Source organism: Chelonia mydas, chromosome 15 (genome assembly GCF_015237465.2).
Source record: "Chelonia mydas isolate rCheMyd1 chromosome 15, rCheMyd1.pri.v2, whole genome shotgun sequence".
Classification (NCBI taxonomy): domain Eukaryota; kingdom Metazoa; phylum Chordata; order Testudines; family Cheloniidae; genus Chelonia; species Chelonia mydas.
In genome coordinates, this window is record NC_057856.1 from 6,480,913 (window position 1) to 6,730,433 (window position 249,521).

Genomic DNA, 249,521 nt, shown 5'->3' on the forward strand with positions numbered 1-249,521 from the left:
GTGAAGTTCTTCCTTGTGTTAGTTTTAAATCTACTGCCTATTAATTTCATTGGGTGACTCCAGGTTCCTGTGTTATGTGAAAGGGTAAATAACACTGCCCTATTCATTTTCTCCACGCCAGTCATGATTTTATAGACTTCTACCATATCCCCCTCTTAGTCGTCTCTTTTCTATGTTGAACACTCCCAGTCTTTGTAATCTCGCCTCATATGACCCCAAATCAAAAAATTGCTTGTGATGGAGAATCCCCAACCCATGGTAAGTTTCAGAGTAACAGCCGTGTTAGTCTGTATTCGCAAAAAGAAAAGGAGTACTTGTGGCACCTTAGAGACTAACCAATTTATTTGAGCATGAGCTTTCGTGAGCTACAGCTCACAATGGTTAATGCCGCTCACTGTTAAAAATGTACACCTTATTTCCAGTCTGAATTTGTCCAGTTTCAGCTTCCAGCCACTGGATCATGTTACACCTTTGTCTGCTAGCTGGAAGAGCCCATTATCAAATCTTTGTTCCACATGCAGACATTTATAGACTGGGATCAAGTCAGACCTTAACCTTGCTGCTGGGCTGCTTGTGACTACAAACACTGCCTTGCAGCAAAGAGTACGAGGCCTAGTTAATCATAATCCACTGGGCATTTACATTTGGGGCCAAGGAACCATTGGAGTTAGCCAATAAGGAGCACGGGAAAAGCAGAACACTTATGACGATTGCTTCCCTCTCACTAGAAAAGCTGAAACCTGTTGGTATGAACTAGGCAAAAGGCATTTACTAGCTTTGCCAGAATCAAGGCATTTTCCACAAAGGTCCTGTCTACACTGACCTTTGAACCACGTTTGAAAAATGACTTGGGATTTGGGTTTAAAGTACTTCCAGCTAACTCTGTTTCAGAATTTGTCTGGCTCTCAGTGCTGACTGGATCAAACACTATTCACCATGCAGGATCCTAAGTCCCTGCCTCTGTCAGAATATAAGACATGGACCCTGCAGCGTAGTCAGCAGCCAATCACACAACTGTTTACACTTGGCCTGTAAGCTCTTGACAGCAAGGACCATCTTTTCATTATGTATGTGCAGCACCTTGCACAACAGAGCCCTGATGAGACAGAGCTCCTAGATGCTACTGCAATACCAATACAGTATGATAGTATTTAGTCCAAGCCAGGACTCGGGGAAACCCTGTGTGGGTGAAATGAGACAGCACAGACCACATTAGTCTTTCAAGGACAACCACAGGCTCTGATAAAGAACCCCCTTTATTCTCATGACAGTTGAGTCCTGTCTCTTCTCAACTAGGAGAAAGGTTACAGGCTAGAACCAAATATCCAGCCCAGAACACCCCCGCACTTGGATCCAGGTGTTGGGCTTTCTCCACTGAATTCAAAATCGGTTTAACTGGAATTGTGCTTAAATTGAATTCAAACTTATTGTTAATTACAATGTGCAGTGTGCTAGCACCTAGAGGCCCCAACCAAACACAAGCCCCCCCCATGCTAGACGCTGTACAAACACACCGAAAGAGACAGTCGTGGTCCTGAAGAGCTCAGGATCAAATAGCTAAGACAGACAAATGGTGTGAGAGAGAACAGAGAAGTGACTCACGCAAGAACTCACAGCAGATTAGTAGCAGAGACAGTGCTAGAACAAAGGTCTCCTGAGCAGAGCTGGACAGGAAATGGGAAAAACTTGGAGATTAAAAAAAAAAAAAAAAAAAAATCCCATCATGAATCAGGATGAAAAGTCAAAATCTCAAAAATTTCCACAAACTGATAATCCAAAAAACACCCCCCCCACCCCCCCAAAAACAGTTTGGGTCCATCTAAATGGTTTGATAATTTTGAAACATTTCATTTCAATTTTGACTTTTATTACTATTATTATTTTTAACGATACATTAAATTTTGAAACAAAAAGTCATTTCAAATCGAAACGCTGCAGTTTTCATTTTGACACAGGCAAACCGGGCTATTTTGACAATTTTGGTTCCCGCCCCCCCCCCCCCCCCCACACACACTTTTTTTTTTTTTTTTTTTTGAAATGGGAAAGAACTGATGCTTTCCTGCCAAAAAAAAAAAAAAAAAGTTTTTCATTTTTTATGAATTGGCATTTTTTGATGGAGAAGTGTTTTGTTAAAAAAAATTCCAACCTGCTCTACGCCTGCGTTTTAGTTGAGTGCCCAACACACAAGACCGCTCTGTCTCTGGTTGTTTTTCAAACATGGTTCAACAGTATAGACAGGGGCCTGTTGCTTACCTTCATCTCACAGGTATGGAACGTGGCATGAGCCCACTGCTGATCACCTTTGTACAGATCTGGGCCTTCTTCCATGGAGTTTTAGAAACTCAGACATGGCCAGTTTTTCACATGCAAGGAACACTGGGGTGGGCATCTGAATTTGATCCTGGGCATGTACTCTTTTTGCCAACAAATGCAAGGTGTAGGGGTTGGCAAAAACAATGATTAAGTTTCAAAACCATCTGTGGCAATGCTGAGACATTCATGAATTTCCGTCTCCCGGGTGAAAGTTCTTTCTTTGTTTAGTGAAAAAGTCAGTATCCTTGTTGCTGAAGCTGCAGAAAAAGGTGGTAGGGTAAAAAGAAAAAAAAGGGGGGGTTTCCTCCCATCGCCCCAGACTTTGGAGCAGTGGCTTAAGAAAAATGACTATGGCCTAGAGCTTCTAACTAGACTAAAATTCCCCTAGTTCTAATCCCACCTTTACCACAGATTTGGTGTATGACCTTCAGCACATGGCTGAGAGGAATTGGTTTGGATTCAGGCCTTGTCTACACTAGAAAGGCTTTTCTGACGTAGTTCTATGGGGAAATCCTCCTAGCAGTGATGCAGCTTGTCCATTGGAAGAGTCCTTTTGCCAGTGCAGTTCATACCAGTTCCCCAAATGAAATAAACCATTCTGGCAAAAGGACTGTTTTGCCGATATAGCTGCAGCTACACTAGGGCTTTTGCCAGCACCACTATGCCAGTCAGGGGATGATTTTTTCACTCCTAACTAACAAAACATTTAAGTGGGCCAGGCCTCAGCTTGGGATGTTGCTCCTGGTTCCATAGACCTCTTCCCTTCAAGCTTTGTTTGTCTCAGCCCTAGGTGGCCTGACCTGATGAAGCTGTGGGGACTAAACCCATAGCTTGGAGAGAAGGTTATTACAGTGACCCACCAGAGCACTGGTGGAGCAGCCTGTTAGCTAAGCAGTGTCCTTCCTCAGCGCCATCCGGCACCGACTCAGTCCCATCACCCTCTCGTGAAATAGGCCCTTCACCCCAATGAGAGAGAAGCGCCCTGACGCCAAATGCAGGAGGCGGCACTGTCAAGCCACGGTGACAGGTTTAACCTCGCACCCATGGCTGAGGCCTGGGAAGCAGCCAGAGCATGGTCAGCTCTGTGCTTTGAGCCAGTAGCCAGCTGGGATGGGTGTAGGCTGGTCACAATGGCCATGAGAGCCTGCGACATCATCCCTGGGGGCAATGTGTCACCCAGAACAAACGAATGGCTGAGGGAGACAGCTGAGCCGCCGGTTCTGGCCTCCAGCACAGAGACCTGGACGCCAGCTCTAACCCCATCCTGGGACTCTCACGTTAGGTGCTCAGGCCTCGGCCTGGGAGGCTTCCTGAATTTGAGGTCACAGGGAACCAGCTCAGCTGCCCCGACTGGAGACGTCTAGGCAAATAGCCGTTTGCTGACGAGGTCTCGAAGGGGTGCAGCTTCCGCAGGTAGGTATGGGACCGAAGCTCCCTCCAGGGCAGGGGGTCTGTGCTGTCTGTGTTGGGCTATCCACAGCCCAGTACGAAAACTCCCTTCCCAATACAATCCCCTGGGCCACCCCAAAGCATCGCGTTTCCACCCTCCTTCATCATGACATGAAGTGAGACTGCGCATCTCCTCCTCCCCCAGGGTGACAAGCCGGGGTCTAGGGTCCCTCACCTCCCCTGCACATGGGATTGGGCAAACACCGGCTTTCCCCTTCCTCCTGCCCCTGTCTTCTCACCACACCCCAGGGTCTGCGACCAACCCTCCCATGCCCCCCTGAAGCCCACCCAGCCCTTAAGAGCCAAGCTCTCTGCCCACGCCCTCCCCTCCTGCCTCGGCCTGCCCAGCAGTGTCGGCGTGTTTGTGGCGAGCACGGTTCCTCATTGATCCAGCTGTCTGGCAGCGAGGCTATCTGATAAATCCAGGCAGCAGTAATGAACCTCCCAACACGTCTCTTCCCAGAGAATAAACCAGCCCTGGCCCAGGCGGTTAATATTTAACTGAATAAGGGCCATAAATATGGAAAATGGGACTTTTAATTAAATAAGCAGCTTTTAAAAGGCCCCTTGGGCTAGAGAGGCTTTTGTTTAAATATGATTGATTTGACACGTCCTTTTCCTCACGCTATCTCGCTCTCGCCCACTCCTCGGAGTCGAACAAGCAGGGACACTCGGTCCCTGGCCTTGTTCCCAGGGGCTAGAGCCAGCCCCGGGAGGGGAGGAAGGGGAGCAGCCCCACGACCGGCTGGCTGCCTCAGGGCTTTCCCATTGGGGTTATCGCCTTTTCACAGCACCCTGACGGGCACGATGGGGAACTGAGTGTAAAAGACGCAAGAAACCAGCTGAGGAAATCTTTGGGTTTGGGACAGTGGGGAGGGTGATAGGGAATGGGCGGCAGGGCTGTGCACACTGCCCTCATGCCCCTGGCCTCAGTCTCGATCCTGCCACATCCCCTGCTATTTCAGTGCTGATATTTCTGCTGATGCACCCCAGTGCCACTCCACAGCCCCCTGCTACTCCTGTTCTGGCCTCCCACACACAACTCTGCCAGCGGACCTCAGGCCGGACCTCGCAGCACCGCTCTGACTCCAGGCCAGGGAGCTTTACCAATGCCCTGCCGCTCCCCATGCCATTCCAGCCCCGGTTTCCTGCTCTGCACTTCCCACATACTTGACTCCTGGCCCGAGACACTCTTGCAGTCCTGCTTTCCTTAGCAAGCTCTGCCAATGTACATTTGGCCTGCAGCCCGTCTTCCTGCTCCAGGACTGTTCCCATGCACTGTGCTGCGAGCACTGGAGGAGAACACTTGCTTTTCCCATTTGCACTCCTCCAGGAGAAGGGAGTTTTGCAGTAAAGACAGAGGCTCCAGTTAGATTCACTTACTGCTCAGGCATGCACCGTGTGGCAAAGCTTGGTTGCCCCAACCCTGCAGCGTGCAGCCCTGGGTGGCACAAGTGGGCAACCATTTGCAGAAGTTCACAGGGAAAGGCCAGATACAGAGCCCATCAGTTCCCTGGTGGAAGGGGCTAACATTCAGTGGTTTGACTGGGGAATCTTCCCTTTATTATCCATCAGCTCCACACCCTTCAGTCTGGATTTCCCCACCCTCCTGCCCTCTCCTCCCTGGGTTGCCCAGCTACTGCAGGGACTTGGGTGTGCTAGGAATTGGACAGAAAGATACTTCCATCCCCTTTGCCTAATTGCTCTGAACTTTCCCATACTTCACAACAGCATCTTGCTTCAGCCGCAAACGTGGAGGGGGCAAAAGGCTAAGGCTTAGTTCCGCTGAGATATTTAGGAACCTAACTCCCATGGATCACAGTGGGAATCAGGCTCCTAAATACTTTGGGGGATCTGGATCCAAGTGTCTAGGAAGGTCTTTGCCATTAGGTCATCCCCATTGTCCATCAGGGCCCAGAGGTGCAATGTCAGCGATGACAGTTGCTTCTTCACCCTTTCCCCAGGAGGGAGGATTGAGCTGGTGAATTCGCTACAGACCACCAAGGCCTAGCACATGCTTCATCCACCGATCCACTCCTATGGGCTGCTGTATCAGTGTTATATTGCAGTAGAGTCCAGAGGCCCAGCTGAGATTGGGGTCCCACTGTGCTAGGTGCTAGAGACAGGCCGTGCTCTAATCAGCTCACAGTATAAATGGACAGGACACCGGGTGCATGAGCAAACTGAGGCATAGAGGGGAAATGACTTGCCCAAGGTCATTTCCTGACCCCCAGGCGAGTGCTCTAGCCACTAGACTACACTGCCAGATACAAAATTGCCCTGGGAAGGGATATTGGAATGAAACCATGGATTCCCTGCATTGCAGCAGCTCTCAGATCATTGCATCAAAGAAAGGAGGGAGGGCAGCCTTTCCCCTTCCCTGCATCCTCCCCAGAGCCCTTGTGTTGTGGCGACACCCCAGCAAACCTGGAGACAACTTCATATCCCAGACTATTCTGCAGCAATGGGCTAAACCATTCAAGACAACCATGACCACAAGACAGCAGCCAGGATGCCTCAGAGCCTTGCTCAAGTCATCAAAGAAGCAATAGGAACAGCGTACGCAAGCCAAGCTGAAACTGCACCTATCCTGGCTCCTTGGGGAGTGAGAGACAAGGTCAAGACTTGAGCACTGCTCCCCCTAGTGATAGGACATTTCCCACAGCGCCGTGGTTATGTTAAAATACATTAAACCACAGTTTCTTTAAAGTTGTTTAACATGGAGGCTCATTTAGGCTTCAGGGTGTTTTTATTTTAAAACTATTTTGTAGATTCCAGGTTATTTCCTATTCTCCCAGTGCAATTGGATCAAATTTTGTGTATGAAACTTTTTTCGTTGAAAAATGCAGATGTGGCAGCACGGAAACGTTTCGCAAGGTCAAGTCTGGTTCCCAGACCTGTGTCAGCTGGAAACCCTAAAAGTAGTTCTAAAAAAAATCAAAGTGTTTCATTTGGATGTTTTCAAAACAAAATGTTTGATTTCTTAGAATAAAACAGTTTCATTTTAAAACTCTGTTAAATTTTTTTAATAAAAACCATCAAACCTGGTTACAAATGCTCAACACCGAACTCACACGTTTTGTTTGACTTCAAGCAATTTTTCTTCCAGACTGTTTGATTCTCCAAAACTTTTGAAAAAAATAGTTTTTGGTTTAACCACAAATGATTTTTCTCTTCTGATTTTTCGGAATTGCCAGTGAATTGAGAATCTGTTATATGCATCTTGTTCTACGTCACAGATACTGGGCTAGCTGCCCCTTGGACCCCTGCTTCCAATCTCACTGAACACACCCCACTCAGCTGTTAGGCCCTTTGCTTGTAACTATACAAGGGGCAAAACTATGATTACCCCATTCTCAGACCAGTCTCTGCTATAATTCCCTGGGCATCAGCTGTGATTGCTCAGCAGGATCAACTGGGTCTAGTGACCTGCAGGCTTTCCCTTCAGGAGCTGGAGTGAGCACGGGGACCTCAAAGCAAACTTTTCAGAATAAAGTATTTTTAATTTCAAAAGTAGGAACAAAGCATCAACAGAGCACAGGGTTCTGAACACAATGGAAGGTCTAAGCACATCTCTATCTTACCGAGATGCTTAGGGAGGCCTAGCTTATCCCAGACACCCCCACCTCCAGGGACTGGGGCTCAGACTGCTTCCCTGCAAGTATGTCTGCACTGCAAAACAAGGTGTGTTCCTAATTTGGGTTAAAACAGCAATGAAGACACAGCAACTTGGCTTGTAAATACATTAGGGGAGCTCAACTCAACTCCTCCCATCCCCATTTTTCACTCTTCCTATCTGGTCACCCTAGTTTAAACCCAAATTGCTGTGTCTTGACTGCTATTTTAACCCGAACCAAGAACACACCTTCGGTTTTTTTGCAGTGAAGACAGAACTTCAGTTGTTACCAACTCTCATGACCCTGTCATGGGTCTCAGGATAATCATTGTTTTCCTTAAAGCCCCAGCTCCTGGAGTCACGTGGAGATGTGATGATTTCAGCCTTGATTCTTAGAGAAACAGTAAGCTTCTGGCCCTCGGAGCTGTGGAGAAAGCATCAAAATGTGACCTCAGTGCACCCTAGAGGCTCAAAAAGCAGAAGGCAAATTAAAAAAAAAACAACAAATCTAGTATTTTTACATAATCTCACAATTTTAAAGGCAATCTCGTGACTGGTGGTGAGCCTGACTCATGATTTTGGAACATTTGGGGTTGGCAGTCCTGTAACTTGCCTGTCTCCCCCTGTGCTTCTCTTCCGTTCCAAAGTTCTGCAGTTGCCTGCCTGGAGGCCCCCCGAGATTATACCCCTGCTTGCCCGCCAGGTGGCCTCAGCATGGACCAAGGTAAACTCTAAGGGGAAAGACTCTTGCACTGTCCTTTAAATATTGGTAAGCAGGGCACCGTGAAGCTAACTGTCTCCTGGACAGGAGGGCATTAACCCTTCGTAACCCTACGGCAAGTACTACCATAACAGTCAATCAGACAGATGGAACATATAAAATTCATGAAATATTACAGGCATCTCCCATGTCCATAGGTGCCAAGTCTGTGGGTGCTGCAGGGCTGGAGCAGCCGTGGGGGAAAAAAGGTGGGTGCTCAACACCCACCAGCCACAACTGTTTGGCAGCACCCCCAATCAGCTGTTTGGCGGGGCCCCTGATTAGCTGATGGGAGATGCCACCAAACAGCTGTTTGGTGGCTGGCAGAGGGGCTTGGGGGAGGGCAGAGAGCAGTGAGTGGGCAGGGGCCTCAGGGAGGGTGCGGAGCAGGAGTGGGAAGAGGTGGAGCGCGGGCAGGGCCTTGACGGAGGGGGAGGAATGAGGGGGAATCTTGGGGAACAGGGTGAAGTGGGGACGGGGCCTAGGGGCATTTCTGCCTATAAGGTGCTCCCCCTATGCCCAGGCACGGGGGTGGGGGGTGTGCAGCAGAATGACAGCACAGATTTGGCAGATGATCACGTTTTTATATGCCGTCCTACTGTACTCCAACAGGGCTGAGGGAAGGCAATGCCCCCGTTAGGCCCTGATTCAGCAAAGCTCTTAAGTGCCTGCTTAACTGGACACATGTATTTAAGGCCCACTGAAATCAACAGGATTTAGGCACACAGGCCAGAGATTTTCCAAGGGCCCGGAGGGAGTTTAGCTGCCCAAATCCCATTCAAAGCCAGTCAGAGTTGGGCCCCGAATGTGCACAGGCACCTTTGAAAATGCCATCCCCCTTAAAGATAAGCACATTTTCAAACGCTGTGCTGCACTGGGGCACGGTGGAGTGGGGCAAAGAACTGAAGCTGCAGGACTGTTACTGAGCTGGCAAGTGCAGCAAGAGTTAGGCAAGTGGGGACAAAACCTCTAGGGGTGTTTGTGCTCTCCCCCCCCCATGAACGCCCTTTGTTTTAGGGGTTTGGATCTGCTAGAAGCCCTTAGGATGCCTCCCCCTCTTTTTAAAGTTTTTAAAATGTGTGGAGTGGGGGAAGAAGAAAAATGATTTAAAAATATAATGGCTGCTACGCAGAAAGCCTCACTGAAGTGCCCGAGTGCCGCCCAACTGCACCAGCCAGAACACACCTGCTGTGTAGCAGGACAGCCCAGGCAGGAACTGGCATTGCAGGAACTTGGATTTATCGAGGGCCTTTCAGCCCCTGGAGCTCAGCAGATGGTTCCTGGAGAGGGAGCGGAAGAACAGGAATTAGGGCGCACTAAAGCTCATACAAGGAAGGAGTGGAGCCAACGTGGCATGCCCACGCCCCTGTCAGTTTTCTGGGCTGGGGGCCATGGCTGCTTTGGTCATTTGGGGCAATGCTTGGGGCACAGTAGACTGGAATGATGGGCCTAGTGATTCTACCCCAGGCCTTCTGGGTGACCGGAGGCAAGTCACTTACATTCTTTGGGCCTCCACTCTGAACCTGTGAAATAGGGAGAATGATTCTTTCCTTTCTGCCCCTCTTTGGCTTGTCTCTTTAAACTGTCAGTTCTTTGGGGCAGGGCTGTAGTCTGGATGTTGCTGGGCTGACCACCGTGAAACTCTGAAGAATCTAGCCTGTGCCTTTGAAGTCAATGGAAGTCCCACTCCCTGACCCCAGTGAAGCCACACTCCATCTTGCCAGTAACACTGCCTGGGTTCTATCAACCCTTCTCCCGCCCGTCACTCAGCTCCGGAGATCTTCCAGCACAATACCACTGCTGGTGACCCACTTGATTCTACTCCTGCCGCTTTGTGCTCACTTGGAGACCTGGGAGGGAGGGAGGGAGACATCTCCCTTGAGTCTGGGGACCAGTACGAGGGTGAGGCAAGAAATCAGGACTGAGAATGAAGCGTTGACTCAAAGAGCCTATGCATCAGGGAACTAACTGCCTTTTATGGCTACAGTCTGTTTCCAGCGTGCACTGAACAAAGGCCCTTTTCTGAATCATAAAGCATCTGACAGTAGTTCCACTTTGTTTAAACCTAGATGCATTCAGAAGGGTCCCTCTCAAGATCAAAATCCTTGATTTTGAGAAGTAATGTCCCTAGCTGAGGCCCTGACAACACTTGCCATTACTACAGTCCATATAATTTTTTAAATCTAAATTAGTGTGAAACTCTTCCATCAGCTGCACACCAGTGTAGTTCAGAGTAACCCTGCTGCCTTCAATGGAGTTACACCAGCTTTCCACCAACATCCCCAAGGACAGAATTTGGTTGTTCACTTAACACATACATTTACTTTGTGCACTGAACTCAGCTTGGGCACTTAAACTGGCTGGTTTGGGTGCTGCTCATAAGGCACAGCACTCGATTCCTTCTCCTGTGTGCACTGATGTGAATCAGGAGCGGCGTCACTGAAATCAGGGGAGAAGTGCAGGCCTGAGAGGGGTGTAAGGGAGAAAAGAATCAGGCTCAGTGTCTAATCCAGCTTCTGACATGCAATCCGCACACCACAGGCTTTGGAGGGATGGAGGTGTGTGGTTCACTACCTTGTATCAGCCCACATCCTCCTCCCCTTTCAAAGACGTTAAAAATCCTGAAGGCACATTTTCATAACAGAGACTAGCATGGTTTATTTTATATCCTTACAATAAAGCCTATTATTTGTATGTATTTATATTACAGTAGCATCTAGAAGCCTTATCTGAAATAGGGGCCCCATTGAAATAGGTGCTGTACAGACACAGAGTGCTATGAAATGCACACAATCTAAGCAGACAAGACAAAGGGTGGTTGGGGAAACTGAGGAACAGAGAGGGGAAATGACTTGCCCAAGATCACCCAGAAAATCTGTGGCAGGGCCGGGCATAGAACCCAGTTCTCCTCCAACCCAGCCTAGCTGCTAGATGAAACTGCCTCTAAAAAACAACCTTCAAGCTGAAACTCCAGTCAACGAGCAGTGTCCCTTTGAGAGACAAAGCGTTTGTGGTTTATAGTCTGGAGACATTAAAAAACAAACAAAAGAGCCCAACAGAAGTGCATAAAATCCCCCCGAACAAAGAGACCAGATTTTGGCTTTGGAGAAGAGAAGGTTCCTAGAGCAACGCTCCAGGCAGATAAATGACTTTCTGTTACTCCTACAAGTTCGGGGGGAAGGGAGGGAGCCGAAGAAAAGCAGCGCGAGGGAAGGAGGGGAAACCGGAGAGCGGGTAAGGGTGGATAAAGGAGAGCAGTAGGGAATGCTGTGCAGCAGGCAGGCGCAGGTCCAAGGTCGGCGCTCCCGCTCTGCTCAGTATGCCGCGCTACCTGCCGACTCCACATGAGCACACCCAGGCAGCCTGAAGCTATGCAGAGCCGTGGCCTCTGTCAAGCACACGCCACTGGCAACACAGCCCCCCTCCTCCCCCAGCCGAGAGGCCAGAGCTGTGCTTCATCTCCGTGTGCCAGCTCCAAGGGCGATTTACGGCTGCCCTCGCTGCCCCGCTCCCGGATCCCATTTCACTGCAGGCCGGGCTTTACGCAGAAAGCCTTGGGGCATATGCTGCCGCAGTAATTCATGCCGCCTGTGACACGCCACAGCCGCTGCCTTGGCAACGGACGAGGGTGTTACAAGGCACCGTCGCCTCCCTTCTGTGTACAGATGGGGGCGGGTTTGTCTCTGGAACGGGGGAACCGTGGCTCAGCTGCCCACTTAGATGGACCAGCCCGAGATGTGCTAGGCAGGGCCGCATTTGGCGCTTGCCCGGCTACGGTCATGTCAACAAAACAGAACATGACCAAGCCAGCCTATTCAAGCAGAGAGCTGCAATGTCTGAGCTGGATCCCAAGGATCTAGAAGATCCCTGTCAGGATCCAGGAGGTCAGGGCACTCACTGGCCTTTTAGCCAAAGTGAAAACATTTTGGCTGCAGGTCCCAGTGAAATTACCTGAGCTGAAATTTCATCCCTGTCACACGTTTGTCCGTTTCACGAAAGCATGGAGTGATGGGACAGTTTGGCATCGCTGGGACTGCAGGCCCAAGGAGAACACTAGCTCAGGACTGGAAAAGCAAGGGGGGTATTGTAGGCCAGGACTGAGCGACGTTGGCAAACCTGGGCTAAGGGGGCAGGACTGGAATAGCAGGGGTACTACGGGTCAGGATTGAGGGACAGCTGCAGAGCTGATGTGAGAGAGCAGGGCTGGGGGTACTCTATGCTGCTCAGGACCAGGCTCCTCCCTTGCTCCAACCAGAGATCACAGCCCCTGCGTTATACAATGTCTGGCTCTAGCCAGCATTATCAGCCACTTCCCTGAGTACTTACATTCACGTACACCCCCAAATAACTCAAAACTAGAGTCCGAATTAGAGGATAAGGTGCAGAGCTACAGTAATAGCTTGATAGGTGTCGCTTAAAGACTTGAGAGGTGCTGTGTCCTAATGATCAGTACCTGTGCCTGGGAGTCTGGACTCCCACGTCTGAACTTGGTAACTTTCACCCAGCATCATCAGGAGAGGGAAAGTGTCTTGGAGGATATGGTCACAATTCCCATGTGGAAAGAACTGTTTCATGGCAGCCCCCTAACCCCAATAACCCATCCACTGCACTGCCAGGGCCCGGACTGCACGATCTGGGCATCACAGCATGGGGAGTAGATGGCCAGCCCTCAGTGGAGAAAGAGGTGGTTAGGGACTATTTAGAAAAGCTGGACGTGCACAAGTCCATGGGGCCGGACGAGTTGCATCCGAGAGTTCTAAAGGAATTGGCGGCTGTGATTGCAGAGCCATTGGCCATTATCTTTGAAAACTCGTGGCGAACGGGGGAAGTCCCGGATAACTGGAAAAAGGCTAATGTAGTGCCAGTCTTTAAAAAAGGGAAGAAGGAGGATCCTGGGAACTACAGGCCAGTCAGCCTCACCTCAGTCCCTGGAAAAATCATGGAGCAGGTCCTCAAGGAATCAATCCTGAAGCACTTACATGAGAGGAAAGTGATCAGGAACAGTCAGCATGGATTCACCAAGGGAAGGTCATGCCTGACTAATCTAATCGCCTTCTATGATGACATAACTGGTTCTGTGGATGAAGGGAAAGCAGTGGATGTATTGTTTCTTGACTTTAGCAAAGCTTTTGACACGGTCTCCCACAGTATTCTTGTCAGCAAGTTAAAGAAGTATGGGCTGGATGAATGCACTATAAGGTGGGTAGAAAGTTGGCTAGATTGTCGGGCTCAACGGATAGTGATCAATGGCTCCATGTCTAGTTGGCAGCCGGTGTCAAGTGGAGTGCCCCAGGGGTCGGTCCTGGGGCCGGTTTTGTTCAATATCTTCATAAATGATCTGGAGGATGGTGTGGATTGCACCCTCAGCAAATTTGCGGATGATACTAAACTAGGAGGAGTGGTAGATACGCTGGAGGGCAGGGATAGGATACAGAGGGACCTAGACAAATTGGAGGATTGGGCCAAAAGAAATCTGATGAGGTTCAATAAGGATAAGTGCAGGGTCCTGCACTTAGGATGGAAGAACCCAATGCACCGCTACAGACTAGGGACCGAATGGCTAGGCAGCAGTTCTGCGGAAAAGGACCTAGGGGTGACAGTGGACGAGAAGCTGGATATGAGTCAACAGTGTGCCCTTGTTGCCAAGAAGGCCAATGGCATTTTGGGATGTAGAAGTAGGGGCATAGCGAGCAGATCGAGGGACGTGATCGTTCCCCTCTATTCGACATTGGTGAGGCCTCATCTGAAGTACTGTGTCCAGTTTTGGGCCCCACACTACAAGAAGGATGTGGATAAATTGGAGAGAGTCCAGCGAAGGGCAACAAAAATGATTAGGGGTCTGGAACACATGACTTATGAGGCGAGGCTGAGGGAACTGGGATTGTTTAGTCTGCAGAAGAGAAGAATGAGGGGGGATTTGATAGCTGCTCTCAACTACCTGAGAGGTGGTTCCAGAGAGGATGGTTCTAGACTATTCTCAGTGGTAGAAGAGGACAGGACAAGGAGTAATGGTCTCAAGTTGCAGTGGGGGAGGTTTAGGTTTGATATTAGGAAAAACTTTTTCACCAAGAGGGTGGTGAAACACTGGAATGTGTTACCTAGGGAGGTGGTAGAATCTCCTTCCTTAGAAGTTTTTAAGGTCAGGCTTGACAAAGCCCTGGCTGGGATGATTTAATTGGGGATTGGTCCTGCTTTGAGCAGGGGGTTGGACTAGATGACCTCCTGAGGTCCCTTCCAACCCTGATATTCTATGATTCTATGATCTCAGATGTTTTCCGTCTCTAACTTCTATGATTCTCTGAGGTGTCAAGTTCAAGGTCTCAGTCCTTAGTTTCAAGGCGCTCAGTGGCCTGGGCCCCGGACACCTCAAAACTAATCTAAAGCTCCGGGATGAAGATGGTGATCAGCAACTCCACTCCTCAGACACAATAGAACCTTCTACCACCAGGGTAGAGCTCGTTTTTAGACTGTTCAATGAACACAAGCACTGAGGACCATCTCAAACCTCCCCACCTTCTGATTCATGGTGGACTTCTCTGACCTGCCTTCTCCACATGCGGAGCAATGCGTCCATTTAAAAAATCAAAACCAAATGCTCCACTGCACATCCGATTCTCCCCTCAGAAAAGGGCAAGAGAATAAATGCACCACAGGAAGTACTCAGAGACTGCCGTGATGGGGGTGTGTGATGGGGCGTTTGTCCCACACTAGCCCATAAAGGGTTAATAGGACCCTAGGGAGGCTGTGCAGGAGACAGCCAATTAGAGAGGAGCTGCGAGGAGCAGCCAATTATGTCTGGACAGGCCCATATAAGAAGAGCTGCAGGGCAGAGCAGGTCAGTCACTCCCTGGAGCTCAGGGAGGGAGGAGGAGGACTGGCTGCCTTGCAGGCAGAGGTCAGCTAGCACCTTGGACAGAGCAGTGCTGGGCAGGATCAGGGGAGCAAGAGTGAGCTCCTAGCAGACTGCTGACAAGCTGGGGCCCTGAGACACGAGCGGAGAAGGTGCTGGGGCTGCGGGGAAGTGGCCCAGGGAAGTAGGCTAAGGGGTTGGTGGGGACATCGCATGTGGCTGCCATCTACAGGGTCCCTGGGATGGGACCTGGAGTAGTGGGTGGGCCTGAGTCCCCACCTTTCCCCTAACTGTTACCAAGGAAGTGGCTGGACAGTGGACAGCCATTCCCCTGGAAGGGGGAAGAACTGAATGTGACACAGCTGGAGGGCTATGTCTTGAAGAGGATGCCGCAGTCCTTGGGGTGACATGGGTCCAGGAGTGGAGGTGATGGCAGGCGAGACACCGGCAAAGAGGGTGCACCGACTAGCAGAGCTGATCCCTGGGACATCCAGCAGGAGGTGCTGCAGTGGTGAGCCACGCCCCATCACAGGGTGGATAAGAACCTACGCAGAAGAACACAATAGAAGGGTGACCCTTTGCTGAGTAGGCCGATATAAGAAAGGACAGGGACGTTTCTGGTGAGCTGGGTGAAGTTACAATCCCAAAGCCATGGAGCAGCCGCTGCCTGGCCTCTGGGTGTTGGCAGAGCCCCACCAAAGAGTGTAAGCCACAGGATGATGCAAGTGCCAGTTGACTGGGGTTTGCTGAAGAAGCCATGGGGAAAAAAGCACCTCCTTAAGAATCCGCATTGGAATCTAGGCTGGGCCGAAGCACAAACCCAGCCAGCAGCTCCTGTGCTTTGGGGGTGCATAGAGCTATGTCCTATGAAAGATCTGCGGCTCACAGGATGGCCCTGTCTCTGATGCCAGCAGAGTGAATAGAGGGGGAGGAAACACGACTGCCAGACCTTCATGTGCCCCCATCCAGCTATGGGATAGGGGGGCAAACTCATCTGATTTCCCCTTCACAATAACTTGAGATTCCACAGACCCTGGGGCGGGGTCAAGTCAGAATCCAAGAGAGGGTTTTACCAAGGCAAGTGGCACACAGACACTGATGCACACATGGGACACACGCAGATGGAGATGAACCATTGTATGGTGACTAGGGCTGGTTGACAATTTTCCAGAAAAATGGTTTTCCATCAGAAAACGAAGAGGCATCCAAACTGGAACCGTTCGTGGAAAAGGGCTGGTTCTGACAATCTGTTCGACTCCAGATATTTTTGACACCAGTTTCTAAGTCGTCAGAATGTTTCATGTAGACATTTTCTCAACAAAAAATGCCCGTTCTCTGGTTCCAACAGACTTCGCACTTAGAAATTTAAGTGAAGAATTGTTACAAAAATTAAAAGTCCACGTGGAAACAAAAGGTTCTGATTGACCTGAACCAAAATTCTTCATGACTTTCAGTTTGCAAAACTTTTCAAGATTTTGACTTTTCAGCTGGGAAAATTTTTAGATCCCAAATTTTCGAGGGACAGGAAAACCAACCTCAAATAGAGAGGGACCAACAGGAGCTGTGTTCTGCCAAGAGAGAGACAAAGTGCCATGTGGCGAGAGGACAGATGCCCCCTCCCAAGGAGGGTGAACTTTGTGTGTGATTAACATGGGTCTGTACTGCTCAGTCACTTTAAAATCATGGACTCTTCCTGCAAATGAATCTAGCCAAAGGGAACGCCATTGCTCTGGCAGAAAGGAGACACACACACAGAGCCCGGCTTCAAATATGCAGTAAAAACATGACTTAATAGCTTTGTTATTGTTTGACATTTGGGTTTTACTCGCTATAGAAAGTGGCACTAATTACTTCTTAGTTACACAGGAGCTGCAGTGTAACTGGAGCGCAGGGTTTTATGGAGTGCTGCCAACTGTAATTGCAAAGCCGTTTTGTGGGTGAGCCGCGCAGTTCCCAGTTCTGCAATGCACTGCCCACCCCCAAAGTCAATGCAGTCCTAAGGGTAGCAGAGGCCTCACGGGGGCTGCATGTCTGGCATTCGCAGTGACCAGTGGACACAGGCGACCACACTCCATACAAAGTGCAATACTCTCTCCGGGCTATAGCTGCCTCTGACAAATATGAAAGTACTAAGGTGAACAGAGGAGGGAGACGGCTCACACCATCCCTCAAGCTCTCTCTGCATGGCAGGCTGTTAGCTCATGTCCATGGCTGGCTTTGGCATTTCGCTGGGAAGCCATGGGAGTGAAATACAGGTGCGAGCCTGAACTGCTGAGCAAATCTGCCCAGCTCTTGAGATGTACCAATGCAGTGATGTCTGCTGTCTGGCCTGACCAGAGCTCTTCACTGTTTGTTAGGCTGGAGGTCTAGGTTGGATATGAGGAAACACTATTTCACTAGGAGGGTGGTGAAGCACTGGAATGGGTTACCTAGGGAGGTGGTGGAATCTCCATCCTTAGAAGTTTTTAAGGCCCGGCTTGACAAAGCCTTAGCTGGGATGATTTAGTTGGGGTTGGTCCTGCTTTGAGCAGGGGGTTGGACTAGATGACCTCCCGAGGTCTCTTCCAACCCTATGATTCTAAGATTCCATGAATTCTCCCATCGTCTTTTTATGACACCATTTACTTCCTGGGTACCCTGGTGATGGGGCATTAGAAATCTGTAGATAGCGCACAGGCAATTCACCTGAGCCTGTCAAACAATCATCCAACACCTTCCCAAGCACATGATCCTCCAGAAGGTCCCTCACCCACGAAGGAGCGAGGTGGCTCTTGACTTTTGTTCTTATTGTTACATTTCACACTAGATTGCTCCACCTCTCTCTCTCGCCGCTACTCCCACCTCCTCCAGCAGACAGATGACAAGTGAGAATGTATTGTCCCATAGAAATGATCTTCCCAGCATAACTCCCTGCCCTTGCATTGTCTGGACAAGCCTGGGTGATTCCTAGTGGCAAAAAAATTGGGGGGGGGGGGAGGAGGAGGGGGGGTATGGTCATTCAGAAAAGCAGAAAGGAGGGGGAAAAACCCATCTCCCCATACACTCCCCCTTCGACAGCCTGTTTGCAGGGTGAGAATGAGACACGCCTACCTTGTGAGATCCAGGGGGATTTTGAAAATTTCACACTCACTCCCAGTCTAATTCCACACACTCAGAAACTCTGCACAAAGGTCTCTCGACACTCCCAGCAGCACAATCTGAATTTTTCCCTATGAAAAGCCACCTTCTTGCTCACCCACCCCGCTTTGCATTTGCTGCCCAGCCACTAGCACGCAGAGCAGGGCACGTTCATTCCGGGTCTGTTTGCCTTTTTGTTTTGCTTGGCTCTGCTCCTGCTTCTGGATGTAATAAACTCTGCTCCAGCTCTGCCTGCATGAGGGAGGTGCAATGGGCTGGCCAGAGGGCGCTTGGCAATGCCACATTCCCAAGGGAGTTGGAACCTCTTGCTCAATGGTTGGGCAGAAGATGGGAGCATCAGGGAGGACAACACACAAGGAGGGTGGCTGAGGTACCCACTTTGTGCTGGGCCAAGCAGACTCCACAAGCTAAGTGGGATCAGGTCTGCTCAGTGCAGTGCTGGGAGACCTCTAAAGAACACAAAGGAGCTCAGGACGTGGAGCTGGTGGTTTTGTAGACAGCACTATTTTCTTAGGTGATTTAAATACGATGGGACCCGCTTAATCCAGTCCGTGGTTGCAGAAGTACTTTATCCTGCTGTTGGCCATGTAGTAAGAAAGATGGCCTAGTAAAGACAGCCCGCGGCTGGGACTCAAGAAACACAGGTTCAGTTCCCAGCTAGGCCACAGGTTTCCTGTGTGTGACCTTGGGCAAATCACTTAATCTACGTTGTGCATCCCGGGGAACAATACTGATGTACCTCACAGTAGGGGGATAAATCTGCTCAGATACTATGGTAACAAGGGCTGTAAAAGTACCTAGGATAGACCACAGCTGAAGGGGAGGTGGCCTTGTAGACTCCGCCAGTCACGATGGCACAGGCTCCTCTGCTCTATACGTCATGGTTACCTCCTGTCCCGCTCTCTGTGGCAGCCCGTGTCAGCAGGTGGCAGGTCTCGGTAAACAAAGTAGGTCCAGCTGCTCCCATTTTGCCGATTCTGAGGGAGGGGCAACACCTGTCGCTAAAAAGGGCTAGGCCTTCCCAATGGCAAAGTTGTCAGTAACATTCACCATATTAATGGTGATTCCGTTTAATTTCCACCTTTTTGCTACGTTTCCTCCACCTATTTACATTTAAGGAGTCCTCGTAGAGGGAGTGTGCACGTAACTATCTGCATGAACAAAGCGACGCTAACTATGCCCCGGACCGTGACCTGTTCCCGAATGGAATTGTGTGTGTAAAGTTCCGAAGAAATGAGCGAGCACTAGCTTGTTAACAGAGCAGGTTAGACTTAACCTCCAAGCATTCTGTAGGTCTAAAGCCTGGAATGGCGATCCTCTAACTACGCTTCCCACAATGCCCCAGGAAGCTTGAGCACACCCTTAAAACCATTTATGAGCTTTTCATTGTGATGGCAGATTGTTACATTAATTTTTCTTTTTTTACTGTAAAAGTGAGGCCATGTGCTATTTTTATTAAATAAGGTGAGACGCATTAAAAAATCAACGTTTAAAAGTTAGCCTTACCATTTACTGTTCCAGTAACTCCATACACACATAGTATCGGCTCCACTTCCCGGAAGTCCAGTCAGATGATGCCGCTGACACACAGCAAACACAGCCCAGCATGAGGAAAAAGCCGGATATTATAAGAGCTTTACTTTTTTTTGACAAATATCTGGTTAAATTAAACTGCTATAAAAGCATCAGGAGGCCTTACCTTACAATTTTTAATGTCACCCACCTCTCATTAATTCAAATGCTGTCTCAAATGACATCATCAGATAGCAGTTCCTGCAGGGAGGATGGCTTCCTCTTGACTGTTTTTTTTTTGTTTTGGGGTCTCTGAATCTGTTTTTAGTGACATACTCTTTAAAATTCCTAAAATATATTGATAAAATGTATATTTCATACCACATTGGAGTTTTCCTTTAAATAGGGGTTGAAACCACTTATGCACATGTACATGCAATGACCAATGCTTATATGCCATATACTCTCTACTGAATATAGAGTGGCCTAAATTTTCCAAACGGACTTTGGCTGCCTCAATATTGGGGGGTGCAGATTGAGATCTGAACACCCGCACTCCGAAAACTAGGCCTCTTTAACACATCTCAAGTTGGGCACTTAATAGTGGAGAAAACCCAAGTCTCCAGTCGCTTTTGAAAGTTGCAACCAATGTACGCCGTTGTAATTCCCAACGATTTCAACAAGCTACTCAGACCAGTTGAAAAGCTCCGCTCCAGGATAGGATTATGAAGAGGTCACTGAAGAATCAAGTTCTTACCTGATTATGTAGACGTTAGTAAGGACAGGCTGTGAAATGGGTATAATCTTTATGTACAACTGTCCATGACCCAAGGACCGCTTTCACTGACATGCTAGTTCACCGAAGTGTGTCATGGAAGGTCTGTACTGAAAGCCTGTTTCACTCTGATCAGCATAATCATTGCAAAATATAAGTACAGAGAATATGTAAAGAGCTTTGTTTCTATACACACACTGAAAACTGTTCTTAAGGTACGTAAAACAGCAGAAGAAGGCAGTAAACAGGTTCCATTCACAATTGGACAGGAGACACTTCTCTTCCTGGCTGACCATTGTGTAACGGGTAACAGGTGTAACGGGTAAGCTGGGGTGTACCATTCCTTTGGGAACAGCAGGTCTGGTAATTCTGAGAATGTCCAGTGGAACAGGGGCTGAACATTGTGGAAGGACGCTTGGAGGGTTCGGGGGCCGTCGGGCGTCTGTCACTAACCTGCAGAGGGACAGCAGAGGCTGTGTAGGCTGGTGGGGGAGTGCTTGTGAAGTCTGTGGCTAGGGGTGTCGTAGAGCTAACAGGCACAGACAAGGCTTCTTCACGCTAAGTGCAGGTGGTAGCGAGGTGCCTCACAAGAGTGGGTATCCCTAGGAACCATGACACTGCCCCTCACTGGGCTCCACAGAGGGTTCATTAATGCTTTGAGATCACAGAACAGAGAGTAACAAGAAGGGTTTCTTCAGGTATGTTAGCAACAAGAAGAAAGTCAAGGAAAGTGTGGGCCCCTTACTGAATGAGGGAAGCAACCTAGTGACAGAGGATGTGGAAAAAGCTAATGTACTCAATGCTTTTTTTGCCTCTGTCTTCACGAACAAGGTCAGCTCCCAGACTGCTGCACTGGGCAGCACAGCATAGGGAGGAGGTGACCAGCCCTCTGTGGAGAAAGAAGTGGTTCGGGACTATTTAGAAAAGCTGGACGAGCACAAGTCCATGGGGCCGGATGCGCTGCATCCGAGAGTGCTAAAGGAGTTGGCGGATGTGATTGCAGAGCCACTGGCCATTATCTTTGAAAACTCATGGCGATCGGGGGAGGTCCCGGACGACTGGAAAAAGGCTAATGTAGTGCCCATCTTTAAAAAAGGGAAGGAGGAGGATCCTGGGAACTACAGGCCAGTCAGCCTCACCTCAGTCCCTGGAAAAATCATGGAGCAGGTCCTCAAGGAATCAATTCTGAAGCACTTAGAGGAGAGGAAAGTGATGAGGAACAGTCAGCATGGATTCACCAACGGCAAGTCATGCCTGACTAATCTAATTGCCTTCTATGATGCGATAACTGGCTCTGTGGATGAGGTGAAAGCAGTGGACATGTTGTTCCTTGACTTTAGCAAAGCTTTTGACACGGTTTCCCACAGTATTCTTGCCAGCAAGTTAAAGAAGTATGGGATGGATGAATGCACTGTAAGGTGAATAGAAAGTTGGCTAGATTGTCGGGCTCAACGGGTAGTGATCAATGGCTCCATGTCTAGTTGGCAGCCGGTATCAAGTGGAGTGCCCCAAGGGTCGGTCCTCGGGCCGGTTTTGTTCAATATCTTCATAAATGATCTGGAGGATGGTGTGGATTGCACCCTCAGCAAGTTTGCAGATGACACTAAACTGGGAGGAGAGGTAGATACGCTGGAGGGTAGGGATAGGATACAGAGGGCCCTAGACAAATGAGAGGATTGGGCCAAAAGAAATCTGATGAGGTTCAACAAGGATAAGTGCAGAGTCCTGCACTTAGGACGGAAGAATCCCATGCATTGCTACAGACTAGGGACCGAATGGCTCGGCAGCAGTTCTGCAGAAAAGGACCTAGGGGTTACAGTGGACGAGAAGCTGGATGTGAGTCAACAGTGTGCCCTTGTTGCCAAGAAGGCCAATGGCATTTTGGGATGTAGAAGTAGGGGCATTGCCAGCAGATCGAGGGACATGATCGTTCCCCTCTATTCGACATTGGTGAGGCCTCATCTGGAGTACTGTGTCCAGTTTTGTGCCTCACACTACAAGAAGGATGTGGAAAAATTGGAAAACATCCAGTGGAGGGCAACAAAAATGATTAGGGGACAGGAACACATGACTTATGAGGAGAGGCTGAGGGAAGTGGGATTGTTTAGTCTGCGGAAGAGAAGAATGAGGGGGGATTTGATAGCTGCTTTCAACTACCTGAAAGGGGGTTACAAAGAGGATGGATCTAGACTGTTCTCAGTGGTAGCAGATGACAGAACGAGGAGTAATGGTCTCAAGTTGCAGTGGGGGAGCTTTAGGTTGGATATTAGGAAAAACTTTTTCACTAAGAGGGTGGTGAAGCACTGGAATGCGTTACCTAGGGAGGTGGCGGACTCTCCTTCCTTAGAGGTTTTTAAGGTCAGGCTTGACAAAGCCCTGGCTGGGATGATTTAATTGGGGATCGGTCCTGCTTTGAGCAGGGGGTTGGACTAGATGACCTCCTGAGGTCCCTTCCAACCCTGATATTCTATGATTCTATGACGCTGGCAAAAAGCAAAGTAATTACCGGTACTATGGGAGAGATTATTACCCACGAGGCTTCAGAATTTGAGTGCTTTTGGTGCCTCTTTCTCTTGGACTCTATTGAAAAATCTCTGCCTACATTAATATCCGCCAAGTCTTCACCATCTCTAGATTTCCTGGGTGTGCATCTTTTAGACCGTCAGCTCTTTGGGGCTGGCACTGGGACTAGTTTTGTGCACTGGGCAGTGCCACACGCATTGCCAATGCTAACCACACCACTATGCCCATCTCTAGTTTAACCATTTCATGCCAAGAGTAAATAACCTCTACAAAACGACGACTGATCCGCCAAGCCCAAGGAGTTACCTCTGAGATGACATGGTTCTTTCCCAGATGCCCAGTACCTCTGAGTAGAGACTTGGGGTAGGATTTTCAAAAAGCACTTGCTCAGCATTGGCCCAACTCATACCATTGATTTCAAAGTGAGCAAACCACCATTTAAAATTCTCCTTTTAAAACCTGAGCCACCAGCTGTGAGAGTCACTGACACCTCCCCAGTGCATCCCCATCTAAGAGGGCAGAAAACCAGGCGTCCTGCATTTGAGAAAGGGGCAGTGGTGGGACTCCCATCTCCTGAACTAGAGTCTGCCCCACTTGGCCCAGGTTTGCCCCTGTTCAAGGCTGGGCCATGCCTGGCATCCTGCAACCACTTCCCACTTGATGCTCAGAGCGGGATTTTCAAAAGCACCATGCATCCGCCTAATGCTGCTTCCCAGTGATCTCAATGACAAAACGCCCATAGCCTTCAATGGAAGCAGAGTTAGGTCAACGCTGAGTGCATCTGAAACCCCTTCTTTACAGGTGGGAACGAATAGAGACCGCATCCCAAACTCCGGAATCATTTTAGGCAGCCACAAGATGTAACCTTCCAGGGAAGCCCTAAGACACCTTCCCAGGGAGCAAGCTGACACTGTGACTGAAGGCAGTACTGGGCTCACGTCCACTCCCTTGGGAAACCAGGCAAATCAGGCCAATAGCAGAAAGAAGGGTTTTTTAAAGCTATGCAGTGATAAAACATATATATAAATAAATAGAAAATTTGCAGCAAACATGTGTGATCTGTTGCATCCTCTATTAGCCAGAGCAGTTTTGATGTAAGACAGCAATTTCCAGAGGGAAGGGGGTGAAGTGAAATACTTTATCAGCTGGGTACATATGTAAACCAGTACCCCCGGCTGAAAAGCAAAAGCTTCTTTTCCTTTGAAACCGGGGAAGTGAAGGGCCACTGCTGGCTGCGAGCGTGGACAGAAATGACATGCACAGAGATGAACACTAACATTTTCACCTTCCTCATGGGCTCGGATAAACAACCAGTTGTGGTTAATAGAAATAAAAAGGGATTCACCTATTTTTAGTAACAGTTTTGAATTTTATTTTTTTTAACGTACACGGATGTTTTTTAAATTATTCAAGCAGTAGGAACAATCGGTTACAAAAGCAAACGACTGATGTTCCCTTGGGGAGTAGCTTTCTCAGTCTGAAGGGCCAGCTCCCCAGATTGCAATGCTGGTGGGTGTGCACCTCGCTGAGGTGAAGGAGTTAACGTTCTAGCCTGAAATCCTTCTCTGGTTTAACAGGGCCTTCCCCAGGCGCACGCTGACGGGCATGTGTTGCTTGCAGATGGAAAAGGCTCGTCTTCCACCTGTGGATTCAAGGGGCATTTCCCTTTTGGCTTTAAAGGGCCTGGCTACCAGATCTGTGTCTGAAGCAAGAATTGGTCCTCTGGTTTAAAGGCGTGGCATAGCAGGTTCAGATGGCAACAAATGTGCTTCATCTTCTTGGTTGCAGAATACAGAGGTGGATGGATGCCACTTACTCTCTCTGTGTCCATCAGAGGATGACCTGAAGGAACAGAAAAAACAAAAACAAAACACCATGTGGCATTGTTACCTTTCATCACTGTTTAGAAAGCAGGACAGAATCTTCTGCTACCAAATGTACACAGCAGAGGCCAATGTACCAATAGCATGCAGCAGTGTGGAGGTGGGGGGAGGCTGAAAGTGACCAGACCAACGCACCTGAAAGCAGCCAGCCCTTGTGGTGGGGGCAAAGAAACACAGACCCCTAAGTGAAGTCCCCTAAGCCACAGCCCAAGTGAAATGCCCATTAAAAATGAACAGTGCTGCTCCCCAATTCCAGGGAAAAGTTTTAATACACACAAAATAAAGGTAAGCAAAATGGATGGAGATGAAGGAGGAGGAGAAGAGAGAGAGAGAAAAAAGGACAGAATGAGTAGAGGGACAGGGAGAGAGGGAGAATGAGAAAGAAGGGGGAGGGAGTGAAAGAGCACACACGCGCGTACCCATCTGGGCAATGCATCACATTGAAATTGCCCCGCATTAAAAATTCACCAGCCAGTGAATTTTCAAGGGATTTGTAGTAATTAGATGACAAAATGCTGGCAAATCTCAGGCTTGCCGAAGATGTTACTCAGGGGTCAAAGACTCGACACTTTTGGCTGGGTAATTTGTAAGTGTCAATCACACTCAGCCATCAGAGAGAAAGGAAAGATCTAACGGCTGAATTCTAACTAAGTCCACTGTTCTTGCCTTCAGCCACCCTGTCTGCTATCATCCCCCCTCGCTCCCGCCTTTATCTAATGCAAACGCAGCCACTGCCTCTCGCGAGGGACTCAAGACTCGGCAGTTTAAACACAGATTTCTTTTTTTAAACTTCCCGTTTTTTATTTTTAAAACCCGGATGCATGGAGTGAGTGAAACCTGAGTGGTTATTTTCACGTGGCTAGAAAGACGACTGCATGGCAGTATAACGACAGTCCCTGTCACTACAGGTCTTTCCCTGGTCTCCCCAAATCCCAGTGCCATTTCACCTACTGGTGGAAGAATGCATCGCTCCACATCAAGGCTTCCTCTAGCTAACCCTCAATGTGCCCTAGGCCCCGTCTCAGTGGCTGGCAAATCAGGATTTTCTCATTTAGTCCCTTGCTACGTTCTTAGAATCACTTTTAGACAATGGCCTCTTATCCCATCCCTTGTCATCCCCCTGGCTCCCGGGAGAAAAGAACAAACCAAAATAAAGCATTTGCAGTTTCATTTGCCTCACATGATACAAAACCAAGATCTACTCAGGCTGTCACAGAAGACCCAGGCCCTGATCCTGCGATGCACTCCACATCGGAGTCCCTTATGCTTATATGCAGCCCCACTGCATCTGAAGGGGATGAGCATGGGTGCCGGGGTTTAGCTGCATAGAGCCCAAGGGGTCTCAGTGAGCAAACCCAGTAATAAATCCCGAGTGCGGTAATCCAGGGAAAACTGCTGCATAAATGACACTGACCTAACCGAGCGAGTAGGAAAGAGAGGAGAGGATTTACTCCTTTTCTTTACTCATGAACCAGGATGCCCTCCACTGACACACTCCCTTACAGGAGGCTTAGACAGAAGTCAGAAGTTTGGGAGTGCAACAGACATGGCAGTTCAGTGGCGAGCAAGATGAGACTTGTAATGCAGTCTTAATAAAGGGTCACCAGCTTTCAGTCACCGAGTAGTTACAGACTGGCAGCCAAAGGAAGGGTAAAGCACAGAACTGGGAACGAGGTTTACTGGGCTCAGTTCTTGGCTCTGTTATGACTTCCTGAGCCAAACTCTGCTCTCACTCACACCTGGCTCAATCCAAAGTAACTCCACTTCGTAGTGGCTTCCACTTTAGGGTCTTGACTCAAACTTTGACTAACTGGTGCTCTCTCCTGCAAGATGCAGCGCAGCACTTAAGCACGTGCTTATCCCCTTTGAAGTCAGTGGGATTCCTCATGTGCTTACATTTAAGCACATGCTTTGGAGCTTGGCTGGATCTGGGCCAGACCTCAGCACCTTGCAGCCTTTGAGCCACAGAACATTCCTGAGAGGAGTAAGTTCCATTTTACGGATGGGGAAATGGAGACACAGAAAGGTTTGAACATTTGGCTTTAATGTGGATGCCTGAAGTTAAGCACCTAAATCCTTATTTTGGTGCCAAAATTAAGTGTCTTGATTGTCCACAGCACCCAGCGGCTTTGATGGGACCTGTGGAAGCTCACCAGGCTCAACAATCAAGCTAAACTTATTCAGGTGCCTATCGTCAGGCATTCAGTTTTGAAAGTGTTGATTTAAGCGGCTTGGTCAAGGTCCCATCATCATCATCACCATGGCAAAGCCCTAAGGGGCATAGCTCCTTGCAGACTGAACACCACCTGGATCGATCTCTAGCTAGGTCCTTAAAGTGGTCTGGCTGCATATTCAACTTATGTCCATCACTGGCGATCTTAGTGCATCACTGAAGCTTTCAGCCAAGGTCCCCCATGGAGTCACATTCTATCCTCATCTACTACTAGTATAACCCCAGAAGCTGCCACTCTCGCCTTGTGAATCACTCCAGGCTCACACACGTTTAAGAGCAAAATTTGACCCAAGAAACCTGTAGCACAGCTGGGCATAGGACCCAGGACTCCTAACTGAAACATCATCCTCTCTCTAGGGCTACCCTGGGATCAATGCGTTTCAGATCAGGGCTCTGCTGAACCAAACTTCACTCAAGTTTATGGCAATCACCCAACTCCCTTTGATGGAATAACAACCCTATAATTCATAGCTGCTTATTCAGGCCACGTTCGAGATACAGCAAAAAACTAATTGATTCACAAGCGTGTGTGCAAGTTATTTTAGGTCACCAAAAATCACAGGGGCGTGTGTCTAGCTGCATTCACTTTACCCATGTTTTATGTGTTTAAACAATGTCATTGCCCACTCTCTAAACCCTGTGGCTCACATCTGTTTCTGGACTGCCAGCAAGGAAGAAGGAAAAGTGGGAGGAGAGGTAACGACTGAGGTAGTGAAGGTGTAGGACTGTCATGAAAACCCAATGGCAAGTGGCTAAATCTATCCTTTTCATACAGCAGAGATTGGGCACTGCGGCAATGACAACACAATCTAGGGCAACTGGGATTATACAGAGGGGACAATTTGGGCATCAAAACACCAAGAATTTTAGTGTGGGTGCGGCTGACCCATCAGACAGATCCCAGGGCAAAGCAGTCCTACCATATGTGACAAAGAATTCCCAAAATACTAAAAAATCTAAGTCTCAGAAAAACAGCCCTCTTCCTCAATCCCTCCTGTGGGCTAAATTTTGTAAGATTCTGCATGTTATAGAAACACAGGAACAGAAGAAAATTACATTTGAAAAGAAGAGATACACTTTTGTGTAGCAATCTTGTCAAATCTCGCCGTAGGGTGGTGTGACCATTATATCAGTGGTAACTCAGCCAAACAGCATTCTCTTGATCTTGGCCCATAGAAATGCCCTATGTAAATGAGCTAAGGGGACTGTTAATGTTGCTGTAGGTTTCGCCTTAATTTAAAAAGTAATTTAACAGCTGTGAAATGCTGCCCAACAACAGAGCAGATTTGAGTTGGGGCTATTTTTGCTAGCCAACAGCAGGATTTTAGTTCTATTATAAACATTTAAATAGCATTAATTTTGTGTTAGGGCACCTAGAACTTTACAAAGGTGTCTTTTTTATTGTTATTTACATTGAATGACATACAACCAAACATGCAAAGTACACATGCTGGCAGGTAGATGAGGGCAGAGCTAAGGTTGTGTGGGGTATTTTATCTCTTCATTTTCCACAGTTCCCTCCTTTTTTTTAGTGGAACTTTAACTTTGAATTTCTTGGCTTTCATCCATTTGTGTTTTTAAACTACAACATTCCACTAAAGTTTTTTTTTCCTCCCTGTAAGTTATTGATACATATTTACAACTTAAACTCAATGAATTTCTCCCTTGGGAATAGATAAACTATGGATCTGACCACATATACACACCCACATGTGCACAGCGAGTGAAAGAACCAAGCCACTGCTGTGATATCCCATTGATGATCTATTAGGTCAGACCCTGGTCCCAGGGAGATGCTCTCCAGAATTGCAAAGGAGCCAGCCAATGGAATATACTCTGCATTTAAAGTCTTTTAGGCTTCAGTTGAGCAAAACACTCAGGATAAAGTTTTCAAAAGGATGTAGGTGATTTAGCAGCTTAAGCTCTACTGAAAGATTCTTGGAATCTGAATAAGACTCAGGTCTGGTCTACACTACAGTGTTGCTCCCACCAATGTAAGCCCCTCACTAAACTGACTTAATTGCCTGAGAGGCGTAACACTTAGGTCACTTGCAGCCAACAGAAGGAGCTAGTATGGCCGTGCAAACAATTTTGTAGTGTAGACTTGCCCATAGGCTCGTAAGTACCTGCGTCACTTTTAAAAATAGGTCTTAAGCTCCTAAGTCACTTAGGTAGTGGCAGTGTGACTTGCAGCCACGGAATACGGGCTCAGGATATGTGTTTAGGTGTGACTAAGCAGGAGTGATCCTCCAGCCTCTTCCTGCAGTTCCAGGAACATACCGATTGCCACATGGGATCAGCCCAGTGCAGTCTCCTGCCTGACAGTGGCCAGGACCAGCTCCTTCAGAGCACAGTCCCAGAAACCTTGCAGTAGACAACTGCAGAATATCCTGCCTATGGAGGAAGTTCTGCCCTAGTCCCTGCCAGTCAGAGGTCGTTGTATGTCCTGGAACAGGCTAATATCATAAAACCCATTGTTTTTTCAAGGACTCATGTACATCATCCACTCCCCCCATCTTACAACCCTCCTCAAACGCTTCACTGCCTGCACCCTTTGGTTCTTGCCATCATGGCTTGACAAAAGATAATGCATCAGAGCGTCAATCTAACATTGTGGTCCATCTAATCCAGGAGCCTGTCTCCAACAGCAGCCAATGCAAAATGCATCAGAGAAATTCCCCAACACCTCCTATAAATACACTCCTATGTGCCACAATGTACCAAGGGAGGAAGTTTCTTCCTAAGCTCAATCCGTTGATGGTTTTACAGTCTGGGATGAGGATGAAAGCTCATCTAATTGCTTTCCCCGGGGAAAGCCATATGCTAGTCTTAGTGACAGGTCTAACCGTTTATTAAAAATGTCACCAAGATGTTTGACTCAGCCATATCCTGCCTCAGTGAGTTCCACAAGTTAAAAAGGGAAATAGTTTGATATGCAATTATTAGTGTTATATTTATTGCCATTAAGTTCCCTCCTTTATTATAACAGAGTACACAGGCAATAAACAAGCCTTTCTGGGCACAATTCCCTACTATATATATAACTCAGCTCCTCTTGCTCATCTTTCCAATGACACATTTATGTTTATAAGCAGTGCTGTGTGCAATCATTGACACAGTACCTTTGTTCAACCTTGTGCCCTGGCCTTAGAGCATTAAAATGATCCGATGGGGACCTCTCCATCACTTGCAACACATGCAGTATACCTGCAGAACAAGAGGAGGGTACTGAGGGGCAGCCATACGTGCTCTCATTCTGCTGCTGGCGCGCACCATCGGCTTAAGCTGCACGGCCAGGGTTTGACGTGCTCAAAGCCTCTCGTGTGAATTATAGCCTTGTGCTCCCAACTCCTTTATTCTCTCTCTGGCTGGTGAAGGTAATGGCAAGAAGAAAGGAGAATTCACAGCTTAGGGGAAAGTGGAGGTCAAAGGTTCTGGAGTTCCAATATTTCTTTATCTTCTCGAGTGATATGGGAAGATGCTCAATCCCACAGACAGTCAAAGAATTACAGCTCTGTATGTCTCTCTTCAGTTTAAACACACAAGGAAACCAGTGTGGAGGAGTTTAACCAATTAGTTTGGGGGCCTTTCCAACCTTTTACTCCACAGTTCATAGTTCAGATCATTCTGGCCTAGCCTAGAAGGACTATAAAGTGGTTTGAAGCGAGACGGAGGTTCCTAGATTACTGGACATCTTCTGTACCTACTCGGAGGTCCGCAGGCCCAACAGATCAGTGTTTCTCTGGGCGCTAGACAACTCAAGGCGAATTGTAACAACTGTACCACACAGGGATAAGAGTCTGGTCGCCATTCCTTCCCTCTGGATCAACTGGGTGTGTACAGGGCCTCAACTCTAGCTGGAGAGTGAGCATCACTACCAAGGGCAACCCAGCCCAGAGTACAGGATGTGTACGCTACTCCCTGAACAGATTGCTGAGACACTCACCCCGAAGTTGGGCTTTTTAAAGTGCCTGGCAGATTCTACTGGTCAGGCTAGAACACCTTCCTCCCTTCCCCAAAAAAACATGCTCACTGAAGTCAGCAAAAACATCACTTCATAGATGTTAAGGCCAGAAGGGACCATTCTGATCTTTTAGCCTGACCTCCCAGATAATGCCGGATCATTTAAAGACCTAGAGAACTCTTGCTCCATTTGGTTTGGGGTATTCATTAGAATCATAGAATATCAGGGTTGGAAGGGACCTCAGGAGGTCATCTAGTCCAACCTCCTGCTCAAAGCAGGACCAATCCCCAATTTTTGCCCCAGATCCCTAAATGGCCCCCTCAGGGATTGAACTCACAACCCTGGGTTTAGCAGGCCAATGCTCAATGACCACTGAGCTATCCCTCCCCCCATTCATCCCTGATGAACAACATTGGCTGGCTCAAATACACTGAGAGAGCCACAGGTCCATTTCCTACTTCTCCTGCCCCTCCACCGAGGCTCCTAACCTCACCACAGAGAACGGCAACCCAAGTCTAGCACGCAAAGGGCCATTACATGGAGCTACTGCACCAGCTCCAGTGCCGATGCTGAAGTCAAATATGGAAGGCCCTTGTTGCTAATGCCCTCACAAGGGATGTCAAGATGTCTGCCTTCCAAACTCGCCCCTTCCGTTGCCATGCCTTGCGGACAGATTTTTATGCTATTTCGTCCGCGTACGGCACTGGTTTGCATATTTCACCGATTCCGGTCACATCGTGTACGCATATGCCTCAGCCAACGTTTGTTGATATTCTCTCTCCCTCTCTCCTAGTTCCAGTTTGGGGTGAAAGCCTTCCTTATTAGCCAATTTGGATACCCATTTACTGTGAATTACTGAGCCTGATTATTATTCATGAATGGATAAATCTGAAATCTCAGTCTCTGCCATGCGATTTTTCTCCCTCTTGAATGCATATATTTAGGGAAAATAGGAGGCAGTGTGTATCACACAGTCTCTCTCTCTCTCACACACACACACCATAGAAGGAAAATCTGGACAGTGGCTTTTCGCAGCCCTAGTTTACTTTTTAACCAGTGTACATGGATCTGCCACAATCAGCACTGATGTTCAATGAGATGGGACACAGTAATGCAGGTGGATGCTAGCACTGTGTTACCTGAGGTGAGGGACGCTTTAAACTGGAGCAGGAATGGAAACTGGAAGTTACGGGACAGAGAGCCAACACCAGCCAGGAGCTCAGAAAATTGGACTGCTGGGTGCAGGAGGCTTAAGAACACATTCCAGCCCAATGCACACAACACTGGCTTACGACGCTGAGAGTTAAAGTCTAACGAGGCAGGAGTAGTTTCGGGCTGCCATGCAATCTTCTATAATTGATTCCAGGTTCTCCAGCAGGGTAGGCAGAGGGTTTTTAAAATTTAAAGGGCATAAATAATGATGAAAGAACGTAATTACTAGCTAAGGAAAGAGTCCAAAGGCTACATTAAAAAAACAAAAATAAAAAACCCCCAAAGAAATCACAGCGCACCTGCACAAACAGCGGGGACTTGTACTGTGGACTCCACAATAATAATCACTGGCACTTATTGCATGCAGCCGTTTCCAGCCGGAGAGATACAAGGTATTTTACAGATGGGTAAACTGAGACAACGAGGTTAAGCAACGTGACTACCACATTTCCTAGCTGCCCTTGCAGTCAAAGGGAATGAGGGAGGCAGTGTGGCCTAATGGAGAGAGCACTGGACTAGACTTAGGAGACCTGCGCTCTATTCCTAGCTCTTCCACCAGCCTGCTGAGTGACCCTGGGCAAGTCACTTCACTTCCCCGTGCCTCAGTTTCCTCAACTGTAAAAATGGGGATGACAATCCAGACCTCGTCTGTAAAGTGCTTTGAGATCTACTGGTGAAGACAGGCATTATTAGTATTATTCTAAACTAGAGCTTGCTCATGGGTGGGGAATACTGCAGGCTCTTCCATAGCTGACCTTTGAGAGACTTTGGTAACTTCAGCCGAAACCCCAAGTTGCCTGCTTCAACCTGCAATTATTGTGCAGCTACAGGGAACCTGACAGGCTGGGGACCTGGGCTGAACCCCTACATCTTCACACACAGATTGGAGTATTCGCACACACTCCAACTGGAGGCATCCTCTTCGGAAAATCTGGAGCATGGTTTGTAATTGCTTTGATAATCCAGTGATACCCAAAACGGAAGAGAGAGTGCATTTGATGTGCATGCCGCTCAGAGAAGTGCAAAAGGGGCTAAGCCACAGGGAGTGATGCGACCACCTTTTCCTTTGTTGGTCGAGGAGAGCAGGCAAGGTTACAGAGGAGAATGACCATCGGCACAAAACCACAGGAATACAGAGTTTACACACACCCTTGCAAGGATCCAGCAGCTGGCTGCAGCTCGGATGTGGAAAGGATTGAGTATGCCGCAACAACCTGGCAAGATGTGAGTTCTTTCTTCATCTCCACCAAAGGGCTGGGAAACAACGTTCACCATGCTGGTTTCTTCTTTGAATTCAGCCTCGAGATGTAGGTAGGGTCTTGTGACAGAATACACCCCTGCATTCACTGCCTACACAATACTGTAATAATCTTTGTACAAGGTATGTCTTGTAAGGTTTCATTTGAAAACTCATAATTTGCTGCTCAGTATTGTCCTGATTAAATGTGTGTGGCAACACTACGTGAAGTTATGAGATTCCCCAGCATGATGCTAAGAGTGCATGTTCAAGCTCCACATAGCACCAAACTGGTCCAAAAGGCCGGTCTTGAACAAAAGAGTGCATGTTTGCCTTAATTTGCATTTAAGCAGTAAACAGAGTCATCAAGCAGGAAGGCAAAACAAAGGAAGCTCAGACAGAGGGAAAAAAAACCCAGCAGGGAACATCCTTCCACACAGACTCTGGCTCCTAGTACCCAGATGGAAATGTTTTTCAAAAGGGGGATGGAAACTAAAAAGAAGAGGCAAACACACCAAGCCACCCCTCTTTCTCTCCCTGCCCACCTCATTCTCTGAATCTAAGACGACAAAAGGAAATGGCCCCGGGACTCTGGGAGAGGAGTCCTGACCTGTAAATTTGGTCAGTAATCTGCTGGAGCCTGCAGTGAGACAGTTTGCTTTGGAAATGAGATAGTTTTTTAAGTAGATACTAAAAAGCCTTTTATCTTTATTTTTCTTGTAACCATTTCTGACTTTTATGCCTCATGACTTGTACTCACTTAAAATCTTTGTGTGTAGTTAATAAACTTCTTTTGCTGTTTTACCTAATCCCGTGGTTTTAAGTTGAACTGTCTGGGTAACTCTCTTTAAGATAATAAGCTGGTATATGATTGTCTTAAAGGAAAAACAGACTTAAAATATTTGCACTGTCCAGGAGAGGACTGGGTAGTCCAGGGCATACATTTCTGGGAGAAGATCCGGGACTAGCGGTGTGCTGGTATAACCAAGGCTGGTAAGAGGCAGGGTATAACTGGCAAGCTGCAGTTACACATAGACACTCAGGGGGTGGCTTGCATGCTGGAAGGCTGTTTGTAAGCGGCCCAGGTGGGAGCTACTACAGCAAGGCAGGGTAAGGCACCCAAGGTTTCAGGGCAGGGATGACACAGCCCTCCACTGGTGTGGATTGTGCCCCGGTAGGTCAAAGGCCTTTATTCAATTAGCCAAACAGATGCTGGGTTATCAGGTTCTCCCTTCTGTAAAGGTACAGCTGGAATAGAGCCCAGAGCAGCCAAAACCCACAACGTATGCTCCAGCCAGGGCAAATCCAGTAGAGACAGGAAGAAATCACCTGGACCTAGTTACCAGAGTGATGCAAGGGGACACAAACACACACAGAGATCATCAAGCTTTCCTGAGTAGGCAGCAATACAAGGTGTCACAGAGTCACCGGGTGATGCTCTGAAACTACTCCATATGAAGCCAGTCAGGACTCTGGGGAAGCCTCCTCTCTCTGAGCAGACTGTCGCCAGGGCAAGAAGCTTACACAGCTTTGACCCTTCCTGGGTCTGACCTCGGAGCATTCAGCATCCCCTTCCTCACTGTGTGTTTCCCGCAGCGAGTCCGCCTGGGCAGGGCTTCTGGGGAAGCCAAAGGGCCCTGCACCCCAACTCTGCAGTGACTCTCAGCCAGCCAGTAAAACAGGTTTATTAGCTGACAGGAACAGAGCGTAGAACAGAACTTGTTAGCACAGAAATCAATGACTTTCAGCCAAGTCCAACTTGGGGAGTCCTGTGCCCTGGACTCCCCCTCTTCCAGTCCCCCCCAAGCAGACTGCTCCGTTTCCAGCCACCCGACCTCTGACATGCCCATTGCTCCCCCTCCTTGTCTTTGTCCTGCTTCCCGGGCAAAAGGTGTCACCTGGTCACATCCCCCTCCCTGGTCTCAGGTTATGAAGGGCACTGGCATAGCCTATGTGCAGACGGCTGGACAGCCTCACCTGCCCCGAGGGCCTCAGCAAAAATCACACACCCAATTCCCACCACCAAAATATTGGTGCAATACATAGGGAAATTGAGGTACCCACAGGATTAGTATAGGACAGTAAGACTCGCTTGCAACATAACAAGATGAATAAAACCTCACTTCGTCACACAAGGGTGCAATGTGTGAAACAACAACACAGCAGGCCTGGATGCTGGTTTAACATCTACAAGCAGATTGCAGGCTATACCCTGCGGTTTCATTTCTGTCTGGGGTATGGGATGGATCAGAGAAACCCCACAGACCCTGGCCAAGATTTTCCAAAAGTGGCTAGTGATTTTGGATGCCCAATGTATGTTGATTTTCAGGAAGTGCTGAGAACCTGCCCTCTAAAATTCCTAATCCTGTAAGATGTCCCAAAAATAGGGGCACTCAAAATCACCGTTGAACATTTCACCTGATATGTTTATTACTGTCTGTATTACACTGGTATTGTTGTTGTCCCTTAGTAGGTACTGCTGCCACCGAGGCCTTTGGCAATGGACAGCTATGCGTTAAAGCTACGCTAAACCATATTACTTTATCTAACCCAGTAAAAAAGCTACATTCTAATACAGCCCTGTCCCTGTTCTCTCCGCCCTCCCTGTGGTCTTTGGTCTATGGTTCTCTTCTTCCCAACACACAACTGAGCTGGATTCTTAGCTGGTGTAAATCAGCAGAATTCAATGGATCTATGGCAATTGACACCAATGGAGCATCTCATTGACAACGCTTCATTTAAATATATATTTATTTGTTTTGTGATCCATGACAGGGGCTACTAGGTACTACCATAAACAAAGAATAAATAATACTAATAATTCCCAGCCAAAATAAACACATTAAGATGGAGGTCATGTTGAGAATGCATGTAAAGCTAAAAATCAATATAGGGATATTTGGTGAATTAACGATAAGGAAAGTGAAGAGTTTGTATTATTCCATCATTAGGTTCATCTGAGACCAAAAGAGGTCTTACGATGGGTGCTACATTTCTTAAAAGACCCATTTACAATTTCATTTCAATTCAAACTAATTAATGGATATTCTTGTATGTTGTCAGAAAATCCCTTTTGAGTAAGTGCTGTAATTTCAGGGGCAGGCTTCATGGTGTTCTTTGTACATAACAAAGAAGTTGAATCCTTGCTCGAAGAGTAAAAATCAACTCAAATTGTACCATGGAGCTGTGATCAGCACCTCCATAATATTCTCTCTCTCTCTCTCACACACACACACAAAAAACTGTGTAGCTGTGATCAGCACCTCCATAACAATGCACACATACATATATTATATATGTACATACATGTAAAAGCTTCCCCCACCAACATTAAAGAGATTTATTTGAAACTAAATTGTCTGAAAAATTGGCCAATGCCAACTGCTGAATGAGATAAGTATCATTAAGGGAAAAGAAAGTCTTCATTACTTTCAAAGAGGAAAAGCCTGTACACCAATGGGGAATAACATGTTTTAAAACATATCAAAGGGTTAAATTAATTTTCATTAAAATTTAAATGCGGGAAGGCTCCCTTCCCCCCCTCCCCTGCGCCTTTGAATGTTTGACTGGCAACCATTTCATATTTCAATCTCGGCAGAACAAATTGAATTAGATGTTGAAACCAAACTCTGCTCTGTTCTCTAAAGCCTACATGCTCTGCTTGCGCTAATCCTTTTCGTTGCTGCTACAGAGCACAGAGACGCTCAGCAAGAAATCTGCCCTGCCATAAAAGACAATAAGAAAAGAAGGGGGGAGGGAAACCCAACAAACCCACAACCCCATCAAGCCTTGCTTAAGTTGTCTTCCACGTGTGCTTTAAAAAGACTGGAGTCAGAACCCCCATTCTGACCCCTCACCAGTTGTCATCAGGGTAGAATGGATATCAAGTATTTGTCGTCTTTCCACTCCTCTACTCGCTCCCTCATCATTTTACACATACCTTTTAAAAAGAGTTTAAAATGAACCAGAATCTCGACTTATCTTTTACATGATTTCCACCCACCCACACCCAGACTTCTGGTTCTCAATTCCAAATATGCAAATTCCATCCACACAAGCCAACTGGAAACTTCCCCATCAAAAGATGCATCTCTACCCAGCCTGTCCTCTCAATTTCATGCCGTGAAATCATCATAATCTCAATGACCTCACAGCTACTGGAGATCAATAATAGGCCTTTCTGTTTGTTTTTCCCTCCCCAAAGCATAGTTGATAAAGGTACCACAGACTGAGCAGAAGACAGGAGTGCCACAATGATTATTAATCACTGATATCTTTGTAGCTCTTAGGAGTCCTGTCATGGTCCAGATCCCATTGTGCCAGGAGCTGTACAAACCCAGAGCAAGAAAACGGTGCCCCTGCCTCAAAGAGCTTCCAATCAGTCTAACCCCATCCCTTTTACTGACAAGCTGACACACCACTTTAACCTTTCTGTGCCTCAGTTTACCAACCTGCAACATGAGGACAATGTCCATCCTGCCTCTTAAGAGGGTTGGGAGAATCCATGTTTGCACAGTGCAAAGCACCGTAAGGGCTAAAGTGCCATTTAGTGGACTAGTCTTTCTCCACTGCAGAGATGAACCTAAATCTTGGGCTTGGGTGTCAAGCAAAAGTGAGTTTGCCTGTTACCAAATGGTGAAGTAACAAAACTACCAATGAAGTTAAGAGATTCATAGATTCCAAGGCCAGAAGGGTCCACTGTGATCATCTAGTCTGACTTCCTTTGTAACACCGGCCAGAGAACGGCCCCACGATAATTCCTAGAGCAGAGCTTTTAGAAAAACATCCCATCTTGACTGTAAAAATGGCCAGTGATGGAGAATCCACCACGACCCTTGGTAAAATTACTCCAGTGGTTAATTAACCTCATCATTAAAAGTTGACCCCTTATTTCCAGTCTGAATTTGTCAAGCTTCCATTTCCAACCCCTGGATCATATTTGACCTTTCGCTGCTATTTGAAGAGCCCATTATTAAATTCTTGTTCCCCATGTAGGTACTTCAAGGTCCAGTTCAGCATGACTGGAACAGCAGGGAGCTGCAGACAACATTAAAGGGATGATGGTAGAACCTTTGTTCCCTGTGCCCACAAAGGACTGGAACGGCAGAATGCTATGGATCAGGCCAGAGGTACATGGGGAGAGCTCTGTGTCTATTGTTGCCAGGCTCTACCCTGCCTGTGCTATTCCCAGCTCTAACCAATGCTCACCGTCCTTTCCCCTCACGCTGCTCCCTCCCCACCCCCACGTCTCTCCTCTTGCTCCCTTCTCAAGAGGGAGGTGTTAACAGCAGATGCATCTGGAGGCATCCTTATATTAGAGCCATTCCAAAAGGACAAATGGTATCTCAAGGCCCTGTACTTATTCCAGACGCACGGCATGGAGCAGACAGTTATTTAACCCAGCTTGGATTATTCCTGTGGTCATGTAGCCACCTTTCCTTTCATCAGCAGAGCCCTGATGCTGTGTGCGCTTCCGTCACAAACGGGAGCCTGGGAAGGCAGACATATTAGAAAGGTTATTGGTCAGCTGTAGGCCCAGATGTGTTTTGAGTCACTATTCAGGAGGCCACCAGTGTTGTGGGTTTAACAAAAGTCCAATAATAAGTAAGGTTATGAGCATCCCACTGCTAGGCGTATTGGTAAACGTCTCGCAACAATAGACAGCTATCACAGAAAAAAACAGCCTCTCGCACACTAATACACATCGCACACAAAACACATGCCACTGAGAGCTGGCTGACTATCTGCGCACACAAGGGCCTAGTTCTGAGGACACAGCTAAGACTGAAAAAGGGTATGTGTGTGGGGGGGGGGGGGAGGGGAGACCCTTTCCTTAGACATATTAAAACTAGACAGGGAAAAGCAACTGAAAACTAGGGAGCATCCCAGGATGGCAGGGAGAGTAGATGCCCTAATTGGCCTTCGTCATCCCGTGACCCCTGGGTAACCTCAAGAAGTTTATGAGCAGATGCCTTTCCTGACCTGTTCTACACACACAGTAAACAGGGCAGGTAACATTTTCAAAAGCACACAGATGACTTAGGAGCCTAATTTTCGACTTAAGTTAATGGAACTTCAGCCATTTTGAAAATTGTACCCAGTCCGAGCTCACTTCTTTGTTGGGTTTTGCTTTACCATCAGAGAAAACAACTCAGGGTCATGGCTTTGCCTCTTTTGATTCTGGAAGTCGCTCTGGGAATCAGGGGAATTGGAAGACAGACACTCTTGGTTCCACTGCAGGAGGAAGAAATTCGGAATAACTCAGGCCTTTTTCGGAGCCAAAGTTCAGACAATGTGTGTTGCTCTTGGTGGTGAACAAGTCTGTCTCAGGGGGTCTCCACTGTTGGAAGTCAATTTGTGATGGATCTGTGCAATGACAATATGTGTTGGTCACTAACTGCCTGCTTACAAGTCTGATTCCTGGGAGGTGATGGGCACTCCCTTAATTACTGGTGTTCTGATGGCACCTGTTCCAGAAATAGATGGCTTTGAGGCAGAGGGGTGAGGAGTGGGCACTCCCTTGCTTATCTAGCACATGGTCATCATGCTGTCTGAGAAGATCACCATGACTGAGTTTTGGAGAAGAGGCAGGAACGCCACACGGGCCATTCTGATGGCTGGGTTCTGGGACATACACATGCAGCCCCCTGTTGCTTGGGAACCAGGTGACTCAGAGCTACAGGTGGTGCAAGGGAGCTCTCCATCCTGTCCCTGACACATCTGTGATCAAGATCCTTGCTGGGGAGAGGACTGAGAAGGGGAACCCTTTCCAAGTGTTTGAGGGTGTCAGGCAGCTCCAAGTGACATGATACACTACTATCGCCTTCTCGTCTATCAGGTGTTTCACCGGAGAATAGACTGCCCTGAACCAGAGCTGGAGGGCATGTAGGTAAAACCTGGCAAGTAGCATCATGTACTTGCTGAGGTGGCTGCCGGACTCAGCTGCATCGATGGCCCCAGTGTCGGGTGATCAGCGTCGATGTCATCAGCGCTGATTTTGATGGGGTTTTCTTCCTGCCCTTCTCACTGCTAGACCCCAGGATGCAGTGTCTGCTCAGAGAAGAACTTGCTGAGCGCCACCCCATGGGTTCCTCGGAGGCGGATGTCTCCTCCGGGCTGAGGTGACATGCATCAACTGCTTGAGCAGGTGAAGTCTGAGCCACGTGTCCCTGGGCACACGAATCCTTGACAAGAATGATTTGCACACCAAGTACCTATCAAGGATGCGACCCTCCCCCAGACAGACAGGGGCATCAGCTGGGCCCATCGACGAGAGGGATGAGTCCGTTGTAGGTCGGGTAGGGCCCAAAACCTGAAGGTTTGGAGTCCACCATGGCAGTTAGCATGAAGCACCCTGCCCTGCTGTGCATGAGTGGGTGTCTCCTGATCTTTTTCTCTTAGTTTTGGAACGTCCCGTTTCAAAGAATTAACAACGGAGGAAAGTGATGAAAGACTCTTCTCAAAACTAATGAGTTTGAAGCTCACGAAAGAGCAGTGGGTCGGACAGTCGCCAGGATCCACGTTGCTGTCGAGGGCAGTCAGAGAACAGAGGGACCATGAGCTCTCAGCTCTTCATGCCCTCACATGGGAGCATGAGGTGGCATAGGGCACGTGTGCAGCCCTGACGGACGTTGCTCCTCCACAACATCCGATCAAGTGCCTGAGGGGCCAGTGCACCTACAGTGGGAGCCATGCTGGCACATCATTAAGGAAGAAATGAAAGTTATTGCATTAAATACACACACAAATTTCTGATTGGTGCAACAATTCAAAACGCTGCCTCGCTCATGTCTGCACACGTAGATGGTGAAAATGCAGCCACGTCTAGCCACCTGTACTGAAGAGGAGTTTACGATAAATCCACCTAATTAAAAAAATATCCAAAAATACATTTATCCCTGGAAACTCAGCAACCAAAAAACCAACTCTATGCATAGAATATTAAGTTAAACCTGAAGATGTGCAGCGGAAGGCTGGAATTCACACTCAGGGTGGAATGTGCCAGCTGTAGCTGTCTCCCCACCATAAGCAAATGCACTAAAAAATCTGTATCAGCCACAATCCTGCAGCCACTGTCCTTGCACGAGCACCACTGGTTGCGGGCACTAGCGCTGGGGGAAGCAGGATTTGCTGCGGGGGCTCAGGAATGAGGTGGAAAGGGAGCTATAACCTGCAATCACAGGCACAGAAGGGTGCAGCAGGCCTGGCTTCTTATTTATTCGCCTGCAAGAGTTTCCACAGAAGCTGTTCTATCCTCCCTCGAGCCTTCGAGACTGTGTCCCCTCCCGGCGCCCCACGCCATGGAACTGTAAGGAGAAGACATGAGCTGCACAGCACAAGAGGGAGCAATGCCAATTACCACTCAAGGCAGCATGAACAAGACACTCTAAGTAGCTTACCAGTCAAAGGAAGAAGGCAGTGCAAAATCTTGAATCCTATTACATGCCACTTTGGGGCTAGGTGGCTTTTGTTTTGTGTCACAGCATTTCACTTCCATCATATTTTGCCAGCAAATTTAGCCCTGTTGAGAAGCATCAGACTGACAAGACCACAGAGCAGGCCTATCTGGGCATGGTACCCACACACTGGCCCACCGAGATACACATACAGCGTGCTCAGACCTCTGGGTCAGAGGAGCTCACTATGTCCCACTCCATCTCTGGCCTCTCCACTGAGATGGCTAGAGGTCCCAATTGGATTTCACTGCAACAGTTCTGCGGCTACCTGCCCCACTAGAAATGGGACTAAGATCTCAGTCTCGTTTCATACCTGCCGGCTAACGGCGATGCCTTTGCTCACTGCAAACCCGAGACTCCGGAGTGGACTGGCTGCATGCGGCAAGGCCTGAGCTAGCCAATCCCCTCCAATACGACAGCTGTCTCCATCAGTTTGTAGCAGGTGACTATAGAATGTCACAGCGGTGTCTGAATAGCACAGCTGTCATCCAGCCCCATGGTAGCATCTCCGTGACCTTGAGGTGCCTGGTCCCCACAGATGGAGCGAGGCGGCACAAGTCAGCGGTGGTGGCAGGAGAAAGGAGATTGCCAAGCTACCCATTTTGCGGCAACAGCTGCTGGCTGCTCTCTAGACAGGCTCTTTGGCATCCCATCTGTTTCCTCGAATGGAACAGGGGCAGGTGAGGGAGAATTCGGTATTCTCCAGCTCCACTGCCTTTCCTCTCAAAGCCCCGTGAAAGTGCATAAAGCGAGCAGGCTGCTGACTGATTTCACCCCAAAGCCCAAACGTGGCACCAGTACTGGACCCGGTTCTGATCCACCACCCCAGTATTGTGACAAAAAAACTGGTGAGGGGGTGACAGATTGCACACAGGGGCATTGCAAACCGGTCGAGAACTGCTTCCAGCTAATGGAACAACCAGCCTTTGAGGCAGTGCCATCTGGTAAGTGGGAGTTGGGACTGCTAGGGTCTTCTCCGAGCTCTGCAACTGACCTGCGGTGAGACCTCAGTCATGACACTTAATACCTGCTGTGGGACTTAATGTTTCTAAAGTGCTTTGGGAAGTTTGGATGAGAGGGGCTAGATAACCAGGGAAGAGCAGGGGCTGTTTCCACACTGAAAGGAAACCTGCCCTTTGCTTCTGTAAGAGCCGCGACCCGCTGCAGCAAAAAGGCACAGGCACCTCACAAAAGACCAGGCAAGCGGTGGGCTGCGACCTCCGAGTCTCTGCTAAGCTGCTTATTTTACTATTACCCTGCATCCTCCCCTGCCTCCATCCCCATTTGTCTTTTTGGACCAGCTGTTGCATCCAGTCCGACACGAAGACTGTAACTCTGAGGCAGGGTCTGTCTTCTTTGTACAGCACCTAGCGCAATGGGACCCTGATCCTTGACTGGAGCTCCTAGGCGCTACCATAATCAAAACAATAATAAAACAACTGAAAGTTCAGAGGACTTGCCCCTGCCCTGCATGGAACACATACCCTCAGACACCAAACAGCAGCTGATGAGTCTGCTAGTCGCTCGCATCGTCATCCCTGTCCTCCTCCAGCTGCTCGAGGATTTCGTCCAAAGCCACAGCACGCTGCTTCTTCTTCGGGGAATCTGTGCAGGCCCAGATGGCAGAGGAGCGGGCGGGGTGAGAGAATACAGACACAATTAGAAGACATGCATCTGTACCTCACTGCAGCCAGCTTCTGAGGAGCTTTCCCAACCCCTGCCCGTGCTGAGCCGTGCACGGGGCTGGCAACAATCGCATTCAAACGCCTCAGAGCCCGGTGCTGTCACAGCTGGGATTAGAAGCCAGGCATTCCTGGCTCCCAGGCCTGAGCTCTGATCATGTCTCTCCACCCCAGACAAGCCGAAAGGGCCTCCTCACCTTTAGAGGAGCAGAAGGCCAAGAGAGCCTGCATCCCGGTATCTGCGCCATGGGGCCTGGGGCAGGTTGTGGGGAGGAAGAGGACGGGCTGTGGAAGCTCTGACTCTTGTGGGCTTGTCTTTGTAACAGTGGGGAGGGCAGGACAGGAGAGGGCTCCTGGGGAGTCTCTCTCCTTCCACTTGCCGTTCTGCAGGATGAGTGTGTGTGATGGGGGGGATGGGACGGGATTGCAGATCTTCCCCCTTTCTCCCCTCTGACCAGGGAGGACACTTGCACCCTATGGGGGGCAGCCAGATGTCCCGTGTGTGTGCGGCGCCTATCAGAGGGGCTAATCACAGGAAGCAAAGGGGTGAAGAGCAGGAGAGAGGGGCAGCACACCTGGTCTCAGTGAGATGAGAGCACATGGATGGGGATACTGACTATGAGGTGGCGGGGGGGGGGGGGGGGGGGGGGGGAAAGAGCAAGGCAACCGGCAGCTTCCCCACCAGGATCATGTCCCCTGGACGGTGTGCACAGGAGGGAAGCTGGCTGCCCCAATCCCCCCTGCAGCAACCCCGGGCTGCATACGCCATCCTCGTTAGCTCCCTCTCCCCCACTCTAGCTCTCCTGAGCAGCTCGTCTTTAAAGCCCTCAACTATCATTTGCTTCTTCGTAATAATCAGGCTCTGGCAGTGCACAATGGCCTCTGGAAATTGAATTTGCAGGGAGGTAATGGGAGCTGTGGCAGCGGCGGCAGCCGGAAACAGAAGGGCAGGTGCGGCAAAGCATGAACTAAATGCCTGTCACTCTCTTGGCTGATGTTAACAACGCTGGGGCTGTGCCATGCAGACTCAGCCTGATGTAGACCCGCTCCCCAATAAGGGGCGCTCCCCGGGGCCGGGTGTTCCGGGGGGTGGCGAGCGACAGCTACGACTCACTGCCTCCAAAGCTGGCGGGAGATTTAACCCCTCTCCTGCTGCAGCCCCTGCGGTGACAGGGCTTTGTTTGGAGGCAAACCCGCACATTGCTTTAAAGAAATATGCAGTGGGATTCCTTGCAGTGCCCACTCCTTTGATGTACCCTGATCTATTGAATCCATTTATACAGGAGCACATCTCATGGGCATCTAAGCCCCCGTGAGGCATTCAAGTCAGGACTGAGGGTCCCACTGCTATTTGTCAGGGAGGAGGTGGATGATCCACCCAGGACAGGGCTACATGCTACATCTGGGGTACGATCCCGTATGTCCATGGGCCAGCAATGTCCACTCTGCATTGATTGATAGGGGTTATAGTGGACAAGAAGCTGGATATGAGTCAACAGTGTGCCCCTGTAGCCAAGAAGGCCAATGGCATTTTGGGATGTATAAGTAGGGGCACTGCCAGCAGATCAAGGGACGTGATCGTTCCCCTCTATTTGACATTGGTGAGGCCACATCTGGAGTACTGTGTCCAGTTTTGGGCCCCACACTACAAGAAGGATGTGGAAAAATTGGAGAGAGTCCAGCGGAGGGCAACAAAAATGATTAGGGGACTGGAACACATGACTTATGAGGAGAGGCTGAGGGAACTGGGATTGTTTAGTCTACAGAAGAGAAGAATGAGGGGGGATTTGATAGCTGCTCTCAACTACCTGAGAGGTGGTTCCAAAGAGGATGGATCTAGACTATTCTCAGTGGTAGCGGATGACAGGACAAGGAGTAATGGTCTCAAGTTGCAGTGGGGGAGATTTAGGTTGGATATTAGGAAGAACTTTTTCACTAGGAGGGTGGTAAAACACTGGAATGGGTTACCTAGGGAGGTGGTGGAATCTCCTTCCTTGGAGGTTTTTAAGGTCAGGCTTGACAAAGCCCTGGCTGGGATGATTTAGTTGGGGATTGGTCCTGCTTTGAGCAGGGGGTTGGACTAGATGACCTCCTGAGGTCCCTTCCAACCCTGATAGTCTATGATTCTATGATCACGAACATTACACGTGGTTCAAGCTGTACTGGTTAGTAGCGATTTGACATGTAAATCACATGGGGCCTTTCCGTCCCCATGTTGGATTACAGCACCAGCACGTGATGTGAGCCCTCGTGTACACCTTTGACGGTGGCTTTCTGAGGAGGTGCGACATTAGGGATAACCTGCCTGGGTGAACGCTTGCCAAGAGTGAACCCAGAGGAGAGCGAGCGTGGCCAGTGTGAATTCATTTCAAGCTCCAGGCGAGCATCCATGGAAAAATTATCACCTAGCTTAGTGACACCAGTCAAGGGAGACCTTTAGCCCTGCTTGCTGAGGATGGCGTCTCTAGGAAAGACAGACAAGCTACCCCCACATCCTGCTCCCATGAGGAAGCACACCTCCACATGGAGAACAGCTGTTTAAATCCTGCTCTCAGACATCAAAAGCCTCACTGGGTTTCTCAAACAAACAAACATACCGTAGGACTGAAGAAAGGTGTAAAATAAATAAATGGAACAAGCTGTGCATTTTCTTTTAGTATTACAGCTGCTGCCGAAGATAAACAACAAGGAAATGTCACAAAGCATCAATACAGAAGGAATTAACCTGACAAAAGCGCACACCCCCTCTTTCCCCCTTAAACAATTTTGCATTTCTGGAGTTCCCATCTAATGATTTTATTTTTCAATTAATTCCTTGACAGAATGCCAGAATTGGTCTCCCTCGACTTCTAGACTTTAGGAATGCTGTGGGAGACAGGCGAGGGGGAAGGGAGATCAGGGGGGTGGGGGGAGAGAATATTGTCCTGCCATGGCTTCCGCTCAGTGTCAGACCCCTGGAGACAGGAGGAAGGCTAGAATGATCTATTCAGAGAGCAACCCTCCCATTGTTAAAGTGAGACATAAGGCTGCAGGTGTCTCTTGCTTAAACATGACAAGGAAAACTGGGACAAACTGAAACAGTTGAAAGTCTGGAACCTCACAGCCACCAGTAACCTTAACTCTGCCCTAGGATCCTTACCCAATCGCCATCTACAGACCCCTAATGTTACCCAATACCCCAGTCATCTTTGACTCATCCCAGATCACCTTTCTATTAACTTTCAGGGACGTCAGAATTAGCCCAGCCTCCTACCTGGATGTTTCCCCAATCTCCCTCCCCTGCACACACAAAACCCTCTCACTCAAGTGTGGTGGTGGTTTCAACTTAGGCTAGCTGGGGCAGCAGGGCTTTCACTGGGGCTGTAACCCACCTGTTTTTCAGTGAGGACACAGGCTAAGCCACTCAAGTGCTGAAAGTCCTCTAATGCCTTCCCTCAATTCACCCTGTGTGCTCAGAAGGACAGACAAGTTCTCTTACAATTCACTGGGGGAAAAAGCCATAAAGTGGCTCAGCTCACTGAAGTGCGAAGCACCCTGGGATGTGCCCCCAGAAGTCCTAGTGACACACATGCAGCACCAGTGAGGACACTGTAACTTGAGGTCACACTTCACTCTGTTATTGAGAAACAGGGATAACATACTCTCCATATACGTGCACCAAGTCCAACTGGTACTTTGCGCTACACACTGCACGAAGTGGGAACAGGTACGGTTACTGTCCGACCACCATCATCAGCGTTAACTCATATGTGGTAGTGTGCACACAGGGCTGGGTTCAGATTTCAGGGGTGACTAACGGGTAGCTTTGCTGATGGCAGTGGAGTTATACCAGTGTAAAGGAGATCAGAAGCAAGCGGCATCTGTCTAGGGGAACCAAGAACTGGAGACAGACGCCATCTATCAGAAGGCTGCTGATGGAACCTTAACTATAAACATTAACTCCAAATTTTCAAAATTTAGAGAAGCCCTAATCATCCTTGTGTTGCTTTTTGGTGTCTAAACGGGTTATACCTTATATGACGGTTACATTCATAGCTGTAAGGGGTTAGCAATTGATAGGCAGCTGTTTTAATAAACAGTAAATTGTCAAAAATTAAACATGTCATTAGGTTGCTTATAACCACGGCTCGTCAATTACACCTTCCACTGATACACTTATCTAACACTTACCAGCCTTATCTGCATATCACTATCACTTATTGACCCTTTATAAGCTACTTATTACAGACAAAAAATGTGTTAAAAGAACGTTGCAAAGTCAAACGCTCAAAAAATAGGAGCTGTCGGAATTAAGGTTCCACGGGTCAACCCTAATGTAGCCTTGGGCGTGTTATAATAGCATAGGAAGCCTGAGGGTCTCATCTTGCTCTCCCTCAAAAGATCAACATCAACGCGTATCCCTCGAAAACAACAGCCCAGATTGGGGGTTATTGCTTAGCTTGAATAGGAGCACAGGATGTTGACAGAGGGCACCGCATCAGGCAGCGTTCGAGTATTTGACTAGGCACTTCACAGTCACCCCGGGTCACTCCTCAGCTTCCAACGCTCTGCAGTGTGCCTGTACGCTGACCAAACCTGGGACCCGATGCCTCACGCGGGAGAAGGTAGTTCCACCACTCGTGGTGCTTCATGGTAATACCACGCCAGCTACTTTCCTACCTAGGCTTGTGCGAGACGTGCGTACTTCTCACTGTAATGGTGGCGGTATAAAAGAGGGAGACAGGCAGTCCTCGGCCTTCCTTTTGTCTGAGGAATTTACATGACCTTCAGCCCTATGGCATCTGAGCACCTCACAGTCTTTACACACACCCCTGTGCGGTAGGGCAGGGCTAATGTCCCCATTGTACAGAGGGGAAACTGAGGCACAGACACACTATAAACTGCTCAAGGTTACACAAGAAGTGTGTGGGGGAGCAAGGAATTGAATCTGGATCTCCCAAGTCCCACTGGACCTTCCACCCTTCTACACTGTCATCCTAACCTGCTAAGGTGCCTATAAACAGCGGCTGAAACACCACGGGTCTCGATAGCAAGCCTGTGGGCTTTGTAAAATCTGTCCTTCAAAATCCAAAGTTACTGCCAATGCTTTGCATCCTTTCTGCTGCCTAGACTTGCATGGCCTCTGATAGTTTGAATTTTAATTCTGAATAATTAAAATCACAGCTGAAAGCAGAAACTCACTGAAACGCCACTCTGCACGAACGCCCAGCATAGAAACTGTCTGATCCTTTGTTGTTTTGCAGACAGAACTGGGATTTGGCCAACGTCACATGGGAAGCTGGTGGCAGAGTCAGGAATAGAACCCAAGAGTCCTGACTCCCCTGTGGTAGCGACTGCTGCTACGGCTCCCCAGAAATGAGTACGTCCCAAGATGCACATAGCTGTAGCAGGGAGATTTCAGCAGCTGGGCATAGTCAGCTGAAGGGTCTTGAGAGGGGCTGCACAGAGCACTGTGAATGGGACCCTATCCGGGAGAAAGCTTCTCCACCTCCTGGCAGGGGGACTGGCCAGCTAAGGGGATGAGGGATGGAAATGCAGAGCCTTCCGCCTCTAGGTCGTCAGCTGCAATCTAGCTCAGATCACTGTGAATGAGCATTACCATCGCCCGATGGCGATGTGATGGCCTCTGACAAATCAGTTGCCACAGCCCATGCCCTAGTAGGCGAGCGTGTATGTCATCATGTCCCCTGCAACTGGTCACAGCAGGCGACGTCTGGAGACATGACCAGGAACAAAAGGGCCACAGGGAGTCAGCGGCCGTCAAACCATTGGCGAGCTCTACTGTACTGTGCAGGGTGGAGGCATCGTACCTTGATGGGGCTGCAGGTGGGGAGGTGGGTGTGGGAAGCTTTCCCAGGCCATACTGCTCTGCGGGTGGAGGAGTTCAATCTGCAGCGCTGCCAAGACAGCACGTTGGATCAGCATCAAATGAAAATAACAATATAAAATACAAGCTGCCAGTGAGGATATGCCTCCCCCTCCCCAGCCACTTGCCAATGCAGAAGAGATCTGGGTTCGAGTCCTGGCTCTGTCACAGACTTCCTGAATGACTCTGGGCGAGTGTCAACCTCTCAGTGCCCAGAATTGTCAGTCTTGCCTATTCAGAATGTAAGCTCTTCAGGGCAGGGACTGCTTCTTCCTCCGTGTTTGTACAGCACCAAGCACAATGGGGCTCTGATCTCAGTGTGGTTGCATACATTAGAGGTGGGCGCTCACTCTCTACATAAGCAGGCCCTTGCTCTCCAGACTAGGAACTCCCAGAGATGACACAGGCAGGCAGCTGCTGGGAATGCACATAACCATTTGAGCACCTTCTAAAAAAAGGAAGCAAATTGGTTTGACTTTGGTGCATGCATCGTGGTTCTGCTGCTCCAAGCTGGTTAAGGTTTGCCTGCTAACTATGCCATTTGCTTCCTTTAGACAATAGCAAAAGCCAATGAGGGCGGGGGCTAACGGGGAATTACCATGGGATTATCACGTGGCAGGGTTGTGGCTGTCACACTAATCCGGCAGGGTTTTACTCTCTGGCTACGGCATGTGTTTGCATTAGTTACAGATGCTCTGAAAAACAAAACAAGAACAGAGGCACAAAGCAGAGGGGAAGGGAGATACATACTGGTGAAAGGAACGTGTCTCAAATGAAAACAAACACGGGCTCTGAGGAGCTCTTCAAACACGATTACAGGTGGGGTCTCTACAATGCACTTACCAAAAGGCCACCAAAAAGCCTCTAAAAAACTTTCCAAAGGACTCAAGGATAGCAACACTGGGTTTGATAGTGATAGGAAGTATTACTGGGCCAGATCCTTAGCTGGTGTAAATTGGTGCAGCTCCATCGATGCAGACTGTAAATAGTGGGCCAGATCCTCAGCATCAGTGGAGCTACACTGATTTACACCATCTCAGGATCTGACCCATTATTTACAACCGCAGTGCATGCACCAAAGTCAAACCAATTTGCTTCCCACAGCCTCCTGCAGAGGCTCTGGCTGGTCATGTCTGTTCACTCCACAGCCTCCTGGAGAATGAGAGGAACTGGTTATAAAATGTTGCTGCCTTGTTTTTTCTGTGCATCTTTAGCACTGAAACATGAAACAAGTCCCCTGTCATGCCGCCCCCCCCGCCCCACATGCTTTCCATTTGGAAGCACCCCTATACACACCCACACTTGCCGCCCCCATCTTGCCCATGAAAAGTCACTTTCCCCCTCCTAAGCCTAGTGCGAAATTTCCCCTCCGTCAGTTTAATTCTTTGATCGATGGGGAAGAGAAGGAAAAACGGCCCTGCTCAGCTAGCCTCCCAAGTTACCCCTGGCAGGAGATCGCCGGCCCCGCTGGTGACGGCTGAGTGAAATGTTTGCGGAGCACAGAGAACACAAGTCAATAGTAATTTAACTGGATTGGGAGCAAGTACCTTCCCTGCACGGATTGCAGCTCCCGGGAGAGAGGAAGCGTGTGCAGGATATTACCGGCTCGCTCGGAAATAGTTCCAAAACACCACTTGCCAGAGTGAGGGAGGCAGAGGGAGGCTTGCAGGCTGACACCGGCGCTACTGCTGTCTGGAATCGCAAGGGCTAGAGAAAGCGAGAGGGGGTTGTGTCTGTTCATAGAGGTGTACCCCTCTCTGAGGCATCACCTCCCCTGAGAACTGACTGGACAGACCAGACTCCAGGTTGGAAAGCATCCACAACCTCCAATTTCCAAAGGCCACGGGAGGATTGGAGTGGTGACAGCGGGGTGCACCCCAAAACGAGCAGGGCTCAGCTCCCAGTTCAATCGTGCACTGGTTTGTGTGCAAAGCAGCCTCAATTGTAAAAGTAACTCCCCCACACTGGAAAAGTATTCTAGGAAAATTCTTCCCATCACCCAACTCCTTCCCTGCAGGAATCCAGAGCCCTACGTAAGTTGTCGGAGCAGGGTCCGATGGAGCCTCGAGTGGCTGAATGCACATCAGCTGCCATACAGGCTCATAGGAAAGGCCATAAGAGATAACCCCAGTGGGCCGCCCAGCCCAGCACGTGTCTGACAGTGGACAGCACTAGATGCCTTAGAGGAATATGGAAGGAACCCCATTAATAACCTACGTACAGGGAAAGCTTCTTCCCGACACCCCCCCAGTTAGGGCTTGTCTATACAGTGACACTCAGGAGAGCTAATCCAAATGAATTTTTCAAGAGGATTAATTAAGCCACATTAAATCCCTGTGTGGATGCACTTAGTCAGAATTAAAGTGGCCTTAATTCAGTCTAGTTTAATTCACTTCAGAAATGAATTAAGTGTTCACGCAGGGGTTTAATGTGGTTTAACTAATCCATTTTACATACATCTTTAGATCATTCGAATTAACTCTCCTATCTCTCCGTAGATAAGCCCTTAGTGTTTGCTTTATAGCCCTGCAACCTAACCCAAACCCAATGGGGACTCAAGTACAAGTTCCTGCGTGGGATAGCTCAGTGGTTTGAGCATTGGCCTGCTAAACCCAGGGTTATGAGTTCAATCCTTGAGGGGGCCATTTAGGGATTTGGGGCAAAAATTGGGGATTGGTCCTGCTTTGAGCAGGGGGTTGGACTAGATGACCTCTTGAGGTCCCTTCCAACCCGGATATTCTATGATTCCTCTTGGGCCGTGGCTGGGTCAGCTCAACTCCTGCCCATGTGATCAGCCAGGTGGCAGCTGCATTTCCCACTCCTGCAAGCTGACACCTCCCTGCACTGTGCGCTCTGTGGAGCGAGCGTGCCGAGGAATTGCAGCATCTCTCACTGCATGTTGCACACAGTGCAGCAGGGGCGGTGGACAGCAGGAGCAGGGCACGCAGCTGCCGGCGCCAGCTCCATGGGTAGGAGGCATCAGTGTCACTGAATCGGGTTCCGGGGGAAGGGTTGGGAAAGGTGAGCTTGGGTTTGGTTTCAGCTTAAAAATCAGACCCGAGAAGAGCTCTAGCTCGTTTTATGTCCTTAAGCAGAAGAGTTTCTATCCTTTACATTTGTTTTTTCTTCCCAATGTTACAGTGGATGTTTTCTTTGAACATAAAAGCATCTAATACTTTCTGGAATTCTGCTAAGCTCCTGCCTCAATATCATCTCATAGCACTGAGTTCCACGGGCTAACGGCGTGGTGTATAAAAAAAGTATTTAAAACCTTGGGTTGCGTAATGCATAATGTATACAAACCGAGAGCACTAAAAAGAGGCTATACTAATATACGATAAGAGGGCAAACACAATCCTTGGATGCATATGCAGGGGAATATCAATTAGGAGTAGGGAGGTGTTACTGCCACTGTAGATGGCCGTAGGGAGACCATTCTGGAATACTGCGTCCAGTTCTGGTACCCACATTTCAAAAAGGAAGTTGGAAAAAACATGGAAAGGTTTCAAAAGAAGCTACAAGATGATCCGTGGTCTGAAAAACAAGCGAGAGTCTGAAGACACGATCTATTTAGTTTGCTGAAGAGAAGGCTAAGGGGTGACTGGATGACAATTGCAAAAACCTACATGGCGAAGAGATTTCTGACAGCTGATGGCTCTTTAGTCGAGCAAAAAACAAAAACCAAGATCCAATGATTGGAAGATGAACCTAGACGAATGCAGATTAGAAATAAGTTGCATACTTTTAACAGTGAGGGAAATTAATTCTCTAGCTGGACCAAATTCTCTAGCAATGGTGGATTCTCCATCGCTTGCAGTCTAGAAGTCAAAACTGTATATCTTTCCTACAGAAGTCATAGGCTAGATGCAGGAATCAGTTGGTGAGATTCTCTGGCCTGTGCTATTTGGTAGGTCAGACTAGATGAGGATTATGATCCCTTCTTTCCTTAAAATCTATTAGTCTATACTTACTTTGATGTATAGAAATGCTAAAAAGGGCACCCATCCATATGGTCTAAGACAGTAGTTCTCAACCTTTTTGATACCAGAGACCAGCTTGCTGCCTTCCTAAACTGTGTCAGGGAGATCACAGGTCTAGAGACTGGTCGTTGAGAACCACTGGTCTAAGAGAATCACTGTGAAGAGGATGGAGTTTATTGTTGGTGCAAGTCAAACATTTAGTGAAAGTGTGGCTGCAGTAGTCTTGGAGCGTGCACCGTGTCATCCAATGTTAAAAAAAAACGGACAAGTTGTTACAAACCCATCTCCCTCCTCGTTGGCACTGTGAAGCCTGTCCTACGCGTGGACACATGAGGTATTAATGTTGGCAACACCTGTACAACCCTGTTGCGGCCACAAAGAAGAAGAAACTGAAAAAGGGCTTTTTAATACCCCCCCCAAGTGTTTCAAAATACTTTTTAAGTTTTACTATCAATTAGCATGAAACATGGAATAACATGACTACAAAAGGGGTACATTCTGAAACCTACGAGGGATACGGAATATTCATCACGTTTGTCCTGCCCAGACATTTGCCTTATTCTAGTATGTGCAGAAACTTCCATGACACGTTAATTGTTTGCTCACATTTCCATGCAAGTTTTACTAATAATCAGGAAGAGAGCCAGGTGTACTGTAGTCCAGGCTTATGTTCTGCAGCTCTGCCTGCATAACACCGCCAGTGCAGCGTGATATAGACGGGCACCACCTCATTATACAAGTCCTGAGTCTACAGATTTATTCAGTGAATACAAATCACTTGCATTTCTGGGGCACTTTTGAGTTTAAAGGACCCCAAAGCGCTTTGTAAACTATATAGGCATCACTTCACTGCCCACAGAACAGCAGCCCCTCTGGTGTGGCAGGACGCAGCTGTTGAACAATGCACAGTAACACCGCACAGAGTTTAGGGCAGGAAGCAAAGAATGCTCCATCAGCCCAAGGAAGGGACTGCTGTGCCGTCAGTACGCTGAGGACACCGAGCTCCAGTTGTCCTTCTCAGCTGTGGATAGTAGAGCAGAAGTGGGGACCGGCATGAAAAGTCGTTCACTCCTGGCAATACAGAAGTGGGAGCTTTTTGGTGGAAGGGAGCACTTGGAAGAACTGGTAACAATAGTGACCTCACCCTTAATGTAGGATGTCTGCTCTCCATGTCTCAGGGTCCTGCTGGACTCATCTCTGCTCCTGGGCACTCAGAGCCTGGGTGGGCAGAAATGCCTTTTCCTCCTCCTCCTCCCTTTCCTCTTGGATGCTGCCCTGGTCATGGTGGAACATGCCTTGGTGCCCTCAAGGCTAGGTTACTGCCACAGGAGGACTCTGAAAGCCACTGGAAACCACAGCCAGTTAGGCAGATAGCAGCCCTCCTCATAAGCAGTGCTCATGTTGGTCCACCCAGGGCTGCACGTACTAGACGAGTAGTTTTCAAACTGCAGGTCGTGACCCAGAACTGGGTTGCGGAATGTCAGGCACTGGGTCGCGGCGGCTCCGATCAGCACTGCTGACCGGGCTGTTAAAAGTCCTGTCGGCGGTGCTGCCCAGCTAAGGCAGGCTAGTTCCTACCTGTTCTGACACTGCGCTGCGCCCCGGAAGCTACCAGCAGCAGGTCCGGCTCCTAGGCGGGGAGGCCACAGGGCTCCGCACACTGCCCCTGCCCTGAGCACCGGCTCCACACACCCGTTGGCTGGTTCCCAGCCAATGGGAGCTGGAGGGGTGGTGCCTTTGGGTGAGAGCCGCGTGGAGACGCTTGCGCACCTCCACCTACGAGCTGGACTGCTGCTGGCCGCTTCCGGGGCGCAACGTGGTCTGCAGTGTCAGGACAGGCAGGAAGCCTGCCTTAGCACCCCCGCTGCAACGCTGTCCAGGAGCCGCCCGAGGTAAGCCCGCACCCCAATCCCCTGCCCCAGCCCTGAGAGCCCCCAAACCCGGAGCCCCTTCCTGCATCCCATACCCCTCATCCTCAGCCCCACCCCAGAGCCTGCACCCCCAGGCCAGAACCCTGACTCCCTCCTGCACCCCCAACCCCCTCCCACACCCTGAATGACTCATTCCCGGCCCCACCTCGCAGCCCTCACCCTGCACCCCAACCCTGAGACCCTCCCACACACCAAACCCCTCATCCCCAGCTCCGTTGGGTCATGGGCATCAACAATTTTCTTCAACTGTGTCGCCAGAAAATAAGTTTGAAAACCGCTGTGCTAGACTGTCTGCCAGTCTAACTCTGGGTCCGTTTCAAGAACAAAGCCTCCATTCTTTAAATCCCCAAACTTGGACTTAAATCTGGCTCTCCTTAAGATCATCTCTCACCTGCACCCTGCCCATGCCTACCCTATACCACTGAGGCTGGCAGAGCCCGCTTTCAAACTAAGAGCCAGGAAGCAGAATGGTACCTGGGAGAAGGCACCAGGTAAGATCTCTCCTGCTGGATTTCCCCTACCAGGTAAATGAGGTGCAAGCATGGCTGTGCACACTGGACACCACACCCGGATTCCTTCTTGTCAGCGAGCAGCTTTGTTACAGGGACATGTAATCTGTTGAGGGATGTAATCAGTTCAGGTCCTGGTGCCTAGGTACTACGGGGAAGGGACCTTAGAAATGCATGCAATGGAATAACATTGGGAAGACTGCAATGACTGCTACTGGAGACTGGCCAGGGTAACACAGCTGTCACCCCTCTTCTTGTGCCATGGGATCTCCAATGACCACACATGGTCAGGACCTTACTTTGACGTGTCACGCAAAACATAAAACCACCAGTACAGCACCCCCAGTACATTAGGCGCTATGTCAGTGTCTACTCAAAGCACCAATTACTGTCTCACCAGCACCACATCCTGCAGCAACTTTGAATCTTTGGCGGGGTCTCTCAATCCAAGCAACCACCAGCTCTGACCCTATTTCGCTTAAGACTGGACAAGCTCACAGCCCGAGTGAGCCTGGGGAGAAGTGGTGGTGGGGTGCTGGCATGGCTGCCGGCTGCTAGTGATGCAAGTCGTATTTGAACCCAGTTCTCCAGGCAAGAGCATTAACCCACAGCACTGCCCTACCTGCTATTAACAAAAGAACAGGAAGGGGGGCATTTAAAAAAAAAAAAAAAAAACAACCTGAGCATGTAGCCAAACAAAGCCATTTCCCTTCTGCCTGAGAGGCCAGCAAACAAAGATTTCTGCATCAGATTCTTTTGGCACTATTATATGCGCTCTGCTGAATTCACAGGCACTGCGGCCTGCAAAAGGACTGAAAGCTTCTCTCAGCCATGAGCCTGCTGTTTGAACCGCACTCTGGATGAATGAGACACAGCCGGCAGCTTACTTACTTTCCTCTGCTGTGTTCACTTCTCTTCCTCTCCCGAGCTCCCTCCCACGCACATGTCTGCCAGAGCATCCCCCTCTTTGCTTGCTATGTGGGTTCGCTTTCAAAATCCAATTCAGGGGAGGGGGAGGGACAGAAGATGCTGCACCCAGACAAGCAGAGCTCTCCGCCTTCCCTGCTGATGCTTTCTGCCCTCTAAGGCTGCTGATCTTTTGAGCGACTTATGCTCCTCTTTGAAACGTCTACTGCATTGCAAGACGCCATGTTCTCTGTCTCTTGGGAGACACAGGAGAAAGAAAACAAGGCTGTGTTCTACATGGCCAAGGGCCCAACCCCCGTGGCTAACAGCACGATATAAGCTGCCCTCAAATTCAAGGTAAAGCGTACACACTGGGTTGCACATAAAAAACCTGGCTGTCCCATGCATGATCTGGAAGAACCCGGGGTGCACTAAATGCAGGGGAAACCATGTGCTTCAATGGAAATGGCTCGCTGGGAAGCAGAAAGAAAGGAGAAAAATGGAGCGTGCTCTCCGCAAAGGAGGCAGCGCGGGGCCTCAGCAGAGCAGAGCGGGTTCAGGTGGTGTTTCTATGTTCACAGTACGTGTGCCCCCAGCAGGAATGCTCATGGCTGGCAACAAATGAAAAACGTTCTGCTCCATGACTCACTCTCACTCTGCTAATCTAAACTGCGGCCTTGCTCGATGGGTGCTTGTGGTCTGAACAGCTCCCTTATCAGCCGGCGCGGAGCAGGAAGCACGGCTGGAGAGACGAGCACGTGGGTGGTTATAACAATCTGTGCCACAGTAACAACTAGCTGCGTGGCAAGATGGGATGGAGGAGGTCAGGGGAATAAATGGTGAAGCAGCTTTCGATTTCAATCACCAATGACAAGAGTTTGGGGCTCTCAGACACAGACATGTAGACTTTTTATTCCAACAATCACTCACAGGACAGTATTAGAGTCCCAGCACTGGGCTAGACGGGAAGGGTCAAAGAGGTTTCAGAGCAGAACTGCAGTGCATTGGCACAAAGCTGGGTATTGCACAGCGCATTGGCACAAAGCTGGGTATTGCACAGCGCAGACCCACAATATGCCTGGCTCCACCAATGGAAAAAATCAGCCCTTCCCCTCCCCTAGCTAACGTGCTATACTGACCAAAACAATGGTGAAGGTGTATCAGAGAGGCTCCTGATGGAAGGGAGAGATGCAGTTGCAGTTTACCTATGCTTATGTCTAGCCCTTCCATTTTCTGCAATATTACAGCAATGGTATGTGTCTCCCACACGTTCCAACATGGCAGACTGAAGCCACACAGAGCCTGGTGGACACACATTTCCCGTTCAGCTCCCAGTAACGCTGTCAGGTTCCCTTTGGGGGTGGCTTTGAAGGACCATATGCTGGAATAGAAAGCTCCAGGCAACTAGGAGATGAGCTAAGTCCCAGATATAGTCACACTGGGCTCTCAGGCAACCACTGAACCCAGGGTCCAGAAGGGGCATTGCCATTAAATACGTATATTTCAGAAGCGCCTCTAGGGCTGAATTTGGATCAGGGCATTGTACAAACACAAGAGGCTTACTATCCAAGTAAAGAAACAAAATCAGCATCGCTGGAGGGACTGAATCCACCAACCTGTCAGTTAACAGCTGCATGCACTTGCTCACTGTCCCACAGAGATGTTTGGTCAAGAACATTCCTTTTAAGTAGATGCCCTCACAGTGGACTCCAGGTTCAAGCCCTGAGTCCAGTCCATTAGGTCTGGCCTCTTATGTATTTCCCTGAAAACAGGGCTAAGCACAAAGTAACTGAATGCCAACTAGAAGTAACAATTAGCCAGGGGCAGTTGCCAGTGCGCATGTAGGGAGGGCAGGGGTTGAAGTCCAATCGGTCTGTTTCCCTATCTCCCAGCACTCTCACACCAAGAACAATTCAAAGCGAGAGACTGCTCTTATTTTCAGTTCCAAACAGATGTGGCTTACTGAACTGTCTCTTGGTCCACAGCTAAGATCCTGGGGACATGGTGCCAGTTTGGCTTCCAACTTCTATCCACAGCAGATAATACAAATGCTAGGACATTAAGATCCCAAGGACTCAGGGAAAACAAAACCGGACAGAGAACAAGCGCAGAGAAATCAGTGCACCTGTTGGAGCCCAGTGTGACCTGTTGGCAGAGCTGGCTGAGGGGGAGGTTGACAAAGCAGGGGGAGCAGTCTGCATTTTTATTAGATCTGCAGTCACCAGGGAAAGTCAAGATCCATTTTTTAAATGACTCCTCGAGGTGGCACAAGGGCTCTGGAGACTATGAAAACAGAGGGGGAGGTAATTCTAAGTATATTAGGGACAAATAAATCACCTTCCTTGCAGCTCCCTTCTCCTCTAGGGTCACCTTGAGGAAACCTCTTTCCCCACCTTAGATCTCCAACTCCATGTGCCGTGTCTGGAGCTATTTACATGCACAATTCCTCCCCCTCGGTGCACTGACGCCCCCTGGTGTTTCAATTTTGTTGGCAGACATTTGCACATGCCAGGCCTCCCTTGTGGTATCTAGGTCACACCAGTGGCTTGCCTATTATTTCCAGTGCTCACTTGCTTTCCTGCCTTTCACCAACAGCTGACTGTCACCCCTTCACATTCAACAGCTGGTCCATCTGGTGGGATCCAGCCACACCCCTTTCACTGGAGACTGTCTTCCTAACCTGAATGTCTGTCAAGAACCACTGCCCATGCAGTCCTCTATTCCAGGGTGGGGGAGACGTGAGGTTTGCTTCTCATCGCCATGTACGTAAACTGATGCTTTCAACGCTTCCCTGGAATTACCCATCTCAACCCTTTTTTCTGGACGCAGCTGGCGTGTGTATGTTGGGGGCAGATTGCGTTGAAAGGCTGAAGGAGGAGCATTGATCTCCACTATAGTCCTTGAACCCAGGGGAGAGCTTCTTACACAAATATTTGCCAACCAACGCATTGGCCCTTGTCAATGGCTGTCAATAGAAGTCTGCAGTAGGGTTATCTATGGAAATGTCGGCTTCTGGAATCTGATCCAAACAACACTGTTCAACTCTCAACTTCTTATCTGTTCCATTTTTACCTGGACTTCATTCTCCTCCTTCTGGAGGCCTGTATTTCTTGTAAATTAGCCATTCCAGGCACTAAACATGCTACCTTAACACACAGCATATGGGGATGTAGCATTTCAGTGTGCCAAAGCACATAATATCATGCTGTAATGTAGAACTCTTCATCAGTAGATCTCAAAGTGCTTTACAAAGGTGGTCAGTAGCACTACCTCCATTTTACAGATGGGGAAACTGAGGCTCGTCAGACCACTGGCTGGGCCAGGAATAGAACACAGTGTCTCCTAAGTTCCAGCCCAATGCTCTACCCACTAGGCCATACTGCACAGTTCCACGGCCTTATTATTCAGAGCCATGGGTATCAAAACAGCTTCCTGACCATTACCACCTCACCTCCTATTTGGGATGCCTAAATATTTGGAATTACCCACAGCATTGCCAGACTAGTGAACCCATATAGATTGCAGAAAATCATTTCATGGATTGATTGCTCCAGCGAGCGCATAAAGGGTCAACATACAGATGCATACAGGCAGGCATGAGCAAAGGAGTAGTCAGGATGTTTCATGACTCCTTTCCTTGGCACAACCTTCATTACCAGGGTATGGCTTCCCGCCAGTGCTCCTCGGTGCGGTTTACTCTAAAAGCACAGGAGACATCCTTGGTTTCCACATCCACCATGCAATACACCTCGCAGTTATGTTCTCGGGTTCCACCATCCATTTGCCAACCCATGAGAACAGACAGCTCCTGGGAAAGAACTGGTCTGACCCATGCCAGATAGGGACACGCTTATCTCAGATGTATTCACCATCTGGCTGGATGCTACTACATTACCGTGAAAATGCTCGGCTGTTTTCCGTCTCAGGGCCTCCACTGTTTCCTCAGTGTCAGCCCACTCCAAGACCAGCCTCCTGCCGTACAAGTGTGTGCTGTGGCACAGGGCGCTGAAGGCTTTCTGAAGGTTTAAAGGGGGGTGGGGAAAAAGAAATCTCATGTAAGGAAACAAACTTAATATCTGTATGAGTTAAGTAATAGACATTGCCCTCCCTCCACCTCAAAAAAACCAAAAACCAAATCTATAGGGACTCCTGGAACCCCAAGGCATCCAATTGTGGGGGTAGGGGACATTACATAAGAATGGACATCCTGGGTCAGACCAAAGGTCCATCTAGGCCAGTATCATGTCTTCCAACAATGGCCATTGCCAGGTGCTTCAGAGGGAGTGAACAGAACAGGTAATCATCAAGTGACCCATCTCCTGTTGTCCATTCCCACCTCATGATCCAGACAGGGTGCTGATGTTCCTAAACACTTGCATTATGGAGTCTTCCCCTTGAAATCCAGCTACTCAAGGGGTACATCTAAACTGGAATAAAAGATCTGCGGCACAGCCACCACTGGCCTGGGTCAGCTGACTCGGGTTAACCGGGCTCAGGCTGTGGGGCTAAAAATTGCAGTGTGGACATTTGGGCTCGGGCTGGAGCCTGACCTTTGCAGGGTCCTCGACCTCAGGCTCCAGGACAAGTGTGAACATCTACACAGCAATTTTACAGCCCCTCAGCCAGAGCCCCATAAGCCTGAGCCAGCTGACCGGGTCAGCCACAGGTGTTTAATTGCTGTGTACACATACCCTAGAAGACAGCTCTCTCTCGGGAAGAGCAGTCTTCTGCAGCATGGTATCTTACGAATGCATTTGGTGGGGGCGATGGGAGGAGACATAAAACTGAGTGCAGCTGAGAAACACTGGCACAGGTTGGATGTGCCATTCCACACTGCCTCCAGGCATACGTTTAGTGCAACACAACAGCTGTACAACCTGGAGTGTGGTCTTCTGCTTAGAATGGGAGCAGTCATCTAAGTCTCTCACACCAGGAAAGGTCAGACTAGATGACCACAGTGGTCCGTTCTGGCCGTGGAATCTGACAACACCGCAGACCACGTCACTCTCCTGTACGTCACAGTGAGAGTGTGAAACACAAGCATGATTCCAGAGCTCAGCTTTATGATTAAGTAGGTCCGCTGAGGCAATGCATTTTGAGAACTCCAGCTATTGGGGATAAGAAGTCTTCCCTTCCACTAAATTCTGGTGATAGCATAAGTCACAGGAGCAAATCCGGATGCATCAGAACCCCAAAATGGAATTGCCTTCTATTTCATTATTGTGGTTTTGTTTCTCATATAGTAAAAAGGTTCGAATGTTTCCCTATTTGCTATTGCTAAAGAACATGAGGAAGGCCATGACCTCACACTGACACTGAAGGCACAAGTGCTGGCAGTACCATTAACACAACAGACTTTCTAGATCCTCAGCTGATCAATGGGAATGCTCAGGAAACACTGGCTTTTTCCTTGGAGCTGTGCTCGGGACACTGCAGGAGTGCGCCCCGTTATGCAAACACACAGAGCCAGCATTTCTATAGCTCCACTCATTCCAAGGGACTGCAAAGTGCTTCAGAACAAGCCCAGACACATTTAGGAAGACTAAAATGTTCTCATAAATGTGTCAGATAAGATTGAAATAAAACATGTTTATAAGGTTTGTAAACTGACTTCTATGGGACACCTACAGTGACTTAAATGTATGTAGAGTGAGAAACGAATCAATTCACCAGGAAGTGAAATTGCAGCCATGTCTGGGGTGCAACACAAGAGCTTTTTAACAGCATACAGTAATACTACACAACTACTCAGGACAGGATTTGAACAGCATATGCAATTAAAACAGGGACAATTTAGACAGACAGTATTGTAGGTACTCACTCAGACTGGCACTGGGTCAGGATACCAGAATTAACCTAGTCTGACTCCTGTCTCCTACAGTGACCAGTCTTAGAAACTTTAGAAGAAGTTGCAAGAATCTTCATAATGTCTCACCTTTGAACCCAAGCCCCTTTCCATCCTCTCATAAATCAGCCTGACTCGGCTCAGCAAACACTCAGGAACCAGATCTTAAGACCCTGCTGAGGGATGGGTCACAGTCTGAGTCTCACTAGGACTCAGGTCCAAGTCCTGTCATTTTGCAGTAGAGATAAAAGATCTGCACAGTGCAGTGTGAATGTGTGAGCATGGCTGTGCATGGCTGTGGGACCTGGGTCCAGCAATCGTAAATCCAGGTTTATCATGTAGCTTGGACGTTCAAGCGCAGGTATGGAAATACCGAGTCCACAAGTCCGGGTCCCGCAGATGCGGGTTTACAATGCAGTGTAGATATACCCTTAGGGACTAACCTGCCAAAGGGGGGAGGAAAGGGGGAGTATTATTTTTCTTACTGGCCCTACTCTGTTGATGGCTGGTTCCTACTTTGAAGCAGGCAATTTTATAACCAGCATATATGTTTATCCAGACATAACCATGCATGTTCTTATCCATATAAATGTCTAATCCTTTTATGTGACTCCTACAAAGCTCCTGAAGCAATGAATTCCACGGGTTAATTATCTGTTGCATAAAAAAAAAATTGCCATTTCAATATATTGCCTGTTTCAGTGAATGTCTCCCCCATTCTAACATTAAAAAAAAAAGAGTGAACAGGAGCTCCTGATTTGCCTGCCCTCCCCCATTCATTATTTTATTGACCTCTCATCTCTCTCTTCTTCTTCTCCTCTCTAAACTATATGATCCTAAACTGGAAAAGGACAGATGCATTAATTTTCGGTTGGGTGTATTTTCTCCTCCTAGTACTTTTGCAGCTACAGCTGTTTTTATTTGCCGCCACTGTTGTTTTAAAGGCCTATTTTCACATGGAATGTTAGCCAATTAGCAGAGCAATGTGTTGGCTTAAACAAATAGTCGAGGGGTAGGAGGAGGACTTGGGAGCAGAGAATTGTGATGGCTGTTTACATTGGCACAAAGAGCAATTCCACCCCTGGCAAACAACTGCAGCTCTAATCACTAGGCCTCATTTGTTAATTTATACTTTTTAATTTTTCACTTCCCACAACCCGAAGAAGAGAAAGGCTGTATTGAGAACAGTCAGGAATGAGCACGTATTGCCAGGGCAGCCATATTTTGCCCTCCTGGGAGGTCCAGCTGGTAACCTGCCAGGCAACTGGGCACCTCATCTATATCAAATGAAGCTGTCTGCAGCCACCTGTATTGTTAACGCAGGGCGCTGCCCGTGGAGACCACAGGTCTCAGCATGCTGGGATATTCCATCCAGTCTGCTTGAATATGTTAACCCAATTAGTGTTCTTTATTCCTGTGCTCAAATATATGGACTTAATTTGTATTGCCAGTTTACAGGTTTGTTAATAAATGTGAGCATTATTGATCCTTTGGAAAAAAACAAAAAACATTGCATGCTGGGAACTATAGTGTCTGTGGGACCACCTTCAAGATGACCTCCCAAAGAAGGTGCAGGGGAAAGGAAGATATGTTTGTGCCATTTTTTTATTTCTTTAGGAGATATGAAGAAGGCCTACAAGGATTTTTTTCTTCTTTATTTTTAATCCTCCCCCTTCCTTTTTTTTTTAAACATTAGAAATTCAGGTCATGTCTACATTGGAAGAATCTGTGGACAACCAGTGAACAAGAAAGACATTGCGAAGTCACCAGAGAAACTATACATGTTATAGACGGACAGTGATTTTTTTTTTTTCTATTCAGACTGTTTACATCTCAAGAGCCGAGAAGGCTCCTCCCAAGCCCTCACCTCTGGAATTTCTCCAGAAGAAAACAGGCAAGATGAGACTTGACATTCATGATATCATTAATATAATATAATATAATGAGAAAAAAATTCTGATGTTCTTTATACATCATAAAGGAAACGAGCAGAAACCTAACTCTCTCCCCGTTTCAGGTCACCTTTTAAGAGGAGGTTGGGTGAATTCAATCCTCAGGATCACACTTTATCCCCATCCGACCTACTGGCTGATAACCAGAGCTGTAGCCAGCTGTTCATCCAAGACTGACACTCATTGGAAGAGACTTCTAACCCTCCACTTACGAGTATCTCTTTACATCGATGTAAAGGAGGGTGGTGAAACACTGGAATGTGTTACCTAGGGAGGTGGTGGAATCTCCTTCCTTTGACGTTTTTAAGGTCAGGCTTGACAAAGCCCTGGCTGGGATGATTTAGTTGGGGATTGGTCCTGCTTTGAGAAGGGGGTTGGACTTGATGACCTCCTGAGGTCCCTTCCAACCCTGATATTCTATGATTCTGATTTAAAAGCTCTAGGTGCCCTTGATTGTTGAAAAATGCAAATCAAAAAGGAACTCCACCACAACCAAGCAGCAGCAACCTCTGCTAGTACAACCCAAGCTAGGTAAATGAAAATACAAAGCATCCTTCCCCCTCCAACTCTCCACCACCCTTACGATTCTCCCCGGCTTTCAAAATGCCTCAGGGCTTGCATGAAAACTACAGGCCTAGTGTTTAAGGAAAAAATGGACATGCTCATGTTTAAAACCTTGCTTCTGAACCCTTGTGGATCTGATTTTACATTGTTTGGTTTAGCTTAATGTAACAGCTCGCTATGGCAGGAATTCTTTGCTAGCTAAGTGCCACTTACAGAGTCCTAAAATTACAATATGGCTTTGGGAGAGTCAGCCAGCTGAGTTAGAGTTGGCTGCTCCATGTGCTGTGAATAGACTAAATCAGCCTAATGCAGTTTTCATTTGCAAATTTAAACAAACTGCACCCCAAAATGCTTTGTAAAGTTCAGTAATAAATTAAATGTTGCTTATTTGTAATCCACTTCCAGGGTGCTCATTAAAAGGCATCTAGAGCCCATGCAGATGTGAACCAACAGCATACAAAACATTTCCAAAAAAGCCTAAAGAAAACCAGCTAGCTAAATCCAGAACATAGCCAGGAAGCATCACACACATGCTCAAAATGTGTTTTCTGATGAGCTATTGAACTGTGGTGCTGCTGGAAGTACTGGTAGCCAGGTCCTGGAAAGGGTTAGAGAGGAGGTAGGTGTTGGGTAAGCCAAAATGAACAGGGAAAGATAGAGAGAGGAAGAGGTGGCCAAGAAGGTGGGGTGGAACAAGCTGATAGAAGGTGTTTTGAAAGCCAGAAGGGCAATTCTGCGATGGATTCCAAAGCCAAGGGGCAGCTAGTCAAGCTGTTTGGGGACTGGGCTGTGCAGACGGAAGAGACAGTCTGCTTGTAATGGTGTCTGATGGCCTGGGGATTTGGAAAGTCATAGATCAAGAGACTGGACCACTCAGTTAATCTCCCTTGGGTGCTATTCCTCACCATCTCTAAACACTGTTTTAATTTTGGGGACACTGCTTCTTTGACTCTTCATTCCCCATTGCCCTATTAAACACTCAAGCGTAAGAGCCTTAGGGCCAGAGTCATTAGAGGGACAAAGGGTTGATAACATTAGACTGCTGACAAATTTTCTTTCCTTCCTAAAAAGGAAACAGTCCCAGATGAGGACATTCCCTACAATGCCAGCTGAGCTCAAGTTTGTTTTAAAGGGTTGAACGTCTTTCCTGAATGGGCAATTTCTATTTGGAGACCAGATGTATTTTTATATCAGCAGGGGGGAAGGAAAGCAGAAACTCTGCCTGCAGTATTAGCTAAAAACAACCCAACTCTCTGCAGTGAGTACTCCAGGAAACATACAAATAAGCCAGTGCTGCTTTAATCAGAATCAATGTGCTTAGCAACACTGATCTGTGCAAAACAAATTCCTCCATGCAGCCACAAAACCAGATACCTTTAAACTTGACATCCATCTTTCAGAAGAGATGTAAACCAATGACCTGGCCTGCGGTTGTTAAAAATCCCAGGGTGCTTTTTAACAAGAGTCAGGATGTTAAGAAAGGCTGCCCTGGCTACTTTCCAATTCTGATCATTCCTCACTTTCAGTTATTAGAGGTGATAGCCTTCAGTTCCTGTTCTAACGTGTCTAGGGCTGCTGTGTTCTGCCATACACCAGAGGTGGTTGCATTTCAATAGTGGATTGTTAATCTTACTATAGGAGCATCTTGAGGTGATCATGGCCCCATTGGACTAGGAGCCGTATTAACAAAGTGAGAGAGAGTCCCTGCCTTGAAGACTTTACAATTTAAAAGTCAGATGGGAGGTTCAGCTTCAGTAACTCAATTAGAATAAAGAAAAGGAGTACTTGTGGCACCTTAGAGACTAACCAATTTATTTGAGCATGAGCTTTCGTGAGCTACAGCTCACTTCATCGGATGCATACTGTGGAAACTGCAGAAGACATTATATGCAGAGAGACCATGAAACAATACCTCCTCCCACCCCACTCTCCTTACAATGTGTATGAAAATCAAGGTGGGCCATTTCCAGCACAAATCCAGGTTTTCCCACCCCCATACACACACAAACTCACTCTCCTGCTGGTAATAGCTCATCCAAAGTGACCACTCTCCCTGCAATGTGCATGATAATCAAGGTGGGCCATTTCCAGCATAAATCCAAGTTTAACCAGAACGTCTGGGGCGGGGGGGGGGGGGGGGGGGGGGGGTAGGAAAAAACAAGGGGAAATAGGCTACCTTGCATAATGACTTAGCCACTCCCAGTCTCTATTTAAGCCTAAATTAATAGTATCCAATTTGCAAATGAATTCCAATTCAGCAGTTTCTCGCTGGAGTCTGGATTTGAAGTTTTTTTGTTGTAAGATAGCGACCTTCATGTCTGTGATTGCGTGACCAGAGAGATTGAAGTGTTCTCCGACTGGTTTATGAATGTTATAATTCTTGACATCTGATTTGTGTCCATTTATTCTTTTATGTAGAGACTGTCCAGTTTGACCAATGTACATGGCAGAGGGGCATTGCTGGCACATGATGGCATATATCACATTGGTGGATGTGCAGGTGAACGAGCCTCTGATAGTGTGGCTGATGTTATTAAGCCCTGTGATGGTGTCCCCTGAATAGATATGTGGGCATAGTTGGCAACGGGCTTTGTTGCAAGGATAGGTTCCTGGGTTAGTGGTTCTGTTGTGTGGTATGTGGTTGTTGGTGAGTATTTGCTTCAGGTTGGGGGGCTGTCTGTAGGCAAGGACTGGCCTGTCTCCCAAGATTTGTGAGAGTGTTGGTCATCCTTCAGGATAGGTTGTAGATCCTTAATAATGCGTTGGAGGGGTTTTAGTTGGGGGCTGAAGGTGACGGCTAGTGGCGTTCTATTATTTTCTTTGTTAGGCCTGTCCTGTAGTAGGTGACTTCTGGGACTCTATCAATCTGTTTCTGTTTCTGAAACCTGTCAATTAGAATAGCACCTTACAACAAGAGCTGGCTATCACAGGCTACTTGTGGAATAAAGAACATCCTACTCATCATGAGCAAGGGGATCAGAATCTGGTTCTAAAAGACCTATTTGAAACACAATGGATTCCGAGAGAGAGTGTTGGTGCCCAGTTCCTTTAGGCTGTTATGAAAATTCCAGTTCACTCACTCAGAGTCATTGTAATTGCCTTGCGAAACAGGTGGACAAGGCAGTTCACAGGAACTAAGAGCACTTTTATCACACAACAAACATTTTATGTTTACAATAGGTTCTTCTTTCACAGTCCACAACAGTTCAGCTCAGAGGTCTCTCAGCCTGCCTCCCCCCTCTCTCGTTCACATAGCATTGAACCGGGAGCCAGTTATGCAAGGGTTTACAAAATTCAGAATCCTACTCATTGATACGTGGTTCATTCTTTTCTTGACGGCCAATAGAATGAACCTGCTGTGCACTTTCTTAACACAATTAAATCCCCCAAAGAAACAGAAAACAAAGCTACTTTTCTCAAAAGGAAGAAAAGCACAAAGCTCTCTCTCGATGCAGGGCAATGCCCCAGCACAACAGGATCTGTGCCCTTGAGAGTTACTGCTAGGTCGGTGTCTAGGGACAAATGAAGTCACACACTGGACTACAGATCTGAGGGATGTTGCCCAGGTGAAACCTCTAACAGGGAAGTCTGCCCCGTTAGGGGCAGGGGGTCTGGGGACAGCCAGCCCTGTTTTGAGCCAGGGCCTCTTTAAGAGCAGATGCTCGGGCCTGGGAGAGGAAGTAGGGTGGTTCTGGTGGCAGGCTGTGGAAAAGAGGGACTCCCAAGCGGACAGTCTGTGGGAAGACTGGGGATGAACTGCCAGGGACAGGGAGTTGGATTTACATTGAACTGTTTTCATGTTAAGTATCAGAGGGGTAGCCGTGTTAGTCTGGGTCTGTAAAAGCGGCAAAGAGTCCGGTGGCACCTTATAGACTAACAGACGTATTGGAGCATAAGCTTTCGTGGGTGAATACCCACTTCGTCGGATGCATGTAGTGAAAATTTCCAGAGACAGGTATAAATATGTAAGCAACAATCAGGCTAGGGATAACAAGGTTAGTTCAATCAGGAAGGATGAGGCCTCTTCTAGCAGTTGAGGTGTGAACACCAAGGGAGGAGAAACTGCTTTTGTAGTTGACTAGCCATTCACAGTCTTTGTTTAATCCTAAACTGATGGTGTCAAATTTGCAAATGAACTGAAGCTCAGCAGTTTCTCTTTGAAGTCTGGTCCTGAAGATATTTTGCTGCAGGATGGCTACCTGTAAATCTGCTATTGTGTGTCCAGGGAGGTTGAAGTGTTCTCCTACAGGTTTCTGTATATTGCCATTCCTAATATCTCATTTGTGGGCATGTTTTCATGGTGGGGCTTACTAAAGATTGTAGTGCAGCCAGTAAATGGTGCCAGGGAGAAAGGGCCTGAACAGACTCTGGGAGTGGCATTTACTCTTTCCTGGGCGATGGAGACAAGCTGACAGCTTAGGAAGCCTCTCTGATGCATCTGTCCCCCTTACAGGCACAGGTGGCAGGAAGAGGAGCAGCAAAGCATGAAAAGCCAAAACCTTCATTTTGAGGCTTGCTGCTTTTTTTTCCTGCCACAAGTCCCAACCCCTGTGCCTCAGAGTATGGGATACAGCAACTCATTCGAGACAAGGTATAAACACATACAACAGCCAGTAGAGGGTGCTAAGGTGGATAGGCTCAGCACATCAATCTCCAGCCCCAATCAGGACCCCTTTGGTTGGAGCCAGGCTGACATCTGACATCTACCTGACAATTGGGATCCAGGAACTCCTTGGATTATTCTTATATGTATAAGAATAGTATTTGCTCAGATTGGGGCTCCATTGTGCTAGCCACTGCACATACACATAGCGGGAAATAATCCCTGCCCTAAAGAACTTAAATTAAATAAACCAGACAGACAAAGGGTAGGACTAGGGAAGTATCTTTACGCCCATTTTACGAATGGGAAACGGAGGCTCAAAAATGGGAATAACTTGTCCAGCCAGAGTCAACCAGTGACAAAACCACGACTGGACCGAGGAATCTTCCTAACTTCCAAACCTGTGTTCGTTCCTCCTGTGATGCTATTCAACGGCGAGCCACACAATACCATTTGGTGGCTTTTACACGACAGCAGAGCTGTCATGACAGCTTCTCTGGCCAGTCAAAAACTCTACTAGATTCATAGATTCCAAGGCCAAAAGGAACCATTGTGATCATCCAATCGGATCCCCCTGTATCTGAAGGCCTCAGACGGTAACTCCATAGTTTAGGCCTTGCCTACGTTGGGAATTAGCAAACATTCCAACCATTGCTGGCCAAGCACCCAGGAAGATGCACCACTGCAAAATCCAAGTGCAGACAAGGAAAGCCACAATAAAGTAAGCTGCTGATTGCTGAAATCTGGCCTGAATCCTACCCTAGACAAGGCCATTGTTCTTTAAGTGAAAGGCCAGAAAGCAGACATAATTTGAGGGCTGGAAGGAAGAGGGATAGGGAGAGAGGACTGTGCCACTAAGCTCACCTTGGCATCCTGTTTGGTGAGGAAATCCACAAATCCAAAGCCACGGTGAGATCCTGTCCCGGCCATTTTCTTTGGCAGGCGGACGGTCTTCAGCTCTCCAAAGGTGCTGTGAATAAGAGACAGGGAAACAATACTTTGATAAAAACCCACCTCATTTATGAGCCAAGGCCGTGCCATTACAGGGATGCCCCCTTTCATGTAAGCCTGGGAGGCATTACAGCTACAAAATGATCACTGCAGGCAAATGCTGTACCATTTCTCTAGGCCACATTTAGTGACAGATCTTGGTTACTAAAGGTCTTCCAATTGGACACTCCCCAACACAGCAGAAGACATATTTGCAGTATTTGGCATGTTTCTTCTCTCCTCGGAGGAAAGTGAGGATTTGTGCTGTACCACTGTACACAGTGTTGAACACACAAGTACATCTCCTCCTCATTAACAGTTTAATATTAGGCAGCAGCACACTCGGCCTCAATTTATGGTGAACTCCCCATTCCTTTCAGGCGGTATTTAAAATCAGCCACTGTACACAGGGCACTGATGTGAACCAGGAAAGGACAGGAGCCCATGGGGCTAGAAAGCCATGCCAGGCAGGCTCACAGTGCTAGCATGGTCTTTCCAGGAACAGCTCCCCTATCTCCCACAGGTTCCACTCCTCACTCCCTGCGGACGTGAGTATCCTCTGAGCAGCGTCATAACTTGTAAAGCATTAAAGAATCAGGCAGCTGACTAGTTACCTCCCAATCCTGTCCGATGGGCTTCTCTTTTCAAGCTATTCTCTTACTTCAGACCCCTTGATGGGCTGGGTCAGAGGGAAACGTAGCTTGTGAGAGCTGAAGGCTGATTCTGAATACTTTACCTTCCCCCCCCCCCCCCCCCCCCCCCCCCCCCCGAGAGAGAGAGACACTGCCATTTTAGAAATTCCACAAGAGGCCACCTTTCTCTGCAGCTGAGCTCTAGCTCCCTTTCTTTTCTTTTTAATGTCCAGTTATCATACACATATGCACAAATTGCAGACAATAAATATTTAATGTGGACTGGGTCTGAATAGATGTGTTATTTTATTTGAAAATCTACACACACACAAAGAGGTTGGAGATGCAACAATGCCAAAGAGCGACCGGGACTAAACACAGTAAAGGCCGTAAATGCTCTCGTGAAATGATATAAGCTAAATCCAGAGAGTTAACCCGCTGCACTGGCAGCATGACCAGGCATTCATCTATCCAATTTCCTCAGGCAGTGCGGTGTGTAAATGTAGCATTATGAATCCTCAAAATGAATCTGCACGTCTGCTCCTTGTAGCTCTTCCCCCCCCCGCAAACCCCCCCTTTGAGACGGTGCTAAGGAAACAAACAAACAGAATAAAACAGAAGAGACGCAACAGCCTTGGAGAGCAGGAGTGCTCAAGTCTAAACGCGGCAGAAACATTACATTGTTTTTGGTGGTGAACCAGTCTCCCACAAGGTGGCTGGTGGGGAACTGAGACTACAAGAACTCCATTACTATTTGTATTAGAGTGGTGCCTGGGTGAGCCAAACAAGATTGGGGCCCTGCTGGTGTACGCACACCTAGTAAGAGATAGCCCCTGCCCCAAAGAGATTACAGTCTGAAGGGACAAGACAAAGGGTGGGAGGGGAAAAAGAAGCAGACAGAGGGGAAGTGACATGCCTAAGCCACCCCAGGTCAGTGGTCACATTAAAATGCAGGTCTCCTGGCTCCCAGACCAGTGCCCAAATGACTAGACAACATCAGGTCACACTTCCAACAGGGGAATGTTGCAGGGTGGATACAAATCAATGATTTAAAAAAAAAATTAAAAGAATCGGATTTTTTTTTATTTAAATCAGATTTTTTTTGATAAAATGCTTTTTGAGGAAGAAACTTATCTAAAGACAGTTTTAACTGAGATATATTATAGCTCAAAGATATATCATCATGGTATAGGGATATAAATTCTAATTCTATAGTATGAGACAATATATTCATGTAATGTTTAAGAAAAGTTTTGTAAACGAGTTCTAATAGTTCATGGATTAGGGACCCAATCTTATGGGGTTCCACAGGCTTCTGTATAGGTTATTTAGGTTAATCTTTCTATCTACCCAATGGGACTCAGTGCTCAGCCTGGAAGATACCATCAGAGATGCTTAGTTTTGCAGTTCTCAAACTGGTTTCAGAGTAACAGCCGTGTTAGTCTGTATTCGCAAAAAGAAAAGGAGTAGCTTTCGTGAGCTACAGCTACAGGTTGCATCCCATGAAGTGAGCTGTAGCTCACAAAAGCTTATGCTCAAATAAATTGGTTAGTCTCTAAGGTGCCACAAGTCCTCCAGTTCTCAAACTGTGGATTTGGATTTCTCTCTCCAGTGGTAACATGCTTGTTAACAGCAAAAATGTTTTTAAATAAATAAATATATAGAGGTGAGAAATAACAGACCTCAACTCTACTTTCCCTCTGCAAATTTGTGTACACAGAGTCAATCCCCTACCTCTCTTTAAAAGTAAAAAGTTTCAAAAAATTCAATGAATAGAAGATTGTTGGGGGCGGAAGAGATCTGGACAAGGAGAAGAAGTCTGGAGATAAATGTGAGAAGCGAGGGACATATGTTTTTTGTTAAAATATTTATGTTTGCTGTTGAAGAAAAAAATCCAGAATACTTAACGTTGTTTTAGTTAAATAAAACAATTTAAATGCCTGTCTGGTGATGTTCTCCTCCTAATACAGCCTGGCAAGAAAATCCTCCAAATATTAATGATTAACCTGTTGAATTGGAGATAGTTCACCTCCCAATTTACCTTTGGTAAATGAAATAACCGAACAATCATTCATTTTCTGATACAGCTGTAAAACTAACCTGAAAAGTTTTCAAAATAAATCACTTAAAAAATGCATAGTGTGTACCTTCTAAAAATGAAACATACGTCTCTCTCTGAGTTGCGAAGAATATGTATTAAGGTTATAACAACCAACAAGAATGCACTTTTATGTAGAAAACCATGATTAAATCGAGTCTTCCTGACTAGTGATTTAAATCAATTTGATTTAAATCAAATCCACCCTGGAATGTTGATTCTTTTGCGGCACTGCCTGGTGGGGAGTGCATGAAGAAGGGCCTTTGACAGGAGACATGCACACAAAAGAATATGAATTATACCTTGACCTTATATGATATGCCTCCCACAGGAAGAAATCTCTCACAGCTACATACAACCATGATGTGAAATCCCACTACCCTGATGTGAGATAGGTGGGCATCACCCCGTTTTAACAAAGGGCAAACTGAGGCACAAAGGCCCAGATTTTTAAATGTATTTCGGTACACTGCCATTGATTTTCAATGAGAGTGAGACTCCTAAGTCAGGTGTTAGAATGATGATCAGAAGAACACTTACATATCTGTGAAAATTGGGTCAAAAAGCTTAAGTGACTTGACCCAGGTCACAGACGCAGGCTGTGACAGAGCTGGGAAAAGAACCCTGTTCTTCCGCCTCCCAGGCCTGTGCCTTGCCCACCAGAAGCCCAGGTAAGAGGTCAGTGAGGGAAACATGCTGAACTCTGCCCATAGCTCTCGTGTGATATAACCACCACATTATTATAATAATTAGTACTGACCCCTGGGGATTGTTTGTTTGGGGAGATGACCTGAAAAAACATTGACATTCAGACTCACCCGAAGAGCAGGAAACCAGCAAGAGCGTAAGGTGGGCATACCCACAACCTGGGCGGCGGGACAGATTTAACACACCTGTAGGGACTCCACGAGAGCAAGCAACACCATCATGGGAGCGGAGCACGTTTGAGTCCCTTGGGCCTAGGGGAGAGGGTTGGATGGGATAGACACCAGCTCCACCAGACTTGAGCTACTTACTTGACAGTGGTATCCATGGAGCAGCCGCTGAGGGGCTCAGAAGGGAACGCCCAGAGACCCTGGCCTGGGCAGAAGGGGATACACTAGGACTCCCAACAGAAGCACAGATGACCCCGCTAGGGATAGGGAGAAAAGCCACCCCACTGTGTTGATAATTAGAAACCATAACACAGCAATTACCATACGAGCAGCTGTGAATGAAGTGGAGAGATTGGGCCTTTAATGTTCCCCTTGCCACCTCGGTGGAGAAACTCACACCTCACGTAACCAATTATTCCTTCATCTAGCTATTTTTTAAAATGGGGGGGGGGGGGGGAGGGTACAATTACCCTCTCCTGAATGGGATATCCCTTATCCGGGGAAAATAGTTTATGCTTTGAACAAAGGGAGGCATTCTCACATTTCTAATTTGTTTTAAGGGGTGTCCTATGCACGCATAGGTACAAAGAGGGAAGTGTGCTTTATGGCAGCTCAGATCAATGACATCTCCCTCGCTTCCCTATAACCAACTTTGATGCACACAAATCCCACTTGCCCATAGGTGTAAGTGTGACAATGGGAGGGGTGGGGATGGTTCCCTGATCTGTGTGTCGCAAATTGGACTCATCAGAGAGGGTTGCCGAGGAACCTGGCTGTCGGAGCTACTAACACAAAGCGGCGCACTGTGCGGCCCACACCCTCTCCACGTATGAAGGGAAAAACCAGTGAGACTCAGAAGTGGCAACTGACACTTTCTTCATGGGACACCCATGGCCAGGACCAGAGCTCAAACTCTCTGAAGTAACTAGTGACTGAGCTGAGATGTTGCGAAGGGAATTTGAAATCCCTCATTTGTACTGTGCTACTTACTGCCAATGGAGGAGAGTTTAAAAAAAAAAAAAAAAAAAAAGCAGTGATTATGGTATTAAAATTCAGTGAGAGCCAAGGCAGAAGGATCCTCACATACTGAATACCAACATTCCTTCCCTAGTGTGTCTGCCAGGGTTCATACACCGCCTCAGAGCGTGACAGGACTCACAGGGCCATGGGTGCCTCACCCTCTCACTCCGTAAAAGATGCAGTGGTGACTTTGCTTCATACCAATCAACATTCATGCAAAGACAACAGCATGTTGGCCCTATTGGGGCGAATCATCTATATGGATTCAGGAAAAGAGGGTCACATACTTCTCCTCAATTGTGCACAAGCCCTGATCTGCACCCTACAACCCACAAATTGCAGGAACTCAATGGAGAGGCGAGACCTGGAGGATTCACCGAGGCAAGCCAAAAGTCACAGGTGGCAAATGAGCAAGATGAGCAGACTTCCTGTGCAAGACCTCAGCCAGTGGGGCACATCAGTGCTCCCACTGAAACATACGCAGCAGCACAAGGGTTTGCAGATTGTCTGCATGGTGTTCCTGGAAGTCAATAACATTCCCACGACACTGCTAACTCTTCCAGCAATTGAGTGGATTTCCTCATAACCAGCTGGGCGAACAGAGAGAGAAGCAGACGGAAGCTGCTAGACTCGTCTTCAGCTGGGAGCAGGCGAGTTGGAAGAACGAGCCCATGGCCTGCTGACCGTGAGGATGGTATGTTACTATCAAATGGACTGAGATCCTTCGTTTAGTTTTGTGGATAACAAAAAAGCCTATTTGGCACCTCTCAGCACAGGAAGGTCCCAGATATCTGGTGTTGGCACTTGTGCTCCTTTAATGGTGAATATGAAGGAGAATACAAATGAACATGGCCACACATGCGCCTCCTCAACACACACATTCCCCTGTGGTGCCTGCTGCTGTTGCCAATAAGCACCATCCTCCCTGTCACTGAGGTCTGTAACCTAGGGACCATCACTGACCCCTCCCCTTTCTTTGCCTTACACAACCAGGCCATGTCTAAATCCTTCGCCATAACATCTCAAGGTCCATCATCATCTTGCTGTCCACGCCCACAAAAGTCCTTTCCAGGCCCTCATCTCAATTACTGTACCCTCCTCCTCGCCGACACCCCTTGCCCCTCCCTCTCCCCCCTACCCCCATTCATACTCTTCACTCCGGCTCCATTACTCCATACCTGGATACCTCCACTGGTGCCCTCGCTTTCCACCATGTTTGTTTCAAGCTTTTTGTCCTCACCATCAAACCCCTTTATAGTCCTCCTGCATTTATTTACCTGTTCTTTTCTATTATTGTGTTGCCCCTGTGACCTGCAGTCACTGCTGAACCAACCTCAGCCTCGATGACCTGTCTGTCCATGTCTCCCACAACTATCTCTGTGCTTTCTTCCACAGCAGCCCCTAGGCCCCTACCCTTTCCTCTTTCAAATTTCCTTCAAGACTTACCTCTGCTGTGATGCCTACAAGAAAATCAGCCAAGAAATGCTGGCTCAGCAAGACATGTTCTAACCCCGAATGCTCTGCATCTTTGCTGTGCCCTTTCATCCCATTCTCCGTCTGAATAATATCTATTTCGACTGTAAGTTCTTCAGGGCAGGGAGCTTTTCTTCCTCTTTGCAAAGTACCTAGCATGCCTTTGGCACTACATAAATAACAGCGATTGTACTAGATGCTTCCATAATTTAGCCCTTTCACATTATACACTTCTGAAATGGTGTCATTATTCTTAGACCCTAGACACTGAGCAAAGATCAATCAGAATTAGTGCGATAAGCTGTTAGTCACTATCTAATCAAAGGAAACTCAGCTGAAAGACTCCAAAAAGGAAAGGGAGAGCATAATTTCACCACTGATCTATACAAATGGTTGCACAAGAGACTACATACAGTGCATCCCAAGAACAAGATGGTTAATCTAACTGTTGCAAGGAATCACCCCGAGACCCCCACCCCGCCCAAATATAGATGCTAGAAAGCTCATCTCCCATTCCAAGTGAATCCAGTGCCGATTACATTGCAAAGTCTAGTCAAGAAAAGATTTAACGGTTTGCCAGTAACATGGGGCATTATGCGCAATGAATGCAAAGTTCCCAAGGAGGCACAAGCACAGTGTAGCTTCTCCCTTCACTGACCTGCAAAATGCTGTCTACAGCATCAGGCCTAAATTCTGCACCATCTGAGCAAAATTTAGCCTTCGCTTGGCAATGATTTTCTTTCTTTTCTTTCTTTTTTTTTTTTTTTTTTTTTAAATAAATCACCCCCAAATAGCAATTCGCCAACAAACTATTCCTCGTCAGTCTCTGCTCCTGCACCGATTTACTGATTACAGAGGAATAATGGCCTCTTTTCTTTTTCCTCCTCCTTTTGGAACGAAGGACCCTGCCAAATAGTTTTGCCCCTGGGCTGAGTCGTGGTCAGTTCCACCCCCTACATGAGAGAGTTAATGAAATACACAGCAGAATGTTCCTCCCCCTCAGGTCTTCAGCTGACTCCAGTACAGCTAATCCCATTACAAGAAAATAACGTGGATAATTCAAGCTAATGAAATCGTTACAAGAATGTGGACAGCCAGAGGTGGACATTCAGAACCAATTTAACACTCTTTGGTGTCGTTATCCCCAGCACAGGAAATATCTGAAAGGAGGAAGAAGAAAAAAGCCCTCCTCTCTTGTTAGCTTAAATCCTGTTCGAGAGTTCAGGAATTAATCTGCCACATATCTTCCCTATTACTATTATCATCATCATCAATGTCTCCTTGGTAACCTCAGAAAATTAATGAATGAATGCACAGGAAGGAGGGCAGGAATGGAGTAAAGCCTGCTGACATGCTGAAACAAGTCTGCCGCTCTTATGGCCAGCAGCCCCGGCTAAGCAATAAGGCAGGAGAAGGTTGTTGGAGGGACTTTCCAGCAGAACAGGCATGGGTCTGCACAGCTAAAGCAATCTTAAGAAGGGGCTACTCCCACAATAACCTCCCCAGGGGCGAATTTGAACACAAGGTTAATGTAATAGCTTCTCACCAGCTGACTTTGCCTACACTAGGCAATCCTGTTGGACAGGACACTGAATACTGACCACCACCTTTTCACCCCCCAAACCAGTGTTACAAGCAGGTGTCCTCTTAGCATGGATGAGGAAGAGAACCCAGACGAGTGTGCTTCCTATGCTTTATTAGATAGCACTTTTGTCTTCAAACTTGTTTGGTTTTTTGCTCAGCCTACACCACAAGGCTTGTTTGGAGGCTTCTCCAACTAGTGCTGTGGAAAGGATTGTGGCAGGAGGCCAGAAACTGGGGGCATGCCTTGTGGAAGAGGGAAATGCTGGAGACAAAGCAAACAGATACTCCCCCCCTCCTTTATACAGAAGCATCTTTACTAATGAAGGAAGAGGTAAGAGAAGTGTAGAACGACTGCACATGCCGTCTCAAACTGCAATCTTGCATGCTAAGCAGGCTGGACATGGCCAGTATGGGATGGGAGACCTGCAAGTCAGAGGTTCTGCAAGAAATGGTGATGCTGATTCTGCATGGGGCACTCTTTCTTCCGAGCCAGCACTAAGCGAATGCCCTATAACAGTTTTGGGTGGCACTCTATCCTGGGGGTGCCATATTGTGTGTGTCATGGAAAATAGATGGCCCCACCTACTTATGGTCATTTATAGCCCCTGGCACTTTTAACAGGAGTAGAATTGTTAGCCTTGGTGTCCAGGCCATATTCCATCTTGCATAATAATTCTCTGCCTGTTTAATCCCTTTGTAGTTTCAAATAGAAATGATACTTAACTTTTCTCCATTTCCAGACCTGCACTGTTGGATAGTGTTGGTATGCCCTACTGGACAACTGCCATGTTCCAGCCCAGAAGGAGCTGCACTTCAGCAGTGAGTTAAATGATCCTGACTTATGCTGTATGTGCTTTGCAATCCCATTCAACGTATATAGTTCATTTCCCTGAAGATTCTAAGACTAGATTCAGTGAGACAAAGAAGTAGAGTTAGAAAACAAAAGTATTTTAGCTCGCAAGGCGACACCAAGCTTTCCAGGGAAGCAGACTACTCCACGAAATAATGGTAGCAGCTTGGAATGCCATTTGGCTGGACCCTGTTTAAACATCCCATGGAAATGAAGAGTAGCTATCTTTAAAAGCCAGAGCTAATCTTTAGGGGTAGAGCTCAAGCAGATGCCAGTATTTAGAGCTGTGCTAGCCCTTAATCAGCTGCAAAGTTTGATCTGTTAAATAATCCAATAGTTATAACATGAGAATGGACTTGTGGGTTCTATTCGAGACTCAGCTGCAGATTTGCTGTATGACCTTGGGAAAGTCACAACAGCCCTGTTGTTGGTGTTTGCCACCTGCAAAATAGGGATAATATTTACCAACCTCATGGAGTGGTGTGAGGCTTAATTCCTTAATTAATTAGTGCTAGCAGAGTGCATTGAGATAAAAAAAAAAAGGTGCAATGCAAATGCAAACATTTTCAAGGGGTAAAGAAAAATAATGACACACTCCAAATGGCCTGATGAGTTTTAAGACACAAGAGAGTGATTTTGGTTTGCAAACAACGCAAACCGCCTCAAGCCCTGTGTGATTGAGAGAGAGAGAAAGGCTTCAAAATCAGCTGGTCAATTGGGGTTTTGCAGCCAAAGGGCACCTAACAGTTATTCTGTGGCACACACGTGGTCCAAACTAACACAGAAGGGAGTCAGCAGGAGGACTTTCCTTTCTATGCTAAAAGGAGAAGAGCCAGAGAGGGAGAGGGATAGGGGGTGGGTGGCGTGGCCCATGGGAAGTGCCCAGAATGAATGCCACGGTTAGATTTCTCAGGGTGCTCTCTTGCAAACGTGTCTAATTACAGCCAGACGGCGCTTTCGGCGCACCTGCCACAGCAACTGTTTATCTCGCCGATGAGTTAAAGAGCATCATTTGCAAAGTTCGCTAGGAAGGAAAGCCAATTATCATGTCGCCGGCTAGGCACAAAGCACGCTCGCGCTTTATCTCCCCGCTCGCGCTCCACAGCGCGGCAGAGGAGCCTTTCATGCTAATTTCTGCTGACTTCCCACCCCCCCCCCACCTCCTTGCTTCGCTCCTCCATTTGGAAAACGATTCTACAGCCTCTCCGAGAACTGGCCCACCAGCGAACCTGTGAGACAGCAGAAGAGGGAGCAGGAGGTGGAAACAAACAAGCGTTGCTGCCAAAAACCAGACCCGTTCTCACGAGGTTGCTCTTCCACCCCGGACCCACTCCCTTTTCATCGCAAAAATTTTCAAACTTCCCCTGATCCAATGAGATGTCAAAAGGCAGCTGGATTAGGCCACCCCTGAATAAGGAGACTATGCGATATCATAATTAGAGTGGTCATTAGTGACACACGCAGCAGAAGGACTTGCAAATGAAGTGTGGCTTTCTCTCTCTCTTTTGAGCTTACTATGAATATAGGGAGAGGTGGGGATTTGTCAATGGGATCAGCTTGAAGTGGTGAAATAAAACGACATGCTGTGAACAGGTACAAAAAGAAAAAAAAGCTGCTGGTGAAGCGAGTGGGATGCAGGGAGTGAAGCTCCTGAGTGGGTGCTCTCTGCAGCTCTTCCAAAATCCTCTCTTCAGCCACTGCATAGGGTGGCACATTTCTTTCTGTTTAGCCTTGCTAGTCACATCTATCCCTGCGCACCCCTCTCACTGCCACTTTGCTGAGCTCATACCAGCCAGCAACTATTGTCTTGTCTTATTCTCACTTCTTTCCTTTTAAGGTACTGTCCCAAACCTACCTTTTCCCCCTCCTCACTCCCCCACTGTTGTGCTCACATCCTTTCAGGCATTGGGGGGAGGGATAGCTCAGTGGTTTGAGCATTGGCCTGCTTAAACCCAGGGTTGTGAGTTCAATCCTTGAGGGGGCCATTTGGGATCTGGGGCAAAAATTGGGGATTCGTCCTGCTTTGAGCAGGGGGTTGGACTAGATGACCTCCTGAGGTCCCTTCCAACCATGGTATTCTATGATTCTCTCCCTGTGATTCAGGATTCTAGCACCATGGCTAAGAACCTTGGCTTTGTTCTTCTAGCATTAACTCTTTGCGTGTCTTGCCCTCTTGTCTTTTGACTGTCATGTCAAATCCTTTCTTTTCTTAATGCTCCTGCTAATGGGTTGATGTCTCTCCCCTTCCTCTGCTTGTCAGCCAATATTCTCCTCTCACATGGGACCACCAGTTGACTTATTTGTTTTCATTGTTGATTGAAGTTTTATTGCTGTGTCCTGCTACACCTTCCCATGCACTTGGGATTAAAGGCATCTGTATAGATCACGTGATGTCATGGCTGCCGGAGGGATAGAGCAAGCCCAGAGCTCAGCTTCAGGGTACAGGCAGAGCTAGGATGCATGGTATACAACAGAAGAAATGCATACTGCATCTACAGCTAACAGAGGCGAAGTAGCTGCTTAGAGGATTAAGCACCAGCTTTTGTAGACCTGGATCCCCCCAAACCACAAGCAAAATCCCAGCAGGATAACTCAGTGTTTCCCAAGGGAGATAAGCCCAAGGTGGCTTTCAGTATTTGTTTAACACATTCATTATCATTAAGGCCCCATTTGAATCACAGGATGATTGTCAAATAATTGCGTCTGAGTTGTGGACAAGCCACGGAAAATCGCTGAAAGTAATAATGGACAGGTATTATTTGCAGTAATTTGGAAAAGCTGACAACAGCAGGAGCCCCGCCATGTGTGGGGTTGACAATGGGAGCTCCTGCTGTCAGCCACCTGGGGCAGAGAGCGGGAGCCCGGGGCTGAGAGTGGGGTCACCTGCTGTCGGCTGCCCGGGGCTGACAGCGGAATCCCAGGGCTGAGAGTAGGAGCCCCGCTGTGTGCAGGGCTGAGAGAAGGGGCTCCCGCTGTCAGCCGCCCAGGGCAGCAAGGGCTTCTGCTGTCAGCCCCCTCACACGGCTAGGTTCCCACTGTCAAAATTGCGAGGTGAGGTGGCTACAATGTTATTTGATGATAACTCACAAAGTGTCCCCTCTGCTTTTCAATAACATGTGATGCATACGGGGTAGAAAGCTGTGGGTGGTTCTGCCTAATATACGACTCCACTGAAGTCAGTTTGACCCAATTCCTAAGTCTCTTCTCCCTTCACAGGATCCTACAAGTTCAGGGCCCATCCGTATCTGAGAGACGTTTTTGGGGAGGAAAACTGTAACATACATTTCCAGTATATTAATCCATATATATCACCTCTCCTCCTCCTGCTCTGTTCTCCCAGAGAGATTTAAATCCATCTGGGCATGGGCTCTGTTGTTGTTTTGCTCTGTGATCTAAACTTGGCTACTCTCCACTACCACCTCACTCTAGCATCACCTTCCAAATCATTAGCATAGAGAAACCCTGCTGTCCCAATACCCACCCACAGGTCTTATCCATGTGAACTGCATTTTCTTTGGTGCTCAGGGGCCACCATATGTGCTTCTTCTGAGTACTTATCGATCTGCTCTCAACACCCATATGAAATAGGTAACAATTACCCTCTTTTATAGAGGGGGAAACAGAGGCAGACATTGACCAAAGGCCACACAGGGATTTTGAAGCAAAGCCAGGATCAGAATCAGGACCCTGGTCTCCTTAGTTCTAGTCCAGAACCCTCCCCACAAACCCATCCTTCCTCTCTCAAGAGCCCTCTAAGAAGTTAATCACTAGCATCGTTTCCCCTTGCTTAGACTGTTTCTAGAAATGTAACAAGGTTTTGCCCCTTACTCAGTTTATTTCCCTTAATGGTTGCTTATGAGGGATCTTACCAAAAGCTTTCCGAAATTCCCAGTAAATTAGTAATTAGGCAGGTTTTCAGAATGATAATTATGCCCTTCCATACCCCCGATGTATTATTTACCTGAGATGATGTACATAATTAGGGCTCTTCTTTGTAACTGGTATTACGGACACTAAATTCTCCTCCAGTCTATCGTGTAATTACACAGTTAGGCTGCATGCTAAACAGAATAAGCATAATTCCAAAAACTGGGCAAAAAAAATCCTCTTTCAGCTGCACAGGGAAGGGGTTTAAAATGTCAATATCCCTCCATTTAACTCATTTTAAACAGGTGTTAGTATCAGGTTTGGCTTCTTAATTTTGTTTTATTTAATCCCACTTTGTGAGGTTTAATGTTGTGCAAGATACTAAATTCCGTAAAGAGATTTACTTAAAGCCAGTTTTAAAGGGGCATTTCCTCTCTCAGGTCTGTACAGATTTGCAATGATTGTGGAAGAAGAATTGTATTGTCTTAAATTCTCTCTCTCTTCTCCCTCCCCGCACACTCCTTCTACCTTCCAAATAATGATTATTTTTCGACAGCTTCTCAGCTGCAGCTAGAGGAGAATGACAGACATAGACAGGTACAGTTGCCATGGTACAACTGTCACAGTACTTCAGCTCTACAGTGCTGGCTCCTACAGAATAATTTAACCAGCCATAGTGGCAGTAGGGAAGGTGGGGAATGACGGGTGGCTGAGGCCAAATAATCTAACTTTGCCTGCAGGAGAACCTAGTTCAAACTCCATCTTGGAAGATGCATGTTGGTGATCTCTGCTAGGTCCACAGAGGTAGTGACTAAGAGATCCCCAGTGGAATGTCTATGGAATTAGAGAAGTACAGAAATGGATTAAATTGGAAGAGCTATAAAGCCTAGTTTGCCAGTATCACCACTTCTAAAAAATATGCCACACAGCAAACTCCAAAGGTGTCTCTACACTGCAATTAAATATCTGTGGTTTTCCCCGTGTCAGCTGACCCGGGCTGTAAAATTGCAGTATAGACACTCAGGCTGAAGTCCAAGCTCTGGGACCCTATGAGGGAGGAGGGTCCCAAAGCCCGAGCATCTACACTACAATTTTACAGCTCCGCAGCTGACAAGGACCAGTCACAGGTGTTTAACTACAGTGCAGACATACCCCAAGGTGCCAAGTTCTGCCCTCTGATACACACATGCAACTCCACCTTGGGTCACTAGGTGGTACCTACATGTGTCAACAGGAAGATCTATGATCTACTGCCCCAAACCATGCGAGACACTGTGTGTGGCTGAAGCCAAGTGAGCTCCACCCAGGCAGAGCACCCCACATGAGCTGGGGCTCTAGATTGTAATTCTACTTGTGCAGATCAACTTGCAGAAGCAGGGCCTCAGAGTTCAAAAGCACCAAGTCACCATGATAGTGGCACAAAGGCTCGACCGGGCCTGAGATCTGGGTGCCCAACTCCCTTAGAAAACCCTCCCCTTGAAAATCCCACTCTAAATGTTTAAATTGCAGCCATGGTCAAAAATAATTTAAACTAAAAAAACAGCCGCTCCAGGAGAGCCCACTACAAATCTACTCTCCCATAGCCTTCTTCTGAATCAGTTTCAAAGCCAGACATTTAAATTTTTGGCTCCATGGAAGACATTAACTGAGAACACATTCTATTGTGCCTTGAGTGTCACCAAGAAAAGCCCCAACTATTTAGCCCGTGTGCTATATGAGTAAACAGAGTATCTGTTAGATACCAGGCTGAGATTATGGTGCTAGCAGCTGAAAGACATTCATTTCAGGTTCAGTTTTAGCAGACTGCATCTGATCTGATGGAGAATAAATACAGAGGCACCAGATATTATTTTTAGGCAGACACCTATCTGAACATAGCTACAATTTGCAAGAGAATTTCCATTCCTGTAAAGCTGCAAAATAACTTCAAAAGTAACCAGATTATTTATTTTAATCAGAACAGAGCAGCACACACGGATTAAGAAATGCAAATATATTAAAAATGAAGTTCAAACTAAGTGTCTCTGTTTTCATTATTTGAGTAAAATAACAATCATGAGATCTGAGTGTGGGGCATGGTCTCCAAAGAGAAGAAACTTCCCCACCCACCTCTCAGGTCTTTTTAAAATTGGGACTGGACATAGTAGAACATGGAGTTAACATACCCTTTCAGAGTCTGATGAAATGAAAAAAACGAAATAACCGTTCAGACAGAGTATTTTTCGTATTTGAATCTTAATTTGGGTGTCCGTTTCCATTAAACACCACAAATAAAGCCTCGTGTCCAAGTATCTATTTGGCTGTAGGTTGTCTCTCTTTATAAGCACCTTATTAAACATAAAACTGCAGCATACAAGAAAATGTTTACCTCCTTATTTGCGTATCAGCCCGAGGGATGATGATAGCAGAAACGTGTACAGCCTTGGAAATAGTGGCACTACGCACAACGGAGTAGCTCAGCCTTCTTTTGCCAAATGGACACTGCAAATCGAGTAGTTCTCTCTTACTCTCCTGTAGATTTGCTTTGCAATCTCTGTAGTGATTCTCAAACTTTTGTACTGGTGACCCCTTTCACACAGCAAGCCTCTGAGTGCAACCCCCCCTTATAAATTTCAAACACTTTTTTTAATATTTAACATATTATTATAAACGCTGGAGGCGAAGCAGGTTTGGGGTTGGAGGCTGACAGCTTACGACCCCCCCCACGCACCGGTTCACACTGGTTCGCTAGAACTGGTTGTCCAATTTAGAAGCCCTTTTAGAACGGGTTGTCCCACGAGGGACAACCCGTTCTAAAAGGGCTTCTAAATTTAACAACCAGCCAAAAGTGGCACCTTACGCGCTGACTCCATGGGTGCTCCGGGGCTGGAGCACCCACAGGGAAAATTTGGTGGGTGCAGAGCACCCACCGGCAGCTCCCCGCCCTGCCCCCAGCTCACTTCTGCTCTGCCTCCTCCCCCGAATGCGCCGCCGTGCTCTGCTTCTCCACCCCCACCCCCGCTTCCCGCGAATCAGCTGTTCACGTGGGAAGCCTGGGAGGGCTGAGAAGCAGGCGGCGGCTTCGTGCTCAGGCCCAGGGAGGCAGAGCAGAGGTGAGCGCGGGGGGGGGGGGGCGAGGAGGTCCACCCATGCCGCAGCAGGTAACCCATCAAATTTTCCCCGTGGGTGCTCCAGGGCTGGAGCACCCACGGAGTCGGCGCCTAAGGCGCAGCTTTTGATGTGATCAGTGGGGGGAGCGGCCGCTCCCCCTGCTCTCCCCGTAGCTACGCTCCCCCACCCCTAGGAGCCAGAGGGACCTGCCGGATGCTTCCTGGGAGCTGCCTCAGGTAAGCACCAACAGGACTCCCCAACTCGCCCCCCAGCAGGTCCCTCTGGCTCTTAGGGGCAGGGTGGGCACCCACTACGGTGGCCCACGAGACCCTCCTGCCCAGTTCTGGGGGCAATCAGGGGACAGGGGTCGGGGGGGGAGGGCGTCAAGGAACGCGGGGGTTGGATGGGGCAGGAGTCCTTGAGGGTGGGCCACGACCCCTTCGTGGGGTGAGGAGAGAACCAGTTGTTAAGATTTTGGCAGCTCATCACTGCCCCCATGTACTAACCTTGTGACGCCCTGAGGGGTCATGACCCTCAGTTTGAGAACCCCCGATCTATGGTATGTATTCAGAATTTAAACATGCCATACCAACTTAAATCAGTTTTAAAGTAGAGTGAATAAATACTTTTGCCCATATGTTACATGACAGAACCTAGTTTTAAGAGTCTGTGTTTGCATTTGTAACAATCAGTTGATGTTGTGTTACTATAATAGAGCTAGCTAATTCTTTTAAGTGGGCTCTCGTCTATATTATGCACACGTACATATCTCACCATGGTACAAGCCTATACAGACAAGTCGACAGGAAAAATCCTGCAGAAATATTTATTACCAGGTGAGGAAAAATGGATGGTCTTGTGGTTTTGGCACTAGACGGGGACTCAGAAGATGATGTTTCAGTTTCCACCCTTGCCACGGACTTCCTGTGTGACTTTGGGCAAACCACGTCTGTACCTCCGTTTCCCACCTGTAGACTAGGAACAGCATTTGCCTTCTCCACACTTCGTGCACTCTTCAGAGGGGGGACTGTGTCACTGTTTGTACGTACAGTGGCAAGCACCATGGAGTCCTGATTTTTCCGTGGAACAATACAGTAATTCAAAGGAATAACAAACAATGGTTACTAGCATGAGTGGTTCCATCCATGAGCCTTATCCTCATTTACACTACACTGCTGTGCAGGCGTAAAAGGGTCTTACATGTAATTTATGCTAATGTTAAGGGCCCTTTATACTACCAGAGCAGAGTAAATGGGCCGTTATGTACAGGAGAATAAGGCCCAGTGTTTGAAGGAGAGTATCCTACATTTTAAACTAAGATTAGTCTAATAAACTGTTGCAAATTGACATCGCCATTTAATGTTTAGAGTAATCACATGATAAAAGCATAGCTTAATTGCACCACCAAAATTGTGTTCTTTGCACTTGTGTGTTTACTAGAGTTCCTGCGTGCTTTGAATTTGGTGCATAGGAAGTCCGTCCACTTTGATCATGTAACACTAGATTCTTTTAGTGTAGCGTAGTGTAGTGTAAATTCTTTTAGATTTTTCATGCTGTCTGGAGGGGAAGAGGAAAAATGGTTTATGCCTTGATCAGGTATTAATTTAGTACGATTCTACAGTAGTTCAATATAGATTTCAAGAATGTACAAATGGGATTTACTCAAGCAAAGCTGTACCTATCCACAGCTCTCTTAAATATGGTCCCATTGTATTGGCATGCAATATATTGTAAGCAGAGCGAGCCCGTGTAATAGCAGCTGTGAACCCTGGCCACATAACCTCACTAATTTAATAAATAGACATTGACGAGACTAAGTGGCTGCTTAGATGGCTTTACCACCCTCTTCCATTTCTCCCCCTCCCAACTAAAAGCCTCTTAAATAAAACAAATTAAACCACACACACACAAAAAACCACCACACTGCCTGAGCATTTTATGGCTCCATTCTTCAGCAGGAGCCAGAAAAATGCAAATGAATCCAGAGACCACAGAACAGCTCACTGAAGACACAGAACATTGTACGGGGACGTGTGTGTTTTGGTTCCCTTTCTTCCCCCCACCGCTAAAACATCTGTAATAATATTCAGCACAATGCCATAGGTGTCTGCAACCAATCAGAGGCGATGGCAGACGCTTGCACCTTGCTGACAGGTGCTGTCAAAATAGCCTTGCAGTCACAGGCTGGATGATAATGTGAAAATGAGATACAAATGAGGGGCTATCAGAGAGGGGTGGGATCAATGTTCTACTCAGTCCACTAGCACTGCACACTCAGACAAATCCAAGAGAGAGATGTAACACACCCAAGTCCTATAAGAAGGGAGGAAAGAAAAGGATACCCCAAAATAAACTGCAATGTTTTAAAGAGACATGCCTATAAAGGGAGAGTGGAATTCACCTTTTCTAAGCGGCAAACATTTCTATTAAACACCACCTTGTGTTTATAAGCTGCATTTTCAGACCCAAAAGCACTTAAAGCTAGTGTACGCTACAGAGATCTTTTCCCTTGCTGAAATGCAGCCACTTCTGGGGTGGGACAAAACAGCTGTTTTGTGCCAGGAATGTATCTATATTGTTTTGAGAGTCAGGAAGGAGAATATCTTCTCCCAACTGAAATTGCAGGGAAAATGTAGGGAAATAGGATGCAATTATCCAAAGCTATAAGTGGGCTAAGTCAACATGGAGCTCCCATTCCTACAGCTGTGAAAGGGTGAAGAAGTCTTCAGGCTTACAGTTTCAAATATAGGCACCTACACTGATTCTCACAAAATATGCATGCACCTAGATAAGTACCTGTCTGTGCACCCAGTTGCCAGGGTTGCAGGCAAGAGAGTTACATTTTAGATTTTAAAGATCACAAGCAGTCGTGGTCTGGGTTTTATGTTTCACCTGAAACACAGACTTTGAATAACGTGTCAGAAATAGGTTGACTCAGAGCAGAATAGATTCACAGATTACAGGGACAGAAGAGACCATTGTGATCATCTAGTCTGACCTCCTGTTACTCCTGGGAGAATTCGCACGCACAGAATTTTTTCTTCTCTGCACGAAATACATTCTGCCGGAGAGGTGCTACAGTTACGCCTTCTACCCAGCAGGGGCTGCTGTGGCATCAGGACAAAGGGCAGCTGGTCCAGGGCAGGAACAGCCCCAGATTCGGCTAGGGAAGAGAAGAAGCTGCATTCTTCACAGCGCCCTGCCTGTGGGGCCAAGTTAGGAGGCATGGCACATGTGAGGATGGCCATCGTGGGGCATATGGCTTTCGGGGGGATCACAGACTGTGGTCCAGAAGGGCTAGTGCGGGGGTTGAACAGGAGACGGGTTGCAGGGACAAATGGGAGTGGGTGGCTGAGTGGGGGTGCAGGGCCACATGGGGTCTGAGGGTGGCTGAGTAGGGGGTATGGAAAATACATTTCTGTATTGTAGTTGAAATGAATTATTACTCCAAGTTCTGTATTAATATGCCTAGTAAGGAATCTCTGTCAAAAAACATTTCCTGAATCTTTTTTATTGTCTGTATTGTTACAGACATACTTGCTGACAGGTATTTTGAATTACCAAAATAATTGAAACTGTTGTGATTATACTGTGTTATTTTGACAAATAAAATATGCAGAATTTTAAAATATTGTGCACAGAATTTTTAATTTTTTGGCACAGAACTCCCACAGGAATATCCTGTGTAACAGCCCCCAGGACTTCCCTGAACTAATTCCTCTTTGAACTGGAGCACCTCTTTCAGGAGATCATTCAGTCTTGATTTTAAAATTGCCAGTGATGACGAATCCATCATAAGATTAAGTTGTTCCAATGGTTAATTACCCACCTCTGTTAAAAATCTGCATCTTACTTCCACTCTGAGTACATGAGGTTTCCCCAAGAAGACTGGTTTTAGGTTTGAACAAGTGTGGTTGCCCCATTAAAATAAATTAAGAGTATTGCGCTAACAAAGCGATCCTTAAGCAAACAATCTGCAGCCTTCTGAACTTCAGCTGGAGAAGACCTAGATCAGGGATGACTTCAGGAAGCAGTGTATGGTCTGGTTAATTCAGTTCTAAATCTATGTGCCGCAGATGACGAACTGGGTCACAACTAGGGGTCCCCACAGCTATTTGGATTATGGTAGTGCCTACAGTGTACAACACACTGTACACAGATGAAGAGCTTACAATCTAAAGAAAGTGGGCACGACTTCTTGGAGCAGCCTAAGTCACAGGAGAGAAGTGTTTGGGGGGGGGGGGACGACCTTTAATCCTAGATGCTTGGAGCAACAAAGTAGTAGTGTTTGTCACTTATGTAGGGCTTTTTCCACAGACTTCAAAGCATTTTACAGAAGTGCATATTCTCATGTCACAAATGGGGAAACTGAAGCACGGGGCTGTGATGTGACTTGTTCAGTCAAGTGGAAAGTCAGTCAGAAGGCGAGGAAGAGAACTTGGGTCTCCCAACACCTAGTTTGGTGCTCTATCAACTGGACAATGCTACCTCCCTAATATACATAACATCCGCTCACGATGTCTAGGGAAAGAGGGACTGAAGACAGTAACTTGTCTTTTAAGAGGAGGCTTTCTAGAGGAACTGGCACATGCACGGAGGAGCAACGAGTCAGAAAGGTTGACTCTCTTCAAGCAGAGTATCTTTTAAGGTTGGACAGTTCCTTTAATCTTCATCTGGAAACAGTCCCACAGAATTCTTCACACAATAAGAGAAGGAAGCTGGTAAGAGCTGGCAGCCTCACACAGTTCAAATGTAACCCTGCAAACCTTGCTGATGAGTTTTTATATAGTATTCCTGCAAATAGTCACTGCTTGAAGAGCTAACAATAAGCGCAGTGTACCAACAAAGGTCTCTTCCTAGGGTATTATTTGGAGCAACTGTACCTACACTGGGCCCAACTTTCACTGTACCCATGAAAATGCAGATTCAGAGTCAGGGAGCTCAACAAGAGATTAAAAAGGAACAGAAGGCAAAAGGCTGCTGGGCTCCATTTCCAAAGAAACTGAGCGCTTGCAGCTCCAACTCGAGTTTTGGGAGCTCCACACCTCTAAAAAAATATCTGGCCCGGTGAGTCTACATGCAGCTCCTCTAAGCTCTCAAAGCTGAGTGTTTTACATTACACATCTTTACTGCGCAGAACCTCAGACACAAGCTGCATCCCAATGAACTTTACAGTGGGGTTTTTTAAACACAGGATAAAAACAAAAGGGAGAGGAACGTTAAGCAGCATTGGCGAGAGAGGAGAAGCAGGTTTGCAGATGAGGCCAAGGGGATAGCTGAGTGGTCTAAGCTCCAGCTCTGAAGTCCCTAGAGCCACAACCCTTTCTTCTTCTGAGATGGGTAAATTAAAGTTTCCCAGGAAAGGCTCTTTTCAGACGGTAAAAGGCCAAGGCCACGATCTTTGCTTTGATGGACATGGAGATGCCGAGGACTTGAGAATTTTGGACTTAAATTTTCAGCTCCTCCACTGTTGTACAACACACTGCAAGCTTGGCTGATGCCCTCTGCCCCAGACGTGGCGGTACCCCCTCACTGCTGTTAAATATACAGTTAGGAAAATGCTGTGGGATCCCTTCAGGATGAAAAGGTATTACATAAAATACAAGACAGTGTATTAGGAGAGGGGATGAAGACTCAAAGGCAGAGATCCAGCTCCAGATGACTGGAAGTTGAAAGCTCTTGCACCAACAGAGCCGGAGTAGGTGAAGGGACTGAAAGGAGGTAAGCAGGGGACGGGCCCATGGAAGATTTTTAAAATGGGAGAGTAATTTATAGACACAGCCTCACTGTATGTCTGCTCCCCGCCATTGCAAGAATCCTCCCAGTCACAGATGGCAATTGCATGTAAAGAAGGCTTTTACCAAAGTCCAATGTGTAACAGCTTCCTTATTCCCTACAGGTAGTACAGTTTCCTCCCACCCTTCTCCTGTGCCGCGGTTTGCAGAGTAGACCTGCCTGCTGCAGCAGACCTAATTTCATGAGGCTTTTGTGCAAGCAGCGGGGTGGAAAATGATCATCAGGGGCCATCATGTGGAGATGCGCCCCTCCCGTTTCCTAGATCCAGCCTCCCTCCCCCAGAACCCAGGCAGCCTGAACATGCTGGGCCAGTGCTGTAGCAGAGAGAGGCTACCAATGATCATTCCAAATACCAGCCGTTCTGAAGCGAGAGCGCTCTCTGTTCCCATCCCATCACAGCTCCCGCCTTCCCAGACACTGATGAGCAAGACAGCGCAGTCCTGCGTGACAGCGTGAAATTAATACGATTTTGGGGAAAGTTGGCAATGAATAATGAGCATCTGAAATACCTTAATTCCACCCCTTGCTTCCACTTTAACCCCTTTGTTGCTGGCATGCCACTCTGGCATGTATGTGGGCTTAAGGTGCAAACAGTGGCAATTCTGTAGGGAAGCAGCTCTGAAGATGCAGTTGGTTCCATGTAAGCAATTGTATTGCAGAGTACGTTTTTTTCAAAGGCCAGATTACGCTAGAAGCAGTTGGGCCTGGTATGAGGAGGTGCTCTGATCGCACCCTGGGCTTTGGAGTACAGGAGTCCCTGGACTGACCTCTTCTTCCAGCCTAAGTGGTGGAGCTCAGATGAATCACACAAAGAAATGAATCCCCACGCAAGGGAACTAGAAACCATGAGGCATTTGCCCCTTCCTCTAACCCCCGGGTCAAGTCAGAAAATGCCCCTGCTAGACTGTCCAGAATAAAGGGTTAGATCATTGCCTCATATCATAAAGGGTAGCAGAAAAGACCTCACAGCCGGGACACAGGGATGAAGCAATTGTGCAAAAGCCAAGAAGGGCCCCAACCCAACGGGAGTGGAGAGGATATTCTGTGCCCAGATACCATTTGCTAGCAGAATGGTCTATGGGAGCTCCCATGATAAAGGAGACTAAACAGAAAGGAGGCCTCTGAAATCTGACAAGGTGAATGGGATCAACTATGAGAAGAAAGAGCTTTTAATTCTAAAAGACACTCCACTCTTACCTAGAGCTTTTCATCACTAGATCTCAAAGCACTTTACAAAGGAGGTCAGTATCTTTATCCCCATTTTACAGAGGTGAAAACTGAGGCAAAAAGAGGGGAAAGTGACTTGCCCAAAGTCACCCAGCGGCACGGCCAGGAACAGGTCTCTCAAGACCCAGTGCAGTTCTCTATCCACTAGACCACCCTGTCTCACTCCTTCCTCTAAGCAGTATACTTGTACTGTTCCACTGGCAGGCACTGGCTGTTACATACCCTTATCCACTGTGACAGGGTCGGGCCAGACGGCTTCAGGAGAGTAACAGAAGGCAGATATATTAGCCCCAGGTTAAGTAGGTCTCTTTTCCCTGGGTAAGGTAACAGGGAAGGTTTTTTTTTTTTTTTTTTTTCCAGCAAAGTTCCATTTTATTAACCCATGATTTGACTATTTCAGCAAAAATAAATTAGCTTACCAGCAACAAAACATGCTTTTGAAGTCTTTGTGACAGGTCGGGCCAGATGGCTACAGGAGAGTAACAGAAGGCAGATATATTAGCCCCAGGTTAAGTAGGTCTCTTTTCCCTGGGTAAGGTAACAGGGAAGGTTCCAGAACAAACAGGAACCTTCTGGAGACAATTAAGACAGTCAGGCTGATTAGAACACCTGCAGCCAATCAAGAAGCTGCTAGAATCAATTAAGGTAGGCTAATCAGGGCACCTGGGTTTAAAAAGGAGCTCACTTCAGGTTGTGGTGCGCGTGTAAGGAGCTGGGAGCAAGAGGCGCTAGGCTGAGAGTGAGAACGCGGACTGTTGGAGGACTGAGGAGTACAAGCATTATCAGACACCAGGAGGAAGGTCCTATGGTGAGGATAAAGAAGGTGTTGGGAGGAGGCCATGGGGGAGTAGCCCAAGGAGCTGTAGCTGTCGCACAGCTGTTCCAGGAGGCACTCTAAACAGCTGCATTCCACACGGCCCTGGGCTGGAACCCGGAGTAGATTGTGGGCCCGGGTTCCCCCCGAAACCTCCCAACTCCTGGTCAGACACAGGAGGAGTTGACCTGGACTGTGGGTTCATGAAAACGGCCAAACTGAGGGCTACTGTGAAGCTCCAAGGCGAGCAAATCCGTCAATAAGCGGAAGACCCACCAAGGTAGAGGAGGAACTTTGTCACATACACTCTTATCTTTCTTGCCCGAAGTATTTAGCTTATAAATTGAAGCAGTTGGTGACTTGCCATCTGATGTCCAGAGAGCCAGCCCTAAGAGGCTACCACAGAACCAGCTTAACTTGACCTTTTCCAGCCTAGCCAAAGACAGAAATGGATGCTGCAGCTTCCTTTTGGTTCACAACTTCCAATCTGGTGAGGCGACCCCTAATCTCAGCACTCTCAGAAAGGTCTCTCCTACTGCAAGAGTCAGGCTGGCTTCTAATTTCATCCATGCTTTGGTCATGTCACATAAGGATGGGTCTCAATTCCAATCTGACTTGTCTTTTTCACCAGGAGGGCTTTGGGCAGGGGGCAGGGTAGCGTTTCTGCTGCTACCCGATTCCCTCTCAAACCAAATCAAACACTGAACATTCCAACTGCTCTTCCTGATTTTTCAAGGGCTCTACTCCCCAAACCACTCTTGTAAGACGCAAAAATAAGTAAAAGCTAGATGTCCGTTCACCTGCAAGGCTGAGGTTCCTGGGAGGAAAGGACAACTTACAAGAGGTTTATAAAACTGTACTGTGTCTTTACATAAGCACGGAGAGTGAAGACTTGCTAAAAGTATCTGAATTTTAAAATCCACTGGATTGAAAGGTACACCAATAACATCAGTCCAATGTTGCAGCTTGTTAAAACAATGCAAAGAATGGATTTTGCAAATGTCAACATGAATGGAAAGCATTTGGGTGACTTTAACAGAATGTGATTTTATTAAGACATTCCCATGAAGGGAGGAAGACTGAAAAATAAAATACACTATGTACTACTGAAAAAAAGATAGTGAAATTGACCTATCTTCATGGTGAAATGCAAAAAATTAAAGTGCTTTTCATTCTCAACATTTCAAGAAATCTAAAAATAGAAAAGGGTTTGGTTTTTTTTAATACTTGTTTTCAATCTTGATTGTTCCTTGAATTACAAACTTAGAGGTGATCAGCTTTAGATGTCAGGCAACTACAATTTCTATATAGCAGCTTCTAAAAACCCTTATGGCCAACTTAAAAGCCATCTTAATAGTCAAGCATGCATCTTGGAAACACGCATGCTTTGCCTCTGCCCAACGACAAAAATATTCTTTTTAACAGGTCAGGCAAAAGAATACTACCTTGTAATATGAATAGCACTGAATAGGTATCCAAAGGAGATGTTGAACAAGATTACTGGGACTCAGCAAGTTACTTCCTATGAAGAAGAAACTTAAAAAGCACCCATTCACGCACATGAGAACCTCAGAGTCACCGATCAGAACAAACAGATACGGGGGGGGGGGGGGGGGGGGGGGGGGGAGAGAGATTGCCAGAGGGTAACCCGTTTGAACATGGTATTTCAAACAAAAAACAGAAAAGCATTGATGAAAAACAAGGAACGGGGTGTAGGAAACTAATTAAGCCCCGTCACTAGGTTCAGCTTAGTGCATCGGTGAGAGCTACATCAGCAAAAATCACAGTGAGGGACCCTGGAAATTCTTAGTTTGCATTAGACAATCAGCCAGAGTAAGAACAGACAGTTGAAAATGGCTCAGTGGAGAGGTTTAGGGAAGCAATGAGGAGGCTTGCGGTCTGGAATGTTAGCAACTCACTAAAATCAACTACTGTGATTAATATTCAGACCTCAGAAAGGAAACATACACTGAAGTAACGCTGTCAAGACAGAGTTAAAAAAAATTATTCTGTTAAACACTTTTCGGTTTCAATTTTTAAAAAGAACATTGAAAACCCATTTAACTTATTATTTCATGGCTCATCTTGGACAGTGAAACTAGACTGGTTAGTTTCATTTGCTTGTTCCCATGCACTAGTCCAATACTGCTCTGTTGGGGTTTCCAGCACTGCATGAGCAGACCTCAAGAAGAAAGAAAATCTTCATTTAAAAAAAAAAAAAACATGAACACTTTTATAATGTGGTGACAGACAAAGACATGCACAATCCCTGCATTTGCATCTGAAAGTAGGTACTAGTATCTCTCAAAGCTGCATCTGCAATTTGATTTCAATAAAAGCAATTTTATGGAAAGCACATTTTCACATTGTCAGAGGTAACCTGGTGTTTTGAATCCGGTGTGTGGAACTATTAGTAAATCCTCTGGGTCAGGCCTTGTTGTAAGCATGCACCGGGGTAGGTTGTAAGCATGCACCGGGGTAGATTGTAAGGCCCCCTGACAACAGCAACACAAACACAAAGTTACAACAGTATTCTATTATTGTTTATATTGCAATAGCCTCAACAGGCCTTAGTCAGGGATGGACACCTTGTGCTTGGCGCTGTACAAACTAAGATATTCCCTGCCCCACCAAATAGTGCAGATTGGGTGTCCCTCAAATGTGCAAAAGCCTTGGATGTGTGCAAGGGCTGAATGCTGTTAAAAGTGCTGTCTACACTATAGAATGGAACCAGACATGACCACAACTGTAGCATACACAGGCCCCAAAAACAGAGGCTAAAACCAGCGCTTAATCTTTAGTCATTTCCATCAGGGAGCAAAAAAACAGGGATAAAAGAAAAGACTTCGAAGACAAAAGGGACAAAGATCACACAGATGTACAACAGGTGAGGCCACTGCAGCCCAACCCACACACTGTTAATGAATGCTTCTTCCCACCTGTTGTGAACGCTGCCATTCACTCTCCTAGCAGGAGGCTCACACCTACAGGAAGGAACAGGTCCCAGAGATGCTCTGGAGGAGGGGGAAGTGCAGCCGAGCAGAGAAACTCCATCCCTTTAGGATTGTGAGGCAATGTGGAAAGACACCTACAGCACAGAGGTTCTCAGTCAGGAAGGGTGAGGGCAAGTTGCTGGGACAAATGCACTGATGAAAAAGCATCAAGCAGTTGTTTGGTTTTTTTAAAGCACTTAAAGTGTTCCCCAGCCTACCCCCCACAAACCCCACCTAATCAGAGATTGGATGCATGGGCCGGAACACAAGCATAAGGGCTAGAAACGTAATATTTCAAAGATAAAATTCCAGTTTAAATTCTACATCGCAATTCTGCAACCTGTGGAATTGCAGCGCACACAGGGCTTGTTCACAGTTACAACACTGTGTGTGTTCATACGTGAGGATCCCAGCTGTCAGACACAGGATCCTAAATAGGAAGCTGAAATCCAGAATTAAACACTAAAGGGTAAATCCTCAGCTGGCATAAACTGAAACTACTCTGAGTGATGCCAGTTTAGGATATGGCCCTAAATGGTGCATCAAAGATTGCTTTAATTCACCTATAATAAATGTCCAGGTATAGGATCTGCACATTGTATTTAGGTACCACCTTTGAAACTGGGCCTCCAGCATAGACGTTTTTCACTAGTGAAGGTACAGATTGAGCAACACAAACCCATACAAACGATTACAAACACATGAACCCATCTGTAGTGTAGACACACACCATACGCATGCATCTCAGATGTATTTTAGTCTAGCTCTACCATCTACAGATAGTCCCAATGAAATCAGCTATGCAGTCAGTTAAGTAGAGGATATCAGTTCTTCCTCGGCATCTTTAAACCCATCCTTACCTCTTCATTCCTATTCCTAAAATCCATGTGTCCTCATCTCACTTGCCTTGATTACTGCAAGCTCCTCCCTTCTTTGCTTCTCACCTTGCTCCTGGACCCCTCCATCTAACAAGCACTGCCGTTTGGCCTACATGACTCCATTTCAAATTCTCTCACCAGCTTCCTCTCCTCTTCCTGAGGAAGTTCAAGCTCCTGATTCACCTTCACAGTCCTGCACAACCCTACTGCTCATGCCCCTCTTGCACCAACCAAGCCTTCCTCCCCAATGACCTTTTTGTCTTCTGTGCTTGGCCCACTCTGGTCCTTCTGCTTACAGACCCTGCTTTACAAAGAACCACTGTTTCTTTTCTTCTTCAACCATCTTCTAACAATAACCCACTGACAAAAATACAGGTAGGAAAGAGGACTTCTGCTCCACTTCGATATTAGACGTTTGCCTGGTTATCAGGCATATCATCTGAACTGCATTATCCATGTGCCTTCTCTAAGTAGGCACGGCACCTAGCTGCTCTAAGATAAACCAATGCCCATGTTAATCATTCATCCTTCCCACTCTAGCACAAGCAGGTCATTCCAGCTAGCTTCAGCACTGTGATCATAACAGGAAATCCACCAACGAGATAGCGATAGTAACATTATCCACCTCGTAAGAGGCCGTCATTCAGATGAGCATTCAGTACATGGGTCTCTTCGGAAAATCCAAGAGGCAAATCTGTTGCATATTCAACCACCTAATTATTTCCCTCCTCAGTCTGAACATGCTCTAACAAAAATGTAAGAGACAATTCTGTAGCTTTCAGCACCAAGAGAAACAGCAGCGTCTTTCATTTTAATTTACTCCCTGGGCAGTCCAATGTTCCCTAAGAGACAAAGGGTACTCCTGTGTCTTCGTACATAAATATGATTCCTCAAACAATTCTAGCCAAAAGCTGATATTAAATATAGATCTAATGACAAGTGGCAGTAGCATTTGGTCATTCCAGGATTATCAGGTTTTCCTGTGCTATTTTTGCTCATGCATACTAATTTTTTTTTTATTGGTACATTGCTAATCCTGACTTGCTGCACCAACAAGGTTACAGACAGAGCTAGTTGAAATCTGACAGAAGAGCTTTCTGCCAAGAAATGCAGTTTCCCTGAAACCTAAACATCTCATGGCAACATGTCAAATTCAACAAAGTTTTCGACAGGGGAAATGTCTAAACAATTTGTTTAGACTTTCATTTCAACAAAGGTAAAAACATTTCATTGTGACTGTTTGATTCAGTTTGTTTCAACTTTTACACTAAAATAGTTTATTATATGTATATATTACCTAGGTTTACTATGTTAACATAATATAAAAGCTAAACAAAATTCATCAAAACATTGACATTACCAAAGTATTTTGAAAGTCCCAAATTGAAGTGCCCCGAAATTTTCATTTTGTGGGAAATTTCAGCTTTTCAATCAGATTCAGAATAAAATATTTCAGAATTTCCCCACAAAATGGAAATTCCAGTTCCCAACTAGCACTAATTATGGATCTTCAGTGTCACAGACACCAAGTATTTGACAAATTTCATTAACATTTTACTGTCCTGAAAAAATGTGATAATGCAGTCTGGTCCTTAGGTGAAATTCTGAGGAGCTCGTCTACATTAGAAAATTAAGTCAGTTTAATCACATCACTAAGAGGTGTAAAAAATCCACACCCAAGTGGCGTAGTTAAGCCAACCTAATTCCCCCTGTAGACACTGCTAGGTTAATGGAACGATTCTTTCATAGACCTAGCTACCATCTCTCGGGGAGGCGGATCAGCTACGCTAACAGGAGAATCCCTCCCATCGGCTTAGGTAGCGTCTACAATGAAGAACTACAGCGGCGCAGCTACATCAGTGCAGCTGTGCCACTATAGTGTTTTTAATGTAGACGAGCACTAATACAGATTATCTGTGTTATGTCCTTCCACTGATTTTGTATTTTAGTACACTCAAACTTTACACATCCCACAATTCGTTTAGTCAGCATTATATTCCCATATGTGCTGATCTGTTTTTGCTTCCGTTTTATAGGGGTAATAAATAGAAAGCATTATATTATATTAGCATTAATAGCAATCCTTTTTGTTAATGCACATACGTCTGCCTAGTCTTTGTTTCCAGAGGTTGTATGGAGGATTCTTCTAGGGCTCAATATTTTGAACTGTTGAATAGACACAATAATTTGACCGGAAAGATCTGTACTGGGTTTTAAGCTGCTAGAAGGATTTAGCGAGTCATTTGAAAATAAAAATATCTAAAATAACCATTCCCACTTTTAAAATTGCAGCCACAGTACAATAATCAGTGTCAGGTGCTTAGCTATCTAAGCATTTTTAGTGTGTCATATACCCGAGCATATAGGAGCTGAATGTACCAATTAATACCACCTACCTCTTATATGGGTAAAACCTCACTGTCCATTAATGGACAATTTTCTCTCTTCTGCCTTTGGTTAGTGAAAATTTCTATGGGTTCAAGTGCAGGAAGATATCTTGGGGAAGGGAAAATTTTTTACCAGTCTCTTTACTTGGAGAAAGGTGTGAACATGGAGTGTGTCTTGCACTAGACTTCATTATATCTCCGTGTTCCTTCATAATGAGGAATGAAGAGCTCATTCTGGTAACAACTCTTATTTTAATAGGTCATTCCAAGCTTTGAAGAAGTGGATAATGACATAAGAATAACTTTATAAAGATTTAGTTAAAAAAATAAAAAAACTCGTCCTATTTTATCAACTGTATCCTTCACCCATACTTTTTTTTCTTCCAGAAGAACAGATCCAATTTCCAACTCTTACCCCTTGTACTACAGTTTTAGATTCATGACTGCTTCTACTTCGTCGGTCAGAGGGAACTTACTTCTGTCCTGGCTAGTCTGGCTAGATTGCTCTTCTAAAAGCACTACGTCGTGAATTGTGGTTATTTGGGGGTGGGGGGGGTGGGGGAGAGAGGGGTTGTTTTTAAGAAAATAAGCAACAACAAAGCCTTTGAAAAAGAATAAAATAGATAGACCGTTTATTTTTAGTACATTAAACCTGACCAGTATCATATTCCAATCTTTAATCCATTGGCTTCTCTACAACACAATGTTACTTTCACATAGCAATGGGATAGGCTATATTTATTCCTAGGAACCATAACCTGGTACCATGTTCTGGTACTATTTTCAGCTGTGTTTTTTTCCCCAATAGCTGTAACCTTATTCCTGTTAAGAGTGAGGTCCATATAAATTTTGTAACCAGAAATTTACTAAATTTGAATGAATTAGACTCCTACAGGTAGGATACAGAGGTGATCAGATGTACAATAATGTATCTACATATAAAGCTATATAACTTAGTGTTTAGACTGGAAGTAAACCTTGAATTTTGGGATTTTCTCTCTCTCTTTTTTTTTTTTTTTTTAATATGTTCTGAAGGCAAATAATGGGGCTAGTGGGCAGCCTGGTTTTCTTCCTCTGCTCATCTGGAAGCATGAGGCAGTGACAGATAGTTCTAATTTTAGAAAAGGGTTTATACATCTTACCCAATTTACATGCAAGTTCCCCAAAACCATACATTTCCGAAAGAAGCCCCACTCGACCCCATCACAAGCTTTTTCTGAATTTGATTTTATGACAGCTCTTATTCCCTTATTTGGTGGAGTGTGCACCATGTGCGTTTATAATTCTACAAAGGTAGCCTACAGTGTTCACCCCTCAACAAGTCCTATTTGATCTAGAGAAAATGTAAAGGACTTTTTTCCATTTTAGTTGCTCCTATTTTAGGAGGGGAAAAAATCTTTGTAACTTCGTGTTCAGTGATGCGAGTCTGTACAATAATGCCTCCATTTTTTACGTTCTCTAAGTTGGTGTACGAAGTGATATGGCTATGAAACAAAGCATTAAGATCAAGACTTCTGACGGGAAGTGGTGATTATGTGGGACCAGCATGACACGTTTGAAAGGAAACTAATTTTCAGAAATTGCTCAGGAGCTGCCCTCTGAAAAATAAGGCCCTTTTCACAGGTCTCAAATTAGACACCCAAAATCATTACTCATTTTTGAAAAGATTAGCTTAAGAGACTCTCTCAATATAGTATCAAAGAATTAAAAGTCTTCATCTGAGAAATTTTTTTCGTCTCCCCTCCCCCATTTTGGAAATGGAGTTATAAATTGATAAACTACATAACTAGCAGCCTCAGCAAAGAGAGCAGACAGACTGAAATATCCTCATTATTAGGGATAGTCCCTCCAGGCCAGGATTCAAGTATGGCGACAGATACGGTATGAGGAAAAGCTTATTTTAGTGTTGTCCATGCTTAGGCAAAGGATTCAGACTCCAGGACTGCCAATCCGGCAGTGTTCACCATCACCAAATGCACATGAAGAAAATGGAGTACCTTCACTTTCCAACACACTCCCTATGGATTAAAACCTTATCCCTAAACCTCTGAAACCAAAGATATGCACCTTGAATCCCCTGCAAGCTACAGTTTTGGGAAAGCAACACTAATTTAACATCCATGCATGGATTTTCTGAAAGTGTTTGTCTTCATCCTCCCTCTTCCTCTGAAAGTTTTGTTAAAGTGATCCAAAACCCACCACTACCACGACCAGGGTGCAGGTCTTCAAGGTTAGTTTGAATTGGCTAGAGGAGAGTAACAACACAGGACTGCAAGGACAAGGCAGCCTTTTATATGTATCTTAGCTTGTTAGTATTGCATCCTAAACTGTAATCCTCATTCCACAGAGAGGCTAAGCACTGTGATGATGGATCTTTGAATCGACAAAATACTAGAGGAGAAAGATGAACAGGGTAAGCTGCAACTCTGAACAATCCATGAACGGAAGACTCCAAAAGTCTGCACTGTTTAAACAAATCAATCATTGTCCATTTCAAACAGATAGCCTTGCTAACACCTATTCTTGGGTAGATTTAAAAGGGAGAGTTCATGTGACAAAGCTTGAAAGGTGAAGACATTTTTATAGAATAAAAAGGATTTTAACCTTCTGTGTTTCATATCCTGCCCAGACAATAATTCAGAAGTGGAGTAAAGGAACTGGGTTATGGGACAACATCACTTGGGTGGCTAGAAAGTGGCTTTTAAACATGTGAAACAATAGAGAAGAGGTTTGTCCCTCAAAGCCTTTAACCTCCACAGGCAGAGCTACCATTGGCCTGCAGCGTCATTGTCTGCGAGCAACAACTGCCCGTTCCCCTCTTCTCCTTTATTTCCTGAGAAGACTAAGAGTGCCCCCTGCTGCCTTGATGAGGGAAATGCCTCTGGTTCCAAAGAATAGTTTTAATCTAAAAAATTATTATTAAAAAGAAACCCACCAAAGGACCTAAATCTATGGCAAAGACTTACAATTTTAAACAAAACCCAAAAAGAATGCCTGGCATTTAATAATGTTCAATGTGTGCAAATTTTTAGCCCTTCTGAAAAAAATAAGTAGAGACAGTATTAAATCAGCTCAGTTCTCTCATTGCTGGCTTTTGTTCTGAAGATAAATAATGTGTTCCTAAATATATTGTGTAACTAAATGAAACTGACATTTTGGTGGAACATTGCTTCCTGATTAACATGCATTGTTCTTAACATGCTTTTGATAACGGGCTATAGAAGCCTCGTGTTCCTTAAAACAGACACTAGCAAACTGGTCCCATATCCCCATCTTCTCAACCATGCATTGTTTTTCAAAGCCCTTTTAATAATGTGAAACAAAACATCTCTCTGTACTGATCTTTTATCTTTGGACAAGTACAGATTCTTCCTGTCCCCTGAATATATTACAGAACCGAAAGCCAGCCCGGCTCTGTTTATTATTTGGTCTGTTGGCTGGTAAACTGTGGATATCAGTTGAGCACTGGCAATTTGACGCATCAAGTTGGTTGCTCTACAACTGGCCGGAAGAGTTAAGTTTGGGGCTTGAAGGGTCTCCTATGATTAGAAATCCAGCGGCAATGTTCCTCCCCATCCTAAGAAATTTGAATAGCTAAGATCCAAATTTTGGGTCTAGACCATTTCTGAGGGCTCTATCACTATTCTGTCAAAGAACAAGCATACAAGATATAAGCGCCTTTAAATAGACAAAGACTTCTGGCTAGAAGAGCCCTCTCTAGTCTATATACGTTCTTTTACTGTGCTCATTACAATAGTAACTGAGCAGCTTCCAGCCATAAGCAATGTGACTAACATACTTCTAACACATGGTTACGTCAGCCTGGTTCCAATTAAATAGATACAACATCCCTAGCCCGCCCCCACCCCTTGCACAGAAGAATTGGCCAACAAGCAGTGAGGACACAGTATCACACTTTCCTCCTACGGAGGCCTAAGTATTTTGTCTCTTATGCCTTGGCAACACTTCTACAAGATTTCATGCTAATACAATATTTAGAAACCCATGAATAAAAGCTCTCCAGGGACCTCTGGTTTTGCTCACCCCAACATGTCATTGGAGGATTGTTCCCTACACTGTTCTTCAGTGCACGATATTGGTTTTCTTTGAGTGGGTTAAGCATCTGGATTTCCCCCCATGTCCCTTGGGGAATGAACCTACAGTCTAACAGCGTTCATTGTTAGGAAAGCTAAAACACATTCAACCTAACCCCGCAAGACCTGAAGAAATCCTCTCTATACTCTTTCCAAACACTGACACCGTGAACTCACACCCTAAAAGACTTTGTTTTTATATAGCTGTTTGCATCAATATACCTCAAGGCAGGTCAGCATCATTATTCTCCAAGACACAGAGAGGGGAAGTGACCTGCCCACGCTCACCAGCAGGTCAGGGCAGAGCTGGAAATAGAACCTAGGGGGTCAACTGGATTATTTGATATTCCCTTCTGTCCGTAAACTCTATGACTCCCCCAGTTTACTCTAGTATCTGAGCAGCAGCACAATTAGACGAGGTTGGTTTGGGGTAGGAAATGTACCTTATTCAATACTATGCAAAGCATCCCAGATTTGCGATGTTTTATCAATGCTTAAAAAGCCAACACCCAAATGAGTGACATTGTGCATGTAGCCAGTGAACATGCACCTACAAGTATCACTTTAACAAATGCAAAGTCACCCCCCCCTCCCCTTCGCAGTAGGTGGGACTCCCTGAAGTTGTAAAGCACTCCATGTTTAGCTACCCGTATCATCCCACATAGTTTTCAATACTGAGGCATGCTACTGGTTGAGAGGATTCTTGCTGAAATAGTCCTTTACAGAAGTGTTCTCACAAAAATAATTCCTATTTGTTTCATACATGCCAATCTTGGGGCAACCCTTACACTGTACAAAGTACTTTACACGCACACACCACTTTATATGAGTTTAGTTATTCCTAGAGAACCAGGCTTTAGGAACTCCTTCACAAAGGGCGTGCACAAACTGTGGTGCCACATGTTCAGGACAGGTGAGGAATTTGGTTAGTCATATGTAAAACAATTTTATCTGCTGTCTGGCCAATTTCTTGGTGCTCCTCACACCTCACTTTCTTGGGAAAGCCACGGAACACATTCTGGACAAGGAGACATTTGAGGTCAGATTCTCAGTTATGATCTGAACTCTTTGCACTGCTTAAGGGATGCAAAGGAGCCAGTTTCTGACTGTTACCCACCAGCTGAGAACTGCCCCAGTTAAGAAGAACTGGGGTACAGAACTCAGCTCCTGCACCAACTGTACCAACGCAGCACAGGGAACATGTCAGAAGAGATAGGGATGTACTGGGGCATCTCGGTGTGGATCCTTAGTGGGCATATGATCCCTAGGGGGCCAGACACTGCTGGTGTACATTAGTGCAGCCCCAGGTTGCTCTAATTCAGACAGAGGCTGGAGCAGTTTGGCCCTCAGGATGAAGACACTATGACCCACTCGCTAATGCGCCTCCCCTCCCGCCTTGCATGCTCCTGCTCAAAGCGGAGCTTAGAAATAGAAGTAATCTGCTTATTTCATGTGTCCATATCTGCACTAAACAAAAGTCTCACTTAACCCGTAAGACAACAGTTCCGTCATATTTATGATCACACAGCGAGATTACCTGCCAAAAGCAGCCACCAATGCCCCAGTGAGTAACGTCCCACTGAGCAGATGAGCAGCAGCAGATTTCTTTACCTGAACAGCTCTCTGATTTCCCTCACGGTTGCCTGAAATGGGATATTTCGGACCAAAATCTTGGAGCTCTTTTGCTTCTTGAGTGTTTGTTTTTTGCGGGATGGTGTCACAGTGGGCCTGGTAAATCAACAGAGACATGGTAAGTTACACTGTAGAGAACAGAACACAGACCTCGCTCTTTCTGGTTCCTTCCAGCTTACGAATCTAGACATTCTGGAGTCCAGTTTCCTGAACGATATGCTCAATGGCTTCTTATTTGAATCAATGGATGCTTCATAGACCAGGTGGGAGAACAGAACAGTTTGATTACAGTTATACTTGGAATATATAAAAATCTGCCTCATTATTTTAAAAAGGTCATAGTCTTCCTATGTGTTTGTGCATTATCTTGCAGACAGGACCCCAATCGTAACAGTGACTTCTGAGCTGGGCGCTATTTCAAGACAAGTAAATAAAGCACTACCTAGGGATTACCATTCTGGAACAGACCAATCCTTCCGCTGATTTGCTGACCTGCTCTGATACAGCAGGGAGAAGAAGTTTGCAACACTGGCTAAAGTAGTGTAAGTGAAGCATAGCTTGTGCCTTTAGTTTCACTTTTAACTGTTCTCTGACAGGCTGTAAATAGCATGAACAGTTCATGCTACTGTGAAAAGCCACCAGGTTTAATTTCAAGACATGGATTCTGGCTGTCCAAGCCAGCAGGAGGTGGAGGCAATTCTTGGGGCTCAATGTACAGAGTGGTGCATTACCCCACAGCAGCCGAAGAGCTGTACAGATGGGCCGTTAAGGGAAGTCCGATGCATCTCCCCTTGGTCTAACAAAGATGCCTTCAGCATGAAGGAAGGGGCACAGAACAATATCATCTACAGGACAGAGGAGGACGATAGTGGAAAGATGCTTTTCTTTAAGAAACTGGGAGGAGAATAGCAAATTACCCCAGGGAGACCCTTATGACAACTTTTCTAGTATAGTTCACCTTTAGTCTAGCCTCTCTCACTTAAGTAATGAAATCACTTAGTGTTGCTTTGCTTTCTTCCGATTCCCAGAAGCTCAGTGCTTCCTTTTTTATTTTCTACTTAGTCTAATAAAAACAGATCACCACCTAAAATTTCAGTTATTCCTATCCACTTGTTGGCCAATGCATATATGTTAGGTGTAGTATACACCATATTAATAGGTAATGTGCACACAGTATTAATATAATACACATTGGAGATGGGAAATTATGTTAACTGAATGTATTATGCTCTTCCCACAATTCTGTTCACCTGCGTCATACATCCCACAACACTTTGCGAAGCTGAAGTCAGCTTTGGCATTAGAAAATAGGAAACTTTTCAAAGCAAGGATGCAGGAACCCTTTGTACTAAGTACACTTTGGGAGTATTTTCATGGCTCATCAACACTTGGAATGCAGCAATTCAACCCAAGATATGGGAAAATATAGGGAGGTACTAAGGACAAAGCTGGCATAAACCAGTGAGTTAAACTTACTTTAAGTAATGTGCAAAGCATTCTGTAACTTGTAAAAAAATCATACTATAAATACTACCAGTTGCAACGTGTATCTTTGAAGCACAACTTGTGCGTACGGTGAACATGCTGTGAGATAAGGATTGCTTCCCAGAGGGAGGGTATGTATGTTTCCTTTTCATATTGTCCTACTTTGCCTTTAGACAATAAAATTGGTTAAGATTAGTTATTTGGTCTCTCTAACATTTTTAAGAATGAACAGCGAGTGTAGTCAAACAACTGGCTACACCTTGGAGTTAATATACTGGACTAACACCATTACGACTGCTATTTTTGAAGACCTACACCTGATCATCTGAAAGAGCTCAGGAAAAACATTTGTTCCATAGGATTGTTCCAGCATATCAGGTAAACGTGTATTTAAGACTGGCACTATTCACCAACTGAATTATGAAGTGCCACCAGCAACCATACTGTAAAGAAATTAAAGAGCCATTCTGGGCAATCAAGGGCTGCTGCTGCTTAAGTCTATTTGGTGCAGAGAAGTCAGACAGGAATCAGACAGACTTACTTTATGGCCCTTTCAGAGATCTTCACATCCAGCTGATGGCCATCTACTGAGCAACCCTAAAAAAGCAAGTTACAAAGTTTGCTAAAAGAGACAGACCTTAAGAACAGAGAAGAAGTTTTACATCTCAATTCTACTTCCTCCCACCTCTCCTTCGCCCAAAGCTCTTCTCTTTCCAAGCGCAGCTAATACAGGTGAAGAATATACAATACAGATGGGGAAGCAGTGTGGTCTAGTAGCCAGGGCATTGGCGTGGGAGTCAAGATACTTGAGTTAATCCCAACTGTGCCACAGACGTGATGCTGAGCGAGTCACTTCCCCTCCCTGAGCCACTATTTCCACTCCCAACCTGCGTCTTTAGATTGTGGGACCGTCTTACTAGGGGTATGTTCGGCACTCAGCACAATGGGGCTCTGACCTCAGTCGCAGCCTGCAGGGAACTACTGAAAAACAAATATTAGAGGGGTTCTCGGTGCCTCATGACCAATGTTCCCTCTAATTTCTGAGGGGCCGTGTGCGCAAAAAATTTTTTCTGTGCAAATTTTTGTACACGCAACATTTCGCCGTGTGTGCAGGGTTTAGGATCTGTGTGCACGCGCACAGCTTAGAGGGAACAGTGCTCATGACCCACCCACTCCTCCCCTTTGGCTGCGTCTCCCACGGTTACCTGGAGCTGTCGGAGGGCTTTCTGAGCATGCTCTGGTTTCTTATACTCCACAAATCCAAAGCCCATAGGAAGTAAAGTGCCTGCCAGAGAGGGAAGGAAAGAGCCCCGTAAATGCTTTGGCGAAAAGCGTTTGATAGTGGCCTGCACAATGGATAGGCCCTTATGACTGGTTAATGACTGACAACAAACAAGTGAATCAACACTGCTAGATATGGGGTGAGCTTTGCTGGACTAAACCTGCCCCAGAGGAGCCATGGGTAATTAAAACAACTGATATTGTGACACTTCAGGATAAAGTCACCCTGGAGATGATGCAAAGAAAGTTGTATGACAGCTGTGTACAGTGGAAATCCACTTCATATGTAACTTTCGTGAATGCAACTAAACAAAAACCTAACTATCGGTCCAACAGAAATGATAGCTATGCACATAAAAGGTCAGTGACCATACTGCTTACATACAAATTTGTCCGTGCACAGGGTTTCCTGCACTGCTGCAGTGGCAAATTTTTGGAATGAAATTTTCACGATAATCCAGACACAGGCACTCTCTGGGCATTCCTACCATGCCCTATTCGGACAAAGATACCCCCTAATAATTTACGCTTCCTTTTAGACGGATGTAAAACCTGCGGCTGGAGTTTTGACTGTATTTTTATCTGAAACCCACCAAAGAGTTCACTCTGGCCATCAAGGAGGAAATACGTTGCACATGCCAATAAAAAACAATTGTAAATGGAGCCTTAAAAAGGTTTGTCATCTAGGCAGATCCCTCGTCAGAAAGGATGGGCTTTTGGCTAGAGCCCTGGTCTAAGACTCAGGAAAGAACTGGCTCTGCCACAAAAATCCCATGTATCCATAGGCAGCTCATTTCAACTGCATGTGCCCATTGCCAATTGTGAAGTGGAGACAGTATGTCCTTTGTCATATTTATAGGGTAAGCTCTTTGGGGTGAGAGACTGTCTCTGCGTGCATTCAGTGCCCAGCATATGGGAGCCTGAACTCTCTTCCTATATATGTGAATGGAAATTGCTTGTTAAATAATTCCAAACCAGGAGTTCAATTAATTTGGGAACGAACGATTTCATGCTCTCCGCTCTCCCATTGGTTAATGTAAAAACAGCGTCTGCCCTTTAGGGTGGCCCTATTCCCGCTTGCCAGACACAGACTTCTCCCTTTATTTCCAAAGGCTTCAGCAGCTGACAGAATGACTATTCACCCCTTCCTGGGGATGTCAGCAGTACAGCAAGTGCAAAGATACAGAAGCAGCTAACTAACTACTGCTACCGAGCCAGGAGCATAGGGCTTATACATATTAGGTCTTCTCCAAACCACCGTGCAAATGTCTTGGCAAGGGAGTAAAGGATTGAGATCTACTTACAAGCCAGAGAACATTATCTGATGTCTTTCACTTTATCACCTAGGTTGTGCCCTAAATTTCACTTGTGTGCCAGAGTCCCTCTGAGCGCCACAGAAGAGATGCAAACTAAGCATAGTCCCTGTATGGGACTATCAGTTCTAGGTTATGCACTGAAGAATGAGACATTCGCTAGAGACGACGATGAAAAGCTAACTTGATCTACAGCCCTTTAATTACTTCCTTATTCAGCAAAAGTTTGCAACAACCAAGGCCATGCAACGCTTTTAGGGAACAGGGTCATAGTATCGTAACTTCAGGGATCCATAAGAAAGGCCCTGAGCAGAAAACACAACGGCAAGTTTCCAAACTTTGATGGCACTAAGCTACAGAAGTCATTCTTCAGTGACAGAAATTGATTGTCCTGGAAGGTAGAGTGAAGCTAGACATGGTTCTCTCCTGAGACCAGATCATGTGTGTATCACAGATCATGAGCAAACATGGGGCTGGGTAGGCAGATGTGCCTGTGAGGTTTCTTTTTAAAATTGACCCAACTCTTCACAAGACCTTGGTGTGAAGTAGAGCTTATGACACTTTCACGGAGCCTTCAGCTGAACAACTACGAGTCCCACCATGGTTTAATACTTACCTTTGGGGCATGACCTTCCTGGTTTAGTCAGCACTTAATTTTTGAGGCTTATGTTTTCAGTCATTTCAACATATGTATTTCTGGGCACATAAGGAAGATTTTTAACATCAACTATCCAATTGCCCACACAGATGAACGCAGAAGGCATCACCACCACCAACCCAAGCAGAAGGAAATGCACAACGATTCATAGGAGTACCTGCTTTGTCTTTCTTCTTTGAGATCGTGCAGCTCTTCACAGCTCCCACTTTGGAAAACGTCTGCAAAGAATTTTACATGGTCCTTAGTTTTCTTTGTAATTAAAGTGTAACCCTTTGACAACGTTCCCCTTTTGTAGCAACTGAAATAGACAAAGTCAACCCACAGCGAGAGAGAGAGATGCACACCGAACAAGGAAAAGACACACATCATGCATTCTGTTGTGACAGCCTTTATTTAAAACACTCTCTCAGTAATTATCCAACACACTGCACTATAGCTATGGAAAGATGCAGTAGTTTAGATCACTGCTACAGAATACTGAAGTACTTAAAAGAATGCTTCCACCCAGACACTGGCTCCTTCAAAGCTGATCTAACCATTGCCAGTTCATTACAATATCCTTAGAACATTTCTCTTTCCAGTACCGCATGGGAGGTACCAAGAAGTGCCTGTGGCAGCTCTCCTATGCAACATGTAGGCTCGGAAGGATTCGATTTTTATTGACAGATGTTGGTGAACGTTGATTTCACCGTATACACATGCACACACAAAAAATATTTCTATCCATGATAACCAAACCTGAAACAGATAGGCAATAAAAAATGCTGCTTGAGAACTACAGTTTAAGGACTTTTACTTTGTATATTTTGATGTGTGATGTTGACAATTTATGTTTTAATGGTTAGAAAGCTTTAACTTTTTGAATCTCAACATCTGTCATTAAATAATTGACACCTTTCCCCCCGAGTGTCCAACCCCTCCTATAATTTCCCAAAACTGTAAAAGTTTACAACAAAAAAATGCTAGCAATAAACATTGCTATTAGCCATCAAAATTATAAAAAATAAAAACTGAATTCTGCCAGGCTTAATTATATGTTGCGTAGCCCCAATGTAAGTATAAGGTATGGTGAAGGGATTGGACCTAATTACGTACTAGTGAATCTACAGGAGTTTGTGGTTCCCTTAAACCATAGAATGAGGGGGGATTTGATAGCTGCTTTCAACTACCTGAAAGGGGGTTCCAAAGAGGATGGATCTAGACTGTTCTCAGTGGTAGCAGATGACAAAACCAAGAGTAATGGTCTCAAGTTGCAGTGGGGGAGATTTAGGTTGGATATTAGGAAAAACTTCTTCACTAGGAGGGTGGTGAAGCACTGGAAAACGTTACCTAGGGAGGTGGTGGAATCTCCTTCCTTAGAGGTTTTTAAGGTCAGGCTTGACAAAGCCCTGGCTGGGATGATTTAGTTGGGGCTTGGTCCTGCTTTGAGCAGGGGGTTGGACTAGATGACCTCCTGAGGTCCCTTCCAACCCTGAGATTCTATGAACACATCAATTCTACAAATTCAAGGCCTTTGGATCCATGATATGTACAGGAAGGAAACAAAGAGGAGGATGGATAAGTTTCCTCCAATTTTGACTACCTGTATGGGAGATTATTGAAACATTTGGTGTTTCATCAGTGAGCTAGGCATGAAAGGTAAGAGAAATGGGGGTACCTCTACTGGGATACAGGATGGGATAACACACTCCAGTCTGGAGATGGATCGCTAGGGATGCCTGAGCAATTAAGTTAGCCTTTGAAAACTGCCTGGGCTGGTAAAGTTTCCAGGTAGACAGTCTACTTGACTGCCCTCTAACATGACAACTGATGTGAATGAAAAAACCCAACTGCAAGATTCTCTGAGCATTCAAAGATACCACCAGCCCCAATCTGTGCAGGATAATATTTTCACAACCAAACTGGAGAACAGCTCTAGCGTGGTCTATAGCTACATCTATTGTCTCCTACCAGTAAAATGGAGTGTTGTTTAGTGGCTGGAAAAGGAAACAGAAAGAACTTCAGGTTACTCTTCCTGACTCTGCCACTGACTTACTGTATGACCTTAGGAAAGCTCTCTCACCTCTCTACTACTCTTTACCCTAGCAAAATGGCTATGAGACTTTTCTCACAAGGGCCAGGGGAGGCTCAGTGTTTGTAGAGGCTTGGATGAAGGACATGTACTGATGAATGCTGTATCGATAGCTTTAAAATACCAAACAGTAGAGCAGCTGAAGGACTTTTAAATCCAGGTTGAGCAACAAACTCACTGTTTGACCCTGACCAAGCCACTCAAACCGAGCTGCTCCATCTAAACAGAACATTGCTGGACACATGCAACACCCAGTCCCACCACCTCTCCCTTTGTTCACCTCCTTCAGCGTATCTTCTGTGGTGGCAAAGTTGAGGTTTTTGATGAACAGTGTACATCCTGGAACACTCTCCTCCTCCTCTTCTTCATCCACAGCTATTTCTTCTGAGCCTTTTTTAGCTTCCTCAGTTTCATCACCAGCTGTAAAGCAAAAGAACAAACCATAAACACAATAAAATGTAACTAACTCCAGGCAGTTCTGGAGACTGAAGGGATTTATTGTATTTTGACCCTACCGTCGGAGTCGTCAACGCACAGACTATGACGACTCATCTCTCTAGCTGCATTTAGTAAGTTCTGTGGGTGAACTTGATACTCTTGGACACGCAGCCACAACATGTATCGCTAGTGTAAGCCATGTATTGTTCTTCTAACACCCTTGACTTCCGACCTACAGCATGCTACTTCCCAGGAGGCCAGACACTCTGGTGACAAGCCTAGGTAGATACTTGCTCCAACCCTGGGATCTTGCACAGCTCTACAAGTATCCCTCAACCTTGGCCTGAAATACCCACTGCTGCTCCAGGATAGCCCTCTCTTGACAGAGGCTGCTAATCAAGTATTTGATGTACAAGGTCTACTCCTGCATCGGTGCGTAAAATACCTCAAAATACTCAACTCACTGACTGGATAAAAGGACAACTGAGGACCAGGTTCAAGATGGCAGCCATGCTCCTAAAGCACCCAGCTAATACAGTAGTGCCTCTGCTCTGTTAGTTTATTTTCCATGATCTATGGACCTTATTCAGCTGAACTGCAATACAGATCATAGCATTTGGTAATCAACACACAACTGTACTGCTCTTCTGAAATACTACAATTAATGACGACTCTGCTGTAGTGTTCCCTGGCACTCACCATATTACATATTACCTGGGAACCACCACCACAAACACAACTGCATCCCCTCGGATACAGTCCGGTGCACCACAAAGGAACCTCCAGCACTGAGAGACAACAGCACCCTTTCTGCTATACCACAAAACGACACCTGGGAACCTCCAGCACTGAGACACAACTACATCCCCTCTGCACAACAGCCAGGAATCAACAGGGTAGCAAATGCTGCATCTCACTTGGCTTACTTAATTTTTAAAATAGTTTATGGGCCAATCTTCAGTCACGTTCGCTGCGCCAACCCATCCCCTTCGTGAACAGCTTCTGCTTCAGCCCATTTTGATAGAGGCTGTAGCAAGGTTTGAAAGACTTGTGTACGTGAAAGGGAACTTCACGGGTTTTTGTCCATAATCATTCGACTCACCACAGCAAGTACCACAAAGACTCCACCAGCCTTTTTCCACTTTCAGGAAACAAACCAAATGTATTAAACTTCTAATTAATCTTCAAGGGCTCTGGCATGAAATGGCCCTTTTATGCTTTAATGAAAACAGCAACAATGATAACGTTGTCCTTTTAACATCAGTGGAACATGCAGCCATCCTATCTCTGCCGCAAAGAGAAAGAAAAAGGAAAGGAAAGGGGAAAAGAACTTCACATTTTTCTGAGGCCCATTGTTTAACAACTGAGGAAGTTGGAGAGGCTGTCCAGAAAAGAGGTGGAGAGGAGTGAGAAAGGGAAAGGCAGGCTCAGGAGGGATGCACAACCCAGAGCATGAGGCTAATATCAGAATCTAAACTGGAAATTTGCCTTGTGCCCCAAACTTCCCAGAAAATGATCCACATACAAAGTAGGGAATTCCAATCTCTATTCACCACCTTCTCCCATCTCCATTCCAAATGCTGGCATTAGGAAACAACCCATGGCTGGCTTCCAGCATTATCAGCAATTCAAACCCACATGCTGTCCTCCTTCCCACCCGGCACCAAGGCATGGTAGAAGAGTGACTGAAACACTCTTCCTCCTCACCCAGAGAGAAAAATCTCGCCAACACAACCTGGCTCTTGGGCTCTCTCCTCCGCAGAAAAGCTGGGCTGCAAAACCAAAGGCAGCTGTCTGGAGGGTCTTCCAGAAATGACAGAGACCCAAGAAGCAGGTCTTACAACTATCACTATATCCCCAGTCTCTCTAAATGCTCACCTAGCCCTCCACTACCATCGTATCCGAGCACCAGATGTGGTGCTTTCCCTAAGTACCCAGCCTAATTCCTTAGCTTTAGGGCCTACCCTGAGCACCTCCGCTGCTGACTGCAATTCCCCTCTCTCACCCCAGCATGGTATGCACCAGCACTGGGCACCAACAGCTCTCCAGGGCTCACCACATACACACGAGTTGCCAAACCACATCCAGCCGGCCTGGCCTCCCACCTCAGTGATCAGCATAAGATGCTTCAGAGGAAGGTGTGAGAGATCCCTTGTAGCCTTTGGGCCTCATCCAAAGCACACTGAACTTAACAGGGATCTTGACACTGACTGCAAGGGGCTTAGGATCAGGCTTATTAGCTCGCCCCACTACAATTCATGGGAGGTGGTTGGAGTTTTTTATTGTCTCCAAGAGGAGCAGGATCTGACCCAATCCACTGGAGAGGTGTCGGAAGGCGTACTTGGTGCCAAAGACGTATGACTAGCTTGGCCTTCCTACTGCATCTACCCTTTGTACTGAGTATTGTGCTGATCATCTGCTATTCTGTTGAATAGGAATGTTCTGCTGAGACAACAGTCCCATGAGCTGGGTTGGTTCCAGAGCGTACCCAGATCCCTGCTTTGGTTAAAATGCTGCTCAGAACCAGACACAAGTCACAGAAACAAGTGATCAACTGTAAATTTCTTCTGCCCTGAAAAAAATGTTTCAAGTTTTTTTTCTTTTGGCCAAGCACTTTCACCCTTAATTGCAAGAGAAACTTTTAGCAATTGTTGGAAATCAGCAAACTTGTGCAGAAAATTCATTGGTTTTGAAGACAAATGGGTTGGAAGAGGGGAAAGATTTAGGTGGGGGAAAGGTGCCTCCATCTGCAGTTAGCACAACAGTCACACACAGCCACATGGGGCTCTGTTGTAATCAGACTAAGGAATTTACTGCTGCCTCCCTCCCACACCTTTCCCCAGGCGTATGGTGCCAAAGGCTGACAGCAAAGACCATTATCAAACTGAAGCAGCTTTCCAGGAGCTCCTGTGCTTAAAGCCCTTTATCTGGAGGTGAGGGTCTCGGTTATGGGGAGATAAAACAGCTGCCCCTATCTTTGTCCCTCCCCCAGGACCTGGAATGGGAAAAGCTTTTCATCAGCTCCCTCCACCTCCCTGATGATCCTGAAAAGGCTTCCAGGGGGAAAAAAAATTACAAATAATAAAACCTCAGCTATCCAACCTCCTTCCGTACTGGTTTTAAAAGTGTTTAAGGCCCCAAATATGCAAGAGCAATGCTAAAAAGCCCCAGGGATGGAGAGGGGAAAGACATAAAAAAGGTCATGTCCTTACCATAAGAGCAGTGGGAATTCACCCACACAAGGCGTGCAGCGGGGCTTGAAATTAACACAGGCAAGCACACAAATGCACACGCTGCTCCACGACCTGCCAGCCAGGCAATCAGCTGGTCTGGGCCCTGCTGCCTGGTGCTACCTTCCTTTGTTCAACCAGAGCTGGGATCCTCAGGCCTGGCCCTTCAATTAGGCTCTTTAGACCCTTACAGGAGGGCACCATGTAACACATGCGGACAACAGGCATGTGCTCAGCTGTGTCGCTCCCCGCCCTCTGATGGGGAAATTCTGTCAATAACTGGCTTTGTTATAAAGTTTGGGGGAGGGGTCAATCTGCTTCCATGTCACGTTGTCGATACTAAAGCGCCCCATCACAGCTACTGTTGGTGTTACTTCATCCTTCCTATCTCAGTACTGATAGGGCCCTCATCACCATGGTATCCAATCACCCCGAATTCACTGAGGGATTTTTTCCTCAACATCTCTGTGGGGTAGGAAAGCACTGCCCCCAATTTACGATGGGGAAACTGAGGCACCGGGTGGATTCAGTGACTCATCCAGGCAGGCTGTGGCAGAGTCAGGAATTGAACTCATCTCTCCTAAGTCCTAGTCAGATGCTGTAACCACGATCTCATCCTCCTCCCCGCCCCCAAACCATTCCTCTCATCCACCTCATCGGTCTTGCCTTTCAGACTAAGCTCTCTGGGGCAGGGACTGTAATTGCTGTGTGTTCACACAGCACCTGGCACAATGGGGACCTGACCTGGTTGAGACCCACTGGCACTGCTGCATGTTAAGTAACAGCAGCAGATTGGCCTTGCTCGTCCTTTTGTTCTGGGACTGCTTCTCCTACCCTCTTTATAGAGCTCAGTCTCCATTTATACCAATTATGCACATGGAGAGAACTCTCTAGTCGGGGTGGTGGCTTGTACAGTCCCTGTAAGCTATTTATGCTGCCTCTTGGAATAACTGAGACACGAGATGGCTGAGATAACATCTTTTACTGGACCAACTTCTGCTGGTGAGAGAGATGAGCTTCTGAGCTACACAGAGCTCTTCTTCAGGTCTGGGCTATAATAATAATAATAATAATAATAGTAATAATAATGTTCATCATAATACCCTTTCTAAAGCAGAAATATTACCCATCAGCTGTCACTTCAGTATCTAAGCGCCAGTGAGGCCAACTCTCAAGTCACCAGATTTGACAATCTCAGGAGTGCGTCTACTAATGGCAAGATCTTAGACGGTGTGATCATCTCCACGAGAAGTGGAGTTAGTCCCATCCACCACGACTTTTAAAAATGGACTACACTGAGCACCAGAAACTACTGTATCAGGAACAATCCTGAGCGTCTCAAGGCACTGAACGTGCCCTGCGTTCCCCCTGACCACCTAACTCCAGGTGTTGAAAGTGAGGAGTTGCTACAGTTCTCTCTTTTGGGGCAGTGGAGCTGCTGAAGGCTCAAGATCAGAAGCTCCAACAGAAGCCTCCACAGATCCTCGCACAAAGCCATAAACATTCACTGGTTTCAAAGTTCCCCCACTGGCTGGGCTTCATGGACACAAAGCTGAGAGTGGCAATGAGACTAGCACAATTGCTACCTTGTTCGGCCCTGGTCATGAGTGCCATCTTCTAGCAATGTATGTGTTTCAGGGCCAGGAAAAAAGGCCTTCAGCCGGACACTTCCTGCCCTTTTTGGCCTGGCTTTAATCTCATCTGCCTAGTTTTCCTGAAACTCCTCAAATCACCCTCCTTCAACAAAGGAATCTGCATATTTTTGGAACCAGTACTGATACTAAAGTACATGAAGCATAAAAACTATTGCACCCAAGAAAGATGCACATTTTCTTGGTCCACACTGCATTTGCATTATGGGCGAATAAGGGGAAAATCTAAGCAAACAATTTCTCTTTGCATCTCTTCTTTAGTTCCCCCTTCTCTGTTCTATAAATATTCCATCCTCATCCTTCTTGACCTGTCGGCCATCTCTGATAGTCATCTGTGCTCTTCTTCAATTCCTGTCTTCCCTTGGCTTCCGTGACTCTGTCCGCTCCTACCTCTCTAATTGCTCCTGCAGCATGTTCCTCGGGGGATCCTCCTCATCCACCCTTCAACTCCCTGTGGGGGATCTTTAGAGCTCTGTCTTTGGTCCTCTTCTCCTCTCTCTCTGCACTTCATCTCTGGGTAATGTCACTGGCAAACACAAATTCAATGACTACCTCTGTGCTGACAACTCAGATTCACCTCTTCACTCCAGACCTGTCTCCTGTCCAGATTAAAAACTCAGCCTGTCATTGACACTGCCTCATGGTGGGATAGCTCAGTGGTTTGAGCATTGGCCTGCTAAACCCAGGGTTATGAGTTCAATCCTTGACGGGGCCATTTAGGGATCTGGGGCAAAAACTGGGGATTGGTCCTGCTTTGAGCAGGGGGTTGGACTACATGACCTCCAGAGGTCCCTTCCAACCTGATATTCTATGATTCTATGAATCTCTAGACACCAGCTCAAACTAAACATGGCTAAACCCGAGCTCCTAATCTTTCCCTGCAAGCCCTCCCCATTACCTCCTTTGTCAACGACTGGATACCACCATTCAGACCTGCAATCTGAGTGTCATCTTTGACTCGGACCTCTCTCTAAGTCCTCGCATCCAGGCTGCATCTAAATCTTGCCAATTCTTTGGGCATAACACCTCTACGATACAGCCCCTCTTATCCATGCACACAGCTACAAAATTCTCATCACCTCACGGCTCGATTCTGAGAGCATCCTTCTCTGGCCTTGACAAATCCCTGCTCGCGGCCATTCAGAATGTGGCGGCAAAGATCATTTCCCTAGCCCATCACTTTGACTGTGTCAGCCCTCTTTGCACCCTTCCACTGGCTCCCCCTTCTCCGTTGCATCAAAGATAAGCCAATTGTATTCACTTTCAAGGCCCATCATAGGGTCTCATTTGCTGTTGAGCTGGCAACATTCAGCCCATGAGGCCATCCTCCACTGCCCACTTTTTAAATTTTCAACCCCCTCTATGCTTTCTCCTGCATTATTCCATATATTTGGGAGGCGCTGCCCATAAACATTGGCACACCTACCTCACTACCCTCCTCCAGACCCCTCCTCTGTCAGGATGCCTATGCAAAATATGGCAACGGGCAGGCTGTTGGTGTGCACAGATCTCTACCTCTCACGCAGCCCAATACTGTCTCATCGTTCACTTGTACTCCTCGGCACATCAATAGCCATCCGTTGCCTCTTATGATGTACTTTGATTGTAAGCCGCTTATGTCAGGAACCGTATTTTTGTTGCGCGCTTCTACAGCGCCTAGCACAATGGGGTCTTGGTCTATAACGAGGGCCCCTGGGTACTATGGTAATACAAATGAATAACGCTGCCCCTGCATTTCTGAGCCACAATCATTCTCCCACACTGCTTAATATTTTAGCTCTATTCACCCCTCTGGCCTCACACACGCTGCCAATTGAACCCCGCTACCGCACCAAATCTTAACCCCATTTCCAACACCAGCACTGGCTTCCAAAAACCCAAAGGGAGAGAATGGCAACAGCAAGCAAGTGCACTGCTGTACCGCTTAGGTCTAGAGACATCTGCTTTCCCAGGTCAGCAGTCAAGTGCCCTGCAGAATGATGGGGGAAGAGAAGCTCTGCTCATCTCTACACACACGATCCTCAAAGCAACTCCAAGAGGGGACTTCAAGTAAGGCAGAGGTTCTCATCCATTTAGGACAAGAACAGCACGGCCACTGCTCTACAGGAAAAGCAGGGTCACACACACTACAGTAAATACCTCCTCCCCCAAATAAAAATTCTTACCAGTTCCCAGCCTTGCTTCTCCTTCCTCTTCTGGAATCTCAGCCTGCTTCTTCTCAGGGGGTGGGCAGGAAAAGACACCCATGGGAGCCCACTCGAGATACAGAGGGACGTGCTGAAACTGCAAGGGTGACAGATACAAGGGATGGCTACAAGGCAAGGGAGAAGTGACTTTGCGGATGCGAGAGGGTGGGGGAGAACATACGTTCAAATCTCAGCTCTACCTTCTCAAGGGACATATTACAGGAGATGGGAGCTGTCTGGAGGTTAAAAGCCACAGCCGCATGCTCTCCCCGCAGGGCATGTTCTCACTGGGGGTTCAGGAGCGTTCTCTAGGGCTGAGTTTGAACGACACCGAAGGACCAGGAAACAACAACATGGGGGGATCTTATTCTCCTAAAAATGCCCTGACCTTCTCCCCACCTCTAGAGATTGCTTCTTTCAGCCCCTCCACATTAAGCAAGAACTTGCACCCTTTTGAATTTGAATTTGATTACTAATGATTACATCTGAGGCTTTAAGATATTGATACCTGATCAAATTATTCCTACCTGGTTTCTCAAAGTGCCAACACTGGGACAGAGAAGAGGGCGGATTTGCATTAGCCTGCCTAGCCTGGATCTCCTCTCCCGAAGTGACAGTTCCACATTAGACGACACATGTTGCCATCCCCATGCTTACCTTGGAGTAGGCCAGCTTGGTGAAGGCTCGCTTGGCCTCCGTGGGCTCCAAGAATTCCACAATGGCTGTGATCCCTCCTTGCGGGAGCAGCACTCGCCCGAGGCTGCCATATGGGCCAAAGACCTCCTCCAGCTCCACCACTTTAGTGCCGGCAGGGAGGTTCTTAACTAGGATCACAGTTTTACTCCGCTCTCCAGCAGCCTGAAAAGGTGTGTGTGTGAGGGGAGAAAAATACAGAGGAGGATTCTTATAAGGGGTCTGAGACTTTGGGGGCCCCCTGCTCCATTTTATATGCTTCCAGGATACACTGCAAACCCACAAAGAGCTGTGTAAAATTCCCTTCCTGCCATTTGAAATGCAACCCCAGTGGACAAACTCCATTCAGTCACGGGGTCAGGCATCACTTCCCAACATACAATACATCCACACCCACTGCTGTTCTCCATTTTCAGTTCAGCTAGCTTCGTATTGCTGCGTGCATTCAAACAGCTGCCATGTCCCACTCCTGGCTGGGCACATTTCTGTTTTGGGTGAATCTACTCCTGCACATTTAGGGTTCAATCCTGTAAGGTGCTGAGCAATCTCAGCAACTGACTTCAATGAGAGTTGAGGGGATCCGGATCAAACCCCCATCATTTGAGATACTTGGGTGGGGAGAAGATAATACATAACCCTAAATTGACTTATTTAACACTTACACATGGATATTAAGGGCTGGGACAGAAGGATGAGAACTATTAATGAGCTTTGATCATTCAGCTCGTCCTGCACCAGCCGTCAGCCAGCAAACCCTATCCCCAGAGCTGTGCTGAGGAGGTCTGTGCACAGGGATGGTTAGCATGTAAAGATGCCGTGCAAGTTCTTCAAGCCTAGCACCGATTTCAGACGTGGCTTTTACTACTCTACTCAAAACTGGGCCCCAAAAAAATAAATAAAACAAAAAATCCGTATTTGCGAAATGGAAAACCGGGGGAAAAAAATGGAGTAGGGACTTTGTAGTTCACATTTTTATACTCAAGCTTCTCAGAATCTTGTTGAGATTGACCTGAGGCTTCTGATGGATCTGCAGACCTCCAAAAGGAGAACACAAGCAGACTGAAAAGCCCTGAAGGGGGATTTCTAGAGACAGATGGCTGCAAATAAGTAAGAGGGTGAAAGGAGCCAGGTCAAATGTGTTCACCTTCCCTGGCGGCTGGAGAAGAAACATCCCAAATCCTAGTGCCACCAACTCCAAGGTTTAAGGTTTTCCTCTGCATCCAGCCATGGCACTGTAAGGACTAAGCACCAGGAACCAATGGGATGACAAGCGTGAAAAGAGCCTCAAATTTCGTGTGTGTGTTGCGCACCACGTGATCAAGAGAGCTGAAAGGCCAATGTTCCCAATCCTCGTAGCACCCAGCTTGCCCACTAAGCCAGGAGCAGACTGCTAACTTACAGACCATTCTCTCTGCCATTCACCGTTCAAGTATTTATAGATGAGTGACCCACCCTGACAAAGAGAGCACCCCCACACCATCAGCCTGCATCACTCTCTCCTGAACACCCAGATACTAAGGTGGGAAGAAATAAGCCATCTGCTGCTGCAGCGAGCAAGGTTTCTGCTGAGCCGGAGCTACTGAAGTGCCTCACCTGACTGAAGGAATCCAGGCTGACTCCATTGTCGATCAGGAACTGGCGGACGTCCTGGACTAGCTGGGTTTCGCCCAGAGCTACCCTCACGGCCACGCTGCCTTTGCCTTCCTGCAAATGAGAGCAACGGTGGTTAAATCCAAAGAGTGACAAAGTCAGGAGCATAAACTACGCTGGTAATAACAGGCCTAAACCACAGTAACACCCACACCACTCAGGCTCTGGCCCAACTGGAGGTTTGCATACAGACAGAGGGTGAGATCTTGGCTCCGTTGACTTCAGTCAAGCCAGAACGTCACCCTGAGGTTAGCTGATGACTCGTAGGCCATACCTAAGCTTTTAGGTCCAAATTCCTGCTGTTATGCATAAGTAACTCCCATGGGAACACCACCCCTTGTAACTGAGGGCATGATTCAATCCTCAGCTAGTGAAAAGAATGGTGCTGAATGCAGCAGTAAAGTGTTATGCAGGGTAGTTTTAGGACCACAGCTATTTCAGCTGGTGTCTACTTGACCAGTTGTGTGTAGTTATGAGCACACAACTGCAGTAATTGTGAAGCAAATTAGGCACAGACAGTACAGCGTGGATTTTATGAACACCAGTGTTATGAATGACCAGTTGTAGGAACCATGTTCTCCTCACAAGGGAAAAAAAAAACAAACAAAAAAATTATCACACAACAAAAGTGATGTTAATGAAGAACAAGTCGACATCCCCTCACATTCTGAGGCCTTCAATGCACTGAAAATTGCTTTGCAGTGCTTTGAACAAGTGATGCAGTGTGCCACACCGCAACCTATGTACTGTACGAACTGTAACTGAGATCTTCAGTTTTATGAACTCCTCAACCCTCAATTAGTTCAAATAGAAATTCTACTATACTTGTGCACTTAAATTATCTGAATATCTGCCCTTTGATCTCTCGTTAGGCTTCAGAGTTAACACGTGACTATACTGACTTGAGCAAGGCACACCTTCAAATCTGTGCCATGCTGCCTAAACCAACATTACATCAATCACATCCAACAGGCTTTCTTCACACAAGAGCTAGGAGCTACTTGTGTATTAAATAATAGCAGTCAGATTCTCCAGAATGCAAGTCACGTGATTTGGACAATGTGCATACAGGGATCAGACCCAGCCCAGCCACTGGGTGTTTGGTACCACTGGTCCATAGTAATGAGGTGGATACTTCACACGCATGTCACTTCTGATCTCAGTGGGCTATAATGCAGCTCTTCTGAGGTGAAAGGCTGGCACATGTGAATACTGCTCCAATTATGCAGGCAGAGCCAGGAATGATTTTTGTGAAACATACTTGCTCCTTTTAAAGCCTGAGACACCCACTGTAAGACTCATTAACTCCTCCCCAATATGTCCTCATTTAGCCTAGAGATGAGGGTAGAAACCACATGCTACCTGCTTGAGAGAGGGGGCTCCTGCTTCCTGAACCAGAGTCTGATCCACCTGGCCCAAGTTTGCCTGTTACCCCTGTTCACCACTGGGACCTGCCTGGCGCCCTGCTGCAGCCTCCCACTTATCACTCACAGCAGGATTTTCAAAAGCACCAAGCATCCCCCTAACTTGGCTTCCCATCGACCTCAATGAAAACTCCCATTGGCTTCAATGGGAGCAGCGTTAGGCCAATGCTGAGCGCTACTGAAACCCCCGCGCCAGACAACGGGAAGAAACATCGGGAACTGCTAAGTAAAAAGAGCTGCCTTGGTTGACCCAGGTGCCTGGATATACCCTGTATTTCATTTAGCACTCTACAAGTGACCCCCCATTCAGAGGAACTCCCAGATACCGCCCACATCTAGCTGTTAGTGCCGAGTTAAGAGCCATTCCATGCACACATGTACTAAGGGAAACTTAGTTCATGGTACCAAGAAGCGTGCTAAGAGCCTTCTAAGAAAGACAACCAAAGCAGCAGCCTTTAAGCTGCAGGCCCACACGCTTCCATCCATGGACTGAAACGATGTTTCCCAGCTAGAATCCAACTCACGTGATCAAGCACTTGGCTCTTGGTGGCATTGTACTTCTGTGCGATTGCATCCGCCACAGCATTCGTGCCCATGAACAGTGCGTTCCAGTTGTGAGAGCTAGAGGGGGAGGAAGAGAAAATAAAATGAGGCCTAAATCGTAAGATCGTTCACACCTTCCAAATGGCATCTGCCTCAGAGCGACACAGAAAAGATACGCTCAGCGGGCCAACAAGGATCACAAACTGAATGGGAGGAAGGGCAGAGGAGGATGGGGGAGCAAGTGGGTTGTAAGTAGTGGGAGAGAAAACAGAGAGGCTGCATTTCAGTGGAATAGGACATTCTTCACTCCTAAACAGTTACAGAGCATTGGCTGGGCTCTGTTTAGCCTGCCACTGCTGGAGTTAGGATACTGGATTAGAAGGACTGATCTGGTAAGGCAACTTGGATGAGCCAAAAAAAGATCCCGGTTCTTTGGATGAGCCGAGGACAGAAAGAGAGAAGATGCCAGGACATTAGAGTCAAGGAAGGGGCAACGTAACAGTAATTTGACTGGCCCTGTTCCTTAATACACGCCCTAGAGAAGCCGCACACATTTCAAGTCTGGTCCCAAAGGGGAATTCTGCAGTTAGTGCCATATTAAAACAAAAGGATCCTGCTGTGTGACACTGCCCCCCTCTGTACCTGGCACTGTTTGCTTTGTCCTTGGACTCTTTCTGCTTCTTGTAGGAAGAGGATCCTTCAGCATCTAGGTTCTCCCCTTCTTCCTTCTTTACGGTGGAGGGTAACACATGCAGCATCCTGCCCTAGGAGACAGAGAGTATAGGACCTAGTGCCTCTGAATCCACATTCACAAAAGAAAGAGTCTCGCTGCCTCAAGGTAAGATGAACTACCGTCAGTGCAGCACTGCCATGCAACTTCCTCCCACAATGGCCTTTCAACCTGACCTGGGAGGACCTCCCCTTCCTTCTCTGCTGCTCCAGGCTGGCATCAATGCAACTCACCAGAGCAGCCCAAACTCTTTGTTGAAAGAGCAACAAACTCCAAACTCTTTCCCTCTGGTGATCTCTGCACGGCACCGTGCTAAGAGCAGCCTGGAGTTTTCTGAACCCACTGGCCCTGGTAAACTGGTGCTGCTACACCGCTGGCCTAGCACTTCCCATCTTAACAGCACTCTATTCCTCAATGCACTGAGGACATCAGGCATCCCAATTAGCAGTGCACAGTGGGACCACCATAAGCATTTGACCTTCTGGCAATAATCCCTATGATTGAACATCCCCTCCCCCTCAACCTAACCATGCAGGCGAGTTAGAGTCATTGTACCTGAAACACCTGCCCATCCACTTCTGCGAAGGCCTTCACTGCATGCTCAGGGATCATGTAGGTGATGAAGGCAAATCCCTTGGGTTTCTTGGTCAGACTGTCTATGGGGAAATGGATCTCTGACAGGGGACCTGCAAAAGGCAAATCCTTTCCATGAGATATACCCCCTTCTCAGGCACTGCAGAGCAGGGTTCTGAGCTGGTGTCTTCTGTAGGAGCCCAGCTGATGGAACGAAGCCATGAGCGTTGGGTCAGCTTAGCACGTGCAACGAGAGAATCTGGGCCTGCTCAAGGGTTGTCCGCATGGATACCGAAACCTTTATTTACCAAGCTGGCACAGTAATACCAACCCTAATACCAAATTCCCCCACATCCTACTCCTGAGGGTATTCTGTGTCAAAAATTAAAAATTCTGCACATAATATTTTAAAATTCTGCAAATTTTATTTTTCAAATAAATGTGGAGGCTCCAGCAGGCATTGGGGAGCACAGGCCACCGGCTGCACAGAGGTGGGAGATCACTGTACATCTCCACCCCCACTCTCCCAGGACACGGACTCAGCGGTGAGGCTGCACCCAACCGACATAGTGCAAGGACCAGGCCTGCCCCAGAAACACCCCAGGGCCCTGCCCCTCCTTGCGAGGTGCACCAGGCAGGCAGGCAGGATCCAAGTGTGGGCAGGCAGGCTCAGCAAGGCAGGATCTAAGTGTGGAGGGACTTAGTAGGGGGGGATCCAGGTGTGGGTTGAGATGGTTCTGTTTGGGGCAATCTGGGTACAGGCGGCTCAGTGGGGGATCCGAGTACGGGGGTGGGGGGGGGACCTGGATACACAGGGGCTTGTTGTATTTTTTTGGTTGTAATGGTAATGGGACTCTGCTGGATGGTCCAGGTGAAGGTGTTTGGGAGGGGTGCTCTAGGTGTAGGGGGGACAGGGCTCGGCAGGGAGGTCTGGGTGTGGGGGGCTCAGTGGGGGGTCTAGATGGGGGGGTGGGATTCAGTGGGGTGCGGATCCAGGTGCAACTGGTTGGGGCTCAGTGGGGTAGAGGTGTGGGTGCAGCACGAGTGGGGCTCGGGGGGGGGTGAGGCTTAGCAGGAGGGTCTGGGTGTGAGGGGGTCTGGATGCACAGGGGTTGGACGGATGCGGGTGCAGCTCCCTGTACAGGGATCCTCCCCCCTGCAGCTGAGGCGTGATGGGTGCAGGAAGGGGTGGGGGGGGAAGAGTTTGCAGGGCTTCCTGCAACCAGGGGAGAAATCTGGAGGTGGATCTGACCCAGCCCCGGATGCCATGCAGGGGAAGAGGAAGTCTTGTCCTCCCCAGCCCAGTCCGGACTAGCAGCTGAGCCCAGCGCAGGGTAGGAGCCACCAGCTGAGTCTTCCCCAGTCCCGCCTACTGCCCCACAGTGATTTACCTCTCTGTCAGCTGCCCTGGGCACCCAAAACATACGGCTGGAAAAAGTCGCATGACAACTCTTGTGGCTTCCCTTTGTTTCCCCTTCAGAAAGTCATTTTTCTGCAGGGAAACAAGCCAGCCAGATCTATCCGGGGCCAGAAGGGGAGGCAGTTCACCACCCAATCTTTTCTCTTCCAGTGGCACACTGGGGCTCCATAAATCCTACTCAGCCCTGAGCTAGGAGATGTCCGGGAGGTGGAAGGGAATTCAGCCGAGCTGGCCTCCTCTATAGCTGGCCTCCATACAGAGATTGCAAACCAGGAGGTCAAACATGACCATGAGTTTTGAAATGGGTTCCAGTTGTAAAGATTTAGTTTTAAAATGGTGCCCATCCCTTAGTATCTGGGCATCTGCAGGCTAAGAGAGTGCCACAGCCTTCTCTTTCCCTGGCATCCAAATGAGCATTTACAGCCAGGCAAGATGATTAACCCTCAGATTTCTGGGGGGAAACAGGAAGCTGATTGGAGGTCCATTCCCTACCATATTTGGAAAATATTTGCTCCAAGTCCTCCTCAGTGCTAGTGTAAGGGAGATTCCTGACAAAGAGCCTTCCTGACTCAGAGAGGTCCTCCTCTTCCTCATCATCCTTCTTCCTCCTTTGCCAGGGCTGGTCTTCACCCTTCCGGGTGAGCTTCATCTTCAGCCCACTCTCCTCTCGGAACACCTCAATGTAGCGCCCACCTGCCACACACAACACAGAGGGAAACCTTATATCTCAGGCACTTCCAAAGGCCTCAACCAGACCTGAGTCTAGATAATTAAAATATATGGTCATTTCTAAAGATACTGGGCCAAATTTACTGACAATGTAAGCTGGCAAAACTCCACTGACCGCCTGTGGAATACCACCCCCCAAACCCCCATGAATGCAGCCCACCCCATCTCTGTGAGAAGAATGTTAATGATGTTTTGGGGAAAGCATGGTGCTCATCAAAATGAGAGCAACACCACTGGCTAGACACCTCACAGAGTCAGGGCAGCACATTCCAGTTCTCACGACCCCTCTCCATTCCAGTCCTATTGCTTCCACACAATAATGGTTTTGCAATATAGGACCGGCTTTCATTGAGGACTGGGATAAGAGCAGGATTTGAACACAGGGCTCCAGCACTAACCCACTGTGCCATCCCAGCCAGGTTTAAATCATAGTTTTTAGGTTTAAGACAAATGGAAAGACCAAGACACTTCTCCCAAGTGCATAATGGAGCTTTGGCCTAACACCAGAAGCTACAAAAGTGCTGCATGTTAACAAGTCAGTTCTACTGTAGCTGCTTCTACGGTGCCCATCTCAGTGTCATCCCAGCCAGGGCTTTGTCAAGCCTGACCTTAAAAACTTCTAAGGAAGGAGATTCCACCACCTCCCTACGTAACGCATTCCAGTGTTTCACCACCCTCCTAGTGAAAAAGTTTTTCCTAATATCCAACCTAAATCTCCCCCACTGCAACCTGAGACCATTACTCCTTGTCCTGTCATCCACTACCAGTGTCATTTTGTATGAGAGACAGAATTCCTCATTTCTTGCCCACTGCTTCTGATCATAGAGCACTGAAGTTTTTGAAGATACCAGAGAAGTGACTTTGAGAGCCAGCTTGTGGCATTCAGCCTGCACAGCAGAGATCCCAAGATCAGGACTGCTCCCCAGAAGGTTTCTTGCAGGAGGGTTAGTGCGGGGGAAAGGTGCTACACTGGCAGGTCAGAGCTCGCCATACAGCCAGAGATACAGATACAGCATAGGCTGCCGCACAGCAAGCTTCATTCACATTGCCATGGTGGGACTTTTTGGGCAGGAACGGGAAGACTCCCCAAGACACTGCCAATCCCTTGACCTCTCTGCTCAGACTCCCAACTGAGAGGGTGGGTTTTGTGATGTGGCTACTGGACTGAAATCCACCAACTTGGTTCACAGAGGCCAGCCAGTCAGCAGAGGACAACAGCTTTCAGCCAATACCAACCTGGGCCAGAGTCCAACAGCTTATTTATGACACGCCCTGCTCTCCCAACCCCACACTACTTGGTTAGGTTGCGACAGTTTAGCATTCGGTTCTTTAATGAATTTGAGTAACAGAGTCAGGGTTCAGAGTAGCAGCCGTGTTAGTCTGTATCTGAAAAAAAGAACAGGAATACTTGTGGCACCTTAGAGACTAACAAATTTATTTGAGCATAAGCTTTCGTGGGCTACAGCCCACTTCATTGGATGCATAGAATGGAAGCTTATGCTCAAATAAATTTGTTAGTCTCTAAGGTGCCACAAGTACTCCTGTTCTTTTTTGCAGAGTCAGGGTTGTAGACCATGCTGCTCTTTGCTTTTGGCCCACGAGCGTGATCAACATCATTTCCTGTCAGAGCAAAATTAAGAGACAGACCAGAATCCACTTGACACTTTAGCAGCAAACAGGGCCTATAGCAGAGCATCACAACACCTACAGACCCATCAGGGTCAGTAACGAGGACCTACAAGCTGCCCTTACCCATGTATTCCTTGTTTTGTTTCAAGGCTTTCTGTACTTCTTCCTCGCCGCTGAAATCAACGAAGACGTAACCTGGAAGGAAATCAGGTTCAGCTGAGCATCACAAGGGTTATACGGATGCTTGTATGTACACACACACTGGCACTAACTAGCCAGTTAAGCACAACCTAATGATGCCAGCTTTTTCTGTATTAGATCTCCATAGACACATGTTTATCTCCCATTACAAATTGACTCTGGGCTGAAAACAACAATCAGATTTCAGACAGGAAGGAATCTTTCATTAAAGAGAAATGATTGTTTAAGATGACTTTTGTTCTTGCTTGTGTGCACGTAAATGGTCTAAAACTGATTTGGCAGCTACACCCCATGGGTTCCATACACTTTAACATACCTCGAACTAATGACGGGATAGAAGATGCACCCCCCTAAGGTTATGAGAACAATGCAGAGTGGAAATATACTACCAGCCCTGGACTCATTTTGGGTCCCTTCTGGTCTACGCACCATCACCAATAACCATGACCCAACTCGGTTCCAGGTGTGGTTAAGAGCTGAACCTCAAGGTAAAGAACCTCTATCTGGAATTTGGTTAACAGTTCTATAGAAGATGCATGAACCAGAACAGAAGCCATCTCCCATTTGACTCTGCAGAGCTTGGAGTTGTAGAAAGCAGTAAATCCCACTGGTCAGCAAAGCAAGTCAAAGTGGCTCACTGCACACAGGGAACAGAGCTGTAGGGCAAGGGGCACCATTTTTACAGTTTCACGCCTCATAACTCCATTCTAAGGTAAGGCGATTGGAGCAAGTCAAAGGAACTTGATGTATGAGAAATGGGGCAATTCGTAGTGATTTGGAATCACAGGTACAGGAGACAGCAAAGGCCGGCACAGGAAAGAGCATTCCTAACTACATCTCTGCTATCTCCTGCACCCACAATGCACAAACCCCCGCAGCCAGTACCTGTCTTATTCCCATGTACGTTTCTTGCAATCCTAATCGCCACTGGCTTCAAGGGCAAGAGGAATTCTCGAACGTTTTGCTGCAAATAGAAAAGAGGAAAACAAGAATTTTAGCAAGTCGGGCAGATTTCGGAGGCCTACTTTTGTAAAGGTTATGAATGCTGAGTAGACACTACAAAAACCTTTCATAAACACAGTCAGGGACAGACAGAGTCCAAGGGACCCTCTACAGTATGAATAAACCAAGCCAGATTCCATTCTCATAACTAACCCCTTAACCTGCAGATACCTAGAAGCCCCTGCAAAATACATGATGGTTTAAGTTGCTGGCTGCTGAATGCTAGACCTTGGGAATCCAAGGACCATCGTTCTCTTCCCTATTACAAGCACGATTTAAGCCCTAAACGAGGGAGCAGTAAGGCTGCGATGGCAGGGCACATACCTCAGTAACACTGAAAGGGGCACCACGCAGTTTCACTGTATACGGCGTGGTAGCTGCATTAAGGTTGGCCCGACTCTTCAGCTGGACAGAGGAAAAAGTGAGAAACAACATTTGAAAAGTCATCCTTGGCAAGAGTTTAATCTGGAACAATTTCCAGACCAAGAGACAACCGTGGCCGGCAGCACAGTGTAAAGATGGGAGAGTTAGAGGCCTGATGCCACAGAGCTATTCTTACCAGCAAGCAGGAGGCTGGGGAAAGGACTGAGAAACAGAGGACTCCCTCCCTCCCCTCACATACAGAGTCAGGAGACTTGGATAGGGCAGAAACAGAGAGGGGCAGCGCTTCGGCCCTTCCAACAGCCAGAGGTGGGGTAGAGGGTTCAGTTAGGCACTGAAATACTATAGTGATGGGCACACATGGGATATGAAAGACAAACACCCCTTCTGCCCCTGGACAGCAATCAGGGAATCCCAGAAGCTTGGAGATGGGAGGGCTGGGATTCACATAAATGGGTTACCCCTGGATCTCCACCCCATCTTTTATATCAGCTTCTGACAAGAAGATGTGGCTAGTTGGCAGGCCAGTAGGTTATTCAAGCCCTGCCTTAGAGAGCCTTGAGGTTTCAGCCCTCCAGTGGGTCTAACAGATCCCACATATATACAGCATCTGCCCTAGTTTGGCCTGCAGCTCTCAGTTACTCCATGAGATTCCTGCCTTATTTAAGGTCAAAGGGCTGAGCCTGCATGCGTATAACAAGTTCCCAGTTTCTGCCTGTTCCTTGCTCAGGTACTTAGAGACTGAGCCCCCACAGTCAGGGAAAGTCATAAGTGCCACAGTGTTCATAAAACAGCTGGTGATTCCGCGGGGCCAACCTGAGACATCTTAAAGGGCTCCAAATTTTGGAGGGCACCAAGCACCCATCCTCTAAAATTCAGGCCTCTTCAAGGTCTGTCAAGTTGGGCACCCAAAATCTCTAGTCACTTTTCAAAGTTTTGATTAGCATATCTAGTCAGTTACAGCGTAACCTGGGTGAGATAGTAAAACACAGGATTAATCAGTACTAAGGGCAGTAATCCTGTACATATTCCCATTTACTAGTACAATGCCCTGGGCATCCTGTGACTAACAAGGCATACTAGACAAGGGCAGCCAGTAAGATGGCTCCAACTACATCCACAAAGACTTCGGAGTATCTGACCCAGCCTAATGTGTGTCTAAGGATGTAACAGTAAGGGAACGTACCGTTATATTCCCTTCAATGGTCAAATAATTTAATCTGCTTTCACATTTCTCCATGTGGTGTCCCACAACTTGACCACCCAGGGGACTGATCTTGAGACAGCACTATGGAAAACTGCCTCTTTGAAACAAAACGCTAAACAAGGAGATATACAAAACAAAAACCTAGGTATTTATATGGCCCCCACCACTGTACTGTCAGAGCACCTCATAATACCCCCGTGAGGTAGGCAACTATTATCCCCATTATACAGCAGACGAACTGAGCCAGACACACTAAGTGACTTGCCCAAGTTTGCACAGGAAGTTGGTGGCACAAAAGGGAACTGAACCCAAAACACAAACAGTCCATGCCCTGTGTTATATCCGGGTTTGCCTAAAATTAGGCGCAGGCCCAAAACTTTGCGTCTGCTACATCTCGAATGGCTGCAACTCTGGTGCTTGCCTTTATGAGATTTCCTCAAATGAACGGGGACCTTGCTCACCTCTCCCTGTGATGTCCCCGTTCATGCCTGTGTTTCCTGGCAGCATCCCATGCAGAGAAGGCACGTGAACCCATGTCTCCCAAGTCCCTAGTCACCGGGCCATCCTCCCTCTCTTACAAATACAACTATCTAGAATAGATATAGTGATTATTCATTGCAAACCCAGTGTTATGGGAGGGACAGGAGGACACAGACCTTTAGATTTGGAAATCTCTCCCCGTAGGAATGGAGATGGACTGCAGCTGCCAAGTTCATATCCAGAGCCAAGCTGCAGGGGAGCTGGCACCCACGGTTACAATTCAGGCCCATCTCTAATTAGGTTATACCTCCAATTTTGCTCCTTTCGTCTTCTTCCTCTCCACCACTGTCCCCTGCCCTTTGCTATGTCCTGCCAGCTCTGCCCCTTTTTGCACCTGGGCACCGATAGTTTCCAAGCTGCTGGGCTTCTCCTCATCCTCGCTTCCCCCTTCACGCTGCTCACTGTCCAGCTGATCCTCCTCACTCTCCTCCTCGGATGAGGAAGACGAGGAATCTTTCACCACTTTAGATTTCAGGTAGTCCATATCAGAGAGCTCTGGCATGGCAGCTGCCTTTTCTCTGGGGCTCTTCTTTACTGCCAGAGAGGAGAGAGGTGGGCATTAGATATTGCACATGCACATACACCCCTTTTCCCCAGCAGGGCAAATGGCCCATAGCAGCACGAGCCCCCACATTCCTTTTGCCCAGCTGGGCTACTGCAAGAGCAGACACCCTGTACACACAGGAGGTACCAGAGGATGGCTCAGGTTTTCCATTCCAGTACCATCCCCTTTCCTCTTCTCGGGTCAGATGATCAAATCCAGCCACGGCTGGTAAGGATGAGAGGCTGTTACTATCTGATGGGCTGTTGGGTGATACTGATTAGACGGTCTGGTGATTCCCAGCAGAGAGGGGTCCCATCACAAAAATCACCAGTGCTATTGGCATTACACTGTCTCAGCAGATGGGATTAAACAGGCCACGGATCTGAATGTCTCCCTCCTACCATTGAGGGTTTTCCGTACAAAGTCACTGTCGGGGAGAATCCTACGCTGCTAACGCTCACCCTACAGGACTCAACAGAAGGTTTTGGCTTTCCAGGCTGTCGGCCTTTCTCTGGCACGAAAAACACTCTGCTATTTAAAAAGTTGGATCAGCAATACACAAGGACAGGGAAACACACGCTACGCTGGAGACCCACGCTCTGCACGTTATTGTGTTCTTCATTACTAGTTATCCATATCACAACTGCACCCAAGGCACTGACATGCTAGGCATTATACAGACATAAGACAGGCCCTGCTCCAGAAAACTTCGTCTTAGCTTAGGACAAGGTGTGACAGTGAACAAAGGTGGAATTGGATGGCAGGGAAGAAGCCATGATAACAGTAATACAAGTGCAGTTTTGCATGGACTAGCCGTGAGCACAGCTTATAGAGGAGCTGACTTTGGGGTTTGGTTTACAAATGGAGACCAATAGGCAGATGAGTATGAGACTCTCAGCTGAAATCTGAAGCACGGTACACAGCCAGGATATATGTGCATTTGTTCATTGATTCACTGGAGACTTACATTTCTCCAGTTTCCCCATCTGTAAAATGGGGCTAACAATATCAGCCTCCTTTGTAAAGCGCTTTGAGATCTCCTGATGAAAAGCGTTAGATAAGAGCTAGGGGTTGTTATTCTTGTCCTCTCTTGATATTTAAAACGTTAACCACCTCTGAGTTTGCCAAGATTCAAAGAGAAATCTTTAAAAAATAGAAGGGACACAGGTATTTGTAAAATGCGCATAAGAACGGCCAGACCGGTCCACCTAGCCAAGTATCCTGTCTTCCAACAGTGGCCAGTGCCAGATGCTTCAGAGGGAATAGAACTAAGAAATCCATCCCCTGTTGTCCAGTTCTGGCCGTCAGAGGCTTAGAGACCCTCAGGGAATGGGACTGCATGCCTGACCATCCTGGCTAATAGCCATCGATAGCCCTATCCTCCAAGAACTTATCTACTGTATATACTCGTTCATCAGCCCGTTCGTTTCTAAGCCGACCCCCCCAAGATGATAGGTAAAAATAGTAAAAACTGTATGACCCTTTCATAAGCCGACCCTATATTTCAGCGGTTGGCAAACTTTGGCTCCCAGCCCGTCAGTGTAAGCCGCTGGCGGGTCGGGAGGTTTTGTTTACCTGGAGTGTTCACAGGCACGGAGCCCCTCAGCTCTCTGGCTGGGAACGGCGAACCACGGCCACAATGGGAGCAGCGAACCACAGCCACAGGGAACTGAGAGCTCCATGCCTGCAGATGCTCCCGGTAAACAAAACGACAATGCATTAGATATTCAATTCAACTATTTCATAGGGTTTAAAATCATCAAATTTTGGTGTAGACCTGTTTATAAGCCGACCCCTGCTCTTTGATGCGTCACTTTTTTACCAAAACTATTCGGCTTATGAACAAGTATACACGGTAATTCTTTTTTGAACCCAGTTCTATTTTTGGCCTTCACAACATCGCCAGTAACAAGTTTCACCGGTTGACTTTGTGTTGTGTGAAGAAGTATTTCCTTGTTTGTTTTGAACCCACTGCCTATTAATATCACTGGGTGATCCCCGGTTCTTGTGTTATGTGAAGAGGTAAATAACTCTTCCTTATTCACTTTCGCCACTCCATTTATGTCTGTGAAGACCTCTATCATATCCCTCCTTAGCTGTCTCTTTTCTAAGATGAACAGTCCCAGTCTTTAATCTCGCCTCATATGGAAGCTGTTCCACACCCCCAAATAATTTTTGTTGCCCTTCTCTGTACTTTTTTCCAATTCTAATATCTTTTTTTGAGTTGGGGTGATCAGAATTGCAAACAGTATTCAAGGTGTGAGCATATCATGGCTTTATATGGTGGCATTAAGAAAAGAAGACAGAAAATATCAATCTATTTCCTAACGGTTCCTAACATTCTGTTAGCCTTTTTGACGCCACAATCTCTTTCTTGAGTGTTAACAGCTAATTTAGGCCTCATCATTTTGTGTGTATAGTTGGGATTATATTTTACAATGTGCATTATTTTGCATTTATCAACACCTAATTTCATTTGCCATTTTCTTGTCCAATCACCCAGTTTTGTGAGGTCACTTTGTAACTGTTCTCAGTCAGCTTTTGCCTTAACTATTTTGAGTAATTTTGTATCGTCTACAAATTTTGCCATCTGTTTATCCTTTTTTCCAGATCTATGAATATGCTGAACAGCACTGGTCTCAATACAGATCCTTGGCAAACCCCGCTACTTACACCTCTCCACCGTGAAAACTGAGCATTTATTCCTAGACTTTGTTATCTTTCTTTTAACCAGTTACTGATCCATGAGAGGACCTTCCCTCTTATCCCAGGACTGCTTATTTTGCTTAAGAGCCTTTGGTGAGAGACCTTGTCAAAGGCTTTCTAAAAGCCCAAGCTCAATGGATTACCCTTGTCCATATGTTTGTTGACATCCTCAAAGAATTCTAATAGATTGGTGAGGCATGATTTCCCTGTACAAAAGCTGTGTTGACTCTTCCCCAACACAGTGCGTTCATCTATGTGTCTGATCATTCTGTTCTTTTACTATAGTTTCAACCAATTTGCCTGGTACTAAAGTTAGGTTTACCAGCCTATAATTGCCATGATTGCTTCGGGAGGTTTTTTAAAAATAGGGATCACATTAGATATCCTCCAGTCCTCTGGCAGAGACTGATTTAAGTGATAGGTTACATACCACAGTTAGTAGTTCTGCAATTTCATATTTGAGTTTCTTCAGAACTCTGGTGACTAATTACTGTTTAATGTATAGGTTTGTTCCAAAACCCTCTCTACTGACACCTCAATCGGTGATAGTTACTTAAACATGTCCCCTAAAAAGAGTTCAGTTCAGTCAATTATATGATTTCCAGTAGCACCTAGAGGCTCTGACCAAAATTCCAGCCATATTGTGTTAGGTACTGAATGCATGCACAATCCCTGACCCAAAGAGCTCACAATTTAAATAGACAACATGGACAAAGGGGAGGGGAAAATGAAGCACAGGGAAGTGACTTGTCCCAGGACACCCTGAAGGTCACTGGCAGAGCCAGAGATGGAAACTTACATCTTCCAGCTCAGTGCCTTATCCAAACTTTCTGAAAAGCCTTTGGGCCTGAGACAAAGCAGGAAAAATGTCACTCCTTCAGAAAGAACGTTAGGGAGAACATAGCAAGAGGGTTAATTAAAGGGTTGAGAACAGAGTGGCTGCAGAATCCCAGGTGGACAGGGAATGGGAGAGATTCACTTGGGCAGACGAACCAGGGAGTCTGCAGTTCAGATTGTTCAGGCTCCGTGGAGAGGGACTGAGGGTCTTAGCCTTTGTTACCCACACTGAAACCATAGTTACTGCACAGTTTGTATCTCCTCTTTTGGGATATAGGGCTTGATCCTGTGAGGTGCTGAACTACTGCAATTCCCACCACTTCCAATGGGATATGAGGGCACACAGCATTTTCCAGGAGCTGCTCGGCACACCGCAGGATCAGGCCCCACATCAGTACACCACTGAAGAGAAGGATGAACAGAGCAGAGGGAGAAATTTACTTTTAGTGCCTGTGGTTTCTTGCTCCTCGTGGCATTTGCTCCTGCCCTCCTCCTCTTCGCTGAGCTCCTCTGACTCATCCGAATCGAAGTTCAGATAGTCATCCGCCGGCTTTGATTTCCCTGTCTTGGGCTCCTCCGCCAACGTATCATTAGCCCATGTGGCCACTTGCGTCCGTTTTTGATGAACCACCAAAAATTCTCTGAATGCCTCATCTCCTTCCAGCTGTTGGAAAAAACCACACACATGAGCAGTGAAGACAGACACAGGGGCAAGTAGCCAAGTTTAGATCAGGGCCACTGTGTAATTCCTCGCAGGTAAGATCTCAGGGGAGGGCGTCTGCTTTTCGCCTGCCAGGGCTGATTTCCCTTCCATGAGATGTGGACAATTATGCTCCATTCACGAATTTACATCCAGTATTATAGGATACGACATAGTTAAACCATCTGTCTCACCTGAATCAACAGCTCTGGAAGAAGCACTCCTTCCTAATTAAAATGCTACCAATTAAACACAAGTGCAGACAGTAACTCTGAGGCAGCAAGTGAAATTCTTAATGATATAAAGTATTTTGCCCTTCTATGAAGCACCTTTAACCTGAGGATGTCAAAGCACTTTAAGCACGCAACACAGACAACCTACAAAGTTCACTATTTTACAGACGAGGAAACGGAGACACAGAAAGGTCAAGTGACTTGCTCAAGTTGGGAATAGAACCCAGAAGTCTTGGCTCCGAGAACAGAATCAATTCAGAGAGTACTCAGCAATTTCTAACCCATACTTTCTATATCAAACCCTTCTCAAATGAACAATTCTCACACACTGCTCTTCTCAACTCACCTCTTTTAAGTTTCCTGTTGTATTTTTCTTCTTTTTATCCTGAAAGAAGAAAACATACACGGTTCAGAAAAGCCTAAGATATAGCCATGAACCCCATTATACAGATCGGGAAAAAGGCAGAAAGTGCTCACGAAGATCACAAGCAAATGGTAAACCAGGAATAGGACACAGGAGCCCTGAATTCCAGACCCCCTGCTGCAGCCACCAGAGTGCACTTCCCCAGACAAAATTACTGATGTACATGTTGCATACCTGAGGAAAGCGAGTATGACTTACTTTCTTTGTCTCTGTGGGAGCTGGACTTGTTTTGGGCTTATCGGTGGGTTTCTCTGGTGCAGAAGGCTTCTGGGAGTATTTGCTCCAAGCTCTGGGTTTCGATGGGTCACCGAATGATTTACAGAACTCTACCTGAAAAGAGACACCAACAAGGAGGCCCCTTATAACAGGTCCTATGTTTTATTATTTCAGTTGCATTTAAAGCAGAAAGACTTAGAAACTACCATGCTAAGGGCCCATTCAGAACCATCTGTTTATGGCCCTTCAGTGGAGGGAAGTCTGTAATTATATTAATCATTTCTGGACATACTCAAACAAGCTGTTCTGTTCTCCACTGTCATCCAGTGCATTGTCTCCGTAGAACAAGAGAAAATGTAAATTTCTTAAATAACTTTAAGAAGCATGTACACAACTTCAGCCCAGAGATCTGAGACTTTAAATCAGCCTAGCACTGGAACAGCACTGCTGGAGCAAAGGATAGAGCAGACTAACAACCAATTCGATTTGTATTGCACACCTGAATCTGACTGCTCCTCTTACCATCAACCTGACCAAAACTAAGAAGATTTTCACCTGCCTTCCTCTGCTTGAAGATCAAATGCTGCAGATCATGCCCTACCTCTGCAGTGGCTCCCTTCGCAGAAGAACTGGTATGGTCCCACTGAGTGCATGGAAATAGGACGCTGGGGGAATGCCATATTGATCACGTTGCAGCACCCACATAGCAGATCCTCCTGTTCCTAACCCCTGTATGGAGCCAGAGAACATATTCCAGCCACTGGGCCCAAGTAGCCAACAGCTCCATAGCTGCTCTGAAGCTCGTGGGGACAGAGGAAGGGGAGGATTTTATCTCCCACATATTTGCCCAGCACATGACCTGCTTATTCAGGCTGGACACTGGGCAAAAGACTCTTTCCTTAGTGTGTAGCTTCCACAGTACTCCTAGCCCTTGCCAGTGGGGGAGCAAGAGACTAGGACGCAAACCTGGCTCCATGAACAGCAGCAGGGATAATTACTAACACAAGTCACTGGAATGCCTGATAATCACCCCACAAACAAGGCTCCACCACTGAAGTATATATAGCCAGCTGGGTTTAGTGAATCTCCCCTCCTCCTCTGCACAGACACAAACACAATTAGTTCATCCTAAAGAGTAAAATAATATCAAGTGGCAAACTTCTCCCAGAGAGAGAAACAAACATTTCATTTTAAGACCAACTCACCGTTATTCTGGCCATGTCTATGAAACTCTTGTTGAAATGATTCATTGCCATTTTGGCTTCATCTTCAGATTTAAAGCCGATAAATCCAAACTTGCGGAACTTGCCATCCTTGGTGAATTTCAGGCTGCAATCAGTCAGCGTGCCAAAGGCTGCAAACAGCTTCCGGAAGCGATCCTCCTTCATCTGTAAAAAGAGGACAGGCACCAGGGGGGCAAATTATTAATAGCACATCAAAAGGGTGGAAGGTGGTTTATAGACAAGTCTTTGCACTGAAAAGCTCACAGTTGAAGTACATTAGGACTTCATCTTTATGATGCCTCAGAAACACAGTGTTTAGGGCACCCCTGCTGCAGCCCTTATCGCCCTAATACTGAAGCACAGGTTATGCTGATAACAGTCAAATTCCCTCTCAGTTTGCAAGCCAGTCCTGTTGTCTCTATATCTGTCTGTCAGATTGCAAGATCTTCAGAGCAGGGGCTCTGTATTTGGTGCCTTGTAAAGCACAAGTATATCACTGATTCAGAATAAACAGCAACCCCTACATGACTTCCATAACTCAGCCTAAGAAGTAAGCTCCCCCTTGACCAGGGTTAGGTTCCTAGCATAATGGTCAGCGAGAGTGAGACCCCTCATAATAAAAAAGCAGAGCAATCCCCAAATTGTGCCCCCTAGTCCTGCAACTTAGGGGCACCCCCTAGCCTTTGTCCCTCCAGCCCTACTCCCAAAGAACTCACCTTAAACCTGGCCCCAAACCCTCCTTGCCCTTCTCCAATATGGGATATCCCCCCACACTGGCCTCTCCGTCCCCGCCCCCCGCCAAGGCTTTAGCCCACATGCCGCACCACATGGGACCCCTCCGACTGTAACCTTCCCTCCTCCTCCTCGCCAAGTGCACCCCCCAGTTTACCTCTACTCCCCCCCGGACCCTAACCCTCCCTCCCCATGTTGAAGCCTTCCCTCGCTTCACCTCTCGTCCCCAGGGCTACATCCTACCCTCCTCTGCACATAGGGCCACCACGCAAGGCTATGCTCACCCAGTTGTTGGTGACACTGGTCACTACTCTAGATAACTCGGGAGGGTGGAAGACCACGAGTGTCAATGAAGCCCTCTTGCTCTAGGCCCAGGCAAACTGAAGCCCCTCCGCTCCTTAAACTTTCTGTGACCCTGCAAAACTATGAGGAAGCTAGCACACAAACAGACAGGTTTGCACATGGCTTGCTAGCCAAGGCCAGCTTCGGCCTAGAAAACGTATAAATAAGGCAGAAATGTTTAGCAAAAAACAGTAACAAATAGAACCAAATAAGGCAAGGCTCGGGCAATGCTACTGAGGAAAAACACAACTGGCTGCTTTAGCTAATTGGCTACGGTATTGTACGGGGCAACAGGTAATTGGTTGCATAAGCTTGTGTAGTAAAGTAGGCAAAGGTATAAAATGTATACTGAAATCTGCATGCGGGGCTGCAGGATTTGAAACAGTTCAGTCTCCCTGCGCCCTATCTAAAGCTTCAGATAAATCTCTCTGCTTCTCCACCCTGTTGTGGTCATTGGCACGACACACACCGGGCAACGAACCCAACTGTTGCTTGCCTCGGGCACTCTGTGCCGTCAACAGTTCTTGGAGCCCAACGTGGGGCTCGAGGCTGCTATTTAGCTTTGCCCGGACCCCTCTTGGTGGTCGACGGATTGCAGCGACAACTGACGCCCAGTGCGCACCGGTGAGTTCATCGGGAGGCCTCGGAGGAGACGCGATTTGCTCGACCTCGGAGGGCACAACGGTGCAACGCGCCCCTATAGTGGGCAAGCAACTGCAGGTGACAGTGGGAAACCAGTCCCTTGAAAAAGGTAGGAACAGTCCAGTGGTCTGGACTTTCTCTGTTAAGACCTGGGGACACCCAGTGTCGTCCGGAAATATGGGACAGGGACAGAGTACTACAGGCAGGGCACAGTGCACGCCCCTAGAATGCATTCTAGCAAACTGAAAAGTGTTTGGATCGAATCCAATAACAAAAAGCAAATTAAAAAGGTTTTGTACAGTAGACTGGCCTCAATTTCGGCTAGAGGACCAGGAACGGTGGCCACCGGGAGGGTCAGTCAATTATAATACGATCCTCCAATTAGTTCTGTTTTGTCAGCAAACGGGTAAATGGAATAAGCATCTGTATGCGCAAGCGTTTATGGCTGTAAGAGATAGAACAGACATTCTACAGAGATGTAATTTGACTCCAACAGGACCGGTAGTAGCTAATATTAGCCCCCAGAACCCCCCCAATGTTGTAATGGCAGATTCAGTGTCCCCTTCGGTCCCCACACCCTCACCTTATAAGGGTAGGACGCCTCGGGTTACAGAGATTGCCCCCTCAGTGGGACTCTATCCTTTGATTACCGAGACTGTTGTGGCTCGCCCAGGGGCAGACGGACGCCAGGCCACCACCATGCAAGTTTACACCCATGTGTCGTTCAATTCAGTAGACTTAGCAGCTTTTAAAACACAGGCTGGGGAATTCTCAACGAACCCAAGCTGGTTTATTTCAGTTTTCGAGGGGTGCCTCAATAGTCACAAGCCGGATTGGGACAACTGTAATATCTTCCTGAAAACCCTGTTGTCTAAGGTAGAGCAAAATCAGGTTACAGCTAAGGCAAGGGAGGAGGTATGGCAGAGACATGAAAGGGATCCAAATAATATCCCCACTGCCGAGGACGCGGTCCCCCTAGCAGATCCCAGGTGAAACCCGAATGACCCCGTACTCATGACCCATCTCACCTCCTATAAGGAGTTACTTTTGCTTGGACTCCGACAGTCGGCTGTCCGACACAACAATTGGGCAAAACCATCTAAAATAATACAGGAACCGAAGGCAAGTCCGGTTGCCTTTTTACAGCGCATTCGGGATGCCATTCGGCAGAATACTAATGCAAACCCCGATGGGCCTGACTATGGCACAGATTTTAAAAACTTCAAACCAAGCTTATAGTCTAAAAAAGAAAAAAAAGAAAAGTAAAATACTGTTAGCAGCAGTGCAGGCTGGCACAAAGGGAAGACCCCGGGATAGTAACAGTGGACGGGGAGGAAGGAACCGAGGACAAGAACGTCCCGGCCCGCAGGAGAGACTGCTGGGTCACAACCAGTGAGCCTTATGCCGGAAAAAGAAACACTGAAAAAATGAGTGCCCTGAAAGGGAGCGTACCCCCATGATGACGGCAGGGGAGCAGAAACAGGGGTGTCAGGGGAGACGGACCGCCCTGCCCCCGGAACCCCGAGTAAAAATGCGGGTGGAAAGCTCGAATATAGATTTTTTAGTGGACTCTGAAGCGGCACGGACTGCCGTGAACCGACCCCTTCAGTTGCCGGTGGCAGACTCCCTTACTGTGGTGGGCGCCACAGGCAGAGGCACCAAGTGCCCAGTGTATGCCCCAGCGAAATGAGCTTTGGGAAACAGAACTCTCTCTCACAAGCTGGTATACCTCCCTGACTGCCCAACGCCTCTGCTGGGACGGGATCTGCTCTGTCGCCTAGGCGCCACCCTGCATTTTACTGAGGATGAAATAACCCTTACCTTACCCCCCCGAGAACGCATGAATCATGTCCCTTGCAGTTGAACCCTCAGCTCTGCAAGCCCCAAAATGAAGCCAGTGGGAAGACCAGGTGTACCCCCCAGTGTGGGCAGCAGGGGTCCCAGGAAAGGCCACCCACCAAACCCCTGTCAATGTTCAGCTCATGCCAGGGAAGGGCCCAGTGCAAATCAAGCAGTATCCAATCAAAAGGAAAGCCAGAAAAGGTCTGCAGAAAACTATAAATCGGTTCCTAACGTATGGCATCCTACAAAAATGCCAGTCAGCCTGGAACACTCCCATTCTGCCCGCACAAAAGCCTAATGGCACGTATCAATTGGTACAGGACCTAAGGGCGGTAAATAAACGGGTTAAAACTCTGCACCCCCTTGTCCCGAACCCATATACACTACTGGCTTCTATAGGGGGACAGTATACCCATTTTTTGGTCCTCAATCTAAAAGACGCTTTCTTTACCATTCCAGTTGACGCCCCCTCTCAGGAAATCTTCTCCTTCAAGTGGAAGGACCAAAAAAGGGTTAAAAAGCAACTTTGCTGGACAGTGTTGGCCCAGGGATTTAAAAATTTCCCCACCCTCTTCGGCCAGGCTTTGGCCAGGGGACCTAAAGAAGTGGGACAATAAGGGAAAGGCCCTCCTTCTGCAATATGTAGACGATTTGTTACTTGCCACTGTGGGCCTCTCCCCCTGCCTTGAAGCCACCGTAAGCCTCCTGAACCATATTGGGCTCCAAGGATATCGGGCTGGGGGAAGGCATTATTCGTCTCCTGGTCACAGGTGCCGTGTTGTGTATTATCATTCTCCTCTTGCTTGCCTGTTGTAAAGCACTCATATACAAAATATGTGCCTCTTGCTCCACAAAAACCCCATTATATCCTCTTGTTAAGAATTCTAACTCCTCAGCACTTAATCACTTATTGTCCTTAAAATATAAAAAAAACTCAGTTGCAAGCTTGTTAAGTGTTCTCAAAGAAGGGAGTTGTTGGTGACACTGGGCACTACTCTAGGTAACTCGGGCGGGTGGAAGACCACGAATGTCAATGAAGCCCTCTTGCTCTAGGCCCAGGCAAACTGAAGCCCCTCCGCTCCTTAAACTTTCTGTGACCCTGCAAAACTATGAGGAAGCTAGCAAACAAACAGACAGGTTTGCACATGGCTCGCTAGCCAAGGCCAGCTTCGGCCTGGAAAACGTATAAATAAGGCAGAAATGTTTAGCAAAAACCAGTAACAAATAGGTCGCTACCTTACAACAAAAAAAACTTCAAATCCAGACTCCAGCGAGAAACTGCTGAATTGGAATTCATTTGCAAATTGGATACTATTAATTTAGGCTTAAATAGAGACTGGGAGTGGCTAAGTCATTATGCAAGGTAGCCTATTTCCCCTTGTTTTTTCCTTACCCCCCCCCCCCCCGCCCCCCAGACGTTCTGGTTAAACTTGGATTTATGCTGGAAATGGCCCACCTTGATTATCAAACACATTGTAAGGAGAGTGGTCAGTTTGGATGAGCTATTGCCAGCAGGAGAGCGAGTTTGTGTATGGGGGGGGGGGGGGTGAGAAAACCTGGATTTGTGCTGGAAATGGCCCACCTTGATTATCATGCACATTGTAGGGAGAGTGGTCACTTTGGATGAGCTATTACCAGCAGGAGAGTGAGTTTGTGTGTGTATGGGGGTGGGGGGGGTGAGAAAACCTGGATTTGTGCTGGAAATGGCCCACCTTGATTATCATACACATTATAAAGAGAGTGATCACTTTGGATGGGCTATTACCAGCAGGAGAGTGAGTTTGGGGGGGGGGGGGGGGGGGGCGGCGGCGGACAAAACCTGGATTTGTGCTGGAAATGGCCCAACTTGATGATCACTTTAGATAAGCTATTACCAGCAGGAGAGTGGGGTGGGAGGAGGTATTGTTTCATGGTCTCTGTGTATATAATGTCTTCTGCAGTTTCCACAGTATGCATCTGATGAAGTGAGCTGTAGCTCACGAAAGCTCATGCTCAAATAAATTGGTTAGTCTCTAAGGTGCCACAAGTACTCCTTTTCTTTTTGCAAATAGAACCAAATAAGGCAAGGCTCAGGCAATGCTACTGAGGAAAAACACAACTGGCTGCTTTAGCTAATTGGCTACGGTATTGTACAGCGCAACAGGTAATTGGTTGCATAAGCTTGTGTAGTAAAGTAGGCAAAGGTATAAAATGTATACTGAAATCTGCATGCGGGGCTGCAGGATTTGAAACAGTTCAGTCTCCCTGTGCCCTATCTAAAGCTTCAAATAAATCTCTCTGCTTCTCCACCCCGTTGTAGTCATTGGCACGACACACACGGGCAAGAAACCCAACTCTTGCTTGCCTCAGGCACTCTGTGCCGGCAACACCTCCCCCCCCAATTCAGCTCCTCCTTGGTCTACAGCCATCCTTCCTCCTCCTCCCCCAGTCCCTCCTCGCAGATTTACCTTTGCCCCCGAAGAGGCGACTCCCCGCCCCCGGGCTGTGCCCATTCCCCCACCTACCCCAAGCGGGGACTTCCCACCAGACCTGTGCCCATTCCCCCGCCTCCCCCCCAAATGGGGAACCCCCCCAGGGCTATACCCATCCCCCCCCAAGTGGGGACCCCACGGCGGGACCCCCCCAGGCGGATCACCCCCATTCCCCCGCCCCGGACTCACCCCGCTCGGCAGGTTCTTCACGATGAGACGCGACATGGCGGGGAGCGGCCCTGGGCCCGCCTGTTCCCCGCTCAGAGACGGAGCCCCCCGCGCTCAGCACCGCTCACGCCGCCCGCTGGCCGCCGCCATCTTGCCCGCAGCGAGTCACGTGATCGCCCCAACGGCAGCAAGGCACGCACGTGCGAGGAGGCCAAAGGCCGGAGAAACCTTGCGGGAAGGGGCGGGGGAGGGTCGGTCCCCCCTCCGTGTAGCTAATGCGCATGCGCGAAGCTGGGACCGTCTCCTCCTGTGGGCGCAGTGCCGAGGTGCGGTCAGCAGGGGGCGCTGGCAGACGGGGGAGGTTGCAGCCCTGAGCTGCGGGGCGGGAGCGGGCTCAGCCCTGGCCAGCTCACACCTGGCTTGGAGTCTCCGCCCAGGCTTGGGGCCCGCGGGCAGCGGCGCATGCGCACCCAGGGCCGGGGGCGGAGGGGGAACCTGCCTTGCGCGTGGCTGCGTCACCGCCGGGGTCACCTCAGACTCGCCGTGCTGCGCTGGGGTGTGTCTCAGTTCAGGTCCCTCCCCAGAAGCGTCCCTTGGCCCGGCCAGTGCCTGGAGCCGCGGGCAGACGCCGTGGCCGGAGTCAGCCCCGCACACGCGGGGGCGTTTCCGGGGAAACCCAGCGAAGACGTGTCTCCTCTTCCCAGCCGGCCTTTGGTGCCCCCTCCTCTCCCCGCCCGGCCCCGGCCCCGGCCCCGGCCCCGGCCCCGGCCCCTCCTCGCCCGGCTTTGGTTCTCGTCTCCCAAGGGCTGAAGAGCTTTTGCCTGACCCCGGTTGCTGGGCTCCACACGGGGGTGGCCGGGTGAGACGGCCCCGCCCGCAGCACGCCGGAGCTCAGACGGGGTGCTCGAATGGCCCCTATGGGCCCGACACGCTGTGAAACTCTTTGGCCCAGGTTGGTGGGGACCCAGTCACGCCCCATCCTGCCGACAGGCGCTGAGCTGGCGGCATCAGTCCAGTTCCCGGTAGGAGGGAGTGTGAGCTGGTCAGGGCCGGGGACTGGGAGTCCGAGCTGGTTTCTAGTCCTGATTCTGTGACCTCGGGCAAGGCGCTTTGGGAGCTGTGCCTTGGTTTCCCCAGCTGTACGCTGGGGTTCGTGATGCTTGGTCACCTTTGTGATGCGCTTTGAGATCCGCAAAAGGTCTGTACATCCACACGTGAAGTGTGAGTTGTAGTATTCAGGGTAGCAGCCATGTTAGTCTGTATTCGCAAAAAGAAAAGGAGGGCTACTGGCACCTTAGAGACTAACCAATTTATTTGCATCACAGACCCACCACAGAGTGGGCATTCACTGTGAGTCCCAGCAGAGAGGCTAAGAAATAAATGACCCTAAAGCCTGAATTGTCTTATTACTCCTGCATCTCCAGGACGTGTTTGAGGCACTTTCCAGGGGCAGAATGAGGGAAGCACTGCATCTGTAGCTGCTCTGAGTGCAAGCAGAGAACTTCAGTGTGCCGGGCTACCAGCATGGAACCCCCTCCTCTCAGGAGTCTGTGGACCGGCTCTCCCCACCCCTAACGCACAGTGGCCAAACGGAGGTCCCACCCTCACTTATTCCACACTTGCTCATCTGCAAGGCCTTGCCCTGTCCACAGCCAAGTCCCTCATAAAGACACAGAGGTAGCTCCTCAGCTGGTGTAAATCAGCAAAACTCCACTGACTGCCAAGCTACCTCCACCTAGTCTGACCCCAGCCTCCGCCTGCGCTGGCTTGTGGATACATTGCCTGGTTGGTGGTCCCCTTCCCCGGACTTCTGGCTCCATTATTCTATGATTCCGTGATCCGTGGGTTGGGAGCTCTCAGGCATGGCCCGCCTGTCCTGGAACGTCGGGAAAGCACCGAGCTCATTGTGGGCGCTCCCGTAAATAGTACGTCTTGGGAAGGAGGACGCGTGGCTTAGCTGCTGGGAGGGGGAGGCCCAGCCAACAAGCATGGTTAATTCTCCCCAACCTAGAAGTCTTCCCTCTCCAGCTTCTCACATCTCTTCCCTCATCCCGTTCACAGCCAGACCAGAACCAGCGGTGGCCTCCAGTTTCTGAGCTGGATGCTGCTGGGCCATGGGACTGGTACCAAATGAGAAGGTGGCTGTAAAGGGGAGAAATATCCTGTACCTCTGCTCTCAGCTTTCCTGTCTTTGTGGCCTTATCACCGCTCCAGCCATACTACCTGAAACAGTGTGTGTCCTTGGACAGCAGGCTCTCGGGAGACTATTAAGCAGAGTGTCCTTTATGCCCATGCATGGCTTGGGTTACATACGGCTAGGCTGAGCAGCCATAATCCATTAGCGCTCATGATAATTGCTCACAGCGGCACCCTGACTTGTGGAAAGCAAGGGCCGAACATCCAGAGAGAATGAGCCTCTGGCGGCAAGAGGAGGCTGCAGAGGGATGGAATGGAATCAGAGATGAGCGAGTCAAACCATGGAGACAATCAGGGCGAGGAAGATAGCGTTCTCGACTGCTGCAGGAGTGTTGTTGTGTCCTGCTACTTCCTGCTGTCCCCCCCACACTCCCGCACTCAGCAGCCAGAGCATGGCTTGCATGTCTGTCATTCTCCCTCTGCCCGCTCTCTTTTGCCCCACAGCAGCTAGCAGGGAGGGGTTCAATTCCCTGCTCTGCCACTGATGTGGGGGCCTGCTAATGGCCTACGGCAGGTCGGAGAGGATGGTGGGTGGGCCGGGGGGTTGTTGGTTGGTCGCTCATGGGGGGCTGGAAAGAGCTCTGCCTGGCAAGCAGAGTAAGGTATCAGCCCATCTTATGGGGAGGGGTCTGGCTCTTTTCAATCCATGGCCTACGAGCAGGGGCTGTGCTGCTAGGGATTGGGCTTGCATGGCTAGATGGATGAGCACTTTCCCTCCAAGGGGCCTGAGAACAGCTGCTGGTTGCACAGAGTTGCTGCTGGAGTGGGCTCAGCCCTGCTGGTAATGGCTGGGGTGGCCGGAGAAGAAGACAGAGCTGCGGGGATCGCTGCGGGGGCAGAGAGCGGTGGGGCTGGAGGGGAATAGGAAGCCTTGTATGAGGTTAGATGTAGCTTCTCTTTGGGAGGGGGACAGGAGGAAGAACCCAGCTGTCTTTTGAACGCTGCAGTTCAAACGCCACCAGTGCACCTTATTCAGCAGGTCCTGCTGTGGCCCGTCTGTGTTCCCAACTCTCCGGGCAGTGGGACATACAAATGCTGCTGCCCTCCAGGGTGTAATGCAGGGGCCTGTCTGCCTCCCTCTTTCCACACAGGCAGGTCCTCAGAGTCCTGTCTCCATTTCCAATGCAGCCCCAGCTAAGGGCATGAATAAATTCACAGCCATCGGTTCCTCCTCTGCAGAGCAGGGTGGGGGGTCAGCGCTAGGCACAGCAAACAGTGACTCAGGACTGAGACACCTGCTTGGAGATCAGCGGATGGCCTGGAACAGGTGGCCACTGGGCTGTAAATGAGCCTGTAGCTCCAGGTGCAGAGAGGCGTGACTGCTGTGCATGTGTTTAGAGCCGTCCCTTGGGTACGGCGAATTGGGGCAACCGCCCTGGGCCCCGCACTTTGGGGGACCCCAAGCTTCCATAAAATCATGAGGAGGCAAACAAGGAGGTGAGCGGCAGGCGGGCGGGCAATGAGGAGCTCCCCTACCAGACCCTGCGCCTCCCCACAGAGCCTCCTGCCCACCAGTGAGCCCTGCTGATTAGCGCCTCCCCCTCCCTCTCAGCGCCTACTGCCTGCCACAGATCAGATGTTTCGCGGTGTCGGGGAGAGGGCTGAGGGCGCAGTGCACTTGGGGGAGGGGGCGGAACTGGACGGGGAAGAGACAGGGTGGGAAGAGGTGGGGTGGGGGTGGAGCGGGGGTGGGAAGAAGCAGGGTTGGGGTGGGGCCTTGGGGGAAGCGGTGGAGTGGGGGTGGGCCTGGGCAGAGCTGGGGGGGATCACCCCCCAGCAGATTGAAACTCGGTGCCTATGTCCTGGGTCCTGCACCCCCTAGGGATGGTCCTGTATGTGCTCCCACAGTTTGAAAATCTCTGTGCTAAATGGAAGGCACAAATCTGGGGATGGGAGCAAAGAGCCCGCTGGGATCATCGGTATTTTGAATTTTCTGGCCAGATAAAGTGTATGTTGCAGAATTCCCATAGTATTAGAGCAGGTGGAGAGGTAAAATAATAATAATATCTCCCTCTTATACAGCACTTTGCATCAGTAGACGTCAAAGTGATTTACTATGAAGGTCAGCATCATTATCCATATTTTACAGATGGGGAAACTGAGGGGAAGTGACTTGCCCAAGGTCACCCAGCTTGCCAGTGGCAGAGCCAGGATTTGAACACGAGTCTCCTGAGTCTCAGTCCGGTGCTCTATCCACTAGGCAATGAGCCTGAGAATGACTTGAGGAATTCCCGTACCAGGCACACAAAGCCATACTGTAGCATCTTTGGTGAGATTTAGAAAAATTCCCATCCCGAACGGTGATGAAAAGCCAAAATCTTGAAAATTTTCACCAATCAAAAAAAATAAACAAAAACCAAAGCAGATCAATTGAAACGTTTTGTCAATTTCAAGAGGTTTTAAAAATACATCTATGTACTAAAAATTAACTTTAATTTCTAAACAAAAAGTTGATTTGAATCCAGACTTTCCTTTTGAAAATGTCAAAACAAGAAGTTTTGACAATTTCTAAATTCCCCGCTCCAAACATTTTTAAAGTAGAATTTCAGCACTGACCCTTTCCCACAAAGAGTTTTGGTTTCTATGAACTGGCATTTAAAAAAAAAAATCGTGGAAAGATTCCCAACCAGCATTCCTGCTCAGCACTGAGATATCCAGGAGAGACACTTCCTTCTATTCCGAGGTAAAATCCATTAGCATTCTAAAACCATGTAATGCAAAAAAGTGATCCAGGTAATTATAGGCCTGTTAGTTTGACATCTGTAGTATGCAAGGTCTTGGAAAAAATTTTGAAGGAGAAGGTAGTTAAGGACATTGAAGTCAATGGTAAATGGGACAAAATACAACATGGTTTTACAAAAGGTAGATCGTGCCAAACCAACCTGATCTCCTTGTTTGAGAAAGTAACAGATTTTTTAGACAAAGGAAACGCAGTGGATCTAATTTACCTAGATTTCAGTAAGGCGTTTGATACCGTGCCACATGGGGAATTATTAGTTAAATTGGATAAGATGGGGATCAATAGGAAAATTGAAAGGTGGATAAGGAATTGGTTAAAGGGGAGACTACAATGGGTCCTACTGAAAGGTGAACTGTCAGGCTGGAAGGAGGTTACCAGTGGAGGTCCTCAAGGATCGGTTTTGGGACCAAATTTATTTAATCTTTTTATTACTGACCTTGGCACAAAAAGTGGGAGCGTGCTAATAAAGTTTGCGGATGATACAAAGCTGGGAGATATTGCCAATTTAGAGAAGGACAGGGATATCCTACAGGAGGATCTGGATGACCTTGTAAACTGGAGTAATAGTAATAGGATGAAATTTAATAGTGAGAAGTGTAAGGTCATGCATTTAGGGATTAATAACAAGAATTTTAGTTATAAGCTAGGGACGCATCAATTAGAAGTAACGAAGGAGGAAAAGGACCTTGGAGTATTGGTTGATCATAGGATGACTATGAGCTGCCAATGTAACATGGCCATGAAAAGAGCTAATGTGGTCTTGGGATGCATCAGGAGAGGTATTTCCAGTAGGGATAAGGAGGTTTTAGTACCGTTATACAAGGCACTGGTGAGACCTCACCTGGAATACTGTGTGCAGTTCTGGTCTCCCATGCTTAAGAAGGATGAATTCAAACTGGAACAGGTACAGAGAAGGGCTACTAGGATGATCTGAGGAATGGAAAACTTGTCTTATGAAAGGAGACTCAAGGAGCTTGGCTTGTTTAGCCTAACTAAGAGAAGGTTGAGGGGAGATATGATTGCTCTCTATAAATATATCAGAGGGATAAATACTGGAGAGGGAGAGGAATTATCTAAGCTCAGTACCAATGTGGACACAAGAACAAATGGATATAAACTGGCCACCAGGAAATTTAGACTAGAAATTAGTCGAAGGTTTCTAACCATCAGAGGAGTGAAGTTTTGCAATAGCCTTCCAAGGGAAGCAGTGAGGGCAAAAGATCTATCTGGCTTTAAGATTAAACTCGATAACCTTATGGAGGAGATGGTATGATGGGATAACATGGTTTTGGTAATTAAATATTCATGCTAAATAGGCCCAATGGCCTGTGATGGGATATTAGATGGGGTGGGATCCGAGTTACCCAGGAAAGAATTTTCTGTAGTATCTGGCTGATTAATCTTGCCCATATGCTCAGGGTTTAGCTGATCGCCATATTTGGGGTCAGGAAGGAATTTTCCTCCAGGGCAGATTGGAAGAGGCCCTGGAGGTTTTTCGCCTTCCTCTGTAGTATGGGGCACGGGTCACTTGCTGGAGGATTCTCTGCTCCTTGAAGTCTTTAAACTACAATTTGAGGACTTCAATATCACAGATATAGGTGTGAGGTTTTTTGCAGGAGTGGTGGGTGAGATTCTGTGGCCTGCGCTGTGCAGGAGGTCAGACTAGATGATCATAATGGTCCCTTCTGACCTAAATATCTATGAATGTATTCTTCATGCAGTTAGAGCCAGGAGTTCACCAGGAGTTAGGTTGGATATTAGGAAAAACTTTTTCACTAGAATGCGTTACCTAAGGAGGTGGTGGAATCTCCTTCCTTTGAGGTTTTTAAGGTCAGGCTTGACAAAGCCCTGGCTGGGATGATTTAGTTGGGGATTGGTCCTGCTTTGAGCAGGGGGTTGGACTAGATGACCTCCTGAGGTCCCTTCCAACCCTGATAGTCTGTGATTCTAAGGCTGAACCATGGCAGCCCACAATACAGAGAAAATGAATTTAAGGGCTCGCATACGCAAAGAATTGGTTCACAGCAAGCTGGGGTATGAATCTACACTGCACTAGCCTGCCACGGACCAACTGTCCATGTGGATGCTGCTGCTGCTCATTACCCACTTGTTAGTGCATTTAGATCTAGACCTGTTTCAAAAGACTAGATGGAAGCACAGCAAGGACCTGTTGCCTGGATAGTGATTTGGACGGCCCAAAGAGTTAAAGCTGTTTACAAACTTTTTGACTTTCCAACATTAAATAGTAATAGGCAGGTTTGTGTTTATTTTAAACAGGGCTCTGGTTTTATTTGGTTACTTATTAAACAGCCGAAAGCATTTGTTCAAATTGAAAGTGTATTGATTGAACACAAGAAAGAGTAATACATTCAAAACAAACTTGTATATTGAAATTATGATGGAGTGATTATGCAAAACAAACTTAGACCTGATCAAAGTCTCCCTCCTTTTGTAGTCAAAATATTAGAGTTTATGTTTAGAGCAACCTTTGATGGAAAGGAGAACGTTAATTTTACTCTCACTTCCTTATCCAGTTCTTACCAGACAAGGTGGAGGAGAGACAGAATAGAAAAGATGGGTGAAATGTGGCTTTTGTTGAAGTTTTTGGAACACTGAACTGCTGGTTAGTTACAAGTGGATGCTTTGGCTGGCAAGTGGACCAAGACATCTGATGCTTGGACCCTGGTTAGTTACGATCTGTTCAGGGCTGTCATCTGGTTGGAGCATTTCTCCTTACACAAGGCAGGTTTGGATGGATGCAATATAATTGACTTCATGATTTGATGAAAAGTCAAGAGAAAGAGAACTTATACTACGTTACAGCATCCGGGAACCCCCAGCACTGAGACACGCCTGCATCCCCTCTGCAAGATCACAGCACCTGGGAACCCCCAGCACTGAAACATCCCTACATCCCCTCTGCTAGATCACAGCACCTGGGACTTTGCCACTGACTCACCTCAAACTAATGTCCACTGATTTTGGGCATCCACCTTGAGACACCTTGATCTGATCATCAGAGAACCCTAGGGTTAGAGGTAGGGTGACTATACATCTCATTTTGGCTGGGACAGTCCGTTTTTTAAGCCCTGTCCTGGCTATCCTGCCTTTTTTGGCAAAAGTGGGCATTTGTCCCATTTACTCTTGCCAAATTGATCAGGAAGTTTTTTTGCTGTGGCTCTGGTCTACTTCAGCTGGAGTTGTGGGTGCTCAGCTCCTCTGAAAATCACGACTTAAGGCCAGATTTTGAAATATCTTTAGGCTCCTAATGATGCAGATAGGTGCCTAGTGAGAATCTCAAAATCACCTGGGCCCTAGCTGCATTTTAGGCACCTAAATACCTTTAAAAATCTGGTCCTTCTCAGGTGGGGCACTCAGAACTATGGGACACTTTTGAAAGCATTGGTCTTACCCTCCTATGCCTCGGTTTTCTCTCAGTAGCCTAGGACCCCACAGGGAGGTTGGCCTGTGAGTTCATTACTAAATATTCCGAAGATGTCATGAGATCTTTTTAAATGCAAGGCAAACGCAGCAGGTCTGAATGGAGGGCACACAATCCGGAGAGGGGAAGAGAGAGGAAGGCATCCTGCCCTAGCACATCATGGATAACTCATGTACCACGTCCCCCAGGTCCGCCCCATAACATTCCTAGCAGAACTTCATCCCCCAGATACAAAGCACAGCCATAGTTTATGGTAGCAAGCAAACACCACGGGCATGATTGTCCAGTGCCTTGCATCTTGTGCAGTCATTTACACCAGTGGGTGCAAAACACCACCATATCAGAGCAGTAGCATTTTATATCCACTTTGCACTTGCCTTGCACGGGTGAAAGTGACCGCACGAGGTGCGGGACAGGGATGAGTTAGGTCCTGTAGCTTTCAGTGCTGCAGCAGCTTTTGGGGAGAGCACAGTAGAAACTGACGTGATAGATGACCAGAGTCCAGTGCCTGATCTTCTAGCTCTTTGGAAAACTTGCCTTTTTTTGCTATAAATGACACGTCTTTTCTTTGCCCTATTACATTACAAATACGCTGGAAATATTTGCTTCTGCCAGGTTGTTACTGTAAGCAGTTTGACTGAGCTCTCCCCTGACATCTAGTGGTGAGCAGATGTCAGGGGAGGGCCCTGAAGACATCTTGGCGAGTGGCCAGCAGAGAGGCTGGCGGAGAGGCGCGGCGAGTGGCTAGCAGCGTGCCTGGCAAAGAGGCGTGACGAGTGGCCAGCAGGGAGACTGGTGGAGAGGTGCAGCGAGTGGTCAGCAGGGTGCCTGGCAGAGAGGCGCGGCTAGTGGCCAGCAGGGTGCATGGCAGAGAAGCATGGCGAGAGGCGCGGCAAGTGGCCAGCAGGGAGGCTGGCGGAGAGGCGCGGCGAGTGGCCAGCAGGGCGGCTGGCGGAGAGGCGCGGCGAGTGGCCAGCAGGTAGGCTGGCGGAGAGGCGCGGCGAGTGGCCAGCACGGAGGCCGGCGGAGAGGCGCGGCGAGTGGCCGGCGGAGAGGCGCGGCGAGTGGCCAGCAGGGCAGCGGGCGGAGAGGCGCGGTGAGTGGCCAGCAGGGCAGCGGGCGGAGAGGCGCGGGGAGTGGCCAGCAGGGCGGCGGGTGGAGAGGCGCGGCGAGTGGCCAGCAGGGCGGCTGGCGGAGAGGCGCGGCGAGTGGCCAGCAGGGCGGCTGGCGGAGAGGCGCGGCGAGTGGCCAGCAGGGCGGCTGGCGGAGAGGCGCGGCGAGTGGCCGGCGGAGAGGTGCGGCGAGTGGCCAGCAGGGCGGCGGGCGGAGAGGCGCGGCGAGTGGCCAGCAGGGCGGCTGGCGGAGAGGCGCGGCGAGTGGCCAGCAGGGCGGCTGGCGGAGAGGCGCGGCGAGTGGCCGGCGGAGAGGTGCGGCGAGTGGCCAGCAGGGCGGCGGGCGGAGAGGCGCGGCGAGTGGCCAGCAGGGCGGCTGGCGGAGAGGCGCGGCGAGTGGCCAGCAGGGCAGCGGGCGGAGAGGCGCGGGGAGTGGCCAGCAGGGCGGCGGGCGGAGAGGCGCGGCGAGTGGCCGGCGGAGAGGTGCGGCGAGTGGCCAGCAGGGCGGCGGGCGGAGAGGCGCGGCGAGTGGCCAGCAGGGCGGCTGGCGGAGAGGCGCGGCGAGTGGCCAGCAGGGTGCCTGATGCAGAGGTGTGGCAGGTGGCCAGCAGGGAGGCTGGCAGATGGGGCTAGAGCAGAGCCCCGCAGAGAGGCAAGGCTATGGGCTTTTGGGGCGACGAGCGAGTGCCCGAGCAGCGGAGGGTGTAAGGTGCCTCCTTACCTGCCCCCTTCCACGCAGCGCGGAAGGTGAACTCTGCGACTGAACCTCTGAACTCTGGGGCTGCGCTGGCCAAGGACAGCAACTGTGAGTGGGGTACAGAGAAGGGACAGGCATGTTAAAGGGACTTTTGGGTTGCTGGACTTATGACCGTGAGGGGGAAAGGACACTGCCCAACTTACCTGGGGATGGGTCTTTTGCTCCTGGTTTGTTCATGAGCCCGAGCTGCAGTGTCTTCCCAAGTTAATGTTGAGTTAATTCCCTCCTTTTATTAAAAGGTTTTGCTATACTGAGACTCTGTGCTTGCAAGAGGGGAAGTATTGCCTCTTAGAGGCACCCAGGGGGTGGTGTGTAATTGTCCCAGGTCACTGGGTGGGGGCTCGAGCCGGTTTTGTGTTGTATTATTGAAAAGGAACCCCTAGACCAGTGTTCTTCATTGCAAGGCTCGCGAGCCAGTGGCGGCTCTCATCGACCTGAAGTGCAGCTCCCTAAGTTCCCTCTGAGCCGCGTGGCCCCGCAGCAGGCTATAAATAGCCGTGCAGCAGCTCTGAAGGGCCACACAGCAGGGACCTGGAGAGGAGAGAGGTAGGGGTGGGGAGCAAGTTGGGTCTTGCAGGGCTGCTGTGGGCCTCTCCCCTAGCCCCGGAGCTCCCGTGCCGCCTGCCAGCAGGGGGGGGGAAAGGGCCCCTTCCCCTGGAGCTAGCTGCTGCAGGCAGGGAGGGCTGGGGGGAGTCCTCTAGCCCCAGCCCCAGGGCAGCCTGCCTGCACCCCAAACTCATCCCTGGCCCCACCCCAGAGCCCACACCCCCAGCCAGAGCCCTCCCCTTCCCCCTGCATCCCAACCTTCTGACCCAGCCCTGAGCCCCATCCTGCACCCCAAACCCCTCATCCCCAGCTCCCCCCTAGAGCCCTCACTCCCAGCCAGAGCCCTCACCCCCACACCCTACCCTCTGCCCTACCCTGGGCCACCTCCCACACTCCAAACCCCTCGGCCCCACCCCATGTGGCTCTCACATTGAAGGTTTTTTGCCAAAGTGGCCCCCACTTCAAGAATAGTGAAGAGCACTGCCCTAGATAGTGAACCTGGCCCTTGTTGCTGCTGGTTCCACCTTGCAGAAGGTTTACTTTACCATCTAGTTGTCCTGGTGATTTTACTTCCCCAGGATTGCTTCCATCTACCTGTTTTTGTAGTGCCCATTACTGTAGTCCCTACACACTTTCATTCCACTGAAGAAAACCAGTGTCTACCCCAATAAACAATTTAAATACAAGCGGAGACCTCCAGCAGCGATGCCACTCGTGACCCGACGAGGGAGCTCTTTGCTTGTCTAATGCCCTAAGATTCAAAATTAGATGCACAGCAGCGAGTCTTGAAATTCAGGAGTGATTGAGCCAGAGACAGGGAGGAAGAGTGCTGGACGTCCCCAGGTGTGGTTTGTTCTGATGTTAGTCTGATGGGTGTACATGGGCCTGGCTGTGTTGTGGGATGTTTAAACCTGTGGTGGGACCATTGCTGGTAGTTCTGCACCCAAACAATGATGCACAATTTGCCCTTACACACGCTGGGGACATTTGCCAAGCTCTTCTGGCCAGGTCACTTGCTCTGTACCACCTCTGCTCTCCCCTCTACTGAGGGAATCCCTGTGCAGCTGCTTACAGCTGCTTTGTGCTACTGGAACTGCACCAGGGAAACCCCCAACCTAACAAAAGAGCCACATGACTCCCCCCAGCCCCATCCGGAAAAGACCTAGGGTCTGATTCTGATCTCAGAACTCCACTCCTGACTCCTAACCTTAAAGATCAGTTGGGCTTGTGTTCTCCATCAGATAGGCATAGGGTCCAGAGGGTGGGGGGAGGGTGGCAGGTGACCAGTTTTCTGCAGGAAAGTCCGGTCAAAAAGGGGACCTGACAGTGTCCCGTCAGATCTACTGACTGGATACCCAACGTCCAGTTACTGCGGGCCAAGGAGGTGGGGAGGCACCGGGTCATCATGCGCACCAGCCCCTACTCAGCTGGGGCCACATCCGATCTGCACTGGGCAGCTGCAGCTCCCAGCCCTGGTTCTGCAGGTGAGGCCCTCCCAACCCAGGCACAGAGGGGTGAGAGGGGAAAAGCAGCGAGCGGCCGGGGGAGGGGGAAGAGAAGCAAACAATGGGGCAGGGCTTTGGGAGAAGAGGCGGGGCAGGGCCTCAGAGAAAGGAGCAGGGGAGGTTCTGTTGCTCCTGCTGGAGTGTCTGGTTTTTAAATATTACGAAGTTGGCAACCCTAGGTGGGGTACAGCTAGGCATAGTGGGGTGAAGCTGAGCAATGGGGAAGTTAGACGGACTCGCTCCAAAGGAAGGATGGCACAGTGGTTAGGGCCCCTGACCTGGGATTTGGGATATCTGGGTTCATTTCCCTGCTCCACTACGACTTCCTGTGTGACCTGAGGCAAGTCACTTAGCCTGTCTGTGCCTCAGTTTCCGCATCCGTACACTGGGGAGAATAGCCCTGTTCTGTCCCACAAAGCATCTGAGCACCTCACCATGCCTATCGTTTAACGGGGACCAGAGAAGTGTCGTAGACAGGCTGGCGTGCTGACGGTGAGGTCTATGAGATGTTGGAACAATCTTCCTAGTTTCAGTTGCTGGGGCTGGAGAAAGAACTGGGAGACATCCAGCAAGGGCCAGTCCTGCCCTGGCTGGCTAGACTTTCTCCACAACTGACAGCTCTGACGTTGCTGAGCTCGCTAGCATCCTACGTGTATCCAGATCCTGTTCCTTTAGAAGAGTTGATTGGCAGAAGGGATATTTGTTTGCTACATGTGTCAGCAACCAGCACCCCATTTTGTTCCCTTCCGAGCTGATGATGGGGGGTCCCATCTATGGGATAATGCTCAGCCAGTTCCTCCATGGCTGCAGGTGAGTGTAGCTCCATTGACTCTGTGGATTGACATCACCCGAGAAGCCGGCCCCAGCTCCGGATCAGTCCTTTAAGGCCAAATTTTGGGATTGGGAGATGAGTCTCTCCATGTTTTGGTGCTCAGTTTGACACCCCCTTTTCAGAAGGTGCTGAGCAGCTGCCCCCTGAGAATCAGACTCTGTGCAGGTGTTTCAAGGGTGGCGCCCAAAACCCTGAGTCACTGTCAGGGGGCAACAGGGTCTGCACACCCTGCAGCAAGCGACATCTGGCAAAGCAGGGAAGTTCTCTATGCCCAGAGGGCATGCAGCGTGGGCAGAGGCCATGCCTGCTTCCTCCCGGGGAAAATCCAGCCTTCCTAGCACCCAGATAGTACTGCCAAATGCTGATGAATCAGGTCATCTCCCCCTTTATCTGTTTGGGGCCTGGTACAGATCCGCCCCCTGCCACTCCCCATTTAACAGTGATCCCCCCCAAAAAACCTCCCTCCAGGGAGGCACTTCGCACCACTGGCCCCATGACCTTTCCCCACCTTTCCAGCTTAGGAGGTTGGGGCAGGCAGAAGGATGTACCTGGCATGATGCCCTGTCGCTCGGTGACAGCTTTCCTAGGGGGCCTGAGATCTGCGGGAACCCTATGTGGCTGCAACTGCAGGCACAGGCGAGGGAAGGCAGCAGCCCTGGATAAAGGGTGGGGGATTCCCACCCTGGCCTTCCCCTGCATGCTTCTTTCCACTTCTTAGAGCCCCCTTGCTCATCCCCTGGCTGGCAGCATAGGCATCTGTGTCTTGGGGGGGTTGGGGGCTACAAGGAAAGGAAGATACCCATGCGCCAATAACTATACTGGGAGTGGCTAAGTCATTATGCAAGGTAGCCTATTTCCCCTTGTTTTTTCCTACCCCCTCCCCCCCCCCCCAAGACGTTCTGGTTAAACTTGGATTTATGCTGGAAATGGCCCACCTTGATTGTCATGCACATTGTGGGGAGAGTGGTCAGTTTGGATGAGCTATTGCCAGCAGCAGAGTGAGTTTGGGGGGGGGGGGGTGAGAAAACCTGGATTTCTGCTGGAAATGGCCCACCTTGATTATCATGCACATTTGTAGGGAGAGTGGTCACTTTGGATAAGCTATTACCAGCAGGAGAGTGAGTTTGTATGTGTATGGGGGTGGGGGGTGAGAAAACCTGGATTTGTGCTGGAAATGGCCCACCTTGATTATCATGCACATTGTAGGGAGAGTGGTCACTTTGGATAAGCTATTACCAGCAGGAGAGTGAGTTTGTGTGTGTGTGTTTTTTGGGAAAAGGGGGTGGGGGGTGAGAACCTGTATTTGTGCTGGAAATGGCCCACCTTGATTTTCATGCACGTTGTAAGGAGAGTGGTCACTATGGATAGGCTATTACCAGCAGGAGAGTGAGTTTGTGTGTGTGGTTTTTGGAGGGGGGTGAGGGGGTGAGAGAACCTGGATTTGTGCAGGAAATGGCCCACCTTGATTATCATACACATTGTGAAGAGAGTGGTCACTTTGGATGGGCTATTACCAGCAGGAGAGTGAGTTTGGGTGGGGGGGGGGCGGAGGGTGAGAAAACCTGGATTTGTGCTGGAAATGGCCCAACTTGATGATCACTTTAGATAAGCTATTACCAGCAGGAGAGTGGGGTGGGAGGAGGTATTGTTTCATGGTCTCTGTGTATATAGAAATGGAGTACTTGTGGCACCTTAGAGACTAACCAATTTATTTGAGCATGAGCTTTCGTGAGCTACAGCTCACTTCATCGGATGCATACTGTGGAAACTGCAGAAGACATTATATACACAGAGACCATGAAACAATACCTCCTCCCACCCCACTCTCCTGCTGGTAATAGCTTATCTAAAGTGATCATCAAGTTGGGCCATTTCCAGCACAAATCCAGGTTTTCTCACCCTCTGCCCCCCCCCCCCCCCCACAAACTCACTCTCCTGCTGGTAATAGCCCATCCAAAGTGACCACTCTCTTTACAATGTGTATGATAATCAAGGTGGGCCATTTCCAGCACAAATCCAGGTTTTCTCACCCCCCCACCCCCCTCTAAAAACCACATACACAAACTCACTCTCCTGCTGGTAATAGCTTATCCAAAGTGACCACTCTCCCTACAATGATAGGTTTCAGAGTAACAGCCGTGTTAGTCTGTATTCGCAAAAAGAAAAGGAGTACTTGCGGCACCCCAGAGACCGACCAATCCATTTGAGCATGAGCCCTCGTGAGCCACAGCTCACCTCGTCGGATGAAGTGAGCTGCAACCCACGAAAGCCCATGCTCAAATAAACTGGCCAGTCTCCAGTTACAGTCTCCAGCTACAAGGGGCCACAGCAATGGTTCCCTCAACCCACCGAGCAATATTGTTAACCTATCCAACTATACTCTCAGCCCAGCAGAAGCAGCTGTCCTATCTCAGGGCCTCTCCTTCTGCCCCTCCACCCCCACGAACATGATACAGTTCTGTGGTGACCTAGAATCCTATTTTCGACGTCTCCGACTCAAGGAATATTTACAACATACCTCTGAACAACATACTAATCCACAGAGACCTCCCTACCAACATTACGAAAAGAAGGATTCTAGGTGGACTCCTCCTGAAGGTCAAAACAGCAGACTGGACTTCTACATAGAGTGCTTCCGCCGACGTGCACGGGCTGAAATTGTGGAAAAGCAGCATCACTTGCCCCATAACCTCAGCCGTGCGGAACACAATGCCATCCACAGCCTCAGAAACAACTCTGACATCTTTCAGAGTAACAGCCGTGTTAGTCTGTATTCGCAAAAAGAAAAGGAGTACTTGTGGCACCTTAGAGACTAACCAATTTATTTGAGCATCAGCTTTCATGAGCTACAGCTCACTTCATCGGATGCATACTCAAAAAGGCTGACAAAGGAGGTGCTGTTGTCATCATGAATAGGTCAGAATATGAACAAGAGGCTGCTCGGCAGCTCTCCAACACCACTTTCTACAAGCCATTACCCTCTGATCCCACTGAGAGTTACCAAAAGCAACTATAGCATTTGCTCAAGAAACTCCCTGAAAAAGCACAAGATCAAATCCGCACAGACACACCCCTGGAACCCCGACCTGGGATATTCTATCTACTACCCAAGATCCATAAACCTGGAAATCCTGGGCGCCCCATCATCTCAGGCATTGGCACCCTGACAGCAGGATTGTCTGGCTATGTAGACTCCCTCCTCAGGCCCTACGCTACCAGCACTCCCAGCTACCTTCGAGACACCACTGACTTCCTGAGGAAACTACAATCCATCGGTGATCTTCCTGATAACACCATCCTGGCCACTATGGATGTAGAAGCCCTCTACACTAACATTCCACACAAAGATGGACTACAAGCCGTCAAGAACACTATCCCCGATAATGTCATGGCTAACCTGGTGGCTGAACTTTGTGGCTTTGTCCTCACCCATAACTATTTTACATTTGGGGACAATGTATACCTTCAGATCAGCGGCACTGCTATGGGTACCCGCATGGCCCCACAGTATGCCAACATTTTTATGGCTGATTTAGAACAACGCTTCCTCAGCTCTCGTCCCCTAACGCCTCTACTCTACTTGCGCTATATTGATGACATCTTCATCATCTGGACCCATGGAAAAGAAGCCCTTGAGGAATTCCACCATGATTTCAACAATTTCCATCCCACCATCAACCTCAGCCTGGTCCAGTCCACACAAGAGATCCACTTCCTGGACACTACAGTGCTAATAAACAATGGTCACATAAACACCACCCTATATCGGAAACCTACTGACCGCTATTCCTACCTACATGCCTCCAGCTTTCACCCTGACCACACCACACGATCCATCGTCTACAGCCAAGCTCTGCGATACAACCGCATTTGCTCCAACCCCTCAGACAGAGACAAACACCTACAAGATCTCTATCAAGCATTCTTACAACTACAATACCCACCTGCGGAAGTGAAGAAACAGATTGATAGAGCCAGAAGAGTTCCCAGAAGTCACCTACTACAGGACAGGCCTAACAAAGAAAATAACAGAACGCCACTAGCCGCCACCTTCAGCCCCCAACTAAAACCCCTCCAACGCATTATTAAGGATCTACAACCTATCCTGAAGGATGACCCAACACTCTCACAAATTTTGGGAGACAGGCCAGTCCTTGCCTACAGACAGCCCCCCAACCTGAAGCGAATACTCACCAACAACCACATACCACACAACAGAACCACTAACCCAGGAACCTATCCTTGCAACAAAGCCCGTTGCCAACTGTGCCCACATATCTATTCAGGGGACACCATCACAGGGCCTAATAACATCAGCCACACTATCAGAGGCTCGTTCACCTGCACATCCGCCAATGTGATATATGCCATCATGTGCCAGCAATGCCCCTCTGCCATGTACATTGGTCAAACTGGACAGTCTCTACGTAAAAGAATAAATAGACACAAATCAGATGTCAAGAATTATAACATTCATAAACCAGTCGGAGAACACTTCAGTCTCTCTGGTCACGCAATCACAGACATGAAGGTCGCTATCTTACAGCAAAAAAACTTCAAATCCAGACTCCAGCGAGAAACTGCTGAATTGGAATTCATTTGCAAATTGGATACTATTAACTTAGGCTTAAATAGAGACTGGGAGTGGCTAAGTCATTATGCAAGGTAGCCTATTTCCCCTTGTTTTTTCATACCCCCCTCCCCCAGACGTTCTGGTTAAACTTGGATTTATGCTGGAAATGGCCCACCTTGATTATCATGCACATTGTAGGGAGAAAGGGAGTACTTGTGGCACCTTGGAGACTGGCCAGTTTATTTGAGCATGGGCTTTCGTGGGCTGCAGCTCACGTCATCCGATGAGGTGAGCTCGTGGCTCATGAGGGCTCATGCTCAAATGGATTGGTTGGTCTCTGGGGTGCCGCAAGTACTCCTTTTCTTTTTGCAAATACAGACTAACTCGGCTGTTACTCTGAAACCTGTCATTGTAGGGAGGGTGGTCACTTTGGATAAGCTATTACCAGCAGGAGAGTGAGTTTGTGTGTGTGGTTTTTAGAGGGGGTGGGGGGGTGAGAAAACCTGGATTTGTGCTGGAAATGGCCCACCTTGATTATCATACACATTGTAAAGAGAGTGGTCACTTTGGATGGGCTGTTACCAGCAGGAGAGTGAGTTTGTGTGGGGGGGGGCAGAGGGTGAGAAAACCTGGATTTGTGCTGGAAATGGCCCAACTTGATGATCACTTTAGATAAGCTATTACCAGCAGGAGAGTGGGGTGGGTGGAGGTATTGTTTCATGGTCTCTGTGTATATAATGTCTTCTGCAGTTTCCACAGTATGCATCCGATGAAGTGAGCTGTAGCTCACGAAAGCTCATGCTCAAATAAATTGGTTAGTCTCTAAGGTGCCACAAGTATTCCTTTTCTTTTTGCGTATACTGGCAAACAGAACCCAGCCTTCCTCACGGAGCAGTCTCTGGGCAGTGTCACGGTGCCAGCCAGCCGGTCTCCCTCCCTCCCCGCACCTCGCCTCCTGTCCCTTCACAGGGCTGTCGTACCTGTCACTCGGAGTGAGGGCCGGCACTGACAGAACCGTGCTCACACTGATGCTGGCATGTCCAGACCGTGTCCTTGCCTCCCCTGTCCTCTCCAAGACGCTGTGGGTCCCTGGAGGCCCAGGGCAGCCCCTGCCATCTCTGTATGGAGAGACAGCTCGGCCCAGCCAGCAGGTGGGCTCTCACAAACAGGGATGGATTCAGGAAGGCACCTTGATATTAGACAGTAATTCCATGGCCTTTAATCCGACTAAGGCCCAGCTCCTCAGCTGGTGGAAATCGGCATCGCTCCACTGACTCGGAGACTTGGTGTGGTGGTCACAATGACTGCAGTGGAGTGTTGCCGATTTACACTACAGGGATGCAAATTACCAGCAACTTCTCTCCATTCGCAGCTCCCCAGGGGACGTGCAGGGAGGTGGAGTGTACTTACCCAACCTGGAATGTGGCCCAGACACCTGGGCTGACCCCAACTCCCGTGAAAATTATCAGTGGATCTTTAACATCTGCAAGGGGGCCCCAGCCTTCATTTTCTCTCTCTGGTCCAAAAGACCATGATGGCACCCAACATTGCTAACCCCAAGCCTTTCAAAAAATGGGGGGCCTCAAATATCAGGAGATGGTTTTTAATTTGCTTTCTGGCCCTTGAGGTTACACTTAGGTCATGTTTTCAAAGCTTTTCTCTACAATCACACTGGCTAGAAGCTGCATTCATTTTAAAAAGTTAGAGTTCCCCACTGATTCCCCTGACTCTGGGAGCTGGGGCTTTAAGACAGACAACTCACATGAGCGAATAGTCACTGATGGACCGATTCGCCAGGATCCTAGCTAGTTATTTTTTTAACCCAGTTATACTTTCGGCCTTCACAACATCCCTAGCAACGAGTGCCACAGCCTGACTGTGCGTCGTGCAAAGAAGTATTTCCTTATGTTTGTTTTAAGCCTGCTGCCTATTAATTTCATTGGGTAACTCCCAGTTCTTGTGTTATGTGAAGGGGTAAACAACACTTCCCTGATCACATTGTCCCCAACGTTCATGATTTTATAGACCTCTGTCGTATTCCCCACCGTTGCCTCTTCTAAACTGAAGAGTCCTGTCTTTTTAATCTCTCCTCCTGTGGAAACTGTTCCATACCCTAATCATTTTTGTAACTCCTCCCTGTACCTTTTCCAATTATAATATACATTTTTTTTAGATGGGGCAACCAGAACTGCCCCCCATATTCAAGGTGTGAGCATACCATGGATTTATATAGTGCCATGATCATATTTTCTGTCTTCTCTCTTTCCTAGTAGTTCTTAGCATTGTTCGCTGCTCTGACGGCCGCTGCCCACTGAGCAGATGTTTTCAGAGAACTCTCCACAATGACTCCAACATCTGTCTTGAGTGGTAACAGCTAATTTAGACCCCTCACTTTGTATGCAGAGTTAGGGTTATATTTTCCAAGGTGCATAACTTTGCATTTATCAACATTGAATTTCATCGGACTTTTTGTTGCCCAGTCACCCAGTTTTGTAAGGTCTCTGAATAAGTAGGGTGTTAGTCACAACTCCCACCTACGGTAGGAGCTCAGATACCATGGTGATGGGTTAGGCTGGCACAAAGGGGATCTAGGGCAGTATGACGGGGTGCTCTGCTCACCGCAGGTATGGCGCCTCCTCCTGGCTGTTCTGCGGAATAACTTACCAGGTTGACACCTCTCCCCACGATTCTAAATTGTCCCTCCACCTCTGTCTGCAGCCCCTCTCTCACTCCAGAAGCTGCTGTGGCCTCTTCCTGACTCAGTCCCCCAGCCAGGTCGCTCAGCGTTCCCCCTTTGTGGGTTTAGTCCTTCAAAGTCCCTGTCACTCGCACAGCAACCCAGGCAGACTTCCAGTTCACTGCCCCCACCGGTGCCACTTCCCCAGGTCCCATCCTCTACTCCCGGTTCCAGGTCAGGGACGCTCTCGCCAGCAGCCAAAGTCTGTTCCCTTCTTGAACTCACTGCCTTTCCCTGAGCCCCCTCCTATCTTCCTGGCCCCCCCTCTCTGTGGGTTGGCCACCTCCTTTCTCCCAGGGAGTGGCAGCAGACTGCATCCCTTCATCCCCCTGTCCTGCTACAGAAGGCCCATCTGTTCCCACACAGGTGAGCTTCCCCAAATTAGGACTTTCCACTGAGCCTGTGGCCTAACAGGTTAATTGGCCCATCTGGCCTTCATGAACCCCTTCAGGGTGAGTGTGGGGTGGACACCCCATCCCAGGCAGGCCTAATACCTTCCCTTCTGGGCAATCCCCCCAGCACAGCACGGGCCTCCACCAGGCACTGAGTGGGCACAGCCTCTGCAGGAGACCCCTCCCTTACAGCACATGGCACATTCCAGGGCAGCCCAGAGAGGGGAGGAGCATATTGGGGGCAGGAGAAGGCAAACCTGGTGGGTTTTTCCCCCTGTAGCATCCCCAAAAGGACATGGTTTTGGCTGAAAAAGCTGAGGCAACCAAATCCACAAGGGGTTAAATCAGGGATGCTCCACTGAAGCCAATGGGCATTGAAATGGTGGGGGGGCTAATGAGGGGCAGCCTGCAGAGGGGACTGAACCAAGCCCCAGCTGCTCCTGAACTGGGAAAGCACAAGCTGCCTCTGCACCCATGCAGGAATGGATCTGGCCTTCAGGGAGCAGGTTTTCACCTGGCTGCCATGAGGCTGACCGTGAATCAGCCTTGCCTCCTCTGTCGGGCCAGTGAACGCCAGCCTCCCCAACACTGCGCAGCCAGCACAAGGCCCCAAAGTCTCTCAGGGAGTTAACTTGTCAGCAGGAGGTTCTGTAATGTATCACAAGCCAACAAAGAGCCGCCCAGCCCAGCGACGGCAGGGCACATGCTGATACCATGCCCTGCCAAGCTCTTTGCTTCTCAGAGCTCTTGGCAAAGGCGGGTGAGGAGCACGACCCCCATTTTACAGCTGGGGAAACTGAGGCACTGCAAGGGGCAGTGAGTTGCTTGAGAGCCTACAGCAGGCCAGTGGCAGAGCTGGGATGAGAACTCACCTCTCCGAAGGATCACCCCACAGATGTCCTTGGGGGGGTGGGGGCGGTTGAAGATTATCAAAAGGGCTCAGCTCTCTAAAGAAATGAGCAGATTTTCAAGAGAAGCGAGGAGCTGAATGCTCCAAGCGTGGATATCAAGCACTTGGAAGTCTGTGCCCTCTGTCACCCAGAAAGGTTGTTCTTTAACCCTTTCCTTGTTGCAGGACATGCTCAGGTAGATCCTGGAAGTGTGCCAGGTGCACCATGGTTAGGCCAGGCACCCACCATCCCGCGAACGGAAGTGGAATGAACTCTGCTCTTGGGATCAAACCTAGCATCCAGGAAGGGGTTAAACAGATTGTTTTTTGAAGCAGGCATTTACTGTAGAGTTGTGTGTCTTTTAGTGGGTCTGTTCCCTTCCAGTCCTTTAAATAGGCTCCATCGAGGACCCTTGGGATTCCCAGAAAGTGCACAAGCAGCTGGGTCTTTGCTCTCCTGCTTCCCCCCATCATCTCCGTGATGGTGGCCATCAGATCAGAACACTCAGGGCCCCTAATGGACTGGGCAGCCATAGCTCTGGCTGTCATTCTCCTGCCTTCTTGATTCCCTGGACCTCTCTCCATCAAGGCCATCAAGAAGCCGGGGGCTGGGGGGGGGGGGAAATGGTGACACTGAATTGTGCTTCCAACAGGAGAGGGGGGAAAGAGGGCTATTAACAAGATGGTCCTTCTGTACGTTCAACTCGAACTGTCACAAAGCATTAGGTGACCTGCTCATCGGAGGAGCTGGACGGGGAATGGCACCATGCAAAAGAGCAGGGGTCACCTTGCAGTTAAATAGTATTATGGGCTGCCTGCAGCCAAGCGGCTGAACTTTCCAAACCACCTTCGGATACGGGAGCCTGAGAGTCTTGGGGCCATTGCGCAGCAGGGGGATGGAGGGGCTGCGATTCTCCCCCAGGTGGCTAACACGCCCGGAGGAAAAAGGACGTATGCTTTTTGATTTGGTCCTTGAAGTTTAGCCAGCAGGAATCAGGGCAAAAGAAAGGTCGACCCTTTAATAAGACAGGCAAATACTGCAGCTCCTATGTACAACTAGGTAGGGACATATAGGGAAGTTACGGCCTGATTCAAAGCCCATTGACATCCGTGGAAAGACTCTTCTATGCGCTTTTTGAATCTTAGTACATAGCAGCTAGGAGGTGGAATCCTGTAACCAGCTGGTAGATCCCATCAGAGGCCATGAATCCCAGCCCATCTGGCAAGGTTGGGGAGCCTGAATGGCGAAGGTCAGACTCCTGCAGAAGCTGTGATCCTGGAGGTAGGAGAGACACTGGCTGCAACTCTGGCACTGAGACGACTTGTAGAACTTTACTCATCAGAGAGGCAGGGTTTTCCAGGCTTGTAACTGCTAGTCCACGACTGGAAGGACAGACGCAGCCCTGGGGGAACCTTCATGCTTGTCTGATCAGGAGCAACTTGTCTGGAGCTGGACGCTGGTGAAGGTGAACAGGGAAGGTAAGACCCCAAGGGAAGCTCCTGTGAGTGCCCCTGCTGTTCTTGCCAGGCAGTCTCATGACACTCCTTTCCCTGGCAACAAGTAGATGGCCAGAGCTCTGAGAGGCACCCTAAGAGCAGCTTCATGCCAGGAGTAGAGATGCAGAAGCAGTAAGTGGATCAGTACCACTTGCTGCAGGAGCTGGAGACATGTTAGCTGCATCAGTAGGGAGTTAATACTAGAGCTTAACTGTCATCCCTCTCTGTCCCCCAAGGACCCACAACCAGGAGACCATTTGACAAGGTGTTGGGAGCAGATCAAGAACAAGTCAATTTCCCTCCCCAAGTGACCAGAGCTGGTTTCTTCCAGACAGGATGAAGCTTTAATGAATTCACTTGCATTTGCACATACATCACAGCCCCATGTCAAGCCTGCTGGAGTGGACAGCACTTCTTCCCCTTAGCGGATGAGTTAATGAAGCTCCTTCCTAGCTCATTGAGGAGAGCCCTGTATTTCTGGGGGCCAATGGCTGTGTGGGATCTGTATGTGATGCCCCCTCGCTGTGGTTAATTCATCTCCCTAGCATTAGTGTACGTTCACAGGCAAGAGCTGCTTCAGTGGCAGTGACAATCTCCTCTCTGCAAAGGCAAGGGGCTGAGTATATTCCAGAGTCCATGCCAGAGTGAGCCTGGGGATCTGTATTCTAGTTCCTCCTCTGCCTTTTCCCAGCAGGTTGGCCTCTTGTCTGGGCCTCTCTTTTCTGGTAGTGAGCGGCACCCTTTGCTCACACAGATGCACCTGACAATCAGCTAGTCTGGAAGATGGTTCACTGATTCAGCATTGCTTAATATGCTAGGCACACAGAGCGTGTGTGTGTGGGGGGGGGAGTTGCCCTCCCAGTGCCACATTATATCCCCCTGACATGATGGCATGCCAATGGAATTCCAGCACTTCAGCGAACACCCCCACTTTGTGCATTAGTGAAGCCATGCACAAGGTCTGCATGTTTAACAAACCCCGGCTACCTCCATACAAACACCGTGGAAGGATCAAAGTTGGGGCCTTCAGCACCAAGAGCACAGGTCCTTAACACCGAAACTAAAGGAATAACTCCATCAGGTCTGACTAAGTAGCAGGCTGTTACAGTTACTAGGCCAAGCCACTAGAGGGAGACAGGATCGCACTCACTAAGCGTCTTATGCATGGATCCATCCCCTTCATTTTTTCCCCAAGAGTTTTACAATTGTGTTATACAGTCATGATCAAAGCCAGGGGGTGGTGGCTGGTCTAAATTCTGCTGCCGTTGAACATGGTTAAACTATTCATATTCTTACAATAGTAACTAGAAGCCAGGCCCCTACTTTGCTGGACACTGTACACATTACAGGAGGTTGTCCTGGCCTTGAAAAGCTTACAGTTAAGGCTGGTAGAAATTTTTTTGTTAAAACTGCTTATTGGTGGAAAGTTGGGTTTTGCTTAAGTGATTTTTTTTTTTGGCTAAAATTTCAATTTTTCAGTGAAAAACTGAACACCTGAAAAACCAAAATATTTCAGTCTGGAAATGATCATAGAATCATAGAATATCAGGGTTGGAAGGGACCTCAGGAGGTCATCTAGTCCAACCCCCTGCTCAAAGCAGGACCAATCCCCAACTAAATCATCCCAGCCAGGGCTTTGTCAAGACTGACCTTAAAAACTTCTAAGGAAGGAGATTCCACCACCTCCCTAGGTAACGCATTCCAGTGTTTCACCACCCTCCTAGTGAAAAAGTTTTTCCTAATATTCAACCTAAACCTTCCCCACTGCAACTTGAGACCATTACTCCTTGTTCTGTCATCTGCTACCACTGAGAACAGTCTAGATCCATCCTCTTTGGAACCCCCTTTCAGGTAGTTGAAAGCAGCTATCAAATCCCCCCTCATTCTTCTCTTTCGCAGACTAAACAATCCCACTTCCCTCAGCCTCTCCTCATAAGTCATGTGTTCCAGTCCCCTAATCATTTTTGTTGCCCTCCGCTGGACTCTTTCCAATTTTTCCACATCCTTCTTGTAGTGTGGGGCCCAAAACTGGACACAGTACTCCATATGAGGCCTCACCAATGTCAAATAGAGGGGAACGATCACGTCCCTCGATCTGCTGGCAATGCCCCTACTTATACAACCCAAAATGCCATTGGCCTTCTTGGCAACAACGGCACACCGTTGACTCATATCCAGCTTCTCGTCCACTATAACCCCTAGGTCCTTTTCTGCAGAACTGCTGCCTAGCCATTCGGTCCCCAGTCTGTAGCGGTGCATGGGATTCTTCTGTCCTAAGTGCAGGACTCTGCACTTGTCCTTGTTGAACCTCATCAGATTTCTTTTGGCCCAATCCTCTCATTTGTCTAGGTCCCTCTGTATCCTATCCCTATCCTCCAGCGTATCTACCTCTTCTCCCAGTTTAGTGTCATCTGCAAACTTGCTGAGAGTGCAATCCACACCATCCTCCAGATCATTTATGAAGATATTGAACAAAACTGGTCCGAGGACCGACCCTTGGGGCACTCCACTGGATACCAGCTGCCAACTAGACATGGAGCCATTGATCACTACCCGTTGAGCCCGACAATCGAGCCAACTTTCTATCCACCTTATAGTCCATTCATACAGCCTGTTTAACTTGCTGGCAAGAATACTGTGGGAGACCGTGTCAAAAGCTTTGCTAAAGTCACGGAACAACACGTCCACTACTTTCCCCTCATCCACAGAGCCAGTTATCTAGTCATAGAAGGCAATTAGATTAGTCAAGCATGACTTGCCCTTGGTGAATCCATGCTGACTATTCCTGATCACTTTCCTCTCCTCTAAGTGCTTCAGAATTGATTCCTTGAGGACCTGCTCCATGATTTTTCCGGGGACTGAGGTGAGGCTGACTGGCCTGTAGTTCCCCGGATCATCCTCCTTCCCTTTTTTAAAGATGGGCACTACATTAGCCTTTTTCCAGTCGTTCGGGACTTCCCCCGATCGCCATGAGTTTTCAAAGATAATGGCCAATGGCTCTGCGATCACATCCACCAACTCCTTTAGCACTGTCGGGTGCAGCGCATCCGGCCCATGGACTTGTGCTCGTCCAGCTTTTCTAAATAGTCCCAAACCACTTCTTTCTCCACAGAGGGCTGGTCACCTCCTCCCAATGCTGTGCTGCCCAGTGCAGCAGTCTGGGAGCTGACCTTGTTCATGAAGACAGAGGCAAAAAAAAAAGCATTGAGTACATTAGCTTTTTCCATGTCCTCTGTCACTAGGTTGCCTCCCTCATTCAGTAAGGGGCCCACACTTTCTTTGACTTTCTTCTTGTTGCTAACGTACCTGAAGAAACCCTTCTTGTTACTCTTTACATCTCTTGCTAGCTGCAACTCCAGGTGTGATTTGGCCTTCCTGATTTCACTCCTGCGTGTCTGAGCAATATTTTTATACTCCTCCCTGGTCATTTGTCCAATCTTCCACTTCTTGTAAGCTTCTTTTTTGTGTTTAAGATCAGCAAGGATTTCACTGTGAAGCCAAGCTGGTCGCCTGCCATATTTACTATTCTTTCTACACATCGGGATGGTTTGTCCCTGTAACCTCAATAAGGATTCTTTAAAATACAGCCAGCTCTCCTGGACTCCTTTCCCCCTCATGTTATTCTCCCAGGGGATCCTGCCCATCAGTTCCCTGAGGGAGTCAAAGTCTGCTTTTCTGAAGTCCAGGGTCCATATTCTGCTGCTCTCCTTTCTTCCCTGTGTCAGGATCCTGAACTCGACCATTTCATGGTCACTGCCTCCCAGGTTCCCATCCACTTTTGCTTCCCCTACTAATTCTTCCTGGTTTGTGAGCAGCAGGTCAAGAAAAGCTCTGCCCTTAGTTGGTTCCTCCAGCACTTGCACCAGGAAATTGTCCCCTACACGTTCCAAAAACTTCCTGGATTGTCTGTGCACCGCTGTATTGCTCTCCCAGCAGCTATCAGGGTGATTGAAGTCTCCCATGAGAACCAGGGCCTGCGATCTAGTAACTTCTGTGAGTTGCCGGAAGAAAGCCTCGTCCACCTCATCCCCCTGGTCCGGTGGTCTATAGCAGACTCCCACCACGACATCACCCTTGTTGCTCACACTTCTAAACTTAATCCAGAGACTCTCAGGTTTTTGTGCAGTTTCATACTGGAGCTCTGAGCAGTCATACTGCTCCCTTACATACAGTGCAGCTTCCCCACCTTTTCTGCCCTGCCTGTCCTTCCTGAACAGGACTCATGGTAATTGCAGCTGGGTGGCCTCATGTACCTGTTGCCTCTATGCGCTGGTCTCTTTGGTAGTCTGACCAGACTACATCTCCCAGTATGCACCATGGCCTCCCATGATGCACTGCCTCCCTTCTCCAAGAGCTGGGACCACGGTGCATCATGGGAGATGGAGTGAGACCAGTGAGCCTGGCCTACAGTGGAGAATGGGAGCATGAGGAACCCAAAATTCAACTTCTGTGAGGCACCCCGGCAGCACTTGCAAATTGAAATCTAGGGGTTTTGACTAAAATTCTTGGATTTTGAATTTTTCTCCCCAAAATTGAAATTTTGCGTGGAAACCTCATCTCCCATTTTCCAAACAGCTCCACTTACAAAATAAAACAACAGACAGCAGGTAAAACAAAGATGGAGACACACAAGGAAACAAGTGGTCTTGTGGTAGTGTGGCCGGAGCTTATGAGATGAAAGCCCAGCCAAATAACCCAGACACAGAACCAGACGCAGAACACCCGCCTGACTCCCCTCACTGGGCGTGGTGGCAGCAGAAGGGTCTCTGCTGTGTTGTCATTTCCTCTCAAACAGCATTTCTAAACTGCTTGTTACCATTCAAAACTCAAAACCGGTTGCTTTCGGGCCCTGCTCTGATTAACATGAACATGCTCGGAGGCTGTGTTGTCTAGTGGTTTGAGAACCAATTAGTTTTCATCTACACTACGCGCCCCTGGTGGCGGCATGTAGCGTACATGTAGCTACATGCCACAGTGAAAAGTGAGCTGTGCGCGCACTGTGGGGCATAGCTACACATGGCAGTGAAAGGCTCTGGTAGCAGGGCATGGTTCAGCCTTTCCCCACTGCCTTCCCCAGCCAGAGCCTTTCCCCATGGCAGGGAAAGACTCTAACAGTGGGGAAGCAGCAAACGCTACACTGCTAAAATAGCAGTGCCGACAGGGAGGCACTGTTTGGGAGAGTAGGGTCATGGAGTAGATACCCACATCCTCCAGGCATGTCTTTATTCCCCTAAGCCGTGCCTCATGGTCTATGCTGCTTTTATACCCCTGCTGGGGGGCCACATGCGGACGTGGTCTATATGCTGCTGAAAGATGCATGCCGTGGAGAGGTGCCCTTAGGGCAGATTTCTGAAGGCTCAGAACCCAGCCTCCTAAGCACTGTTGAAAAACTGTCCCTTACTCTGGTGCCTAAATGGAACGTGAGCTCTTTCGAAAGCCTGATCCTTCGCAGCTCTGATTCGTTAGAGGTACGAAACATTCCCAGCTCCCAGTGACTTCAGTGGGGGATGCTCAAGAAAATCAGACCCTTACCTTCTCCCTGCACTTGTTTCCCTCTGTTAAATGAGGATAATGGGCTAAATTCATCCTTGGTGTAATACCATTGACGTCAGGGATGGATTTGACCCCAGTAACTTTTACCCAGTTTTAGAAGGGGCTTTGAGATCCGCAGCTGGCAGACGCTCTACCCCTGTGAAGCGTTAGTAGTCAGTATCACTCTGTGGAAGAGAGTTGGTAAACGTTGCTGTTTCCTTTCTTTCACCATGTGCGGCTGCAGGCTAATGCGAACTGGCTGCTGGGTAGCAAAGAAGGCCAGGAAGCCTGCATTGTATGTGAGCAGCAACAGGAGTGTGGGGTTGGCGACGCTCCTCTGAGATGCCTTCCTGAAGGGGCACACGCAGCTGACACTGATCAACATCATTCCCACCGTGGGGCTGCTGCGATTCATAAACAACTGGGGGTTACATTGGAGTGGGGAAAGAAAATTACAGGCCCTGTGGAGTGACAGGGAAGCCTTTGAAATACAGTGATTTATAGGTCTGCCCTCTCCCCGCCCCTCCTGCAGAGGGATACTCCAGCACAAGGATCTGAACAGAGATGCAGAAGAACTAGGAGCCTTCTTGAAGGGCCTCCATCACCTCTCTTGTTTCTTGAGCAGGGCTCCCTGATGAACATCCATTCTTTGGTCCATGCACTGAGAGCAAAGCTGGGCAAGAGGGGATCCCCTGTACTGTGTATCTCTTGGACTGCTGGGACTTGGACCAGCCTCCTCTGCTGTCGCCTGTCCCAGCCTGATCAGGAAGCAGATAATACTTGTGCCAGTGATCAGGTGATTAACCAGCCACACAGAATAACTCTGCTGCGCTGGCGGCTGGGAGGATGAACTGCTGCAAGGTTACAGAGGGCAGTAATGCCGCCCGTGCTGGTCTCTGCTGGAAGAGTGCGAGTGTGTTCCTGTTTGATACAAACACACTCCTCTCGGGAAGAGTATTCTGGGAAAGGGCAGCAAATAGAAATTCTTGTGTGTCGGATCCCCATCCCCTCCCTGTGCTGGGTTGTGTGTCTTCCAGATGTAAACTCTTTGGGGCCAAGATTCTCTCTCTGTCTGTTTGTATAGTGCCTAGTACAATCGGGGTCCCCTTTCTAACTGGAGCCATGGGGTGCTATCATAATAGTGTGATAATCCCATAATCAATAACAACAGTAAATAGGTGAGTTGGGATGTGGAGTTCCCCCGCCCCCAACTAGGTCACTTATTTGAATTAGCCTGTGGAACTCATTGCCACAAGTTATGATTGAGAGCAAAAGCTTAAAGGGATTCAGAAAGGGACTGGACATTGATATGGATAATAAGAAAAATGACAGAGTTAGTGTGGTATGGATTAAAGAAATGAACAAGAGTTTTGGAAAGGACACAAACCCACCTGTGCTTCTGCAATACTCTTAGTACTAATAATTATGATGGGCATAACCCAGACTGTAACTAACAGGGGTTAAGAAGAAACTTTCCCTGGAGGCAGGTTACTCCATCATTGTCTGCTGGGCAGGGGAGTGGGGGCCCTTGCACCTTTCTCTGATGCTTCTAGCCTTGCTAGTGGCAGCGAGGTCTAGGTGCTCTGATCCATTCTGGCAATTCCTATGTTCCTAAGGATCCAGAAATCATTATTATCTGATGACTGTTCACCAGGCTCTGGGAAATGAGCTGATGAGTCTCACTTCATGCCTAGTGGACAGATCTGTCTACCTATCTAATGTCACCAGGGACAGCAGGGACTGAATGAATGTGGCGATTGGCTGCTCAGACATCGGAGCAGGAAGGTAAAACATGGATAAGACTGACCTCTCCCTCTGGATGGTTCTTCCAAGACAGAGGGAGGCACATTGGTGGGATGTTTGCCCTGCACAAGATACTTATATTCATAGTACCCAAGCACCTCACAATCTTCACCATACTGATGCTCCAGACTGTGAGGCAGGGCACCCCATTTTACAGACAGGTAAGTGAGACAGAGAGAGGCTAATTGATTTTCCCAAGCTCCCACTTGCAGTCTGTGACAGAGCAGGGAATTGAACCTGTGTCCCCTAATCTGCAGGCTAGCAGACGAGCCCCTGGACCACCCTGCCTCCATTCCCTAGCTTTCGGTTCCTAAGGTTGCAAAGCCAGCCTCTTTCACTAGAACTGGTCACCCTAGTGGCTGTGGTTGGGACCCTCCATTTGTGTGTGCGAGGTGGATCAGGAGAAGGGAAGCCACCCAACAGCGCCCCCCAGTCCCTCTTCCCAACCCTCTTCTACCCTCAGCTTCCTTCTCTGGGTGCTGTGTGTGTAAAGGGGCTTGGGGAGGGTCCGCGCAGCAGCTGCCTTTGATCAGCCTAACATGTGGGAGACAGGAATGCCGCCTCATGATCAAAGGTGGGAACTCGGTGACAGCCAGGACTTGGCAAAACCTCATCCATATTAATAAACAGGGGTGGGGTTACCAACCCACCCACGCAGCCCAGTCTGCGGCCAATCAAGACTCCAGGGGAGGAATCTCGGCCCACAAGGTTGGGGGAGGGAGAGGAGAGATGCCCCTGAACTGTTTCACAATCAGTGCACTTACAGATAGAAGAAATACACAAGCAGCCTAGTCCGTTCTATCTGCCCAGCCAGGGCAGCAGTGCTCCTTGCATGGGATGATAACACCGAACACTGGGAGTATGGTGAGCAGGGGGCACAGACTCGCATCCATCTGATCACCCCCTGCTCCTTTTCCTTCTGCGTAGCCAGTGACGCACATTCTTCTTTCCCCTTCAAGATTTCCAGAAAGAACAAAGCATCTGGGAAATAAACAGCAAGCCGGTTAGCTGGGGAGACACGTTCTGGTGGCAAAGAGCACAGATAGCACATAAAACGCCTTGGAAGGATTCGATTTTAGCGGTAAATGTCGATTGCACTGCCCATGAACAGACAGAGGAAAAAATATTTCCACTGATAATCATCCAAATTTACCGATCAGCAGAGTAAGAAAAATGCTGCTTGAAAACGTATTTGAGTTTGATTTAAGGATATTTGCTTTGTGCGTTTTGCCATGGGATGTTGGGAATGGGTGTTTTAGCCATTCCGAAGCTTTAACGCTTTGAATCTCAACATCAGCGGTCATTAAATGATTATTGGCTGACCTCCTATAATTTCCCATAAGTAAGAAAGTTTAAAGTGATAAAAATGGAGGGGTGGGGGGAATGCTAAACCTCCATAATCTTGCACAACTGCGAAACTTTAAGAGATAAACATTTAAAAATGCTTGAAAACAAAGATTGATATTATCCATCAACATTATTTTTTAAAAATATATCAAACGTTGCGGAGCCTGCACACGCACCAAGTGCATCGCTCTCAGGTTATCGTTATCCATGTTCCTCCCCAGTCCCCCGTCGCCCCCCAACACACAGCAGATCCTTTAGTTGTCTCCCAAGCAGGCGGGACATACAAAAGAGCCAGGGAGCTAGATGCTGGCCTCCAAATCTCCGATCACTTGAGACCCTAGGGCACATGCCATCCAGCCTACACAGGGCTCCGCTCCCAGCTACAGGACACACAGACTGCAGAGGGGCACTTGCCCTGGGAGATACAGGCACCATTCAGGCCCACCCAACCCTAAGAGCACATACTGCTAAAAAACGGAGACTGACGCCCTCCTCCCATGTTCACAAAGGGCTTGGGACCCTGTCTGCTTTTAAGCTTTCAGAGACTTTCCCAGTCAGTCAAATTCCCAGTCTCCTGCCCTGGCTAGCCTCCCTCAATTAATCCCTTCTTGACAATACTGCCCCCACCTGGTAAGAAGAGGGAAAGAAAGAGGACCCAGAGCTTAGGGGCAAAGGACCATTCCAATGGTTGCTCTGTCTCCTCTGTACAGACAGCCTGTCCCCTGTCACTTTGCGCCTGAGATGGCAGAGGGAGGGATGTCCTAACACTTTTATCATCCCCATAAAGATGAGGAGAGGGTTAAAAGGTCACTGACTATAAAAACAACTCAGAGGAAAAGGGGAAGTGGCCAAGACGAGTTAAACTCCTCTTGAGAGACAGCTGGGTTCTAGAAAAGGGGAAATCTAGGTCCACGCTCTTCCCTCCATTACAGACTCAAGAGTCCCACTAGGTCATGTGGCCTAGGTGCCTGTATAAGGGTGCAGGATTTGTGGGTTTGCCTTCAGCCCGTGAACCTATCCAATGTCACCTTCTCTCTCTTTTCCCCACTAACCCACTGTGCAGCTAGATCCTTGCTGTTAGTCTGGCAAACTCCTCTGGGGAATTGGCTTGACCGAGCTGTAACAAGCTAAGGCCCATCTCAAAGGGGTGAGGACACTTAAAGGCAGGATTCTCAGCCAGGGAACTGCCCACTGATGGAGAGAAGAGCGAACTGCTGCATCGGCACAACCCGGGCACACTGAAAACTCTTCGCTTCACCCACAGTGCAGCAGAAGCAGAGTCTAGCAGAATTTGCCTAGAGGGGGAGGACTTCACTGCAGCGTTAACACAGGGGATCAGCCCCGGGGTAGCCTAGCCTGGGTGTGAGCAGCCACAGTGCAACGCCCAACCCAGGTTGTGTCCTTACAGGCGCTGTGCTTCACCGTGTGTGGCAGTTGGACTGCTGGGGGCACATCCCAGGACTCGTTGTGCTGCAATAAAATGAGCTGCTCTTTGATTCTTTCCCAGGGAATTGCAGGAGAACTGGTCTGTCTTTGATTGTGCCTCATACTACAGAAGCAGAGTGGGCCAGACCCTGGACTGGGATCAGGTTCTACTTCCTCGTCCATCAGGGGACTGTTGCCTCTTGTCTTAGACTTAGATTGTAAGATATCAGGGACCGTCTTCCTGTTGGTGCAGCGCTTAGCACAATGGGGGGAAACTGAGGCACAAAGAGGGACTTGCCCAAGGACACTAGACAGGTCAGAGCCAGGATTAGGAACTGGGTCTCCTAAATCCCAGTTTGGAGACCTAGCCACTAAGTCACTCTGCCCCTTACACTGCGGTAACAGACTCACACCAAAGGATCTAAGAGCAGAAGCCGGTTCCTTGAGGGAGAGAGACATGGTTTTATCACCGGGGCTCATCACCGAGTTCCGGCCCATGCTGACCTTTCCTGTCTGTGCTCACTCTTAGCAAATTCAGCCATGCTCAGCAAGCAGCTTTGCGAAGGAGAATGAAGATGCTGCTACCATTATAGTGCCTACAACGCCCAGGTGCTACACTTCTACCAAAGCTCCATCCAGCCCTGAGCTTTTCCATTTCCTTTCATAGACATTGGGGGGGGGGGGTCACATTACTTATGTATTTATTTATTTTTGTTGAACAAGGCGCCGCTGTCACTGTAAAGAAAGAACCATTTAAAGGCCTGATAAGCATTAATCGTGGAGGACCACTCTCTCTACCCGGCTGCCTGATAATGAGTCAGTCAGGGCTGGAGTTTTGAGACAGAATTTATCAGCAGGCTCTGGGAAAGTAAAGAGATGAAGGTGGCTGCTAATCCCAAAGCCAAGTGATAAAGGAGGGACCATGCCAGGGGGTGTAGCAGAGACTGAGCCTACGTGCTCTGGGTATCTTGGCTTTAGAAGGTGTCGTGGACCATGCACAAGAAGCACAGTGTGCATGTGAGAGAGATTAGGGGAGGTAAATAGCAGTAGAAAATAGAATCCCAGAGAGAACTTGTCTTTCTACAAGAATCTACTCAAGGATCGGGTCTGTCATACAAACCCTATTTTAAAAAGCACCAGTATTTTGCATAGGAATGATCCCAAAACACAACAGCTTCCAACTCTGCAGCTAGCAGCACCGGAGCCATCCAGCTAGAGGACTGCTGCAGCATTTGGAGCTGCTAGGAGGTGGACAACTGGAGTAGTCATAGCTCTGGAAGGGGCACTGCTTCTCCCTGTCTCAATTCCACAGAAGAGCAGGTAGAACCAGGAAGTCCTGGGGGCATCCTATCTGGATTGTGGAATAGTCAGAATAAAGACCCACCCGAAAATCCACACTGGGTTTTGCACTGAGCTCAGTGCATGCCAGGACAGGACTATGGTCCAGGCTGGGAAGTGTGGACACTCGTACCGTATAAGCTTGTTCTCATCTGACTGCACCAAAGTAAACCAGGGCCCTGGGCTTCTGATGGACGAAGGATGGAGTTGGAGGGTGCAAGGAACAGTGGTGCAAGGAGCTCCCAAATCCCACTCCTCATGGGCCCCAGAGCCTGGCAGTGCATCCCCAGCATTTGGCCCTCTCACCGTTCTTTTACTTCCGGATGTTTTGCAGACATTAGTGAAGCACCAATGGAGGGGACGTCTACACTGCGACCCAACTGAGCTTGTGCCCTAAAAATAGCAGCAGAGCCGCAGCAGGTCAGGCTACCTTCCCAAGGGGAATGTGGGCTGAGACATGAGGTTTATGCTCGGATGGCTGGCCTCTGCCACCATCCATGTCACTGTGGCTATAGTGCTATTTTTAGCATACTAGCTCGATCAGGGCTAGTGCGGGTACATAACTCCCAGCTCGGGCAGACACCTCCAGCTGCAATGTAGACGTACCTTAATTGCCCACTCTATAATAAACACCAGGCAGTGCATTCTCTGCACTCAGCTGCACCAGCAATCGAAGACTTGCCAAACCTACGTCCTTCAAGCCATTCTCTCCCTATGCAGCATGCCAAAGGATGGCTTTGCTTTGGTGGGCCTGGTGCCCTGAAGAACACATAGTACTGGAGGAAAAGGTTTGTACGACTTCCTTATTACACCTCAGCTGAGCTCGGGGCTCCACTGTGGTAGGCATGAACACACGCATTAAGAGACAATCCCTGTCCTGCAGATTCTACAGTTTAAATACACAAGACAGACAAAATCAAACCAACCGGATAGCTTTCTTGCCAGGGTAACAAGCCTTGTGGATGGGGGGGAAGTGGTAGACGTATAGCTTGATTTTAGTAAAGCTTTTGATACTGTCTCGCATGACCTTCTCAAACAAACACGGGAAACACAACCTAGATGGAGCAACTATAAGGTGGGTGAAAAACTGGTTGTAGTTATCAGTGGTTCACAGTCATGCTGGAAGGGCATAACCAGTGGGGTCCTACAGGGATCAGTTCTGGGTCTGGTTCTGTTCAATATCTTCAGCAATGATTTAGATAATGGCATAGAGAGTACACTTACAAAGTTTGCGGACAATACCAAGCTGGGAGGGGTTGCAAGTGCTTTGGAGGAAGGGATTAAAATTCAAAATGATCTGGACAAACTGGGGAAATGGTCTGAAGTAAATAGGATGAAATTCAATAAGTACACATGCAACGTACTCCACTTAGGGAGGAACAATCAGTTGCACACGTACAAAATGGGAAATGACTGCCTAGGAAGGAGTGCTGCGGAAAGGGATCTGGGAGTCATAGTGGACCACAAACTAAATATGAGTCAATGCTGTTGCAAAAAAAAAAAAAAAAAGCAAACATTATTCTGGGATGTATTAGCAGGAGTGTTGTAAGCAAGACACGAGAAGTAATTATTCCGCTCTACTCCACCCTGATTAGGCCTCAGCTGGAGTATTGTGTCCAGTTCTGGGACCACATTTCAGGAAAGATGTGGACAAATTGAGACAGTCTAGAGAAGAGCAACAAAAATGATTAAAGGTCTAGAAAACGTGACCTATGAGGGATGAGTGAAAAAACTGGGTTTGTTTAGTCTAAGAGGGGACATGATAAGAATTTTCAAGTACATAAAAGGTTGTTACAAGGAGGAGGGAGAAAAATTGTTCTTCTTAACCTCTGAGGATAGGACAAGACACAATGGGCTTAAATTGCAGTAATGGAGGTTTAGGTTGGACCTTAGGAAAAACTTCCTGTCAGGGTGGTTAAGCACTGGAGTAAGTTGCCTCGGGAGGTTGTGGAATCTCCATCATTGGACATTTTAAGAGCAGGTTGGACAAACACCTGTCAGGGATGGTCTAGATAATACTTAGTCCTGCCATAAGTGCAGGGAACTGGACTAGATGACCTCGCGAGGTCCCGTCCAGTCCTCTGATTCTATGGAAGTGTGGGAGGGGAAACTGAGGCCAAGAGCAGGGAAGGCCCAGACTTGCCCATGGGCACCCAGCAGGTCAGTGGCTCAGTAAAGAGTGGGACCTAGATTCCCTAATCCCAGTCCCTTTACTGGCACACTTTGCTTCTGTAAGTATCAGGAGCAATCAAGGGTCCAAGCCAATATTTGCTTGCTGAAGGGTTTGCAGGGGACACAAGAAGACACAGGAAGCCGCATGGCTGGAGCTGAAAGGTGGAACTCAGACCTGCTAGCACTGCCGGTACTGGGCAAACAGCCCAGGACATCTGTTCACATCCACCCCTTGAACAAAGAAAAGGCAGGAGCCTGTGGTCACTCCCAGAGGCAGCCACCTCTGTCTTATCTTCCCAGGTGCTAGAAACCAAAGTAGGATCCTTCTGGCTGGGTTCAGGGCAGCAATTTGTTACCAACAGGTACAGTAAGAATGAGGTGGGTGTGGGGGACAGGAGAGGGAGAGAGGAAAGAAGGAGAAACAGATCAAAGAAGGGTAAGAAAGGAAAACCCAACAGCAACTCTAAAAGCCAGGAGGAGTTTGAGAGAAAGGAGAGGTGCAGGCACAGGGGAGCGAAACAGACAGGAAAGAGAGAGAGGAGCGCATTGCATTGGCACAGCCTGTCAACACATGACAGAGCCGGGAACGGCTCCGAGGCAGCGTTATGGACAGGTCATTGCTGACACTTCGACATGGCAAGAGACCAGCTAACTGAGCAGACAAGCCCCGTGAATGAGAGAGAGCGGGAGGAGGATGCAGGCCGAGATCAGAGCCTCTCAAAACAGAACCAGCTTGGCATCACCTTGGCAAGGACACAGGCCCCCCTCATGCCCCGGGCAGCCAAGGCGCTGTCAGGGGGGTAGGTGTGTCAGAGCGACTGCTCCTTTCTCTCACCAGAGGACAGGCCATGCGCCTTGGCAGCAGCAGGAAGGACTCAGTGTCAGCTCTGGGGGAAGGTTTGGATCTCGCCCCCCGCCCCACCGACATGCATCTTGCAAACACTTTCCCTATCAGAGAGGCTTTACATGACGAATATTGAAAGCACCTGCCCGGCCTGGAATGGAATCAAAGGCCCTGGCGTGCCATTTGAAGGGAACAATTATCCCCGGCCAAATGCTGTGCAAAAGAATGTAGGGCATCGTCTCATTTGGGAGCCCCCAAATAGGAGCAGAGCGCAATTAAAATAAGCAATGCCAGATGGTTTATTAGCAAATACAGAGCTGGGGGCCGAGACTTGTTTACACATTCCAGTCAGTGGCTTAGGAGCTAGTATATCACATGCACGCTCCCCTGCGTGCGCACACACCAGATGATGGAGCAGGGCGGTATTTCATTTGTTGAGAAACGTGGCATGCAGATACTGCAGTAGTGAGCTCATCAGTCTAGTAGATGGGATTAGATTAGATTGTTGCATTACCACAAAGGATAAGCCCCTAGGAACTGTTGTATTAGATTAACAGAATGTAAGGCCAGAAGGGATCTAGTCTGACTTCCTGAACATCACAGGCCATGACATTTGAGCCAGTGAGTTATAGCCACGTTGAGCTCAAGACCCTGCGTTCGGCTAAAGCATCACCAGCGCTTCCAGAAAGGCATCGTCCAGTCCAGATCTGAAGCTATAAGAGCGGGAAAATCCAATACTTCCTATGATTGTTGGTCCCACTGGCTACCCACTCCCACTGGCCTTATCTCTAATAGGAATGAGTCTGGTTTTAGCTGCCAGTCATCGGTTCTTGTGCTGCCTTTCTCCACTAAGTCAAAGAGCCCCTAAGGAGCCAGTGTTTTCTCCATGGGAAGATCCGTATACACTGCAATCAGGTACCTCTCGGTCTTCTTTTGAGAAACTAAACCGATTCACCTCTTTAAGTCTCTCACACTAAGGCATTTCATCCAGCCCTCAACTCATTTCTGTGGCTATTTTCTGCCCCTTGGCTGCATTTGAAGGATGTTGAAAAGCTGGAGACCAGCGCTGTTCACAATATCCCGTTATTTTTCTCACCAGTGCCGCACGCAGAGGTAAAAATCACCTCCTTGCTCCCGCTCCCGTGTTCACGTCCAAGGATCGCATTAACCCTTCATGCCACAGAACTGCACTGGGAGCTCATGTTGAGCTCTTTGTCCTCTGTGACCCCTAAATGCTGTTTGGAGTCACTGCTCCCCAGGTTACCGCCCCCCATTCTGCAGGGGTGGCTGCATTCTTTGTTCCGGGGTATCCGATGTAGCATTTGGCTGTATTAACCCACATTTTGTTTGAGTGGGCCCAACTTCCCAAGCAATCCAGATCACTCCGTATGAGTGCCCCATACTCATCATTATTTACCACTTCACCAACCTGGGTGTCAGCTGAAACTTTTAATGAACAGTGATTTGATATTTCCTTCCAGATCATTGATGAAAACGGTAATAGTGTTGGGCCTTCTGCAGACTCCTGTGCAGCCCCACCAGAAATACCCCCATTCAAATACAATTCTCCACTGACAATGACTTCTTGTGATTAGCCAGTTCTCACTTCATTTAACATGTGCTTCATTGATATTGTCTAGGGCTATTTTTTTAAATTAGAAATGGGATGGATCACTTCATGATTCCCTCTTCTGCTCATTTCCTCTGAAGCACCTGGCATTGGCCACTGTTGGAAGACAGGATCCTGGGCTAGACGGACCTTTGGTCTGACCCAGTATGGCCGTTCTTATGTTCTAATGTCCTGCAACACGAAGTTAAACACCTTACAAAAGTCTAACAATTGCATCTATGCAATTACCTTTATCAGCCAAGCTTGTCATCTCAAAGAAAGAAGTCAGGCTGGTTTGACAAGATCTAGTTTCCATCAAACCATGTTGAATGTCATTAATTCTAATCCTGTGGACACAGCAGATTCCCCACAGAGTTCCCCTTGCTGCCCCACTCTTATCAGGTGTTTGATCCTGCATCTTAACTAGTGCTGATTTATTGGGGCAGATGTGACTCAGACTCCAGCCTTCACAAAAGGGAAGGGAGAATCGCCCTTGTCAGTGGCACTGCTTGTATGTGTAAAGTTCAGCAGGTGTAAGTGTTTGCAGGATCAGAACCTTAGTTGATGAACTTTTGGGCCAGAACCTTGTCTCCGAAAGATGCGCCCCTATGGCATATATCCACTAAGGGTAATTAGCCACAGGAACGAACAAGCAGGGATAGAGAAAGAGGAATTTCTTTCTCTTGACATCTTCAAATCAAGACAGGATGCCTTTCATGAAGACATGCTGAAGTCAAACACAAGTTATTGAGCTCAGCGCAGGAATAACTGGGTGAAATTCAATTGTCTGTGCTACACAGGAGGGCAGAGCAGATAATCTAATGGTCCCTCCTGGCCTCTTGAAGTCTATAAAATGTTAAAGATGTTGAAATCTTGCAAGCAGAGGGAGACTGCAGCCCCAGCTGGGGAATCACGTAGGAGCTCTTGTGAGTTCTCGGACCTCCTGAATTGTCAAACTCTCTCCAATCCTGCTTTTCTGACAAGATTTCTGCCGCCTCAGCCTTTGTTGTAGTGCCAGCTCTTGCCGTTTGAATCCCAAGTCTCCAGATATTTGGTGTTTCTTAAAGCTCCAGCTCCTGGAGTTATGAGAAGCTCTGCTTTCATTGAAATACATTAAAGTTTCTAACTCTCACGGTGGGGGAGAAAAGCTGGGAATGTGATCCAAGTGTAGGGTAAAGGCTCAGAAACCAGAAGCCAAGAAGTAAGTACCCAAAATGTTGGTGTTTTTTTTTTTAAAATCATGATTTTTTAACATGTGATATTGGCAATAATGGCTTCCTCCAATATGGACACAGAAAAGACATATTTTATTATCATTATTTGTGATTTGTATTATGGTAACGCCTAAGAGCCGCAGTCTCAGACCCAGACTGCATTGACTAGGTGCTGTAAACACAGAACAGAAAGGTGATCTCTGCCCCAGATAATTTACAATCTAAGGGCTAGTCTAGACTAGAAAGGCTTTGTCCATACTGGCAGAGCCCCTTACTGAATATGTAGCTTCTACCAGAATAAGGACTTCTTGTGGTGGTATAGTGAAACCACATCCTTGAACAACATAAGCTATCCTGAAAAGAGATCTCTTTTGCTGGTATAGCTGCATCTACACAGGGGTTTTTGCCAGCACAGCCATGTCAGTTGGGGCATGTTTTTTACCACACCCCAGGGCCCAGACTTGTATAGCTAGGTAAATGGTGGCAGAAATCTTGCTGGTGATAAGTTGTCCTTTAGCTCAAATGACACAGCTGTGTGCTTTCAGAACTGTGGGATGAGGTACTAATCCTGCCTCCCTGAGAGAGTCTGTGATTTATATCTCAGGAATCAGTTTATTTAATTTTCCTCCTGCCATTCCAGTGTTTATTTTCAAACTGGTTGCATAAATTAAAAAAGTCTTTTTAAAGCAATGTTGTGCATAGTTATTTTGATGATAGGGCATGCTTTGGAAAACAAAAAGCCACCAAAAATTCAACCTTATTGCTACTGACTTTGCATCAGCAAAATCGTGTAAGTGAATGCATTTTATGAATCAGCTTTCATAATCATCTTGGAAAGCTACTAAAAATATTCAATGTTCCTTAAAGGATTGTTTTTACAAGTTGGAAGTTAGTAGTGCCTTACTCTTATGTAGCACATTTCATCTGTAGACCTCAACGCGCTTTACAAAGGAGGTAAGACATCACCTTATTTTACACATGGGGAAACTGAGGAATACAGAAGAGAAGTGACTTACTCAAGGTCACATATTACTAGTAGAAGCACGAATAGAGCTCATGCTTCCTGAGTCCACTCTCATCTGCTAGCCATTGGCCCAACACAGTCACACAATATAAGAAAGTACCCGTCCCATAAGTCAAATGTTTTATATTCTTCCCTAGTATTTCAATTCAAACTGTTTCAGCTTAGGCCCGGATTCTGTAAGTGAGCAGTTCCTGGCACCATGCAGGCCCAACTGTGTTGATCTTCTCAGCACTTTACTGTGTGCCGTAGTCAAAACTAGAGTTTGCCAGGAACAGGATTTTCTATACTGATGTAAATTCCACGTTTTCAATTTTTTTTTCCTGTTCCAAAACAGACCAAAACCAAAAATGTGGAAATTTCCTGAGAAACGAAATTCGGAAGAAATTTTGTTTGGGTTGATCAAAATGTTTCCTTGCAATTCAATCTTTAAAATGTTTTTAAATATAAAAACCAACGAATTTCATGTTGAAAAGCCATTCCGAAAATGTCAAAGTGGGGCAGCTCCATGTTACCAAAATGCCTTGCTTCATTTAAGTTTCCTAAAACAAAATTTTGTTAAAATGGACACTTTTTCAAAAAATTTCAATTTCTATCAAAAAAAAAAAAAAAAAGACTTTTTTCATCACCCCACCCTTCTGATCAGCAGTAGTCAAAATGTGTTCATTGATCCATCCTGGCTTCCCAGGAATAACTGGTGTAATTATTGGGAGTGATTTACAAATCGATGGTTCTCGATGTAGCGCCTCTGGGGGGAGATCTGTGTTCTCCAGAGCATATTCATCCTGGAGCCAGTTCTACACAGGCCTGCTGCCAGACATAGCTGAGAGCAGCCCTGCAAATGCCATAACCTGCTCTGGCTGTCCTCACAAAAGGCCTTTATGCCGGCTGGGTACTGCTGGGCTGCTGCTTGCCCATGCCTTGGGCACTGGGGAATCTCTGGCTGGCTTTGCATGGCTGGAGTGGTGGCAGGGTTAAGAATCTGTCCCATGGATTTCAGTAGATTTTGGCGGGTGTACATGAGATCAGAATATGGCCTGTAGAACCATATCAGCTAGAGATGGACAAGTGCGCCTCTAGCTCATCTGTGCTAGGGAAGGCCTGTTCCCTATTGTCCAGTCTAACTTAAAAGGAGTCAAGCAATGGGGCTTCCACTGGCTACATGGGAGACTACGTCACAGCTGAGCCCATCTGTCAGGACAGGTTTGTTCCAAATATCAGCATTTTTTGTTGTTCATGTTTCTGCTCTTCCTGTACCCTAAGCCGTCCTTCTCCCGTCTGTGTTTACAGCCCTGTAAGCCAGGGCCTGAACCGCTCACTGGACACCTCTGACAGTTTATATACTGCTGCGAGGTTCCCTCCAACAGTAGTAAGAGATTTTAGTGCCCTTTTAAGTGTAGTTAAGTATTACAGCAGATCTTCCCAGGGGAGGAATGAGAACAGGCTGTTCCATCTGGGAAACACTCCGCAGCCTTCCTGTTACACAAGGGCTTGGCAGCGCCAGCCTGCAGAGCACCGGCTCCATCCCGAGCGGCTAACAAAAGGCAATGGATCCCCAAAAGCAGCCACGGACCCTCAATAGCTCTAGCCGGAGAGCTGCAAGTCACGCAACAGCTCAAAGGCCACAGCAAAGAGCCACCGCCGGAGCCCGGCATGCCATGCAGCTGCAGCCAGGGGCCAGAACTCTGTACAAATGCTGGGGGTGGGAGACCCCCTTCTCCCTGCCTTGCACACACTGCTTCTGCTGTTTGTTTTTGTGTCCAGAGCCAGAGGAGGTACAGTTGCCAAGCAGAGGGGGCTGACACCTCTAACGAATTACAGTCATCCCAGCTCGAGGTGAACTCCAAAGTGCCTGTTTACACAATCGCTGAACTCCCTTCAGCCGCTCTTTGGTGCCGCGAGTCCCTCCAGCCTTGATGGATCCCAGCCGAGTGGGCGCAGAGGCTCGTGTGTATCATGTCAGAGTGACAGGCTTTGGATGGGGGAACAAGTTGCTCTATTTCCTGGCGTATTGGCCACAGGCGTGATAAGATGCCCACCCAATGCTTGTTCCTGCCTTTTCCCCCAGTCACTGCACAGAAGCCTATGGTTAGAGAACACCTCACACCAAAGCACTTTAGAAACGACAGCTGCTGGGGATGGCCATGATGCTCTGATGGGAGTTCAAGGAGCCCAAGACCATACAGGATTGGGCCCTAATGGGTAAACTAGAGCAAATATTGGTGGGAACGCATTTGTGCAGTTTAGAAGTGAATTCCCCGTTCCCGGGGAAGAGTCACCCCTGTGCAAAAGGCCAGCCCAAGGCCTATCCACCACATAACTACCGTAGAGCTTTATTCGGCTGCCCATCGCCGTACTGCCTGAACAATTTAGGTCCCACTTAAGCCCATGCGGGTTAAGCCAGTGCCTGAACTTCTGGCTTAAGTTGTGCTCGCAGCCAAGGACTTCAAGCAGCCAATATGGAAGCCATGGATCAGCAGGGCTGAGGGAAGCCCCAGTGACCCCATGTATCCCCTAGCCATGTCCTCCCATACTCCAGCAGCAGATAGAAGCTACAGTACTGCTCTCCAGTCACTGGAAATACCCCATACACTGGGGAGGTACTCCCGTGGCTAGTTATGTGGGCTCGGTGGCCACTTTCTGCCAGTTCAAAGCAGCCAGGCTGCATCCAGGTCTGACAAGAGGGGGAGAAAATGGGGGGACAATCGTACGGGACCCTGAGCTCAGGGGGAGCCCAAAATGAAGTGTAAATGAAGTGCAATGGGAGGGCGAGCCCAAGCGAATGTGATATACCGGGGTACATTTCTTTAATGAGCCTGCCCTAGCACTAACAGCAAAAAGGAAACGGGATAGAAACCTAGGTTTGCCTCAGGCCAGCCAGTAGGTGGAGACATCACAAACTGTAGCTCGCTGTTGGTACACGGAAGGGAAGGGACAGTATTCGGATGCTAGATTTCTCTGTGAAGTGGCTTGTGCTCCGGTTTTATTTCAGCCTAGAATGACCCAAATTGTACCATGACACGCTCTGCCATCTGTATGATCTCCTCTAGTCCATGCTGATTTCCCTGCTGCAGGCCTCTGGGCAGCAAACCCTCACGGGTGGTGAAAGATGGAAAGCACAGAATTGACACCGTGGCCATCAGAGGAAGCGTTCCAGTCCCTGCTGCTGGGGCTGACCAGCTGAAGGACAACAGAGTTCAATAGGGTTAGACAAGGGACTGGAGGAGCCGCACTGCAAATAGCGAGGAGGGAGTCAAAACCATAGGCTACACGCACATGCGTGCATGCACTCAGCCACGTTGCTTGCTTTAGCCTTGTCAGCATATTATTATAGCCCAGCCTCCCTTCTCCAGGTACTTGGAGGAATAAGACCTCAGGGCTAGCCCTTGGGGGAAGAGGCTTCTCCTTCCCCGCTTATCTCCTGACCTCCTCATTTTGTTCCAGAGTTATTTTTGGAAATAAAAGCTTTTCTTCCTCCCCCAGCCCTTGCATCTACCATGCAAAGTGCCATTTTAAGCATCCTGCCCACCCAACCAGAAAAATGGCGGCAAAGCCAGGGTAGAATTAACCTTTAGAGCCACTAGAGGAAAGGAGAGGCCTTCTCGACTGATTAACCCTCCGCTAGCACAGCCACCTGCATGGAAAGACCTCATCGGCATGACAATGCAGGGAGGGGCAACCACAAGTGAGCCAAGCCGCGAGGTCTCAGCATTCTTCTTGCCATTTGGTTCATTGGATGAGAGCTCTGAGAAAGGAAGAGATGAAAGAACAAAAGGGCAGATAGAGAGAGGAGAAAAACAGAGGGATGAAAGGGAAAGGAGCATGGAAGGATTCTGCAAAGGATGGAACCTGCAGAAGAAAGGGGCTTGGAGGGCAGGGAGTGCCAGGAGGTGGGTGGGTTGCTGGGTGACTCACCAAGGCAGGGGTGGAGCTAGCATAGACAGGTGCAGGTGGATACCAGGATGGGGCCAGCTGGTGAGAGCAGCCTGGAATCCTCAGCAGCCTGCAAGACCACAAGGCACAGGACAAGAAGAGTTCCCAGCTGACTGGTGACAAGTTGCACAGACTGGCTGGCTGCTCTTCCTGTGGGATTAAATAGTTGTCTCTGGGGGTCATCTGACCTGGTCCTTACTCATGGATTGGCTGCTGCAACATGCTTGAAGGATGAGTCATTGCGGGCTCTGGCTGAGGGTTTAGCTCACAGTGACGTGCACATGCTTCTATGCATCAAACCTCTGCTCTCAGTAATCACCGGCCCAAGCCCCTGTGTGCTTATTATTAATATCACAGCACCACCTTGGGCCCCCAGTTACGATTTATTGTGTTGTGGAGGCACCTAGGAGCCCCAGTCCAGACCTGGACCCCGTTGTGCTAGGCGCTGTACAAAGACAGTCCCTGCCCTAGAGAACTTATAGTCTATGTAAATGAGATCAGGGCCCCATGGTTCTGTGCACACTGTATACACACACTGGGAGATGGACCCTGCCCTTGCAGTCTAGACAAGACAGATAAAGAGAAACTGAGGCACAGAGAGGTGAAGTGGCTTGTCCAAGGACACACAGCAGGTCAGCGGCAAAGCTCGGAATAAAATGGTCACATATAACAACAGGGTAGTAGCCAATAAATAGTCTGCAAGCCCTCTAGCAGCAAGCTCTGTGTTCTTATGTTTAGAAAGGTTCCAGAAGAGCCATGCAAATATGTAGCTAGGCCTTGCACGTAGTTAGTAAATCCTGTTATCTGGACCCCAGTGTGCTCATGTGGCTCCTTCAGATAGCATTTGGTGTGTAGAGGGCACAAGGCTCAACAAAAACCCAGGTTTCTGGATCCCCATCCCCTGCCCTATCTGCAAGGCCCCACTGCTGGCCTGGTCTGGGGCCTGAAAACACCACTGGTAACAGGACGGGCCTATTGGCTGTACGGGTCCTTCCCACAGATGAAAGCAGCTCCAGGTGTGTAGCTGAGCAGTTTGAAACTCGCACACCTTAGACCTCAGGCAGCCCTTACTCTGGTGAGCCCCCTGCTGCCACGAATCCTATAAAACTGCAGTGCAGCGACAGGGCAATGCTTCCCAGCTGCATGTCTGCAGGGGTCGTTGGGCTTTCGCTGTCCACCCGCGTCACCATGCACTGACGCAGAGTCACAGTGGGAAGCCATTGAGAAGGCTCAGGCCCAGCGTGCTGACCCCACCTGAGCTCCAGCCTCTTTCCCAGGATACGCTGACGGCAGCCCTTGCTGCAGGCAGGTGCCTGCCCTGTGTGCTCCATGCAAAGACATCGCACGTCTCTGCAGCAAACTTGTGGCTTCTTTCCAGACATGGCCCCTGTCACTCTCCATGGGAGTGTTTTTCTTTGGCTCCTTTTGCCTTTGTTTTCATGTTTTCTTCGAATGGCTGGAGCCGTGCCCACAAGGGGGGAGGAATGAGGGACGAGGGCTCCAGGATCTGACGACCTCTTCAGCCCCCCCCAGGGCCCAAACACTGTCAAGTCAAGGACATGCTTGGCATCTGTAGACATTGAAGTCGACAGGGTTTCTATGCCGACGCCAAGGAAACAAATCCCCATCATTCATGGTGATGGAGATGATGGCAGGAGACTGGACAGGCGCCAGATCCCAAACAAAGTCAGAGGGAACAGGAAAAGGCACACGTGCTGCTTGGTGCCAGCGTGGCTGCTACAAACATGTCAGGGCAACAGGGCTCCAAGGCAAAGGTACTTCCTAGAACGTTAACTGCTCCATTGCCACATGGATGAAGTCCACGAAGAGACCTGGGCACCGATCCCCAAAGGTATTTCGGCACCTAGCTCATTCATTTCATTGGGAATTAGACTCTAAATCACTGTGTTGTGTAGGGACCCGGAGCCTTTAAATTCCACCTGCCCTCTAGGAAGGGAGTGAGGTGGGGTTTTTTTAAACAGCAATTCAATGGATGTATGATGACCAGCATCTTGGCAGGGAGGAGCATGGGATTGAACCGGAGACCTCCAGAGCTTTAAATTAAACAAACAACCCAGCACCTAGACTTGTGCTACAGGCCCAGGTCTTGTAAATAGTAGCTGGAATAGACACCTAGCCTCTGGGGATTGGGCACCAAGAGGGACATGAAACACACACAGACCAGTGGATTGTAGATACGCCATGTAACGCCAAAAATCCCGTGGGATTTTAACACTCCAAGACTGCAGATTACGTAGTGAGAAGTTGGATGGCATCACAGGCACCAACTTTCCAAAGTGCCTGGGGTGCTCGACCCCCAACTCTGCCCCAAACCCCACCCCCACTCCACCCCTTCCCCCAAGGCCCCACCCCCTCCCCGCCTCTTCCTGCCCTGCTCCACCCCCTCCCCTGAGTGCGCCACGTCCTCGCTCCTCCCCCTTCCCCTCCAGCCTCCTGCACACAACGAAACAGCTGATTGCGGTGGACGGGCGGCGCAGGGAGAGAGAGGGAAGCGCTGATCGGCAGCGCCCGTTGGTGGGCAGGAGGCGCTGTGGGAAGGGGTTGGTGCTGATAGGGGGGCTGCCGTGCGTGCTCGAGCCCTGGAGCACCCACGGAGTCAGCACCTAGGGACAGCATATTTGAGTACACTAGAATGTGCAAAGTGATTTCTGAGTCAGGGCACTAACTTTTCGCCCTGAGGAGGGCAGCTCGTCTAAACTTGTTAGAATAATGACCCTGGGCAGTGGCTGCAAAGGGAAAGATCTTTTGTTTTCACTTTTCCCATTTGGAATCTCTCCTGTTCTTCCCCTTTTCCTTTGGTTTGCATCCTGCTGTGCATTATTGCCAGAGGTTTCGGCACATCTCCACAGTAGCCTCATCATTTCCTTTGCTGCTCAAGTGCTTTATGGTTTAAAGACAGCCCGGAGGATGCACGCTCTCTGTAGGTGGAGACCCCCTGCCTTGGCATTGAGTCAGAAGAAGCTGTTGCAGCATAGCTCCATCTGCTGTTGCAGAATGGGCCACGTAGGTCAGCAGAATACAAGTTGCAAAGATGGTACGGAAGCTGGTGCATCAAGGAGCTATGAGACATGGACCCCTTGGTGCGTCCTTCCTACTGCCAACCCCAGATATGTGCCCCTTGCAAGAAGTGATGCAGCCTTATAAAAGAAGCAGGATGGAAGAAGGGTGACCCAGAGTGAGGATTCATTTGTCTTGTTGCCATATGTTCCTGGATCCCCTTCCAAAGTCCTGGCTGACTCCTGGGTTTTTCCTGGGTCTGAAGATCCAATTCAAGTATAATCCCTCTGAATGCGACAAGTGTAGGATTCCTGGCTTCCTCTTGGTACAGGCTGACCTGGCCAGAAGTTGGTCTTGGTCACCTGTGTCCCTAGCTGCAGACAGCCATCAAATCCCCCTCACTGACACAGCAATGCTAGAGATAAAAACAGTAATACCGAGAGATACAATGGCCACTCCGGGGTGGCACGGGAAGGGGATGTGGTGAGTGGAGGGACCGTTGCTGGAGGCGCCAAGACAAACTGCAGATCATAGAAGCTGTGTGGCCTAGTGGATAGTGCACTGGACTGGGACTCAGGGGAAATATATGCTCAATGTCATGAAGGAATAACAGTGAGGTCTACTATGGGGAAATTCACTCCTGTCAGTGGGATCTGGTTTGTGGACTCGTTGTTTCCAAGTCCACACTGCATTGTAAACCTGGGCTTACAATTGCCGGACCTGGCTCTGACTCAGCCCCCCGACAGAGGCCCAGGCCCTAGGTCCTGAGGGCTTGCTGCCCTGAATCAGACTGATTTGTGCATGGATGGACGAGGGCCTTGGGCTTAGTGTGCCGCACAGACATACTCCACGAGGTCTGGCACCACTTAACTTACACCTACCTCCTAGAGCTGAATGGTGCCCAGGCCTTGTGCTGGCTCCCTCAGGCCGTGGAACAGTCTGAGCAGCAGGGGAAGCATCTTTGCCAGGGGCATTTGAAATAAGGCTGGTTACAAAGATTTACAAAATGGACGGCAGGGAGCAATCAGCTGGGGGCAGGGGGAGAAGCAGAGGGGGAATAGACTGGGTGACCCTGAGGAGGCTTTTCTACCTCAGCCTGAGCTGAAAAGAGGAAGGGAAATGGGTAAGCGTCCTCTGCTATTTGAAGGGTACAGCTGCACATGCCTCTAGCGAGGAAAGACATCACCACAAGATGTCACCAGAACCCTTTGAGCAAAAGGGAGAGAACCCAGTGTGTTGTTGAATGTGCTCATCTGCACCATGGACAGGAATTCCCGGGCCTTTCCTTGCATCCCTATCGCCTGCCACCGTCTGCTGCAACAGGCGAGGGATGGCAAGGGAGTATTACCAGACAGCTGTTCTACCACCAGGCCCTCACTATGGTGACTGCCTGGATACATCACTCAGGGGGTAAGCTGGAGAGCAGCAAAGGTGAATGATACTGGGGTGTAGGCATGGGCTGGCTGTTTGCCATCAGTATGTAATGAGAAAAGGAGTACTAGTGGCAACTTAGAGACTAACCAATTTATTTAAGCATAAGCTTTCGTGAGCTACAGCTCACGTCATCACGAAAGCTTATGCTTAAATAAATTGCTTAAATAAATTGGTTAGTCTCTAGGGTGCCACAAGTACTTCTTTTCTTTTTGCGAATTCAGACTAACATGGCTGCTACTCTGAAACCTGAAGTATGTAATGAGCTGAATCCATACTCTGCATCCAACATATGATAACAAGGGAAGGCATGTGGCCTCCTTTAATGAGAGGACCAATTTCTCCAGCTCCGTCTCTAAAGTTTACCTTTTTCTGTGGGAATCCCCTAGAGTTATTTCACTGCAGCCTTTCACCCCTCCAGAGACCGGGGGTCAGAAATCCTAGATCACAAATGAATTAAATTAGCTGCTCTCAGTCACGTCTTTAGAAAACTTCCATTGTTGGGCATCTGCTGTGATGGGCAGTGTCTGCTCAGGCTAGGGTTGAAATGACGTGGACTGTTTCAGGTAGGTAGGCAGAGCTGTGTAGTCTAGGACTGGAAGAGAAGGGCTGCTGCTTGGCATTGGAAGAATAGTGTGGAATTCCACAGCAATAGCAGGGAATGCTGCAGGTCAGATATACTTTGCAATGGCTGAGCTGAAAAAACCAATAACTTAATAACACTGTATGGAATAATTGATTATACACAGTGTAATTAGTTATTACCTGAAAGCAGCCCCTGGCCTCATGAGGGTATCACTTTTAGGGACACTATCCTTCACCCCAAAGTAAAATAAAAAAAAAAGTAAATAAAGCAAGCTAAGATAAAGAAAGCCAAAGGTGGCAGCCAGCTCTTTTCTAGTCAATGGGATGATGGACATGGGCCAAGTTGCGCATGGATATTAAGTGTTTGTGGACTCCAGCCTTGCGTTGAATGAATAATAATTAAGCAGCTGCAAATCTGGATTCTCAATGAGCAACGGTGCAGAGTTTTTGTCCTTGTCAAACAACCCTTCTCCCACACGGCCCCCGTTCCCTCCTTATCCGCAGTCCATGGGAGTCAATGGAAAGACTTCCCCACTGATTTCAGTGGGCTCAGGGTCAGCCACAGAACAGCAGATATTCTATATGGGGCAGAGGCTGGCAGGGTCAGTGACATCGGACTCATGCAACTCCTCTGAACGAGCGGGACGGAGCGACAAGGAAGTTGAGGCCATGCAGACGTTGTCCTTTCTGGAGCTGAGGAGAGTTCTCAGCGCGCGGACGATGCTTGGTGTGCTGCTCAGGCCTGGCAAATAGAGAAGGCTGATGTCAATAGGGATAGTCCCCCAAAGGCTGAGCGACTGGAGTGGTGGAAAGGGACTGCACATACCCTCCCACTGGAAACCAGACGGACAGATGGGGGCGAGGGAGGTGGCATGAAGGACTAGCCCAGCCCCAAAAGTGAGAGGTGTCAGTCACAAGAGGAACACGGGGGCAGGGACTGTCTTTTTGCTCTGAGTTTGTACGGCACAATGGGATTCTGGCCCATGAGTGGGGATCCTAGGGGCTACCGTAATACACCTAATAGATAAAGATAGTAATTCCCCTATGGAGAGCCAGGAACTAAAGCTGGAAAACGCCAGGACACCAGCAGGGAGCCATGGTGGCACAAGGGATGTGTGTGGAAAGCGGTGTCACTGCACCTCCTTTTGGCACCTTTGGTGCATCTGACCCCAAATCCGTATTTAAAACTAGGTTTTTCTGAGCTTCCCTGGGGTGACCATTCCCGAAAAGTAGCATTAAGGGGAAAGGCTTTGACTTCCAGGAAGGGCACTGGGCTAGGAGACCTGGTGTCTATTCATGGCTTTGCCACTGCCTGCAGACAAGTGACTGAAACTCTCTGTGCCTTGGTTTCCCCATCTGTCCAATGAGGTGAGCGGTGATGGCCCCTGGTGGAGCTCTATGGGTACAGAGTGCTCCTTATGGGCTAACTAGTGCATATCATTCTGTGACCCCAGCCATGTGCAGAGAAGGTGGGGCCAACTCCATGCCAGAAACCCAGCCCTGCCATCCAGAAGGGAGAGTTCCTGGGGAAGGAACAGTGATATTCAGGGGAAATATTAAACAACAGTTTCCTTTCGATTGATGAGACAGGAGCCTCTGTCCAGTTTATGGCCAGATCCTCAACTGATGCAAACCAGCATAGCTTCACTCAAGTCAATGGAATTACTCCCGTTTACATTAGCTGGGGATCTGACCCGTCCACACCATGCTCCTGGTGTCACCGCTGGAGGACACCAGCAGGGGGGTCAGAGAGGCTGAATTTAATGCCAAGCTTGCTTTTTCCAGGGTAATTCCTAGCTGAAATTTACTCATGGGCAGATGCCTCTCAGTCAGCCAGGTGAACCCTCAGAGCCCTGCACTTAGCAGTCAGGACTAGGTGCAGCTTTCTTTGCAGCTACCTGGAGGGGGCCAGTGCTGAAGGGGGAGGGGGCTGGTTTGCTAAGTGCTTTAGAGGTCTGCTTTCTTCTGGGAAGCGCTGATAGCTTCTGAAGGGAAATAGGCTGGTGCGTGACTTTACTCTTCACATGCAGCTCTTTCAGCAGGGCCCCAGCTCGCCTGCGCGTGCTGACACCTCCTCCTGCTTCCCACCTGCCTGCTGCTAAAAGCGGACAGAAAAACCCAGTCCCTGCCGCACGAGTGTGGTGGCCATGGGAAGGGCAAGGGAGGCAAGGGACAGGACAGGACAATTAAACTAAGTGGCCGTTTCCCGTCCGATGGGCCTCCCGCTCCCCCTTGTCCCCTTGTCGGTCTTGTGCCCTGGGAGATAAGTGGCCAGGGTGGGGGCGGGAGGGGGGGCGCTGTGGAGATATGGAGGAGGGAGTGGCTGCCTCAGGGAGCCCTCTCCCTGGTGGAGGGGCAGCGTTGAAGCCACACTCAGATCTGGCTTTGGATTTCAACCAGGCCCAAAGCTGGATCCCTGTTTGGATCAGGGCTTTCAAGCACATCTCTAGCAAACCCCTGGTACAGACAGGGCCAGCCCCTCTGCAGAGCAGGATGGAGTCCCCAGATCAGAAACTACAGGATGCTTGAGCTTAGCCTCCAGGCTGCAAACCCTTGGCTCCAGTCTGAGAATGGGCAGATTCCTCATACAGCCTGTTATCCAGCGGAGGAGTCATGCCCTTCTGAGGGGGCAAGCTATGTACAGTCTCTTCTCCTCTCAGAAAACCTCCTCTGGGTTTTCCCCACAAAGGGGGGTCCACAGCCCAGGAGCCCCTGACTTCAGTCCTTCTGCTCACTTACCCTATGGCTCTCCTTGGCCCCTCTGCCTCTTCTCTCCTATCCCAGCTCACAATCACTCACCCACACAGCTATCAAGAGAGCGTAAAAGCTTTATTCTGGGGAGCCACATTTTGCCAACAATGGCTGTTGCTCTTTCATAAAGATCCAGTGATTTCCAGCTGGCCAAGTGCTAGTATAACCATGCGCAGAGAGCTTGCACAGTATCTATGGGCTTAAATAAGATCAAAGTGGTACCCAGGCTTTCTGCTGGTACGTGGGTGAATTTCACCCACTGCAATTGTGATTGAATGCCTGGAACAGGGGGCAGAGTAGTTCTCTAACCAGGTTGCGGGAAATTCACAGACTCTTAATTCTTATTAATTAATTCAGAGTGGCCAACCTTTGAAAGCTGCTCGCCAGACAGTACTGTAAATCAGCTAGGAAGTTGGCGGCCTGTGGGCAGCTATGGATACATTCTGAGGCATGCTAGTTTATTATTATGACAGTAGCCCATGGAGACCGCAACCGAGATCAGGGCCCCATTGTGCAAGGCACTGTACAAATACATAGTGAGAGACAGCCCCTGCCCCAGGAAGCTTATGCTATCATTAGACAAGGCAGACAAAGTACCCAAACTTTGGAAACAGAGAGAAGTGACTTGCCAAAGATCACACAGCACATTAGAGCAATAAATAGAATCCAGATGTCCCAGGTAGTGCGCTACCCACTAGACAACATTGCCTTTCCACTTTAAAATATGAATTTTAAGCCTCAGGTTATCAAAACCGATCTCCTCCTATTCAAGCCCTGGTATGATTTTGTACAAATCGGAATGCTAGCACTGGGAAGTTGCACACCACTGGCTGGGCATCTAAAAATCTTGCCACTGATTTGAGACAACAGAGATGTTCCACTCTTGCCATGTATACATGTCTATTTAGTCCGCCGGCTTTAATATGTCACCAGCCTCCACCACCACCTTATAAAAGAAGCCTGCAAGGGGATTTGAGTGCAGCGTTTAACATAAAAAAAAAAAGACCTCTGTTAAGGTTACAGGCTGATAGCCAAACAAGAGGTCATGATCTAAAGCTGATTCTGGGCCAGTTTGGAGCTGATACCAGGAGCAATTTCTTCTCCAAGAGAGTTTTGCAGAATATGGAATAGATACTGGGGCCTGAATTCAAATTCTCTTGAACTCATTGGCAAAACTCCCACTGACCTCACTGGAACAGGGGCAGGGCCCAGGACAGGCAAGCTGCTAATGTTCAGCAATAAGGAACCACCTGTTGCAAAACAGGGCTTTTCACCCAGAGGCTGACGGAGAATAGATCAAAGGAATCAGAATGGTGTGATTTTCGGAGTACTGCCAAGCCTAGATGTTCAAAATCAGGAAGCAGGCCCCCTAAATATCGTGAGATTTAAAAAAAAAAAAAAAAGATAATTTGGGTTTTCTTTTTATTTGTTTTCTGATTTTTGAGACTTTAGAGGTCACATTTTCCAACTTCTCTCTGCAGCCATGAAGGCTTTTTCCAGTAAGAATCCCCATCCACTTTTCAAAGGTGGGAAGCATCATCATGCCCTTTTATAGATAGGGAAACTGAGGCACAGAGCGGTAACATGACTTGCCCAAGGTCAGCCAGCAGCTTTGTAGCAGAACTGAGACTAGAATCCAGGCTTCTGATAGCCCAATTAGCCACTAGGCCAGAGGTTCTCAAACTGGGGGTCAGGACCCCTCAGGGGGTTGTGAGGTTATTATGTGGGGGGTCATGAGCTGTCAGCCTCCACCCCAAACCCCGCTTTGCCTCCAGCATTTATAATGGTGTTAAATATATTAAAAAGTGTTTTTAATTTATAAGGGGGGTCGCACTCAGAAGCTTGCTATGTGAAAGGGGTCAGCAGTACAAAAGTTTGAGACTCACTGCACTAGGCCACACTGACTTGCCATTAAAAGGAAAGCTGAGAAGCCTAGATAATCACATGACTCCAGGAGCTGGGGCTTTAAGAAACTCTCCCTCCTCCCACACCGGGAAATATCACAGGAGCTGGCAACACTGTTCTCCATGGACTTCAAGGCCAGTGCTGAGCACTCTGGAAAATCCCATCCCAGTTATTCTTAATCTTTGACCTTCTCTGCGGAGATGCATTAGCCTCTCTGTACGGCCTCCCCGATGCCTGAGCCATAAGTGGGATCCTGCTGAGTTTATTATGGAGGCAGAGGTGCTGACTCAGCAAGGTTTCGCAAAGCTAGGTTCCCCCTCCCCTCCCCCCCATTTAGATCAGATTGCGTTGTTTAATGGACTGGTTTAAAAAAGGCATGTCTGTTGCAAGCCCCCACTGTGTCTTATAAAAGTCAGTACTGCCAACAAGCTGTGAGCTAGGCTGTATGGACTCGCTGCTGTGCTTAGAGGCAGGTTATTGCCTTGTAAAAGCCCCGAGCTGGAATGAGCAGCACTCTATATGGGCAAATCAATGCTGCCCTTTGATTTGCTAAATAAAAAAAAAAAAACAAATTAGATGTCAAGGAATATTCAATATGTTTTGCTCTTTGGTGTCCAGAAGGAAAGGAAATTATTAGCCCATTAACAACTGCCCCTTGGTCTGTTTTTCCTGATTCAAAACAAAGCGCTTGGAAATTTGCAACCGGGTCAGCCTGAAACATTTGTTTTGCCTCTGATCACTTGCAACACCCTGTAAACTTGGTGGCTTTTCGCTCCCTCACTAAGGGGATTTCTCCTGTTCATTTTTTTCCATTTGTCTCCAACATATGGAGCAATAAAAAACAAGCTCGTAGCTGGTGTTGTGAAATCGTTGTGGGGAAAACAAAATTCAGATCTGCGTGACCTGGCGGAGACCCGGGCCTGAAGGAAGCTCATGTTTTTATTAGCCAGGAAATTGCAGGCTCGGCTCGGGTTGTGCTGGGTATCCACATTTGTCCAAGTTTCACATCATAACCTGCATCTCGGTGGAGTCATTAATATGGAAGGAGAAATCTGCATGGATGGGATGGTAGCTTGATGAGAGGGATGAATTGGTGAAGGAGTGAAAGATGGATTGTTATGTAGATGGCTGGGTGGGTGGGTGGCTGGCCGGGGAACGGATGAAAACCTGATTGAACAATTGAACAGATGGAGGATAATAATGGAGAAAGAATTTGGGGAAGGATTATTGTATGTCTGGGTAGATAGAAGAAAATGAATGAAAGGAAAGGGGCATGAGGCAAAATGTAGGGATGGTTTATAGCAAAGTGGCAGAGTCTTCTATGGCCCTGACTGTTCGCAGGCATTAGAACCTTGCATATAAATGCTGATTGATCCCTGCTGACTCATCGTGGCATGTGAGATCACTGGGGATTTGGGGGAAATGGATCTCTGGGCAAAGGGAACTAGATATGGGACAGAGAGATTATCCACTACAGGAAGAGCCCTACAAGCAGCCTCGCGTGGAAGAAGGCTTGGGCTGGGATTTATGTTGACGTCCGGTTGTTTCAACTGCCTATAAATGATCCATCCCAGGAAAATGGGGTGAGTTTGGGGACTGGGCTAAGAGTCAGGACGCAGCCCAGTCACAGGGTTGGATAGATGATCATGAGAAATTATACTACTGTTAGTATTAAAGTAGATATCAAAGGCCCCAGTCAGGGCCTGGGTCCTATTGCACTTGAAGCTGCAGAAACATACAGGAAAAGACAGTCACTGAAGAGCTCAGCGTCTGAAACGGAGCATATGGGACAAAAGAAATCTAGGATATATTAGCTCCATCCACTCTGTTGAATTAGTACTTGTACCTTTTAACAATGGCCCATTTCCTCATCTGGTATAAATCACTGTACAGTAGCTTCACTGAGGTCAATGGAGCTGTACTGATTTACGCCTGTGGAGGAGTTCATCCAATGTATATTTTTTGTCTAACTTCTTTTTAACAAACCATCCATACTAATTGCTTTTACTCGGCCCACGGTCATGCGTGCTATGCATTATCTGTGCATACACATTTTACCTGGTTTCCTAGCCTCTCATTCAGCTTATGACCTCTGGTTCTTGCCCCGGGCAATAGTTCATATGGACTTGTCACAAAACTGCTATTTGCTGTGAGAACAGTGAGAAACAAACATGAGATTAACAGGGGACCTCGCACCAGCTCTAACTGCAAACCATGGCGAGGTTCCCTGTTACTCTCCTGTTTGTTTTCCAAAGAATAATTACCCCAGGGTGTTCCCCAAAACAAAGACTCTGTATTATATTGGTTCCCTGTTACAAGTTGGCTTGCCCCATGGGCTTGAGAGCCTGGGCCGAAGCTAAACCTGCCTATGATGGCCCCCACCTGAGAGGAATCGGGTGACTCTAGTATACAAGGAGCAGGAAGCAGCAGGGAAGAGCCAAGCCAGAGGCAGAGGCAATTGCAATCTCTGTCTCTCTCTCTGGGCAGGGAGGTGGATGAGAAATCTTGGGTTGGGAGAACTTAGGAGTGGACTTTGTTTTGGGGTTTGAGCTACTGAGTTTATTTTATATTAATAAACCCAATCCCCAGCGAGGGGCATTGTGACCAAGAAAAAGCCTGAAGTGGAGTTTCTTTGAGCAGTCCAAGAGGGGAGACGGTGTGTATATGAATACAGGTGTGCATGCCGCTTTGATTATGGGCATGAGGGCATGTGTTCGTGTGCTCTGTGCATGTGCAATTTTGATTATTAATTGAGCACATCTGTAGCATGTGGCTGCGTGAACTTATCTGAATGCGGTACCTATGTGTATAGCGCACGCGTGTGTGTGTGAAAGGTCTGAATGACTATCTCTGCCCGCTGCCTTGAGCTCAGGGAGGGGGATGCTATGGGCTGAATTCCTTGATAAGGACTATGTGAACACCGTGCTTTGTGCTATTCTTTCCTTCTTTGCTTTGCTTCCCTCCAGGGGCTCGTGAGCAGGGCCGGAGCCGGGGGAGGCGAGCAAAAGGCTGGCATTTGTAAAATTGTGTCCAGCTGTCATCACTGGCATTTGTCAAATGAAGTGACCACTCTCAGGACAGGTACTATTTCAAAAGTGGACATCACTTTAAAAAAGTGCTAATGTATGAGGCTGTCAGGTCCCGGCCTCAGGAGCAAGATCAGTTCTCTGATGTTTGGGGGAAAGATAAGGAAGCAGCATAATCGCTGGCTGTGGTCTGTCTCTCTAACGTACCCTGGGGAAGGGACCTAGTCTGGGCTGTTTCTACAAGTCACTCAGCAGAGTGCAACCAAACCCCATCTTCCAGAAACTCTCGCTCATTGAGCATCCTCCCAAGCATTACAGTCATCCCTGTGTTACTCCAGGTTGGGAAGGAGGTTGTTTCGCAATAGGTTATTCCTGATTAAGCTCACAGTGCTATTTAATGTATCAGGGACCAATCATGTGTTTGCAGAAGTAACAATATTCCACACACCAAACAGACTTGCATAGTGTACTACCATAGCACCTACAGGCTTCTACTGAGAGATGGGCCCCCACGGGAGCCAGTGTGGCCTAGTAGATAGCATAAGGGACTGTGTAGCAGGGCGCGACTCAGCCGGCGGCGCCTCATGCTGGCTGTCCAGAAAATTAGTGTTCCAGCCTCTGGAGCGCCCTCTGCAGGCCGGTGTCCCGCTTGCTGCTGGCCCTCCCGTGTACCTCTTGGACGCCGGTGCCCCTTTCCCTTGGGTCCTGCCCCCTGGCAGAACCCCCACAGTCTCTGGGTCTTCCCGGGGAACCCCCAACCCCCTATTCCCACCTCGCCTCAGTATAGGGCTACTGCCAGTCACCACCTAGCCCCCGTTCACTGGGGCGGACTGCAGTGTAAAGGCCACTCATCACAGGCAAGCGGGGTCTGGACCTGCTGCCGCCGCCTACCCTTGGACTGCCCTGTTGCCTGGGGCTTTTGCAGCCTGGAGCCTCCTAGCTCCTCTGGCCTTCCCCAGCCCTGCTTCACCTCAGGTACCCTGGTACACTCCCCAGCAGCCACGTCCATCTCTCTCCACAGCTAGAGGAGACTCTGTCTGAGCATCTGGCTCACAGCCCTTTTATAAGGGCCAGTTGTGGTCTGTTTGGGGCATGGCCCCAGCTGTGCCTACTTCCCCAATCAGCCTGGGAGCTACCTGCCCCCAGCCACAGCCCTATCCTGGGCTGTTTTAAGCCCCTCTGGGCAGGAGCGGGTGACCATCCTGCTACAGACTGGGACTCACAAAACCTGACTTCTGTTCCTGGCTCTGCCACTGGTCTGCTGGGTGACCCTGGGCAAGTCATGTTACCTCTTTGTGCCTCAGTTTCCCCATGTGTAAAATAGAGATAATGATACTGACCTTCTTTGTAAAGTGCTGTGAGATCTACAGCTGGAAAGTGCTTGAGAAGGGTAGTATTATTATTGTGCTAGGCACTGTACAAACACACAGTACGAGACAGTTCTTGCTCTGAAGGGCTTAGTAGTTTAAATAGACAAGACAGAGAAAGGCAGCTTGATTATAAACGGGAAGGTAATATATAAAGGGATTTCATGACTTGTCCAAGGCCACTGGGGGAGTCTCTGGCAGAGCTGTGAGTCACCTCAGATCTCCCATGTCCCACTCCAGGCCCTGAACCAGGAGCCCATCCCCCAGCTCAAAGCTGAATTAATAACATATATTTAATAGAAACAAAAAGTTATTTCAAACTGAAAAATAAAAACTTTTCATTTAAAAAATGTCAAGATGGGTCATTTCCATTTTTTTGGAATCTTTTTAAAGGTTTTTTTTCCCCACAATGAAAAATGTGGCAAAACTGACACGTTTTTGAGAAATGTTTTGGTGTTGCCAAATCTGCATTTTTTGTGGAAAAAAAGTTTGGCTTGAAAATTTTGCCCAGCTCCAATTGCAAACTCCTCAGGCCAGGGACTGTCTCTTACTATATGTGTTCCCAGTACATAACGCAAAGGAAATCCTGATCTCCCATAGCTGCTAGTGTAATATGAAGAGCAGTGATAGGACAGCAATACCATCTGTGAGCTAAAAGGGGACCATACATCTTCTTATTTCCTCTCCATTTTCACCGAGCTGCTTGGCTCCTGCCCTTAATAATGGACCTTGGTGGATTTTGTTCTAAACCTCATCCCATTAGCTCTGCGCTCTTTCACAATCAGAGCTGCCAGCTCTACACAGTGACCTTTTAATGCCACCTAACTTGGTTTAATTTTAAAAGTTCCCCTCCCTTTTCATCCTCCTTATCTAACTCTCTGTAATTCCAGACAGGGAACATGATTTGGAGAGTTTTTTGCTGTCTCCCCCAGGTACTGAGACAGATGGGCAGGGCCATCTGAAAGCTGTTCCTTTAGTGTCATCTCCTCAGGAATGAAAGAAACATTATTTGTTCATTTCCCTTCTTTGTTCTTTACCTGGTTAGCACAGAAGTGATCAAACCCTAAACTGGAAGGGTCTGGTCTGATTTAAGAGGTCAGCAATGGACGCTAAGCGGGCCACCTAGTTATATTGTTCTGGCCATTCAGGGTACAGGTACGCTGCAGTAAAAAAACCAAACGTGACACCAAGTCTCAGAGCTGGAGTCAATTGGTTCAGACTGGCAGGGCTTGGGCTGGAGCCTGGGCTCTGAGACCCATCCCCCCCCCCCCCCCCCCCCATAGGGTCTCAGAGCTTGGGCTACAGCCCAAGCCCAAATGTCTATTCTGCAATTTTATAGACCCACAGCCCGAGCTCCTTGAGCCTGAGTCAGCTGACAGGCCAGCTATGGCCACGCCAAAGGTCTTTTATTACAGTGTAGACGTGCCCTGCGAAGCTGACCATCTGGGGTATACTGTTCTGGTCATTCAGAGTCAGCTCCAATGCCCATTGAAATCAATGGGAGCCTTCCCATTAACTTCACTGGCATTAGATTGGGTGTTTAGTCTATCTGGGCTTCCCCATTCTGTTCATCTGACAATATCCACTTCTTTTAAGATTAAAAAGGGGAAGTTAATCTTTATATTCAACTCAGGTGAGATTTACAACCCTGTGCAGTAGGCCAGCACACTATTTTGAGTTTCTGGATAAAAATGTTTTCGGGCGAATTTGCTGAAAAATGCACCAAAACTATTTAGAAATTTGGGTCACATTTGGGGTATAGTTTTGATATAGAAAAACTTGAAAAAAATTGGGAAATATTGAAATGTTTTGTTCTGACATTTTCAAAATGAACCATTTCAACATTTTGTTTTGAATCCACATTTTCAAAATGACATGTCATTTAATAGAGTCCAAGGCCAGAAAAAACATTTTGAATTGGCATTTTATTTAGAAAATGTCACTTTAAATCAACATTCAAAACATTTTGTTTGACCTGAATAATTTTTTTTTTTTTTAGTTTGGTGAGGTAAAAAACAAAACAAAACAGTTTCAGTTCAAAACTAACCACTTTTTAAAAATGTGTTTTATCAGAAAAATCAATTATTTGCTCAGCTCTAACTTTGAAGACCTACATGGCCTGACTCTCTGCAAAAGGATGAATTTCTTAGAATTGCTACATCAGCAGATCACAATGTTGACCAAGAAGATACATCGTCACTTGGGATCAGAAGGGAGTTTTGTCCCATGGGTCTTTCCTTCCAGTGCTGCCCTCATAATGGACTCCAGCCATGAATAGGTGATTCCTATTCTTCTCACACTTTTTCTCTCTTGGGGTGAGAGGGGTCTTTGGTCTTCACCAGACTCTAACAAGTCTAACTCTGCTATGCTGATACCACCATGACACCTTCTGTTGTCACGCTATTCGTATTCACAAGCTGAACTAGTTCAATACCAGGATGGGAGACCTCTGAGGAACGTCTAGATGCTACATGAAATGGTTTTGGTGGCTTAACTGAGAGGAAACTTTCCACAACTTTGCAGCAGTGTAGACACAGACTATGTTTAGCATGATTAAACACTAGTCCCAGAAGGGTTTATCCAGAACTAGCTGACATGCTGCTGAACATGATTTGTCCATCTCTACACTGACTGTGTGGCCGGCATCTTGTTGATTAATTTGACTCTTCAAAGTCATGTTCCAACATGATAACAGTTTGGAGTGAAGACAAGCCCTTTGTCAATAATGATGGCAGCTGGTTGAGAAAAGCATTGTATTTTGATGAAAATATTTGATGAAAATGAAAACAATTCATTTTTGCCAACATATTTTGGGTTTTCAATGAAAACCTGAAAATCCCAAAAAGGAAAATGTTTCAGCCTTTAACAACCAAAATATTTATATGAAAAAAGAAAAGGAGTACTTGTGGCACCTTAGAGACTAACCAATTTATCCGAGCATAAGCTTTTGTGAGCTTCAGCTCACTTCATCGGATGCAATGAGCTGTAGCTCACGAAAGCTTATGCTCAAATAAATTGGTTAGTCTCTAAGGTGCCACAAGTACTCCTTTTCTTTTTGCGAATACAGACTAACACGGCTGTTACTCTGAAACCTGTCATTATATGAAAAAGGGAATTTTCCATTTGATCAAAAAGTCATTAATCACTGAAAAAAAGTTTAGATGAAAATGTTTCAACAAGTCTCATACTGAACCAATGCCCCTGTTTGGTGGTGTTGGTAGAGCTGGCCAGTTTTCTTGTTGGAAAAATTTCAAATTAAAAAATGAAAGTTAGTCAAAATTAATGTTTTTCATGGGAATGTGTTGATCTTATGGGAAAAAAGTAAAAATATTTTGTTTTGAGAGCGTCAAAACCTTTCATTTCAATAGGGCCATTTTGATTTTTTTGCTTGTATAGTATTGTAATTATTTGATTGTATTTTATTATTGTATACATTTTTACCTGTATATTATATTACAATATTAACTGTAATATTTATGTACACATATTTAACATTTTATTCTAAAATTCAAAACTAAATGAATGGAAACAACACTATTGAAATGAAACATTTTGACACTATCAAAATGAAACATTTTGATGGTCTTGAACTGAATGTTTGTTTCACTGGATATTTTAAAAATTCCTGAACCAGATTTTTTTTTTCCTGAAATGTCAGAATTTCTCATCGAACAGAAATTCTTGTTCTTGATCAGCTCTGTTTACTGGACACTGTTCTTTGGGAAATGCCATCTTTCCATAACTCACACAAAGACACCCTGTGACCTTTACCACTTATGATAATAAAATATCCCATAGCACATTTCTTTCTTCCTTTGTCACTAACATATTTTGTTTTCTGTTTTCCATACAAACAAGACAAACACAGGAAAACAAATACTAATAGAATATTTTTAAAATTAAATAAAATGACGGTTAAATGCAGTATACAATTCTAGATACATGGAGGCTTAACTGAAAAATCTCATTGAATGTCTTGACTAAACTATATTTCTGAAAAAATGTAAATGTCTCTGAATCATTTGCTGCTAACCACAGTAGCAAACTGTTTTGTTTGAGTAGGCTGGGAAATCCAATGGGAGTGGGGTGCTTAGCTTCCTCAGGGTCGATTGAAAATTTCAGTCTGAATTTATTGTTGTTTCTTTAAAAGGTAAATAAATGTAAACGATAAAAAAGAAATACTTTCATGCCGAATTAGCATGTGGAACTCACTGTCACTACATATCACCAAAGCTAAGACCTTAGTAAGATTTTAAAAGCGGATTAGACATTTATATGACTAATGAGATGTCCACAGTTACAGGATAGATAGGATAAATAGGTCTTAATAGGGAATGTTTTAGAAGTTTTTAAGGTCAGGCTTGACAAAGCCCTGGCTGGGATGATTTAATTGGGGATTGGTCCTGCTTTGAGCAGGGGGTTGGACTAGATGACCTCCTGAGGTCCCTTCCAACCCTGATATTCTATGATTCTATGAATGTAGGTTCTCATGCTTCAGGGCATAAGCCAATCTTTAATTGTTGGGGCTTAGGAAAAGAATTCACTTATAGGCTGTTTGTTCCTGAATTGTCTACTGGGAGGTTTTCTGTACCTTTCTTCTGAATCATCTGGTGTTGGCTACCAGGATACTGGAGCAGATGGGCCATTTTTTGATTTGTTATGACAATTTGTGTGCGACTGTCAAGAAGCTGTAGGCACAGATGAGTATCCAGGTGTAAATACTGAGGTAGGAAAAAAACAAATTACTAAAATTGTTCAGATACCCCAAAATAGAAGCATCAATTAGACTCTTCAGCAGCTTTCAGTCTTGACCAGCTCTTCCCAAGCCACCAAACCTCACAACAACTAGTGGTAGGTTTCTTATCATGGGCATCTTACCAGTAGGGATAGGGAAGGCATCATCGTCCCATGTCTAGGGCAATTGCCTGAGAGGAGACCTGATTCCATTGCTTGGTTGCCACTGACCTGTTCTGTGACCCCCTTTGTGCCTGTTACGCCTTCCAGGCTTTGTCCAGCTTGTCTATTTAGACTGCAAGCTCTTTGGGGCAGGGATTGTCTCTCACTATATGTTCGTATAGTGTCTAGCATAGTGGGAATCCACTGTCACTCAGGACCTCAAGGCATTACTTTAAGACAAACACATAATAACAACAACAATAATATGGGCTTTCATGGGGTTAATGAACTCTTGTGAGGCAAAAAGTCAGTACAGTTTTACTATCCGACATCTTCTACCAGAAAATCTCATATATAGTAAATCTCTTAAAACGTTTCTTCGTAAAACATGATTTTACTATGGAACAAAAAAAAAAAAGAAAAGAAATTACTTAGAAAAAAAAGCTAAAAAGAGCTGGGAGTTGGAGGATGGATTCATGAATAATGTGTGAAATAAAGTATCCCTACGTCTAAAATGCCTAAGCAGCTCCAAGATTATATAAAAATAAGGAGTCCAATGGCACCTTAAAGACTAACAGATTGTTTTTTACCCATGAAAGTTTATGCCCAAATAAATCTGTTAATCTTTAAGGTGCCACCAGACTCCTCGTTGTTTTTGTGGATACAGACTAACATGGCTACCCCCTGATACAAGATTATATAATGACTGGAGGTACAGACTGAATTTTTGAGAGTAAGTTTCCTTGAGGATATTTACTACTTCTGTCCCGGTGCCTTCTGGGAAAAGGGAAAGTTCAATCTGGGACAAGGAAGCCAGAGGTTGAGGATGTCATTCCTGCAAGCTCCTCAGGGGATAAAAAATCAAGAGCCAACAATGAGAAAGGTGGTGAAGATCACACACAAAATACAGGGAAAATCAGAGCAAAGAACTGTGCTGTGAATGGGCCTGAGCCAGAGAGAGTCCAAGTACCCATAATTCTCAGTGGTGTATGTTGGAATTGCTGGTCCTCAGCACCACCCAGAATCAGGCGCTCTGTGACCCACAACAACAGAGTAAGGCCTCTGCACCAGAACTGGGACAATCTCTTTTCATGAAGTTTTGATGGTCCAATGACCCATCTGCCATCTGGGTAGCAACTAGAGCTGTGAGCAACTCCGCTGTTTTGGCTGGCAAAGGTCTGTGGTTGGTTTAAAGTCATCAGAACATGGGGCTTACCAGCTGTATCAGACCAATGGTCCATCTATCTGCATCCTGTCTCTGGCAGGAGCTTCAGAAGAAGGTGCAAGAAACCTCCAGTAGGCAGTTACAGAATAACATGCCCACAGGAAAAGATCCTACCTAAACCCATTAATTAGAGCTGGCTTATGCCCCGAAACATCATTTGCTTCCTGGGGTTGAATCCACCAAGAGACTCACTAGCTGATTCAAGTTCAAGTGCATCCAAAAATCATAGCTGAGTTGCCACATTATGTCTAGTTTTGCATGCTATAACCCACACCTGGCTCAGGCATTTGAGGCTTATGGTGTCAAATCCTTTGGGTCCCAGTTCAGTCCCTACTTCTGACAACTTGCGCAGGAGCATGGTTTAACACTGACAATCATAAACTGATCCATATGTACCAGAAATTCCAGGCTCTACTCCTGACTGCGACTCCAGGTCCAGATTCTCCCCAGTCTCAAAGCACCGAGTGCAATGGGAGGGAACACAATGTGCTACACCATGCTTACAGGTTCAGGAACTTCAGTGACCTTAGTTCATTGAATGTAGACTAAGTTATACAACCCAAAGCCAGCCAAGTGGGGCCTCATTTCAGGCTTCCTCAGTCAAGTTTTCTAGACTTTGCTGGGGGCGGAATATGCAAAGGCACACTGGGCAGTTAAGTGCTCGACTCCCTGCTTTTCAGAAAGGGCCGAGCACCCATCCTGTGAGAAACCAGGCTCCTCTAAGGCATCTCAAGTTGAACACAAATAACTGACTCTCTAAATAATGAGACAGTTTTGAAAATCTTGGCTATGCCCAAGGATATTTCTAGGCCAGGAGTTTCATGCTTATTTGTGCGGCCAACTAGGAGATCATCCTTAGAGAGAGGCTAATCATTTTAGTGTTAATCCCTATTTCCCCTTCTTTGAAATGTTAATGGAGGTCCTTCTCTAAGGACCTCCAACGAGAAAGCCCCCTCTCTCTCGCTGTCCTCTGTAAGGACCTCCAAAGAGAAAGCCCTCTCGCTTGCTGTCCTCCATTGAAGTTACTAGTTTAAAATCCCTTTGAGGCTGTTCCCCTCATCCATGTCAATATGAAATAAGCCACTTGACTGTATTAGCCCTGATGACCACTTCCATTTAACCCTACTGTTCTGTCTCCAAGGCCCATCTCCTTGCAGCAGGGCAGGGAAATATCAGAGGCACCCATGTGACCTTTACTGGCTCAGAAGGTAGAGACTGGCTGTGGGAGAAACACCCAATTATTTAGCAGCTGTCAGGGTTAAGCTAAGTAACCCTAGGATGGGGCAGGTTGAGCCATGTGTGTGAGAGAGCAATCTTCCTAATGCAGAATGAGGAAGAGAGCAACGTATGAATTAAATACATTGCGCAACGCCAACGAGATGGATGCCTGGTTTTCGAAGAATGAAAAAAAGCTGGGGATGTCCCTCCAGACGCGGGAGCAATGGGCTCTGAGCAGACAAGCCCCACCAATTCATCAGAGGACGTCAAGCTCTCAGAGCTGGCGATGGGATAAATCAAACTGCAAGAGGGGATGAAAAAAAAAAGTGTCGGAGGGGGAGTTGGGGGGGGGGGAAGAGGGACGGAAAGGCAGTGAGAGGGAGAAAAAAAAAACTAGATCAAAGGCAGAAATTCATCAGAGATAACGGAATTATTTATTTTTCCTGCTGCTAGTGGGGATTTTTTCCCCCTTTGAGGCCCCCCAGATCCTCTGGGTTCCTACGTCTCCAGCCAGTCTGTTATTCTCAGGCATCCCACCCCATCCACAAAGCAACATGTTCATTTCATCACACTGCTCTACTTTGCACAGCGAGACCTTTTGATCTTCGTCTTTTCCCGTGTTTACGCGGGACAGTGCAAGAAATATATTTACAGTCCATGAGGCTCTGGCTGATGCTGTCTGTACTCATTTGCACATTAATATTGGGAGCGGGGAGGAGGAAAGAGCGCTCCTTTAATTCCCCCATCATTTGTTAAAATGTTTATTTATAAATCTACAGGGCCATTTGTCTGGTTATTACTCACGGCCTGATCAAATAATAACTCAGATTCTCTGGGTCACACAAGACAAACCAAATATACTCTAGATGGGGGTCTTTCTATAGCCTGTAGGTCCATCTTCTTGCTTTGCATTTTGTGTGTCAGGGACTTGGGTGGGCTCAGGGGACGTGTACTGACACATGGCACTCTTCATCTCTAGGGCTGTCAGTTCAACCCTTGCCTAGGTCAATAGCAACTGAAAATTATTACTGCAGGAGAGCTTGTCCTGGGCTGGCTGGTGGGCTTAAGCTAGTTCCAGTGGCCAGGTTACAAGAAACCACTAACTGGCCCCCTTCTTGGCAGTCTCAAGTATTATATGGATTCCACAGTTGCCATCTAGCCCCTTCAGTTTGGGAGGCACATTGTAGGTTGGGGGGAGAGTGAGACGGGAGCGCTCTTTACTGCACTTGCAGTGAAGCTAAACAGAAGGCTTCCCAGTCCCCTCTAACTGAGGGCTGGGCTTTCTATACCTCTTTGGGGCTTTTTCTATTCCTTTAGCTTTGGGTTGAATAGATTGGCACCATTGGTGAGCTCTAATCTCTCTTTTCAAATGGTTTGCTTTGGTCTTCATTGCTTTTCCTAACTCTTGGAACAGGACTACTCCACGGTATCACCCCATAGGCCATTGCGTGTCAGTAGCTGCCATTGTGTTCCGGAGACATCACAACGCTCCTACTAGCAGAACCGGAGAATGGAACGCATGTCCTAGCATGATGCTTTCTGGGAAATATAAGCTGTATAACACAGGATCTTCTTACATTGACCCGGGAAATTGTGTCTTAGTATGTTGTGGTCAACAATGTAATATGGGGAATACTGAGCCAGATTCTTTGCTGGCATAAATCCACTGAAGTTAATGGAGTTATTGTGCCACTGGAGAATTTGGCCCAGTGTGTCTTGGCACATGAAGAGCTGGGATCTGATGCTGTAGTACATTGGGTTCTGGAAATGGCACCATGAATGTCCGTTGAAAATGATAATTATGCTAAACTTCCCAGCCTTGGGTGGTATTAAAAAAAACAAACCAACCTCCTCAGTTCATTAGAGAGTTTCATATTTTATACATGTGGATTTAAAATGCATATAAGGTGTAATAAAAAACTCACAGTGGAAGAAATGTTAAGTTTGCTATGTATATATTCTTTACGGTCACTATTGATAGAGGTGTCTTTGATAACTGCTATTAGTCTAGGGGTTTGTAATAAAAACAACTGGAGTCAGTGAATGCAGATACCTGCCTGGGACAGGTGTGTATAATCTTTTATAACCTTGATCTATGTCATATGACCAGGTCCAGGAAATAAAGAGCAATCTTTCCCTCCAGCATGCTTGTGTGCTCCAGTACGGTTATAAATACCTCCAGAACAAATGCGTGTAGCATACACACACATGATCTGTGTGGAGGGGTAACCACCACTCATACCCCACCCAGATGGAAGGATATTTTATTACCTGTGTAAATCTCTTGTTGGCCCTGCCTAACTGGGTGCTTTCCTTTAACACTATCTAAGCCAGTGGTGGGTGTCCTGGCCTACAGGATCCTAGAGTGTGTGCAGGGGAAAAACCATCTGGAGGGTTATAGCTGGTTATATAGAGAGCTGTTGGGGAGATGGTTGTTGCTCTGTGTGCACCATCCTCCTGTCTGAACTGTAGCTTCCAGCTAAGGAATCTCAGGAGGAAAAAGTCTCATGTAGCTCCCCTGTCCAAGAGAGTAGAGCAGGCCACATGCATATACATTCTTACAAAGTTCAAAGGGCCCTTTGGAGGATAAAGCCATAGATCAGCCAAGCTGTTCAAACCAGTTGAGAGGAGAGATGGTCTTGTGTTAAAAGCATTAGACTGGGGGTCTACAGCTTTGGGTTAAGTCCTGGCTCTGCAAATTGCTTAATCTGTGTTCATCAGCTATGAAATTGGAGGGGGGGAGGAAATGCTTCTCAGTGGTATAGGGTAATCTGTTTGTTAACAGAGCTGGTTCAAACCTGGAAATTCCATGCCACAGGACATTCCAAATTCCCCTTTATCTCAAATCAGAACAAAAAATCCAAAATTTCAGAAAGTTTCCCACTAAGTAAAAATGCCCCCAAATTGTTTCAGAAATATTAAAATGATGGTTTTTAACTTTTTCTTTGCAATAATATTGACACACTTTGTTTCTGCTTTTTCATGTTGACCTATTGAAACAAAAAACATTTTAATAATTTTTCATTGAACATTTTGATGAGATCAGTATGTTCCCATGAAAGGTTTCAATTTAGTCCAATCAGCATTTTCTGACACGTGCTCAGTCAGAACATTTTTGACCAGCTCTGTTCACTAATGTTTTGAGGTGCTCAAATACTGTGGTGATGAGGGCCATATAAGGCAATAGATCCAGTCAGATTCCTCCACCATTTGTCTGTGGAATGCGGACATTTGAAATGGATTTTTTTTTAAAAAAAACCTTATTCCAATATGGCACCTTTCTTGGATTAGTTAAATAACATTTTCAAATATAATAGTAATAACGAGATCTCTAGATCTCAAAGTGGTAGAAACTCTAAGGATTAAGGTTGCAAACCATTTCCATTTTTAACCCTCTTGTTTTCTGGGGCTCACAACTTTGCGAAATTATGTATATAGGAAAAGGATATTTTAGGAATGGCTAATATCAGGTTTTGGTAGTCTTAGTTTAAGACTTCTTGCAGTTACTTTAATCCCCCTTCTCTCACACCACCCACACACACATGCACACGCACAGCTAGCTGTAGTCTCCCTCGCGGTGGTGCAGAGGGAAGCGCACAAAGCAGAGCTCTCAGCAATTAACAGCTCAGAGTGGATTCTCCCCCCCCTTCAGTCCTAAGTTGGTGAGTCACAGCTTTGAAATCTGCGCTGGATGCCAGCTGAAAACAGAGGCTTTACATGATCAAATTGACAGATGATGCAAGGGCTGCCCTGCTAGGCACAGACTCATCCATATTCCGAGTTAAAAGAAATATTGCATTTTTAAGGGTAAAGAAACATATTTAAAAGATAAAGGAAGAGAAAAGCTTGCTGGTCATTAATTATAATAATAAAACAGAGGAGGGGGGAAAATTCACTTTAAAGACACGTTAAAGCCCCCTAATCTTCAAAGAGATAAAGGAAGGCCAGCTGCCCCCAAGTGAAAGAGACTCCGCCAGGAGGCAGCCGTGATTCCTAAGCTGAGGAGCATTGGAAAAGTTACTCCCGCACCCGGCGTGAAAATCGGCCAGGGAATAAACTTGAACTGAGCTTGACTGAGTTCAGATGCTAAAAGGGAGGGGAAGGAGGAGAGGAAAAGCTGGACTGAGGGACGCTGTACATAGGTCTGGGGGCAAATGGCTGATGCCAGCTCAATGGATTCACGGGCCTGGGGGAAAGCGTACTCACTGGCCTCACGAGTCATGACTTTAAAGGGAGAGTGGAGTGCTCTCCTTTGAATTAGTCATGTCCTCCTCCCACCCCAAGAATATGCTTTAAATGCATACTGAATACTGTGCTTTCCCCAGACTGTGCAGATCAATGGCTGTAGCGAACACTGGCATGGTAGGCTGGTTTGACTAATGTTATTATTATCAGTGTCTGGGTTTTGACTATGGTTGGACCCGGACTGGTGGGTATTTAGGCCCAGATCCTCAAAGGACATTTATGCTCCTATCTCCCATTGAAATCAGTGGAAGTTAGAAGCCTAAATACCAATGAGGATCTGGGCCTTTAGAGCCTGATTCAAAGCCTTTTGAAGTCAATGGGAATCTTTCCCTTGACTTCAATGGGCTTTTGTCCAGGCTAAAGGTCCATAGAACATTTCCTGTGTTGGGTATGGCATTGGACAGATGGATGTGAATTAGGTGGAAGATAATGTAGAGGGCATGGTTCTCCACTGCCTCACACTTCATGCAATGATTTACACACACTAGTAAAAAGCGGGTGTTGAAAACTACCAGACCTGAATGGTTATCATCCTCAATCATCATCATCTCGTATTTGTATTGCAGAAGGGCCTAGGAGAGCTCTCGTCATGAACGAGAATCCCATTGTGCTAGACACTATACCAGCACAGAACAAGACCTTTGATTGCAGTAAATGCCTACACAAGAGATAGAAAAGTGGAGAACTAGACCAGATTCTCTACTCTTCCAATTTGAGGCCCACTTAAACTTCTTGAACTCACACATAAAACTTGTTGAAATCAATATTCTGCTTAGGATTCACTTAAAATTTGGCATTGAACTCAGTGAAAGCAAATGAAAAAATAATTTTAAAAAATAGAGAATAGAAGATTATTTTCATGCTCAGGCTTTGTATGACACAATCTGTCCAGGGAAGAGTGGTTTTGTTGAATTCCAAGTAATTCCCCATTCTGTTGTATGATAAAAAGAATTCTTATGTGTATGCATACAAGCTTTTAAAGGTTCTAGAACACCCACATCTTTAAGATCAAAGGCCTAGTAGAAAGGACAGTCAAACAACCATGGAACAAATGGCTAGTTTTATACTGGCTGGGCCAGCAAGGTCACTGTAAAGGAGAAACTGGAGAATTCTCAATCCTACATGCAATCTATAAAGGACCCTGTTTGAAGTGGATTGGGAATGGATGCAGAACAGCAGCCAAAACCATCAGTGACAAGAAATGTTTGAACCAAAGCAATCCGCATAGGTAGGTCCGGAACTGGGGACGTATATTTGCTGCCAGTACTCCTCTCCAGTCTTCACTTCTTCCTTCAAGAAAATATTGTCTGCCCTCTAGCAGTCTTGGCTGAGAGCAACTGGGAAAACGTCATTTGAAATAGGGGCAGAAGTTAGCTGATGTAGCAGGGGTATGAGTCACTGAGGGAAGTTTCTCCAGCACTGCCATGATAGCAAGACAGCCTGTAGGTAAGAGATGGTAATTAAGTGTGGGTGTGGTTGTATGGGGGGCGGGGGGGGGGGAGGAGGGGAAGATGTCAGTCATTTGGAGGTGTAAGTTACAGTCCAAAATGCAGAGCTTTCTAGAGTGAGTTAAACACCATTATCCACTTAAAACATTCCTCACTGAACATTTGAAAGGCGTTTCCTAGCAATGCAGAAGCTACAGACATGCTGAGGAAATTAGAGTTTGCTGCCTCATGCCTAGATTGTCGCTAGTTCTTTGTAAATGCAATTTATTGGATTATTAATAATATTCTGTTATACTTCTTTTAACAAGAACCGAGTCCAACTTGGGATCTGCCATCTGGATGTAAATCATTTCAAACAAACAATATAACTCCACAGAGTCCAAACTAACTAGCTTCCAGGAGGGCTTCTGGAGTTGTAGCCATGTGCCGCAGCAGATTAATTCACTAACCTGTCTGTGAGAAGGTGCCTTTCCTGATCTGCTCTACAAACACAGTGAACTTACTGTGTGGAATCCAAATTCATCCCCTTCCCTGGGGTTTAGGTTTATGACAACAATAAAAAACCAAAATGGTACCTTAAAAAGCACCTCAAACCTTCTCCCCAGGTTTTGCTGCTCTCAGGGTTCCTCCTTAGGGCTGCTCAGACCACAGATCCTGTCCTCTCTGAGAAACAATCCCACTTCATCTGTATCTGGATGGAGTTAATGGGTCATCTGCCTCAGTGAGCCAGTAGAACCCACCCATACCTTTCCCACCAGAATCAGAACTTACTAACAGATTGGGGTTGCTTTGGCCAAACACAACCAGCCAATTACACTTTCTGTCCGGGCTACTAGAACAGAATGAGAACAATTAACAGTCAATTAGAATGGAGTTTACTGAAAACAAAAAAAACAAACAAACAATATAAAGGTCAAGATCAGAAGAAAACCAGTCTCAAGTATCCTGCTCCCAATTTACATAAAAGGAAACAAAAAAAAATAATTGAATCTTCACCAGAAGGATTCCCACCAGATAAACCTTCACCTTAGTGCATTTTCTAGTCTCCATTGTACACATCACAAACCCAATAACCTGTCGCTTGGTCAAAGTGCAGGACTGGAATAGCAGAGGTGAGAGTTTCAAGGACACTGGCAGAGCAATGAATGAGTCTGGGCTGCTCTACACCCAAAAGGCCTGGTTTTCCTCATGGCAACTCTGGCAGATCAGGAGTAACTCCAATGAAGTCCATGGAGATGCACCAGAGTAGAACTGGTCCAAGTGAGAAGAGAATCAGGTCCACAATTTTGTTTAAAAGGGAGTGGGGAGATAAATAGAGTAAGTACGTATGTCACCATCAACACTATGCTTGGCTTGGGATCAAATTGTAAAAACACCTTTTAATTAGAGCTGGGTGTAATATGGATTTTTCATTTGATTGGACATTTCAAAACATTGGGGGAAATTGTTTTGGGTTGGACCAGCCTCCTGAATTTTGAAAAAAATTTGGCAAATCAAATAGTCAGAAGAATGTTCATATTGAGTCACACACTTCATTCTGATTGGCCCTTTTTAGGTTTTTTTAAAATAAGAAAATTTTGAAAGAGTCTTTTCAAACAGCTTGAACAGTTTAGCAAAGTCAGCATGAATTCGTGAAACGTTTCAGTGTTGCCAGATCTGTATCCCTCCCACCCCCAAAAGCTCTACTTTTAATGCAGCTCAGAGCACCCCTCATGGACCCCAATGCTACTGCTTGGTAGATGTTACTATTCCCTTTTTCTACAGATGCCTTTAATACCCACCTAGCCAGAAATTGGATTGTTCCTGATCCATCCTTTACTCTCTTGCTGAGCAGTTCCTTTTACACCCATTCCTGGGATTACTTGTCTGGCTTTATAGAGTCCCTTTCTGTATGCGCCCAATCTGGGCCGCACATATAGTGAGCCATCCAGACACACATTAGATCTTGGAGGAACTGATGGTGGAATGAAGCCCGATTCTCACAGCTTTGGCAGGCTCAGAGCCCCAAACCTATTTCACTCAGATGAGGTAGGTTAGAAATAGCATATCCATTTTGTGGATGAGTTCAGTTGAGTTACAAAGCAAGCAAGTAACCTGCCAAAGGTCAGATAGTGACTAAGCGGCAGAATAACTCAGGAGTCCTGACATCCAGTCCCCTGCCCTAACACACTGCTTGTCTCAAAGGCCTGAGCCAGGGAGTGCCATCATTGATGGACCAGCATCTCTCTAGCCTCAAAGGGCCCTAGAGGCTCTTAAAAGTTGTTTCCAGTCTAAGAGCTGAGCTAGCACTGAGAGTATATCATGACGATCAACATCACACTTTCTCTTCACCTTGCCAGCCAAAACTAACAAACACCCAGCTCCTCATTCATTATTCTAATTCCATTGTAAAACATGCCAAAGCTGGCTCTGTCTGAGGTTTTACTTGATTTACTGCCTTTGCAAGAGAGGCAGGGTCTAATGAATTGGGTAAGCTTGCAGGTCAAGTTATATAGGAGCTGCAAAGGACCTCACAGCTATTCCAACCTTTCCCAGCAGGGGTCACTAGAGGGAGCTGGATGGAGTGCACAGGTAATTCAGATTCCCTCAACAAGAGTCATTCTAGAGCATGGTGCAGGAGCATTGGCTGTATAGTACGTCACAGCTACTCCTGCCATAATCTCCACCAGCAGGAGTCGCTGCAGGGAATGGAGTAAGTGTGTTGGCTGTGGAAGCTCCCAGACACCTTACTAGGATGCCTGTTTTTTTTTTTTAAGGATTACTTTCTCCTGTATCTATCTGGACCATTATTTCTGCAAGTAGACTGTCACTTTGATGGTTTAGAAGCTCAGCAGGGCTTTAACCCTTCACTGTCCCTACTGCTTGGTTGCCACTGAGAATGTTTAGCATGATCTCCTCTGACTTTTTCCCCGAGGAGGCATCAGTTCTAACTGAAGCCAAGTCTGCATGCAGGTTCCTGAGAGATATTATGCCAAGTGACATGCTATGTGGGTAACAAGACCGATTCCTTAGCCATCTCGCAGCATGCTGGTCAAAGGACCTTGTCAGTTAGTCTGCCTCCTAAGCGGGAAGGTGGGGGGGAACCGCCCTCATCAGTTACAAACATCTGTTTCTCCCTGATCAGGGCAGACCAAAGCCGAGTAGCTGTTATCTCTGCCAGAGTGAGACTCAGAGTTGGAGGGTCTTTGAGTTACCCAGGGCTATTACAATAGGGCTTTATTTGGCATGACATCTTCCATGCAATCTCTGTGCCCAGTTGCCAAACACGGGTGTCTAAACTTAAGTGCCTAAAGACACAGTCACCTAACTGGATACTTTGACACTTGAATGTTAGGGTTAGGCTTGCACCAGCCCCTGAGGTCTGAGCACACTTGAACTTGGTGCGAGTCCAGATCAGAATGCTGTGACTGGTCCTAAGATCTATAATGAACCTAGCCCCCAATCCTGCATTAGAGGGACCTTTGGATCTGGATCAGAACTTTGTATCTCAGTCCCATCCCTAGAGAACATGGATTTAGGTGCCTACATTTAGGGGGTCCCCAATATATCCATTGCTGGGATGGGGAAGGGTGTGTGCATAGGACCCCTTCAGTGCCACCAAACCCTGTTGGAAAAAACAATTAGACAGTTAGCCCTGGTCTGCACTTTAAATGTAGATGGACTTAGCGATGTCACTCACACCCCTGAGCGCTGTAGGTGCAGGTAGGTCAATGGTTCTTCCATCAACCTAGCGACCACCGCTCTGGGAGGTGGGTTATCTACGTCAATGACAAAACTCCTTCCGTCAGTGTAGGAAGTGTCTTGTAGCGTAGACCTGCCCTTAACATAGCCTGGAGTGGCACTGAACTTTTCTATGCCCCCCACCCCCTCTCCCGGCCAGGTAGAGGGAGCGGTGGTTGAGGGAAGCCTTGGCAATGTAGCACCATTAGCTCTATGTTGCTGGGGAGCTGAATAATGATGGGGGCCTCAGAGGCAGCATGGAGATGCCAGGCATTGGTATGGAGGGCCAAAACCTCCTGCAGTTCTCTCAGGATCAGCAGCTCTTAAGGGGTAAACATGTGGTAGATCAGCAGGGAAGCAAACCCCACCCCCAGGGAGACAGATCCCAGGGATACTGCATGAGGAACGGTGACAGAATGTACCCCAGTGTCCACACCCTACACACGATTGTAAGAGTCTTTGTACAAATTGTGCCTTGTGAGATGTCACTTAAAAAAAACCAAACTCATAATTTGCTGATCAATACTGTCCTGATAAAATGTGTGAGGCAACACTGTATGTGAAGTTATACAATCCCACTGTATCTTAACTCATGTTCCAAACTGAAGTTGGCAAACAGGCCTGTCTCAAACAAAAGAAGGTGTGCCCTGCTTAATATGCAGTTCAGCTGTAAAGAGCAGGAAGGGAATCAAACAAGCTCCAAGAGGTGAGGAAAAGCAGCAGGGAACATCTTTCCCTATAGGCTCTGGGTATCCTGAATCTCAACTGGAAATGTTTTCCAAGAAGGGGATAGACATCATAAAAATGAGGGACAAACACCTCAAGGCACCTCTTCCCTCGGTCCATCAATTCACTACACCAGAAGAGCGAAAGGAAGGAGCCATTAAACTAGACAAGGGGTCCTGACCTAAGAATTTTGTTCAGTAAGACTGTTGAGCGCATGTGGTGAGAAAACTTTGCTTTGAATTTAACATAGTTGGTTACATTAGGCACTCGTTGCATTTTATCTAGGAATGGGGGTGTGCTGTGGTCACTCTGCAATATAACCCAGGCTAGTAGGAGCTCAGGTATGTCTGACTGGCTACAGCACTTACACAGGCACAGCTGGGAATGACTTGCATGCTGGAGGCTGTTTGTGAGCAGTCCAGGCTGGAGGCTAGAGCATCCAAGCCGTGTAAGGGGCACCCCACATTAGAAAGGGGGGTGCAGCTACTCATTAGTCCGGATTGTACCCAGGGACCCTCCCAGCTGCTTCTGCCCTCCAAGACCATTGGATCAGGTGAGCTAAGTCTCTGGAGAGCAGCGTAAGGGAGAAGCTGGCACTGATGCTGCCTGTGATGGGGCTATCCAGGGGATGCTGCTGGTCTGACACTCTGGTGCCTTTCTCCATTCACTCTACCACAAAGAATCCACCTCCCAAACAAACCCAGGAAGCTGGAGTCAGACACTCACACCACCAGCCCTCACCATGGACACGGTCAGCAGCTCTCTCCCCCCACAGTGCCCTGAGCATGACTCCGGCTACAAGTCTCTGTGTGTAACAAGAGCCCTCCTCTTGACTATATACTTTCAGCAACGGCTCCAGTCAGATTGTTTTTCTGACCGTTAAAATACAACAGGGACATGGGTGTTGGGAAATGATGATAGGGAGGCCAGGCAGCCTGGATTTTCCTATGGTGGGTGTGAGGGGAGGGGTCCAGTTCCCAAACTTAGTGAGCCTAAATGGGATTGACTCCATGTTGCTCCTACTCTGTTGTTTTCTCTCCAGATCTTTTAGTCTGGAAGCTGGCAACAGGCCCCTCAGTGTCTTAACGGCACATAGAATCATAGAATATCAGGGTTGGAAGGGACCCCAGAAGGTCATCTAGTCCAACCCCCTGCTCGAAGCAGGACCAATTCCCAGTTAAATCATCCCAGCCAGGGCTTTGTCAAGCCTGACCTTAAAAACCTCTAAGGAAGGAGATTCTACCACCTCCCTAGGTAACGCATTCCAGTGTTTCACCACCCTCTTAGTGAAAAAGTTTTTCCTAATATCCAATCTAAACCTCCCCCATTGCAACTTGAGACCATTACTCCTCGTTCTGTCATCTGCTACCATTGAGAACAGTCTAGAGCCATCCTCTTTGGAACCCCCTTTCAGGTAGTTGAAAGCAGCTATCAAATCCCCCCTCATTCTTCTCTTCTGCAGACTAAACAATCCCAGCTCCCTCAGCCTCTCCTCATAAGTCATGTGCTCTAGACCCCTAATCATTTTTGTTGCCCTTCGCTGGACTCTCTCCAATTTATCCACATCCTTCTTGTAGTGTGGGGCCCAAAACTGGACACAGTACTCCAGATGAGGCCTCACCAGTGTCGAATAGAGGGGAACGATCACGTCCCTCGATCTGCTCCTACTTATACATCCCAAAATGCCAGTGGCCTTCTTGGCAACAAGGGCACACTGCTGACTCATATCCAGCTTCTCGTCCACTGTCACCCCTAGGTCCTTTTCCGCAGAACTGCTGCCTAGCCATTCGGTCCCTAGTCTGTAGCGGTGCATTGGATTCTTCCATCCTAAGTGTAGGACCCTGCACTTATCCTTATTGAACCTCATCAGATTTCTTTTGGCCCAATCCTCCAATTTGTCTAGGTCCTTCTGTATCCTATCACTCCCCTCCAGCGTATCTACCACTCCTCCCAGGTTAGTATCATCCGCAAATTTGCTGAGAGTGCAATCCACACCATCCTCCAGATCATTTATGAAGATATTGAACAAAACCGGCCCCAGGACCGACCCCTGGGGCACTCCACTTGACACCGGCTGCCAACTAGACATGGAGCCATTGATCACTACCCGTTGAGCCCGACAATCTAGCCAGCTTTCTACCCACCTTATAGTGCATTCATCCAGCCCATACTTCCTTAACTTGCTGACAAGAATACTGTGGGAGACCGTGTCAAAAGCTTTGCTAAAGTCAAGAAACAATACATCCACTGCTTTCCCTTCATCCACAGAACCAGTAATCTCATCATAAAAGGCGATTAGATTAGTCAGGCATGACCTTCCCTTGGTGAATCCATGCTGACTGTTCCTGATCACTTTCCTCTCATGTAAGTGCTTCAGGATTGATTCTTTGAGGACCTGCTCCATGATTTTTCCAGGGACTGAGGTGAGGCTGACTGGCCTGTAGTTCCCAGGATCCTCCTTCTTCCCTTTTTTAAAGATTGGCACTACATTAGCCTTTTTCCAGTCATCCGGGACTTCCCCCGTTCGCCACGAGTTTTCAAAGATAATGGCCAAGGGCTCTGCAATCACAGCCGCCAATTCCTTCAGCACTCTCGGATGCAACTCGTCCGGCCCCATGGACTTGTGCACGTCCAGCTTTTCTAAATAGTCCCTAACCACCTCTATCTCCACAGAGGGCTGGCCATCTCTTCCCCATTTTGTGATGCCCAGCGCAGCAGTCGGGGAGCTGACCTTGTTAGTGAAAACAGAGGCAAAAAAAGCATTGAGTACATTAGCTTTTTCCACATCCTCTGTCACTAGGTTGCCTCCCTCATTCAGTAAGGGGCCCACACTTTCCTTGGCTTTCTTCTTGTTGCCAACATACCTGAAGAAACCCTTCTTGTTACTCTTGACATCTCTTGCTAGCTGCAGCTCCAGGTGCGATTTGGCCCTCCTGATATCTTTCCTACATGCCCGAGCAATATTTTTATACTCTTCCCTGGTCATATGTCCAACCTTCCACTTCTTGTAAGCTTCTTTTTTGTGTTTAAGATCAGCAAGGATTTCATTGTTAAGCCAAGCTGGTCGCCTGCCATATTTACTATTCTTTCGACTCATCGGGATGGTTTGTCCCTGTAACCTCAACAGGGATTCCTTGAAATACAGCCAGCTCTCCTGGACTCCCTTCCCCTTCATGTTACTCCCCCAGGGGATCCTGGCCATCTGTTCCCTGAGGGAGTCGAAGTCTGCTTTCCTGAAGTCCAGGGTCCGTATCCTGCTGCTTACCTTTCTTCCCTGCGTCAGGATCCTGAACTCAACCAACTCATGGTCACTGCCTCCCAGATTCCACATCCATTTCCCTATTTTGTTCCTACTCTTGCTCACATCTGCTGTCCGAAGTTTTTAAGGTCAGGCTTGACAAAGCCCTGGCTGGGATGATTTAGTTGGGGATTGGTCCTGCTTTGAGCAGGGGGTTGGACTACATGACCTCCTGAGGTCCCTTCCAACCCTGATATTCTATATTCTATGATCTCCAACAGCTGGAGATGGGACACTAGATGGAGAGGGCTCTGAGTTACTACAGATAATTCTTTCCCATTTGTCTGTCTGAGGGTCTTGCCCGCATGCTCAGGGTCTAACTAATTGCCAGATTTGGGGTTGGGAAGGAATTTTTCCGCAGGTCAGATTGCCAGACACCCTGGGATTTTTTCCACATTCTCACCATGAGGCATGGGCCATTTGCTGGTTTGAACTAGAGTAAATGGTCGATTCTCTGTAACCTGAAATCTTTAAATTAAGATTTGAGGACCTCAGGAAATCGGTCAAAGGTAATGGGGTGGATGAGGAGTGGGTAGACGAGGTTCTGTGCCCTGCAATGTGTAGGAGGTCAGACTAGATGACACAGGCCCTGACTTTCCAAAGTGCCAGGGGGTGCTCAACCCCCAGCACTGCCTCAGGCGTCGCCCCCACTCTTCCCCTTCCCCAAGGCCCCACCCCTGCCCTGCTTCTTCCTGCCCATTCTGCCCCCTCCCCCAAGCATGTCGCATCCTCGCTCCTCCCCCCTCCATCCCAGCCTCCTGTACACCGTGGAACAGCTGATTGTGGTGGGATGGAGGCACTGCGGGTGAGGGGGAGCTGATAGGGGCGCTGCCAGTGGGTACTCAGCATCCACCATTTTTTCCCCGTGGGTGCTCCAGCCCCAGAGCACCGTGGGCACCTATGCTCGATGATCATGATGGTTCCTTCTGCCATTTAAGTCTATAAATTGCTCCATATTAAGTGGCAGGACAAGATCAGCAATAATGATACTCACAGCTGAACCCACCAACCACCTCTCTCAGCACAGGTTTGGTTTTAGCAGCTTTCTCGGTCTGAACATATTAGGATGGAAGATCAGCAAGTTATGAAGCACATTTTCCAAGGGATGCCACTACGCTGGCAATGATCACATAGGCACCAAACCTTTCAGTAGTGCAATAAGACCATCAATGACAGATATAGACTGAACATCCAGCCAGACAGCCAACGACAGAGAGAGATCAATCCAGGGGGTGCTTAATCTGCCAGGAGGCTATGTCCTTTTGGCATCAGCCATGACGACAATGAGAAATACTGCAAGCAAAGCAGCAGCTTCATATAGAAACGCAGAGGAGTGGGGGAAAGGAAAATAAGGCCTTGTCTATACAAAAGGGTTGCACTGGTTTAATTCAAATATGTTTTTAAATCCATCTAAACACTCTTTAAACCAGTTGGCAGCTGGTTCACACTGAAACCAAATTAAGCAGACCTGATTTAAGGGTGTCCACAAGGAACCACACTAGCTTAAGTAAGTCCATTTAAATGACAATTTTAGTTAAACCAGTGCAATCTGTGCATGTAGTAAAGCCCTAGGAGATGCATGAGATGCATGGGGGCAAGATAGAGACGGAAATAGTTCCTGTAGCTTCAGCCAGTGAGAGGCCCAAACCCAGACTGGTTCCAGATGCCCCAGATTTGATCCAGATAAAGATCCAAAAAGTCTGTGCCTTGGAGCCCTCTGCAGTCTGGGCTGGTTAGGTAGGAGCATGCAAATTAGGGTGACCAGATGTCCCGATTTTATAGGGACAGTCCTGATTTTGGGGGCTTTTTCTTATAGAGGCACCTATTACCTCCCACTCCCTGTCCTGACTTTTTACACTTGCTATCTGGTCACCCGAATGCAAATCGGCTGCATGGTGCCCAGGAGACATGAATACATTTGGGGAGCTCACACAACCATGATTTAAATAGCACATGCCCTGTTTGTAACGTGTTAAGAGTCATACCCCCTCCTTTCCCACCCTGCTTCACCTTGAGCCTTGCCATGGAGCAGCAGGTAGAGCCCTATAAATAAACAACAATGGGAAGGATACCATAGGTTCTCCAGGAAAGCTCTTGGAAGCTGAGCTGGAGACGAAGAGGGAGAGGGAGGGGGAGAAAGGTGTGGGGGGGGGGGGGGAAGCTGACTGATGGTGATTTAGAACCTGTCTGAAAAGCAAACAAAAGCAATTGAAAATGGCATCATCTAGGAGAACTTGGTAGGCTGTATTTTCACAAGTGAGGACTGATGGTAAGGCCAGTCTAATCCCCCAGCGGACTTTCCACACCTCCACACAGAGTCTGACAACGCCAGCTGTTTTGTCTTGCAGCTGATTGTTGAAATAACATTGCTAGACCCTTACACTATTGAAACGTACGTGTGTGTGTGTGTGTGTGTGCGAGAGAGAGAGAGAGAGAGAGAACTGAAAGAGAATATTAGAAGAAATCTGTTAGACTTTCTAAACCCCACAATATTGCCCAATTTCAAATCTTCCTGTAATAGCCAGGTTGGCATCTCACGTCCTGGTAGTAATGGACAGCGACCCTCAAATTGTTCAGGCAGGATCAGCATCTTTGATCTAGAAAAAGGACTTAAAGTCTCTTGAGAACAGACTCTGGCTCTGTGATGGGACTCCAGCTGATTTTGCGCACATCAAAACCCCACAGGGATCGCATTCTGTTGGCTTTCAGTCCCAGTTCGAAGCACAAGTTCATCAGAACATGGCAAGAACAAATTCACAGAGGTGCAATGGTAGCCTGCTGCCTTACGTGACGGTTCCCGTCCTGGCTGACACACCAGGATTGAATCAGGAACCTCCACAACTAAGAACACGGATGGGTTATGCCTAGCTGGGGCTGTGACAGATGCCCAACCTCTGTGGATTGGACACAGAGCGTGATCTGTAACACACACTCACGAATGGGTGAGGGGGAAATGAAGGAGACGGGCTCCCCTCAAGCTTTTCACTGCCTTCTTACTATCCATGTAGTTGCAGAATTCATGCAACCTCTGCCGATCCCCACAGCTTTTTAATTGCCATGTGGTTGCATAACCCATCCCTAGTGGCTCAAAAAAATAAAACCACCACATTTATTATTTTTAAATCTCATGTCTTAACTTTTAAGTTAATCCTGTATATTGCGGGGGGGGGGGGCAGGGATCTGGTGCATGATTTTTGAACACGTAGGGTTGGCAATACTGCAGGACAACAACTTAAGCCAGACATCTGGGAACTCAGCTGACTACACAATATGCAGATTCCAGTTTATGTATGTGGTGGCAGGCTGGTACGTACGTAGCTCTCTGCATGCAGGTCTACGTACATCCATGCTCACATGAAGCTTCCTTCCACCCTTCATGAGCTTCCTAAAGTGTGCCATTATTGCATCTCCGGTTTTCTTATTCCCATGGGAGCACCTGAGAACATCTGGAATCCAGACCGGATTTGATTTGCTCTTTTCCTCTTCTTGAAAGAGGGTGTGGGAGGGAAATGATTGACACTTGGCAGTAATACACGGGGACATTAAAGTGGAATACTGGGTGTCAGTGGGTCGTACTGAAAGATAGAGCTGTCTGAAAAAAAACTTCAACAGAACACTTTTCTATCGGAAATCACCAAAGTGATTTAGCTTCACCAAAGTCTAAATGCTTCATGGGAACAGGTCGATTTTCATGGGAGGACTTCCTTGTTTCATGTTGATAACATTGGAGTGTTTGGTTTTGATAACTGTTTCACCTTTTATGTTTGAATAAACTATTAATAGCATCTGATATTTAATATTGTATATATTTTATGTGATAATGCTTTGAAATTCTCAAAACAAAATGTTTTTGAATCAAAAACATTTCAGAATTTCCATTCCATGGTAAATTTCAAAATTTTGACTTCATTTCAATTTGGGATGAGAGCAAAATTTCAGTGTCTGAACTTCCCATGGAACAAAAATTCCATTTTCCAACCCTCTCTGCTGGAAACCAAATCAAAGCAGTTTTGACCCTGTCTAGCCTGGCTGACTGTCTCCTTCCCCCCACCCCCATCTTCTGGTTCTTAATGGGTATGTCTACATAAATACCCATGGCTAGTCCATGTCAGCTGACTTGGGCTCAGGCTATGGGGTCGTTTAATTGTAGTGTAGACAGTTGGGCTCAGGCTGGAGTCTGGGCTCTCGGACCCTCCCTGCTTACAGGATCTAAGAGCCCAGACTCCAGCCTGAGCTTCTACACTGCAATTTTACAGCCTGTTTCAGCTGATGGAGGCCAGGTGTGGGTGTTCAATTGCTGTGTAGACATACTCTAAGAGGGACAGAGAGGAGGGTGCAGGAACAGTTGGGGTCAATGAGACAGGAGAGAAATAAGGCACACCACAAGAGATTTTGCTGTGATGCCTGTAAAATGCTGAGAAAGCAGGCTGGAATAAAGCTCTCCCTGCACATAGTCATTTACAAAGCAAGTTACAATGTTCATGAAAACTCAAAGGCTAATAGCATGGGCTACAGGCTGGCACCACGCACACTGTGACAGTGTACCTCAATCCTGGCCCACAGTGCTGGGTGCGATAGTCCTGCCGCTAAACACACCCAGACCGCCACCAAAAGCAACCCAGTCCTCCACCTGCGGCAATCCCTGCTGTTCCAGTTCTGGGACATCTGTATCATCCTAGAAATACCCATTCCATAATCCTAATCCATTTTTTGGAATAACCAAAGCAAGGCCTATCCCCAGGAATCCATCTCAGCTTTTGCACTAGTCCCACTGTATGCTGGGACAAGTTAAACTCCAGTTATGTCATGTGATCCTTCAAGAAAGCAAAGTGTGCTCAAGAGAATGTGTCATGCTACTTTTTAAAGTATATTTATTAATTAGATTCAGTTAGGGCACAACAGAATGTCCTCAGGGTATGTCAAGCTCTTTGTCTAGAACAGCAAAAAGTGTTTCGGGTGCAAAACAAAGTAGAACATTTTAGCTTTTTGAGTTAATTGCCCCCCCCCAAAAAATCCTTCTTTATCAGACAATTTTTGCACATTTTGATCAATAGACATAGAAAAAAAAGACTGAGCACGTATTGCTTCTGAGTGGCTTTCTCGCCACCGACCAGGGGAGCAAGAACACTGCAGGAGGTGGCCATCCTGTAAAATCCATTGACCAAAGGCCAGTCTCTTTTATTCCACTACTATTCTAGCTAATATTACAGCAGCCCCGCTAACGTTCAGAATTACCCGAGGGGAACGGTACTTTAACAGGAAGTGTAATAAAACAATGCACTAATTCTAGTGTGTGAGTGCCTTGCAGTCATGACAGTATTACTCTAGTGTTTGAGTCCCAGAACAATTATTTAAAAATTTTGAACTTGTGTTTAGCTGGAGCCGATCAGACACATTCTTACTCAAAGTTAAAGGACCGGGGGAAGGCCTAATCCCTGAGCCATCCAATAGCCCAGGACTTGAGAGCCCTCAGTTCAAGTCCCTGTGTCCCTACATGCTTCCTGTGTGACCTTTGGCAAGTCACTTAACCTCTTTGTGACTTGGTTCCTCATTTGTAAAATGAGAACAATAGAACTTCCTCACCTCAGAGGAGTGTTATAAATATGTACTCCCAGATACTAGGTTATTGGGGACTGTATAAATATCCAAGGATGGGTCTTCATTTAAAAAAAAAAAAAAAGTGTTGCTGATTAAGTTTAACATAGCAGCTCAGGCTCCTCTTTAGGAGGAATTGCTGGGTCTTCCCTGCTACTTTAAACCAAGCCTGCCTTTTTGTAAGGAGGACAGATCCTACGATAGAAAGAAAGCAACAAAGAGTTAGAGCTCGGGGGTTCATGGCACCCAGGCCTATACTCAGACTACTAGATCCCCCCCCTGCCCCTTTCTTGTCCAAAGATAGCCTTGAGTTACCTACAGAGGTGCCCTCAAAATGTTCTTAGCTATAGAATCATAGAATCTCAAGGTTGGAAGGGACCTCAGGAGGTCATCTAGTCCAACCCCCTGCTCAAAGCAGGACCAATCTCCAATTTTTGCCCCAGATCCCTAAATGGCACCCTCAGGGATTGAACTCACAACCCTGGGTTTAGCAGGCCAATGCTAAAGGCTATGACACAGATCTAGAGAGTGGAGCGGTCTGGAAACGTCTGGATGCTGCAGTGATGAGCATTGGACAGACAGAAAGGGTTAGGACAGGGGATATTTATGGAGCCCCCACTCAAACGCAGAGGCAGCATTTAATACATTCTGCAAAAAGAACCCATCCTGGGTTTATAGGACACTCCCCTCTCAACTTGAAGGCTCCTGAGGTCAGACTATTTCCCTTGTATGAGAGAGTGAGTGGTGGTGCCTTTTAGTTAACATGCTGTCGAGTGACTGAAAATGCCAGCATGATAATACATGTGCTGAAGTGAGGATTAGTGCAGTGGAGCCAGGAGTGGAATATGAAACCACCACAAGGCAGCTTCTGAACAGAAAGAACATTGCAGAAGAGTGACTCACCCCTCGCATACCCCCTCATGGCTGGGCACAACATTGCAGGCACTTGCTCCTCAGTCACCTCCACCAAACCCCATTCAGGTCTGCTGAGGATCCCCTTCCTGTGATGTGGCCCTCCAGCTGGGTTATGTTCTGTCCCACCCTTCCCAGGGTATCAATGTCCCAAACAAGTCAATGTCCTGACTCATTCACAGGACATGGGTGGCCAATAACTAATTAAGCCAGACCATCAGGATCACCTGGACTGGCCAGGAGGGGAGAGAAACGGATAGCTCAGTGGTTTGAGCATTGGCCTGCTAAACCCAAAGGTGTGAGTTCAATCCTTGAGAGGGCCATTTAGGGATCTGGGGAAAATATTGGGGATTGGTCCTGCTTTGAGCAGGGGGTTGGACTAGATGACCTCCTGAGGTCCCTTCCAATCCTGATATTCGATGAATAGTTGCTGCATCACAGGTGAAGCTAGGCCTGATTTCCCCAGCCTGTGACAGACAACATAACATGCCTGACCCTGCTCTTAGCCTCTTATTGTCCAGCTTAAACTATTCAATTTTCCATTTAATAGCAATGGATTCCCAGGACTATTTCCTTCCTACCCCATTGTTAACTTTTGCCTTGACTATAGATGGATCCAACCCCCGTATCCACCTCCCACCCCAATGCCATCTCTGAGGTTTGGGGGTGTTCAAAATTGAATCAGAGCAAAAATGCTGCAGCTGGTGGTTATTTTGATACAGGGGGCCAACCTCCCAGATCCTAAGCTTTAAGAGATTAAAATTTAATTCTGAATTTTACAACTTGGGGCCTATTTTCAATCATGACCCATCTCCGGGCTGTGCATATTTCAGATGTGGGACCCCAATGACCTCTCCGAATCCAGACTCGGTGTTTAACCCGGAAAAGGAGGGGGGAAAAGGCAAAGAAACATAAAGGCCCCGAGTGAGTGAGCTCTGATGCACTTTAGCTGTGAATGCAGGTAACGGGCAGACGCTGCCTCAAGAAGAAAACAATTCCATAACCCTAACCTTAGACATTTTCCTGAACAATTGAAGGAAAGGAGGGGGAAAAAAGCAAACCGAAGGCCCCACATCTAATTGATTTCCTGATGCAGACTCCTGTTTTATCACTTGCTATTTATTGAGTACCTGCATTGGAGAGCTGTAGGGTTTCTGCACCCCTGGGATTTCTCTCCTCCTCCCTTCCAGACCTCAGTGAGGATGATGGACTCATTCGCTTCCATTCACCCTGTCAACAGCCCCCAGCCTTGATGGAGATGGATTACGAGCAGTGCAGGCAATCAGGTACACTTCATTAATACTGCATTCCCCTGGTTAGCAAGTGACCGCGTGCAGCATATGCTCGGTGAGTCCCGCATGTGTGGTGCCGGCCCGTTTACCGCAGGTTGCCGTTGTGTCTGCGGGGGTGGGGCTGAGGGAAATGCAAAAGGATCTCTTACATCTGATATGATCCCTACGTTTCTGGGCTGTTCCTAAGAATGGGCTGAACCAGCTTTGATAAGAATCCTGTAGTGTATTTAACTATGCAATTGTCTCTTGGTTTCTAGGTCCTGTGCTTGTATATCTCTAAGGACGCTGTCATCTACAGAAAAAGCCAGCCATTTTGTATTCACTTCAGTACAGACTGTTAGAGGAAGCAAACATACACTCTGCGCTCGCCTGGAAATTTTACTTTCATTCTTTCTTATTCTTATTGTAAAGCAAACGACATTTTGACAAAGTATGTTTCCTTTTTGTATAGAAAAGTATAACAGGTCAGACCCCTCCTGTATATTGATCCTGAATCAATACTTTGTAAGGTTTAGTTCTTTTTCCATGTTTACTCTCCTCTGTATTTCTGTCTTCCATCAGGGGCCAAACACAGAATCAAACTACCATGGGAGAAACTTTGCAAGAATCTTGCAGGAGGAAGCCTCTTCTTTTGAGACTTACTTCTGGGAGATATCCCCTCGTTACTCCAGACCAGGACTTTGCAACAACCAAAGAAACACCTGTACCGCTCCCCTCAGCAAACGCACCAGAGAGTCCACCCTGGGTTTACACTGAACTTGGCGGACAGGACTTTGGGAGGTTAGCTTGTGTTGGGTAGATACTCATGAAACACAGATCAGAAAAGCTCAGAGTTATGTACTGTTATAGAGATTCAGCGGCTTGAGTTTAGGAGCCCTCACTGGGTTCAGTGGGAGTTATACCACAAATTAATTTGGCCCAGTGGCTCCAGTTCAGGGATGAAATTACACTAGTTTAAACCCACCACGTGTGCAGGGCTATTGAAAAGGAAGTGTAAAGCTAAGGGTAATGGTATCTCAAAATGAAGCAGAGAGGCACAAAATGGTGGCCTAACAAAAGTCAGTTTGAGTTGTTCAAGAGAAAATACCTGAAATAACCTGAAAAGCCAACAGTGGAGCTTATTTCCTAGACTCCTGAAATAGCAGCATGAGGTCAGCAGCTGAGACCAGCGCTCTCAGGACAGTTGGGGTCAATTAGAGGGGCTGGTGTTTCTGGGAGCAGGGAGAGACGCCTGGTTGAAGGGCTAGTTTTGGAAGGATTCTGAGTAGGGCTAGTTGAAATTTTTTTGAACTCTTTTTCTGATGGAAAACAGGGATTTTGACAAAATGAAATTTTTCATGGGAAGCATCTGCTTTCCCAGAAAATTTTGAATTTTTGTTAGAAAGCAAAAACCTTTTTGTTCAAAAACCTAAATACTTTGGCTTTTGAGTTTCCAATTTAAGCAAAATCAAGTTTTCCTCAAACCCTCCCACCTTTTCCAACCAGCTGTAATTGTGACACTTGTCAGAGGGGAAACCAGGTGTTTCAGGTTCTCCTGATACAACAGATGCCACAGAGAAGTCATCTGCTTTCCATTACCACCCAGTGACCTCATACGGTCCCTCTGTTCTACATAGGCAGTAAATCAATGGTCAGAGCTGAGCAAGGGGTGGAAAAAATGGTCCATGAGTAAACTAAATTAGAAAGAGAATTTCTACTTGACTGTAATTGACTATTGTAGTAAGTTATACCTCTTTGGAGCCCCTTTGGGAAGAGAGTGGGCACTCCTGTTGTCTCCCCAGATCCTGGTGGGGTTGCCCCAGGGTCTTCCATAGTAGGGACCAAGTAGTCTAAATGATGCTGCCACAGCCCACAAAAGGTGGAATCCAGAGCCTTCAGGAGAGAGAGAAACCAGCCACTCTCCTTTCTGAGGCCCTGGGCAGCCAAGGATCATGAGCTTTTTCTCCAAGACAGCAACCCTTGCTTCTAGGAGCTGAGGAGCTCTCGGTGATAGCCCCACCTTTCAGACCACCACCCCAAACTGAGCTAGCATCGTCCTTTGTAAGGACCTGCACCGCTCCAGATTTGACAAGCATCACAGATGCTCCCATTTGGCTGACTGTGCCCACAGGAGCTCTTTAATGCCTTCTCTGTGGGGGTGGGGATCTGCTCCACCACAGCTACCCTCTCATGTTTGTTTCCTGCCAGCATCTGAACCTTCCAAGCTTACTTGGGCCAAAAATGGTGAAAAGTGAATTCTAGTCATGAGTAGTCACGGAGGATGAAATTCACACTTGTGCACTGTTTAAGTTTCATGAAGGCCACAGAGGATTGTGCTGGCAGGAGCGTATTTTCCCCAGTATGTGCTGGCAGTTAATCATCTAAGTCATCCAATCATGGAAGAGAAACACTAGGCCATGCCTTGTATTGCTAACTAGCATAGCACACATTGAGGATATGTACCCAAACTGTTCCAAAATGATCTGCACCCCAAGAATTATTCACCAATCCTTTGCCATTACAAGCCCTTTGGAGAATTTCACCAGCTGTTCACACTCCAGAACAGAAAAGGGAAAAAACCCACATTCAATAAATATTAGTGGCCAGTTATGCAGTCAGCTCAAGATGTAGGAATCTTAGATACCACTGTGTGGTGGCAGTTAGGACATGCTAACTTTGCCACAGTGACCACTGTACCAGGGCGTCATGTCAGAAAAATGTTACAGGGGCAGTTGTGTTACTATCCCAACTTCTGCCTCCTTGCTGAGGCTGCAGCCACTCATAGGGGAGGTGTTAGTGTTTTGGTCTCATCCTGGAGCGGAGCGGTGAGGTGGGAGGCCAGTCCAATTCTGGGGAGTGAGGAGGATGGTGGGCTGGGAGAGAGGTGTCTCACCGACAGCCAGCCCTGCGTGGGATTGGGGCCTGGCTATCTCCATATTCAGCTCTGACCTAGGCCACCACTGCTGTCTGGCTGGTGGGGAGGGTGTGTGCGCCAGAGTCTGCTCGAGACAATCTGCTGCCCCCCTTCCCCCCCGACTACCAATAGACCTAGGGTGGTAGAATAAGGCTGGTTGCCTCTCCATCATGATGGATGGGTGGACAGGCCAAATTTGCGTGAGTGGCATTGTGATCTGGCAGATGGGGTTGCAACATCAACTCAGATTTGGCCTGCCTGCTCCTCCCTCATGAGAGAAGGGCAGCTGGGCCAAATCTGCTGCTCTAGGCAGCTGCCCAGAAATTTGCCACCTAAAATCAGGGGAGGGAAGGGTGGGGAGCAGGGCTCTGTCCCATAGCAAATGGTGCCCCTGCCCTGTACTTTCCAACATATCAAAAGCACTCTAGATTTCTGTATTATTGTTTCATTTACTTATTGCATGGGAAGATGGGCATTACCAGACTGGATCAGACAAATCGTCCATCTACTCAAGAAGGCAGTACCAGCAGCTTAAGAGGAAGATGCAAGAAACCTAGCAGTAGGCAGTTAGGGGATAGCCCGCCTTTAGGGAAAGTTTGTGCTTCACATCCATTAGTAATGCTGCCCGAAATGAAAATTTTGTCCATTGAAAAAGGGATTAAAAAAGGAAAAAAATTTAGCAAAACCAATACTGAAATCCTTATAAAAACCTGGTTTTTGGTTAAAAAAATTGATAACTGCTTGATAAAGATTTGAGACTCCCCCCTTCTCTCTCAAAACAAACAAAGCAGTACACAAAAAACTGCAAAAATAAAAAAGGTTCATTTTGAAGCTTTTGCTATTGAAAACACCTTTGAAATTTAGTATTTTTTCCACAAAATGTTTTTCATTTTAACCAGTTTTGTTAGCAGCAGACTTATGTCCCTAGCTTGATGGTTTAAATCCCACCCCACTCTCTTGCTTTTAAATCTAGACTAAAACACCTCAGAATATTCTTCATTATCAGACGCGAGCAGGTGTCTTTGTGACGGGACGGTAAAAAGTTTCCTCATAGCTTTGTCATCTCTTGGCCCCTCACGTCCCTTGAAAATAAATGCCTGCGTTGTGCTTCAAATGATTCATTTTCCAATATATTGCAGGAATAGAGGGGAAGGCGAAAGAGGGGAAGAGATTGGGTAGTTTGTATTCAGCAGCAGGTAGATGGCCTTTTGATCCCATGGGAAGCCTAGGGCACAAGGGCCTATGGATAAGACTGGGGAGACTGGCTCCACAGCAACTCCTCTTTCTCTAATTCCCTTCTGAAGTGCTGGAGCCACTGTCACTTCTCATTAAAAGAGGCAAATGCCCTTGTTTTAATTTCCAACCAGAGCAGACTGGATAATAGTATTAACCCCAGCAGGGGGTTGCAATAGACGGCACCTCCTTGCTTCAAATGTTTGGACAAAAAAAATTGCTCTCATTAGGGCAGAAATCCAGAAGATGTCGCTTTTGTACCCTTGTCTCAAATGGTATCGAGTGGCTTTGTTCTGTCTGAAGTCCTCTTCATCTCATCAGAGTAAAACCAGAAAATATAATTGGTCGCAGGCAACAGCTTGTTGTCAAGGAGCCAGAGAGTGAGACACATATACACAAGGGAAGGGAAGGTCAGTGGCATCAGACTCGTGATTCCCAATTTTCTCTTGAGAAAAAACTAGGTCATCCTCAACACCACCAGCCACAACCATTTTGCCCCTTCCTGGCCATTACCAGACTGGAGTGGCAGCCGCTAAGGTAAAAGGGTCTCTGCAAAGCCTCTGACTTGGCTGTAAAAATTGGCTCGGGATGGAGAACTAATCACTGACAAAGAACCATAGCTCGGGGGTGGGGAATGAATGATTTGTTTACAGCATTAGCCCTTTGATTTTAATAGGATCCCCAAACCCAACGCAAATTGTCTGGGAGATTTTGAGTCAGATTGACACGTGGCATAGGTAGCCATGGAGAGGCATAACAGATGGTAATCTCCACCCCCAGAGGGCCCTCCCAGCGCTTGGGTGCAGAAGGGTAAAAATGCAGCATATCTTTCTACTTTGACCCCTCCCTCACAAGCAAATTGGTAGGGAGCGATGGTCCCTCGGCTCCATCCCCCATTCGGCAGTACACATGAACTGGTGCAGGATGGAGGAGTAGTAATCTGCTAGGTCACTGGTTAGGGCCAGTATCTAATTACAACCCTCTTAGTGGGAGGGGGCATCAGAGAGGGGATTGTATCTCTACATCCTTTGCGCCTATAGCAGCCCTGTGCTCTGGTCTGCTTGTATAGGCTCCATCTCACCTTGCGGACGCTCAATTTTAAAACGGTTTCTGCAATCTCTCATTTTTTGCAGGGGTTGTTACTCCACAATAATGTTACCAAAATGTAACTACATGACAGAAGGCTGCAGACATGCAGAGACTGGTCATAATGGGTTGGCCAAGGGAGTGGTGTTCAGCTTGGAATTAAGGTTAAATTGGGTTCAAGGGTGAATCAGGAGTAAGGGTCAGATGTGACAAGGCCTTGAAAAGGAAAAATGGCAGGACTGGAAACTGGGCCCTTCCCAGTTTTGGATCCAATCCAGAACCAAAACAGTAGAAGTAGATAGCTGGTTTAGTATCCAGTTGTCCCATAGCCCAGCAGGGTTTGGATTTGAGGTGATAGTCCAAATCTATCTGTGGGTTTATAGACATGAGGTCTGATTCTCTACTGTGTTCCAACAGTTTTTAAATGGTGGGACTCCAGTGATCTAAGTAGACCTACTCTGGTAATGCTGGTTGGGAAATGATTATTCTCCCCCCCCCATGAAAAATTGTTTTGACAAAGAAAAAGATCCACCAGGTTCTGTTTCTGGGGGAAATGTAGTTTTCCATTGCCAAAAACAGCCAACCAACTACAAAACCCCAAAAACTAGAGAGGAAAATGGAATTTTTTCCATGAAAAGTCCAGTTTTGCTGGGGAAAAAAAAACAAAAAATACACTCCTCCTCACACAAACATTTTGATGGAAAATTGTCAACTAGTTATTAACCTTAACTGAAGGAGGGCACTGGAACCCAATGGTTGACCTCCATTGTTGGCAATAGGTCATTCATTCTCCTAGTGAACAAGCATGTCCCGAATGTCCTTCCACCATCACAAGCTGGGAATGCTTGTGTATGGTGCCAGTATATGCCACATCTCCCTGAACCCTGCTCCATGTGCAGGAACAGAGTAACTGAGATTCAGACCCCAAATAATTATCTCCCTCTGTCTTAAGGCCCTGATTTATTTAGGTTGCCAGGAGCAGATACTGGGGTCTGACAGGCAGGCAAAGATTTATTTTTCCATAATAGCTTGTTCTTGTCTGTAACTGATAACATAGCCTGGAGGATTCAGAAGCGTTTCAGGACAAACATTGGAGAGCGGCTGATTGGCCACCATCTTGTCTGACACAGGGACTGAACTGGAGACCTCTAGAGCTAAAAGGGGGGATACTAACGACTCCCTTCTAGCCACTGGGCAGTTTTTCTGAAATGATGCCCTGGTACAGTGGTCACTGTGGCACTGCACAGTGGTATCTGGATTGTACAGAGGGGGACCTGTAACCCACACTCACCAGGGGTTTACAGCAACAGCTAGCATTAATCAGATATTTTCCTAGGGACACCACTAGTACCACAGAGTCCGATTTCAGTGTTTGACTCTACAGAGCAGCTGTCCACTGTGGGATCTGCAGACAGGTTACATACACCCCACGTGAGTAGGGCTGGTGGGATTTGGCCCATGACAAGCAGCCCGGGCCTCCCAGACCCAAACAGATGTCATGAGCAGGCAGTACTTGACTCCACTGAGACGCTAAGAGGATACCACAGCAGACCCTGCCTCTCTAGGCAAGAACTGGTGTGGAAGTTGGGGGTGGGGGTAAGGCAATGGAAAGGAAGGTGCTTCAGAAGACCAATGCAGCAGTGCAGCCACGAGCTGAGCAATAACCAAGAAGGAGGAAGGCTCGGCATTGGAGAGAAATGGCTGTAATCAGAACCACACCCGTCTCCTCTGCTCAGAAGTATATTGTCAGCTGAAAGGCAGCAAGTCTGGTTTGGAGGGAGGTTGTGGGGGGAAAATTACAAGAAAGTGTTCAATTAATTCCTCATTTACAACACAGCATTGGGCATATTGCTGGTCTCAGTCTCTGCCTCTCCCCCTCCAGCTGAGCCGAATCACCTACTGTCAGTACATTTAGAAACAGGCTGGAAATGAATGTTTCTTTCCTGTGGGGTAACTGTCACAAATGATAAGAGTTTTCTTTAGATTGTTTGTTATGATTCCATGAAAGGTACAGAGCCACGTTTTAGAGAGACCCAGCTGATAGAGGCCTGGGAATAGGGCAAATAAAGATTAAGTGCTCAGACTCTCCCACCAAATGCCTGAAGAGGCAATATTGCCCATTAGGTAAGACACTGAATTGGGAGTCTAGATTTCCTTGCCAATAAAATGAGAATAATGATTAACATTTACCTTCCTTTATAAGGTGCTGTGAGATCTTAGATGAAATGTGCTTTATAGGAGTTGGTTATTAACTGCTTAGCTATTGGGTGGAGGTTGAAAGACACAGAATGAAAATAGAGCTGGTCAAAAAAAAAATGTGACCCTGCCTTGAAAAATGTGGTTTTGTCAAAAATGAAAAGTTGTCTGAGAACATGTGGATGTCTATGAAATTCAACAGGAAAAAGTCAAAAACAAATTGTTTTGACTACTCATTTTGTTAAGGTCAAAACCTTTCATTTCAATAAGCTAAAAATGTTTCATTTTGGCTTTACAATTTTGATGTTTATATTTTAAAACATTATATATTTAATATTATGCACATTATTGTGATATATTAAAATATTAATTGTAATATAGGACAAGAGTCAAATTAAAACTTTACCTTCTCAAAAGGACACTTATCAAACTGAAACTGTTCATTATCTAAATGAAACATTGATAGTCCTGAATCAATTTTTTAAAAATTTTCATTTCACAGGAAATGTCAAAATTTCAGCTTTGTTCCAAGTTAGAACAATTCCCCCCCCCAAAAATGCTGGGATTTTCCATGGAATAGAAATTCTGGTTCATGACGACTTTGGACTCTAGGTGGTCAATGGAGTTAGTCAAGAAATACCTCATTTTCCCCCCCCACAAAAAATGTGCGTGGAAATTAAACTTTTGTTTTCATCAATTTTGGGGGGTGGGTGGGTTCACTGAAAAAGCACAATTATTTTAACTGCCAAAACACTAAACATTTTAAATGAAAATGGTATTTTTTCATGAAAATGTCTGCTTTCCCATAGAAAAAGTTTTAATAGACAAATGATTGACCAGTTCTAGTCATTAACGTAATGATTTTTACAGAAATGTAACAGCAAGTAGTATGGATAGTTAAAGGCCTTAAATTGTGTGCCTCAGTTTTAGGCATGTTGGGCTCCAGTAGAATGACACACCTTGTTGGGTAGGATTGCATGTGTTTGTTCTAGGACAGCAATGATTTAACTGTGGTCGCTGGAGCTTTGCTGGTGACCCATGGAGACCTGGCTGGGCAGATAGTGCTGTCTACTCTGCCAAATATCTAGCTGATTAGTTGCATTAAAAGAAACTAAAAATGCTTTAAATCCTGTCTTAATGTTGCTTGTCTGTGTAAGTTAACCCACTGCTCAGTGTGCGCCCCCACCCGTAGCTGCTGAGTGTTACAGCTCCTGACTAGACAGCCCAGTGTTGTGTGCTTTTCCATACTGGAGGGCCTGAGTTCATTCCCTGCTTTGTCAGCCAAGATGGAAGCTGGTAGAGAAGCAATTACTGTAGTTGCCAGTGATGCTAGGTTATTGTGACTGAGGGAAGTGGCCAGTGGGAGAGGAGGTGGTAGCCATGAGACATATCTACTGACCCATACCTTGAAGAAGTTAGAATATTCCTCCTCTGGAGTATATCCCCGCTGGAAGGGATTGTGCCTCAGGGATGGCAGTCTGAGCCTGGCCAGCTTTACTGGTGGGTGCAAGAGGGCATGCTAGAGCCCATTGATTCACCTTCACCCCTAACTATTCCACCCTTTGGGGGAAGGGGAGTTGTGCCCCTCCTTCAAGAGGATGCAAGGCCTGTATTTGTGCCTGGACCCTGCTTTGGAGATGCAAAGGATCCTTGCACCCGCTACCCTCCCTCCTTTGTGCATCTGGGTAGGTGCTGGGCCACAATATGGAGTGTTCTGATCCACCTGGGAATCTTGTGAGAGCCTGCTCTGCTGCAAAATTGGGCTGGAAATCTCAGACACCAGAGTTTGGCCATGTCTCAAACCCTGGATAGCAACAACATTGTACCTTAAATTGTCATTTGTCCAAGACTGAAGCCCATGACTGTACTTTGCAATGCCTGCTGTTATTTGTGGGAAGGGAGAAGGAAGACATTCTCTTTTAATTCTTCATTAAAAAAACTGCTATCCCCTAAAAATGGCTCTGTGCTTTGGAAAGTTAGAGACAGGCCCACAGGAATTAGGGGTCAGTAACGGTGAAGGAATTAAAGGCCTGGAAGAGATGATTTGTTCCATAATTGGACAGTTTATCCACAGGCTGGGATTACATTATATCCCATAGGGGAAAAGTTTGTGGGATTCGATAGAAATACACAAAGTCTTACAGCTGCACAACTATAGTAGCCATTTCAAAACATTACAGAAAGCAGGAGACAAGAGGACAAAAAAAAAAACCAAAGTAATTTTATTTTTATATAGATACACCAATACTAGTATGCAGCCACCTCTGCTCTGGAGGAGACTGCTGTTGTCAGGGTCTATGGGTTTGAATTCCCTCACCTGAGACTGGGGCTAGCTGGTTTGGCCCTCAGGCTGGTAAACGAGTCCAGCTGGTCTGTGGCAGAATCACCTGATTGGTGGCCTGCCTGATTGGCTGCAAAGAGCCATTCGGTCTGCATTTAGGCTCAATAGCTGTGGCAGGTTGCTGGCTTATCAATTTGTGCAGCAAATAATACAGTTAAAAGCTTCATATTTTTAGGTGTGATATTTGACAGCACTTGGCAGAATCAATTGACTAACAGTATTTTTGGAACTTCCTGGGGTGTGGATAAGAAAGTGGCAGTAAGGCTGTACAGAGAGCTACCACCAATTATTGGCTATGCCAGGTCTTCACTTTGGCATCAAAACTGATTCTGAGAAAGCTTGATTCAATCCAAACTCAGGTGTTGTAAATTCCCTGTGACGCCTTCATCACAATGCTGATGTACTGCAGATAGCTGTGGATGAAATGCCTGTTACTTTGAGAATTAAGTTTTTAGATTTAACCTTTTGAGCTAACTCATTGAAAACAGTGAAGAGGCAAAAACTCAAAGTGTCTCATGTAAGTAGGAATAAAGCAGGGGTGGGCAAACTTTGTGGACTGAGGGCCACATCTGAGTATGGAAATTGTATGGTGGGCCATGAATGCTCTCAAAATTGGGGGTTGGGATGCAGGAGGGAGTGAGGGCTCTGGCTTGGGGTACAGGCTCTGAGGTGGGGGTGCAAGAGGGTGCTCTGGGCTGGGACTGAGGGGTTCAGAGGGCAGGAGGGGGAATCAGGGCTCGGGCAGGGCTTGGGAGGTGGTCAGGCGTGTAGGCTCTGGGTGGTGCTTACCAGCAGCATGTCCCCCCTCTGGCTCCTACATGGAGGGGCAGCCAGGCAGCTCTGCATGCTGCCCTGTCTGCAGGTGCTGCCCCTGCAGCTCCCATTGGCCATGGTTCCCAGCCCATGGGAACTGTGGGGAGGCACTTGGGGCGGGGGCAGCATGCAGAGCCCCCTGCTGCCCCTACATGTAGGAGCTGGAAAGGGAGGGACATGATGCTGCTTCCAGGAGCCACACGGAGCGGGACAAGCCTTGGACCCTGCTCCCCAGTGGGAGCTCGAGGGCTGATTAAAACTTCTGGAGGGACGGCTGTGGCCCCCAGGCCATAGTTTGCCCACCCCTGGATTAGAGCATCAACAAAGGATCATTAGTGAAAAGAAAAAACTAAGATCTATAGCTTTGGAGGAATGCATTATAAGTGAAAAATTCTACCAACTGAGGTAGATCTGGAATTCTGTAATGAAATTAAAAGAGGAAAAGGAGTGGTAAATGTCCAAGATCTAGCAAATCAATAGGTCAGAGACAGATGGGGATGCTACTGCCAAATGTATACCAATGGCTTGAAAAGATCTAAGTACAGGCAGAGTGGGAACAGCATTTTCTGTTTTTACTGGGAATCAAGAAAGCCGTAAGACTATCAAATTCTGTAGTTGCTTTGACAGCTGAATTGGCAGGGATAATGCTGGCATTAAGTGGAGTCATAGATGTGTGCCCAGCCACCATGGTCATCCTGTTCCAATTCCTTACTAGGACTATTGGTGATCAGAAATAGCACTTCAGATATCAGAAGCGATATACTTAATGAAATATTACTGGTAACCACAGAACAGATGCAGCTGGGTATAAATCACAGTAATATCAGGGATTCTAGTGGATGTCAGAGTGGTGGGCAAAGACTTGAGACAAAGTGGCAAAAAATGCTGTCAAGCATGAGCAAGTTGATTTAGAGATCCCTTTAGGTAAACTGGAGATTAAAAATCTCATTAAAAAGGAAATTGAGAGGAGTGGCAGGAACTATGGGCAAAGAAAATGAAGGAAAAAGATTCTGTGAAATTGGGTTAGGCATCAAAAATTCTGATATACTCCAAGGGTCTGGTAGAGAGAGAGAAATGGCTATTTAGAATTTTAACTGTCAACTGTGGCTTAAATAGTTATTTGTGTCTAATAAAGAAGGTTTATGTGGAATGTACACAGTCCAGGAAACAGTTGATCTATGGAAATACAAAGGGGGTACCATCAAAAGGGTGTATTTATCTGAAAAACACAGAGGCCCTAAACTATTCAAATTTTCATTGCAACACCTACAAAGAGCACCAGGAAAATTGGGTCCTATTAAAAAAGCAATATTGCAATTCTTTAAAAAGACTGGGAAAGGTGAAAGACCAATTCTTGAGTTACTGAGGTATCCAGTACTTGATGGTTACAGACTCAGCAAGAGAGTCTGCTTCACCATAAAACAGAAGGTGGTGCTGGCTATGCCTGCAGTTGCCGTGTCTATGCCTCCCTTGTTCCCAGCCTTGCTCCAGCCCTACTCCCTTACCCAGCTTCTGACTCCAGCTCTGACCCTTGGCTCTAATTCCTGGCTCCTGTCTCTGGATGTAACCACTCGGCTGGGAGGTCTGGCTCTAATCACTAGGTATGACTACCCATGTCCCAGTCCCTCAGTTAACTGCTGTCAGGAGTGAGATTTTATACAGGACAATGGCAAACCCCTGCTCTCAGAGAGCTATGGGAGTTTTACATCTGTGCAGAATAGGTAGGAAAGACTCCTCAACAAGACTAGCTTAGAAATAAACTTTCCTCTGGTCATGTTAGGGCATAGTTTTCCATCATTGCTGTTTAGTGTATTTCTCAGAGGTACTGGCCACTGTCAGAAATAGGATACTAGATGGGCCACTGGTCTGATTTGGTATGGCAGTTCTTGTGTTCTGAAAACCACCATGCTCTAAACTGCATGGGGCTCACTTTCTTCCTTAGAAAGAAAGAAGGGCTGAGCCATAGTGATTTCAACCAGTGGCTCCAGGAAGCCTTGGATGCTTTGATGGGCATGCTGGTATGTGCTTGGGAAGACAGTTTTGACTTGCTCTGCCACTCACAGGTAGGATGACTAAATAGCAAATGTGAAAAATCTGGACAGGGAGGGAGGGGGGGTAATAGACACCTATAAAATAGGGACAGCCACAAATATCAGGCCTGTCCTTATAAAATGGGGACATCTGGTCACCCTACTCATAAGGGGTGTGGTCACCTTAGGCTCCTGCCAACATAACTATAAAGTAAGTTACATGGCTTGGTCTCTCATCCAGCATATGGAGCACATGGTGGAGTGAGGGAGTTTGGGGTGCCTTCATTACTCACAACAAGCAAAGCCCTTACCTTAGGCAAGTCTTGTCAAGCAAGTGCCAAAAAACCAAATACAAACCTGTTATACCACCACCAGCTGTTAGATTTGACACTTTAGAGAAAAGACACATTAGAAAAAGATGCATGAGTGTTTTATTTTTGTCAGGAGTAAACATGATCTAGTGGATCAGGTCCTGGACCAGGTGCCAGGAGACATTGGCCAACCCCCTGGCTCTGTCACTGACCTGCTGGGTGACCAGGGGCCTCTGCCTCCCCTCACTCTTTCTGTCCTGCCTTTTTAGATGGTACACTCTTTGGGGTAGGGTCTGTCTGTCACTATGTTTGTGCAATGCCCCGCACAACAATCAGATCCCTCCACCTGTGGGTAAATTCCTTTGAGGGTCTGGAACCCATGACTGCAGGCTCCTTGGTAGCAGCTGCAGCCACACTGCCATTCGATAACTCTAGCAGAGCAACAGACAGCCACCTCGGAGGAGCCTGCTCATGGAGGCCATCATAGACTGGTGCCATCATAGAATATCAGGGTTGGAAGGGACCTCAAGAGATCATCTTGTCCAACCCCCTGCTCAAAGCAGGGCCAATCCTCAATTTTTGCCCCCAATCCCTAAATGGCCCCCTCAAGGATTGAACTCACAATCCTGGGTTTCGCAGGCCAATGCTCAAACCACTGAGCTATCCCTCCCCCCGCGACTGGCAGGGTCTACTGAGTCCCCTGGTTGGCTCCAGCACGTTCTTTAAGGTCTGGGAGAAACAGTTGGAGGCTATCTGTGAGGCTAGGCAAACCCTGGCTTCTTGCCTTTCCTGATTCCTTGCCTGGCTCCACTACCCCAATCTTGGCAGACCCAGTGGATTTTGACTTGGCATAGCTCACAGTCTCCAACTTAATCCTGCAGCAGGACACCTGGGCAGATTGTGGCTACTGGCCTGGACCAGTGCCTGCGATCCTGATACTTATAAAAAGAAATTAAGCTATGTGACAGGAATATTGCTATGAATTAAAAGGAGGGCCCCAAGGCCAAGATTTGGGGATGGGATGTGTTCATTATACAGACAAGCTTGAACAGAGGAGTCTAGAATTAGACCAGAATTTACCTGATGCTTAGGGGTATTTAGAGCCAAGGTTCTGATCTAGTTTCATCTTTAATGTGAATAACTGTGAAAAACCTATGGCCCCGGTTACATGCTCAGTTACACAAAACTTCCACCTATTGACTTCAGGGATAGATCCATGAGCACAGCTGAGAGCAGAATTGGGCCCTGTGACATTTTCGTTTACACCAGGATGTCACAGTTTTACAGTTTGTGATTTCACAACCCCTAAATGCTTCATGTTAGAAAGCAGGACGCCTGGGTCCTCAATAGGCTATTGCGGGTATTTCTAGCCCTCATGGGTCACAAGATATCAGACCTTAAAACTGTTGGTCCACCACTGAATATTGCCCAACTTGGACCAGGGCAATCATTTGTGTTTTTTGGCGGGGGGTGGAGGGCAGGGGTGAGGAGTTATTCCTCATTTGCAAAGGGAAAGAATGAATTGTTTGTTACCCAGTTATGAACAAATGCATCTGCTGAAAGCTGCTCAGAGGTTTGGCATGTGTGAATTAGCCCTGGCTGAGGAGGTGGATGACTAGGCAGAGAGCAGGTGAGCTACTCCAAATTGAAAAAGAAATGCTGCTTATCACACAAGGATCCCATATATCACCTGGCTGCAGAAATAAAGGCATTTGCAAACCAGATATCATTAACTCGTGGTGTGTGTGTGTTTTTACATGATGCATAAGTGGCTTTTGCAACCTGCATAGGACTGGAGCTTTTGATTGGCTGGTGGTTACATCATAATCATAGCTTGAATGCACAGGTTCTTGAATGTTTTCATTAAGATGTAATTTCATTTCATAATAGTAATTAGACACCCAGGGGCAATACATCTCTTGGGGATTATTGCCTTTAGCTTTGTGCTGTATGGCACATGCTATAATCACAAAGCAATGCACTGCCTGTCAGGTCACATTACTTAAACACAGTTTATACAGTCACCTATTAGGTGAGATGGCTGGATTAGGGCCATAAAATTGTATGGACATTGGTGGCTAGAGTTAGGGTGTGTAACTGTTCCCGATAATGGTTTGCAGCTGTGATAGCTCAGCCTAGAAACAGCCTCAACACCAAAGCTAGTTCTCACCTCTCTTACAAGCTGGTTAGGAGCTTAGTCAGCCCACTGAGCTGCTGAACAAGGCAATGGATTTAGGAGGTAATTCTGTGGCCTTTTACTTCTCTGCGTCCCATTTGGGGCCTGTAGATAGAGTCAAGAAACACCCAGGAGACCAGCTCATTCTCTACC

General features: G+C 47.5%; 1 protein-coding gene and 2 long non-coding RNA genes across 9 annotated transcripts; 2 read left to right on the plus strand and 1 right to left on the minus strand.

Annotated features, from left to right (window-relative positions):
• Nucleotides 1-24,284: 24,284 nt before the first annotated feature.
• On the minus strand, nt 24,285-146,575 carry RBM19 (RNA binding motif protein 19). 6 transcript variants are annotated; one of them, XM_037878439.2, is made up of 25 exons: nt 146,197-146,560; nt 139,961-140,143; nt 138,738-138,869; nt 138,462-138,500; nt 137,624-137,846; nt 133,343-133,629; nt 131,292-131,372; nt 130,851-130,929; nt 129,888-129,959; nt 127,899-128,099; nt 125,969-126,099; nt 125,326-125,447; nt 124,665-124,761; nt 122,660-122,770; nt 121,031-121,231; nt 120,353-120,470; nt 113,148-113,287; nt 110,954-111,014; nt 108,750-108,829; nt 108,086-108,141; nt 106,039-106,155; nt 70,624-70,729; nt 60,691-60,811; nt 43,406-43,526; nt 24,641-24,778 (listed from the first exon to the last, which is right to left on the minus strand). In XM_037878439.2, exons 1-24 carry the CDS (start codon nt 146,230-146,232, stop codon nt 43,438-43,440), a joined length of 2,883 nt encoding a protein of 960 aa, XP_037734367.1. In that variant the 5' UTR covers nt 146,233-146,560; the 3' UTR covers nt 24,641-24,778; nt 43,406-43,437. The 6 variants fall into 6 exon arrangements, with proteins under 6 accessions (XP_043385255.1, XP_043385253.1, XP_043385254.1 ...); XM_043529320.1 differs by lacking the exon at nt 43,406-43,526 and having other exon boundaries at nt 24,285-24,778; nt 133,430-133,629; nt 146,197-146,575; XM_043529318.1 differs by lacking the exon at nt 43,406-43,526 and having other exon boundaries at nt 24,285-24,778; nt 146,197-146,570.
• Nucleotides 146,576-146,742: 167 nt separating this feature from the next.
• LOC122463030 lies at nt 146,743-154,343 on the plus strand. Its single transcript, XR_006285987.1, has 3 exons — nt 146,743-147,373; nt 147,600-149,808; nt 153,646-154,343. It is a non-coding gene; the product is annotated as an uncharacterized LOC122463030 (long non-coding RNA).
• Nucleotides 154,344-164,075: 9,732 nt separating this feature from the next.
• Nucleotides 164,076-181,741, plus strand: LOC122463029. Of its 2 annotated transcripts, none has more exons than XR_006285985.1 (3): nt 164,076-164,283; nt 165,772-165,773; nt 181,731-181,741. It is a non-coding gene; the product is annotated as an uncharacterized LOC122463029 (long non-coding RNA). The 2 variants fall into 2 exon arrangements; XR_006285986.1 differs by lacking the exons at nt 165,772-165,773; nt 181,731-181,741 and adding exons at nt 166,367-166,370; nt 175,592-175,603.
• Nucleotides 181,742-249,521: the final 67,780 nt, after the last annotated feature.

Bases quoted from the DNA above. Each gene is read 5' to 3' on its own strand.
- RBM19 (XM_043529318.1), bottom strand. From the start codon at position 146,232: ATGTCGCGTCTCATCGTGAAGAACCTGCCGAGCGGG. The intron at 121,232-122,659 runs GTGAGGCACTTC...ACACCTTTTCAG, and splicing joins GCCTGGATTCCTTCAGTCAG to GCTGCTGGAGAGCGGAGTAA. The intron at 113,288-120,352 runs GTAAGAATTTTT...TTTGCTTTACAG, and splicing joins AGAAGCAAGGCTGGGAACTG to CTGGTGATGAAACTGAGGAA.